Source organism: Musca autumnalis, unplaced genomic scaffold (genome assembly GCF_047663935.1).
Source record: "Musca autumnalis isolate F117 unplaced genomic scaffold, ASM4766393v1 scaffold_3, whole genome shotgun sequence".
In the NCBI taxonomy this organism is placed as follows: Eukaryota; Metazoa; Arthropoda; class Insecta; order Diptera; family Muscidae; genus Musca; species Musca autumnalis.
In genome coordinates, this window is record NW_027411866.1 from 113,608,439 (window position 1) to 113,863,457 (window position 255,019).

Below are 255,019 nucleotides of genomic sequence, written 5' to 3' on the forward strand. Positions count from 1 at the left end.
CGTAAAAATGACTAAATCAATCAATTAAAGGTATTGGGTGTAATCTTCGAAAAGAACTATCGATGGAAGCAGCATATCATTAAACTGAAAAAGGATCTGCTGCTCAGGTCTCATGTAATCAAGTACCTGTCCTCCAGAAGTTTTGTACACATAAACACTCTAATCTACTTAGTTAAAACCTTGATATTGAGCAAAATCGACTATGGTTTATACCTATTCGGCAACTGTCCTAAATCTACGCTCAGCCAAATTAAAGCTGTATACCATGACAGCATCAGAAATAGCATATATGCCTACAGAACGACTCCCATAAACACATTATTAATTGAATCTGGATTACCTTCCCTTGAACAGAGAATCGCAGAGGTACGTAACCGCCTGTTACCAAAAATTCTGTCATCTAAATCCTCAATCATAGACGCCGATATTTCAAAAATCTTGAAAGCAAAAAGAATTCCAAAAGTTCCATCGGCTTTATATCTTTCCATAACAAACAACGTTCTCAATTTTAAAAATAAGCTATCCAGCTATAAAGTAAAATTCCCCACATGGATGTTTTCTGCAAGACAGTGTAATATATCACTAAGCTCTCTTGGCAAGAGTTCAACCCCCAACGATATATATGCACAAAATTTCCAACACTTTTGCGCACAACACTCTGATTGGAAATTTATCTACACTGATGCTTCCAAAACAGATTCTACAACATCGTATGCAGTAGTTGATTGCAATGGAAACATTTTAGCCACAAAAACTCTTATGGACTTTACATCTATATTTACAGCTGAAGCCGCCGGTATTATTGAAGCTATCAACATAGCACTTTTGTCGAAACAAAAAACAATAATTTTTTCTGACAGTCTGTCCGTGCTGAAAGCTGTCTTAAACGTCTCCAATACAAATTGGGTCTCGGTGAATAAAATTCGAGATTTATTAACAGATATACACAACATACAACTTTTTTGGATACCTGGTCATGTCGGCATTACAGGAAATGTACATGCTGATACAGCTGCTAAGTATGCATGCACAGCACCTTTAGTGTATGAGGACATCGTCGAAAAATTAGACTTGAAATCTCATATAGAAGCTGAACTTCGGCGTTTATCCAAGCAAAACAGCATGCTCTTCAATCATTTCCATTATAGCAACATCAATCCCAATCGCATTAGCCCTATTTATCCCACAAACGTTGAAAAAAGAAGAATACGGATGTTTTCCAGACTTCGTATGGGTCACACTATTGCCACACATCAACACCTCCTTAACAAAAACGTTGACAACAAATGCCCAAAATGCGGCAGTATTAACACCATAGAACATATGCTGCAATCATGTAACTCAATCGCAAACTTACACAATATATACCTTAATAATAATGGATTAGAAATTCTTAAGTCACCAACTCCTGTTAACATTAATGCTGTATATAACTTTATAACACATTCTCCTTTTATTATATAAGAAACTTCTACTTTAAATTGTAATTAATGTTATAAAAACGATAGCTGATGGCCTTAGTAGCCAATGCTACCTTCTTATTAACTTTGTATTTACTACTAGTTAATGTGAATAAAATAAATAAATAAATAAAAATGACTAAAAACAAAATAATAAAGAATAACGTTATTAAATTCATTCTTCAGCAGATATATCACCTTAAAATAGGATATGGTTCTATATCTAATAGTCTGTTATTTTAGTTTGTGCTTTTGAATTTTTAAATTTAAATCAGATTTTGAAAGGGTTTCCAAAACGCATTTTTGTTTGTAACATCTTCTGAGTAAATAAATTTTTGAAGAGTTTCTACAGGTAGACACGCCTCTGACACTGATGGCATTTGAAATTCTGTCTCTGTAGTATCCGCAATTTGTTCGTTAAACTTGACTCCATTTAAAACTTCCAACAATATGTCCTCGTCATTATATATCGTCGGTGTCATGCTTAAGTGTTCCATATGCCATTTGCTTGATTCGAGAAAAACTCAAGTTAATGTTTAAGGCCATACAGGATAAAAATTGTGCAATAATCCAATACTATAAGAGCTCAGTTTATTTTAGTCAGATATCTGTTATAGTCTAGAAGTTATGGCCAATTTTTATAAATGCAAAAAGTTGATGAATTGTTCCATGGAATCTTTTTTTCATGTTTTTGGCAGTTTGTGTCACATGGAACACGTTTGTCACATTTCAACCAAAACACTTTTTATCAATCGTGTTCCACCTCCCTTATATGAAGTGCTACTACGGAGTTTAAAAATCAGAACTTTAATTGAAACATTTATTTTTCTCATATAAATACAATAAGGACCATTATTATAGGTTTCTTAAAACATTTATTTAAGAGATTTCCCCCACTTATCACTATTTGTTTGTGGTAAAAATTTTGATCGGACAAAACGGATTGATATTTTGCATTTCTAAGGTAACATAAAACATTTAAACGCGATTTTCTTATAATACCATTTTTGTAGTCGGTTAGCTTCAATTCGAATGGACGTTTCTGCTTATATTTTTGTGGACTTACATCAAAATGTTGTCTTTAAACTATAGGTTTTTGGTTTAAACGATTGATAAATTCTCGTTTTCATAAAACAATACAATATTCAAAAATATTTGGATTTAGAAGATTAGATTTATTATTCTTCAGTTTTTAAACCAAGTCCTTTAAAAGAATTTGTTCCATACGCCACACTTTTCCGTATCTTGGCAATAATGGGCCATTTTTTGTTCCAAACGCCATCATTTTTGGTGCGGAACAATTCGTTTTTGTCTCTTTTTGTTCAATACGCCAAACGACATGGATATGGAACTAAAAAGTTCAAAGTTGTTTTGTTCCATACGCCAGGCTTTATGGATATGGAACAAAACGACAAGATTTTTTGGGTCACAAAGCGGATATGGAACATACTGGCATCTGAATATCTCAGAAACTATAAGAGATAGAGAAAAACCGACTAAAAAAATCTGAAAGAGCATGGTTCAAAACCATGTAAGGTACCTTTATCTCAAAATGTCAAAAAATGGCGTATGGAACACTTAAGCGTGACACCGACGATATGGCAGATGTGAAAACGTTGTCATCGGTAGCAACTAATTCATCAATATCTTCTACGTGTTGGAAGAAATCGTTCAAGGGACCGTTAACAATCCCTCATGATCAAAACAATTACCAATGACAGAAGACATTGAGACCGTTATCTTCGAACATGTTGTGCATAAGTTTGGTATTTTGTTGTTATTGAGAGAAAATTTCCTTCTTCGTATGATTCGACGTTATAACCGATAACAAAATTCAAATATTTCACAAAAAACCGACGTTACAACCGATATGACGTAATAAGCGATGACGTTATAAGCGATATTTATTTATATGGAATATAAAGGGCAGAAATGCGGGACTTTTAGATTTCGTCGCTATAAGCGATATGACGTTATAAACGACGACGTTATAAGCGATTTCGACTGTACTTAAATTTTTATAGCATATATATTCATTGTTATTAAACTTCACAAAACAAAAAAAAACTGCTCCCATATGAATTGTATTGTGTCTGAAGTAAAGGAATGCTTTTCGAGTAAAAAGTAGTAAAACTTGAAGATTCTTGCATGTAAAGGAACAGAGCTATTTTGACATATTGAAGAATTTTGCGCCAAAAATGAGTTGTTGTTGTGCTACTTACGTGAAATAGAATAAATAGATCTTGACTATTACTACTTTTGCCGGTTTTACCGTTTTCAAAAGTAAAGGAACAGAGCAATTATTGTACCATGGAACACAAGATGGCGGAATAAGAAGGTGTTACATCGATAACAATAATCGGGCCATTTACCACACCAAACGTCAAAATTTATTCACAATAAAGCATTACTGTGAATTGCTTGTTTACCTTTTGTATGTATTTTATTGTATTTTATTCACAATAAAGCATTTTGACAACTAATGTGATAATCAGCTGTTTTTGCCGCTGTACCTGTGTTATTGTGCCATGGAACACACCAATTCGACAAGTGTGATATCATTCGATGTGAATGAAAGAAGAAGAATGTAGCTAATTATACGCTTTGTCAACCTACATAGCCCTATTATATTGTCAGTAGAACGCGATAATGAAAGTACGGCAAAAGTTTTCAACGTATTTAAAAGTTTGCAAATAAACAATAGAATTGATAAAATAAATGCGACAAACAAATATATGGATTAGAAACATATTAGGAGGCAAATTTTTTACTTTTGAAAGAAAGCGACAATAAAAAATACCTTTTGATGTTTGATGAATATTAGTTTTGTTGTTGGTGTTGTGAAAAACAGAAGAAGAAAACGAAAATAGCTCAGCTCAACCATCAGACAAAAGATTTGCTTGCAAAGAAGAACATTTTTGATGTTTTGCGGTTGCAAATAAGAAAAATATTAAGAAAAACTCTACGGTTTTTGTGAGACAATTCAGACGAAATGCCTTTTTATGGACTTTATATACCAGTTAAGGGCGGAGGTACAACAGCAGCGTCTGGATCTGCAACAACCAACGCTACTTCGATAGCCAACGACAATGAAACCGGTAAGTTTTGCAACAAGCTGGCACTGCATTACAGAGTCTGTAAATGTGGATCAATAAAAGGTGATGCATATTTAAATGAATGCCAAAATATTTGTATTAATTTTATCTGATTTGTGTTGTTGTATTTTAAAGGTTAGAATTTTGTGTGTTTTCTTTTCTCCCTCTCGGTTTTTTTATCCGTTGATTTGTTACTGTTGCCGTTTGTTGTTGTTTCCCCACATATTACGTTTTATTGTTGCTGTTGTTATTGTTTTTTTTCTTGTGTAGTGGCATCGTACGACTTCGTGTTGAGTGATGATGATGAAATGAATGTGTGTGCACGTTTGTTCATGGAGCTTGCACACAAATCCAGAAAATGATTGCATTGAATTTTTTCTTACAGTGGTGTAAAAAAGTTGCACACATTTGTGAAATTGAATAGAGTTTTTTCAAGCAAAATAAAAATCTTTTGTTAGTTTTGCAAAACGATTCCAATCATTTTAATGAGCTCATTTCTTAATTTAATAAGTAAATATTAAAATTTTAACATAAACATTTACCTACATGCAAATCGACCATGTAAATCAAATTATCCTATTTAGGTTTTGTGTGTTTGCTCGTTTTGCATTACAATACCCACACCTTTTATTATTTTTTGTTGCCTCCTATGGCACTAAGTAATTATAGTAAAGTCCTCACCTTGGTATGATGAGTAACGATTTATATTTCATTGTACAGCAGATGACATAGAAAGTTGGTAATATTTAAATGAATGCAGTTGTAAATAAAAATTATAAACGTTTTAACACCCTGGAATCTTATTCGCCCCTCCATACTTTAATTTGTACCCAATCAGCCTTATGGCGATAAGAGCAAAATGTTTGGACTAGATCCTGAGCCGAAATAACAATGTCCGTGTTTAGATCGGAACAATTCTAGTAAAAACTCTGATTTTTTTGAACATTTTTAGAGGTAAATATTGTTGTTATACATTCCCGTGATCAAAGCAAAAATATCTACCTCTGGAAAAAAATTGAAAAAATCGGAGAGTCTTTATTTTACTACAGTAGAGTTAAGACTTTAGTTCATATGCCTAGCTAGAGAGAGCATAATGATTTAATTTTATAGGATGACCAAACCAACGTAATCATTGCAGATCGATACCGTCAACAGCTCCTGATTCATACGACGCCAAAAAAAGGTTAAAGTTGTCTTCATTGCTTTCATTGGCAGATTGTTTTGGTCATATGGACCAATTAAGGGAGCAAGTTGAGTTTAAGCATTAAGCTCGGATAAAATTATAACTTTTTCTATATAGCCGGCCTTCGGCCGGGGATTTACGACTTTCTGCTATGGACAGGAGCCAATCTAGGGAACGGGAACAACATTTTCTTTTAAATTAAAATTTTTCTCTAAGTAGCCGACATTTAACAAGGGAATTTTCGGAACTTCGGAGGCCCATATCTCGGGAAGTATGGACTTCCGCAATAAATGTTATATATTTTTGTGATCAGGGTGACGAGACCTACCTGTGACACAAATTTGGTCCCGATCCGAGCTTAATGAAAACATTCAACTTATGCCCAATTAAGGTATGTCATAGGGCTTGGACCCTAAACACAAAATTTCAACAGTAAAGCACAGAGGAGACTCTGTTGTGGTATGGCGTTGTTTGAGTGCTTCCGGTGTAGGAAATCGTGTCTTTATCGAAGGAATTAAGGATAAGATGTATTATTTAAAGGATAAGATATTTTCTTTTATTATATTTAAGTTAAGACAAACAAAACAAAAAACATTGTTCCACAACATCCCATACGGGACAAGGGAGACTTCTCTCATATCAATGAGTGCACCCCGATTCATATTTAGCTCAATGATATGGGACCTACTGTTTATCGCCGAGTCCGAACGGCGTGTCTTAGACACCACTTATGGAGAAGCTTTTCAAGGCTGAAATACTCAGGAAATGTCGCCAACATTACTGAGGGGTATTTTGCCACCGCTGAAAAATGTTTGATGTTGCCTGGCCGGGGAATCGAACCCCCGACCTTCTGCGTGCAAGGCGGGCGTGCATACCATTGCACCACGGTGGCACCCAAGACACTAATGTAAAAATATAAAAAGGAATGAAATCGCTATCATTAACCAATTCTTAGCAATCGCAGTTTTAATGATAGAAACTAAAGTGGGTACTTTTGACTGTGATTCACTGTACATGTGTTCTGGGGATCACATTCGACACCGCTTTCACGTCGTCCGCGCATGCCACAGCTATCTGCGATAAACTGAAATGTAGGAACAAGATCCCCAAGTCCCTAGCCGGCTGCAGATAAAGAAACCTTGTTGACCACATATAAAGCGAAGGCCGCCCTGAGAACAGCAACAGGGTGCTTCCTCAAATCTACAGTGGACCATCTACATGCGGAGGCAAAGATTCTTCCAGTACGACAACATAATGAGATGCTATCGTTGCAGTACTTGCTCGGGTGTTACCGTGAGAGCCATCCCAATCACCATCTGCTGGCCACCGAGGCATACCAAGAAGGATATTCATGCTCTAGAGACGGAGGTCCAACAATATAAGAGAGAACCTCTAGATCAACAGGCATATCAGGCTGGTTTAAACAGCATTCACACGGACACAGTTGCTAAGGCCATAATCAATTATTGTGTGAATGCAGTCACAGGAGTACATCCCCCATCTATCGCAGCTGACGAGCGTCAGCTGCCACGACAAACCAGAGTAGTTTTGGGTCAATTACGCTCGGGATATTGCAGTCGCCTTGGGCGGGAATCGATCGTACCGTGCAAGACATCTGCCCAGTATACGGCATGGGCCCGCACGATACTAAGCACCTATTCAACTGCCCCGCCAAACCTACTCATCTAACTCCAGTGGATCTGTGGTTACATCCCATCGAAGTAGCCGCTTTCCTGGAACTGGAGATAGACTCAGAGCAAGATTGAACAAGAGAACGAACATACAAACATAATAATAAACAAGTAGGAAAAGCGTTAAGTTCGGTCGGGCCGAACTTTTTATACCCTCCACCACAAATTTCAGCCATTTCTGCTGATTAATGTGGCCACAACCTTCAAAATACCGAAAATCGGAAGGTACCGTTCTATGGGGGCTATATCAAAACGTGGACCTATATAAACACTTTACGGTGGAAATGTTTCTTAGCCTCTGGAAACACAAAATACAAAGTTACAACCGATTCTGTTGTCAAATGGGACTAATACATTCAAAATATATTAAAATGACGCGTACTTTATATGGGGCGTTATATGGGGGCTATTCCAAAACGTGGACCTATATAAACCAACTTTGGCAGGAATGTTTTTTGGCCTTTGGAGACACAAAATACCAATTTACAACCAATTCGGTGGTAAAATGGGACAAATATCTTAAAAATTCCTTAAAACGACGACGCGTCACGCGTCATTTTGTATGGGGGCTACACAAAAGCGTAGACCTACATAGCCCGCTTTCAATACCAAAAGTCCTACGTACATATAATAGATTTTCCCAAAATTTCATCCACCTACGTCAATCCGTTCGGACGCTAGAGTGATTTCCACAGACGGACGGACATTGCTATATCGATGTAGAATTGCACGCTGATCAAGAATATATATAGTTTGTGGGGTCTACAATGATTGTTTCGAGTAGTTACAAACGTAGTGACAAACTTAATATACCCCCATCCTATGGTGGAGGGTATAAAAACTTGTACAACCACAACCATTTTAGTGAGGAGTGATTTATTCTTAGTACCTCAGCTTCACTCGGAGACTAAATGCCTATTGTGTTTTGTCAGCTTGGACAAGAAAGAGATTTTATTACATTATTTGAAGTGACCTCCTCGAATCGCGATGAAAATTTTTTCTATTTATCGATTGATTGATGAACGTAATATGGGTGTCTTAGTAAAGCTTAGAAAGTCTATTGTATAGTGCTTTTATGTGTTTGTAAAGTCCATATTTCCGGAGATATGGGTCCTGAACGCATCGGAATCGGGTTTTGAAAAGTTCGGAACCTAACCTATGCAATAAGAATATAATTTCAAACGTTATAGAAGACATTTGTTAGGCACACTTCTCCGAAATGTTTATTTTTTAGACATTTTGAAAACACCCTGACTGAATTGACCGGTAATGACCCCCACAGCGTTTCTGATTTCTTATTTACGACAAGAGAGAAGGGACGCAGTTTTACGCATTGAGATTGCCGAAAAAGGCGTGCCGTAACAGAACATACCCGTATGTCAAATAACACTCTTGCAAAGAGTAGTGGTGATAATGGACAGCCTTGACGTACACAAACGTTTGTTTTGAATTGGTACTTAGTGTTCCGTTATTGTTACCAGTACTTTACGTTGTTTAGCAGTGTGATAACTCTCCAGTCTTTGCATGTACGAAGGTTTGTCTTTTTTACGGATTTTGACAATGACCAAATATTTACCCTGCGGCAAATCCTGGAGATGACCCAAGCGACGCTCAAAGGTATTCCAAGCCATGTCTGAATTTGGTATCCCCGCAAAACTCATTCGGTTTTGTCCTGCTGGAAAAGGTTATACGAGATGTAATATTCAGAAGAAATGACGCAATTTACACCAATAGCCACAAGTTACTTTAATAAGATCGAATTAGAATCTGCTAATGTCGGTCTGGCGATAAACGGTGAGAAGAGATATACACATATGGCCAAAATAATAAGTACAAACATAAGTATGCATATTTTTCGTTCAATTCAGACAATGCATTCACTGTAGGACAAAGTTAAGTTTAAATTTAAGTTTTGCAACATTAATGACACTCAAAAAATAAACGTTGCGCAGATCTTCAAGATAAACAAACTTCTAAATGCGATATTAAGAAAAAAGTCATAAAAATTGATGGACAAAATAATAAGTACATTATGGAAATCATTAGTTAATATTAGTATATTCAATTGTTTTAGGATAGATTGTAATTTAGGATGTTTATATTATTAATATTTGTTGCTTCCACCTTTATTTTCACCTACTTTTTGTATTCTTTTTGGCATATTGCTTAGAAGTTTGCTGTAATTTTCAAAAGTTATTAAATACCACATTTTTTAATAAAATTCCAAATTTTATGTTTATTTTGGAACGATTGTGTACCAATGCGCTATTTTAAGTGTCCGCAAAGGTTTACTATTCCATTCATGTCCGATTACTGCATAGGCGAGTCAAGTAACTTTGTTATAATGTCCTGGAACCCATCCTTGAAATATAGGAATGCATGTTTTGGATCATAGTTCTGTTAATAAAATAAAAAGCAAATTTTATTCTTTATTTGAAAATGTTTGCCTTTTTAGGCGAAGATCATTTTTTTTTTTAAGATTAATTTTTTTAATCGAGCTTTATGATCTATTCTTCTGTTTGTAGCAACAATGTGTTGACCAATATGTTTTTGTATTGGAAATGGGACTCAGTATCTGTAATGTGATATATTGGATAAATACCATACCAGGAAAAATAATCAGCCTCACACCATTAGGTGGCTACCTCCGTGTTTAATTGGATTTTTGTAACTATTGTATGAAATTCCTCTCCCTTGAGATTGAAGTTCATCTTGACGTAATTGTAACCGAATAAATTTATTTTATTCATTTTTATTTCATTGCTCTAGAGGAAATTTCGCCAATTTTGTCCATGTACGTTTTTCCGGACCAACCCATATGATTGTTGGCTAAGGAAGACCTCGTCAACAATTTTTTTTCCCGAAACATTTGAACGCCTTTTGTTAATTATTCTGGTAATTTGGTAGCCCCTAGTATTCTCCGAGCTATTCGGTTGAATATAACATTACTTACGCCAACAGTAATTACCCAAGATGAGTTTAATAGGTCTCTAAAGCGAGAGCAACAATGGGTCTATCGATTGTTTATGGTGCCTTTTTAGGCGTACAACGTGTTTCTTCAGTTTCATTTTGGTTTCAATGTGTTTTAGAAAAAAACCCAACGGATTTTCCAGGGATCTGTCTATTATCGAAAATTGTTACCAATTTTTGCGTTTTTATGCCTGTTGCATCGTTGATTACAAATAGAAGTTTCGAAATGTAAAGCAGTTTACACCTTTTCTTAGAAAAAACTGATTGTGGAGCACAAGATCAACATAAACTATGATGTACTTATTATTTTGGCCATATGTGTATATAGAGACTTTGCCTATCTCGGCACCGCCATAAACACAATAAACAACATCAGTTGTGAAATTAGATGGATTGTATTGGCAACAGATGCTACTTTGGCAGTAAGCATTTTGACACTGATACTGCTGTGCTTTCGATGCCGGGATAATTGAGGAAGTAGATAAGGCAGTGCTTGGTGTGTTTGAGAGAAAAATTCTACGGGCAAATATGCGTTGACGGTGAATATCGACGTCGTTATGAACCACGAGCTGTGTCGGCTATACAACGACAACAGTATATTTAAACGTATCGAAGTACAACGATTGTGTTGGCTAGGCCATGTCATAAGAATGAGCGATGATGAACCTCCTTAAAACGCGTAAATGCGGGCCACAAAGCGGTACACGCAGAACTGGAAGCCTGAGGCCTTGAAGGAGCAAACAGATGGAAGACGAGATTGAAAAACGCGTCATTCCAAATTGGAAAATCAAAGCAACAAATAGAAAGATCTGCGGGCAAAAGTTTCGACCAAATCAGGTTCTCTCATTTTAGCAAAAATATTTGAACTTTTGGACATGCATTGTTATAGGCATGTTTTATACGTGCATATCATTTCTTTTTCTATTTCATTGGATTTATATAGCGTTTTTATGCACAGAAGTTATGTGAAATCGACTGGCAGTATCTAAGGGAGCTAGGTATATACAAATCTAAACCATTTTTGAGGGAGTTTGCACAACTTCAAAAAAAATTTATTGTGCATAATTTTATAGCAATTAGATCATAAACCATTTTTGAGGGATTTTGCACAGCTTCAAAACATTGTGAATAATTCTAAAGCAATTAGATCATGAAAGCGATTAATTGGAGCTTAAATCGACTTTTTATATACGTTTGCCCTAATTGGTGCTTCGCAACAATTATTTCCAAAAGGTAATGATAGGAAAGTTTTTAAACGTTGGGTTGCGATAAAAGGGGATCAGCCTGGTTTGTTCCGAATAATATTTGCTCGCTTGCCATTTTTGAAACACTGTTCGTTTTCAAATTTTTTCAACTTCAATAGAGTTGTGTGGCAATTAATTTGTTTTAAATAGCATCACGTCTTGCATAAAACCATGCTAACGGTAAGGTTAAATTTTTTTTTGGGAAAATCAACTGTTGTTATAATGGTAAATAATCACTGACCCCCACAAAGTTTTTCGACATAATGTTAGGTAAAGAAATGCTAAAAATTAACTTCTTATCTTGCATTCTCATACGCAAACTTTGTTTTTTGGTTTATTTTATTTTTTTATAATTTTTATTTTGTCAACTACATTTTGAAATTATAGTCGTTGTTTTTGCTATCATGTTCTTCATATCATAAAGAAAGTATTTGCGTTTTCATTTGTTAACCTATAAAATGTGGGTCAATAAACTTTTAAGAATTTAATTCAACAACAGTGACGTGTAATGCTGTGTTGATGATACCCACTCACGTTCATATTTTCAATTACATACATACAGATATGGAAAACGTTGCAGTTCACACACAAAAACGTATATTTTGCTGACATAAAGTGCATGAATTATTCCAGAACTTCTCACAAAAGTCAAGTACGTTATATGTTGTTGTATCTATAAACCTTTGTCGTCATTATTAGTCGCTGTCAGATTAATGTGAATATTTCTTTTAGTAGGTACTATTTATAATTAAACAAACAAGCATGTCCTAATTTTGACAATATGTATGGCGGTGTGTATCTACGTTTAAAAAACACAAGGCAATTTATCAACACCCTCCGTCTTTAACACACCACAGATCCGACCCCTTTCGTTTGCTATTTTTTCAATGGGGGCTTCCACTATATACATATGTACGTAAATACATCTAAAATGCCACACAAATAAAAACAAAGCTATAGGTAATTTTGTTGGTGGACCCAGGGGATGGGGGGCCGTACAACAAAACAAAATGCCAAATAACGTATTTTATTTAATCACCCTTTCTTTGTTTTGCTCATTCTTTTTGGTTTTGTTTACAAAAATTTAACTTTTGAGCAAATTTGAAATTTTGTTTTCATTGCTTGTTTATTGGTTTTGTTGTGTTGTGTTGATTTGTCTAGATGCCGCCGAAGATTAAGGCGTCCAAAGTAGAAGAAGCTTGAGAATGAAAAAAAAAAACGTTTATTTCAAATGCTCGTGCGGGTGTTAAGCTTTAAAATGCAAATGTATTCGAAGAATATGGAAATGTTTGATAGGCTTTTACGATACATGACAAGAATTGTTAATTAACATTGTTAATCCTTTTACGTTTTCGAAAATGTTCATCTTAAAATTAAGGGTATATTAATTAGGTGGAAACTTAAGAGTTTTCGTTTCATTCATGCTGAAAAATTATATATGTATGTATATTTCTTCACGTTTTTGGCTAGGCTAAGTTGGGGATGTGTAGTCACTTGTATGACTACGCTACTCAGAGACCACCAGCCATTGTGATCATCCAAATATATAATGAAGTAAATAAGGATGGGAGTAGAGTACCTGTAAGATAAAAAAATCTGACGGCTTTGCCGACAGAGGTACGAGTATACCCTCAACCTGTGTACATTGAAACTTACATCTATGTACAGCTGTGTTCAAAATAATAGGAGTGGCCATATACAAAATGGGATGGTCCAAAAAACATGGTAAAACTTCTCCATTTTGGCCAATTTTGTATTTGTTTAACATTGTTGACATCCCAACTGTTAATTCAATAACCGAAATGTGATAATTTTTTTAAATTATTTACTGTTTACACTGTTTCAATTATTTGTTAAAAAAATAGGAGTGTGGAACAAAAAGGACAAAAATATATATAGTCGAATTTACGACCAAAACTGTGAATATGTTAGTCGATAGTAGTAAATCCAATAGACTTGAAGTTTGTTTGAAAACAAAAGTCCTTTGGTGGTAGGCAAAAACAAGTTATTGTCCTTGTGGCGATTTTTACCGTAAATTAATTTCTCAATTGGGCAATTGAATGAATTTTATAGACAAAGTCTTCAGTGATTAGAGTTGTTTAATGCTCTGGCCCCATAAATTTGTGTATTTTGATCATTGAGCCAAGGTCAAGCCAATTTCCATTAGCCCTTTATTGGTCAAAAAAGCGTTGATACGCAAGGCATTTATTCCTCGACGAAATAATATTTTGAGGTCCTCAGGATGTTAACTTTGCATGTACAATCAATTGTTCTCCGAGAACCGCATTCACACGGTAGTTGTTTATGGTATCTGCGACTGCGTTTGTATAATTGCTATATAAACCTACTTGATAAGCTTGTTGATCTAGGGTTTCTCTGCTGTAACGCGGGGTCCTATCCACCATATGGTGATTAGGATGACTCTCACGGTAAACGCCGAGCAAGTACTGCAAAGAAGGCATGCCATTATGTTGTTTTATCTTTGTTTCCTCATCTAGATGGTCCACTGAAGATATGAGGAGGTACTCTGTTGTATCTCTCAGGGCGGCATTCTGACAGGTTTGAATATTTATCCATCGCTTTGAACTTTTATTCGAGGACCACACGTCGCATAGTTTACCACAGACCGACCTATCGCGTTGTATGTGGTCAACAAGGTTTCTTTATCTGCACCCCAAGTGCTGCCGACTTGAGGACCTGCTTCCTACATCTCAGCTTGTAGTAGATAGCTGTGGCATGTGCGGACGATATGAACATGCTGTCAAATAGAATCTTGGGCAGTTGGTGGTCGAAATTCTTCTACCATCGACCATGATATTTGCATATTCTACACGTGGGAATAGGTGGTTAGATCAGTCAAATAGGAGTTCAGATTTTCACAGATGACATCAGGGAAGGTACCTGAGACCAAGATCGTACAATCATACCCATAAGTTGCGATATAAATGCCTGGAGGGCGTGGAAGTAGAGGTTAAATAGTTGCGGAGATATCACCCCACCTTCGGGACTCCCTCTTTCACTCTATGAGGCTTGGACTTCTTGTTTCTGAATTCAACGTTACACATCTTGACACATGTCAATGCTGTCATCGACCCATTTGCTGGTAAAAGCTCTGATATTAGAGTGCTTTCAAATTTATTCATCTGCCTCCTCGTTTAATTATTTACAAAGATCTCAGCATCTAGACTTTTTTCTCAATTCTGCTGTATGAGTATTCAAGACCTAGCCTTTCACCGATACCTTCTTCCATCTCTGTATAAAAGACCAGATCGCACCGATTAGGGGTTATTTCGGTTCCAGTCATTTCTACTTGGGGTAACGACCTCAACACCTTCAAATTTCAAGATTGGTCATATATAGTCGTTAAATTTCCCACGAGGGTCAGCTTTAAAGTCTTCTCTGCCCATTGGTGCTATCCCGCCAAAAATTCAGTTCATGCAGTCTCGGAGCACTACGCGTTACCTGAAAGGAAGGTTTATTGCATTTGTATTTTCTGAGTAACTTAACAGACGGCTCTATACTTCGACCTCAATCGTTCTATTTGGTTACAATCCTGAGAACGATAGCAGCTTACATGTCGGCGAAGAAAAATAAAATTTATTTTTCAACAGGAATGAGGAAAATTAAATAAATGTATAAAAAAATAAATTGCATTCCTTATGACTTTAACATGACGTTCCGCCTTTCTCGTATCTCGCATTGTAGTAGCAAATAAATGGTATGTGTCATTTTGTTGTACAAGTGCCAAATTATTTAATACTTTATTTGTAATATATACATCTTACATACGTACATAGAAATGTGTGTCTTGTTTTATTACAAATTATTATTGAGCAACATTTATATTAGTATAGAAATATTTTTAAACTAGACGTTATGTCTGTGCGGCTACAAACATAAGTCGGCATATTTTTGTTTTTCATTGCAGGTATATTGACCCATATTTGTTAGTATTATAACAAATTTATTTATTTATTGCAAACAAAATTACTCTGACAAGTAAAAAAAAATAAATTTTATATATTTTATTGTTTTTTTTTTCAGCTGAATCTCAATTTGTTTTCAGCACCAAAGCTGAAGCATTAAAAATTCTAAAAAAGCACAAAGATGCCAGACTCAAGGAGTTCATTAACGAGGATGAAGCCATGAAATATGCCCAAACTGGTTTCGAAATTGTACAACAGAAATATAATGATGTTAGAAGTAAGTTAAATTAACTTTTGTTTCAATATTTTTTACCTTTTAATTACTATTAAATTAACATTTTTATAATTACGCAAATATTCAAAGTTAAGAACAAAGAAGTCACAATTTTTAAGATATTGCGTTTTATATTCTACAATTAACAAAAAGTCAAATTGTTGGTTTTATAAACATGTTTCTAATGAGCGCTAGGTTAAGGAAAATATTTCAACAAAAACAATTGCAATTGCAACAATTCTATGTACCTCAACAATTATGTGTTTTTGTTCGTGTCTTTTTTTCACCATTGGGAGCGGCAATTTATGACGTAATTCTTTCTCTTTGGTCCGTACCGGGATAGATATGAACCCCGGCGGACATGGATCTGTTTCATTTGCCAGATCCGCATCTACCACATGCGAATATCGGTGAGATGTAATTGATGTAGTGGCCTTAGTCTCCTTCAGGATTACCGCAATAGGAGTTATGTTATTGCTTGCTGCACAAGAACACTTCCCAGCGTTTCTTCAACATCGTCATCGGAATACGAGACACTCCCGCAATCTTTCGAACATCAGCAAATGCAGAATCTAACACCACAAGTTTTTGTTCAATTCCCCGAACGCATTGTTCCTGCAATTCAATTGTAACGGTATCCACAACAAGATCTATAAGTCGAAAAACACAGCTCGCCAGACATCACCATTGTACGAACCTGAAGACCCAAGAGTTAGACAACTTACTCTTGAAGTCAACAGGATAGTAGGAGAACAGCCCACCTGAAGCAAAGCAACATTGCTACAAGATTAAATAATTGTGGACAACGGTTAAATCACTCTCGAACCCGGGAAAGAAAGATGGTAGAACGGCTGTTACTTTCAACGGCGTGACTGTAACTTACCCGAAAAGGTGCCCGTGTTATTTTATCCGGCAATTTATAGAGCACCCCGAGTGTGATAGGGCCATGAGGAGTTTGCTACACCGTATATGAAGAGCCCTTCTAGCCGAAGGGTACCACCGCATTTTACTATGGGTGATGTTGCAGACGTCATCCGAAACGCGAAATCATCCAAAGAATTGGGCCCACAAGGAATATCAATGGTAATGCTTAAGCAACTGAATAAACGCGTTAGCCATCCATATTTTACCAGAAGCTTGGAAAGTTGACAGGTTGCTCCCGCTACTGAAGCCAAGCAAGGATGTCAGCAGAGGTGAATTGTACATGTCGATTTTTGTCGGTAGCAAAGATTCTAGAGACACTACTCCTCCTCACGATGAGACCCTGTTTTCCAGTTGCCCAACATAAACATGGTTTCCGGAAAATGCATAGTACCACAGCAGCATTACACGCCATATCCACACATATCAGTAGAGGACTGAACCAGAACAGGTCATGCGAGTCACTGTGGCCCTTGACCTATTGAAGGCCTTCTATACTGTCAACCATGTTCCAGGACGCCAGTCCTTTGTGGATTTCAGAAACAACAAGACCAAAATCCGTGGAGTTCCCCAAGGCGAAATTCCACACCCTCCAGTCAGCAGTGATATCATAATGTACGCGGTCCTATCGTCGATGACATATGTGATAGGTTAAACGTCTACATACACAGTTTATCCATCTGAGGAATATTGTTCACCACTTGGACAGCGGAAATGGGGCTCCCACTAAACACATTGGTCAATGGTATCATGGTTCCGACCACTAACTACCCCTGAATATTGAATGTAACGTTCGATAGCATGATAAAGTCGTTTGCGCAAGGCACAGCTATTTGCGAAAGATCAGAAGTAGGAACAAGGTCAAGTCGCTGGCCGCTTGTTGACCTCTTACATAGCAATGTGTTATAAGCTATGCGGCGCTAGCGTGGTATGCAAATGTTAGCGCTACGCAGTGGATGAATATTCAAACCCGCCACAATGCCGCCCTGAGTACTGAACAGGGCGCCTACTCATGAGACCAGTGGAAGAGACAGAGGCAATACCATGTCACCGGGTTTTTTCGCACCGGATTGAACCGAAACTATAGTGTTTGAGCCAGCGGCTGCCAACACAGCATCAAACCAATGCTTCAACGTTGTTGTTGTAGCAGCATATGATGCTGGATTTTACAGTCGCTGGCCGAAACACGTTTGGGTTCTGGTCAATCCGTTACCCTTCTACGGAGGTTTCTATGCTGTTACAACAACAATTTAAATTCTAATTTGGCGGCAAAGTCAGCATATGCCCTGCAACATGCGTTTCATACATATATTTTTTTTCTTATTCAAGAAATCAGTTTCATCTGATTATTTTCAATTCAATTATTTCCTGTTGGCGAGTTCCTAAATTTGAATGTAGTGCGATGAGGAACCATTTAAAAAATAAAAAAACCTTATAAATATATTGATTTAGTTGCTGTCTTAAGAATCACAGTGTGCGTTCCTTATATTTATGTGGATGATGTGGCTGCACAGACCACAAGTTCCCACTTTCTTCATGTTTTAAACTGGTCTTTGATCTCTCAGTCATTACACTTTGTTTTAATTTCTTTTTTACATTTTTTTTCATTTCAGCCTCTACAGCTGCAATAGAGACTCCAGCATTTCGTGGACCAACAAAACAAGAATTAGCACGTTTTCGCAAATGCATCGAATCGGATGAATATGAACGTGTTAAACAAATCATTTGGGATAATCCAAGATATCTCGTTAGTTCCGGTGATACACCGACGTCATTGAAAGAAGGCTGCCGCTATAATGCTATGCATATTTGTGCTATTTCAAATCGTCCACAAATTGCAAAACTTATACTCAAGACTGTGTCAGATACGAAATTTGTGGATTTATTAACGGGCAAAAAGAACGATCAGAAAATGTGCCAAGAATTGTGCGCCAATCTGTTGGATTATTATTTAAATATACCGGAGAAGGGGAGGAGTGAGACGCCATTGCATTTTGCTGCCAAATATGGTTTTCTTGAAATGGTTGAAGTGTTAACATCATATCCAGAATGTAAAATGAAACCCAATAGTGAGGGTCAATTGCCGCAAGAAGTGAGTTGTGGTGTAATGTTTTGGGGATTTATAATTAATAAATATGTATTTTATTTTTTGTTGTTGTCAATTTTTGCAGATTATATGTACACGTGGCTCACCACCAAATGATGTTTATCCTAAAATCAAAAGCCTTTTTGAGGAGCGGTATTATGTGCCTGTATTACGCTGTAGTGATACATCAATTCCAGCCCAAATTGGTGAACCATTTTCGGCTAATAACCCACCAGTAAGTTTAAAATGAACAATAATATCATATTGTCGTATTATTTCAAATGTATACTTATTTTTTCACAGAATTTAAACTGTGATCCTTTAAGCCCCGAAGTGGAAATTAAAGCCTTAGCTGGACCCATGAGCAAAGATCAAGCAAAAGTGAGTATAATAGGGGGTTATTCTGAATGAAATCTCTCCATGAGTTTTCTCACTTTCTCCTTTAAGTTTAAACGACAGAAAGAAAAAAAAACTAACCGGGACTTTTCATTCAGTATAACCCCAAAGCCTATTTTGGAGAATGATTTTTAAAGGTATTAATTTTCATTTTAGAAATTTTTCCGACGTTGGAAAACACCACCCCGTTTGGGCAGCAATGTCTCCTCACCCATTGCCAATAGTCCATTTATATCACCAATGAAATCCCGCAGAAGTTTACCAGCAACTCCCCGAGGGGGTGGGGGTGGTAACAGTGCAACAAATTCACCCACTGCCATGCTACAGAGACGTTCCCTTTTCCAGTCAACGCCCCAACGTAAAGATTATCAAAATTATGCTGATGATTCGTCGAATGGCTTTGCAGATCATTCCATTATTTTAAATGACTCCTTTGAGGATCATCAAAATGGCAATGGCGGCGATAATGATAAAGAAAATGAAACTAATAACAATCATGGCGGCTTGGCGTCAAAATTAAAGACTGGACTTTGTCCCGGTACACCATTGTTCAAAATTAAAAGAGATGCCTTTTTTACATATCGCGAACAACAACTGGCTTCACCCATGCCCGCTACTATAGGTGTACAAAATGAGACCGCTGCTGATTTGTTCAATTGTTCCGACATCTACGATAGTCCCGGTTTCAAAGAACGTCATGTAAAAAATACCGATCATGAAAAGGGCATCGAATGTATTGGCCGTAATTTGGCCAAGCAAGAAAACGTGGAATGGCGTGAATATTGGGATTTTCTAGAGGATTTCATTGACATAGCCTCGGAAGCGGGTATGAAAAAGCTGGAAAGTTATTTGGCCCAAAAGGAAGCCGAATATGAAGCAGAACATAATAAAAAGAAACGGAATAATTCCGAAATGCTCGAAGAAGTTTGTTCAGCATTGGAGAAATTTGGTTTTGGTGCCTCCACGGGAACAACCGCCGATAGTCATGGGCGCAATGGTATGAATCAAAATGGTTTTCGTAACAGTGGCGAAACTGCAAATTTAAATGCTTCTACAGCACATCAATCTTCTACACCATACACTTATGTGGAGAAATCGTTACAAGTACATGCTCGTCGCATGACAAAGACCATTGTTCATAACATTGATAATGTTGTGTCCATAAATGATGCTTTATTGTTAGAATTGAGACGGGTGAAATCGTTGATTTATAGTTTTAAAGAGGATGCCAGCTTTGTTAATGTCAACTTTGAAAGAGTTCATTCACGCATTGGTAACTTAGTTTCAACATTTCTGGAAAATTCGCAAGAAATCACAATAGAAATGAAGGCAAAAATTTTGAAAATTTTACAAAATCTTCTACTAACTCCGGGCGAAAGACGTGAACACATTGAATGTGTATGTTCACGCATACTCTATAAATTGGAGAATCCAGGTATGTTATAAAAAATTAAGGGGGTGTGAGTCGATTTGTAGCGCCAGAGGAGAGGAGGCTAAATAACATAGCTTTGTGAAAATCTATGCTTTGTCATGTGCAATTCAAATACTGATACAATACCCAAACACAACTTTACAGGCCTCCCTCAATTGAGACACAAGCTGCTCCACTTAGCAACTCTGATTGAGATAAACATTTATTATACACTTATCTTACGTTAATTTATTTATTATTTTTCAGTCGAGCAGATTCTACCGGAAAACCTCAAAACCGAAGAAATGTGCTCTAAGATATGGTCTCAAGAGAATGCCTGCGATTGCCAGTGGGAAAGTAATTTAAGTCGCAAAACAAGTCATCGCAATCGCATGGAGGCCCGTTATAAAAATCATCAACGCATGAAACAGCAAGAGAGAGCTGTGAAACAAGCCCAAAGAGATGAACATGATAAGAACCCCAGAGATTATCGTAATCCAAAAGAAGACAATGATTCATCAGATGACAATAATGAAGATGTATTTTGGGTAAGTATTTGGTTACGTGGTTCTAGTATTCTTAGACAAAATTTATGCTGCTTTTGCATTGTTTCTTTTTCAGTCCGACTTTGGTTCGGAAAGCGAAGAAGAGGAAATATTTCAAACACCACCCGAAAGCCCATCGCGGTTAAGCATAGTAGAAGATGCAGATGACGATAATCATAAGATATATATTTATGGGTAAGTACTCAGTAATATTTAGCAACTGTCAGACAACATTCAGTAACATTTTGTAATAATTATTACTAAATATCAAGTACGCGGACACACTTATTCTCGAAAATGTACCCATGGTTTGAACAAATACGTAAATGATTTTGTTTTTTTTCAGAAATGAACCTACAAAACGTGACTTGGATGTGTTGAATGCAATTTTCCACGTAGAGTTAGATAAGAATAAATATCCCACAATTCATTCTTGGAAATCGGCTCTAATGCGGTACACCAATGATGAAATGGACTTGTAAGTATTTGATTTGTTCTTTTTTAATGTAATACTTTTTTGAAAGCAATCCTCGGACATTATAATTAGACATTTTCCTTGAAAACTTTTCCATACAATTTTCTTTAGGCTAAAGAGGTTATATGAATACACTTTGATAAGAAGAAAATGTGCCTTAACGAAAAAAATGATTTTAGACCCCAATAATGTTTGGACAAAATCTGTTTCAGACAATTTGGAGTCGATTTAACCATGTTCCTCTGTCCTTCTCTCGAAGGAACGGATCAACCGATTTGGTCCAAATTTTGGTTCTCGTAATATTTTGCCAAACTTATATTAAGTTTGAAGATGGGCCATATCGGTCCACACCATAAGGTACCTCACTCACAAAATTTTAAAAAATTTTCTTAAAAGTTCAGCTTAAGAACATGTCTCGGATCGTTTTGAAATTTTTTTGCAGTATTTTGTCTTCGAGGCTCCTTATGTGAAGGCAAATTTTTTTGTCGGGGGCAAGTCCATACTTTATGAGATTGTCTTCGCTGCTCATATTACGACAGTATAATTTTTATCGGTGTTAAGTCCATACTGACAGTGATAAACACCCTAATGAATTCAGGCGGCTGCATCGTCCGGATATATCTCAGCTAAAATTACTCGTGTTTTCCTTGGGAGATGTCGTTTTTCTGCTGCAAACTAGATGGGGTGGTTTACGAGTAGGACATTCACACACCTTATGTGCTACGGGCCAGCGACATGAGAACCTTGTTCATTCTTCTGATAGTTTCGTAAATAGCTGTGGCTTGCGCGGACGAATTAAACATTATGTCAAACGTTACACCCAATATCTTGGGGTAGTTAGTGGTCGGAATCGAGACACAATCGACCAGTCGATTTAGCGTCGGATATTTTCATATTCCTCACAAGATCGTACAATCAACCGCATACATTACCATGTTGGGCAATTGGGAAACTGCTTCTCATCATGGAGAGGAGTATTGCCTGTATGATTTACCTCTGTTCGCATCCTTTCCTGGCTTCAGTAGCGGGACCACCCATCCAGTTCCTTAAGCATTACCATTGAGCTTCCGTGTGGGCCCTACGCTTTGAATGATTTCATCTTTCGTAGTAAATTGTGGTAACACTTCATCGACTGAGACGGCTCTTATACGCACACTCCTCTTCGCTCTATAACTGTCATGGGTGCTGTATAAAGTGCTGGTTAAAACCTATTCGGATTTGTTACTGTCGCGCCGTTGAAAGTAACAGACTTTCTATCATCCTACTTTCCAGGATTCGAGAGTGTTTTTACCGTTGCCCACAATTTACTTAATCATGTACCTGTGGTACATCGCTTCAGATGGTCTAGCCAATTTTTCCCTCTGATGCTCGCCTTCTACACCTTTTTTAGATGTAATTCAAAATATTTTACTTGTAATTCGAGAATTCCATTTGCAATTAGAATTATTCCATTGGAAATTTAAATTAATCCATTTGTAACTCGAATTATTCTAAATTAAAAAACTACAACATTTTATTTGCATTGGTTTAATATTTCGTTATTCGAATTACAATTGAAATGTTTCGAATTATATTTGAAAATATGTAGTCTTGTTGACTCCGGGGTTCGTACGACGGAGCTGAGCGAGCTGGGGTTGTGTTCAGACACAGTGCAAAATGTGAAGCTATCAAACCCAGGACCGTACCTCTCTGATAATTGCATAGGACGGAATACCAAAGCACATAATGAGCTTTGAAGTCCCCTAGCACCAGATGGTTATTGCCCTCCAAAAGCCAACTAATATCGGGCATGTAACGCAGGTCTGAACTATTCATCGACGGTATGTACATATTACACTCTACCTCGGCAATCACACACTTCTTGTGCAAACTATTACAACTTTGTAAGCTACAGGTGACTGTGAGCTTTGCTTCCAGGATCGGGAACGACCATGATGTTCTTCAGACTCAAAGTCTACAATTTCGCTGACTTTGTTGCTGAGACCGTTACAATTGAATTCGGACGCTGAACAACAACATAACTTGTATCGCAGTAATTAGCCATTTGATCCTAAAAATTGATTTGGTGCAGTGCAGACTCGGTATTTGTTTAAGTTACAACATTTCATGCTTATTTTTTTCTAGGTTCATTTTTCTCTTGAATCTGTAAATGTTGCTTAATTTAAAAAACTTTTTTTTTGTTTTCTTTTTCAGCTTCCCCTCACCAAGGGTTGTCAAGAAGACACATACATTCTCACAGCTGAATAAAACGGACACATCAATACCGCCGCCAACACCACCCCACATAGATAATAAGACACAATCATTTATGCGTTTAAATCTCAATGCTTCTCTAAATATGGGTTCACCTAGACAACTAACACAACAACCGCCGCCCACATCACATTCAGGTTCACAGGCTATTATCAGAGAGCCAATTCTACAACTGCCCACAGCAAAACGTTTATTTGCGTCGCCGGGAAGACCAACAAAAACCAGAACTGCCACATTTGCCGTAAATGAAACAACAACGGCATCAACAAATTCCTCGAACACCAAGAGCACTACCCCTAATGAAAATGAAGATGTGAAAACTAAAATAGTTGCAACAGAAGAAAAAAATTTACCACCTCCACGTTCACTTGTCAGTGAATTCCAACGGCCAATGACTCCATTGAATAAAATTCGTGGACTCTTCAGTGCCTATCGTGATCGTTTTGAAAGTTCACCTCTGTCAACGCCAATGGCCGAACGCAACAGCAGAGAAAGTTCCAATAGTTTGTCATTATTGAATATCTCCAGTACGACAGATTATTAAGAAAGACTTAATTTGAAAAAAAAATAATAATATAAACAATATACGGTATAACAACATTAACAATAGAATAACTTTAATTTCGTCCTTTTTAATGTTGTGTCCAAAAACACACACACAAACCAGCATTGTCTCATTGATTTACATTTACTTTCACTTTACATTTCACGTCATTACATATGCATGTTCTCTTCTATTTAGTATTAATAATTTTAAACTTAATTTCAAATATATTTTTTTGCCGTTACTTTACTTATTGTTGTTGTCTTTCAAAGAACAAAAAAAAAAAATTTGCTTTCAATTTGTTTTATAAACTTTATCTTAAACAAATTTTTAGTGTTCACACAATTTAACTATGCAATAATTAAATTGTTATCAACATTTTGTCATTCTCTCTTCTTCTATTTATATTATTTGATATGAAGCCAAATATATTCATGCGGAATTGCAAATTATTAACAGAAATGAATCTCTTCTTATTTTTAAAATAGTCGAAAACGGTGATTTTGAGTCCGAGGACAAATACCCAAGATAGTAACAATTATTTTGCATCGTTATTAATTTCGTTATTTAAATAATTCTATGTTTTCGTTTATTTGATTTGCCTATTGGTTGCTAAAACTTTTCATACGATCTCCAAATACCGGTACACGGACCATATACTATTGCTGTTGAAATTCAGGGGTATGATTCGAAATTGCAACTGTCTCTATACGACCTTGTCGTCGTGGAAGAACAACAATACTATCATCAGTTATAACAACATAGTTTCAATCGTTCCCACTACAATTTGTTCTTCGCTCCGGAACAAACGGAGATTGTCGATCCAGCGACAGCTGTATCAACCAAAAGTTTTTCCCACAAGTGAAAAAATATACCAACAACTTTCCGTGAAGCTTTTAATTTCATTTCATAATATTTTTTCAAAAAAGAAATTTTCAAAGTTGTTTGTGCGGAACCTTTTTTATAATAATATGGAATGAATATTATTTTAGGCATTAGTAGGCAAAAGTTCATTCATTCTCACTACAGGAAATCATTTTTGAGAAAAAAAAGTCAAATGTCGTTTTGAGAAAAATATGTCAAATGGTCACTTCTTTCCCTTAAATGTCTAATCTCCGAGCAACCAACTAGGCACGATAGTCATTAAAAATTTAACTTATTTTGAAGCAGTTTTCATTCTAAAAGCGCTGATAAAAGAGGTTTGCTTAACTTTTTAAGTGTGCAATTCAGTAAAAGGAGCGTGCAGCAAGGACTAGCTGTCCGTCTAGTATTCTTTCAACTTTTGGTTCCTCAATCCCACGGTAGCGCGTTCTTTGTGTCGGATTGACCCAGCATTAAACCTATGCTGCTACAACAATAACTAGTAATTTCTCTTGCTTTATAATAACAATATAAATAAAACAGGGCAATCATGAATAAAAATATCGTGCGGAATTTGTTCCCTTTCCCCAATTTCACAATTTTTATTTCCATATTTATGTCCAAAAAGGGAATATTTTGTTGATTAGGCGAGAATATTCCATAATTAGGCGAATCTAGCAGTTTTTCCATGTTTTAAAATATTGCTTTTCAAGAATTCCACCATTTTAAATTATTTTCCGTGCGGAAAAATTTGTAGCTAATAGGCCTGTTCGATAACCCAAAAGTTTGTACAAATTTATCAGAACATGCAAGAATCTCAAAAGAGATCTACAGCCAGTCTCCTTCCCATCCAGTGAAGTTGATACAGCTATCCAAAGCCCCTTGGCCAGATGACATCTCAATGCTCATGTTGAAGAATCACAGTGCAACAGCCATTGGTTACCTGACCAGAGTTCTACAGTTGTATATTACACAAATTACTCTTTTTTCACCTTTTGCAAAAGTTTTAGAATTCTTGCTGTTCTCATCCCTGAAAGAACACTTATATCTTGCTTCCCACTAACATGGCACAACAACAGATTGACAGGAGATAACGACTAAGATTGCAAATGGCGTGAATCAGCGGCGGCCGCCAGAACGGACCATTGTGGCAGCTCGGTCGATCATTCAATGCTGATTTCCGACAACATGAATTCCACCCTTCCAAATGATGCCACGAGTTGGCTTGCTAATTACTTGAATGGCAGACAAGCTTTCGTCGAATTCCGATGCCAAAATGCAAATATATCGATGGTGTCGTACGCTGATGACTGTTCCATTTTTGCCTCGGGCGTTAATATTCACGACGTAAGTGGGTGCCAACGTGATGCAATGGTATGCACACTCAACTTGCACGCTGAAGGTCGTGCGTTCGATTCCCCGGCCAGGCAACATCAAATTTTCAACGATGGCAAAATATCCCTCAGTGATGTTGGCGACATTTCCTGAGTATTTCATCCATGTAAAACTTTTCTACAAGTGGTGTCTTTAGGACACGCCGTTCGGAGTCGCCGATAATTAGTAGGTCCCATATCATTGAGCTAATGTGAATCGGGGTGCACTCATTGATATGAGAGAAGTCTCCCTTGTCCCGTCTAGGATGTTTGTGGAGCAATTATTTATTATTATTATGAGTTCATCTGATGAACTTGGGTGTGGGGTGACGTTTCTCTTAGAACATCTGCTAAAGTCGAACACAACCCCTAGCTGGTATTTATTAGAGTTTGGCAATCTCGTTCAATTGAACGATCCGGATCACAATCTTGTTCAGTGGACATCGGTAATTTCTTTGACAAAACTGCGTATACCTAATTTCACACGTTGGTTTTTACGATGTTACTCATTCGTATTTGAACGAGGACAGTGATCCAGATCAACGTCGTGCTTTGATATTGTTAAAGTTACGAAGTTTTTCGGCAATTTTCAACGGTGGCAAAATACCCCTCAGTAATGTTGGTTACATTTCCTGAGTATTTCAGCAATGTAAAATTTCTCTACAAAGTGGTGTCTTAAGACACACCGTTCGGACTCGGCGATAAATTTTAGATCCCATATCATTGAGCTAATATGAATCGGGGTGCACACATTACTATGAGAGAAGCCTCCCTTGTCCCTAATGGGATGTTTGTGGAACAATTATTATACAATTATAAGTGCTCAGATTTCCAACTATCTAGCCACCGTCGATAATTTTTTCCCCTACAAAGTCATCAGTGTCACTATTTAATTCCTGGACACGATAAATAACCCTATAGTCAATAATCCTAAAATCTCGTCACAGGCCACCTGTATAAACCAAAATGTGAAAGTCAGGAATAAAGTCCTTAAAGAACTAGCTGACACCTCCTCAATCGGTCGTTCCATCCTGAACTGTGTAGCCATAGTCTCGACTTTCTTCCTCAGCGACACACAGTAGAGAAATTTTCAAACAACCCAAAACAATTAGTCCGAGTTGCAACGGGTTGTGTCCAAATGTCCAGTGTGGATCACCTTCATGAGGAAATCAGGATGCTGTCAGTCAGACAGACTGGTTGTCGATAGCGAACTCCATTTGTTTGGAAAAAAAAAACCCTCAAATTCATTCGAACTATTACAACAAACACCTATTAAAGAACAAGGTGATCTATATCACCAATTTCATGCATGTAATCAACATCCAAAAGAGACAAATTTAATTTGAATACTCGTAGTTATAAGTAATTTATTTTTTTAACAGACAAAAAATATGCTCAGTTAGCTATCTGTTAACGCCGCGAGCAAGCCTTGTTTTTCATTCTTTTGCACATATGCATTCTTTAATACCAGTAAGGAAAGGATCAAAGTCGGGCGGGGCCGACTTTATAATACCCTACACCACTGTGAATATGTAAAATATATATGGGAGCTAAATCCAAATCAGGGGCCTAATTATGTGATTCGATTCGATCGAGAATTTACTCGTGAATAAGTTTTCGACACGAGAAAAAAACGGCATGATAAGACTCGATCGAAATCACTGATCGAATGTTTCGAGAGTAACCGGTAATCGAACTATGTGTTCTTTGGGGAAAGTTATGAAGGTAGATGTCAAAATATGTGTTTATTTCAAATCAAAAACTAAAAAACAAAATTATGAATGAAAAAATGTAAATATTTGTGGAATTTTTTGAACAATACATTGAATAATAATTTCGGAATGAAGTTGTGCTAAGAAAATATGAAAATTATTAATGTTTGCAAAATTGTTTTGTCATTCTTGTTACAGATTGCTAATACATCTACCTTAATAATTCTCTCTCAAAATAAATGAGAGAATTTGGTGGGTGTTTTGCATTAGCCTCTCTGAGAGAGTATTTCCTTTGGTAAACAACGGGGGATGAACTATTTAAAATGCACCTTATTAAAAGTTGTTCACCTATAAAATAAAGCCTATTAATATTAAATAATTTTTTGTTTTGCAGAAATGCTTATTTTTTCAACTTATATTTTAACGACTGCAAACACTAATTTTTGGTTAATGATAGCATGCATATGTATTTATTTTAATTATAATTTTTTTCACAATTTCTTAAAACGACTGAAAAGGACTTTTCCCAATTTCTCTTATTTTGTGTAAAAAATGTTCACAATTATTTACTAATATCATTTTTCCTCTATAAACCGTCAATAAACAACAATTTTTTACATTTTAAACACAAATACAATAAGAAATCTTTCATTTTGTTTGTTTACGATAGGCCATTTGGCTACGAGAAATTACTCGCAAATTTATGCTCAATTTCTCGATAATTTTACTCGATAACGAATGTTGTCATCCCAACTTTGAGTACTCGGGTCGAAACAACTCGATGTCGAATCACGTAATTAGGCCCCAGAACATATTTCAATATAATTTTTCACATTTATTTGTAGACCAAATTCCGTCACATAGTCCACATTTCATCAAAATCGGACATATATAGCGTGTTTCGTGCATCAAATACCTCAAATCTGCCTAAAATATATATGAGAGCTATATCCAAATTTGAACCGATTTCGATATAATTTGGCACACTTATTTCTAGGCCAAATCCCGGCATACATTCCAAATTTTATTGAAATCGGACTTATATAACGCGTTTCGTGCATCAAATACCTAAAATCGGCCGAGAATATATATGAGAGCTATATCCAAATTTGAACCGATTTCTATATAATATGGCACACTTATTTCTAGACTAAATACAATCGCACACTCCAAATTTAATTGAAATCGGTCATATATAGCGTGTTTCGTGCACCAAATGCCTTAAATCGGGCGAAAATATATATGGGGGCTATATCCAAATCTGAACCGATTTCTATATAATTTGGCACACTTATTTCTAGACTAAATTCCGTCGCACATTCCAAACTTCATTGAAATCAGACATATATACCGAGTTTCGTGCATCAAATACCTAAAATCGGCCGAGAATATATATAGGAGCTATAGCCAAATTTGAACCGATTTCTATATAATTTGGCACACTTATTTCTAGACTAAATACCGTCGCACATTCCAAATTTAATTGAAATCGGACATATATAGCGTGTTTCGTTCACAAAATTCCTTAAATCGGCCGAAAATATATATGGGGGCTATATCCAAATCTGAACCAATTTCTATATAATTTGGCACACTTATTTCTAGACTAAATTCCGTCGTAAATTCCAAACTTCATTGAAATCGGGCATATATAGCGTGTTTCGTTCACAAAATTCCTTAAAACGGCCGAAAATATATATGGGGGCTATATCCAAATCTGAACCAATTTCTATATAATTTGGCACACTTATTTCTAGACTAAATTCCGTCGCACATTCCAAACTTCATTGAAATCGGACATATATAGCGCGTTTCGTGCATCAAATACCTAAAATCGGCCGAGAATATATATAGGAGCTATAGCCAAATTTGAACCGATTTCTATTTAATTTGGCACACTTATTTCTAGACTGAATACCGTCGCACATTCCAAATTTAATTGAAATCGGGCATATATAGCGTGTTTCGTTCACAAAATTCCTTAAATCGGCCGAAAATATATATGGGGGCTATATCCAAATCTGAACCAATTTCTATATAATTTGGCACACTTATTTCTAGACTAAATTCCGTCGCACATTCCAAACTTCATTGAAATCGGACATATATAGCGCGTTTCGTGCATCAAATACCTAAAATCGGCCGAGAATATATATAGGAGCTATAGCCAAATTTGAACCGATTTCTATTTAATTTGGCACACTTATTTCTAGACTAAATACCGTCGCACATTCCAAATTTAATTGAAATCGGGCATATATAGCGTGTTTCGTTCACAAAATTCCTTAAATCGGCCGAAAATATATATGGGGGCTATATCCAAATCTGAACCAATTTCTATATAATTTGGCACACTTATTTCTAGACTAAATTCCGTCGCACATTCCAAACTTTTGGTTCCGAAATTGTTCAGAGGTGTCGGATATCCGACTTTATAGATGAAAAACACATCCAACGTTTGATTAAAGTTTTGTGTTGGGCGTTGAGAAAACAACAACAACAGGGCGACGCCGACACCAAAGTCAAGCGTTGATATGTTTGCCGGCATATATTTCAAATGAATTTGAATTTTTCGGCATCATGCTGAACAGTGTAAAAACGGCCAAAACGACACAAAACTTTACTCAAACATTGGATGTGTTTTCAGGTTTAGTTTGCTAGGTACACACGACAATGTATACATCCTTATAAACCAGTGGCGAACAGAGAAATTCCATCAATACTTAACCTTGTGTGTATATATTGGTGAAAAAAGCAACAACTAAATGATGTTTGTCGTTTGCATTTGTTCACGTACACTGTGAGCTAGGGAGAATAACAAATACAACGAAAACTCAGTGGGATCGCTGAATATACGCCGACTTCCGTATCGTCAGTTGCTTTGTATTCGTGCATGAAACTAGGGGTTCTTAAATCGAGTTCCATACTAGAGTAATTTTATGAAATTGCACTAGTGGGGAAATCGATTTAAGAACCCCTAGTTTCATGCACGAATACAAAGCAAGTGACAATACGGAAGTCGGCCATACTGTCTTTGCAAAGAAGAGCATCCCTGTTATAAACACATCATCCATCCATACAATACAGTCAAACTGTTAAAACATCAACCAACTGGAGTCTTGCTCATCTCTGGTCCATCATATTAACCACCCACAACACAGATAGAGAGAGACATTTCTTACACTTAACTCCTATCCAATTTCAATTAAAATGGCGCCCAACGTGTCATAACGGAGGATTTTAGTGGAATTTTCAAGACATTACCACATTTGAAACGCTAGATTATTTATAAAACTGAGACTTCACACATCGGTTCTTTAGGCAAGATTTTTTGTATTTCAGGCCTTAGAATCTTAAGAGAAATGGTACGATATACCTAAACATTGATTTCAGATATGATATGTATACAATGTCAGGGCACATTGATACGTATTCTAATGTTAGAAAAACTTTAAAGATACTTTCAACACTTCAGCAGAAGCTCCAAAGTTATTTTTTAACGAGTACCCAAGAAGAAGCCTCTCTATCCGAAATTGCTGGAGGATGTTTATTTAGGACTTTGTTGCATCTGTAGCCATTTATGGTTACGGAGATGGAACGACGTCTTGGATGTCCTCACGATAGCATCAGAAGTCCTTAAGGGTGCGTCCAGGTGTCTGATTTTCCACAGCGGTGTAAAGGTGAGGGCGACTCGGTTAATAACATGCCAGCAGGAACTGTCTAGTCAACAACACATTATGTTGCCTGACTGACAGAATCCTGGTCTCCTCATGAAGAGTATTCACTTTTGTCCCCTGTACGCAACCTGTAGCAATTCGGAAAATATTTGCAGGATTCTCCACTGCGTGTCGCTTAGGAAGGAAGTACAGACCGAGGCGGCATAGTTGAAATCAATGTTTCCTTGTCTTTGCCCCGGGAGAACCTAGCTAATGCATTTTGGACTTTATTCCTGGATTTCTCCTTCTGGTTGACGTGGGCGGCGTGCGAATAGAAGTGAAGAGGATTGTCGAAGACTACCCCAAGGATCTGTGAATGATGAACAGTGGGGATGCGCCTGTCATCGAAGAAAATATCTAGCTGTGTATGGACTTCGCTGGTTTAGGAAGTGAATAAGGACACTGTATACTTTGCAGTAGATAACTTTAAATTGCGTACCCACAAGAATTTGTGATGGTGGCTAAATAGTTGGCCTCGGAATTCAACGAAGGCTACCATTTAGGTAGTTAACAATCGAATCTTTAACATCATCATGGAAGATTGGAACTTATGGTTTCGGAAACCTGCATGGTCGACCGTGTTGAATTCGGTCGTCCCTTATTTAGGTCATTTGCAATATTTGTGGTTATCTCTTGCAAAGCCTTGTTTGTGCTATGAACTTTTCGTAAGCAAGCTTGATGTAGCAAGGTGGAAGTGCTGTTTCTGGGATGGAAACAGTATGTCTTCGAAGATCTTTGCTACAGGTGTAAGAGGGGACATTTATCAAGTAATTCAAACCCACTGCTCCCAACTTCTTTAAAATTACCATGGATATGACGTCTGGACCAAGGCGTTTGGATGGTTGGGACTTGAAGATAATTCAGGCTTTCGTATATATGTTTCAAGCGATTTTATCCGATTTTATATGGCTGGACCGAATTTAATAAAACTTTGACTGTAGATTCTTTAGGTCTTAGAATAGATCGTAAGGTAGTTTTTTTTGCCGAAAAATGGAGGGGAGGGGGACCTCCCTCACAACGGGTTTTAGCCAAACTCGAAATCTCATAGATTATTAGAGTATTGGTATACAATATTAATTGTCACCTCCATCATTAATTGATGATTTGGAAGTAGAATACCGCGATCGCGTCAAATTTTTGAATAAATACTTTGACATATTTTTCACTTTACTCGATTAAGATAACTAGAGCTTGTACATCTGGCGGAAATTCTAGTGATGGATACCTAATCGATGGATGCGAAGTCGGATTCGTCTATCTGGTTTGTAATAATAACAACGCGTGTATCGTGCGGCAACTGGGAGTGCTATATCTCGTGATGACCATTGAAATCGCCCTTGGAGCAGATGAATGGATTGATGATCTCGATATCAGTATAATCGGAATGAACTTCCATGCTCATGACTTCAAGGAAGAGATCGGCTACACCAACCGGATCTCAGTTGCGCTAAAACAACTAGAAATCTGTTGTTCTACCGCTGCCACGGATGGTGGATGGAGGTTGATATTCATACAATAGGCTCTTATAGCTAAAGTTTATTTATCTGCTCCCCAAGTGCTACCGGCTAGAAACTTGAGGTCCATGTTCCTACTTTTCATCTTATCTTAGATAAATGTGGCATGTACGGACGACTTGTACAAGAACTTTGGGATAGTTAGTGGTCGGAATTACTGATCCATCGACCTGCACATTCAGTGGGAACTTAATTTCCGCAGTCAGTGTATCGACATCATAGAAAAGCTTAGCATGGCTGAACATATCAAGAGATGAGGGGTGACGTCCCCTGGCTGAGATGATCATCCCAATCATGAATATCAACTCCCACGTGAGATTTTCTCACTACTTCCTTTATGTTGAAATGACAGAACTCATGGGGAGTTTACATTCTTAATCACCCTGGATGTTTCCTCAGGTCAGTTCTGCACAAAGAACACTCTGCCATTGGATTGAGGAATTACAACTAAAATAACTAGCTGTGCTACTAGTACGAATACTGATGGATGGAATACTAGACGTAGGGATAGTCGCAGTACACAAGTGTTAGTCCTTGCTGCACGAGTGTTGCAGCAGCATGTGGATAGGAACCGCGATCCCTGAGGGAAAGCAGAGTAGTGCATCTCTTCATATGACACCTTAACAGAACATTTGTACAGGCTGATAAGTCTAACGCGAGCAGATGGAATTGCTCTGAGATGTAGGCGACAACGTGCTTGATGTTATTGGCTGCAGACAGCAGCTGTCTACGAAATTCTGTAACTATTCGGGGTGTGAGGTGAGACCTGAACACCATCTTAGGTAACAGCAGTTATTGCAAATGTTGTATCTTACTGCGATACGTCTATTACACATTGAAAAAAATCCAGATTCTAGGACCGGGATTTTGTTCAATAACGGCTCGAATTTGGAAGATGAGCAAATTGACAGCATATTTTGCTCACCTGTTAAAAACCTTCCGGTTGATACAATCGTTGCAATCTCTGGTCGAGTGAAACCCGGGTCATTCCGGAATGAAGAACCAATTGTTGTTGAAACGATGGACGCTGATTGTTGATTGCAGTGACACTGTGTCTGCTACGCCCTTGGCGCAAACAGCAATTGACCATGAACCTCTCCCTCCAATTCCAATGAATAGAGAGTCCAGAACATCGGCCCATATGACTCCTTTGCAAGGAACTTGGTTTAAGTCGCGGTTGATATTACTGTGACTCACGGAATAGATAGTGACCCAAATGTAATGTGGACCAATGTAATGTGTGAAGCGGTAATTTGAGATTTCAAACGACGTCTGAAATATCGCCAATCAGCTAAAATCATCAAAGAAAATTTCTCGTTGGTCGCCATTTCTATAAGAACTTCCGCTATAGGACTTCCGCTTATTGTCAAATAATTTGGAAAAAGATTCTACATAAGAAGGACTCGCACTGCTTTCGGATCGTAGACGCGGCTATAGTGGGAAAAGATGTCAGTGGCGGGATTCTCTAACGCACAAATCGGTGAAATTAAAATGCTTAAAATTTCGGTAATTAACGAAATTTGTCGGTATGTTAGCGACCAAAATAAATTTATTTCTAGGTACTACCGATAGCAACAGTGTTGTCAACATTTATTGGTACTTTTCATTCATAATTTTGGGTTTTAAATTGACCGATTTTTTCGGTAACCAAAAAATGCGTTAGAGAATCCAACTCCAGATGCGTTTTATAGTAGGTCTTGAGGATTGATATTGCCAAATAATTGCCGACAAATTTCGTTATAACCGAAATGAAAAGCATTTGAATAAATTTCTTTTTGGAGTTGTGCTGAATAATCGAAGATTTTTTGTATGTGAAAAAGGAATGCCGAAGATTCAACCCACACAACCACTAAATTAGGTCAATCCCACGGCAGCGGGTTCTTTCGTACCGGATTGACCCGAATCCATAGTGTTTCGGCCAGCGGCTGCCAACCCAGCATCAAACCTGTGCTTCACGTAGGTTTCTATGCTGCTACAACAACAACAACCAAATTATGTTACAGTTCATCCATGATGATTTTTTCCATAGAAAAGTTAAACCAGGATGAATTTTTTATAGGATGATTCTTCCTATCGATGACTCTTCCCATCGAAAAATTCATTTATGGTGGTTGTTCCTATAGAAAAGTTCATCCAGAATGACTTTTCACATAGAAAAGTTCATCATGAATGACTTTACCTATAGAAAAAATGATCCAGGTTGACTTCTCCTATAGAAAAGTTTATCCAAAATGATTTTTCTTATAGAAAGGTTCATCCAGAATAACTTTTGCTATAGAATAATTCATCCAGGACAGCTTTTCTTATAGAAGACTTCATGCAGGATGAATTTCCTACAAAAAAGTTTGTCCAGGATTGCTTTCTCTAAAGAAAAGTTCATCCAGGATGACTTTTCCTATCAAAAGGATGAACTTTTTACAGGAAAAGTTATCCCTTTTCCTATAGGGAAAGACATCCCGGATGGACTTTTTTATAGGGAAGTTTCTTATAGGAAAAGTCATCCTAATTGAACTTTTCTATTGGGAAAATCATCCTGGATGAACTTATATGTAGGAAAAGCTTTCCTGGATGAACTTTTCTATAAGAAAAGTCATCGTCCTGGATGAACTTTCCTATAGAAAAAATTATGCCTGATGCACCTTCCTATAGGAAAAACTACCATGGATGGACTTTTCTATAGGAAAATTAATCTTCGATGAAACTTTCTATAGGAACAAGAGTAATATTGGATAAACTTTTCTATAGGAAAACCCATCCTGGATGTACTTTTCTATAGGAAACTAACTTTTCTTTAGGAACAGACATCCTACATAATTTTTCTATAGGAAGAATCATCCTGTCCTGAATAATCTTTTCTATAAGAAAAGTCATCTGGATGAAATTTTTTATTAGGAAAATCGTTCTGGATGAACTTTTCTATAGAAAATATTACCCCTGATGCACCTTTATATAGGAAAAACTATCATGGATGGACTTTTCTATAGAAAAAGTAACTTTGGATGAACCTCTTTCTATAGGAAAAAGTAATCTTGGATAAACTTTTCTATAGGAAAACCCATCCTTGATGGATCTTTCTATAAGAAACGAACTTTTCTTTAGGAACAGAAATCCTACATAATTTTTCTATAGGAAAAATCATGCTGTCCTGAATAATCTTTTCTATAAGAAAAGTCATCTGGATGAACTTTTTTATTAGACAAATCGTCCTGGATGAACTTTTCTATAGAAAATATTACCCCTTATGCACCTTTCTATAGGAAAAACTATCATGGATGGAATTTTCTATAGAAAAAGTAACTTTGGATGAACCTCTTTCTATAGGAAAAAGTAATCTTGGATAAACTTTTCTATAGAAAAACCCATCCTGGATGGATCTTTCTATAAGAAACTAACTTTTCTCTACATAATTTTTCTATTAGAAAAGACAAAACGGAGTCATATTAAATGAACTTTTCTACGGAAAAATAAAAATGCTATATTATAAAAATGATCTTCGCCCTAGCAGGCAACATTTTTCAAATAAGCATTTTAATTTTGCCGATTTGTTGTCGGTAACCAAAAAATAAATTGAACAATCCCACTAGAGAATAAATTTAAAAATAAAAAAAACTTGTTTTTAAGATATTCGATTTTGGTTAAAAATTTAAATTGTCGAACAATTTCCTATATAGATTTTCTCAAATGTTTCACATTCCATCACCACCACCATCTGATGCTCCACCGCCGCCACCTCCAACCAGCGATGATGAGGGAACATTATCTTCGGTGCTATTTTTCGATTGCATTGAGTAACGACTACCCAACGAAACACGACTGCGACGTTTTCGTACCGATTCCAAAGATTGCGAACGTTTCTTTAAGGCAATTTCTTCTTCATTTATGGCCAGACAAAATTCAATAAATGAACATAGGCGAGGATTATGCAACTGTTGGGCAACAGACAAAGCTTCTTCCAAGGCCTCTTTGCCACGCTCGATTTTATGTAAAGCGGCATGGGATTTCACGATTAACATAAGGCTTACAAATTGCCATATAATGCTATTGCAGGTTTTTGATTCTAGTGAGGGACAAAGGAAGGAAATTGATTCTTTTTAAAACATATTATATACGATTCTCTTTTTCCTTACCCTCAATGGCCTTACGTGCCCAGGAACAACATTCATCAAAATGACTTTGTTTTAAATGGGCCCGGGCAATTTCGTGCAACAAATAACATTTCTCTATGGGATATTTGGCGAATATCATGCGCTTTTCAAGGCGGGGTAAAAATTTCCTGCACAAGAATATGAAATGTAATTGAGGTTATATTTCGATGAATTGAGTCCCTTACTTATATGCAATTAAACTATAATCTGGAGCATCGGGTTCACGATATGTTGACTTGTCGCCAAAAACAAATTGCACAATGTCCTTATATTTATCAGTGGGCATGCGCAAGAGTTTTAACAGCCGTTCCTTGCCATATGTATCGAGAATATCTTCCATTAGGGTATAGCCATCGGCATGGGCCAATGCCAGTATGTTATAGACCTCATTGATGAATTCAAATTTCCACGGCATAACACGATGAGTTTTTAGAACGACATAATCGCCCATTACTTCTTCAACATATTTGGAAAGTTTCTGAAAACAGATTAGGGCGGAGAATTAGGATACGTCGAAGGAAATTGTTTTGAGTGGAAAAGTCATCAACGATAAATTTTTCTTTAGGAGAACCTAACCTGGATATTATTATTTAGAGATAATGATGGATAACCTTTTCTGTAGGAAAAAACATCGTGGATGAATTTCTCTATAAAAGTTCATTCAGGATAACTTTTCCTATAAGAAAGTTCATACAGGATGACTTTCCATCTATAATAGTTCACCCATATACAAAAGTTAATTCACGATGACTTCAAATAGAGAGTTCATACAGGATGTCTTTTTCTATAAAAAAGTCCATACAGGATGACTTTTCCTATAGAAAAGTTCATCCAGAATGACTTTCCTATAAAGAAGTCCATCAAGGATGACTTTTCTATAGAAAAGTTCATCCAGGATGATTTTCCCTATAGAAATGTTTATCTAGGATGACTTTTCCTATAAACAAGTTAATCTAGGGTGACTTTCCCTACAAACAAATTAATCTAGGATGACTTTCCCTACAGTAAAGTTCATCCAGGATGATTTTTTTTTCCCATAAAAAAGTTTATCCAATGTGACTTTTCCTATAGAAAAGTTAATCAAGGATGACGGTTGCTATAGAAAAGGTTATCCAGAATGGAGAAAGCCATCCTGGATTAACTTTTCTATGGAAAAGTCATCTGGGTGAACTTTTCTACAGGAAAAATTCATTCCGGATGAATTTTTCAATAGGAGAAGTCATCCTGGATGATTTTTTTTTGAATCCTTGATGAACTTTCCTATAGTATGAACTTTTAAATTGGATGAACTTTTATATAATAAAAGCCATTCCAGATGAACTTTTCTATAGGATGAACTTTTATATAAGAAAATCCCTCCCAGATGAACTTTTCCATAGGAAATGTCATGCTGGGTGAACTTTTCTATAAGAAGTCATTGTGGATGAACTTTTCTAAAGAAAAACTCATCCTGATTAAACTTTTCTATACGAAAAGTCATACTGGATGAACTTTTATATAGGAAATGTCATCCTGGATGACCGTTTTTATGGGAAGAGTCATCCTGGATGAACTTTTCTAGAGGAAAAGTCATCCTGGATGAACTTTTCTATAGGAAAATCATCCTGGATGAACTTTTCTATAGGAAAAGTCATCCTGTATGAACTTTTCTATAGGACAAGTCATCCTGGATGAACGTTTCTATAGGAAAAGTCATCCTGGATGAACTTTTCTATAGGAAAAGTCATCCTGGATGAACTTTTCTATAGGAAAAGTCATCCTGGATGAACTTTTCTATAGGAAAAGTCATCCTGGATGAACTTTTTTATAGGAAAGTCATCCTGCATGAACTTTTTTATAGGAAAGGTCATCCTGGATGAACTTTTCTATAGGAAAATCATCCTGGATGAACTTTTCTATAGGAAAAGTCATCCTAGATGAACTTTTCTACAGGAAAAGTCATCCTGGATGAAGTTTTCTATAGGTAAAGTCATCCTGGATGAAGTTTTCTATAGGAAAAGTGATCCTGGATGAAGTTTTCTATAGGAAAAGTCGTTTCTATAGGAAAAGTCATCCTGGATGAACTTTTCTATAGGAAAAGTCATCCTGGATGAACTTTTCTATAGGAAAAGTCATCCTGGATGAACTTTTCTATAGGAAAAGCCATCCTGGATGAACTTTTCTATAGGAAAAGTCATTTCTATAGGAAAAGACATCCTGGAAGAACTTTTCCATAGGAAAAGTCATCTTGGATGAACTTTTTATAGGAAAAGTCATCCTGGATGAACTTTTCTATAGGAAAAGTCATCCTGGATGAACTTTTCTATAGGAAAAGTCATCCTGGATGAACTTTTCTATAGGAAAAGTCATCCTGGATGAACTTTTCTATAGGAAAAGTCATCCTGGATGAACTTTTCTATAGGAAAAGTAATCCTGGATGAACTTTTTTATAGAAATGTCATCCTGGATGAACTTTTCTATAGGAAAATCATTCTGGATGAATTTTTCTATAGGAAAAGTCTTCCTGGATGACCCTTTTTGGGAAGAGTCATCCTGGATGACCTTTTCTAGAGGGAAAAGTCATCCTGGATTAACTTTTCTAGAGGAAAAGCCATCCTGGATGAACTTTTCTAGAGGAAAACCCATCCTGGATGAACGTTTCTAGAGGAAAAGCCATCCTGGATGAACTTTTCTATAAGAAGACATTGTGGATGAACTTTTCTAAAGAAAAACTCATATTGGTTAAACTTTTCTATACGAAAAGTCATCCTGGATGAACTTTTTTATAGGAAATGTCATTCTGGATGAACTTTTCTATAGAAAAATCATTCTGGATGAATTTTTCTATAGGAAAAGTCATCCTGGATGACCCTTTTTTGGGAAGAGTCATCCTGGATGAACTTTTTTAGAGGAAAAGTCATCCTGGATTTACTTTTCTAGAGGAAAAGTCATCCTGGATGAATTTTCCTAGAGGAAAAGTCATCCTGGATGAACTTTTCTATAAGAAGTAATCCTGGATGAACTTTTCTATAGGACAAGTCATCCTGGATGAACTTTTCTAGAGGAAGTCATCCTGGATGAATTTTTCTATAGGAAAAGTAATTTCTAGAGGAAAAGCCATCCTGGATGAACTTTTCTATAAGAAGTCATTGTGGATGAACTTTTCTAAAGAAAAACTCATCCTGGTTAAACTTTTCTATACGAAAAGTAATCCTGGATGAACTTTTTTATAGGATGAATTTTTCTATAGAAAAAGTCATCCTGGATGACCCTTTTTATTGGCAAGAGTCATCCTGGATTTACTTTTCTAGAGGAAAAGTCATCTTGGATTTACTTTTCTAGAGGAAAAATCATCCTGGATGAACTTTCCTAGAGGAAAAGTCATCCTGGATGAACTTTTCTAAAGGAAAAGTCATCCTGGATGAACTTTTCTAGAGGAAAAGCCATCCTGGATGAACTTTTCTATAGGAAAAGTCATCCTGGATGAACTTTTCTGTAGGAAAACTCATCCTGGATGAATTTTTCTATAGCAAAAGTCACCCTGGATGAACTTTTCTATAGGGAAAGTCTTCCTGGATGAACTTTTCTGTAAGAAAAGTCACCCTGAATGAACATTTCTATGGGTAAAATCATACTTTTCATAGAAAATTTCTTACAAAACTTCTTACATCAATATCACCCTCTTCCCTGAGACAACGAATAGCTCGCAATTGTGAGAACATTGTTCTTCTTGTTTGATATTGAACCCGATTCAAATGCTCTTCCCGTCTCTTTGCTCCAATACGTTTGTTAGGACATTTTCTCCATTGTTCTGTGTAGAGGGGACTACGAGACTGTAACATTTTCGAAAATTTCCTCAGCACATCATATTTGTTATTACACAGATCACGTAAAAATGGCGTGGAAACTTTCGATTGAGGCCAGAGGAGATTTTTATTTTCACGCAATTGTTTCAGAAATAGCACATCTATCCAACTTTTATTGAAATAGATTTGATTGAATACCTTGAAGGCACGATGACGACGTGCCAACTCACGAGGTGACAATAGAATTTCCTAAGAAAAAAAAAACAAATTGGAAATTTTTAAAGGTAGATTGGCGTTACTTGGTGACATATACAGCATACCTCTTTCTCCAATATGCTAAGGACATCACATTTTTCATCTTCTTTTAACTGTTTCCATAGGGGTCGTGTATCCACATATTGGCTACGCTTATATGCTTCCAATACATCATCAAAATGTTTTCCATTTTTTATTATAAATGGACCCAATGTATCGCCTAGAGTGTCCTTGAAATTCTCATCGACCTGTAATGTGTTAAGAGGATGTTTTACACTTATTTTGTGTGGGAACGTTTTTTCTTGGTATTGGACTTTTGGAAAGACTTTCTTAATTTGATAATCTCTTTATGTATTCAATGTCACGGGTTAGTGCCCTACTTACCACAACCACGCGATTCAGAAATGCCTTAACTTTCTTGTTGCAAAACTTCCGTGTATTATCGTGCAGCTCCACCTTACAGCTTTCAAAGCGATTTAATTCATATAAAGCGTCGCAAATCTCCAGATTTATTGGTGCATTATAATCATCCAGAGCTGAAATAGGGAGAATATTTATGTGGGATATGTATGTCTTAAGTCGTAGCTATTGATAAGCTAAAGTCTCCAATAAATCGTACAGGTGAAGCATCAGCCATATGTGGGCAAACAGTTCATTTATAGATGAGTGATCTGATGAGAAAAAAAAAACGATTTCTTTACATACCCATTGCCGCTCTTCCATCCTCTAATGCACCCTCGGTCTGGGCTATATTACGTTTACATCGACTTCGAAAATATAACGCTTTTGGATCATCCGCTTGCAAATCCAATGATTTGTTATAATAATGTACAGCCTTGTCCAATTGTTGTTTATGGGTATAGAACAGACCCCAGTCACGATATATAACTCGTTCTTGTTCGGGAGTCCAGGCAATACGTTCCCATGGTTGCAATGCTGGCTCGACCATTTTAATAAAAGGATTTAAAGGATCAAATACAAATGTTATGGAAATAAAAATTTTTTGAAAAAAATCACAATTCAAAATGAAATAAATAATTGTAAGTGACGAAGTTTGGAGAGTTCCCAATGGTATTTCGAGTATTAGGGTGATTAAAATAATTAACCCACTTAGCGTATTCTTTTGCTCCGTTCCGGGACGGAGGAAACCTCTCGAACAATTTATAAGCAGGGATGTCATGTTGGTGGTTTTCGCGCTATTTTGGTGATTTTTGACGTAAAAAAATTGTTTTTAGCAGCGATGTCAACTGTTACGAGGTAAAAATCACTACAGATCTATGGCAATTCCACGGCAGCGGGTTCATTCGTACCGGATTGACCCGAAACCATAGTGTTTCGGCCAGCGGCTGCCAACCCAGCATCAAACCTATGATTTTACGTACATAGGTAACAGTTGGCATCTCAGAACAGTTGGCATCTCTGTTTATAAGTGCGAAGTTTGTCACATCTGCATCCACCACACTCAAACTTCGGTGAGATGCAATAGATGTCGGGAGTGGGTGCATCTCAGGGGTTGTTCTGGTTGCCGCATGCTGCTTGATCATAGCCCCCTGTGAGTCGTCGTCATCAGAATACGCGACTCCCCCGTGGTGTCCCCAAAAGCAGCCGAACACGCAGCACTTAAAACCAGCTCAACAATAACTGCAGATTACAGCGTTGAGAAGGTTACAAAGTACAGAGGAAGAATCACACCAGAAATGGAAGTGGGGGATTAGCTTTCCTTTTGCACCAGCCTGTTCAATACTACCTATCTCGCTTGAGTCTAGCTCTAATGACCCGTATATAGGATGCATGAGGGTAGCACACACCTGAATTGCCGAGTTAGAATTTGTTGAAAGTATAGATCCCGCTTTTGAAAGGTCATAACCGTCTAGACTTGGGGGAAGCAAAATTCCCAATTTCGAGCCTCCAGTCCTGGACGGTGTGGGCCTGGAACTTTCTACGGAAGCTAAATACCTCGGCACTATTCTGGACCATCGCTTGTCACGGAAAAGAAATGTAGAGGAGCGAACGAAGAAAGGACTCATGGCACTCTATTCCTGTAAGAATTCCATTGGGAACAGCTGGGGATTGAGACCACAGATCATACACTGGCTGTATGTAACCGTGGTCCTGCCCATACTTACCTATGGTGGACTGGTCTGGTGGTAAGCTCTTGGGAACAAAGCGTTACTTTCCAAATTATCAAGCGGACAAAGAACCGCGTCACTGCTGATTACCGGATCGATTAAAAGCACTCCTCAAGCTGCTTTAAACGTCATCCTGGATCTCCAACCTCTGGACATCCAAATCCAGCTTCAGGCGGCGAGAACTGATTTTAGGCTCCGGGAATCAGGGTGTTGGCGTGGTTTACACTTTGGACACTCGAATGTCCTAAAACTGGTTGACAGTCGACTTGAGTTAGGTGACAATGGTTGAGTAAGTGATTATATGCTTACCTCATTCATGTTTGACTCCTTAAGTGTTATCTTCCCAAGCAGAGACGCATGGGCTGAGTGCATATCTCCTCTGGACGGTCTGGCAATTTACACAGACGGGTCCAAGGTGGAAGAAGGTACTGGCGCTGGCGTCTACTGCGAGAATCCACTAATTAAAAAATTCATATAAGCTTGACGATAATCGTATTGTTTTTTAGGCGGAGATTATTGCTATCAAGAAAGCAGCTGAATTGGTGAAAGGGTTTGAAGGCAGTTTTACAGGACCGATGACTATATATGTCGATAGTCAAGTCCATAAATTAAAGAGCTATTCTTGATTGTAGGAGAGCTCTGCAGGATATACACGATATCGTAAAGCTATGTTGGATTCCGGGTCACAGCAACATCATGGGAAACGAGGTAGCAGATGAACTGGCTCGAGGTGGCTCTAGGTCTATCGACTTATCAGTTGATGAAACCGTCCGGCCACCGATGTGCCACTACATCGGCAAACTGCGGGAGATCTTCAATGAGAAAGCACATCAAAGATGGCTATGGGAACCTGGTTGTAGGGTATCCAAGGCAATCTGGCCTATGGTTTCTCGTCGAAGAACGGCTTCCCTCCCCTCACTTGATAAGTTAGGGATGAAAATCGCGGTGGGACTTATAACGGGTCACTGCAGAGTGAGGTCCCTAACTTCAAAATGGGACGACAGTGCCATTACCTACTGCAGACTATGTGAAGATGCGGAGGAGATAGAGACTGTCGAACATCTGCTTTGTAGACCATCTTCCCATTATTGTCTCCATCAGCAGACCGCCCGATTTCATCACCTCTGAAAGCCGTATTTTCGTCAATCATGGGAAACCTAATTGGCCGAGTTTCAAACAGTTCAGTTACGTTCAGAGATCTACCGAACTCTTCTGATGTTCGGGTAGCAGATTCGAGGTTTCCAGCCATCATTAATGCTAAAATCGCTCGCTATACACCTGATGTTCGAATAACCGAAGTGAGACCAAAATTTCCCAGCAGAGGCAATGGATCTAGCAAATGAGCGTAATGAGATTCGTTGTACCAACTCCAGTGACCCCATAGCCAGGGAGTTGACAGGTTAATCGTTGAGCAGAAGCGGAATTTAAATCGAAAATTTGTCCCGCACCCCGGAAGTGAGAGAAGAGTTCTATGTCGCATTAGATCTCTTCCTGCCAATGAAGAACCACCACAATTTACAATGGGTGATGTTGCAAATGCCAATAGGAACGCTAAATCATCCAAAAAGTTGGGTCCTAATGGAAGTTTCATGGTAATGCTGAAACAGCTGGATGAGCCGGTAGTCGAGTATCTCACTAAAGTTCTCAACCTGTCGCTAGCAATCCCACGGCAGCGGCTTTTTCGTACCGGATTGACCCGAAGCCAAAAGAGTTTCTGTCAGCGCCTGCCAAACCAGAATCATATGTTGCTACAACAACAATACCTGTCGCTAGCCACGCACATCGTTCCCCAAGTCTTGAAAATGGGCAGGGCATGCCCACGCACATCGCTCCCCAAGTCTGGAAAATGGGCATGGCATGGCAAATGCGAATCATACAGACTGATTTTGATTTCGTCGCCCGTGACAAAGAACTTTGAGGCTTTAATCCACCCCAGCATCAGAAAAAGCTAACCAATTGCAGATCATCAAAATGAGTTTCGTAAGCAGCACAGCAGCGCAGCTCGCCATCTCCACACATACATATGTATTAGTCGAGGACTGAACCAAAGAAAGCCTTCTGATAGAACAGTGATGGTGCCGATTGACTTGTGAAAAGCTTTTAATACTGTCAAACACGCCACGCTGTTTGATGACATTGAGCAGACAAACATCCGACCAAGTTTGAAAAGTTGGACAATCTATTAGATGTGTGGACGCCAGTTATACGTGGAATTCAGGAAAAAGAAGTCCAAGCCCCGTATAGTGAAACAGTGAGTTCGACAAGGTGGGGAGACATCTCCGCAACTGTTTAACCTCTACCTCTCCAGTATTCCACCCCCTCTAGAGTGCATTAAGATCATAACGTGTGCGCATGATTGATACCTTCCCTGATGTCAATTGTGATACCACCTTTTCCACTCGAGGAATATGCAAATATCCGCAACTAGGTCTACGTCCACTCTGTTCACAACTTGGACTGCAGAGGTGAATGTCATTCATGATCGGTGGTAACAAAATTTTGACCAGCAGCTACCCCAAGATTCTAGGGGTCACATTCAACAGCATGTTCAGCTCGTCCGCGAATGCCGCAGCTATCTGCAAACAAGCTGAGATATAGAACAGGATCCTCAAGTAGGTGCTGATAAAGAAACCTTGTTGACGATATATAACGCGATAGGTTGATCTGTGGTAAGATATGTGGCGCTAGTGTGGTCGGCGAAAATAAGTGCGATGGAAAAATTCTTTAAACCTGTCAGTATGCCTCCTTGAGAGCTGCAACCGGGTACCTACTCATGTCTTCAGTGAACCATCTACATGAGGAGACAAATATTCTTCCAGTACAGCAACATAATGGCATACTTTCGGTGCAGTACCTGCTAGGGTGTTACTGTGAGAGCCATCCTCATCACCATATGGTGGATAGGACCCCCACCCAGGTAGTCAGGAGGGATTTTCATGATCTAGAAATAGATGGTTAGCGTTGCAATAGGGAACCCCTAGATCAACAAGCCTATCAAGCAGGTTTAAATAGCATTCGAAGATCATATTAACAACTGTCGTTTGAATGCGAACATCGGAGAACATCTCCCATCTATCGCAGCTGAGGAACCGTATTGATGTCACGATACCCAACACATACCTTGCATGCGGATTAGGACCGCAAGACACTCTGCATTTGTTTAGCAGTGAGCATCCCGCCCACGATCTAGTGAACAGGCCGGCTTCCCCATCCAGGCACCCCAAGAGAGATCTCCATGATTTGGAGACAATTGCAAAGAAGTATAGTGAGGGCGCCCACTGAGTTGTTTTTGCATTTGCTTCTTTCTCTCACTTTCTGTGTACATGAATAAAAACAAACGATAAACCATGTGGTTGTTGTTTTCTTCACCCAAACATAAAAACATATGGTCTGTTCCTTTACTTTTGAAAATGGCAAAACCGGCAAAAGTAGCAAAAGTTGTAAACTGCTCCCATATGAATTGTATGGTGTCTGAAGTAAAGGAACGCTTTTCGAGTAAAAAGTGGTAAAACTTTAAGATTCTTGAACGTAAAGGAACAGAGCTATACTAAAACATTGATGGAAATTCTTGGGCGACGCTGCTCTACATGCAAAATACCTCAGTCGTATAAAGAAGTTATTGGACAAATTTGTTCAAATTATTGAGTAATCAAACGCTCCTAAAAACAATGCTCAGATATCCGCCGTTTCAATATGGCGACTTATGGAAGCCAATCTTGGAAATTGCCTTTTTCTCTCTCTCTCCCAAAAGTAGGGAATAGCCATAGCCAGGAACAAACGCATTTTCCAAAAACAAATGATAATAGTTCCAATGCATTTCAGAGGATAACAGCTTTCGTACACTCTTTACTTATCAGAATGTTGTTATGATAAAGGAGTAACAACAGAGGTTAACTCTATCTATTGGTAATTTTGCACACTTGACTTTTCCTATCTTAATATATTTACATCTTTGTGCCTGACGTTCGAGAAGTTAACAAAGTTGCAAATTTTCGCTAAGTACATTCGAAGATTCAGTAATACTGACAAAAAACAATAAGAAAGTTTTTTTTTTTTATTTTAAAAGTTTTATTATTAGCTTTATTTATTGTATTTTTTCTCAGGAAAGTGTCTTGAAATTTCTTCGTATTTGTAATGTAGTTTCGTGTTAGAATTACTATTTTGTATTTTTTTTATTACTAATAATAATTAATTATTTTTTCTTACAAAATTCGCAATCGAATGGATGATATTCCTTAAAATCATACCACAATAAATTTTTAATTATAGTTATTACTTTCATGTATAAATGTTATTTAAATCATATTTAACAAATCAAGTAACTATAAATAAAATTTATACAATTTCAACAATAATTTTGTTTAACGGTTATTTTAAATGAGACTCCATTTTTGTATTTTTAAAAAAATGTTAATACGGACTTTAAATGAAAGGAAATTGTTATTAAAACTAACATTTTGAATTTTTATAATTTGTATTTTTTAGTTGTTAAATTGTTTTCTTTTCTTGGAATAAACAATTGATGAAACAATTGGTGGTTGGGTGGGAAATTCAAACTTTGTGGGTGTACTGCATGTTCAAATCGTTTTGATTTTTTTGCAACAGTAGGACAAATAAAATTGCCGTAATCCTACTATTACACTGTGCAACACTGAAAATGCAAACAACTTCTAGTAGGCAATTTTTGAAAGTACCCTGCAAAAAGTTTGCCTCCAAAGATGTAGTTCAATTACATATATGTACAAGTGATTTGGAAGTGCATGAAATTATGCATTTTCACTCATGATTTTTATAAGAGCGTGACTACTGAAAGATGCACTCCATTAGCACTGCATTTTAACTAACCCTTTGGTACTGCATTTTAACTATCCCTTTGGATTGGCATTTTACCTAAACCTTTAGGGTAGAATAGGATGCAGTCCGATTTGCATCCAAAGCACGTGTTTTAATGCAGTGCTTTGGATGGAGTTTAAAGGCACCCTTCGAAATGTGTTTTTATGCATTTCAAAAATGCAAGCTATTGCAAAACATCAAATAAATAAAAAGTACTTATTTGTGTAAAACAAAAATATTACTAATTTTATTACATTTACACAAATTATGAAATTTCTTCATTAAATTCAATCGCAACTGTTGTTGTTTGTAGAAGTGTTTTGTATTATTGTATGTATATTCTTTCTTCTGCTTAACCTTGGCTCTGGGTCAATCTTCAGTACCTGGAAAGGTGGCTGCTTCGATGGAATGTAACCACAGATCCACTATAGTAAGTTGAGTAGGTTTGGCAAGGCATTTGAAACGGTGCCGTGTGTTGTGCGGACCTGTACCGCATGCACGGCAGATGATTTGCACAGTGCCGACGATCCTTGCCAAATTGGAGTTTATACGGCTGCACTTTCCCGAGCGTAGTTGAGCCAAAACTACTCTGGTTTGTCCTGGCAGCTAACGCTCCTCCGCTGCGATTCGTGGGGGATGTGCTCCGAGGACCGCATTCAAACTGTATCTGCTTATGGCATCTGTAACTGTGACCGTATGAATGCTATTCAAACGCGCTTGATATGCTTGTTGATCTAGAAGTTAGCTCCTGTAACGCTGGAGGAAACAAACTCAGTTGCGATTGAATTTAATGAAGAAATTTCATAATTTGTGTTACTGCAATAAAGTTCTTATTCTTCTTGTTTTACACAAACAATAAATTAGTTAAAATGCCATTCCAAAGGGTTAGTTAAAAATCAATAAACTGCATCATTGGTGGCTAACTTTTTGCTGGGATACTATTAATTCATGGATTGCATCTCAGCCAAAATGTTTGATGCCAGGGAAGTATTTGAATCACAATTGCAAGTGATTTCGGACTACATCATTTCATGTGAAAGAAAGAAATAATGATTTTTACAAGGATTTTTTTCGATAAAACTTAAAACTGTTTATGAAAATTATATTTTTGAGACTTTCTAGGCATTTTTTAGCAAATAACTTTTTCTCTAAAACGTATAGTTTTCCTGCAATCGAGACTTCTTTTCAAAGTGCCAAAAACGTTGGAGGGTAATATACCCAGCAAAAATAGTCCTCCCAAAATCATGGGGTTTGTAAGTGATTTTTGGCAGCCGTAACTACTCGCAATCCCCCTTTCTTCCCCATTATTTTTACAAGGGCATGTCGCACTCAGTTTGTAATTATTTTATGACCACTAGAATAACTAGTTATTCTGTGGCCACTAGAAGTTGAAAAGTTGAAAAAATTCTATTTTTAGAACAGTTAATGTAGAGATTTTTTTTAATTTCATCACACTTTTTACTTTTATTTTATTTTATTTTATTTCGCTCGCTGTGCGAGTTGAACACACAAACCCTCTGATTTTTAGCCAAAGACACTACATACTATGCCACGCACACGAACATTGTGCACCACGAACTGTTATTTTTTAATTAAAAAAACTGGCGTGCCGACAGTGAGCGTTGAACACCCAACCCTAGGATTTATAGTCGGACACGCACTCACTGTGAGGAGCAAAGTAAGTAGGTTTGCCTTGTAATTTATTTAAGAAGTATCCCATTACTTTTCAGATTACTTGTAATGGGAAAAGAAGCTTGTTTACATTACTTTGTAATGGATCCGAATTTTTGCTGGGTAGGTGTATACTTATATGCCAATCTCTTGGTTTTTGATTGAGAAAATACTCTTATTATATTTCTAACAAATCTCTGACTTTATATGATTCAAAAATTTATGATTAAATTTGAATGGCATCCCAGCGAAAAGTTTGCCTCCAAAGAGGCAGTTAAATGATATGTACAAGTGATTTGGAAGTGCATCAAATTATGCATTTTCACTCATGATTTTTACAAGGGAGTGACCCCGGAAAGAGGCACTCCATTGCACCGCATTTTAACTGACCCTTTGGCATTGCATTTTAACTGAACCTTTGGCACTGCATTTTAACTGACCCTTTGGCATTGCATTATAACTGACCCTTTGGGGTAGAATAGGAGGCGGTCCAGAGCACGTGTTTTGAATAACAAAATAAAATGCATTTATTATTTGTGTAAAACAAAAATATTAATAACTTTATTAAATTAACACAAATTATGAAAATTCTCTATTGAATTCAATCGCAAACATGTGTGTTTCCTCCGCTCTTCATTTAATCCAAGCTGAACTGTTTTTGCTTCATCTGCCAAATGGGTTGTCTTCCCATCACCAGTTAAGATTTCGACATATACTCCAACAGCACTCCATTGGGAAATTTTCTTCTCGTGAGTTACCGGAAAAATGTTCACAAATTAAATATTATTTAGTTTGTATTAACAAATGTTTGAAAATGTTAACACGATTATCTCTTTTTGGAAATGTATTCCGCTGCCTGTAGAGATGTACAAACTGATTTATGTACATGTAGGGATCTCTAACAACTGCTAATAAAATGTAGTGAACGGAGTGCCTTTTTCACGATTCCGTTTGCACTGCATCCGGATGCTGTTAAATTGTGAGAAATTGGAGTGCCTTTTTCACGACTCCGTTGAACTGCCTCCGGATGTTGTTAAAATGTGACAAATGGATGTGATTCTTTGAATTGCATCCAAATGCGGTTAAAATGTGAGGAATGGAGTGCCTTTTTCACGACTCCGTTTGAACTGCATAAAAACATGCCGTGAAAGAACTAATCTACATTGCACTACTTCCAATTTATTTTGCTGGGATATTTAATTGTTTCGTCAAAAGTCGAAAATTACAAAAAGTCGATTTTTTTGAATAATTTGGGTTTTATGCCAATTGCGTGGAAATGCATAGGTCAAATGAAGCTTTATAAGCGTGAAATGACAGATAACAGACAATACTATAAAAAAATGCAAAAAACCCTACAAAACCATTCGAAAAAACCGTCAATTTACGTCAATTTTTGCAAACATTTTTTGTGCCGTTTAAACGGCTTTATCTGGGTTAAGTTTGTTTTTCCGTTTGTAATCATTTGCGACCCTATATACATAGTATATACATATATTCTTGATCAGGGCAAAATTCTGAGTCGATCTATGCATGTCCATCCGCCCTTCTGTGATAATCACTAATGATAATCAATTTCGGGAAGGTGCGTCGTTTGTTCACAGGCAGTTTAAGTTCGATTATGAGCTATATCTGTCCACGTTTTGGTATAGCCCCCATATAACGTTACCGCCCGATTTCAAGTATTTTGACGTTTTTAGTCACATTTTCAAACCGAATTATCTATAATTTGACATTTACGGTTCCTAGTGATGAACAAACTTATATTCCAAAAATTATGGGCCTAGGTTCTTGTTTTGGTATAGTTCCCATATAACAATAACTCCCGATTTTCGGAATTTTGAGGATTTTAGCTAAAATTTTTAAACGAACTAGCTGTAATTTAACATTTGAGGTTCCCATTGGTCACGAAACTGCTCCACCAAAAATCGTCAACATAGGTCCATGTTTTGGTATAGCCCCCATATAACGGTACCTCCCGATTTTCCGTATTTTCAGGAATTTAGCAACAAGTTTTATCCGAACTAAATGTAATTTGACTTTTGAGGTTCTCAGTGGCCACGAAACTTTTCCCCATTATATAGTCCTATATAACGGTACCTCCCGATTTTCAGTATTTTGAGGATTTTAGCTACAATTTTTTTACCGAACTGGCTGTAATTTGACAATTGAGGTTCTCAGTGGCCACGAAACTTCTCCACCCAAAATCATCAACATAGGTCCATGTTCTGGTATAGCCCCATATAACGGTACCTCCCGATTTTCGGTATTTTGAGGATGTTAGATACATATTTTTACCGAACTAGCTGTAATTTGATATTTGGAGTTATCTGTGGTCACGAAACTTCTTAACTAAAAATCATCAACATAGGTCCATTTTTATACCCTCAGCCTTTAGGCTAACAGGGTATATACACTTTGATACGACCAAAAATGTGCCTCATTGAAATAATGGTTTTAGACCCCAAGTATGTTTGGACGAAATTAGTTTCAGACAATTTGGAGTTGATTTAGCCTTGTCCGTCCGTCTGTCTGTCTAGCTGGTGTGCACGATAACTCTCGAAAGTAATATTTTGCCCAAACTTAGTTTAAGTTCGAAGATGGGCCATATCGCTCCACTCCTTCGGGAGGTCCACTCCCCCACAAAAGTTCAAAATTTTTCTGTAAAATGGTGTGAACGACAATTCTCGAAGGGAGTAATCGATTTGGACCAAGCTTTTCCCATCATATTATCCCTTCCACATATAGATAGGGTTCGAATATGGACTACGTCGGTTCACTACTTCGGGTACCTCCCACACAAAATTCGAAATAAGTTGAGTTTAGGAGCTCCTATCTCATCTTATTAATATTTTTTTCAGCATGTTGTCCTTGCTGCCCCCTTTACATACCCTCGTAAAGGGGGCAAGTTCATATTTCCTGAGATAATGGAATAAAAGCTCCAAGAAACTCTGACGACTCCAACTAAAAAAGCAAATCCGCAAGATAACTCTCGCAGGGAGTTTCTGATTGGTCCATGCTTTGCACATCGTAATAGTTCATCCAAGCATGTATCAGGTTGGAATATGGACTATATCGGTCCCTTGGAGCACCTCCCACACAAAATTTGGGAAAAGTGCAGTTTGAGGACTCGTCTCGGATTTATTTGAAATTTTTTGCAGAAGATTGTTTTCACGGTCCCTATTACAACGGTACAATTTTTTCTCGGAGTAAGTTTATACTTCCTAAGGAAATGACCCAAAGTCTCCAAAAAAAACCCTGCCGACGCGTACTAAAGTGGCTACAGTGCAATCTTTTTCAAAAATGTCTTCCAAAACTTTGTTTAAAATACAGTCGGACCTCGATTATCCTTGATGGTCGGGACCGGAGGCATTACGGATAATCGATTTTCCCGGATAATGGAGGCAATGCTTTTATGCAGTTTTTGAACATATTTTTAAGTAAAAATGGCATAGTGTTGTACAATAATATGAAAATCTGCAATTTTTATTAAATTTGTTACTGTAATCCACCAAATTTTAGAAGGATACATAATATCATTATCATCAGTTTCATCTGAATTAAATTTGTCCCATGGTTTTTGTGATACCACGAGAGAATTCCCAGTTTTCGTTTGTTTACCTTTTGTTTGCTTAATCAAATTGATCAGAGTTGTGCCAAAGGAACTATATGGAACTATCTAGTTTACTTCGCAGTTCCAATGGCCCACATTTTTTCTTTGAACAAACTGCGTATACTTAACAACACACGTTATATTTCATGATGTTACTCATACGTTTTGGAACTAGTACAAGGAACTAGGAACTAGATTACCCAACTGTAAAATTGATTGGAAAGTGTGCTTTTACTCCCGGGTAATGAAATTTATAACGAAAAATAGAGGAAATGGAAAAAAGTCCAATATTTTCTTGTATCACGGATAATAGAGGTTCCCGGATACTCGATTCACGGATAATCGAGGTTCAACTGTAATTTAACATTTCTCTATGAATAAGATTACTTACTAATAAAAATGAGTTACCAGATTTGAACTAAACGGACCAAAGCAAGTTAAATAATACCCTAGACAGACGACAGTTTCTGCATTTACGAAATATCTGATTGCTGGTAAACAACTGTTTTGTTGTTGTTTGCTATGTAAATTTTGTCTCAGAGCATGAATATGGGCTCTCTTCTACCAAAATTCTGTTTAAATTTACTTTGATTTTGTGCATTAAGAATGTGGATAATGCACGAATTGATTTGAATTAAGGCAGTTAATGCAAATCAACGCTGCCATCTGTCTAATGTATAAAACACTGTAAAAATGTTTGGTATATGTCAATAATTTGGTATAACCCCACATTACAGATTCCAAACTCGTAATACAAAATCAATATATTACGGCACACAATAATTGTGTTTTTGCTTTGCTTTTGGTCAGAGGCTGAGGGTATATCCCTGTCAGCACAGCTGACTGATACTTCCTTACTTGTTTGGTATAGCTTCAATATAACGGGACCTCCGTTGGTAGTTTGAAGCTTTTAGCTACAATTTTTAACCGAACTAGCTGTAATTTGACATTTGAGGTTCTCTGTGTTCACGAAACTTCTCCACCAAAAATCGAACTAACTGTAATTCGACATTTGAAGTTTTCAGTTGTCACAAAACTTCTTCATTAAAAATCGTCAACACAAGTCAACGTTTCGGTATAACTCCCATATAACGGTACCTCCCGACTTGAGTGTTGACGGTACTACCCGTAATTTTACTTTTGAGGTTCCCCGCGGTTATAAAACTTTTCCACCAGGAATTGTAAAGATAGGTCGACACTTTGATATAGCCCCATACGTGGTAACTTTCACCAGGCTGAACATACTTTTAAAATTAGATTAGATAATTTAGGCATTTGGCGTATCCATGGTCGACATTTTTTCCACCTAAAATTGTAAAAGGAAACTAATTACAGTTGAACCTCTTTTATCCGGGCCCCTATTATCCGGTTACATCGGTTAACCGGCATGCTGGGTTTTTGGATTTTGAACCTCTATTAACCGTGCTTTACCTCTATTATCCTTGCCTCAATAATGCTACCTATATTATCCGTGCATAAAAAGAGTTTATATAATTCTGGGAATGTCCATTTTATTTTGAGTTTAAGTTAGCACTATGCAAAGTTCACCTTTTGTTCTCAGTGAGTGTACATTTTGGGGTATTTTATGCCGGTGGTGCTCAAAATATGTTGTGCATTAGTTTGCTCTGAGCGAACCTTTCCTTTGCTAAACGACGGCAGATGAGAAGAAAGAGGACATATGTTGTTGTCGCAGTCACGATAACGTATATGGGTGATCTTGGCTGTTTACGCTCATTGAGAGAGAAAAGGGGTGAGTACTAATTTAAACAAACGTGTTTGTTAGATGTGAAATGCTGGAATTCCCCTTTTTCGTTTGATTGATAGAAAGTTGATGGGTAATGTTCCAAAATGGCTCGGTCAACAAATAAAGACATAAAGAGCTCGCAAAGTTCTTTCAATTCGGGAAAAATTACAACTGATTAAAGACCACAGTAAAAACATTTCGACTGGCGTTTTATCAGAAAAATATGGTGTTGGAAAACAAACGGTCCGTGACCCAGCAAAATAAATTGGAAGTAGTGCAATGTGGACTAGTTCTGTCACGGCATGTTTTGATGCAGTTCAACCGGAGTCGTGAAAAAGGCACTCCAGTCCTCACATTTTAACCGCATTTGGATGCAATCCAAAGAATCACATCCACTTGTCACATTTTAACAACATCCGGATGCAGTTCAGCAGAGTCGTGAAAAAGGCACTCCAATTCCCCACAATTTAACAGCATCCGGATGCAGTCCAAACGGAGTCGTGAAAAAGGCACTCCATTCGCTACATTTTATTAGCAGTTGTTAGAGATCTCTACATGTACATAAATCAGTTTGTACATCTCTACAGGCAGCGGAATAGATTTTCCAGAAAGAGATAAGCGTGTTAACATTTCCAAACATTTGTTAATGCAAAATAAAAAAATATTTAATTTGTGAACATTTTCCGGTAACTCACGAGGTGAAAATTTCCGAATGGAGTGCAGTTGGAGTACATGTCGAAATCATAACTGGTGATGGGAAGACAATCCATTTAGCAGATGAAGCAAAAACAGTTCAGCTTGGATTAAATGGAGAGAAGAGGAAACACGCATGTTTGCGATTGAATTCAATGGAGAATTTTCATAATTTGTGTTAATGTAATAAAGTTCTTAATATTTTTGTTTTACACAAATAATGCATTTTATTTTTTCTGGCATATTTTGTAATGGCTTGCACAATTTCCGCAGAATGCCTGTATCAAAACACGTGCTTTGGACTGCCTCCTATTCTACCCCAAAGGGTTAGTTAAAATGCAATGCCAAAGGGTCGGTTAAAATGCAGTACCAAAGGGTCAGTTAAAATGCAGTGCAATGGAGTGCCTCTTTCCGTAGTCACTCTCTTGTAAAAATCATGAGTGAAAATGCATAATTTGATGCACTTCCAGATCACTTGTACATATCATTTAACTGCCTCTTTGGAGGCAAACTTTTTGCTGGGTGATTTAATAAAAAAAGAAGGAAAAAATTTTATCATTTGCCTCTAGAAGTGAATCTGTGGATAGCTTGAAAAAAAGACATACGCTAAGAAAATCTGAAAATCCAAAAGTTGATTTCACAACATACGAATGGTTTCGGCAAGAAAGATTCATGAGAACTCCGATTTCAGGTGAGTTGACACAAATTTAAAGATTGTATGGCCTGGCATGAAATTCGATTATGAATTTCAGGCGAAGTGATTACTGAAAAGGCAAAATATTTTCATGAAAAACTAAACATAAATTCGGAATGCAAGTACACAAGTGGTGGGCTAGAAAAGTTCAAAAAACGACATGGAAAGAAAAATAATGTTCAGCCACTCTGTTTGTAGAAGACTTATGCGAATATACTGAGACTGAAAATCTGTCAGCGGAACAAATTTATAACGCCGACGAAACAAGCCTATTTTGGAAGTGTTTGCCACAGACTTCGCTAGTTACTGGTAAAGAATTATGCATCGAAGGGTACAAGACATCCAAGGAGAGAGTAACAGCCTTGCTTTGTGCAAATGCAGCCGGGACACACAAATGCAAATTGATGGTTATAGGAAAAAGCGAAAATTCAAGAACATTAAAAATGTTTGCAACCTTCCAGTAATTTATAAATCTGATAAGGCTCACAAGACCTTTTTCTCGAGTAAGAGAACATCTACAACACATTACTTACTTACTTAGCTGGCCTTTTACAGAACATTTGTTCCATAAGCCGAACTAAGAAAAAATCTCCAATCCTCTCTGTTTGCTGCTGTATTTTCCCAAACTGGGATATGTAGCTTTGTGATATCTCGTTTCACTTGTTCGCTCCAACGAAGCTTTGGCCTTCCAGATCTGCGAGAACCTCCATGCGGCCCGTATTTATACGCCTTTTTAGCGGGTTCATCATCACTCATTCTTATAACATGGCCTAGCCATCGCAATCGTTGTATCTCGATTCGTTCAACTATATTGATGTCATTGTATAGTTGATACAGCTCGATGTTCATACGACGCCGATATTCGCCGTCAACACAGATTGGCCCGTAGATCTTTCGAAGAATTTTTCTCTCAAACACACAAAGCACTGCCTTATCTGCTTGAGCAAGTACCCATGCTTCGGAACCATACATTAGCACGGGTAGTATCAGTGTTTTGTACAGTGTTATTTTTGTTTGACGAGACGTGGCTTTATTCCTAAACTGCTTACTCAGCCCAAAGTAGCATCTGTTAGCCAACACTATTCTTCTTCGTATTTCACAACTGATGTTATTTGTTGTGTTTATGGCGGTGCCGAGGTAGACGAAGTCCTTTACTACCTCAAAATTATAGGTACCAACATTCACAGATGGTGCGGTGTTTATGGACATATTACGCGTCGATACCATCAACTTGGTTTTTACGCCGTTTACTGCCAGACCAACTTTAGCAGATTCTCTTTCGACTTTTGCAAAGGTGTCAGTTACTTCCTTTACCGATCGACCCATGATGTCAATGTCGTCGGCATAAGCCAGTAACATGTGGCTGTTCGTGTATATCGTTCCATTTCTTTTGACCTTCGCGTCTCGTATGACCTTTTCCAGCAGGATGTTGAATAGATCACACGACAGGCCGTCTCCTTGTCTGAAACCTCTTTTGGTAGTAAACTCTTCGGAGAGGTTCTTTCCAATTTTAACTGAGGATCTCGTCTCAGTTAATGTCATTCTACAAAGTCGAATGAGCTTTGCAGGAATACCAAAATCAGACATGGCTTGGAACACCTTTGAACGTATAGGGCTGTCGAATGCTGCTTTATAATCGACGAAAAGATGGAAGGTGTCGATCTGCATTTCTTGGGTCTTTTCCAGGATTTGTCTCAAGGTAAATATCTGGTCAATGGTGGATTTGCCAGGTCTAAAGCCGCACTGATAGGGTCCAATAATTTCATTGACCATAGGCTTTAGTCTCTCACACAATATGCCAGATACTATCTTATATGCAATAGGGAGCAGACTTATGCCCCTATAATTGGAGCACACAGTCTTATCACCCTTCTTGTGGACTGGACATAGGATGCTCACGTTCCAATCGTCGGGTACGCGTTCTTCCTGCCAGATGGTGCTAACTAGCTGATGCATACACCTTATCAGCGTGTCGCCTCCGGTTTTGAACAGCTCGGCTGGTAGGCCATCGGCTCCTGCCGCCTTATTATTCTTCAGCCGGTTTATTGCTGTCCTTACCTCATCTTGGCTGGGCGGTATACATTCAATACCATCATCTGGGATTGGATCTGTGATTGGATCTGTGGTATCTTCGCCGTCTTCACTGCTATCGGATACCAACAGTTTGGAAAAATGTTCTTTCCATATCCTGAGCACACTATCTGTATCAGTTACCAAATTACCTTGTTGATCTCTACAGGACGATATTCCTGTACCAAAGCCATCAGTTTGATGCTTCACTCTTTGGTAGAATTTTCGGACTTCGTTCTGTCTCCTGTACATCTCCATTTGTTCACACTCCCTCTTTTCCATTTCTCTCTTTTTCCTGCGGAAAAGACGTTTCTCCTCTCTCCTTTTCTCCCGATACCTCTCTCGTGCGCTACGCGTTGCTACAGATTGTAAAGTAGCCCTATATGCCGCATTTTTTTCTTCGGTAGCAGCACGGCACTCCTGGTCATACCACGGATTCTTTGGTGGAGGTCTCTGGTATCCAAGTACTGATTTTGCGGCTGTTTGCATGGAGTGGGCAATATTTTGCCATTGTGCTGATATGTTATCGGGACGAGAAGCGCTATCATTAAGCAATTGGGTCAGTTGAGTGGAATATGCTGTGGCTATCTGTTGTGTTTGCAGCTTGGCGATGTCCAACTTTCGTGTTGTGTCTGTCCGTGCTTTATTTGCAACGTTTAGACGGGTACGTACCTTTGCTGCAACGAGGTAATGGTCCGAATCTACAACACATTGGCTTTGATAAGAAGTGCAAAGTGCTTTTGCTTCTAGATAATTGTCCAGCACATCCTGATGAGCATGTTCTGACATCTGAAGATGTAACAGTGAAATTTCTTCCACCTGCCTATGGATCAAGGGGGAATCCGAAGCTTCAAGTGCAATTATCGTAAATTAATCGTCCAAAAACTTTTGACTGCAGGTAGCAGACATGATTTTACTAAAGGCCTCGACACATATGAAGCGTGGCATTCGGGCTTAAGACATATCTGGTAAATGACTAAAGACCAAGTTCGGCCTACTTCAAATTGTGATTTTGAAATCTTTTTATTAGGTCGAACTTGCTTTTTAGTGTTTTATCAGATATGACTTCAGCAAGAATGCCATGTTTCTTATGTGTCGAGGCCTTTAGTCAATCAATATAAAGACAGCTTTGTGGACAGCTGCTATATCTTGGGACAATATAACACCACAAATTCTTCTGAATGTTTGGAACAACCAACATTCTATCCTAAGATGACGAAAATGAGAATTGCAATGCTTTTATACAAACGAACATTGTAATACCGCCAGGATGTTCAATGGATGAGCGCATCCTGTGCCATTGTATCTGATGCCGACATAGTACAAATCGCTCATTTACTCAAAGAATGACACAGTTCAAAAAATCTAGTTTCGAGAAAAACGCGTTTTAAGTTGGCGTTTGAAATTTGACTTCCCAACATAAAAGATTATTACACAAAAACTAAAATAACAACATGTACCATATTTTGTAAACAGCTAGCCAGATATCAGTGCTAAATTTCTGTGCAAAATCAAGCATAGTATATATAGTGTTTTAGTGCTTCATATAAATTGCTAACTCAGAAAACGCATTTTTTAATTTATGCCACTCTTTGAGTAAATGAGCGAAATGGCAAACCAAAGTAACGAAAACGAGACTGAAGGGGATTTCGAAGAATCAGATGAAGGCAATCCAATAGAACCAGAAACGTCCTCATTAGCTCAAGCAATAGAAGGATACAGTGTTCTATTACAATTTCTTGAAAACAATAATATTCCAGAAATTTCCGGGCCAGATGTAATGCAGGTCCATCGAATACACACTAATCTTCTCAAAAAAAAAAAAAAGAATACACACACAAAAACAAAGAACATTACATAATTACTTTTAATAAAAACCCTGTAAAATATTGATAAAATCAATAATAATTGTTTCACAAACACAACAACTTAACCGTGTTTTTCGATTATCCGTGCTCACCTCGGTCCCGAGCGAGCCGGATAAAAGAGGTTCAACTGTATTTCAATTTAATTAAGACTATTTTATGGTGGAGGGTATAAAAAATTTGGCCCGGCCGAATTTATCTACTTTTTATTTTCAAGTGTATTTTTTAAATTGTGATTTCAATTCGGTTCTTTATTAATTAATAACTATTTTTTGTATTTTCTTGTTTTCTTACAATGTGATTTCTTAAATCTTTATTTTTAATAATTAATTAATGTTTTTTTTTATTAATTTTAAATTTATTTTATAATGCCTTTCAAAATTTTATGGAAGGAATGGTTTAAATTGTTTCTTTGTTGTAACTTAAATTTTAATAGGTTTCTTATAGCCAAAGTTCTTTTGTTTGTTTTGTTATAAGAAATAAATTAATGAGAAAAAATAATACATACATATTTTTTTTTGCTATGATTATGTTAAAAGTGTGTTAAGTGTGACCGTATGTGTAGTGAGTGTATTGTGTAGTGTAAAGTGTTTTTTTGTTTGTTTTAATTTAATTATTGTATTAGTTAGTATCACTACAAATTAAGTATTCTAAACTATTATCGGTTCACTTTCTTGTCAATAAATTGAAAGAGTGTTCACCAATAAAGAAATAATCTAACTTTCATAATAAAACATTATTTCTAATACTAAGGAAACAAACAGTTAAGGGGGGAGGGGGGTTGTAATTAAAGCTTTGTATGTTTAACAGTATCGGTCCAGTAGTTTTGTATTGTCATGGCCTCCAATGAATTCAAAAATGAATCATTATCCAAGCTATACATTTCATCTGAATTATCCTGCCAAAGAGAAGAAGAAGAGATGGTGTTGTCATTAATCAGAGACCTCAGGTCAAAAAATTTGCTGGCTTTAATACTCACACTAACACGCATCGTGCTATCGTCGATATAAACACTGGAGTCCGGCTCACTCAATGCCTGTGGCTTATTTAAGAATCGACGACGATATAAAACTATGCCTATGGTACCCACTGTACAGCAGATACCGAATACTGTAAAACAGATTGCTGATATTGCACCGACATCCATAAAATAAGCGCGCTGAAATAAAAGGAGAAAAATAAAACAGATTTTAGAAATTATGACAAGTATAAAAGGATCAGTCGGATTTACCGCCAGAGATATTCGCTCAGCCTGTGTGAATTAAAACTTTCATCTATTGACAATATCGAAACCAATACCGTCCAAGCAATCGAAATCCATTTCCACAATAATTATGTATTGGGGGTTTTCAGATTTTGTGGCCCTTTTTGGGCATATGAACTTGTCGACAAAAAATATATATTTGTATTAAAGCTCATAAGGAATACACCAGCGTAGTCCATTTTGGAAGTTGATCTTATTTGTGTCAGTCATTTCTTTTCGATAGATAGTGCGCCCTTCACTCATTTCAGTTGGTTTTGGACCACTGTGCCAGGAAGAGTGGGTTGTAAACATGACCACAAGGAGTAACATCGGCTTACATTTCCAAAGGATCTTAAAACAGACTCTAAACTGCACTTAAACAAAAATGTTGAACTTTTGTAAGGAAGGTACCCCGAGGAGTGGACCGATATAGTCCATATTCGAACTTTATCTAAGATTTGCAGAAATGTTATGATGTGCAAAGTATGAAGCAGAAGCATCGAGTACGGGTCGAAGTTGGAGTGAAGTTAAACATTTAGCATTAAATAGACTAGAATGGAACAATTTTGTTGTGGCCCTATGCTCCATATTGAAGTAAAAAGGAATAAATAATAATAAAAAGTATGAACCAACTCGGTTATTGCCTTCGGGAGTTATCGTGCGCAACATTTTAGCAAAATTTTTGAACTTTTGTAGGGGAGGCACTTGAGGGAGTGGACCGATATTTTCGAATTTAACCTTAGTTTGGACAATATATAACGAAGTCCAAAATTTGGTTTGAGTCGGTTTGAGTCGTATGGAGAGCTCCAGCCACTACACTTCCTTACTTCCTGAGAAAATGACCCGAAAGCTGTAAAAAACCCTACACCCCGATTTTTTTTACAACTTTCGGGTCATTTTCTCAGGAAGTAAGGAAGTGTAGTGGCTGGAGCTCTCCAGGACTTGCTCCTGAAAAAAGCTTGTACCGTCGTAATGGGGACAGCCAACACAAGAAGTTGCAAAAATATCAAATTACAGCCCATTCAGACCGGAAATGCAGATAAAAACTTCAAAATACCTAAAATCGGGAGGTACCGTTATATGGGGGCTATACCAAAATCTGGACCTATGTCCGCAATTTTTGGTGCAAATTTTTTGTCGTCACCGATTGTTAAATTCTATATGAGATCTTGAAACTAAGGAAACTAAAGAATTAGGTCAAAATATTGGAAGGTGTGGGCGTGGCGTGCTCGTAAAGAAGACAATTTTTTTTCGCAATTTTTGCAAATTTTTGGAGAAAGAAATAGTTATTTCTCGGAAACTATAACATATATTGTGTTCATTTTTTGTTAGGTAGGTAGGATTGTTGTCTTTAAGAACCTTTTCAATAAATTACCGTAGCGTTTACACCAACTGAGCTATTTTATTTTTCCTCAGATACTATATTATAGTGAAACTCAAACTTCAGTGGACTAGAACTTTTAGGGAACAGTTTGGAACAAAGTTCCGTTTTGATAAAATGATATCCGAGGGTGTTCTCTTTCAGCCCATATACATATACTTTTGTACCCGTCCCGTTCCGCCTGCTTAACACTTTTTTTAATGTTTTTGAAATTACATGATTAAAAATGTGTGTTTTTCCCGTACCGTTTCCCACATAAATTGCAGCTTTTTTTACACAAATGGAAACTTTTTAATATATGAGTTTTAATAAGAGTTATATGAGTTTTATGAGACCCCAAGGAGTATTTTTTTAATTTTCGGAAAAAAATTAAGTTTTAAAAAAATTATTTTTTTTTTTAATTTTTTTGTATTTTTATGGTTTGTTTATTAGTGTTTGACTTTTTAAATATGAAAAATTCAAAAACACTAATATTTAGCATCAAGAAACAAAAAATCAAATTTTTAACTTTGACCTTGAATTCCTCTGCAACTACTACACCTAATTCCAATGTTTTTAACGCATCGGAAAGCTGATTATGTTATCTGTCGAATAAAAAATAAGATGAAAATATCTCTATCCGTTCAAAAGATACAGAGTTTTGACCAGGAAAAAACGAGTCTGAACCACAGTGCGGCGTGTCCTAAGACACTACTTGTAGAGAAGTTTTACATGGGTGAAATACTCATAAAATGTAACCAACATTTGCCACCGTTGAAAATTTTATGTTGCCTGGCCGGGAAAGCCACGACTTCTGTGTGCAAGGCAGTTGTGCATACCATTGCACCACGGTGGCAACCAATATTTTTTATACCCTCCACCATAATATGGAGTGTATATATATTTATTTGTCATTCCGTTTGTAACACATCGAAATATTCCTCGGAGATCCTAAGGTTCGTGCAAGGCTGGTGTGTATTAGGGAGGCCCAAAAAATTACAAAATTGTTTTTTTGAAACGCCTACCCCCAAATTTTTTTTCCATTTGATCCAAAAACACTGTGCATACCGTTGCACTACGCTGGCATCCAATTTGTCATTCTGTTTGTAACACGAAATATTCATCCCAGGATGTTTGGTATTGCAAATGGGCTATATCGGTCCACGTTTTGATATAACGTCCATAGAACAGTACTAGCCGATTTTTGGTATTTTGTAGGGTTTAGCCTCATTATGACACCGAAATGTCTGAAATGTGGTACTTAGTCTTCGTTGAGGGTATACAATTTTTTTCCCCAGAAATTTGTTGGTATAGGTCCACGCCTTCATATAGCACCCATAGAACGGTACCACCCGATTTTCGGTATTTTGAAGGTTTAAATGGCTGAAATTTGGTACTTAGTCTTCGTTGGGGGTATACACCCGATTTTCAGTATTTTGAAGGTTGTGGCCACAATAATCCACCGAAATGGCTGAAATTTGGTATTTGGTCTTCATTTGGGGTATTTATAGGTATAGGTCAACGGCTTCATATAGCCCCCATAGAACGGTACCACCTGATTTTCGGTATTTTGAAGGTTTTAGCCTCAATGGCGAAATGGCTGAAGATTGGTATTTAATCTTATTTCTCCCAGAAATTTGTCCATCAATAGAACGGTACCTCCCGATTTTCGGTATTTTGAAGGTTGTGGCCACAGCAACCCACCGAAATGGCTGAAATTTGGTATTTAGTCTTTGTTGGAGGTCGTTCTGACTGAAATTAGTCGGTATAGGTTTTATTTACAGATAGGCGAAGGTCTTCTATCAATCTATGAGACACCTCTTAATAGAATTTCCTATAGATTCAATCGACAGTACACCAATTTAAGAGGTTAGGGATATACTACAACATAAGCGGAACAAGTGGTTAATTCATCTGAAGAGTTGCAACATTGGATCCGGAATAAGTGAGTTGTGGGCAACGCTTAAGTCACTCTCGAACCTTTCATAGAACGAAGATAGGATCTCAGTCATGTTTTGCTATCTTACGCTGACTGATTCGAAGAGATGCGCGAGTTATTTCAATCGACAGTTTGTCTAGCACCCCGCGAGTGACAGGGCGAAGAAAAGTGTTCTATGTCGCATTAGATCTCTTCCTGCCAATGAGGAACCACCACAATTAACAACGGATGGTGTTGCAAATGCCCTTAGGAACGCTAAATCATCCAAAGCGTTGGACCCTGATGGAGTCACAAAAGTTCTCAACCTCTTGCTAGCCACCCACATCGATCCCAAAGTCTGGACAATAGGCCGGGTGGTCCCGCTATTGAAGCCAGGCAAGGATGGCAGCCAAGGTTAATCGTACAGTTAAGGTAAGGTCACATTAGGCAAATATTTGCTCCAGCGACAGTCTGTGTGTGCTTATTGAGAGCAAGGGAGGGTAAATAATGCATTGGAATTTATGTTCACTTGCTGTCATGATCTAGAAAGAGAGGTCTAACGTTACATTAGAGAACGCCCAATTCAATAAGTCTATCAGGCAGATTTAAATAGCATTCACACGGATGCAGTCACAGATGCCATCAACAACAATCGTGTGAATGCGGTCCTCGAAAAATATCCCCCATATATGACCAGCGTTAGAAATGCCTCTCAAAATAAGATATACTTCCAATATGGATTATGCCAGTCCATTTCTCCAGGTACCTCCTCCGCAACACGTTTGAGCATTAACCCAAATCCATATTTTTATCGGCAAGCTCATATGTCCAAAATTCTGAAAACCTCTTAAATATGTACATAATTTTTCCAGAAAAAAAGAGTTTCAATTCACACAGGCTGAGGGTAAAACTCTAGCCGACCGATCCTTTTTTACTTGTTTAATCAACATAATTTATTCTTTCTCTCTGTGTACTCACCTGCACGGACAACGCTTCCGATGAAATATTACTCTCCTCACTGTCATAGTCGTTGACAGTGGTTGATGCCGATCGGGTCAGCAAATTTTTCGATTCAGGTGAATAATTTATATAACCTGGTTGTTTATAATCGGCCGACAAACCCTTCGATTGCCGGCGTCTTGGTTCGTTTTCATCGCGACGCAAATCTTCAGATTTGTGAACATTTTCCAGGGTAAAGGGGAATTTATCATCGGTAACATCGGTGGTTACACTTAAAGGTGGTGGCGACGTTGCAGCTGCTGCAGCAGCATCGTCCATACTTCTCAGCCAATCAGGTGGTCGTGCGATTTTTGGTGTTCCTGGTGGTATATGTGGCAGCTGTGTAACGTTGTTGGCCGTTAAGGCCGATAATGAATTTATCGATGTTGCCAACACCGATACTGAAGAGGCAATTCTAATATTTGCCTTAAGACTATTTGAGGTGGAGGGATTACTGCTGAAGTCTGGTGTTTGTGACACTGCTGCTGTGTTATTGGAACCACTACTGGCAAGGGGTTCTGTGAAATTTGTGTAATTGTTTTTGTTGCTACGCACACTATTGGAGGATGTGCTGGGCTGAGTACTACTCGTCATCGATGTTGAAAGGGTAGCTGTGTTTAAGTTATCCCCTTCGATTTTACTTAAATCTTCGGCTGACCTCTTGATATCATTCTGTTTTTCATGGCTAGCATAACTTTCTTGTTGTTGTTTTCTTTCTTGTTCCTCCTCCATATCCTCGAGTTTAAGAGGCCCGGCAGGCTTATCATCGCCCTTATTATCATATTCATCATCGTAGTAATAATAATCTGTAAAACCATCCGCCAGCTTTTTAGTATCTTTTGTAATCTCTGGTTCTGGTGTTAATGGTGTTGTGTTCGACGGTTGCATTGTTGTGGCACTAATACTTTGTAATCGGGTCTTTTCCATGCTATATGGTGTAGTTTTAGTTGCAGTGGGACCTGTCGTTGAATCACCACCGAACCATGTAAGGGTTGTTGAAGCCTGATACAGTTTTGTGACCATTTTCTTTGTCCCAGCCTGCTCGTGTTGATTACGTTCCAGCGAGCTATCTAAACTTGGATATGTGTGTACAACCATAATGGGGAATATGAAGAGATCTGAAAGGTGGTAACAAAAAGAAAGGTAATTTTAATGAGATTTTAATTTATAAACTTTTTAAAATACTTTTGGGGGAATATTTCGTCACCTAAAATGCCCAAAGACGTAATCCTTTGCAGGTCCATAAAAGTGGATTTTTTATACACTTTAAACATAGTTTTTATACCCTCCACCATATTATGGTGGACCCTATAAAGTATATCGTCACAATAAATGCCGGAAGACGTAACCCACAAAACCAAAACTTTACAGGAGAAGCAAAAAACGTTATAAAATTAAAAACTGTTTTATGGAATATTAATCTTATGAAGGCGAGTATATGGGATATTATCGATCATATACGAAGGGGAATTAGTAGTGAAACCAAAACCGCGGAAGTACTTAGTTTTGAGATCCTCCATTACAACAAAATCTGCAATATTATCCCATTTTCCGAAATGCCATTTCTTGAATAGCATCGTTGTTTTTGAACGTAGAAGCTTGAAATTTTGCCAGATCATGTATTTTAGCTTTATGTATCAGATTACGCCAAAAAACAAATTTCGATTTTTATGTCGGTTACGTCTTCGGGCATTTATGGTGACGATATATACTCTTGATCAGGTTAAAATTCTAAGTCGACATATCAATGTTCCTCTGTCCGTCCGTCTGTGGAAATCAAGATACACCTCGCAATTTTGCAGACAAAGCTTTGTAATTTGGCACAGGAGTTTCTACTACTCCTAGGATGTTTAGTATTGCAAATGGGCTATATCGGACAACGTTTTGATATAGCTCCCATAGAACGGTACCACCCGATTTTCTGTATTTTAAAGGTTTTAGCCTCATTATCACACCGAAATCGCTCAAATTTGGTATTTAGTCTTCGCTGTGGGTATAAAACTTTCCCCCAGAAATTTGTCCCTATGACCTTTATATAGCCCAAATAGAACTGTACCTCCCGATTTTCTGTATTTTGAAGTTCGTTGCCCCAACAACCCACCGAAAGGGCTGAAATTTGTCGGTATAGGCATAGGCGATAGAAATTCGTCGGTATAGGCACACGTTTCGATATAGCCCCATTGGAACAGTACTTCCCGATTTTTGTAATTCTGAAGGTTGTGACGTCAATATCCCACCGAAATGACTGAAGTTGTTAGTTTAGTCTTCCATGGGATTATAAAATTATCCAGAAGGGAATTATCAGTATAGGTCCACGCCTTTCTATATTCCAAATAAAAGCGTACCTCTTGATTCTCGGTATTTTAAGATTTTACGCACATTATCTTACCGAAATATCGGATATTTGGTATTTAGTCTTCTTTCCGCCAGAAATTTGTCAGTATAGATCGACCTCCCTAATTTCGGTATTTTTTAACTGTTTCTAGCATGTTAAAGGAATAAAATAATAAATATACTTGGGGTCTATAAACGTGGATTTTTTAAAATAATTTATCAAGGTATACTTGGATATGATGAAAATGTACCTCCTCATGGTTCTAGACACCAAGTATTTTTGAATGAAATCCGTTATAGATAATTTGAAGTCGATTTAGCCATGTCCGTCCGTCAGTCAGTCCGCCTATCTGGCTGGAGTGCACGATAACACTCGAAGGGATCAACCGATTTAGTCCAAAATCTGGATTTCGTAATATTTTGAAGGGCCTTCTATCTACAAAGTACCTCTTGGAAAGCCTCCTATCTGTAGAAAACTCATTTCTATCTAAAGACAGCACCTTTGAAAGACCTTCTATCTATAAAAGATTCCCTTTGAAGGGGATTCTATTTATAGAAGACCCCATTGAAAAACTTCTATCTATAGAAGACCCCTTTGAAGAGACTTCTATCTACAGAATCCCACTTCTATCTATAGAAAATCTCTTTTGAAAGATCATCTTTTATCTACAAAATACCTCTTGGAAAGCCTTCTATCTGTAGAAGACTAATTTCTATCTAAAGAAACCACCTTTGAAAGACCTTCTATCTATAAAAGATTCCCTTTGAAGGGGCTTCTATCTATAGAATACCCCATTGAAGGGACTTTTATATATATTGAATACCACTTTCAAAGTATTTATAGAACTTTAAAAAGGGACTTATATCCATGGAAGACCCCTCTTTAACGTTCGGCTATTTATAAAAGACCCTTTGAAGGACTTCTATTTATAGAGGACCTCTTTGAATGGAATTATACCTATTGAATACACCTTTTAAGGAAATTCTATCTATAGAATACCCGTGTGTAGGGACTTCTATCTATAGAAGACTCCATTGAAGGGATATCTAATTTTAAAGGCCTTACACCTATAAAAGATCCTTTGAAGGGACTTCTATCTTCTATCTATAGAAGAACTTCTGTCTATAGAAGACCCACTTGAAGAGACTTATATCTATAGAAGACACATTTTAAGGGAATTCTATCTATAGAAGACACCCCTAAAGAACTTCTAGATGTAGAGTACCCCTTTGAAGGGAATTATTTCTATAGAAGGACCCTTCGAATGACTTCTATCTATAGAAGACTCCTTTGAAGGAACTTCTATCTATAGAAGACACCTTTGATGGGACTTGCATCTACAGAAGACCCCTTTGAAGGGACTTCTATATGTAGAAGACCTCATTAAAATGACATATCTATAGAATACCCCTTTGAAGTAACTTCTCTCTATAAAAGACACGTCTGAATGGACTTCTATCTTTAGAAACCCCCTTTGAAGGGAATTCTATTTATAGAAAACACCTTTGAAGGGGCTTCTATTTATAGAACACCCAATTGAAGGGATTTCTATCAATAGAAGATCACTTTGATGGGACTTTTATCTATAGAAGACACCTTTAAAGAACTACTATCTATAGAATATCACTTTGAAAGGACTTCTCTCTATAGTAGACCCCATTGAAGGGACTTCTATCTATAGAAGACCCATTACTATCTATCCAATTTGATAGACCTTTTATCTAGAAAAAATCCCTTTGAAGGGAATACAAGAAATTTACAAGACTATCCACAAGGAAGCTGCTCGTGCGAAAGAGTACTTGGTAAGCACGCTTTATCGGGAGAAGTGGAGCACGCAATATGACGGCAAACACCTTGAGATTTTTGAATATCAGAGAGTGGCCCTCAAAAACGAATCTATAGAAATTAAGTTGTCTGCGCTGCGCAAATTGAATGAAGGGAAAGCTCAAACAATGGTAGAATGTCTTTAGAATTCTATAGGCAATTATACTCAATTGAAAGCATCCCTCAGCAATGGTAAAACTGAGATTGAGGAAACGGACGACTGCAGAAACGACATGAAGTCTATCTTCCGTAACATCACTGAGAGGCGTGAGATCATTTTTGTAAATTTTAAGCAGATCGCAAACATCTGCAATACACTCTGGAACTCTTGTGGCATCGTAGATCTTATTGGGTTTGTTCTGATGCCTGAAACCCGAAAGATGTTTCGTAATATCTGTTCTTCATTTCTTACTCATGAGCTGATGATTGGTTCAGTAGAAAATTGTCCCGAGCTGAAGATTTTGAAGAACGATATGTAGCTCTGAATGACTACCCAAAAACCCTCAAATGCTTGAAGACCCACTTGAAAAAATATGAATCTCCAATCAGCAGTGTGTGAATAAAATGTAGTCAAGAGTTATGCAGCCTCTCAGTGACATTCATCGTCTCCAATGACAAGGTGATTATTTAACTTCCTTGTGAGTTTCAGGATCCTATGTAATGTTATATGTGGTTCTAAAGCTTGTATTCAAATATATGTCTGCTTACAGTGACTTCAAAAAAACTACCCAAAATTATAAATAAAAATTTTAAAATCATTTGGTGTGTGAGGTTTTTTATACCCTCCCCCATAAGATGGAGAGTACGAAAAGCGATGTTTCGCAATATTTAACGTATAGCTTTACAATTTGCTACAGAAGTTTCTATTACTCCTAGGTTTTTTGTTATTGAGAATGAGTTATATCCGTCCAAGTTTTGAACGGTACCTTCCGGTTTTCAGCCTTTTTAATGTTTTAGCCTCAATATTCCATTGAAATGACTGAAATTTTGTATTCAGTCTTCGCTGTCAGTGCACCATAGAACGGTACATTCAATTTTAGGAATTTTTAAGGTTTTAGCCACAGCTAGTTACCTTTCATATCAATGAGTATACCTTAATTCATATTAGCATAATCATATAGGATCTACTTATTATTACCGAGGTCGAAGGTCCTGTCTTAAGGCCCACTTGCACAGACATTTTATATATTTATTATGTCCACCACCATTGTATGGAGGGTATATTAAGTTTGTTTTTCCATATAAATTTTTGATATACTTGATATTAAATATTCTGGATCAGTATAAAATTCTGAGTCGATATAGTCACGTCCGTCTGTTGTAATCACCAAAGCGTCCGCAAAAATTGAGCTAGAGTGCTAGATTTTTGCACCCGAGTATCTTTTTTCCATAGACAGGTGAAGTTCGAAGATGGGCTATATCGGTCCATGTTTATGTATAGCCCACATGTAACGGTACCTCCCGATTTCCGGTATTTTGAGGGTGATGTAGGGGATGGAAGATACCAAGGAACGGTCCTGACCGGTTTTAACATGGCAAAGCCCAGGATTTATCTTGGTCCCTCTTTCATCTCAAGTGGACACTGACCTCCCCGTGGTGTCACCTGCCCAGCAAAATGTTCGATGCCAAAGATGCTATTCAAGAATGGGTGCAAGTGAAATGGAATGTCATTTTTTCAGCATCTTCACTCATTCTTTTTGCAAGAGCGTGACCCCCAAAAGATGCAATTCATTTTCAGATCCTAAGCATGTCATCTTTACTAACTCGATGGAATGGCATCTTCAACAATTCTTTGGCATGGCATCTATACCAATCCTTTGGCATGCCATCTTAACCAATTCCCAAGAATATCTTTGGCATGTCATTTTCACCAACCCTTTGGCATGTAATTTTCACGTCTTGTTCGGAAAATGGAAAATGCTGTATTGAAAAATGATTTTCATTTTTTTATTTTATTAATTCAAAGGAATTAATGAAATAACTATAATTTATTTATCATCATAAAGTTTACATCTATAATTGCAGTTTGTTCTCGTTGTTGTAACAGTAGTTAATATGTTTGTATTCTCATTTTTCTGCTTAATCTGACTCTGGGTCTATCAGTCGTAAGAATGTGGCTATTTCGCTATTTATATGGTTTGTAACCACAAAGCTGCAAACTTAAGTTTCTTAGCAGGATTGGTAGGGCAATTGAAAAGGAGCAGTGTGTCGTGGGGGCCTGTGCTGTATGCGGGCAGATGTTTTCCACGGTGTCATCAGTACTTGCCCTATACGAATTTTGACGGCTGCACCATTCCCGAGCGTACTGACCCAAAACTACTCTGGTTTGTCCTGACGGCTGTCGCTTCTCAGCTGCGATAGATGGTGGATGTTCTCCAAAGACCGCATTCACACGATAACTGTTTACTGCATCTGAGACTGCATTCGTGTGAATGCTACTTAAACCTGGTTGAAAAGCTTGTTGATCTAGAGGTTCTCTCTTGTAACGTTAGACTTCTCTTTCTAGATTATGAGCACGGCTTGCTCTGAGTGAGTCCTCTGCTAATATGGAGATGGACATGGCCTTCAGCGCAGTTGTTGTGCTGCTTACGGATCCTATGCTATTGATCGGCAACTGGAAAGTTATTTCTGATGCTGAAAGAACTATAGCCACAAGGGTCCTTGCTACGGGCGACAAAAGCGAAATCGGTTTGTAAGATTCACCTCTGCTGGCATCCTTTTCGGGCTTCAGTAGCTGGCCTATTTTCCAGACTTCGGGAACGATGTGTTTGGCAAGCGACAGGTTGTAAATTTAAGTGAGAAACTTGACTTCCGCCTGTCCCAGCTGTGGCAGTCTAAACACCGCCGCTGCACGCAACAGAGTTTACTTCCTCCGCAACAGGTTTTGATTCATCTTACAAAAGGATTTTACTTCCCATCAGTGCAGTGCAGATTTCGACATTGACTCCAACTGCAGATTACTATTTCGTGAATTTTATTTTACAACGTTTTGGAAATGTTTGTTGTTTTGTAGGGATCTACAAATCGACTTGAGCAGGGTTCTCTAGAGCAGGCAAGGAAACTTTTATAATTGGTCTGTTCCTTTACTTTTAAAAATGGTAATTGTTGCAAAAATGGTAAAAGTGGTGAACTGCTCTCATATAAATTGTATGCTTTTAAAAGTAAGGAAACACTTTGCGGGTAAAAGCTGGTAACCTCAGGCACGTAAAGGAACAAGACTAATACCAAAGAGTGCAGTCCACTCTACTTTTAGGTCAATGATTGGGACTTCCTATCATAATAAATCTTGCATTGCTTTAAACGTACATATATAGATAAAAAAAGAATATATACATGTGTAAAAATAAAAACATAAAATTCATCTCTATTGGATCGATGGAATGCATTCAAATGCTAAGGAAAAGATCGGATCTATCACGACTTCCTTTGAATTGGTTGAAATGCTGATGAAACGGTCGGATCTTTCACGACTTCCTTCGAATGGGTTCAAATGCTGATGAAAAGATCGGATCTTTCACGACTTCATTTGAACCAATGCAAAAGATCCAGTGAAATCATGGCATCTCATGGAATCACTTCCATAAAATTTTGCTGGGTGGGGAACTGCCTTTAACACCCGTTAAAGGTAGTGAGCTAACATGTGCCGCGCGTTCACCCATAAGAACGTTAATAACTTGGGTTTGAACGCCGGGTTAGTAACCCTCCCCTGGAAAAAAAACAACCTACTATGAAAAAACGAAAGAAAGAAAAACAAACCCCTCTAAAGTTGACGGACCCCGCAAACGTTTTAAGGACCATGATCTGCGAATCTGCACCTGGAATGTTCGCACTCTTTATAGAGAAGGTGCAGTCTTCGCATTGGCAGACGTACTTGAAAAGTACAAGCCCGATATTACTGCCATACAGGAAATACGATGGATTGGGAAAGGCAACAACACCTAAAGGTGACGCACTGTATTATAGCTGCCATGACGTAAAGCATGAGTTTGGCTGCTGTTAGTCGGAGGCTAAAGCATATAGTATCAAGCTTCACCCCAGTGAATGAAAGACTTGCTGCAATTCGAATAAAAGCTAAATTCTTCAACATCAGCTTTATTTGCGCTCATGCTCCCACTGAAGAAAAGGACGAACAGACCAAAGATATATTTAACGAGCGCTTAGAAGAAACATATGACCGTTGCCCTGCCCATGACATTGAAATCATTCTAGGCGATTTTAATGCCAAAATTGGAAAGGAGAATATCTTTGGCCCAACAGTCGGGAAATTCAGTCTCCACAGTGAAACATATGGCAATGGTATGAGGCTGATAGACTTTGCAGCTGCACAAAACATGGTAGTTAGCAGTACCAGATTTAGTCATCTCGATATTCATAAGGGCACCTGGCTGTCTCCAGATCAAAGGACAAGTAATCAAATTGATCATGTTGTGATAGATGGAAGACATTCATCGAGCGTGTTGGATGTACGATCGTTCCGAGGCGCAAACATTGATTCGGACCACTACCTTGTTGCAGCAAAGGTATGCACCCGGTTAAACGTAGCAAACAAAGTACGAACAGACACAACGCGGAAGTTGGACATCGATAGGCTGCAATCACAACAGATAGCCACAGCATATTCCACTCAACTAGCCCAATTGCTTAATCAAAGCACTCCTCATCCCGATAGCATATCAGAGCAATGGCAAAGCATTGCCCACTCCATGCTAAGAACCGCAAAATCCATACTTGGATACCAGAGACCTCCACCAAGGAATCCATGGTATGATCAGGAGTGTTGTGCTGCCACCGAAGAGAAAAATGCGGCATATAGGGCTACTTTACAATCCGTAGCAACGCGTAGCGCACGAGAGAGATATAGGGAGAAAAGGAGAGAGGAAAAACGTCTTTTCCGCAGGAAAAAGAGAGAGATGGAAAAGCGGGAGTGTGAAAAAATCGAGATGTACAGGAGCCAGAATGAAGTCCGAAAATTCTACCAAAGAGTCAAGCATCAAACTGATGGCTTTGGCACAGGCACATCCTCCTGTAGAGACCAGCAAGGTAATTTGGTAACTGATACATATAGTGTACTCAGGATATGGAAAGAACATTTTTCAAAACTGTTGGTATCCAATAGCAGCGAAGACGAAGAAGATACAACAGTCCCAATCCCAGAAGATGGTATTGAATGTATACCGCCCAGCCAAGATATGGTAAAGACAGCAATAAATCGGCTGAAGAATAATAAGGCGATGGCTTACCAGCCGAGCTGTTCAAAACCGGAGGCGACACGCTGATAAGGTGTATTCATCAGCTAGTTAGCACCATCTGGCAGGAAGAACGAGTACCCGACGATTGGAACCTTAGTATTCTGTGCCCCGTCCACAAGAAGGGAGATAAGACTGTATGTTCTAACTATAGGGGCATAAGTCTACTCCCTATTGTCTACAAGATCGTGTCAGGGATATTGTGCGAACGACTAAAGCCTATGGTCAACGAGATAATTGGACCATACTAACGCGGCTTTAGACCTGGCAATTCCACCACTGACCAGATATTTACCCTGCGGCAAATCCTGGAGAAGACCCAAGAGATGCAGATCGACACCTACCACCTTTTTGTCGATTATAAAGCAGCCTTCGACAGCCCGCTGCGCTCAAAGGTATTCCAAGCCATGTCTGAATTTGGTATCCCCGCAAAGCTCAGCCGGCTTTGTAAAATGACTTTAGCTGACACGAGGCCCTCATTTAAAATAGGAAAGAACCTCTCCGAAGAGTTTGGTGCCAAAAGAGGTTTCAGATAAGGAGACAGCCTTTCGTGTGATCTCTTCAACATGCTGCTGGAAAAGGTTATACGAGAGGCAAACGTCAAAAGAAATGGCACAATCTACACCAATAGCCTCATGTTACTTGCTTATGCTGATGATGTAGACATCATGGGCGGATCAGTAAAAGAAATAACTGATACCTTTATGAAGGTAGAAGGAGAATCTGCTAAAGTGGGTCTGGCGGTAAACGGTGTGAAGACCAAGTCGATGGTGTGGACGCGCAATGCGTTCATTGAGCTCGGACCAACTGTGGAAGTTGGTTCCTATAATATTGAGGTAGTAAAAGAATTCGTCTACCTCGGCACCTCCGTAAACCGAAGCCTGGGTACTTGCGGAAGCAGACATAACAGTGCTTGGTGTGTTTGAGAGAAAAATTCTTCGAAAGATCTACGGACCAATCTGCGTTGACGGTGAATATCGACGGCGCATGAACCACGAGCTGTATCTGCTATACAACGACATCAATATTGTTAAACGTATCGAGATGCAGCGATTGCGTTGGCTAGGCCATATCATAAGAATGAGCGATGATGAACCCGCTAAAAAGGCGTATAAATACGGAACGCTTGGCGGTGCACGCAGAATTGGCAGGCCAAGGAATAGATAGCGCAAACAAGTGGATGATCAGATGAAAAGGCGCGGTATTCCAGAGTGCGAAGCAACAAATAGAGAGAAATGGAGATCTTTTCTTAGTTCGGCCTATGGAACATATGTTCTGTAATGGGCCAGCTAAGTAAGTAAGTAAGAGGGTCTTAGCTACAATCTTTAACAGAACTAGCTGTCACAAAACTACTCCGCCAAAAACTGTGAACATAGGTCCATGTTTAGGTATAGCCCCCATATAACGGAACCTCCCGATTTTCAGTATTTTGAGGGTTTTACCAACAACTTTTAACCGAACTAGCAGTAATTTGACATTTAAGGTTCTTAGGTGTCACAACACTACTCCACCAAAAACTGTTAACATATGTCCATGTTTAGGTATATATATTTTGAAAGTTTTAGCTACAATATTTAACCGAACTAGCTGTAATTTGACAGTTAAGGTTCTTAGGGGCCTATGTTAAGGTATAGCCCCCATATATTGGTACCTCCCGATTTTCGGTATTTTAAGGATTTTACCTACAACTTTTATCTGAACTAGCTGTAATTTAACATTTAAGTTCGACCCGGCCGAACTTACCGACTTCTTACTTGATTTTTATTTACAGTGGGTGTCACCGAAAATGATGCAACCAGGGCCTGGATGCTTGTTCTGTGAAAATTTGAAATGAAAAATATTTCCTTTATAATTTTTTTCATTTGATAGTTTTTTCCTTTATAAAAGTTTTCATAAAAACAGAAATGAGCCCCAGAACTAAAAAATGTAAACATAGATAACTTCGTAGGATGAATAGTTGTCTTTAAGATGACGTACAAAAACATTCCAATTAGAGTACCGTTATACTAAAATTTTACCAGGACGCCATCTTAATCATTTTGTACGCCATCTTAATGACAACCTTTCAGCCTACAAAATTATTTTTTGAATGGTTAAAAAATCTCAACTCGTTTCTAAGTTATAGACGTTTACATCGTTTAGTTCAGGTTGCATTATTTTCACTGACACCCACTGTATATATAAGAATATGTACTTACTACAAATCAATGTTATCCAGAACCAATGGGACCACCAATAGAAGGTCATGATGCACACCGTGAGATGGTAATATTGTTAATGAAATAAGAAACTGGAAAGAGAGACAGAAAAACGAAAATGATTACAACAAGTTATTATAAAAAAGGCAAAGGCATGTGAATCATTTTTCTTTAAGCAATAACAACAACCGCAAAAAAGTGATATAGCAACGCATTACACACCAAGAATACATCATTGTCATCGGTCGTTGGGTGAGTCAATTAACCATTAAATTTATATTTAAACCAGCATTTAACTTAAGCTTGTAGGTATTCCCCCATTTTACCTCTCCTCTTACACTTAATCACCACGATAATCATCTTTATCATAATGATGATGATCACTGTTAACACTTTACAAGCCAGCCTACCATCAACACTTCGTTGCAATGACAACGTTAACGACCAGTGAATACTTTTGTGCCATAAATTAACATTCCAAGTGCGCGGGAGAAAAAGCTTGATAAACTCAACTTTAAACACAAATAGCTTTCGGCGTGTAAGAAATTTACAATAAAATACCAACAAAAGCGAAAACATCATCATTAACTTTGTCAATAAAAGTCGAGTTTGTTTGTATAATAGGGTTGGGCCATATATTTTAGATCAGTAGTGCGATTCTCTAACTCATTTTTTGAGTTACCGACAAAAATTGGTAAAACTAAAATGCTTATAATTTTGGTAATTAATGATATTATTCGGTCCCTAACTACCTAACTAACTACCAATAAAAACTACCAATAACAATTTGTCGCAAAGTTCTACCGATAGAAAAGTGTTGTCAACTTTTATTAGAACTTTTCATTCATAAGTTTGCATTTTAGTGTTAGCGATATTTGTCGGTAACTCAAAAAAATGAATTAGAGAAACGCACTACATGTGTTAATATAATAAGTGATTTATTTTGTAACATCAGCTTCAGAATGGCAAGCAAGTCTCTCAAGTAGATTACATTTTGTAAAAATTAATCTAAAAGGATAAACAACAATACACTGAGTTTTTTGCCACCACTGAAAATTTGATGTTGCGTGACCTTGGGGGGTATATCAAAGTGTGAACCTATCTTTAAAATTTTTGGTGTAAAAGTTTTATAACTGCAGGGAAACTCAAAAATCAAATTATGTGTATTTCCCACAAAAAATGCAGCTAAGACCCTCAAAATACCGACAAACGGGAGGTACGGTTGGCGATTTTTAGTGAAGAAGTTTCGAGACCACTGAAAACTTCAAATATCAAATAACGGCTAGTAAGATTTTGTGGGAAAAGTTTCGCGACCACAGAGAGCGTCAAATGTCATATTACAGCTAGTTCGGTTAAAAATCGTAGCTAAAATCCACATAATACAGAAAATCGGTAGGTACTGTTATACCAGCTAGCTCGGTTAAAATTTGTAGCTAAAGTTCTCAAAATACCGAAAATCGGGAGGTACTATTATATGGGGGCTATACCAAAACATGCAGCTATGTTGACGATTTTTGGTGGAGAAGTTGCGTGACCACTAAAACCCTCAAATATCAAATTACAGCTACTTCGGTTGGAAATTGTAGCTAAAATCATCAAAATACCGAAAATCGGAAGGTACCGTTACATGGAGGCTATACCAAAAGATGACCTATGGAGAAGTTTCGTGACCACTGAGACCCTCAAATGTCAAATTACAGCTTGTTCGGTTAACAAATGTAGCTAAAGTCCTCAAAATACTGAAATATGTTTTATGGGGGAGGTATGTTTTATGGGGGCTATACCAAAACATGGACCTATGCCCATAATTTTTGGAATATAAATTTGTTGATCACTAGGAACCCTAAATGTCAAATTGTAGCTAATTCGGTTTGGAAATTTGACTAAAAACGTGAAAATACCTGAAATCGGGGGTACCGTTATATGGGGGCTATACAAAAACGTGAGCCGATATAGCCCATCATCGAACTTGACCTATCTGCAAACAAAAGCCGCATCTTTCCAAAATTTCAGCGCCCTATCTTCATTTTTGTGAATGCTAGAGTGATTACCACAGACGGACGGAAATGCATTGATCGATTCAGAATTTATATTATTTATTTATACATTCGCAAATGATTATTTCAATGCGTTACAAACGGAAAAATAAACTTAATATAACCTCCATACATTGCTGGAGGGTATAAACAACTTTCCGGACAACCCAAAATGTGATTTTTTTAAATCATCTTATATGTAAGATTTTATCTAGTCGAGGTTCTAAAAAATATATTTTCATGGTCAGCATAAAATTCTATGTCGATATAAAAATATCCGCCTGTCCGTCCGTCTGTTGAAATCACGATACTTGCGAGCTGTAAATTTATATTCCAGATAGAGCTTTTTAATTTCGTACAGACGTTTCTATTACTCCTATGATGTTTGGTTATGAAAATGGGTTATATCAGTTCACGTTTTGATATTGCTCTCATAGAATAGTACCTACCGATTTTCAGGATTATAAAGGTTTAACAGCCTTTTTTGTAAAAAAATTATTTTTGAAACAAATGTTTCGTAACAAAACGAATTTGTTTTAATTTTTGTTTTTATAAAAAACTAGCGGACCCGGCGAACTTCGTCTCGCTATTAAGGAATAAAATTTCATACAAAAACTCAATTTTCGATTTTTGCAATTTTCCGACTTTTCCAGAGAGATTTTCCAAAATTTTCTTCCGTAAAGACCTTCTCCTCGAAAATACGAATAACTGACAACCAATTTTACAGAAATCGGCCTAGCCGTTCTCATTTTATGAATTACTATACATTTTTTACACCATTTATATATATATATATATATAGATAGATTAAAAGCATTCGTCTGATCCCGAAAAGCTTTTCATTTAAGTAGATGTTGATATTTTTCCTGTATCACGCGTTTTTACATGCATGGCTATTTAAAAATGTGTGCAAATCATTTTCCCATCATATGCATGTGTTTCAGCGAAATTCTGTAATAATCAACAAATTTCGGCTCAAAACGATGGGTCTTTCTCCATTGATTTTTCAGACATTATCGTTTGTATTTTTCTTTGTTACGAAAACCAAAACAGGCTGTAAGTCTTTTTATCCCCCCGAAAAATGATTTAAATTTGGGTGTCTAAAACTTTCCTGTAGAGAATTTTCGGTATATGTCCACTTTCTGATATAGCCCCCCATAAAACGGTACCTTCCGATTTTTGGGAATTTATAAGGAGGGTTTAGCTACTTTATCAACCGAAAAAGCTGACAGTTTGTGTTTAGTCTTCGTTGGGAATATGAAACATTCCCGCATAGAATGGCCGGTGCAGGTCCAGGTTTTGATAAACCTCCCACAGAGGTTTTGAGAAATTTGAAACTTTTTATTTAACTAGCAGAACCGGGTTCCCGTTTCTGACCCGTAGTATTGCGTTTTAATGACAACTTTTTATGGAGTTTATGCTTTGCAATTCAGAAATACTCGTAGGTATTTTCTACCCCATGTCTTCGGGTCCATTGTCAAACCGAGTTATTCATTGAGGATTTTAAATTTACTAACAGATTTTGTCTGCAATCCTTCTTTTCTCTTACGGACTTTGTCGGATTTTTTCGCCCATTTATGCTCTTTAGGATTTATTATTGTCCTAAAGCAATCTAATAATAGCTTTGTTCCTTTATTTTTTTAATGGCAAAAGTGGTAAAAGATAAACCTGTCAAAATTGCTCTCTCATGAACAGATTTACGAGAAAAGTAAAGAAACGAAAAAATGGTAGATCTGGTAGCAATGCCAAAAAGAAACATAAAAATTCAATTTTCTTTTTTTATTTCACAGTTTTTATTTTGTTTTGTCATCAGCGTTCGTCTTTTTCTTCCGTTTTTGTTCATTTTGTTCTTAATTGTCAAATAATCGTCAAACAAATATCTAAAAATCAGTTCCACAATTTTTTACTTGGAGAAATTTGTCAGGTAGCCTGTGGCACTTTTGCTCTCTCTCTCCTCTCTCACTTTCTTAAAAATTGCTTCCAGTTTTACCACTTTTTGGGGTTATGGAACGCTTTGCAGAATAAAAATGGTAAAAATGGTAACCTCAGGTAAGTAAAGGAACACAACAAATAAAAGTTTAAATGCCTACATGTACCATGGCACATTCCACAAAATTTCGTTAAAATCGGTTCGCTAGTTTTCGAGATATAACATACTTAAAATCTGGCCGTGGTCGGGACTTCGGGCACCAAGAAAGAACATTTGATCGGGGGCGCAATCACCGTTGTCTCGAAAATTAATTCGCAAGCCGATGCATTCATAAGTTTAGCAAATATAGCGATTATAAAACAACAGTCCCCCAAAATTCATCAACAAATATATAGCATTTTGTACCAAGGGTCATTCCTGAAAATTTCATGAAATTATGTTCAATAGTTTTGAAAAAAAAAAAATGTATTGAAATTGTCCGGTATTTTGGCTTCAAATATATACCTAAGGTCGGAGACGCAACCCCATTGTTTCCCAAAATTAATGCTGTGAATAGTTTGACTTTCTTCTAAATACAGAATTTCAGACAATTGGGTAGAAAAATGTGGTAAAAACCTTGTAAATACCGAAAATCGGGAGGTACCGTTCTTTATAGTCTATGGGCCATTATTATATGATTACTTTTACTATTGGAGGGATTTGAAAACGCAAAATAAAGCAATTTGGAGGCATTTAAAATATAAGTTTTATATTAAAACTTAATCACAAGAAGGTCCTCCATGAATTGTAATGATCACTTTTAACATTAGCTTTGTTACTTTACTTTTTTAATGGTACGAGTGGTAAAAGAGTAAAGTGTCAAAATTGCTCTCTCATGAACATTTTTACCAGAAAAGTAAAGGAACGGAAAATGGTAGATCTGGTAGCAATGTCAAAAAGAAACACCAAAAATCTATTTTCGTCTTTTATTTCACAGTTTTTAATTTAGTTTTGTCAGCGTTCGACTTTTTCTTCTGTTTTTCGTCCATTTTTTTCTTCATTGTGAAAGATCGTCAAACAAAAGTCGAAAAATCAGTTCTGCCGTTTTTTACCTCTCTCTCTCCTCTCTCACTCTCTTAAAAATTGCTGCCAGCTTTACCACTTTTTGGGGTTAAGGAACGCTTTGCAGGTTAAAAATGGTAACAAATGGTAAAAATGGTAACCTCAGGTAAGTAAAGGAACACAGCTATTAAGTTAATCGGAATGCTATACATCTGTCCGTAAAAACCAAACTTTAACAAAACAAGTAAAAAAGTATCAGTCGGCTTTGCCGACAGAGATATACCCTCAGCCTGTGTATATTGAAACAATTTTTTCCCAAAATACGTATGTATTTAGGGGGTTTTACAAATTTTGGGCGTTTGAACAGACAAAAATGTTGATTAGGATTAAAGATCAAAAGTTTTGCGGAGGAGATACTAAAAAGAATGGATCGATATTGACCGTTATGGAAGTGGATCTCCAGCCGCAACATATGGTGCCACAGGGGGTTTTTAAACTCTTCGGGCTGTTTGCTCAAGAAGTATGGACTTGCCCCTAAAAAAAACTTTTACCATCGTAAATGAGGTAGCGAATGCAAGTTGCTTCAACAAAAATCAAAGTGATTCGATATCAGGTCTTAAAGTGAACTTATCCGAAATATTGTGTGGGAGATACCGGATAGAGTGGACAAATATAGTCCATATTTGAACCTGATCTATATCTGGTAGATATATCAGGATGTGTAAAGTATAGACCAATTCGGCCACTCCCTTCAAGAGTTACCGTACGAACAATTTTTTTTTTGCAACTTTCATTCTATTTTCTCAGGAAGTATGGACTTGCCCCTGATGAAACTTGTACCGTCGTATGGAGGGCAGTGTATACAAGTTGCAAAAGCAAAAATCAAAGCGATTCGAGAGGTGGCCCTAAACTGATTTTTTCCGAACTTTTGTGTGGGAGGTACCCGAAGGAGTGGACCTATTGAGACCATATTGGAACCACATATTACTCTGGTAAAATGTTTACACTATACAAAGCATGGACCAAATCGGTCACTCCCTTCAAGAGTTATCGTGCGCACAAACTTTCCGAACATTTTCGAACTTTTGTGGGGGTGGTACTGGAAGGAGTGGACCGATGTAGCTCATCTTCGAACTTAAACTAAGTTTGGGCAAAATATTACGAAAGCCAAAATTTTAACCGAATCGGTTCATCCGTTCGAGAGTTATCGTGCGCTCCAGCCAGCAGGACAGACAGACAGACAGACGGACGGACATGGCTATATCGACTCCAAATTGTCTGAAACACATTTCGTCCAAACATACTTGGGGTCTAAAAGCATTATTTCGATGAGGCACATTTTCATCGTATCATAGTGTATATACCCTCCTTAGCCTAAAGGCTGAGGGTATAAAAAGACTTATAATAATGGGGGTAAATATATCTATCACCAAATTAAATGGCTCTACCTTAAATACTGTCTGTTCTATGTGGAGTTCCACGGACGGACATCATTATATCGACTTAGAATTTTGAACGGTTCAAAAATATATGTATATGGTGCAGGGTATAAAAAACCCAACCAGGGTTTCTGCAGTCTCGGTATGTAATTGTTTGCATTTTCAGTGTTGCGCAGTGTTATTAACGTTGCAAACTAAAATTATAAACCCCAAAAGCAAACAATGACATTTTCGTATTCGTGTTGTGTGTGGGTGGCTTGTGGGAGGCTTGTGGGTGTCATAATCACTTAAAATGCGACTTTGGAACATCAGCACGTGTTTTTCATTTTATTTGTAGAATCAATATTTTGGTATGTTACGAAGATAAACAAGACAATGACCCATCAAAAGGTGTGGATTAATTTGTTAGTGATGAACCATAAATGGTAGATAAACTGGCGTTTTCTTTTCTTTTTGTTCTGCTTTACCTTTAATGATCGATTATAAAACGCAACAACAAAACTGAGAAGATTGTGCAAAATATTAAAACGTGACATATGTATGTATAAACGACAGGTGAATGACATACCAGCAAATTCGAAATTAAGATACAATTATAAAAAAACGTAAAAGCTATTGCGTGCCTATAATTGGAATTGAGTCACTAAATGTGATAAGATAATTTTTGTGTAATTTCCATAATGGAATGGATGGTAAATCCTTTGAATTCCATTAAATATGACACATTTTGCAACCCTTCAGGAAATCTCCTTCACTGTATTGAGAGTTTTATACACATTTACAGAAAAAAGATTTGTGAAATTTTGCAATTTAATTTGTATACCCTCCACCATAGTTTGGAGGGTATATTAAGTTTGTTATGCCCTACACCACTATGTGGGGAGGGTATTATAAGTTGGTTTTGGCCAAAAAGTTTGTAACGCATCGAAATAATGGTCGTAGACCCTTACTTATATATACCAAAATGAATGTCTCGACGAGCTGAGTCGATCTGGCTATGTGTGTCCGTCCGCCTGTCCATCTAAACCTTGTAATCACGCTACAGGTCGCAATTTTGATCGGATCGTCACGAAATTTTGGATGTTGATGGGGGTCCCGGAGGGGAAGAAGCCTATTGATTTTGGTGATGGCCGGATAATATTTAGGGGTCGGAAAGGGCAAAAACCTTAGGTGGATAAAAAGACAACGTTTTTTTCCAAAGCGAATATCTCAGCGTCTATATGGGGTATACCAAAAGCAAAACCTGACAATGAAAGTAGAAAATATCACCTTTCTAATGATGTAAAGTTGGTGATCAAACAACGAAGATATCACAATACTAGCAAATAAAACCCCAATTTTAATTTTTGCGATTTTAATTATATTGACGAATATCACAGCTTTGGTTGAAAACTTTCCAAAAGCAAAGCCTGACTATGAAAGTAGAAGATCCCGTCTTTACAATGATGTAAACTAGGTCGGCGTAGGTAACCAAATAACGGAGATATCGCAATGGTCGGTAATACATCCCATTTTCCAACTTTTTTTGGAAATCACGCTACAGGTCCCAATTTTGATCGAATCGTCACGAAATTTTGAGTGTTAATGGGGGTCCCACAGAGGAAGAAGCCTATTGATTTTGGTGATGGTCGGATAATATTTAGGGGTCGGAATGGGCAAAAAACTTATTTGGAGAAAGGTCAACGTTTTATTTCAAAGCCAATATCTCTGTTTCTTTAAGAGGTATATCAAAAGCAAAACCTGACAAGGAAAGTAAAAAATATCACCTTTACAACGATGTAAAGTAGGTTATCGTAGGTGGTCAAAAAGCAGAGATATGGCAAGGGTCGATAATGCATCCCATTTTCCGATTTTTTTGTAATCACGCTACAGGTCGCAATTTTGATCGGATCGTCACGAAATTTTGGGGGTTAATGGGGGTCCCACAGAGGAAGAAGCCTACTGATTTTAATGATAGTCGGATAATATGTAGGGGTCGGAATGGGCAAAAACTTATTTGGAGAATGGTCAACGTTTTATTTCAAAGCCAATATATCTGTTTCTTTAAGAGGTGTATCAAAAGCAAAACCTGGCAAAGTAGGTTGTCGTAGCTGCTCAAACAACAGAGTTATCGCTATAGTCGGCAATGCATCCCATTTTCCAATTTTTTGTAATCACGCTACAGGTCGCAATTTTGATCGGATCGTCACGAATTTTTTGGGAGTTGATGCGGGTCCCACAGAGGAAGAAGCCTATTTAGATTGGTGATGGTCGGATAATATTCAGGAGTCGGAATAAGCGCAAAGCTTTTTCTTATGCAAATATTTCTGCTTCTAGTAGGACTATTCCAAAAGGAAAGCCCACCAATGAAAGAAGAAAAGATGTCCTTTATATTGATGCAAAGTATGTTGGCGTAAGTGGGCAAACAACCGAGATATCGCAAAATATATTATAAAATATAATATATCCAATTTTTCCATTTTTTGTAATCTCGCTACAGGTTGGAATTTTGATCGGATAGTCACGAATTTTTGGGGGTTGATGGGGGCCGCACAGAGGAAGATGCCTATTGATTTTGGTGATAGTCGGATAATATTTAGGGGTCTGAATGGGGAAAAACTCATGTGGAGACAAATTGAAAATTTTATTCTTTGTGAATATATCGATTTCTAGTAGGTTTATTTCAACGGCAAAGCCTGTCAATGGAAGAAGAAAATATTACCTGTACATTGGTGTAAAGTAGGTTGGCGAAGGTGGTCAAACAAGGTATATACCACAATAGTCGGTAATGCATCCAATTCTTTCATTCTACAGGTCGAAACTTTGATCGGATGGTCACGAAATTTTGGTTGCTTATGGTAGTCCCAGAGAGAAAGAGGCATATTTTTTGATTAAAAACCAAAATATGTTTGGTGGTAGTCGGATTATGTTCCATAAAATAAATGTTTACCAGTGAAAAGCTTATGCACAGGGGTAGTGGTGTAGGGTATCACATAGTCGGCCCCGTCCCGACTATAGCCTTTGCTCACTTGTTTTTCTGTTTGTAACACATCGAACTAATCATTTGCCACCATATAAATAAAGTATATATATTCTTCATCAGGATAAAATTCGAAAACGATCTAGCCATGTCCGTCCGCAATAATTGAGATAGAACGCTAAAATTTTGCACCCTAGTGTCTTTTTTTCATAGGCAGGTTAAGTTCGAAGATGAGCTATATAGGTCCACGTTTTGGTATAGCCCCCATATAACGGTACCACTCGATTTAAGGTATTTTGAGGATTTTAGTTAATTTGTTTGACCGATGGCCAAGAAATTTCTGCACTAAAAATAGTCAAGATATGCCCACCTTCGAGGTTCTCAGTGGTCCCGAAACTTCTCCACCAAAAATTGTCAATATACATAGGTCCAAGTTTTGGTATAACCCCCATTCAAAGATTTTAGCTATAATTTTTAACCGAACTAACTGTAATTTGACAATTGAGATTCTCAGTGGTCACGGAAGTTCACCATCAAAAATTGTCAATACAGGTCCAAGTTTTGGTATAACCCCCATATAACGGTACTTCCGGATTTATGGGATTTTAGCTAAATTTTTGACCGAACTAGTGGTAATTTGACATTTGACGTTCTCAGTGGTCCCGAAACTTCTGCACCAAAAATCGTCAATACAGATGTTTTGTAATAGCCCTCTTGTAACGATACCCCCGATTTTCCGTATTATTTAGCTGCAATTATAACCGAACTAGTTGTAATTTGACACTTGAGGTTTTCAGTGGTGACGAAACTTCTTCACCAAAAATCGTTAACATAGGTCCATGCTTTGGTATATGCCCCACATGAAGGTACCAACAGTAGTCCGGGGCGATTTGAAAACCTTAATGGGCCCTTCGCGTTTCTGATTCCTGGGATTGAACTGAGCAAAAAAGTCTAATGGACCATATGTCTACGATGAAAATCGAGCCTCCCGATTTTGACTTTAAGTTTTTTATCTACGTTTTTTTTGACATCTTGGCATATAACAGCCAAACCATTGAGATTTTCGAGCCAACACAAAGACAACAATTGCAGCCATGACAGTAATTAAGAACACTCTAATACATCGCAAAAACATTGGAACGCTTTTTAAGGCACTTTTGGTCTTGAGAAGGTGCAAACTTTTTGCTACAAAAGTTGACCAGAAAAATATTCAAGCGTTCTGATGCAAAATTCTATCGTGTTGCGATCTATGGAGAACGAAAATGCCTTTAGTTCGTTTGGGTCGCTTCGTTTTATTTTTTATAACGGTAAAAGCAGTGAAAATCTGGCTTTCTTATATTTTCAAATTTAAACGGTCATATCTTATTTTTTCCACAACGGATTTCTTTTGATCATTCTTCCTTTTAAATGGGTGAATAATATCTTTTGAATAAATTATTATTGTTTTAAATCGGTTAACAAATGGCTAAGTTATAGTGGTTTAAGTCTGAAAAACCCCACAAAAAACCACACAAATCGCCCAGGCCTAACCAACGGATTGAAGCATTTTTTAGATACATTTTATGACCTAATTTAGACATTTGGGGTATCTGCGGTCGAACAATTTTTGCACCTAACAGGAAAATAATTATTCCATTTTAGTTCAGAATATTTCATTGTGGATGGTATAAAAAGTTCGGCCAGTCCGAACTTAAAGGGTTATGGCCAGGTACAAATTTTACAAAATCGAAAAATTTTTATTGGTTCATTTTAAAGTACAAGTGGAATAGAATATGTTTAAAAAAATTTCGAGTCGATCGGACAAAAATTAACTGAGATATGACAGTTAGAAAGACAAAATTCATTGTGATTTGTATGTAACATCGATGTGTTGCCCACTGTTGCTCGAAAACGGATGATCCGATCTTCATATGTTTTTGTGGGATTATTATACATATAAAAAGCATGTATTTAACCGAGAGACTTTAAAAAAAATTATGGTGGAAAAAAACTATCCATTTTTTAAGTTAAAATCGAAATTTTGGCTTTGACAGTTCACAATTTTTTTTTAAATTCCGTTTCGCTTATAGTGCGGTCAAAATAGACATGCGTATAAGGGGGAAATAGCAAAAATTCCCACAAAGCTGAATTTTGGTGGAGAGCTAGGGTTAGCCATTAGAAGCAACTTCCTAAAAGTCCCCATCGATCCCATGTGTGCAAAACAAGTTATTCGGGGTCAAAGGTCATTTTTGGAGGCATTATTCAGTTTTTTTTTAATTTTTCTCAAAAACGGTAAGACTTAACAAAAGCCGGCTAAAGTAAAAGTTGTAGATTCAATAATTGTCTACAAGAGTGGTCTTTATGATTCTTAAAAAGGTCTTACCATTTTCGAGATATCGCGATCTAAAGGTCAAATAAAGAATTAGCCGCGTAAGTACATTATGAGGCGAACCGGTTAATGTAACGACACTATGTGTTAGATACTTCCGAAAGCTTTCAAACGATATCCACTTTGCAGTAATCGGTTCAGTAGAACCGGGTCTAACCCGGTTTTCAAATTTGGTCTTTCGGGTCGAATAACCGGCGAACCGGATCCGCAACCGTTGAAAATTATACCTTTCCGTAATCAGCGCAATAAACCCTACGTTCGGACAAAACTTGAAAAAATCGAAGAGTTTTCGTTGGGGTCGTTCCCGTTGGGCTTTCGATTATACATGTGGGTTAAATGGGCTATTTTTGCATAAAATGACTCTAACATTGCATAACTCTACTAAACACGCTCCGATTTTGTTGGATTTTTTTAGAAGATAGCTATAATTTCGGGGGGCCACCGTGGTGCAATGGTTAGCACGTCCGCCTTGCACTCATAAGGTCTGCGGTTCGAATCCCAGGCCAAGCAACATCAAATTTACAACGGTGGCAAAATTCCCCCTCAGTAATGCTGGCGACATTTCCTGAGTATTTCAGCCATGAAGAACTTCTCTACAAGTGGTGTCGTGAGACACGCCGTTCGGACTCGGCGATAAACTGTAGGTCCCATATCATTGAGCCAATATGAATCGGCGTGCACTCGTTGATATGAGAGAAGTCTCCCTTGTCCCTTCAGGGATGTTGTGGGAACATATGTATGTATGTAGCTATAATTTCGATCTTCAAGAAAATATATATTTTTTGGGGGACAGATCCGATTACTTCGCTTATTTTAGCCGGTTCATATTCAGACGAACACTTACTTCCCTTATAAGTGCATAAAAATCATGTGTTTTTTAGAACAGCTAAATCTCAAGAATGGTTCCTCCTAGGAAAAAAATTATAAAAATCAAACTTGTAGATAATTTTCCTGCCTACAATATTTACTTTAGTCACTTCTTGATTAGATCAACCGTTTTCAAAAAATAAATCCGCAAACCTAAAAAACCCTTAAAAATTGCCAAAGGACGAACGCAGTGGTGCAGGGTATTATATAGTCGGCCCCGCCCGACTTTGATCCTTTCCTTACTGATTTAACTTGTTTTTCACTATCATCTTTTATCTTGCTGTCAATGTTTTCCATATTTAAATATCATATCTTAGTTGTGGAGCAATATTCCACATTTGACCACAAAAAATAACATATACATACATACATGCATTTGTAAATAAAAAACTTCATCCCCAAAGTGGTGTGGGGGTTATATTTATTGGCTATTTTTTATTTGAATTTAATCATCGATCATTTATTCCAATGGGGTTCACAATAGGTGACACAATTGTTGACATCATTAAATGTTTAATTTTGTAACAACTGCTGCTACTGCCACTGTTGCTGCTGCAGCTGGTAATGGCATTGTTCAGACATTGCATTGTTATTCATTCTTTTTTTTTACTTCTTTTATGAACTTTTTTCTTCAATATTGCTGCGCCATTCAATGTTGGTAACAATTTTACATAACTGTCGCTTTAAAGTCCACTATTGTTATTGTTGTTGATTGCTTTATAAATATTTCTGTAACAATGTTGTTTGCCGTTTTACATACATACAATTCAATATTAAGGAGATTCGTTACTGATTTGAATTATAAAATATCAAGATATGTATGTACATATGTATGTATGTTGGATCAAATATATGAATTGAATGATTAGAGAAAATTTGAAATTTTATTGTTACAAATATCGAAAACAGACTGTAGTTTTGTGATGAAGATTGCAGTGAATACAGATGATATGATGTGTTTTTACATATGTTACGTTACACACGCTATTCTGTTGTAAACATTTTGCAACATACAGATTTTTAATGGTAGACGAAAAAAGGGCCCATAAAAATCACCAATTACAGCTAAATATCCAGGATTATGTATATTTCTGGTATCAGAAAATTTTTAAATGGTTATGGTTTCTATGTCCGATAAAAAGGTTAGGCCATCTATCTCGTTTCTACCTAATAGTCTGCGTCATATTGTGTTCATAACAGATGTCTCGATCATATCTATCGTTTGTTCTTCTTTAGGAGGCAACACTAGGTTCATGACATCAACAAGTAACAAATAAAAAGTCGTTAAGTTCGGCCGGGCCGAACTTTTTATTCCCTCCACCATAAAATATTCTTAACAAATGTGTCTAAAGTTACCTTTTCCGTCCACAATTTTAGGTGGAAAAATGTTTCGACCACGGATACACCAAATGGCTAAATTATCTAATCTAAAAAATGTGTTCAATAAGGTGGGACCTTAACATGAGGGCTCTATCAAAGTGAGGACCTATGTCGAAAATTTTTGGTGGAAAAAATTAATGACTGCAGGGAACATCAAATGCCAAATTACGGGTAGTTCCGTCAAACAATGTAGCTTAGACCTTCAATATACCGAAAATCGGGAGGTACCGTTATATGGGGGCTATACCGATATATAGACCTATGCAGAAAATTTTTGGTTAAGTTACAGGGAGTTTGGACAACAAATTTTGCTAAAACCCTCAAAATACCGAAAATCGGGAGGTACCGTAATATGGGGGCTATACCGAAACATGGACCTATGTTAACAATTTTTGGTGGAGATGTTTTGTAACATCTGGCAACCACAAACGTAAAATTACAGTTAGTTGGGTCAAAAAATGTTGTTTAATCCTTCAAAATATAGAAAATCGGTAGGTACCGTTATATGGGAGCTACACCATTTTCACATGCAATTCGAATAATTTCAGTTGTAAGTCGAAACATTTCACTTGTAATTTGAGAATTCCAATTGAATTTCGAATTTTTCATTTGTAATTTGAAAATTTCATTTGGAATTCGAATTATTTCATTTGTAATTTGAGAATTCCATTTGATATTCGAATTATTTCATTTGTAATTCGATTTTTTTTCATTTGTAATTCGAATTGTTCCATTTGTAATTTGAATTTTTTTCATTTGAAATTCCAAATGAAAACTTTCGATTTACAAATAGAAAAGTTCAAATTACAAATAGAAAAATTCGAATTACAAATTAAATAATTCGAGTTACAAATGAAAAATTTCGATTTGCAAATAGAAAAGTTCAAATTACAAATAGAAAAATTCGAATTACAAATTAAATAATTCGAGTTACAAATGAAAAAATTCAAATTACAAATGAAATAATTCGAATATCAAATCGAATTCTCAAATTACAAATGAAATAATTCGAAATTCAATTGGAATTCTAAAATTACAAGTGAAATGTTTCGAATTTCAAATGAAATAATCAAATTACAACTGAAATTCTTCGAATTACATGTGAAAATGGTGTATACCGAAGCATGGACTTGTGTTAACAATTTTTGGGGGAGATATTTTATGACCTCTAGGAACCCTCAAAATAACGAAAATTAAGAGGTACCGTTATATGGGGGCTATACCAAAACATGGACCTATGTTGACAATCTTTGGTGGAGATATTTTGTGATCTCTGGCAACCTCAAACGTCAAATTGCGGGTAGTTTGTTAAAAAATGTAGCTAAAACCGCCAAAATACCGATAATCGGGAAGTACTATTTTATGGGGCTATACCGAGACATGGACCTATGTTGCCGATTTTTGATGGATATATTCTGTGACATTTAAGAACCTCAAACGTCAAATGAAAGGAAGTTCGGTCAAAAAAATTAGCTAAAATCCTCAAAATACCGAAAATCTGGAGGTACCGCTATATGAGGACTATACCAAAAAACACGCACCTATATTAAACATTTTAGTTGGAGAAATGTTTTTGAGATCTGGGAACCTCAAATGTCAAATTACAGGTAGTTCCATAAAAAAATTAGTTAAAATCCTCAAAATACCGAAAATCAGGAGGTACCTTAATACAGGAGCTATACCGAAACATAGACCTATCTTAACAATTTTTGGTGGAGATGTTTTGTGAGCTTTGGGACCTTCAACTGTTAAATTACAGGTAGTTCAGTCGAAAAAGGTGGCTAAAATCCTCAAAATACCGAAAATCGAGAGGTATCGTTATATTTGTGCTATACCAAAACATGGACCTATGTTGACAATTTTTGATGAATATATTTTGTGACCTCTGGCAACCTCAAGCGTCATATTACAGGTAGTTCGGTCAAAAAATATGGCAAAAACCCTCAAAATACCGAATATCAGTAGGTACCGTTATGGGGGCTATACCAAGATATAGACCTATGTTAAACATTAAACGTCGAATTACAGGTAGTTCGATCCAAAAATGTTGCCAAAACCCTCAAAATACCGAAAATCGGGAGGTACCGTTATATGGACATATACCGAAACATGGACCTATGTTGACAATATTTGATGGAGATATTTTGTGACCTCTGGGATCCTCAAAATTCAAATTGCAGGTAGTTCGGTCAAAAATGTTGCCAAAACCCTGGGGGCTATATCGAAACGTGGGCCGAAATATGGACCTATCGAAATATCGAAATATGGACCTATACCGAAACATGGACCTATGTTGACAATATTTGATGGAGATATTTTGTGACCTCTGGGATCCTCAAAATTCAAATTGTAGTTAGTTCGGTCAAAAAATGTTGCTAAAACCCTGGGGCTATATCGAAACGTGGGCCGATGTAGCCTGTCTTCGAACTTGACCTGCCTATGGAAAAACACGCTCGGGTGCAAAAATATGAGGTTCTAGCTAAATTATTGCGGACGCTAGAGTGATTACAACAGATGGACATGGCTATATCGACTCCGAATTTTATCCTGATCAAAGCGTTACAAATGAAAAAAAACAAGTAAAAAAGTATCAGTCGGCTTTGCCGACAGAGATATACCCTCAGCCTGTGTATATTGAAACAATTTTTTTTCCAAAAAACGCATGAATTTAGGGAGTTTTAAAAATTTTGGGCGTTTGAACTGACAAAAATGTTTATTAGGATTTAATATCAAAAGTTTTGCGGAGGAGATACTAAAAAGAATGGATCTCCAGCCACTACATATGGTACCATAGGGGTTTTTTAGAACTTCAGGGATGTTTGCTCAAGAAGTATGAACTTGCCCCTGAAACAACTTTTACCATCGCAATTGAGGCAGCAATGCAAGTTGCTTCAACAAAAATCAAAGTGATTCGAAAGCACTTCTTAAAGTGAACATGTACCCGAAATTTTGAGTGGGAGGTACCGGATGGAATGGACAAATATAGTCCATATTTGAACCTGATCTATATCTGGTAGATATATTAGGATGTGTAAAGTATGGACCAATTCGGCCACTCTCTTCAAGAGTTATCGTACGCACAATTTTTCCGAACATTTTTGAACTTTTGTGGGGAGGTACCTGAAGGAGTGGACCGATATGGCTTATCTTCGAACTTAAACTATGTTTGGACAAAATATTACTAAGGCCAAAATTTGGACCGAATCGGCAGACCTGTTCGGTGTCATAGGGGTTTTTTGCAACTTTCAGGCTATTTTCTCAGGAAGTATGGACTTGCCCCTGATGAAACTTATACCGTCGTATGGAGGGCAGTAAATACAAGTTGCTAAAGCAAAAATCAAAGCGATTCGAGAGATGTTCCTAAACTGGATTTTTCCAAAATTTTGTGTGGGGGGTACCCGACGGAGTGGACCGATTGAGTCCATATTATCCATCTGGTACACGCTCCACGATGGGCAAAGTATGGACCAAATCGGTTACACCCTTCAAGAGTTATCGTGCGTACAAATTTTCCGAACATTTTCGAACTTTTGTGGGGGAGGTACCGGAAGGAGTGGACCGATATAGCTCATCTTCGAACTTAAACTAAGTTTGGACAAAATATTACGAAAGCCAAAATTTGAACCGAATCGGTTCATCCCTTCGAGAGTTATCGTGCGCTCCAGCCAGCCAGACAGACAGACAGACGGACGGACATTGCTCAATCGACTCCAAATTGTCTGAAACACATTTCATCCAAACATACTTGGGGTCTAAAACCATTATTTCGATGAGGCACATTTTGCCCGTATGAAAGTGTATATACCCTTCATAGCCTAAAGGCAGAGGGTATAAAAACAAGCTTAATATATCCTCCATACAAAGGTGGAGAGTATAAAAGTGGCATAACCCAACAACGTTGTTATAAGCTCAAAGCTGTGGAAAGCAAAGCAGGCCTATGAACGTAGAAAATCTCACCTTTACAATAATGCAAAGTATGTTGGCGTAGGTTTTTATACCATACACGACACTGTGGTAAGGGGTGTAATGTCTTTATGCATTTGTATGTAACATTCATAAGGAAACGATATAGACCCATAGTTCCTTTGAGGGATATACATAGAATCACTTTCTGAATCGATTTAGGCATGTCTATCCGTTCGACCGTTCCCAACGTACATGTCGCATTTATTGTTCGATTCGGCTAAAAATTGGGGAATATTATTTTTTAGCCATGGACAGACCGCTATTGCTTTTGGTGAAAATCGGTTCAGATTTGGATATAGCTCCTATATATATTTTCGAGCGATTTCAGGTATTTGCTGGACCAAATACGCTATATATGTTCGATTTCAATGAAATATGGAATGTGTGACTAAATTTGGTCTAAAAATAAATGTGCCAAATTATATCGAAGTCGGTTTAGATTTATACATATATCTCCCATGTATATTTTACATATTCACAGTGGTGTAGGGTATCTTATAGTCGGCCCGCCCGATTTTAGTCCGTTCCTTACTGTTTTTTTAATCACTTCCCTCGGAGAAGAAATCTATTGATTTTGGTGATGGTCGAATAATATTTAGAATTCGGAAGGGACAAAAAAAGTATTTGGAGAAAAACTCAATGTTTTATTCTTATGCGAATATCTTCGCTTCTGGTGGGGTATTCTAAAGCCAAAGCCTGTCAATTTCGTTGATATAATATCACATATCAATCACAATGATACAAAGTACGTTGGCGTACGTGGTCAAACAACATCGATACAGTCGGTAATTTTTTATCTAATTTTCCATTTTTTCGAAATGGTAATTTTTTATAAACTTTTTCTTTTGTCCGTTGCCCTAAGAAAGACCAGCAAAGTTTTCAATCAGTATCAAGTAGATTGCCGCCAGAGGTATAGGGTATCACATAGTCAGCCCATTCCCGACTATAGCCTTTGCTCACTTGTTTTTTTATTGAATTACCTAACATTATTAGACGTACTGGTATACAATACAATAGTAATTAATACCACAATCATTAATTGATGATTTGGAAGTAGAATATCGCGATCGCGTCCGATTTTTGAACACTTTAGTATAATTACAGGTCACAATTTTTAAATTTAGTAAAGGTTTACTAAATTTAGAGATCTTGAACATAAAAGATGTCCCACTGCCAGCCCAGCCCATTACTTAAAAGTATCCAAATTTTTATGTATCACACTATCTATTAATAGGTTTCTGTAAGTTTCCGGGGCTATCCGGGAATACATTTTTCTACTCATTATTACCTTCTGGCACACATACTCAACCAATTTTGCCTACAAATAACGTTATATCTAACGATAGGAGAGGAATTGAAAATTATGTTTTTGTGGACATGTAGAGTATATAGTAGCCGATATTTTCAATACTTAACATGTTTCACATATGCGTCATAACTACGGTGACCAACCGTACTCTATTATAGAGGACAGTACTCTATTTTAGGTGTCCGTACTCTATTTTTTCAACGTACTCTATTTGTCCTCTTTTTTCATCATATGTACTCTATGTCCTCTATTTTTTATTTGTTTTACAAATACATGTGACTACAAAGGTAATACAACGAAATCCGAGAAAACTAAGCAGAAATTTAACCAAATATTTTCGCTGCTGAAATGAAATCAGTCGTATACAGCGATCGTATTTTTTTGAAATTTCTTGCACCAATCGGTACGGAATCCATCGATAAGAAACCTTTTTTTTCGGCCAGGTTTTCATGCAGTATGGAATTTAAGCCGGTGAAAGAAATGTCCAAGGGTGCCTCTGTCATGGCGAACTTGCATTATTAGTTTACTCACGGCTTCTATGTTTTCTGTCACAACGGCAGTTTTTGTACCACCCTTACTACTTTCTTCGCTAAGGGGTACTTTACACGGTATGTTTTTTACATATGAGTTGTCACTTCTCCAATACAAAATGTATATGCAAAGTGACAACTCATATGCAAAATACATATCGTGTAAAGTACCCATAAGTAAGCGTACACTACGATTGAATTCATTAAACCAGTTTTTCACAGAGCTATGTCAGTAGTCATACGTACAAATTTTTCGGTAAAGTAAATTGAGTTTTTGGGATAGAGCTCTACGTTTTGCACGCCCAATGAGGACGCCTCTTCCAGAAATAGCGGCAAGTGTCACAGACATAACCATCGTGTCACCTGGTCTGACAAATTATTTCGTTTCTCTTCGAAGTACAAAGTTTGCCGTAAAATATATTGATTGTTTGGTAGAGAGCGGGAAGGATAGAGATCCTCTACAATCAGTTTCACAAAAACTAAATTTACTTTACGGCAAACCTTGTACGTGTCTACCAACGTTTCGGAGTCGAGCCATTTTTGTTTCGAATCCGACTCTGGAATCGACTCCGAGAATAATTTCTAATAGCACTCAATATGAATAAAATATACACAAGTTTCCAACTTTTTCCTATATGCTGGCCTTTTTCTGAGGTATTCCTTGAAAAGAACATACACAACTCCAAAACTTCTTTGTTTAAAACTTCTACGATTATAATAAAAATGCAAGATCACTGAAATGTAAAACTCTGTGTAAGAGGTTCTGAAGTGTGCAGACTTTCGCTCGGGAATATGAAACTCTAATTCGATTGTCATGGAATTTTAAGTATGCTTTAGAATATTAATTGGACCAAAAAAGTTCTTGAAATTCATTTTTGATAAATGTAGAAAACAACTGTTGCCCGGGGTTGGAGCCAAGATATTTTTTCGACTCAGTCTCCGACTACAGCACAATTTCTCGACTCCAACTGAGACTACGTAACGCTATTGACTACTGGCTATAGGATGTTGCTTCATCGCGTAGTCATCGCGTAGAAAATTGTGAAAAATGGTTGAGCGGAAATGTTCATGAGTAAATTTCATATTTTTTATGCAAATGAATTCTTTAAGTCCTGTAAAAAACGCAATACGTGGTACGTCAAACCGTATTGAGTACACTTATGCTAGAAAATGTTAAGCTTTTTAATGGAAATGGTAAATGACGTCTGGCATTGTTGTCTAGCCCTCGTATGTGTACTCTATTTTCATCCCAAAATATTGGTCACCGTAGTCATAACGGTACTTTTTACTCGCTTCATGAAAAAAAATTTCAAAATATTAGCATGTTTTAATGGTTCATCAGCATAGAACCTCCAAAATAACTTGCAGAAAACCTTTGTTAGATGTGGAAAACTTTTACAAAAAAACTACTAATAATTAAAAATAAAGGCCGTGAGTGTCCATTGCGAACAAATATTGGGCAAACAAATTGTATTAGGGTCTTGGAATGTGATGAAAGTCGATGTTTAGAGCTCTAAAAAATATTCTTATGAAGAAATCTATAGAAACAATTTACAAAGTCAAAATTTTATACTGAATTGAGTTCAATATTTTCAAGACTACAACAAATGTACAAAGAAGTCACATTTGATAGCGTTATAAGTCCGTGATGGTAACATAAAGCGTTCGGCGATTAGATTTTCTTTATTTTTTGGACCTGTAGATGTCCACAGCCAAAGAAATTGCGTGGAACCCATCGATTTCCATTCATTTTCCTCACATATGTAAAATATCAATAATTGAATTGGGAATGCAGAAATTTGAGTTATCTTTACCATATTTTTTCTGTTTCAATTATTTTAACGGTGTTTAATTGTCGAGCTAAACCATTTTGTTCTTCTTTTGATTTAATATTATAAAATTTTACAATGTTAGATGTACTAAGTCATATCTTTGACAGCCCGGTATGTGATCACGAAGCGTTGTCAAGATGAAATGTTTTTCTTATTAAGTGGTCCAAAGTGTCAAGAATCTAATCCCATTACTACTTTATTGAAATATATTACTTGCAAAATAGACTGTTTGCCTCAGAAACCTGCCATTTGGCCCATAGTGCAGACTTTAACAATTTCATATGAAAATGTTAGTTTTTGGAAGAGAGTGGAGGTCAAAGAGCTCTCACTTTCCCTTCTTATACATAACTTCACATTTTTTATGAAAACTTCCAACGTCTGGAACAAGAATTTCTTTATTATTATTTGAAAAATATAATTAAAAAAATATATTCATATTTACCAGTTATCAGAACGTATGTGCCTCCGTTTCAAATGGACGTTTAAATTATACTAAATGTTATGAAGTAATTGTTTTCAATATTGAAAAAAAAAATAAAAATCAACACAACTACCTAAATACCTTAAATGGAATAGCAGTTAAGTGCTAAGGGAGATAGTTTGTCGTATCTCTCTTAGCACTTAAATGCTATTCCATGCCTTCCTTTTAGGATAACGAGAAACTCTCGCATTATGGTGGCAGAGTGCTTATCATGAAATGCCTGACTCATTAGTTGTTTACTTTAACTGACCCCTAGCAAATTAGTTCGATTATTTGAATAGAATTTTTTCAAAACAACGCAGCCTGCATTTATTTGCTTACGGTTTACAAATGCTCTTGTTTATTGTGGCCGATAAAATGTAACAATTAACTAACTAGCTAGCTATCGGGAACCTATCTAAATATTTGCAAATGTATTTTTTTTAAATTGCCTCAAAAGGATATTTGGTTCCACATGTGCACTGTGGTTTCGCCCGTGGACAAAAATCGAAAAATTTATGGCGACAAATTTGATTGCGATTGAAAGAAATATTCTCTAAAAACATTAAATTTTTAATATCCAATATTATTTTTGCCAATTTACAGCGGTAATATGTCAAGTTAAGTCAAAGAAGTTGAGATTTGTATGCGGTGCCTTAAAAACGAAAAATAGATCCGCAAAGTATTTGTAGCTTATGAGTGAAATTAAAAAAAAATTAAGAGGTAATTGTACAATTTCCAAAACAAAACTTATAGTTGGTGGCATTGGTTGTGTTTTTACGAAAAAAACTTATTGAAAATTCGTTTTCTAACTTCCTTAAAAAAATTCTTTGTAAATGACTTTTTGTGCTAGTTTTAATATCATTTGGTCTGTTCCTTTACTTTTGAAAATGGTAAAACTGGCAAAAGTAGCAAAAGTTGTAATCTACTTCCATATGAATTGTATGGTGTCTGAAGTAAAGGAACGCTTTTCGAGTAAAAAGTTGTAAAACTTGAAGATTCTTGCACGTAAAGGAACAGGGCTATTACTATACATTTATGTTGAGTTTTACTAAGTCCATATTTACATTAGGCAATTTTCCTTGCGGCAATTGTCACTTTGCAATGTAAATATAGACCAATGTAAATATAGACTTATGTTGGCCCCGTAAGAGTAAGTCCATATTTTTTTAAATACATGGGAAAGTCTGTAGTTTACGATAAAATAAAATTGCCAAAATTCCGAAAAGCGGAAGGTACGTTTACGGCCAAATCGGTTGGAAAATTTGACTAAAGTCGTCAAAATACCGAATATCGGGAGGTACGTTTATATGGGACCTATATCTAAACTTGGACTTATAATGATCATTTGTTGCAAGGAGGTATGTTGTTCCCTCAGAACACAAAATGCAAAATTACAGCCAAATCGATTGGAAAATTTGGCTAAAATCGTCAAACTATAAAAAGTCGGGCGGTACCTTTTTATGGGGTCTACACCCAAATGTGGATCTACATTCATTAAAATTGGTTTTCTCTCTTTTGGGCTCGTTATAAAACTATGTTTAAAATTTCCAGGCGGTAACTCGATTATAACTATTTTTGCCACTCCTACAAGTGGGACCACTGTCATGTGGTAAACATAATTATTGATGATATTCAAAATTGCATATTTTCTTAAATCTTCCTCAGTTTGTTATCGTACCTCCCATTGTAATCTATGTATATGTATTGCTGTAATGTTGCTATGCAACAGCCAAAGAGTTCGATAATCTGGATATTGCAACTGCTCCTTTAATGTGTACAAATGTTACCTAATAAATAAAAAATACCATTACAACGAACAAAAGAAATTTTGAATATAACTTTCGGATTTCGAACAATAAGAAATTCAATTTTGGCAAACTATTACACAAAGTTTCAAAATCATCACAACAAAAGTAATTCATTGGAAAATACTCGCACATGATGACAGTTCAGTTCACAGACATATCCAAATTCCTATTGTATTTACTATTGAACTTTTGTTGTCCACAGACGAAAACGAAGAAGAAAATGTATACAATGCCAAGTGGAGGAGGGCTTATATATTCAGTTTTGTTTTCATTTTCTATATTACCTATCCACATTGTGTTTGTTGTCGTTTGTTTTTGGCAAATTTCTTTCTACACTTTTAGCCAATTGTGAGAGTCAGTTGACAAACACGTTTTAAGTCTTTTTTTTAAATAGAAAAGATGACATTGTCTAATAGGTGACCAAAGAAGAATGTCAATGTTTACGAAGAAAAACGTTAAACAATAAACATAGAAGCACCCTTTGTTTTAGAAAGGGTCTATAGAAGCACCCTTTGTTTTAGAAATGGTCTATAGAAGCACCCTTTGTTTTAGAAATGGTCTGTAGAAGCACCCTTTGTTTTAGAAAGGGTCTATAGGAGCACCCTTTGTTTTAGAAAGGGTCTATAAAAGCACCCTTTGTTTTAGAAAGGGTCTATAGAAGCAGCCTTTGTTTTAGAAAGGGTCTATAGAAGCACCCTTTGTTTTAGAAAGGGTCTATAGAAGCACCATCTGTTTTAGAAAGGATCTATAGAAGCACCCTTTGTTTTAGAAAGGATCTATAAAGACACCCTTTGTTTTAGAAAAGGCATATAGAAGCAACCTTTATTTTAGAAAGGACCTATAGAAGAAGCACCCTTTTTTATTTTTTTCCAAACTTAGTTTAATTTCGAATATCGGTCCACTGCTTTAGGGTACCTACCTCCCCTACAAAAGTTCAGGGTACCTCCCTCGCAAAAGTTCATTTTCGCTAAAATGGTGTGCACGATAACTCTCGAAGGCATTAACCGATTTGGTCCACACTTTGCACATAGTAAAATTTCTACTATACATAGATCAGGTTCGAATATGGACTACATATATCGGTCTACTCCTTCGGTTACCTCCCACACAAAATTTCGAAAAAGGGCAATTTAACGTCTGCTCTCAAATCGCTTTGATTCTTCTTGCAACAACATGTATTCGCTGCCCCCATTACAAAGTTACATACAAGTTTTGTTTTAAGGGCACGTCCATACTTCCTGAGAAATTTGTCCGAAAGGTGTAAAAAAACCCTTATGACACCATGTGTAGTGGCTGGAGCGCGCAATAATTGTCGAACAGATCAGCCGATACTCTCCAAAATTTGACCTTCGTAATATTTTGTCCAAACTCAGTTTAAGTTCTAATAAGGGCCATATCGCTCCACTTCTTCCGGTATCTCCCCCTGAAAAGTGCAAACACATTCACTAAAATGGTATGCACGATTTGAACGGAACAAACGATTTTGTCCAAACTTTGAATCTCCCAATATTTTGTCCAAATTTAGTTTACTTCAAAAATGGGTTTTATAGGTCTTCTCTTTAGGGTACCTCTCCCATAAAAGTTCAACACTTTTGATTAAATTCAGTTTAAGCCCTGTACTACTTGTGAACCTGTTTACAGACTTATAATGCTTTTCGTGTCCTTTATTTAAAAAATCCACGGTGACCCACTAAAATGCCTGATATATATTGGGTTTGTATTCTTTCGTTATGTCACGGACTGAGGGTATATTTTTATACCCTTTACCATAAGGTGGTAAGGGGTGTTATATGTCTTTGTGAATTCGTATGTAACATACAAAAGAAAAAAGATAGACCCATAGTTCCTTCTAGGAATATACATAGAATCGCTTTCTGAGTCGATTTATGCATGTCGGTCCGTCCGTCCTTTCGCAACGCACAGGTCGCATTTATTGCCCGATTAAGCTGAAAATTGGGGAATATAATTTTTTAGCCATTGGAAGAACGCTATTGCTGTTGCTGGAAATCGGTTCAGATTCGGATATAACGCCCATATATATTTTGGGCCGATTTAACGTATTTGCTCCACCAAACACGCTACATACGTCCGATTTCGATCAAATTTGGAATGTGTGACCAAATTCGGCCTAGAGATAAATGTGCCAAACCGAAATCGAAATCAGTACATATGTATTTGGATATGGCTCCCATATATATTTTCGGCGATTTCACATAACATGCTATATGCCCGATTTCAATGAAATTTGAAATGTGTCACCGACATCGGCCTAGAAATAAATGTTCAAAATTTTATCGAAATCGGTCCAGATTTGGATATGGCTCTCATATATATTTTAGGCCGACTTCATGTATTTGCTTCACCACGCTATAATTGTCCGATTTCAATGGAATTTGGGCTGTGTGACTGAATTCGGTCTAGAAATAATTGTGCCAAATTGTATCGAAATCGTTTCAAATTTGGATATAGCTCCTATATATATTTACGACCTATATACATTTTCTATGTATGTCCGATTTCGATGAAATTTGGGTTGCGTGACAGAATTTGGCCTAGAAATAATTGTGCCACATTTTAGCGAAATCGGTTCAGACATGGTTACAGCTCCCATATATTTTCTTCCGATTTCACGTACTTGCTGCATCAAACACACTACATCTGTCCAATTTTAATGAAATTTGGAATGTGTGACGGAATTTGTCTAGTAATAAATGTATATCGAAATCAGTCAGATTTATATATATATATATATATATATATATATATATATATATATATATATATATATATATATATATCTCCCATGTATATTTTACATATTCACAGTGGTGTAGGGTATCATATAGTCGGCCCCGCCCGACTTTGATCCTTTCCTTGCTGGTTTATATGTATATATTTTTTGGGCAAGTCCCAAAATCTTTAGATAACCCTGCCGGCATCAACTGAAATGGCTAATGAACACTACAACTTATTAATTGAGTATTCGATTGGGCCGAAACTTTTCACACCGTATTTTTTTCCAAACGTACATCAAGTTCTAAGAAGGGTTCTATTGGAAAACATCTTCTGGTACCTACCTCACAGAACTTCAACATTTTAGCGTAAGTACAATGTAAGAACTGTTCGCGGATCCTTTGGAAATTTTTACCGGTCATACGTGTACAAAAAATCTATAGAAGGTCATATATCCCTATATAATACTTTCTGGTCTGAAATCTATAAACATGTTGAAAATCTAGACCCTCCTATTGGGTAAAAAAGGTCTATAGGCGGCCTTCCTTCCACAGAGGGACTTCTATCCATAGAAGATCTAAAATCAGTATTACATTTATGGAATCTTCTCTATTATATTATGATATTTACCTCATCGAAATAATGGTTTTAGACCCCAAGTATGTTTGGACGAAATGTGTTTCAGACAATTTGGAGTCGATTTAGCAATGTCCGTCCGTCTGTCTGTCTGGCTGGTGCGCACGATAACTCTCGAACGGATGAACTGATTTGGTCCAAAAGTTGGCTATCGCAACATTTTATCCAAACTTAGTTTAAGTTCGAAGATGGGTTATATCGGTCCACTCCTTTCTGTGCCTTCTCCACATAACTCTTGAAGGGAATAACCGACTTGGTCCATACTTTGCACATCGTAAAATGTCTACCAAACTTAGATGAGGTTCCAATATGGACTCAATCGGTCCACGCCTTCGGGTACCTGCCACACCAAATTTGGGAAAAGTTCAATTTAGGGCCTGCTCTCGAATCGTTTTGATTTTTGTTTTAACAACTTGTATTCACGGCCCCCATACGGCGGTACAAGTTTCATTAGGGGCAAAACCATACTTCCTGAGAAAATAGCCCGAAAGGTTCAAAAACCTCCTATGACACCGTGTGTAGTGGTTGGAGTGCAAGATAACTCTAGAACGGATCTGCCGATTCGATCCAAAATTTGGCCTTCATAATATTTTGTCCAAACTTATATGCTGTTTATATTAAACCTTTTTGCAGAGTTAACCTTCTTTATGAGGATTTGTTTGAAATATAACCAATGGAATTGACATTCAAAACCCAGTCGGTTTGTTAAATCCGGTTATATATAAACGGGGTATTAGTTTAAGTTCGAAGATAAGCCATATCGGTTCACTCCTTCAGGTACCTCCCCCACAAAAGTTCAAAAATGTTCGGAAAAATTGTGGGCACCATAACTCTTGAAGGGAAGGACCGATTTGGTCCATACTTTACTCATCCTAATATGTCTACCAGATATAGATTAGGTTTGAATATGGACTATATTTGTTCATTGCTTCGGGTACCTCCCACACAAAATTTCGGATAAGTTAACTTTAAGACCCGCTCTTGCCTAACTTTGATTTCTGTTGAAGCAACTTGCAATCGCTGTCTTAATTACGGCGGTAAGTTTTTTTTGTCAGTGGCAAGTCCATACTTCTTGGGAAAACAGCCCGAAAGTTGTAAAAAACCCAATGGTACCATATGTAGTAGCTGGAGAGCACAATAACTCTCGAATTGATTAACCGATTTGGTCCAAAATTTGGCCTTCGTCATATTTTGTCCAAACTTAGTTTAACTTCTAAAATGGACCATATCGGTCCTCTGGTTAGGATACCTCCCCCACAAAAGTTTAACATTTGTGTCCAAATGCAGTTTAGGGTCTTTTCGGAGATCCTTTGGAATTTTATGCCGATGATGTTCTTTGTGGTCCTGTATACAGTCATATTATGTTTTTAATGGACAAGTCCACGCTTCCTGGCATACTGGTCCAACAGGTGTACGGTAACCCACTGAAATGACTAGTGGCGCGGCATCTATCGAAAAGATATGACTCTCAAAATAAGATCCACTTCCGTAATACACTATGTTAGTCCATTCCCTCCTCCGCAAAACTTTTGAACTTTAACCCTAATCCACATTTTTGTCGGCAAGTTCAAATATCCAAAAAGTGCCACAAAATTCTGAAAAGACCCTAAATATATTCGATCTGTCCGTAGATGAAAGTTCCAATTCACATAGGCTGAGGGTATATCTCTGTCGGCAAAGCCGACTGATACTATTTTACTTGGTTTTTATAAAAAAAAAAACTAGTCTTCTCTTTAGAATATTTAATGATAAAGTAAGTATAACCTTTATATTCTGTATATAGTCGAATTAAGCCCTTTTCATTTGTGTGCGTTCTTGCCTTGCCTAATCGTTGAAAAATGTGGTAATTGATTGTGTTAACTGTGAGATTTGATGACTCTGTCCCTCCCTATTGTAATTACATTAAACCACCATGAAACTGGAGGAGGTTGTTTGCGGAGGTCTATTGTTAACTCGCACGCTTGCTGGCTTTAAGACGCCATTGACTTCTTGCAGAAAAAATAAATAAAAACACGCTATGTGAATTTGTTGCCACAAAAAATAAACAATTGTTACATATTTTTTGTTAGCTGTCCATTGGCCAACCAACCATTTGAAGTTAGTTTGACAATATTTTTCAATATTTTTTGTTTGTATTTTCACTTTCTTTTATTGTTGTCTTTTGGCCTTTTAATGGTTATTTTTATTCTTCTTCTCCTCTGCCAACATCATCATCACATTTATCATAAACATCATAATGATGATAACCTTTTATTGTAACTTTAATAAGTAATAATTTATTTGTTTTCTTCTTTTGTGTATTTTATTGAATTAAATTTTATGTGATTTTTCTGTGTTTTTCTTCGGAAAGAAAGTGAAAATGACAACAACATGATTAATTGTCGATGTTTGGAAATAAATGGCAAGCATGTTATTTGTAATTTATAACAATCGTGCAATTCAATTAAGTTATTTATTTTAAGTTTTTGCACATAACGGTGTGCAATGAAATATTTCATATGCAATGAGTTGAAACGTTTATCTTGCTTTAAAATTCGATCAATATATTAACCTCAGGATATTCATCTAAATCATGTAATTGGAGGCTAAGTAAGTCTACACAGCATTGGGTTACTGCTCAAATGAGAATAAAGAGGAAGGCATAACTAAATCGCGAATATGGTTGTCCTATGTTCTCGATAGCCTCACAAATTCCACCTTTAATCGAATAGATCTTATCTTTCACGTGGCCCCAAAGGAAGAAGACGCACGATGTTAAATTATAAGATTGCGGTGGCTAATTGTGACCACCTCTTCGAGAGGTAACATTGTCCGGCAGCTTTCACCGCGTAGCGCCGTCTTGTTGAAAGTAAACGTTGTCCAGAACAATACCATCCAACCCCGACCATAATAAATCATTAATCATCTCTCGATAGCACAATCCAATTACCCCGAAGGATTATAAATCGCACCAAACAGTCACACACTTGAGGGTGGAGAGGCAACTCTTGGGTTTACCGAGCCCATATGCGAAATTTTAGCTTGTTGGCGTAGCCACCAAGGTGGGAATAGGTATTATTAGTCAAGTAGATTTTTAGAGGAAAATCCAGATGATTTTCATGTCAAAGAATAAACCCTTCAAAAGTGCCAGGTACCGAAATACCGGATAGATCAAAATTGATGGAAAACCCTGTACTATTTTTGTCGTGTCCCATATCTTTAGAAGTGTGGCTTTTCACAATAAAAATATCTAAATCGCTGTAATCAGAAGAGCTTCGATTTGCTCGATTTTACTAGCGAGTGAAAAATACTCGAGAGAATATGAACCAGAGGCCCGATTTTCTCTAGTTTACTCGCGAGTGAATAGCACCTGCGAGTGCTCGAGTGCTCGAAAAGTACGAGTTTTACAAGAAGTTTACTCTTTATTCTTCAGTTTTGTGTAGGGGCAGTTGATGGGTAACTGCTTGACATCAACAAGTTAAGCAAAACACAAGAGCAAAACACCTTGAGAGGTTTGAATATCAGACCGTGATCTGGTTAATCTAAAGAAATTAAGATGGCTGCGTAGCGCTCAAATTAAAAGATGGGAAAGCTCAAACAATTGCAGAATTGTTAGATGTCTTTATGCAAAATACGGTATGACGTCGCACAGTGGTTCAGAATCGTTTTTTCCTGGTCAAAACTCTGTAACTTTTGAACGTCTAGAGATATTTTCATAATTCTTTTTTTGTTCGACAGATAACACTTTCAGCTTTAAAAGTTTAAATTAGGTATAGTGGTTGCAGTGGGATTCAAGGTCAAAGTTAAAATTTTGTGTTTTTTCATATTTTGCATCAAAAAAAATAGTTCTTTTAAGTTTTTTATACATATGTTCTAACAATTTAAAAAAGGTCAAACCCCAATAAACAAACCATAAAAATACAAGAAATTAAATTTTTTTATCCATGTAATTTCAAAAAAATTTAACTTTTTGTATTTTTATGGTTTGTGAATGCTGAATGTATATATGGGCTGAAAGAGGACTCTCTCGTACATTATTCTGTGAAAACAGAACCATAGACTAATGAATTGTAAAGACAAAGAAATGCTCTCACCAATGTTGTTAACATTGAGTTTGTTGACAGAACAACTCAATTAAAAATGCGAATAAACACCATTTTATAAACAATTTGTTCTAACAAAAACTGTATGGGGTTAGTTTTTGACGAAATCTACATCCTCAGATAGAAATATAGGAGAAAATCTTTCCATTTTCCTCAAAAATCGCCTTCGAACAATTTTGAGTTTTTCTGTTTGAGTCGGTTGACAGCACATAACATGAGTATTTCTTTGTCTATACAATTCATTAGTCTATGACAGAACTTTGTTCCGTAAAAGTTCTAGTTTTCTAAACTTGGAATTTCACTAAAATTTAGTACCTGAGGAAAATAAAATAGCTCGCTTCGTGTAAACGCTACGGTAATTTATTAAAACGACTCTTAACGGCAAAAATCCTACCTACATAAAAAAACAACAACAACAACAATGAACACAATATCTTTTATACTTTCTGAGAAATAGCTGTTTCTTTCTCCAGAAATTTGCAAAAATTAAGTATTTTCCAAAATTTGGAAACATTTTTCGTCTTTAGGAGCACGCCACGCCCACACGTCCCAATATCAATTGATCTATTTTTTGTTTTCCTTACTTTCAATATGTTTACTATCGAATCCCATATAGAAAAATTGCAATCGGTGACAACGAAAAATTGGGGGTTTAGCCAGGAAAATCGATTTCTGAACCACTCTACGTCGGTTGTTAGATGTCTTCTACAGAATAGAAGAAGACTTTAGGATATTCTATAGAAAATGAGAAGTCCCTTGAAGTCTTCTAGAGTAGAACTTAACCGTATGGGGTAGTATTTAAAGTACAGCATGACAGAAGAAGAATGTAGAGTTTTTATGGTACAGAAAACTACTCTAGGGAGTTGCTATGAATTAGGAGTAGAAAACTACATTTGGGATATTTTAACGAAATCGGGAGGTACCGTTCTATTGGGGACTATATCAGAGTGTGGACAGATATAGCCCATTTTTCACAGCAATCATTGTAGGAATATTATAAACTACTGAACCAAATTAAAAATTGCGAACTTTATGTTGATTTCAACAGACAGACGTACAGACAAAGGGGCATCGTTTACCAGATTCGGAGAAAAAAATATAAAAATCTAATATTTTCAACACGTTTAATACCCTCAGCATTTATGCTAACGAGGGTATATACACTTTCATACGGGCAAAATGTGCCTCATCGGTTTCAGACCCTAAGTATGTTTGGACGAAATCCGTTTCAGACAATTTGGAGTTGATTTAGCCACCTCCGTCCGTCTGTCTGTCTGTCTGGCTGGAGCGCACCATAACTCTCGAAAGAATCAACCGATTCGGTCCAAAATTTGGCTTTCGTAATATTTTGTCCAAATATAGTTTAAGTTCCAAGATGGGTTATATCGGTCCACTCCTTCCGGTACCTCTCCCACAAAAGTTTGAAAATGTTCGGAAAATTTGTGCGCACAAAAACTTTTGAAGGAAGTAACCGATTTTGTCCATACTGTACACATCGTGAAATTTCTACCAGACATAGAATAGGTTCGAATATTTGTCCACTCCTTCTGGTGCCTCCCACACAAAATTTCGGATAGATTCACTTTAAGACCTGCTCTTGAATCACTTTGATTTCGGTTGAAGCAACTTGCATTCGCTGCCTCAATTACGACGGTAAAAGTTTATGGGCAAGTCCATACTTCTTGAGAAAAAAAGCCTGAAAGTTGTAAAAAAAAACCTTTGACACCGTGTGTAGTTGTTGGAGCGCAAAAAATCCCCTATGACACCGTGTGTAGTTGTTGGACGGATCTGCCGATTCGGTCCAAAGTTGGCCTTCCTTATATTTTGTCCACACTTAGTTTAAGTTTGAAGATGGGCCATATAGTTCAAATAAAAGTTGACAACTTTACCAAATAATATCGTTAATTACCGAAATTATAAGCATTTTAATTTTACCGACATTTGTCGGTAACTCAAAAATGAGTTAGAGAATCGCACTACTGCTCTTGAATCATTTTGATTTCTGTTGAAGCAATTTGCATTCGCTGCCTCAATTACGACGGTAAAAGTTTTTTCAGGGGCAAGTTCATACTTCTTGAGAAAACATCCCGAAAGATGTTAAAACCCTTTATGGCAACATATGTAACCGATTTTGTCCTGCATTTAGTCTTCGTAATATTTTGTCCAAACTTCGTAATATTTTGTCCAAACTTAGTTCCAGTTCGAAGATGGGCAATACAGGCCCACAACTTCCGGTACTTCCCTCCAATATTTAAAAAATGTCACTAAAATGGAGCAAACGGAGCAAAAAAGTTGGTCCAAACATTGGATCTCCTAATATTTAGTCCAAATTTATCGCTCCTCTCTTTGGGATATAAAATTTCAACATTTGTGTCTAAGTGCAGTTTAGCGTCTGTTCGAAGATCCTTTGGAAATGTATACCGATGCTGTTCGTTGTGGTCCTGTTTAAAGCGATATGTTTTCCGTGGACAAATCCATGCTTCATGGCATACTGGTCAAAAAGTTATACGATGACCCACTGAAATAACTATTGGGCGCAAATTCTATCGAAAAGATATGACTCCCAAAATAAGATTAACCTCCATAATGGACCAAGTCGGTCCATTCTTTAAGTACCTCCTCCGCAATACTTTTGTACTTTATTCCTAATCCACATTTTTGTCGGCGAGCTCAAATGTCCAAAAAGTTCCACAAAATTCTGAAAAGACCCTAAATACATTCGATCTGTTCGTAGATGAAAGTTTCAATTCACATAGGTTGAGGGTATATCTCTGGCTAAAGAAGGTTTGCATATGGCCCAATCCCAGTTGGAAAGACCAAATGAAAGGACCATCTCATTTCAGATTGGAAAATCAGTGTAAGTGATCGACGCGTTTGCAAGTCTATTAAAAGTCAGTGCTAAGCCACCTCCTGTGTAATTCTCCTCGCATTATTTAACTTATCGAAATCAGGAAATGATATCGTACAAAACAATCGACATGGTTCCGTTTGTCTTGATGCCGACAAGCATGTTTCACCCAATAAATACATACACATGGATTTATGTACATACATAATATCAAATTTAAATGAAAAATTAGCAAATATTTCACCGCAAGGTCAAGCTAAACAAATGAAACGGCGCAACAACATTGGATAACATGTTTGAAATGGCCAAAGTGGAAATAAAATAACAATAAAAACAAAAGCAAACCGTTTTTTGCAACTAAAAATGTTATAGAGTAAACAAAAATACATACATACATACATACACAAGTTTACATATCTATATACACTATTATAATATGCTATTCTATAGGAAATTGTAGAAAAGTAACTAGACTACCGACGAAAAAGCCCCCATTCGAATATCCGCCATGCCATGCGGATATTCATATGTTACACCCGCTCGGACCTAAAGGCAAAAACTACATACCTACTATTCAATCCATTCAAATGCAATTTAAACTTACCAACAGCAACAACTGTCCACTATGTGAAAATGAAAACAACAACAGCAACAAAATCACTCTTGAAAAAATACCCTAACGAAATCCATATACATTTTAAAAGTGGCACAAAACCGACTAAAAGTAAAAAAAATGGCATTCAGCCCGCTTTTTTGTTAAATAATGGAATGGCTTGACATAAAGGGAGGGGTAGAGAGAATAAATATCAGCTGAAACATATGGACCACCCAAAAGCCCCATAATTAACAGAAGTAAAACAAACCTCGCTGGTTGTGAACTAAATTGAAATGAAAGGAAAATATAGAGGCCAGCAACGAAAAACAAAATACATACAAACCCTTTCTAAACAAACTCACCCACCCCCCCACCCCCACCCCTGGGGATAAGCTGTTAAACAAACTAACTACCCATATAACCAACCAGCCCAGTGAACCTTGTGGGCGAAATGGAAAAAGGTGAACAAACGACCCTCAAACCCAACCACCAACTCATCAAGTATTTATCCACTGTAGCAAAAGTATGTACTTTTGCGAGCGAGTTCATACTTTGTTGTTACAGTTTATATCCCAAAGAGGGAATTTACTAAATATTTTTGTAGTTTTGAAAATGTAAAGTTCACTTCGGCAGAAAATAATGAGGTCTTCGATGTACTCGTATGTATGGAATGTAGGTGGAAATATTAAAACAAATAACAAGTAAAAACGGCGTTAAGTTCGAACTTCTTATACCCTCCACAACGAATTGTATGGAAGTAAAATGGAACAATTAGTTTCCTTTCGTTTATGAAGAAGACTTAATACCAAATTTCAACAAGTTCGGTAAAACAATGTGTCTAACCTTTAAAACACCAAAATTCGGGATGTACCGTTCCATGGGGGCTGGCGGAAAGTTTTAAGTCTCAAAGAAGACCAAATTCCAAATTTCCGATATTTCGGAAAGCCTTCAAAATACCGAAAATCAAGTGGTACGCTTCTATGGGGGATATAGGAAGGAACTCGCGGAACTATTGTGATAATTCTCTTCTGGAATATTGTATAACCCCATGGAAGATTAAATAACAAATTTCAGTCTTTCGGTGGGATATTGACGTCACAACCTTCAAAATATCGATAATCGGGAGGTAACATTCTATGGGGGCTGTATCAAGACGCGGACCTATACCGACGAATTTCAGTCAGAAACGCTTTTACCTCCAACAAAGACTAAATACCAAATTTCAACCATTTCAGTGGATTCATGTGGCCACAACCTTTAAAATATCGAAAGCCGGGAGGTAACTTTCTATGGGGCCGGGGAACGTTTAATTCCCCAAATGAAGACAAAATACCAAATTTCAGCCATTTTGCTGGATTATTGTGGCCTCAGCCTTAAATATACCGAAAATCGGGAGGTACCGTTCTATGGGGTCTATATGAAGGCATGGACAACAAATTTGTGGGGGAAATTTTATATCCCCAACGAAGAATAAATGCTGAATTTCAGCCATTTCGGTGTTATAATGAGGGTGTACCTTCAAAATACCGAAAATCGGGTGATACCGTCTATGGGGGCTATATACAAACATGTACCGATATAGCCCATTTGAAATACCAAACATGCTTGGTGTAATAGAAACTTCTAAACCAAATTACAAAGCTCTAGTTTAAAAATTGCGAGCTGTCTCTTAATTTCAACAGAAGGACGGACAGACGAACATGTTTATATCGACTTAGAAATTTTACGCTGATCAAGAATATATATACTTTATAGGGTCTCGGATGAATAATTCGATGTGTTACAAACGGAATGACAAATGTAATTATACCGTCCATATTATGGTGGAGGGTATAAAAATGTATCAGTCCGCTTTGCCGAGAGATATACCCTCAGCCTGTGTGAATTGAAACAATTCTTTCCCAAAAAAACGTATGTGTTTACGAAACTCAGAAGTTTTGTGTGGGAGGTACCTAAAGGAATGAACCGACATAGTCCATTTTGGAAGTGGTTCTTATTTTGGGATAGATATCGTGCCTACCAGTCATTTCAGTTGGTCACCATATAATTAAGATCTTTGGTTTATTATACAGAGACAATAGGGGAAACTTCGGTAAAAAATTCCTAAAGGGTCCTGGAATAGACCCTTAACCGCACTTTAACAAAAATGTTGAACATTTGTGTGGGTAGGGGAACGATAGGGTCTACTTTTATCATAAACTAAATTTGACAGAATATTTCAGAACCAAAGTTTGGACCAAATCCTTTGCTCCATTTTAGGGAATATTTTCGAACTTTAGTGGAGGAGGTACCGGAATACGTGGACCTATAAGCACCACCTTCGAATTTTATCTAATTTTCGAAGAAATCTTACGATAGGCAAAGTGTGGATCAACGCAGTATTCGGTTTGAGAGTTGTAGTGCGCACCAGCCACTGCACTTGCTGGCCGTAGAGGTTTTTTTACAGCTTTCGTGTCGTTTTCTTCTGAAGTATGGACTTGCCACTGAAAAAAAACTTGTACCATCGTAAAGGTGCCTTGAGGACAACCTGTCGCAAGAAAAATCAAAACGATGCGAGAGGAGGTCCTAAACTGAACTTTCCCGAAGGAGTTGACATATATATGTATGTATATAGTCCATATTCGAACTTAATCTATGTCTCGTAGACATATAACGATGGGCAAAGTATGGAGCAAATCGGTTATTGCCTTCGAGAGTTATCGTGCGCACCATTTTAGCGAACATTTTGAACTTTTGTGGGGGAGGTACCCAAAGGAGAGGATCGATATGGCCCATCTTAGAACTGATTTAAGTTTGTGCAAAATTGTTCGTTCGAGAGATAGCGGTAATTCGCAGTCGATTATTAGCAGTAGTTGGCTGTTTTAAACGGAAAATATCGATTATAATCGTTTATAACCGGTTTTCGGTATTGTAAATGTAAAATCGAAGTCGACTTTTCGAACACTTTTACAAAATCGATTACCGACTTATATATTTTAGACGAAAACCGAATAATCGAAAACCCGATTATTGCATTTCATTACGTATCCCTAGTCGTAATGGGAGCAGCGAATACAATCTGTTACAACAAAACTCAAAACGATTCGAGAGTAGCTCTTAATATAGGCCATCTTCAAACTTAAACTAAGTTTGGACAAAATATTACTCAAGCCAAATTTTGGACCAAATCGTTTAATCCGCTCGAGAGTTATCGTGCGCACCAGCCAGACAAACATTGCTAAATCGACTCCAACGGTGGCATTGTAATGTTGGCGACTTTTTCTGAGTATTTGGGTCATTAAAAACTTCTCTATAAAAGTGGAGTCATAAGACACGCCGTTTGGGCTCGGCAATAAAAAAGTAGGCGCACCCGTTCCTTCCGTGATGTTTGTGGAGCAATTATTATATTAATGCTTTTCAGAAAATTTACCAATCACCGCTTCAGAGAGCTGTCAACCACCATTCCCTTAAATCTTCAGGTAGCTGATACAACTTTCTTGGAAATTATCACTGCTGCAACCGCTCGCTACATACCTACTAGTCGAATACCCAAAATCAGACCAAATTTCCCAGCAGAGGCAACAATACTAGCAAATGAGCGTGATGAGCTTCGTCTTATGATCCCAGAAGACCCACGAGTTAGAGAACTTACTCTTGAAGTCAACAGGTTAGTAGGCAATCATAAGCGGAAAAAGTACTAGCCCACCCCTATAGCAATTCAACATTGGTACAGGGTGAACTAAACTGTGGGCAATGGTTAAATCTCTCTCGAATCCGGGAAATAAGGATGATAGAACGACTGTTAGTTCGAACAGCATGACAGTAACTAGACAGAAGAGGTGCTCGAGTTATTTTTACCGACGCCGTATACGAAGAGCCCTACCAGCCGTGGTGTTACCGCCACAATTTAAGATGGAAAAAGTTACAGACTTCATCCGAAACGCGAAATTATCGAAAACGTGCAGAGGCCAGTCGTTTGTGGAATTCAGAAACAAGAAGTCCAAAACCCCTAGAGTGCAACAGGTTGTTCCCCAAGGAGGGGTGATATCTGCGGAACTGTATAACCTTTATAATAATAATTGTTCCACAAACATCCCGGAAGGGACCGGGGAGACTTCTCTCATATCAATGAGTGCACCCCGTTTCATATTAGCTCGATGATATGGGACCTATTTATCGCCGAGTCCGAACGGCGAGTCTTAAGGCACCACTTGTAAGAAGTTTTACATGGCTGAAATACTCAGGAAATGTTGCCAACATTACTGAGGGGTATTTTGCCACAGTTAAATATTTGATGTTGCCTGGCCGGGGAATCGAACCCACAACCTTTAGCGTGCATGGCGGGTTTGCCTACCATTGCACATCGGTGGCACCGTGGCACCCCTATCTTTCTGAAATTCCATACCTTTCAGACGGCATTGAGATCATAATGTATGCGGATGATTGTACAATCTTGGGGTCAGGTCCTATCGACGCGTCGATGACATACATATGTATGTGATGTGTTAAATGTCTACATATCCCCCCATACCAAGTGCGGATATTATTCGAATGTCCGGCACAACTTTCGAAAACGATATCACTCTCGAAGGATTGGCAAATATTTTTCGGGTGTATCGTACACAAGCACGTTGTTCTTTTGTTCGTCAAAAGTTTAAAAACGATATCATTTTCGAACATTTTGCGAATGTTTTTTCTTCACAAGAAAAATTGTTTCGAGAAACATTTTTTACTTCGGAAATTTTTTACGTTTTAAAAAATAATTTTATGTAGTTCGTGAAAAAATTCCCATTTGCTTTTTTTTTTTTATTAATTCATTTATTCATGGTTATTAGTTTACAATATTTATATTTTGATGTCCCAGCGCCTTCAAGGCTTTATTGGGACGAATTCATAAAAAAGAAAATTTTTTTTAAGAACGTGTTTCAAAAGATTTAAAATAAAAAAAAAAATTATGAAGGAGATTTAGTTTTACATCAGAAGCAAATCGACATTTTGTAATAAAAATGATTTTAGTTCCTTTTTAAAAGAAGATACTCTATTCAACGTCTTTAAGTGAGAAGGCATATTATTATATTCTAAACATCCGTGATACTCTATTCGCTGCTTTGTTATTTCAAATCGGCATCTCTTTAGTTTTAAATTTGAACTACTTCTTGTATCGATAGCAGTTTGGTTAACAGCAAATTCCACTGAATGCGGTCCCAAATTTTTAATAGCCTTGAACATATATGTTAGAAGCTGAAATTTGTGTATTCCATATAGCGGCAGGATATCTTTTGCAATATTAGTATATAACTCATACGTATGGTATAATCTTGGTAAATTAAATACAGTTTTTAGTGCATTGTTTTGTAACCTCTGCAGGGATTTCAAATTCGTATTATTCTTATAGCCAAAAATCATTATCAAATAGCTGAAATGACTTTGTATTAAAGATGTATATAACAATAACTTTGTTTTTAAATCGAATGTATATTGAAACTTATGAAGAATTCCAAATGCTGGTGCGACTTTATTTTTTAAGTAATCCATATGTTCGTTCCAAGCCAAGTTACTTTGCATATGTATTCCTAAGTATTTTAGCGAATGACACTCAAAAATCTGTGTTCCTCCAATCATTATATGAAAAGATGTATCGCTTTGATGACGGCGTGGTTGAAAGCGAATAATTTTTGTTTTTTCCGAGTTTATTACCAATTTATTTATTCGACAATATTCAATAATAGCTTCAGCATCATGCTCCATTTGTCCTTTTAATATAGCATTGCGATTATAGGGATATAAAAGGGAAATGTCATCTGCATACATAACCAGTTTTCCATAAAGAGGTAAATTCGATATGTCATTTAAATATAACGTAAATAGCAAGGGTCCCAGGACACTTCCCTGTGGTACACCATGTTCCACTCTTCCAACTTCACTTCTTACACCATTAATTTCAACAAATTGCTTTCGGTTTGTTAGGTAACTCTTCAATAATTTTAATTCTTTACCATGAATACCATAAAATGAAAGTTTCAAGAACAATATTTGATGATCGACTAAATCGAAAGCTTTTGAAAAGTCATACAAAGCTGCGCCTACCCCACCAAAATTTGCATCAAGACCTTCGCATATTATGTTGACCACATTTACCACAGCTTCCTGTGTGCCGCTTCCTTTTTTGAACCCAAACTGCTTCCGATACATTTGTCCAGTTCGGTCTAAAAAATCTGAGAGCTGTTTGTGTAATAATTTCTCGAACACTTTATCAAAAAATGGCAACAAAGAAATTGGTCTAAAATCACACGTACTACATGCATTAGTCGACTTGGGTATCGGTACAACTTTTGCTATTTTTAAAATTTCAGGATACTCAGGTAGATTTAACATATTGTTGAAAATTGTCATCAGGTGCTCACTAATGGAGTCTTTTACTGCAATCAAAGCTTTGCCTACGATTCCGTCATGGCCAGGACTTTTGCCAGTATCAAATATTTCAAATATTTTCGATATAAATGCTACTTATAGTATTAACAAGAAGTGATGGATGATAAACACAACATATAGCTTGGTTACAAATACAAGACAACAATGTTTATAAACTGTTAAACGCATTGAATCGCAAACATTACAAAGAAGAAAAGGTACATAACAGAAAAATCAAGAGACGTCAGATAAAGTTAAACATGTCATAAAATCGAAACTCCGCCAAAAATGCTTTTTCGGCACTATCGTAAAAACTATCATCTTTCATTCGCTAATAATATTATTAACGACATTCGAATTCGAAGGTTTTCCTACCACAAATTGAGTGACGAATGAATCGTTTTTAATTTGTCCTCGAGTGTCGTTTTCGAACAAAATATCCACAAAACTATCGAAAAACAAATGAATAAAAGAGAATCTCTAGACCAACGAGCCTATACGGCAGGCTTGGAGAGCATTCACATTGAGAAGGTTGCGCAGGCAGTACAGAGATACAGTGTGAATGCCGTACTTGGGGACCACCCACCACCATATATCGGTATATGGATTGGGACCACACGACACACTCCATTTGTTTAACTGCCCAGCTAACCCCACTCACCTGTCTCCTGATTCTTTATAGACGCAAAGTCCATGGTCCAGGTTGCAGAATATTTGATGTGGATACAGAGGAACAAGAACTTGATAACTGAAATAATACACGAATGAACATATCGACACCTCCAAATAATGCTAAGTCTAAAAAGTGAGTTTTGCAGGAGAAGCTCTCAAAGTGTGATAATTTTTTTGAACTTCAGTACTATGCTAAGTCAATATTTGTTTATAACTTCTGTTCGGATTGACCGATCATTACCAGAATTTGACAGAATTTAAATTAAAGGACGTTCGACAGCTCCAAATAATAGTTTGCTAATTCTGAAAAGCGAGTTTTGCAGGACAAGCTCTAAAAGTTTGCAAATTTCTTTGACCTTCAGTACTATGCTAAGTAAATATTTGCTTATAACTTCTGTTCGGATTGTCCGATTATTACCAACATTTGACAGAATTGAAGTTAAAGGACGTTAAGTATAAAAATGTAAAGAACTTGAAAACATGCTAAGTCGACTTAGCATACTATTGTTTGGAGGCGTCGATATATGCGTTGCTACAACAATACGAAACCAAAGAGTGGAAAGTAAGCTTCTTGTAAAACTCGTACTCCCACGAGTAGCGAGTCTTTTTCACTCGCGAGTAAAATCGTGCAAATCGAAGCTCTGGCTTCACAATTGTTTGTTTTTTTTTTAGGTTTTCACGATTTACTTAAAAAAAGTAAATCTTATGGAAATGGGACTAGAGAAAATCTTTTAGCTGTGAAAATTCTCTACAAGATTTTTTCCTTGGTTGTACCATTTTTGAGATATATAAGTTTAAGTTGGGAAATTACAGACATGACGTTGTTTTATAAGGACCCAGCAAAAATTCGGATCCAGTAGTCATTACGTAACCCATTACAAAGTAATGTAAACAAGCTTCTTTTTACAAGGCAAACCTACTTACTTTGCTCCTCACTGAGTAATGAGGACGGTGGCACAGTGAGTGTGTGTCCGACTATAAATCCTAGGGTTGTGTGTTCAACGCTCACTGTCGGCACGCGATTTTTTTAACTAAAAAATAACAGTTCGTGGTGCACATGTGTACTGCACATTTAAGTTCTTAAGCAACCCTTAATGTTCGTGTGCGTGGCATAGTATGTAGTGTCTTTTAGAGTTGGGTAATCTAGTTCCTAGTTCCTTGTACTAGTTCCAAAACGTATGAATAACATCATCAAATATAACGTGTGATAGTAAGTATACGCAGTTTGTTCAAAGAAAAAATGTGGGCCATTGGAACTGCGAAGTGAACGAGATAGTTCCATATAGTTCCTTTGGCACAACTCTAGTGTCTTTGGCTAGAAATCAGAGGGTTCGTGCGTTCAACTCGCACAGCAACCGAAATAAAATAAAGTAAAATAAAAGTAAGAAGTGTGATGAAATTAAAAAAAATCTCTACATCAACTGTTTTTAAAATAGAATTTTTTTCAGCTTACTTTTCAACTTCTGGTGGCCACAGAATAACTAGATATTCTAGTGGTCTTAAAATAACTACAAACTGAGTGCGACATGCCCTTGTAAAAATAATGGGGAAGAAAGGGGATTTGCGAGTAGTTACGGCTGCCAAAAATCCCTTACAAAACCCATGATTTTGGGAGGACTTTTTTTGCTATGGAGATACAGTCAGTGAATTATTCCGCGAAACGACTTAAAAATACACTTAAAGTTGCACTTAAAGTTGCACTTTTGTTTCATAATTTTTTTCTAAGAAATATAATTTGTGTTCATTAAAAAATAGCGTGGTGCGGACAAATGGTAAGTCAGTATACCATGATTTATTTTTCTTAATATTTTACAAAACAATTATGATATGTTACTTTTTAAAAAAATGCAAAAAACTCTTGTTGTTTTCATGCAATTTTAATAGGAAAGAAGTGCTTTTTTGAGGTTTTCAAAATTATTTTTTTGTATTTTCCGTGGATATTTCAAAAGTGAGTTCCGTACATTTCCGTGTTAAGATATATATGATCTGAAAGTTTGGGGTCTCCTCTGTTCGCAAAGCCATAAAATAGCTGCGGTAACGTGCGGTCTTCGGAGAAATTCAAGTTTTTTTCGGAAATTTCATTTAACTGCATTTTCCAAAGTGGAAGGTAAACGCGACAATGAACGCCATTGTTGACTGTGTTTTGAAGAAATGGACTCACTAATTCTAACAAATGATGATTTCTGTTAAATTAAGAATCCTCTCGCAATTTTTCATAGTTTTGACATGTAAATGTTGGTTATTTATATATAGTGCAACATTTTTGGATGCTGTGGTACAAGTACCAATATTCGTTAAAAATTGTAATGCAGTTCCAACCTGAACTTGATCTGAGAGACATTATTATATTGACATTTTACTCCTTGGTGGATGTGTAGGGTTGTGGGGCTTTACCCTGAAGTGGACCTATGTTGACAGATTTTATGTGAGGAGGATGTTTATTCGCTAATATCTTAAAATTTACATTTGCATTAAAATCGGTTGCAATTTTTGTCTTCAACATTTAAATTACCTAACTTGACGGAACCCGTCATATGGGGGCTATACCAAAAACGCGTATCTAAGATGCTAATATTTCGGACAGTGGTTTTCTATCTACGAAGAACATAAAATGCCAGAATACAACCAAATACATTGGACAATGTGTATGTAACATTTAAAATAGGTCCCATCTACCGGTACGGTTCAATGGGGGCTATACCTAAACGCGAATCTATATTGAAAATATTGTGTACATAAGTTTTCTATCCGCTGAAAACTGAATATACCAATTTGCAGCAAAATCGATTGAAAAATGAATGTAAAACGTAAAACCGGCAGCAGGCGTTACATGAACGCTACGGGAAACCGCGGGCCTATGTGGCCCAATTTGATTCCCACACTATCCACTAATATAAAAGAAATTTTTGCAAAATTTTAGGAATCTACGCCCTTTCCTTTAAAAGTTATTAGTAAAGTTCCGCTAAAGTGCTCATATTTCGCACTGTGCTTCGGTGGCTACGTCAATAAGCCAAATTGCCACATATGGGGCTTGGGAAACCTAAGATTTATTGTTGAGTAGCCGCCACCTCTCATCCTCAAGTGTGTGACTGTTTGGTTGCGATTTATAATCCGGCGGGGTCATTGGACCTTACTTTTTCGAAAATAAGGTTGGATCAATAGTTGCGGTGAATTGATTGCGCTATCGAGATTATGATTCATGATTTTTAAAGGTCGGGGTTGGATGCTATTGTCCTGGACAACGTATACTTTCAACATTATTTTCCAGCATCTCCCATAGTTTCCCGCAGTTTTGCAATGCCTTGTCAAAAAACTGTAACAATATGAAAAGGAAAAACCTATGCAAATCGAAAGTAAAATTTATGTAAATTTCCTATTTCAAATGCCTCACATACCTACAATAAGAAAGAAGAAAACCATTCCCATGTTCGGGTCGGTTGTTGTGTGAAGGTGTTGGTTGGCTCGCGTGCCATGTCCCATAAAAAGCAACAAAAATAACAACAATAAAGTCAACCCTTTTATTATTTTTGTCATAGAAAGTGACATTGGGTGGGAATTGTTGTTGCTACTTTTTTTCTATACCGACAAAAGATAGTTTACATCTCGACTCAGACAGACATGTTGTGGCAGATATGGAAATGTGTAGTGTGTGACGTTTGTTGTTGTTGTTGTTGATTTTCATTACCTACATGAATTGTAGTATTGTCTATGTGAACATTGAAATTTAGCTAATTAAACTATTATTATCGCATAGAGACAACAACAACAGTAATGAGTTATAGAGTTGTATGTGAAAACAGATGCATACATATCTGTATAAACCCAGCAAACCAATCGTACCGACATCGTAATGAAATCGGAGCAAAATTCGGACGCTACGCCCGATGTCGGATCCGAAATCGTAACGATATCTTAACGAAAGTTGTATGTAGTGGTTAACATCATTTCGAAACAAAATGTCGGAACGAAGTCGGATCGATTTCGGTCCGATTTCCGAACGAAATCTCAAGAAAATCCTTGGGAACTTCGGAAGGGAAATTTATTTCCGACATTCACTCCGATATCGGAACGAAATCGGTACAAAATCTTAACTATTTCCCATCCGAAAAATCGTTTAGATATCGGAACGAAATCTGAACGATTTTGCTTCAGAAATTGTTCAGACGTGTCGGACATCCGACATTTGGTTTGCTGGGAACATACATACATATATATATGTAACAATATATATCAGCTGTGGTGTCGAACCATTGATGACCATTTTCACACTAGACAAATCGCTAGAAACTATGCTTAATGATGTCGTCGAGTTTATCGACAGGAATATGAACAACTCAAACTTCACCTTAACATCACTTCTAGACATCGAAATAGTCTTTTTATACCCTCCACCATAGTATGGATGGTATATTAAGTAAGTTTTTCCGTTTGTAACTTATTAAAGTAATAACTTGCGACACTATACCGGTAGTGGATGCATATCAGGGGTTGTTCTCAGCCATGTGAAGGACTTCGACAGGGAGTTTATTGCTGCATGCTACGTGAACACAGCCTCCAGTGAGTCGCCGTCATCGGAATGCGCGATTCCCCCACAGTCCCTCCTACAGCAGCCGCACACACATCACTCAACACGAGCCGTGGCTGTTCCAATACCTGACAATGCATCCGCTTTCCATTTAATTACAATGGACTTCGAGGTAAAATCCATTGTACCACGGTGGATGTTTCCTATTGGACCAGTCTCTTCAATACAGACCTATCTCGCTTGAGTCTGGCTCTAATGACCCGTACATGGAATGTATGGGGGTAGCAGTCAGGTGCAGTACTGTCGAAGTAAAGTGAATTGTGGGCAAGGGTTAAGTCATTCTTGATACCTGGAAAGAAGGATGATAGGAATCCAGTGGCGTTTGGCGACGTTGACTGATCCAAAGAGGTTCGTAAGTTTTTTTAATCGACAATTTGTAGAGCACCGCCGAGGTGGCAGGGCGAATAGTACTAGGTCATTAAAGATCCCCTCCTGTCGAGTATGAACACCCACAATTTACAATGAATGATGTTGCGAATGTCATCAGGATCGCTAATTCATACAAAGCGTTGGGCCCCGTGTGATAGAAAAGTGATGCTGGCGCTTGGTTATCAAAAGCCTTTCATACTGTCAAGCACTCTACGCTGTATGAGGACATCGAGCAGACTACCACCCAGCTTAGTCTGAAACGTTGGAGAATCAAGTAGTACGTTGAATTCAGTAACAAGATGTCCAAATCCCGTAGAGCGAAACAGGGAGTTTCCCAAGGTGGGGTGATATCTCCGTAACTGTTTAACCTCTATCTCTCTTGTATTTCGTTCCTTCAGACGGCATTAAGATCGTATCGTATGCGGATGATTGTACGATATTGGTGTTAGGTACCTCCCCTGCTGTCATTTGTGAATTCCTATTTGACTTATCTTATCAGCTTTTTCCACGCGAGCTATATGCAAATATCACCCAATAAATCTACGGCCACTTTGTTCAACACATGGACGTCAGAGGTGAGAACAGAGTTGAATGTCATGGTCGATAGTGGCAGAATTCCGACCACAAACAATCCCAAAATTTTACGGGCCATATTCGTCATCATGTTCATGTCGACCTCGAATGCCAAAGCTATCTGCGACAAGCTGAGATGTAGGAACAAGGTCCTCAAGTTCATAGCCGGCGGCACTTGGGGTAGATAAAAAAGAGAACTCCCCAGGATCAACAAGCCTATCAAGCAGGTTTGAATATCATTCACACGGATGTAGTCGCATAAACAACACTGTGAACCGACATTTTGGGACAGAGATAATTCCTTTTGGGGATGAAAGCCCTGGAGGAGTATATTAAGAATCCCGAAGAGATTCGCCGTGTGTCGAACTTCCGAGTTATGGCGTGATGAAGTTTCTGCTGAAGACCTTGTAAGGCATCTGAAATTAGCGTTAAATCTTTGTTAACTGTTGTTTTAGCATATTTATGAGATAACATGTCTTGAGTGAAATCGAATGAGGATTATTTTCTAACTAGCTTCCTTCAATGTCCTTTTCGTCCCTTATTTTAAGAACCGCTATTAAGTACCACAAGATGACGTTTTTAAGCTTCGAAATGTTCTGCAAAAAGGTCGCTCAGAAAATTTTAGGTACGGCTCTCATTGACAACTAATCAATTTTATCGCGTTTTCTTGCGCTACTTTTATGGCGGTTCTTAAAATAAGCGACGAAAAGGACATTGAATGAAGCGAGTTAGACGGTGGAAATGCTCCATGAAAATAATCCTCATTCGATTTGACTGAAGACATTTTATCTTATAAATAAGCTAAAGCAACAGTTAACAAAGATATAACGCTAATTTCTGATGTCTTACAGGGTCTTCAGCAGAAACTTCATAACGTCATAACTCGCAAGTTCGACTCACGGCGGATATGTCCTTCGGGATTCTTAATATACTCACCATGGGCTTTCATCCCCAAAACTAATTATCTCTGCCCCATATTTTCACCTCCACTTTGTGTTACAGTGCAACTAGCATGTGAAAACGGGTCTTGGAGAACATCGCCCATCTATCGCAGCTGACGAGCGTCTAGTGCCACGACAAACCAAAGTAGTTTTGGCTTAACTTCGCTTGTGATGGTGCAGCAGTCTAACTTCTTATAGGGCTACGACACACTGCAACTTTTCAACTGCCCTGCCAAGCCTACTCAACTAACTCCAGTAGATCTGTGGTTACAACCCATCGAAACACCCACATTCCTAGAACTGGATACAGATCTGATTAAGCAGGGAACGAATTTACAAACATATAATAAAAACACTAGTACAACAACAACTGACGATGTGTGAACCACGAGCTGTACCAGCCGACCGACTGCATCGATAAAGGGATATGAATACTAGCCACTAGTTCAAGGAAAGGCCAAAACTCCGATGGAAAGAGCAAGTTGACTTCACAAAACATGACATCCAAAACTGGAGAAGTAAATCAGATGATCGCCGGTTTTGGAAATCTATTCTTAGTTCGGCTTATGAAACAAAACTTTCTGTTTAGTATAAAAGCCTTCTAAGTAAGGCAAGTCCATACTTCCTGACATAATGGTAGAAAAACACTAAATAAGTTCTACTCTGAACTGTGCGGTAGTGATAATCGAGATGAGTGATTGATTAAACCTTTGCAAATCTTAATATTTCTCTTCAACTAATATGAGCGCCGTTCGCCATTCTGGTTGCAACATTTGTATTTAAGATTAACACTGAAGTCGATTACTGTCATATGTTCCAGTCGAAGTTTTGTTTTGGTTTACGACAACCAACAACAGCTGTCTTAGGTTAAATCTACTGAAATAGAATATACTCTACTAAATAAGCAAATATCGCTTACCTTGGAAGTCTCTTTGTAAAGACCTTCAGTGAATCCCTTATAATGCGGGGAATATGCGGAACAAAACTGAAGTTTAAGTTTGTTTTATGACGTTGCCATTGATCTAAAAATAAAGAGAGGAAAAATAGTTTATTAAAATTTTGAGCAAGATATTTAGTTATATGTACATACATATCACGGTGCTCTTGAACCAACTTTAAATGAAAGGAGCTTACACCTGGAAAGTTTTTGCGGATTTTGAAACTACAATGTTCATAGAAGAGAAAAATCAAAAAAAAAATGCCAGAGCGCTTTTTAAATAAATCGCGGTCAAAGTTCACAATTTTAGGGTTTTTTAGGTTTTCACGATTTTGCTGGGAAACCGCAAGCCCTATCAAAATGGAAATAAAGAAAATGTTTTAGCTGTGAAAATTCTCTGCAAGATTGTCTTTTATATTTTCGTAGGTTTTACCATTTTTGTGATATAGAAGCAGAGCTCCGATTTACTCGCTAGTGAAAATTTGGGGGAGGTTGTAATTTTTTCTGGGTGCAATTTTTTTGTTGGGAGTGGGGCAGGTTTATTTGAGGGTGGGGTATTTTTTTATTTGGTGGTGGGGAGTGGGCTAGTTGCCTCCCTCAATTTGCTCGAATTCGAGAAGAGTTTCACTCGCGAGTGGAATTCGAGCAAATATTCGGAGCTCTGTATATAAGTTTAAATTGGAACAATTCACTGATTGTATCGTCTCCTTATAAAACAATGTCATGACTGCAATTTCCCAGCTTAAACTTATATATCTCAAAAATGGTAAAACCTAGGAATTACGAAAGCGAATCTTCTAGAGAATTTAGTACCATTGCGACAAAACTTATCGCTTTAAAGCAAATCGTGAAAATCTAACAAAAAAAACCTAAAAATGTGACCTGAACTTCTATATCTCAAAAATGGTAAAACCTAGCAACAAATCTTAACGGTCAATCCTCTAGAGAATTTTCGCAGCTACAACATTTTCTTTAGCCCCATTTCGATAGGACTTGCGGTTTCCAAGCAAAATCGCGAAAACCTAAAAATGTGAACTTTGACCGCGATTTATTTAAAAATCCCTTCAACTATTTTTTCTTGTTTTTGGATTTTTCTCAGCTATGAACGTTGCTGTTGCAGAATCCGCATAAACTTTCCAGTTTTAAGCGGTTTTTATTTGAAGTTAGTTAAGGCTGTGCGTACATGATATTCTTTTATAAGGAGGCGATACAGTCAGTGCATTGTGCCAATTTAAACTTCTATATCTCCAAAATGTTAAAACCTACGAAAATATCGTAGTCAATCTTGTAGAGAATTTTCTCAGCTACAGTATTTGCTCTAATCCCATTTCAATAGGACTTGCGGTTTCCAAGCAAAATCGTGAAAACCTAAAACACCCTAAAAATTTGAACTTTGACCGCGATTTATTTAAAAAGCGCTCCAGCGATTTTTTTGTTTTTTGATTTTTCTCATCTATGAACATTGTAGTTTCAGAATCCGCAAAAACTTTCCAGGTGTAAGCTTCTTTCATTTGAAATTGTTTCAAGAGCACCGTGATATGTATGTATTACATATTAGGTGTATTGTTTTTACAGGTACCTATATATATACATACATACATACATACATACATACATATGTATGTAATATGATAAAATAAATTCAGCTAAAATACGACGTATTATTGCGGACAACAATGTGTCTGCATAATATGAATAAAAACAAAGTGAATTACTTTTATTTGCAGGAAAATAATAGGGTGGATAGAGATGAAGAAGTAACATTACAGTTAAACCATTTACAATGTTTTAATGGTTTTGTTAAAGGCACCCTTAAAGGTGAGGTGTTTTTAAGTTAGTATTTTTAATAAAGACCCTTTAAACGAATTCTTCAGACAAATCGGACAGAGGTCGATCGGAACAGTCCTATAAGTCTTCCGACTTTGAGCAGACGCTTTGGAAGTCTGACATTTGGTTTGCTGAGTCGACAATACAATGTTATTCGCTTTTTTTACAATTTCATACCCTCGTGAGACAGCAACAATTTTGAAAATCTAATTATTTTATACAGAACTGAATCCACTCTAATGTTTAACTTTGTTTTATTATTGTCACTGACCATATGGCAATTACAAAAGTAGTGGATATGTACATACATATGTAAGTACATACTGCATACATTCGTATGTATGTGCATGTGGTCTAGTCATGGGAAGATTAAAACCACTCCTATTATTTCGACCATAATTAAAACGTGAGATTTGAACAAGTGCGTATAAAATAGTTATTAAGTCGTGTTGGGACTATAAATTCTGACCATTATTGTTGTGTGAATATGTAACATTGTAAGGTGGTATCAACAAAAAATCATTAAAAGTAAATAATAACAAATTCAGTTTTTACTTCAAACATGAAAGGTCAAATTCATGTAGAATAGGTTAGGTTGTTTTGCGACAGCCGGGTATTAAGGTTTTGAGAAATTGGACAATTTTAACAATTGCATATAAGGATTGTCAAATAAAATAAATAAATATCTTGGGGCCCAACAAGATGTTCAATATCAAAGAGTGAACGCAATCATCGAGGCATTTTATCTGAAATGACATCTATTTGGGTGAATTCGTCCATATATTAGGAGTATATATCGTCATCTGCAATGCCCGAAGACGTAACCCTCAAAACCATAAGTTTACAGGAGAAGCAAAAAATGGTTAGAAAATGAAAACTACAGTATAATCTCGATAATCCGGACACCACATGTTTCGGCGGTGTCCGGATTATCGAATTGTCCGGATTACCGAGTAGTAACAAAAACATATAATTTTGTAAGTTTAAATCAATAATAAAGGACGTTTAATAGATAATACCCTGACATCTAAGGTAATCAAATTCATTTTAAGCAAAATTACGGGTTACGACCATTTTAAAATAGGAAGTCGCTTTCCAGGCTACCATATTTGCTTCTTATGTTCCTACAGTATAATTTAGGTATCATTTCCTGAGTATTTTCGTCGTCTAAAACCTCTATACAATTGATTTATATTTATTCAGTGTTTTTTTAAGGATATAAACTTCATAGACTATGTGTATACATTGATTTCACGTCTTGTAGACATGAGCCTCTTACGACTCGGGATAGAACATCAGAATTTAAATTCACTCATCTCATTATGGTGAATATATTTTAACCATTTCAAAATGACTTCATTTCGTCGTCAAACTATAGTATTTGTATTGATTTATATAATTGTTATAGCCTACGAATAAGACAAAATGGAATTTAAATCTATTGGTTGCATAATTGCGCGAGTACAATACAATACCTAGCCCTATCTGTGATTTTTAATATCAAAGAATACGATTTTTTTAATAATTAATTAAAATTCTATACATGGTCTCTACTCGTTTCCACGTTCAGCCTTAAATCCCAATAAACTGAGATATTAATCCCAAAGCTTAAATGTTTTAAAAAAATGTAGGTAAAGTATTCTTGGAATACATTACGTGCTTCTAATGAACATTCTCACTAATGAACTAATTCCTTTAGAGGAAAGGAACAGTCAACATTATTTTTTTTTTTCAGGGAACTAGGCTACCCGATACTAGGTTTTAAATACTGTTGCTTATCATAGTCAGTCATCAATGGTAGAACGGCAGAAAAATCATTCGACAGATTCAGATTTTTTAAAAATTCCGTATTGACTGTATAACTGAGTCAACAGTGACTAGCTAAAAAGTCGAGATATGGACCGAAAACTTTAAAAAACTTAATTTTTCTTATTTATATTCCAATTTTTATTGCTAAGAATGAAAATGTTACTTAAATAAACATGAAACTAATGCTCACGATAGAAAAAAATTTGATGTCCGGATTATCGAGGTAAGAAAAATATGTTGTGTCCGGATTACAGAGTCTACAATGTAAAAAATTCTAGTGTCCGGATTACCGCGTTGTCCGGATTAACGAGTGTCCGGATTATCGAGACCATACTGTATTTCTATAAAATATCACTCTTATGAACGCGAATATTTTGTATATTATCAATCATGTACGAATGGGTGTAAGTAATGAAACCGAAATCACTGAAACGCATAGTTTTGGGATCCTCCATTACAACAAAATCTGCAATTTTATCTCATTTTTCGAAAAATCATTTTTTGAATTGGATTATTATTTTTCACCGTAGAACCTTGAAATTTTGAAAGAGCAAGTATTTTAACTTTATGTATCAGATTCCATCAAAAAACGAAATTGGATTTTCATGTGGGTTACGTCTTCGGGCATTTCTGGTGACTATATGTTCCCACAAATATCGCCGAAGGACCAACAAGGACTTCTCTTGTATCAATAAGTACACCCCGATTCATATAAGCTCAATGATATGTGCCCTACTTTTTGCCGAGTGCGAACGTCACCATTTGTGGTGAAGTTTTACATGGCTCAAATACTCTGAAAATTTACTACTGTTGAAAATGTGATATTGTCTGGCCCAGGAATCGAACCCAGGCATTCAGTATACAAGGCAAGTGTTTAATTTTTACAAAATATCTCCCGGACATATAACGACATTTTTAATTTACAACAAGTAAGAAAGTATCAGTCAACTGTACAGACGCAGATATACCCTCAGCAAAAAAAAAAAAAAAAAAAAAAAAAACAATAATTATGCCGTATATAAAATATATAGATTTTTTATCACGAGATTGCTTTAAAATATGTATGTACCCTAATGTGGGGCTATACCAAATCATTGACATATACCAAACATTTTTAGTAACCAAACTTCTTCATAAAAGACTAAAAATATTAAATTACGTTAAACTAAGTTTGAAAGACATTTTGAAAAAGTTTTTGAGTTATCTTGCACAATAGCCATTTTAGTATGTGCCGGCAGGGTTTTGAAGCTTTTGGGCCATTATCTTCGGAAGTATTGACTTACTCCGGAAAAAATGTACCGTTGTAAATGAGGCCGCTCGAACAACCTACTGAAAAAAGAATGAAAACGATGCGAGAGGAGCTCTTAAACTTTACTTTATCCGAATTTTTTGTGGTACCCGAAGGAGAGGACCGATATAGTCTATATTCCAACCTGATATATGACTGGATGAAATAATACGGTGTGCAAAACGTGAACCAATCAGAAACTCCCTGCGATAATTATCTTGTGGATTTGCAATTTTGGTTGGTGGCGTCAGGGTTTCTTGGAGCTTTTAGGCCGATATATCAGGAAGTATGGACTTGCGCAAGAAAAAAAATTACCGTCGTAAAGGGAACCGCAAGGAAAACTTACTGAAAAAATTTTCAAAACGATCCAAGAGGAGCTCTTAAACTTCGCTTTATCCGAATTTTGTGTGTGAGGTACCCGAAGGAGTAGGCCGATACAATCCACATTCCAACCTGTAGTGCGATTCTCTAACTCATTTTTTGAGCTACCGACAAAAATCGGTAAAATTAAAAAGCAAAATTATGAATGAAAAAATAAAATAAACGTTGACAACACTTGTGATATCGGTAGAACTTTACGACTACTTTTTATTGGTCGCTTACTTACCGAATAATATCGTTAATTACCGAATTTACAAGCATTTTAATTTTACCGACAATTGTCGGTAACTCAAAAAATGTATTAGAGAATCGCACTAACTAATACCATTTTTTTGCTAACTTTACATATCGGAACAGTTCCTCCAAACTTATATCAAATTCTAAGGTAGATTTTATCGCCGATAAATATTAATCTTTTGAAATAATTGCACGGAAGATGTGGTCTGCTTTAGCGAAGTTAACGTGTGGCGATGTCGGTAATCGATGTGGTTGGTACAAAGCCAAAGCTTTGGTTCTCTTATTCGTTCGCTTCCGCGATTCGTTCGCTTCATGCGATTCGTTCACTTCTTGCGATTTGTTCTTTTCCTGAGATCCCGGCGGAGTAAACCAAAGGGAGACGACTTCTATACCCGAGTCGCTTCAACCCGACTACACCCAGCCGAGCATCATCAACTCGACTACACCAAGCCGAGTATCATCTACACGATTCCGAGTACCAACTGGACGCCAAGACGAGTGTCATCAACCCGAATATACGACTACTACAGCCGAGTATCATAAACCCAAACAGTACTACTCTTGAGGGACTTTAATGTTTATCATGAGGTATGACATTCAGTCTTCGGCAATGACCAGAGGGATATTGTGCTCTCTGAGCAGATTGATAGTTCTACGTTTTGCACGGTCAATGAGCACGTCCTTACCAGAATTAGCGCAGAGTATATCAGCTCGTGTCACATGGTCTGACAAATGAGGTCACATGGCAACCCGTCGTTTCCATATCCCCATAATGATCGCCATCAGCAGACCGCCCGATTTCATTACGTCTAAATGTCGCACTCATTCATGGGAAAGCTAATTGCCCTAGTTTCAGAGAGTTCACTAATCACCATTTTAGATACCTGCCCAAGCCTTCTGATGTTCGGGTAGTAGCAAGGACTTTCCAAAACATCATCACTGCTGTAGCTGCTCGCAGTTTTCCTGCTGGTCGAATGCCCGAAGTGAGACCAAATATGCCAGCAGAAGCGCCAGCATTAGCACATACGTGTGATGAGCCGACACTGGAAGTTATAGTATAGTATCGTTGCCATAACGGCGGGCTTCAACTGAGTTTCATAGGGTTCACTAATCACCGCTTCAGATATCTGACACTAGAAATTAACAGGCTGGTCGGCGAACATAAGCGGAACATGTGCCTAAATCAACTGTAGAGTTGCAACATTGGAGCCGGAATAAGTGAATTGTGGGCAACGGTTATGTCACTCTCGAACCCTAAAAAGGAAGGAGGAAGTTATGCCCTCAGTCACGTTTGGCGACGTTAGAAGAATTTATTTTAGGGCAAAATAAGAGTATTGTGTCGCATTAATTCTCTTCCTGCCAAGGATGAGACATCACAGTTTACAAAGGATGATGTTGCGAATGTCATCAGGAACGCTAAATCATCCAAAGCATTGGGGTCTGATGGAATCTCCTTGGTAATACTGAAACAGTTTGATGTGTCGTGAGCAGAGCTCCGACTACTCGCTCGAATTTCACTCGCGAGTGAAACTCTTCTCGAATTCGAGCAAGTTGATGGGGGCAACTCGCCCCTTCCCCACCACCTTCCCCACCAAACAAAAACTATTGCACACAAAAAAATTACCACCTCCCCCCAAATTTTCACTCGCCAATAAATCGGAGCTCTGGTCGTGAGTTGAATATCTCAGTAAAGTTCACAATCTGTCGCTAGCAACACACGTTCCCGAAGTCTGGAAAATGGGCAGGGTGCTCCCGCTACTGAAGCCAGACAAGGATGCCACACCTATTTCGCCTTTGTCACCCGTAGCATGCCAAAAATCAGCATGGGTTCCGAAAGCAGCACAGCGCTGCACGCCATCTCCACACATATTAGTCGAGGACTCAATCAGAGCAAGCCGTGCAATATAACAGTGATGGTGATGCTTGACTTATGAAAAGTGTTTGATACTGTCAAGCACTCCACGCTGTTGGAGGATGCCGAGAAGACAACTTTCCGGCCAAGTTTGAAACGTTGAATAATCAATTATATGGATGGCGGACCCATGTCGTACATACGTGGAATTCAAGAACAAAAAGTCCATGCCCCGTAGAGTGAAACAGGGTATTCCCTATGGTGGGGTAATTCCTCCGAAACTGTATAACATCTTTTCTCCTGCGGCTGATTGTACCATCTTGGCGTCAGGCACCATCCCTGAGGTAATTTGTTAAAGGTTAACCTCTAACATGACTGATCATACCACCTTTTTCCACGCAAGGAATATGCAAATATCTGCCACTACGGCGGATCTACGGCCACTCTGTTCACCACATGGACGGCATGGACGGTGAGAAAAGAGTTGAATGTCATAGTAGATGGTAGCAGAATTCCGACCACAACCACAAAGAAACCTTGTTGTAGGTCGGTAAGCTATGCGGAGCCAATTTGGCCCGAGAATATATGTGCAACGCGATTGAAAAATATTCTAACCTATCAGAACGACGCCCTAACAACTGAAACAGTGTGCCTCCTCATGTCTTCAGTGGACCATCTATATGAGGAGGCAAATATTTTTCCAGTACAGCAACACAAGGGCATGCTTTCGTTGCAGTACTTGCTCGGGTGTTACCGTGACAGTCATCCTATCCTAATCACCATATCACCCACCAGGCATGAATTTTTATGATCTGTACAAGAGAGAACCCCTAGAAACCAAGCAAGTTTAAATAGCATTAACACGCATGCGGTTACAAATACTATAAACAACTATCGTGTGAATCGGAGAACATCCCCCATCTATTGCAGCTGAGGAGCGTCCGCTGACACGACAAACTAGCGCTCGGGATGGTCTAGCCATCTCAATTCCTATTTGGCAAGTACAGATGACACCGTGTAAAATATCTGCCCTGCATGCGGACCAGGCCCGCACGACGCACTGGACATTTTCAACTGCCCTACCCTGTGGTTACATCCCATCGAAACAGTCACATTCCTAGAACTGGAGATAGAGATAGACCCTGAGTCTGATTAAGCAGGAAAACGAGCATACAAACATATCAAATAATGTTTCAACAGCAACAATAGTTTTGGGGACATTCATTTTTAACTATTTAAAGAACTTTTCAGAAGAAATTCTAGACAATAATCGTGGATTGAGATATTTTTGGAGGGATGTCTTCATCACCATCATTTTTAATTATCGGTCTTAAACAGTTCGAGTGGCAGCCCACTCTGGCTCCTGCTACCTCATTATTTTCCAGCCGACTTACTGCTATCTTGTTTTCATTCATTCTAGACGAAATCAATTTCATATGTTCTGGGATTGATGCTTCGTCAACAGCTTGGAAAATGTGATCTTTTTTCACTACTTTGGCACGCCAAATGTTTTAGATTACCTTCATCGACATATAAAGCACTGTGGTGGGGAAATTGATATCACAATTATCTCATTTTATCCGACAATAACAGATTGACCTAAATTTTCTTGTCTTAGGTTGGTTACATTTACTGAGTTGACCTCATAAAACACTATGTCACTTTTCTTTTTGAAAATTTTTTAGGTCAAAACAGGATTGGCCGAAATATGTGACAATATTACCAAAAAATATAGGCCCGGCCTAACACAATATTAAAATGTATTAAATGTCATTTCACATGTTGGTGAATTTTTCTTGCCACGCAACATAATAAGACGATAAACACACCTGATTTTCCTTATTAATAGCCTGTCTAATATAATTCCAATTTATTATTTTCCATTGTGGATTTCAAGTTCATTGTCAGTGGGTCAGCAGTTAACAACCTAGTCCACACTAAATGGTGGTGGTCATCACTTTTTTTGAGGAAAACTTTGACCAAACCCGTTAAGTGAGTTTTAAAGGCAACTCCAAAACAAAACAATACCAACATTGTAGATAATATATGTACGTCACGGCATAGGTAAATATGTGAGTATGTATGTAATACGTGCATAAATTTATTGTTGCTCTATTCCAGCAGTTGGTGTTGGGTGTTATGTAAAACTAGCTGTTACAGCCTAAAAGGGAGTGTTTACAAAAAATGAAAATGGATGTTAAAATAGACAAACAAAGATACCATCATTTCGAGAAGGAGTGGTTGTTTGAGTCAATAGGTGTTAATTACCTTTCTTAATTTTGTTTGTTTCCTAGTACAGTTTCTATTTTAATAATCTAATTTTTGCTTCCAATTCTATGGTTAGAAATTTTAAAAATAAAGAAAATTTCAGGCAAAAATCGTGGATTTTTCAAAGAAAATTTTTTAGGAAATTTCTGGCAATAATCGCGGATTTTTAAAGAACAATTTTTGAGGAACTTTCTGGCAATAATCGCGAATTTTTTAAGAAAAATTTTTGAGGAAATTTCCAGCAATAATCGTGGAATTTGAAAGAATAATTTCTTTTAGGAAATTTCTGGCAATAAACGTGGATTTCTTAATGAACAATTTTTGAGGAAAATTGATTATTTAAAAAAAAAATATTTTTGAGGAAATTTCTGTCAATTTTTACTGGATTTTTTTTTAATTAATTTTTGAGGAAATTTCTGGGAATTTTTCTGTATTTTTAAACAAATAATGTTTGAGGAAAATTCAGGCAATAATCGTAGATATTTTAAAGAACAATTTTTCAAGAAATTTCTGGAAATAATCGTGGATGTTTTAAAGAATAATTTTTTAGGAAATTTCTAGCAATAATCGTGATTTTTTTGAATAATTTTTAATGGAATTTCTGTCAATAATCGTGGAATTTTTAAAGACAAATTTTTAAAGAAATTTTTAATGAAATTTTTGGCAAAATGGGGGATTTTTTAAAGAAGTTTTTTTTAGAAAATTTCTGTATGTAATCGTGGGTTTTTCAATAACCGTGGATTTATTAAAGAAATTTCCGGCAAAATTTTGGATTTTTAAAAAAATTTTAAAGGAGAATTTTTAAGAAAATTTCTTTCAATAATCGTGGATTTTTTAAAGAAGAATTTTTTAGGAAATTTCTATCAATATTCGTGGATTTTTTAAAGAAGAATTTTTTATGAAATTTCTGTCAATATTCGTGGATTTTTTAAAGAAGAATTTTTAAGAAATTTCTATCAATATTCCTGGATTTTTTAGGAAATTTCTGTCAATAATCGTGGATTTTTAAAGAAGAATTTTTTTTAGGAAATTTCTGTCAATATTCGTGGATTTTTTAGGAAATTTCTGTCCATAATCGTGGATTTTTAGAGAAGAATTTTTTAGGGAATTTCTGTCAATAATGGTGCATTTTTGAAGAAGAATTTTTAAGGAAATTTCTGCCAATTAACGTGAATTTTTAAAGAAGAATTATTATGGAAATTTCTGTCAATAATCAAGGTTTTGTAAGGAAATTTCTACCAACAATAATGGATTTTCCAAAAAAGATTTTTAAGGAAATTTCTGGAAATTATATTGAATTTTTTTAAAAAAGAATTTTTAAGGTAGTTTCTTGCAATACTTAAAAAAAAAATTAAAGGAAAATTCAGGCAATAATCGTAAATTTTCTACAGAAGAATTTTTGAGGAAATTTTTAAGGAAATTTCTGTCACTAATCGTAGATTTATTAAAGAAGAATTTTTAACGAAATTTCTGACAAAATAATAAGAAGAATTGTTTTTCAAAATAGTCAGGCTTAATCCCATAGTCGTTGTTTTAATATTTTATTAAAACAACTGTAATTTATTAGTGGGAAAAAATTGGCGATATTTTTAAAGAAGAATTATTATGGAAATTTCTGTCAATAATCAAGGTTTTGTAAGGAAATTTCTACCAACAATAGTGGATTTTTCAAAAAAGATTTTTAAGGAAATTTCTGGAAATTATAGTGAATTTTTTTAAAAAAGAATTTTTAAGGTAGTTTCTTGCAATATTTAAAGAACAATTTTTAAGGAAAATTCAGGCAATAATCGTAAATTTTTTACAGAACAATTTTTGAGGAAATTTTTAAGGAAATTTCTGTCACTAATCGTAGATTTTTTAAAGAAGAATTTTGAAACAAATTTCTGACAAAATAATAAGAAGAATTGTTTTTCAAAATAGTCAGGCTTAATCCCATAGTTGTTGTTTTAATATTTTATTAAAACAACTTTAATTTATTAGTGGGGAAAAATTGGCGATGTTTACCAAGGGGTAAGGCAGGGAAGACTATAGTTTCAGATCTCGCCACAGATCTTCATCAGATCCCTTGTTTCTTGTTTTTCAACAAGAAACTTTTTATACCCAAGTGTCAATTGCCCGCTAAAATAGATACATGTGCAAAGAAACACTCTGATCGAGAATTTCTTTGGCACTACCTAAACTCGAGCAACTTCACTTGCAAACAAAACCAAATCATTCCCACTGCTATGCGTTCGTCGATTCTCGACGAAAAAACACATTACTAATTTGTTGGTGTTGCATACTACAGCAATAAACAACATTTCGACGGTGCCCGGTCTCACAATTAGGAGGGTTGACGTTTTTTATTTGGGATGACGACTTCTATTTTGTTTTTCAAAATAATCAGGCTATAAAAAGTTTCTTGTTGGGTATAAAAAGTTTATTGTTGAAAAACAAGAAACAAGGGAGTTGATGAAGATCTGTGGCGAGATCTGAAACTATAGTCTTCCCTGCCTTACCCCTTGGTAAACATAGCCAATTTTTTCAACTAATAAATTAAAGTTGTTTTAATAAAATATTAAAACAACGACTATGGGATTAAGCCTGACTATTTTGAAAAACAAAATAGAAGTCGCCATCCCAAATAATAAACGCCAACTCTCCTAAATAGGAAGAATTTTAAAGAAGATTTTTAAAGAAGAATTTTTAAGAAAGTTTCTATCAATAATTGCGGATTTTTAAAGAAGAATTTTTAAGAAAGTGTCTATCAATAATCGCGGATATTTAAAGAAATTTCTGCTAATAATCGTGGATTTTTTAAAGAAGAATTTTTAAGAAAGTGTCTATCAATAATCGCGGATATATAAATTTCTGCCAATAACCGTGGATTTTTTTCAAAGAAGAACTTTTAAGGAAGGGAAGGGAAATTCAGGCAATAATCATAACTTTTTTAAAGAATAATTTTTGAGGAAAAATTCAGGCAATAATCGTAAGTTTTTTAAGAAGATTTTTTTAGGAAATTTCTGGTAATAATCATAAATTATTTAAAGAAGAATTTTTAAGAAAAATTTTGTCGATAATCGTGGAAATTTCTGACAAAATAATAAGAAGAATTTTTAAGGATATTTCTCTGAACAATCGTGGTTTGTTTAAAGAAGAATTTAAAAAAGTCTGTCAAAAATCGCGGATTTTTAAAGAAGAATTTTAAAAAATGTCTGTCAATAATCGCGGATTTTTAAAGAAATTTCTGCCAATAATGGTGGATTTTTTAAAGAAGAATTTTTAAGGAAATATCTGACAATAATCGTGTACTTTTTTAAAGAAGAATTTTTAAGGAAATGTCTCTCAATTATCGTGGATTTTTTAAAGAAGAATTTTTAAGGAAATTTCTGTCAATGATAGTGGATTTTTAAAAAAGAACTTTTAAAGAAATTTCTTACAAAATAATAAGAAGAATTTTTAAGGAAAGTTGTGTGAATAATCGCAGTTTTTTTAAAGAAGAAATTTTAAGAAAATGTCTGTCAATAATCGCGGTTTTTTAAAGAAATTTCTGCCAAACTTCTGTCACTAATCGAATTTTTAAGGAAATTACTGTCAATAATAGCGGAATTTTTAAAGAACAATTTTTGAGGAAAATCCGGCAATAATTCGAATTTTTAAACAATAATTTTTAAGGCAAATTCAGGCAATAATACTAACTTTTTTAAAGGATAATTTTTGAGGAAAATTCAGGCAATAATCGTAAATATTTTAAAGAAGAATTTTGGGAAATTTCTGGTAATAATCATAAATTATTTAAAGAAGAATTTTCAAGAAAATTTCTGTCAATAATCGTGGATTTTTTAAAGAAATTTCTGACAAAATAATAGAAAGAATTTTTAAGGAAATTTCTGTAAATAATCGTGGTTTGTTTAAAGAAGAATTTTTAAGGAAATTTCTGTCAATAATCGTGTATTTTTTAAAGACGAATTTTTAAGGAAATGTCTGTCAATAATCGTGGATTTCTTAAAGAAAAATTTTTAAGGACATTTCTGTTAATAATCGTGGATTTTTTAAAAAAGATTTTGTAAATAAATTTCTGACAAAGTAATAAGAAGAATTTTTAAGGAAATTTCTGTGAATAATAGTGGATTTTTTTGAAGAAGAATTTGTAAGAAAAATTCTGTTAATAATTGCGGATTTTTAAAGAAATTTCTGAAATTTTTAAGAAAATGTCTGTCAATAATCGCGGATTTTTAAAGAAATTTCTGCCAATAATCGTGGATTTTTTTAAAGAAGAATTTTTAACAAAATTTCTGTCGATAATCGTGTATTTTTTAAAGAAGAATTTTTAAGGAAATGTCTGTCAATAATCTTGGATTTCTTAAAGAAAAATTTTTAAGCAAATTTCTGTTCATAATCTTGGATTTTTTAAAAAACATTTTTTAAATAAATTTCTGACAAAGTAATAAGAAGAATTAATAAGGAAATTTCTGTGAATAATAGTGGATTTTGTGAAGAAGAATTTTTAAGAAATAATAATAATCGCGGATTTTTAAAGAAATTTTTGAAATTTTTAAGAAAATGTCTGTCAATAATCGCGGGTTTTTAAAGAAATTTCTGCCAATAATCGAGGATTTTTTAAAGAAGAATATTTAACAAAATTTCTTCCGATAATCGTGTAAGAATTTTTAAGGAAATTTCTGTCAATAATAGCGGTTTTTTAAACAACAATTTTTGGGGAAATTTCTGGCAATAATCGTGTTTTTTTAAGAAGAATTTTTAAGAAATTTCCGGCAATAATCGTGGATTTTTTAAAAGAAGTATTTAAAAAAAAATTCTGTCAAAAATGTGGATTTTTTCCTATTCCTTTCTACTAAACACAAAATGGGTGTGCTGCATTCCATTAAATAAAAATAAAAGAAGACACCAAAAAGGCAGAGAGACTCAGATGGTAACACAATTAAATAATAAATATGTATTTGAAACAAAAATGATATAAAAGAACACAAGAAAATTAAAATGACAGATATAATAGACAGAATCGCTGACAGCAAGACAATATGGGATTATTATGTACAGTAGTGTGGTAATCTTGTACAATAAGAAAACATTAAACTTTATTCTTTAAGAGGTTTTCTGTCTAACGCATCAGTTTTTAATATTCAAGGTTAAAGCATTTTTTATTTTGCTGGCAGATATAACATAAACGAGCAAATATATGAACATTCAGCTGAACCGTAAAAAATTAATGATGTGTTGAATTAGAAATATGGATGTATGTACATGTTCGTTATGCTTATAAAATGTTAACTTTATACGAGAGACTAATTGGAGAAACTAATGTTTGTTTAGTTGGGTTTTAATTTCTTTAATTTTGTCTAACGATTAAAAGATTAGTAACAGGGGAAGATATAAGTATAGTTGAGAAGGGGGAATTATAAGGGCTTAAACCGAAATTTAGACAACAATGGATGGTATATTTGGTAGCATGTTAAATGGGTAAAATATGTAACGATATGCAGAAGTACAAATAAAATGGGTAAGGTCAAAGGAATATCAGTGGAAATTGCACTGCGTGAGGTAGTACACCACATCGATAACACCTTCGTTATTTTTTAAGCCACTTTTATCTAAATTTCTATTTTAAAGCCTTATTTCACTTCCGGATATCGCCAATAATTGCAAAGCAAAAAATTGATAATTATATGATACAGATATCAGTACATATGTACATACTTTGTTTGTGTATGTTTACTTATTTTGTATTCATAAACTATTATTTACTTTAATTATAGGCACGTCCTGCTGGAGAAGGGGATTTCATTGCATTTTTAATTTATGCCGGGCACATATTGTCCAAGGTTGGAATAAATGTAATTGGAGATTTGTATTTTTTTATTTTTGCAATTCCAACATAAACAAAATGAAATGAACAATAACACTAAAAACGTGCACATTTGAACAACAAACTTATACAGACATATCTGCGTAATGTCTACGAATATACACAAATGATGGGAACTAATGACTCATTGACTCAAACGATTTGAGTTTAACGTCTGAATGTTAAGTTTCATCAACAGATTAAAGTAAATGATATGAAGATACGATGAATGACTTTATCGTTAAATAATCAATTTGGTCAACAAACATTATTTTAATAATCAACAACAACAACAAATTTGTTGTTTCTTGATTGACAATCACGATAAGATAGTATGGAACATTGTATATCACTCACTTTGAAGCCAATGAAATATTTAATGATAGATTTCTGGGTTTTCGGGAGTACTTTGGAAGCACGCTTCATCTGGAGAAGAGTAGCATGCACTTTGACAACAAAACGACATACTCCTTGAGGATTAGGAATATCAGACCGTGGTCCTCAAGATGAATCCATAAAAACTAAGTTGATTGTGATCGAATTGAAAGATAGAAAAGTTCAATCTCCAGAATGTGTTAGATGAGTTCAACTTGAGTGGATCAATTGTCATTGAAGATGAGCTGCATAGGTCGTTTAAATCGCTAAGCCTCGAGTACTTCACTTCACTGAGGGGGTGAAATCCCTTTGGTAAAGTTTAAGCAGATTCCAAACAACTACAATACTCGCTAAAACTCTTGTAACATTCTAGATTTTCTTGCGTTTATTCTGATGCCAGACACCACGAACTGATTACGTAAAATCTGTTCATTCATTTTTATACCCTCCACCATAGTATGGAGGGTATATTAAATTTGTTTTTCTGTTTGTAACGCATTGAAATATACATTTCCGACCCTATAAAGTATATATATTCTTGATCAGGATACATCAATATAGCCCTATCCGTTTTTTGTAATCACTCTAGCGTCCACAATAATTGAGCTAGAGCACCCGAGTGTCTTTTCTCCATAGGCAGGTCAAGTCGAAGATCGGCCCACGTTTTGGTATAGCCCCCATATAACGTTACCTCCCGATTTTCGATATTTTGGGGATTTTAGCTATATTTTTGACCGAACTACCTGTAATTTGACATTTGGGGTTCCCAGTGGTCAAAAAACTACTTCACTAAAATTTTAAAGATAGGTCCAGGTTTTGGAATAGCCCCCATATAACGGTACATCCCGATTTTCGGTATTTTGAGGATTGTAGGTACATTTTTGACCAAACTATCTGTAATTTAATATTTAAGGTTCACAGTGGTCACAAAACATCTCCACCAAAAACCGTCAACATTGGTCCACGTTTTGGTATAGCCCCCATATAACGGTACTTCCCGATTTTCGGTATTTTGAGGATTTTAGCTACAATTTTTAACCGTACTACCTGTAATTTGACATTCGAGGTTCCCTGCAGTTATAAAACATTTCCACCAAAAATTGTAAAGATAGGTAACTTCTTTTCCGTTTATGTCAGTGAGGAACATAGGGCCTCAGAGGTTTTTGAAACACTGTGTGTGCGTAGAGCTTGCCGCAGTTGCGGGAGGATTTGACACATGCCTCCGACCTCCTGGGAGATTAAAATTTCTCTCGGTTCTTTCTTTCATGTTTTGGTGACAAAATTCGATGGGATTTCTTCTTTGCTTGTGAGCACAAGGAAGAGCATAGAGAGCCTGGCACTCAACAACGTCTAAGCACGAGCATTAACTTCTTGAAAACCTGTGGGCGTCACCGTTGACATATATAGTGCTGCAGGTATTTCTTCCATGCTTCTAGCTAGGGTTATACTGCCAATGATCGGTCTCTGTGGAGTGGTTAGTAGATCAAAACTCCAAACGGGTTTTGGGTTCTCAAGCCAAACTTGCTATAGGGCCCTTTCTATAACCTTAACCAAAGGGGGACCCACCAGTTGTTTGCGTTATACTTCGCAAGATTAATTATATAGCTTTGAACCGATACACTTTCATACGGGAAAAATGTGACTCATCGAAATAATGGTTTTAGACCCCAAGTATGTTTTGGGCCATGTCCGTTCGTCTGTCTGGCTGGAGCTCACGATAACTCTTGAACGGATCAGCCGATTCAGTCCAAGATTTGGCTTTCGTAATATTTTGTCCAAACTTAGTTTAAGTTCAAAGATGGGTTATATCTGTTCATTCCTTCCGGTACCTGCCCCACAAAAGTTCGAAAATGTTCGGAAAATTTCTGCACACCCTACATACTTTTTGAGAAAGTACCCTGAAACGTGTAAAAAAACCTTTGGACACCGTGTGTTGTGGTTGGAGCGAGAGATAACTCTCGAACGGATCTGCCGATTCTGTCCAAAATTTGGCCTTCGTAATATGTTGTCCAAACTTAGTTTAAGTTGGAAGATAATCCATCATGCCGATCCACATTTTCTGGTACCTCCCACAAAAAAGTTCAAAAATGTTCGGAAAAATTATGCGCAAGATGACTCTTGATGGGAGTGACTGATTTGGTCCTTACTTTACACATCCTAATTTATCTACTAGATATAGATCAGGTTCGAATATGGACCATATTTGTTTTCTCCTTCGGGTACCTCACACAAAAGATTTCGGATAAGTTCACTTTAAGATCTACTGTCGAATCACTTTGATTTTTGTTGAAGCAACTGGCATTCGCTCCCTCATTTACGACGGTAAACGTTTTACAGAGGCAAGTCCATACTTCTTGAGAAAACAGCCTGAAAGATGCAAAAAAGTCCCTATGGCACCATATGTAGTGGTTGGAGAGCACGATCTGGTCCAAAATTTGGCCTTCGTCATATTTTGTCAAAACTTAGTATCAGTTCGAAGATGAGCATAACCGTCCACAACTTCCGGTACTACCCACCAATATTTAAAAATATATTTAAAAAAAAATTCACTTAAATGGTTTTCACGATATCTCTTGAACGGGCAACCAATTTGGCTCAAATTTTGGATATCTTAGGATTTTGTCAAAATTTAGTTTAACTTATAAAATGGCCCATATCGGTCCTCTCCTTAGGGTACCTCCCCCACAAAAGTTCAAAGTTGCAATTCCCTTGGGCTGAGGGTATATCTCTTTCTTACTTCTTTCCATACCGTTTTCCATATAAATTATAGATTTTTTTACACAAATGGACATTTTTATAGCCTCCACTATGGAGAGTATAATTAAATTTTTCATTCCGTTTGTAACACATCGAAATATTCATCGGCGACCGTATAAAGCATATCGTCACCATAAATGCCGGAAGACGTAACCCACAAAAATAAAACTTTACAGGAGAAACAAAAAACGTTATAAAATGAAAACGGTGTTATAAAGAATCGAAAAATTTTAGTATCGTGTTTTAAGACAGAGAAAAAACATATTTTTGGAAAAAAAATAAAATTTTATCCAGAATGTTAGAAGCTGTGTGGGTTACGTCTTTTGGTATTGTATTTTTCTGAAATGCTAAAAGACGTAAGCCACAATTTATTGAGTATACATTTGAAGAAACTAGTATAATAGAAAAATTATAAACAAATTAGAACTGGTTTATTGGCATACGCGGTTAAGCGAACTTAAAACTAGCAATCTGACGGTGTTGGGTTCAATTCCCAGTCTTGACGTTGATGGTTCAATGGACCACAATTAGGTGAACTATCTATTCCAACCATGACTATAATTACTTATAATTTCAATTGTATTAGACGATATTAAATCTTGAATATTATATTTGTTGTTGTATTAAAGTCAATTTATGGACAAAATATAGTTCATATAAATTAAGTGATCTGTAACAGTTTAAATGTAACTTCTAATTGTCATAAGGAATGTTGTCATAAAAGTAATGACAATCACTTGGAATTAAGCGTTCTAAGTCTTGCAGGTGTTGAAATTTCTTTTTTGAATCTTTTAACCTTTGTGTGAACATCTGAGGAGGATCCACTGCCTCAAAATTTCCGGAACTTCTCTATGGTGGAATCTGGTAGACGTCTTTGATATCTGTTTTAAAACAGATTATATTGCTAGGATCAAAAGCCAATGACCGCAGTGACTGTAGGAGCTCCTGTCTTTTTATATAAGTAAACCAATACAAAAAATTTGCGTTTTTCTCTGGACCTATTTGATTACTACAATCAGTTGATCTCTATTAAACCATGGGTTGGTTGACAAGACCATATTTTGCAAACTTACAGCCTAATCGTATCCGTCTTCAAAGAATACATCTTTGTACTAGAACGACGTTTTCGTATCAACGCCCCAATTTTTGAATATTTCCGTTCATTCTTTCTCTTGGAAAAATTAACAATATCGAGACGAGCTTTGCCTTCCGAATAACCACTTCCTTTTGTACGGTTAACATATTGTTTTCCATATGTGCGTTTTAGATGTTTATTTAGATCAGGGCATAGGTCTTCTGGAAAGTAAAAGACTAGACTTGGTTTTGAATGGAAACAGAATAGAGTTTAAAGATAGCCTGAAATACTTAGGGGTGGTTTTTACTAAATTACTTAAGTTTAACAAACACGCCGCATATAATTTAGAAAGAGCTAATAAGGTAAAAGGCGCATTTGCCAGTTTATTTAATAATAAATTTTTGTCCAGAGAAACTAAGTTATTAATATACAAAGTAAGTTTAAGACCTCTTCTCCTTTATGCTTTTACAATTTGGTTTAGCATATCGCCTACGACAATGAAAAATTTAGAAATTTTTGAACGACATGTACTTCGTAAATGCATAGGTCGAAATTTTCAGTTGCCCAACAAACGTTTTTCAAATGAATATATTTATAAGGAGAGCAATATTACTCCGTTATCTGTTTACGCTCTTAATCTAATGAAACGGTTTGTAGAAAATCTGTTTCATTATGATGGGGAATTGATTCAAAGTATTTTGAACCGTGAAGAAGAATATAGCTGGTCAAACACCAATTATCTTTCAGCTATTGGCATTCTCCAAGAACAATTTGATGGTCCTGTTCCAAATTTTTATTTATGTTCTACTCCCGGCACTCATAGGGGTTAGTTTTTAGTGTAAGTTTAATATTTTTTTGTTTAGTTTAAGTTTTTAGTTTTAAGTTTTTTTACCATAATAGATACAACTCTATGCGCAACATCAAGTGTCGGGAGCAAGCACTGTTTTAACTTCATTAGTTATGGGATAATTATAATTTTTAATACACTTAAAATTGTATAAGCATGTCGCATTTCAAATCCACTTAATAGTTATTAAAACAATACACTCTAGTTTTAAGTTTTACGAAATGTTATTGTTATTAGTAATGCTATGATGGAAAAAAAGGAAGTCTCAATAAAATAATCTAATCTAATCTAATCTTCTGTCATCATATTCAATTATTTCAATTATGGATTTTTTCTGTAAGACCAGCAAAACCCGTCTAAAGTCAAAGTTACTGCTTTAAAAATTAACTAAAAGAGCGGTCTTTATAATTTTTGAAAAAAGCTTCCATTCTTGAGATATCGTCACTTAAGTGTCAAATTGCGCATATGGAAAAATAAGCCGAGTAAGAGACAAAACTGTTAAAGTAACTACACCGTGATAGGTATTTCCATAAGCTTTCATACGATACCCTTTTTGTAGTAATCGGTTCAGTAGAACCGGGCCTAACCCGGTTTTGAACCTGGACTTTCGGGTCAAATAACCGGTTAACCGAATCCGCCCCGTGGAAATTATACATTAACTCAATAAGCCCTCCCTCTGGCATTATAATTGCTGCAAAAATCAAAGAATACATTGTTTGTACTGCTGTTTAGTTTTGAAATAATGTGGGTTACGCCTTTTGTGTTCTATGAAAATTACAGTATGCTGTTACGTCTATTGACATTTCTTGAATAGGATCGTTATTTTTAAACGTAGAAGCTTTGAATTTTGCCAGAGCATGTATTTTAGCTTAATATTTCAGATTCCATCAAAAAACGAATTTCGATTTCCATGTCGGTTACGTCTTCCGGCATTTATGGTGACGATATATATTCTTGATCAAGGTAAAAATCTAAGTCAATATAACCATGTGCGTCTGTTCATCCATGTCCGTCTGTTGAAATCAATATACAGCTCGCAATTTTTAAGATAGAACTTTGTAATTTGGTATAGAAGTTTATATTACTCTTAGGATGTTTGGTATTGCAAATGGACTATATCGGTCCACGTTTTGATATAGTCCCCATAGAACGGTAACACCCGATTTTCGGTATTTTGAAGGTTTTAGCTTCATTATTACACCGAAAAGTCTGAAATTTGGCACCTAGTCTTCGTTGGGGGTATTAAACTTTCCCCCAGAATTTTGTCGGTATAGGTCCACGCTTTCATATTGTCTCCTTAGAACGGTACCTCCCGATTTCCGGTATTATGAAGGTTGCGGCCTCAGAATTCCACCGAAATGGCTGAAATTTGGTACTTAGTCTTCATTTGGGGTATGAAACTTTCCATACGAAATTTGTTGGTATATGTCCACGTCTTCATATAGCCCCCATAGAACGGTACCGCCTGATTTTCAGTATTTTAAAGGTTTTAGCTTCAATATCACATCGAAATGTCTTCGTTGGGGTTACAAAACTTTCCACATGAAATTTGTAGGCACAGGTCCAGGCCTTCATATAGCCAACCCCCCCCCCCCCCCATAGAATGCTACCTCCCGATTTTCGATGTTTGGAAGGTTGTGACCACAGCAGACCACATAAATGGGTAAAATTTAATATTTAGGTTACGTTGGAGTAAAAACCTTTCCGTCTGAAACTCGTAGGTATATGTCCATGTTGGGATATATCCCCCATAGAACGGTCACGGTGCTTTGAAACAAATTTAAATGGAAGGTGCTTGCATCTGGGAAGTTTTTGCAGATTCTGAAACTACAATGTTCATAGATGAGAAAAATCAAAAAAGTTGATATTTTTAAGGGTTTTTAGGTTTTCACGATTTTGTTTAGAAACCTCAAGCTTTATCGAAATGGGCAAAAGTAAATCTTGTAGCTATGAAAATTCTTTACAAGAGTGACCTTTATGTTACGAGGGCGGTTCGGAAACTTCTTAGCCTATCAATGAAAGAGAATAGTTAGTTTTTCAAAAATATTTTTATTTTTCAATATAATCTCCTGAAACTTCAATACACTTAGTCCAACGCTTTTCTAGCAATTCTATCCCTTGATTAAAATAGTTTTCCTGAAGGTCTTCAATTGCAATTGCATCTTCATTTGAGGTAAAACGCTTGCCAGCAAGGAATTTTTTTAGATTTGGGAACAAGTAAAAGTCACTGGGAGCTAAATCAGGAAATAAGGTGGGTGGTCAAGAAACTCGTACTTTAATTCGTTGATTTTAGCCATTATTAAAACACTCTTGTGCGCTGGTGCGTTGTCTTGATGAAAAATTATTTTTTTGTGTTGTAAGCCAGGACGTTTTTCTCGAATTTGTACATTTAATTGATCCAACAGGTTGCAATAGTACTCTGAATTTATTGTTTTAGCCTTTTGCAGATAGTCAATCAATACAATACCTTTGAAGTCCCAAAAAACCGTTGCCATAACCTTACCAGCCGATTGAATTGTTTTTGCCTTCTTTGGGGCACTTCCTCCAGCTTCAGTCCATTGTTTGGATTGTTCTTTTGTCTCTGGAGTATAGTGGTGGATCCATGTCTCATCAACAGTTATGAAACGACGCTTAAAATCCATTTTATTTCGCTTAAAACGATCCAAACAAGCTTGAGAAATGTTCATTCTTATGCGTTTTTGATCGACTGTTAAAAAATGAGGCACCCATCTTGCAGAAAGCTTTTTCATCTGTAGTTCTTCATGCAAAATTTAATGGACTCGATCATTTGAGATGCCCATGATATTAGCAATTTCACGCACTTTTATTCGTCGATCATTTAATACCATATCATGCACTTTGGCTACAATTTCTGTTGTTGTTGCTGTTTTTGGACGTCCACTACGTGGTTCATCTCCAATGCTTGTACGACAACGTTTAAATTCAGCAACCCAATTTTTTACTGTTGCATATGAAGGAGCACTTCCACCGAACACATTCACCATATCATTATGAATTTCTTGTCCCGATAAACCTTTTTTATGTAAGTATTTAATGACAGCACGCATTTCTAATTTTTCCATTGTAAAAAAATTGCGGATGCGTCTTTTTTGAACACCTGTTTCTATATGAAGGAGTTGCCAGATCGAAAAAAATTAACATGTGTTCATAACAGAGATGGAAGTTTCCAAAACACTTAAAATTTTTCTGTTTATACCGCGCTTTTTGTGTTAGGCTAAGAAGTTTCCGAACTGCCCTCGTATTCTCGTAGGTTTTACCATTTTTGAGATATAGAAGTTCAAATTGGGACAATGCACCGACTGTATTGCCGCTTTATAAAACAATATCATGAAGTTTGCGCCTTAACTAACTTTTAATGAAAAACGCTTACACAGGGGACGCTTTTGAAAATTCTGAAACAGCAATGTTCATAGATGAGAAAAATCCCAAAACAGACACAAATTGCTCGCGGTCAAAAATTCACATTTTTAGGTGTTTTATGTTTTCACGATTTTGCTTGGAAACCGCTTGTAGCTGTGAAAATTCCCTAGAGGATTGATGTTTATGATTTGTTCACAGGTTGTACCATTTTTGAGATAAAGATGTTCAGGTTACATTTTTAGGTTTTTTTGTTAGGGAAAAAATTTTTTTCATTTGTGTATTTTTTTGGTTTTTTATTTTGATGCAAATTATGAAAAAAAACAAATTTTTAACTTTGACATTGAATTCCTCTGCAACTACTAGACCGAATTCGAATGCTTTTAATGTATCGGAAAGCTGATTATGTTATCTGTCGAACAAAAATTATCTCTATCGGTTCAAAAGTTACATAGTTTTGACCAGAAAAACCCGACTCTGAACCACTGTGCGCCGGCAAAGACGGCTGACACTTTTATACTTGTTTGTACTACATTCTTGGCATTTTATGACGGGGTCGATCTATCAACAACTTCTTTAAATGATGCTAATGCTACCGGATATATATGAACAACAATAAAATCCATTTCCCTAAATGAAAATAATCAACTGACAAATTTATGAAGTTCTACGAATACAAATTTCAACATTTGTCTATATTTAAAAAAAAATTGATGATGATGAACAATGATGACGCTTTTCCGCTTCCAAAAAAAAAAAACTCACTCTCTTGAGATCAATAAAAACAAACACCACTCAAGAAAATATTAAAAAATATTTTAAATGCAAACCAAAAATAGATATACCACAAATGATGCTGCTGAACTATTAGCTGCTGTTCCGTTTCCCATCAGCAGCGTGTGTCCATCATCACACCGCATAATGTGAATGTGGCGGAGTGCATTGATTTCTTGGTTCCATTCCAAAGAGAATGAAAAATTTGAACAATTTTGCATATATTGTTTTTCGTTTGTTATTGAATGAAATGTAAACGAATTGTATTAAATATTAACAATTAATTGCATTGTTTTTCCTTTTCATTTCCTTGCAATGCATGTTTTTAGTTTATGAAATTAAAGAGTGGCAGTTGTGGTGGGTGGGTTGGTGGTTGGTAGTGCCAAATGAAGAAAGTTCATATTCAAAAAAAAATATATGTTTTGCATGTTTATAACTTCTTTCATTTACTTCATTTAACAAGCTTAAAATGGAAACTATTTGAATATAGGTACATACCTACCGCCTTATTACAAAATAATTATTATCCAAACGAAAGAGGGGGGGTGGGGGAGAGAGTGAAGTAAAATGTTTTACATCACCATGCCATGCTACTATCTCTTTTTCGATGCACCATTACATGATTTACATAATTTACTGTGGCATTTTTGTCTTCTTTTTCTTCTGCTATTCTGTGTGTGTTTTCATGAAAAAAGGTTTTATGTTTTGTTGTGTTGTTGGTTCCATTTAATGGAAAGTGTTGGAAAATTTCTCTCTTCATTATAAAGTAATTGCGATAAAAGAGCGTGGCAAATTAATGGCCATGAGAAGGAAGGTCTCAAGGGATTAATTTAGTTTATATCCTAAACATAGTTGCAGTAAAACGTAATCATGACATTGAAGAGATGGAAAGTGATAAATGAAAATAATTGCTAAAAAGTTGCCATTATCAACTTTTTTTGTCTACTATGTAGACTATATAGACAGTCTATAGAGAACGAAATGTGAATGTATTGTAATAAATTTATTTTGTGTTTAACTTTAGCGGAGTAAATACCTAAAAAAAATTTACAATTTTTGAAGTGCATCTCATTTTGAGAGTCATTCCTATCCATAGTTTTCGCGCCTTCCATAGTTATCAGCCTTTGGATCATTATGTAAGGAAGCATGGACTTGCCCACGAAATATATAATATCGCTCTAAACAGAGTACCACAGGAAATACCTTTGGTTAAAAATGTCTAAAGGATCCTCGAACAGCCCTAAAAATGTACTTGAGGGAGAGGTACCAGAAGATGTTGTCTTGATACATTGTCTCAGGAAGTATGCACTTACCCCAGAAAAAATTGCACCGTCATAATAGCGAATCTCGCGATCCCTCTTATGAATACTGCGAAAAATTTCCAAACGCTCTGAGACATGTCTTTATATCAACTTTTGAGAATTTTTTTATATTTGGTGGGAGTTGCTTCTATAGACCCTTTATGAAAGAAAGGGTGCTTCTATAGACCCATTCGCAAAGAAAGTGTGCTTCTGTAGACCCATTCTGAAAGAAAGGGTTCTACTATAGACCATTTCTCAAAGATAGGGTGCATCTATAAACACTTTCTGAAAGCAAGGGTGCTTCTGTAGACCATTTCTGAAAGAAAGGGTGCTTCTATAGACCCCTTCGCAAAGAAAGGGCGCTTCTCTAGATCCTTTCTGAAAAAATGGTGCTTCTCTAGACACAATTTTTAAAGAAATTGTGCTTCTATAGACCCTTTCAGAAAGAAATGCTTCTAAAGACCCCTTGAAAGAAAGGGTGCTTCTATAAACCCTTTCTGTTGTTGTTGTAACAGTGTTTTTATTATGTTTATATGTTCGTTCCTCTGTTAAATCAGGCTCTGGGTCTATCTCCAGTTCCAGAAAAAATGCTGCTTCGATGGGATGTAGCCACAGATCCAATGGAGTTAGATGGATAGGTTTGGAGGGGCAGTTAAAAAGGTGTTGTGTGTCGTGCGGACCCATGCCGCATACTGGGCATATGTCTTGCACGGCGCGATCGATTTCCGCCCAATACGAATTTAGGCGACTGCAATATCCCGAGCGTAGTTGAGCCAAAACTACTCTGGTTTGTCGTGGCAGCTGACGCTCCTCAGCTGCGATAGATGGAGGATGTACTCCGAGTACTTTATTCACACTATAATTGCTTAAGGCCTTGGCAACTGCGTCCGTTTGAATGCTATTCAATCCTGCTTGATATGCTTGCTGATCTAGGGGTTCTCTCCTGTATCGTTGGACCTCTCCCTCTACAGCATGGATATCCTTCCTGATCTCCCTGAATGGGCCGGGCCTACCCACAAGATGGTGATTGGGATGGCTCACACGATAACATCCAAGCAGGTACTGCAACGAAAGCATCTCATTGTGTTGCTTTACAGGAAGAATTTTTGCCTCCACATGTAGATGGTCCACTGAAGATTTGAGGAGGCACCCTGTCGCTGTTCTCAGGGTGGTATTCTGGCAAGTTTGAATCTTTTTCCAGTTCGTATTACACAATCTCGGGGACCAGACTGGAGCCGCATAGCTTACCACTGACCGACCTATCGCGTTATATGTGGCCAACAAGGTTTCTTTATCTGCACCCCAAGTGCTGGCGGCCAGGGACTTGAGGGCCTTGTTCCTACTTTTCAACTTGTCGCAGATAGCTGCGGCGTGTGCGCACGACGTGAACGTAGTGTGAATGTGACCCCTAAAATTTTAGGGCAGTTTGTGGTCGGAATTCTGCTACCGTCGACCACGACATTCAACTAACGTCCAAACTGCGCTGTCCATGTGGTGAACAGAGTGGCTGTAGATTTTGTGGCGGAAATCTGCATATTCCTCGAATGGAAAAAGGTGGTAATATGGGTTAAATAGTTGTTCAGTCTCTCACAGATGTCATCAGGATAGGTACCCGACGCCAGGATCGTGCAATCATCCGCATACGTCACGATCTCAATGCCGTCTGGAGGGGGTTAAACAGTTCCGGAGATATCACCCCACCTTGGGGAACTCCCTGTTTCACTCTACGGGGTTTGGACTTCTTATTCCTGAATTCCAGGTACGACTGGCGTCCATACATATAGTTGACTATCCAACGTTTCAAGCTTGGCCGGAGGGTTGTCTGCTCAATGTCCTCAAACAGCGTGGAGTGCCTAACTGTATCAATGGCTTTTGATAAGTCAAGCGCCACCATCACTGTTCTATCGCACGGCCGTCTCTGGTTGAGTCCTTTACAGATATATGTGGTAATGGCGTGCAGCGCTGTTGTCGTGCTGTTATGCTTACGGAATCCATGCTGATGATCGGCAATTTGATAGCTATTTCTGATACTGGGGAGGAGCAAGGCCTCAAGTGTCTTTGCTACGGACGACAAAAGCGAAATCGGTCTGTACGATTCACTTTTGCTGGCATCCTTCCCTGGCTTCCGTAGTGGGACCACCCTGCCCATTTTCCAGACTTCGGGAACAACGAGGGTGGCTAGCGACATGTTGAAGACTTTGGTGAGATACTCGCTGTTGTCGTGCTGTGCTGCTTACGGAATCCATGCTGATGATCGGCAACTTGATAGCTATTTCTGATACTGGGGAGGAGCAAGGCCTCAAGTGTCTTTGCTACGGACGACAAAAGCGAAATCGGTCTGTACGATTCACTTTTGCTGGCATGCTTCCTTGGCTTCCGTAGTGGGACCACCCTGCCCATTTTCCAGACTTCGGGAACAACGAGGGTAGCTAGCGACATGTTGAAGACTTTGGTGAGATACTCGACTCCCGGCTCATCCAGCTGCTTCAACATTACCATGGAGATTCCATCAGGGCCCAACGCTTTGGATGATTTAGCGTTCCTGATGGCATTGGCAACATCATCCATTGTAAAGTGTGGTGGTTCATCCACGGCAGGAAGAGATCTGATGCGACGTAATACTCTTCTCTTCGCCCTGTCACTCTCGGGATGCTCGACAAACTGTCGATTGAAATTACTTGCGCACCTCTTCGGGTCAGTCAACGTAACGTCGCCAAACGTGACTGAGGTCCTATCTTCCCTTCTTCCAGGGTTCGAGAGTGACTTAACCGTTGCCCACAATTCACCTATACCGGCTCCAATGTTGCAGCTCTTCAGATGATTTAACCATTTGTTCCGCTTATGCTCGCCGACCAGCCTGTTAACTTCCAGTGTCAGCTCCCTGACTCTGGGGTCATTGGGGTTGATACGACGAAGCTCATCACGCTCATTTGCTAATCCCGTCGCCTCTGCTGGGAAATTTGGTCTTACTTCGGGTATTCGACCAGCAGGGATATGGCAAGCGGCTGCAGCAGTGATGATTTCCCGGAACGTCCTTTCCGCTACCCGAACATCAGAAGGATTGAGCAATTCTCTGAAGTGGTGATTGGTGAACTCTCTGAAACTCGGCCAATCAGCTTTTTTATGATTGACGAACGTGCGGCGTTCAGAGGTGATGAAGTCGGGTGGTCTGCTAATGGAGACAATTATGGGGAGATGGTCTGATCCAAGGGAAATGACGGGTTGCCAGGTAACGTTATTTGTCAGACCAGGTGACACGATGGTTATGTCAGGCGAACTGTGGCACTCTCCTCTAATTCTGGTAGGGGCGTCCTCATTGACCGTGCAAAACGTAGAGCTATCAATCTGCTCAGCCGGCGCTGTATCTCTATGGATGTGGAGATAAACTGAGCACAGATATATTGGTCCTGGGTTTTCCTCCGTCCCGGCTCGGACCAATAGAATTCGGAGCAGGCATTCCGGGATATGCTGCTCCCAATACAGAAAAACGAAACAAATACAAACATGTACACACTAAGGTGGCAGCCGCTGGCCGGAACATTGGTTTTGTGTTGTTTCGGGTCAATCCGGTACGAAAGAACCCACTGCCGTGGGATTTCTGAAAGCAATGGTACTTTTATAGACCCTTTCTGAAAGAAAGGGTGCTTCTATAAACCCTTTCTGAAAACAAGGGTGCTTTTATAGACCCCTTCCGAAAGAAAGGGTGCTTCTATAGAAACACTTTCTGAAAGAAATTGTGTTTCTATAGAAATACTTTCTTAAAGAAATTGTGTTTCTATAGACACTTTCTGAAAGAAATTGCGCTTCTATAGACCCCTTCTGAAAGAAAGAGTGCTTCTTAAACCCTTTCTGAAAGGCAGTGTGCTTCTATAGACCCTTTCTCAAAGAAAGATTGCCTACATAGACCCTTTTTGAAAGACCCAGTCTGAAAGAAAGGGTGCTTCTATAGACCCTTTCTTAAAGAAAGCGGTTCATCTATAGACCCTTTCTGAAAGAAATGGTGATTCTATGGTCCCTTTTTGAAAGCAAGGGTGCTTCTATAGAAACTTTCTGAAAGAAAGGGTGCTTGTATAGAAACTTTCTGAAAGCAAGGGTGCTTCTATAGACCCTTTCTGAAAGAAAGGGTGCCCCTTTAGTCCCTTTCTGAAAGAAAGAGTGCCCCTTTAGACCCTTTCTTGAAGAAAGTGTGCCCCTTTAGACCCTTTCTTGAAGAAAGGGGGCTTCTACAGACCCTTTCTGAAAGAAAAGGTTGTTCTGTTAACCGTTTCTGAAAGCAAGAGTGCTTCTATAACCCTTTCTGAAAGCAAGGGTGCTTTTGTAGACCCTTTCTGAAAGAAAGATTGCTCCTGTATGAAAGAAAGGGTACTACTATAGACTCTTTCTGAAAGAAAGGGTACTATTATGGACCCTTTCTGAAAGAAAGGATGCCTCTTTATACCCTTTCTGAAAGAAAGGAGGCTACTGTAGACCATTTCTCAAAGAAAGAGTGCTTCTATAAACCCTTTCTGAAGCAAGGTTGCTCTATAGACCCTTTCTGAAAGAAAAGGTGCTTCTATAGACCCTTTCTTAGAGGAAGAGTGCTTCTATAGGCCCTTTCTAAAAGAAAGGGTCCTTCTTAAACCCTTTCTGAAAGAAAGGATGATTCTACAGACATTTTCTCAATGAAAGGATTCTTGTATAGACCCTTTCTCCAAAGGTGCTTCTATAAACCCTTTATGAAAGCAAGGGCGCTTCTGCGGCACATGATAGTGCACGCAGAAGATCTGGAAGGCGTTGATGTAGTTAACAAGTGGAAGACGATATCGAAAAGGCGTGGTATTCTAAATTGGGGAAATAAAGCAAACAATAGAGAAGAACGGAAATATTTTCTTCGTTCGGTTTATAGGACAAATGTTCTGCAGAAGGGCAACTAAATATGTAAGAAATGTTCTTGTCTCTGAAATGTTTAAGCCAATCAAGACCGTTGTTTGGTATTTAGATCTTGACCTGATTGGTGTATAATTAAGCCTCTAATATCGCTATTGATTTTGTAGAAAATTAATGAAAATATGTAGGCCTACAGTTTGCTAATCGATTTTCTTAAGTGTTTACATTTTGTGACACCCTTATTTCCGCAGCTATTATCAAGTAACTTTAAACCTCCAAGCCATTTATTTCATTGGTAGACATTCAAAGCTTTCTCAGTTTTCTTATGGTTGGTCATAAATCTTCAAAATTCTCAGTGTTTGACACAATCAAAGAATATCTTTGTTTCCTTTAAAAAATTCCCACAATGGACTTTTTTCTGCAAATGAAATCAAAGTTTCGTGCGGAATTATGAAGAATACGCAGATTATTCAGCAAAGTCGGTTTTTTGTTATTGTTGTTTGGTTTCTTTTTTTGCTAATTTTATTTTAGCTGTTAATGATTGTTTCCATCTGTTTGTCTTTGGCTATACATACGGATGGATGGATATCTGTCATTCTGCCATCATCTATCTTAATGGTCCGGTCATAAACATTTGTTGTTTTGTTGCTGTAACAGTTATTTAATATTCACTTTATCCAAAAAGCAGCAAGAAAATGAGGCGAATTGAAATGTTTGTTCTCTGTTGTGTCTTTTTTTTTGACATCGGAGTTTTTTTCTAAGTCAAATTAGCAAATTATGATGACGCACAGTGGTTCAGAATCGTTTTTTCCTGGTCAAAACTCTGTAACTTTTGAACGGTTAGAGATATTTTTATATAAAATTCGGTTAAACCATCCACCACGAGTTGTATTGACGTAAAATATCCATATCTTCCCAGCAAAAATTCGGATCCATTAGTCATTACGTAACCCATTACAAAGTAATGTAAACAAGCTCCTTTTCCCATTACAAGTAATCTGAAAAGTAATGGGATACTTCTTAAAAAAATTACAAGGCAAACCAACTTACTTTGCTCCTCACTAAGTAATGAGGACGGTGGCATAGTGAGTGTGTGTCCGACTATAAATCCTAGGGTTGTGTGTTCAACGCTCACTGTCGGCTCGCGAGTTTTTTTAATTAAAAAATAACAGTTCGTGGTGCACATGTGCACTGCACATTTATGCTCTTAAGCAACCCTTAATGTTCGTGTGCGTGGCATAGTATGTAGTGTCTTTGGCTAGAAATCAGAGGGTTCGCGTGTTCAACTCGCACAGCGAGCGAAATAAAATAAAGTAAAATAAAAGTAAGAAGTGTGATGAAATTAAAAAATATCTCTACATCAACTGTTCTAAAAATAGAATTTTTTTCAACTTACTTTTCAACTTCTAGTGGCCACAGAATAACTAGTTATTCTAGTGGTTATAAAATAACTATAAACTGAGTGCGACATGCCCTTGTATAAATAATGGGGAAGAAAGGGGGTTTGCGAGTAGTTACGGCTGCCAAAAATCCCTTACAAAACCCATGATTTTGGGAGGACTTTTTTTGCTGGGTTAGTTTCCTTTCGTTTATGAAGAAGAGTAAATTCCAAATTTCAATTTCGGTAAAACATTGTGGGCTAACCTTCAAAATACCGAAATTCGCGAGGTATCGTTTTATGGGGTTGACAAGAAACCTTCGATCTATACCGAAAATACAGATCGATTGAAAGCTTTTAGACTCAAAGACCAACTATTTAGACCATATTTCTGTAAGATAATTAAACTTAAAAAAATACCGAAAATCATGAGATACGCTTCTATGGGGCATATACGAAGACGTGGACCTACTGATAATTCTCTTCTGGAATATTTTATGACACCATGTAAGACTAAATAACAAATTTCAGTCATTTCGGTGAAATGTTGAAATCACAAACTTCAGAATTACGAAAATCGAGAGGTACCGTTCTATGGGGGCTATATCGAAACATGGACCTATACCGACGAATTTCAGTCGGAAAGGTTTTTACCTCTAACGTGGCCTAAATACCAAATTTCAGCCATTTCTGTGAGTTGTGGCCACAAAAATACCGAAAATCGGGAAGTACCGTTCTATGGGTGCTATATGAAGGCGTGGACCCATAAGGACAAATTTCAGGTGAATAGTTTTGTAACCCCAACGAAGACTAAATACCAAATTTCAGCCTTTTCGGTGGAATATTGAGGCTACAACCTTAAAAATACCGGAAATCGGAAGGGACCGTTCAATGGGGGCTATATGAAGGTGTGGACCTATACCGACAAATTTCATATGGAAAATGTTATACCTTGAATGAAGACAAAATACAAATTTTAGCCATTTCGATGGAATATTGAGGCCATAACCTTCAAAATACCGGAAATCGGGAGGTACCGTTCTATGGGGGCTATATAAAGACGTGGACCTATACCGACTAATGTCATTTAGAAAGTTTATACCCCATACGAAGACTAAATACAAAATGTCAGCCATTTCGGTGAAATATTGAGGCCACAACCTTAAAAATATTGGAAATCGGGAGGAACCGTTCTATGAGGGCTATATGAAGGCGTGGACCTATACCGGCAAAATTCTGGGTGAAAGTTTAATACCCTCAACGAACATTAAGTACCAAATTTCAGTCATTTCGGTGTGATAATGAAGCTAAAACCTTCAAAATAACGAAAATCGGAAGGTGGCGTTCTATGGGGGCTATATAAAGACGTGGACCTATATCGACAAATTTCTTATGGAAAGTTGTATACCCCAAATGAAGACTAAGTACAAAATTTCAGCCATTTCGGTGAAATATTGAGGCCACAACCTTCAAAATACCCCGGGAGGGCTTTATGAAGACGTGGACCTATACCAACAAATTTTATATGGAAAGTTTTATACCCCAAATGATGACTAAATACCAAATGTCAACCATATCGATGGAATATTGAGGCCACCATTAAAATACCGAAAATCTGGAGGTAACGTTCTATGGGGGCTATATAAAGACGTGGACCTATACCGACTTATTTCATTTGGAAAGTTGTATACCCCATATGAAGACTAAATACAAATTTTCAGCCATTTCGGTGGAATATTGAGAAAAACGGTCTTTTTTAGGAACACACCGCAACCACACTTCCAATATTTTAACCTAATTTTTGGGTTTATTTAGTTTCAATATGTTTACTTTCGAATCCCATACAGACATTAACAATCGGTGACAACCAAAATTGGGGTTTTGGCCAAGAAAATCGATTCTTCAACCATTGTGCGACGATGTGGGAAGATAAGTTATATTGAGCTTAGCCTTAGGTTTGTAACATCAAGAAATAGACAGCATAGGTATGTATTTCTGCTTCTCATTTTGTGCACTGATCATCAGCTATAGCATAAGTGGCTATAGCAAAAGATTGCAATATTTGCTAATGGCTGTTTTGTTCGGTACCGGCTAGGTAAAATATTTATTTTGTAGAATGACTGTTTTTGTAATAAATTTCCTACTATTAAATGAATATGGTATACTAAGTTCGTTGCCACTAAAATTAACACATTTAATTTTTTTCGTTTTTTTTTTCTTGCCGTTAAATCTCCAGCGGAGGCGTTACACACAGTTGTAGCGTTTTACATCTTGAAAGATGACATCAACGAGTTTTTTTCATTCATTCATTCGTTTCATTTTTTCTTTTTTTCTAACAAAAGCGAAAAAATTCTCCCACATTATTATTGTTGTTGTCGTTGTTGTGGAAGGCATTTTTCCCCACGACATATTGGGGCCACTTTTCACCAAAAAAAACAAAACACAGAAAAATTATAAAATAAAGAAAAAAAAAACAATTCAGCAAATGGAGAAAACAATTTCAACGTCTAAATGGTCAGAATAATTTTCTCCCCATTTGTTTACTTTTGGTGGTAATTTGGCTTTGTGTAATGGCCAAGATTAGAAGAAGAAGCTAGCCGGGGCTAAGCAAACAGCAACAATAAATGGTCATAAATTTCAAATATTTGTAAAGTAGACCATTCGTTTTTGTAGTTGCTTTCATAAATTGTATTACAATATTATTTTTAAACTACAATACAATATTTTATTATTATTTATTGTTTTGCATTTTTGTTGTAGATTATCGTATTTGGGTTAATATTTATCACCTGTTTAGATTTTGGTATGGTTGTGTGTAAAAATCTATTTTATTTATCAGCTGACATACAAACATACTAAATATATGAAATGATATGATAATATTTTATTGCGTTAACGAAAAATAGTGAAGGTGTGGAAGAACCTAGGGAAAAAACAGGTTAGAAAAAGCACAACGGGATGGGGGGGGCGGTCAGTACAAAAAAAAATAAATAAATAAAAAAGAATTTTACAGCAAGTGAGCAAAGGCTGTAGTCGGGAGGGGGCCGACTATGTGATACTTGCGGTTTCCAAGCACAATCGCAAAAACCTAAACAACCCCTAAAAATGTCAACTTGAATCGCGATTTATTTAAAAAGCGCTCCGGCGATTTTTTGTTTTTTGATTTTTCTAATCTATGAACATTGTAGTTTCAGAATCCGCAAAAACTTCCCAGGTGTAAGCACCTTCCATTTAAATTTGATTCAAGAGCACCGTGTGTAGGTCCCATATCACTGAGCTAATATGAATCGGGGTGCACTCATTTATATGAGAGAAGTCTCCCCTGTCCCGCCTGGGACGTTTGTGGAACAATTATATTATTTTTATGCTACACTTATTACTAGACCAATTTCCGTCACACACTTCAAATTTCATCAAACTTGGAGAGATATATGGTGTTTGGTGCAGCAAATACGTGAAATTGGGTGAAAATTGTTATGATAGCTATATACAAATCTGAACAGATTTCGATATAATTTGGCACATTTATTTGTAGACCGAATTCAGTCACACGTTCCAAATTTCATTGAAATCGGACATATATAGTGTGTATGGAGCACCAAATACATAAAATCGGGCGAAAATATAAATGGGAGCTATATCCAACTCTGAACCGATTTCAATATAATTTGGCAAACTTTTTTCTACACATGATTCCGTCACACATTTCAAATTTCATAAAAACCGAACATATATAGCATTGGTGCACCAAATACCTGAAATCGGGCGAAAATATATATGGGATCTATATCTAAATCTGAACCAATTTCAATATAATTTTGCAAAATTCATTCTAGAGCTAATTCCGTCACACATTTCAAATTTCGCGTGACTGGTGCACGAAATACCTATAATAGGGTGAAAATATAAATGGGAGCTATATCCAAATCTGAATCTAATTCGATATTATTTAGCAAACTTTTTTCTAGTCCTAATTTCGTCACATATATAAAATTTCATCAATATTGGGCATACATAGCCTGATTGGTGCACTAAATACCTAAAGTCGGACGAAAATATATATGGAAGCTATATTCAAACCTAAACCGATTTTTACCAAAATAAATCGTGTTCGTCCTTTGGTCCAAAAAATTATCTTCCCCAAATTTTGTTGGAATCGGACAATAAGTGCGACCTGTACTTTGAAACAAATTGTATTCACCGTCCCCATACGACGGTACAAGTTTCATTAGGGGGCAAGTCCATACTTCCTGAGGAAATAGCTTGAGAGATGCAAATAACCCTTATGATACCGTGGTGATTGGAGCGCAAGATAACTATCAAGAATCTACCTATCGGTCCAAAATTTGGCCTTAGTAATATTTTGTCCAAAGACCTGCTCTCGAATCACTTTGATTTCTGTTGAAGCAACTTGCATTCGCTGCCTCAATTACGACGTTAAAAGTTTTTTCATAGGCAAGTCCATACTTCATGAGCAAATAGCCCAAAAGGTGTAAATATGCCTATGTCACCATATGTGGTCACTAAGAGAGCACTATAACTCTCGAACTGATCAACCGATTTGACCCAAAATTTGGCCTTCGCCATACTTTGTCCAAACTTAGTTTTAGTTCGAAGATGGGCATTACCGGTCTACAACTTTTGGTACTTCCACCCAATATTTAAAAAAATGGTCTAAACTTTGGATCTTTTAATATTTTGTCCAAATTTAGATTAACTTCTAAAATGGTCGATATCGATCTTCTCTTTATGGTACCTCCCCCACAAAAGTTCAACATTTGTGTCTAAGTGCAGTTTACGGTCTGTTCGAAGATCCTTTGGAAATGAATATCGATGCTGTTCATTGTGGTCCTGTTTACAGCTATATTATGTTATATGTGGACAAGTCCATGCTTACTGGCATACTGGACCCACTGAAATGACTAGTGGATCCGATATTTAGCAAAAATATATGATTCTAGAAAAAGATCCACTTCCATAATTGACTATGTCGGTCCATTCCTTTAAGTACCTCCTCCGCAACACTTTGGAACTTTAATCCGAACCCAAATTTTTGTCGGCAAGTTCAAATGTCCAAAGAGGACCACAAAATTCTGAAAAGACACTAAATATATTCGATCTGTCCGTAGATGAAAGTTTCGATTCACATAGGCTATTCTGTAGAAGACGTAACGGAGGAGCACTAAAGTGGTCTTATAGTCTATAGAAGACCCCTACAGTGGTCTTTTATTCTGTAGAAGACTCCTACGATAGTCCTCTGTTCCATAGAAGGTCCATACGGGAGTCTTCTAGTCTAGAGAAGGCCCATACGGTGGTCTTCCATTTTATGGAAGATCCCTATGCTGGTCTCTAGTCTATGGAAGACCTCTACGGAAGACACCTATGGTGGTCTTTTATTCTATAGAAGATTAGAAGAATCCTTCCATGGTATTCTGTCCTATAGAATAATCTTCTATGCAATAGAGGACGACTATGATATACAAGACTCCTACGGTGGCCCCCTATGCTATAGAAAAATCCTACTGTGGTCTTCTATGTTATAGAAAACTCCTACTGTGGTCTTCTATCCTATAGAAGAATCCTACTGTGGTCTTCTATGCAATAGATGACGACTAGGGTGGTCTTCTATGCTATGCAAAACTCCTACAGTGGTCTTCTATGTTGTAGAAAACTCCTACGGTGGTCTTCTATGTTGTAGAAGACTCCTACGGTGGGCTTCTATGCTATAGAAAACTCCTACGATGTTCTTCTATGCTATAGAAAACTCCTGCGGTCGTCTTCTATGCTATAGAAGAATCCTACTATGGTCTTTTATGCAGTAGAGGACGACTAGGGTGGTCCTCTGTGCTGTACAAGACCCCTACGGTGGTCTAGTATGCTATAGAAAACGCATACAGCGGTTTTCTATGCTATAGAAGTATCCTACTGCGGTCTTATATGCAGTAGAGGACGACAAGGGTGGTCCTCTGTGCTATACAAGACTTTTACGGTGGTCTTCTATGCTACGAAAAACTCTACGGTGGTCTTATATGCTATAGAAAACTCTACGGTGGTCTTATCTGCTATAGAAGAATCCTACTGTGGTAGTCTATGCAGTAGAGGACGACTAGGGTGGTCCTCTGTGCTATACAAGACTCCTACGGTGGTCTGCTATGCTAGAAAAAACTCGTACGGTGGTCTTCTATGCTATAGAAGTATCCTACTGCGGTCTTATATGCAGTAGAGGACGACAAGGGTGGTCCTCTGTGCTATACAAGACTTTTACGGTGGTCTTCTATGCTACGAAAAACTCTACGGTGGTCTTATATGCTATAGAAAACTCTACGGTGGTCTTATATGCTATAGAAAACTCTACGGTGGTCTTATCTGCTATAGAAGAATCCTACTGTGGTAGTCTATGCAGTAGAGGACGACTAGGGTGGTCCTCTGTGCTATACAAGACTCCTACGGTGGTCTGCTATGCTAGAAAAAACTCGTACGGCGGTTTTCTATGCTATAGAAGTATCCTACTGCGGTCTTATATGCAGTAGAGGACGACTAGGGTGGTCCTCTGTGCTATACAAGACTCCTACGGTGGTCTTCTTACTTACTTACTTAGCTGGCCCATTACAGAACATTTGTTCTATAGGCCGAACTAAGAAGAGATCTCCATTCCTCTCTATTTGTTGCTTTGCACACTGGAATACCGCGCCTTGTCATCTCATCATCCACTTGTTTGCGCCATCTATTCCTTGGCCTGCCAATTCTGCGTGCACCGCCATGTGGCATGTATTCATACGCCTTTTTAGCGGGTTCATCATCGCTCATTCTTATGATATGGCCTAGCCAACGCAATCGCTGCATCTCGATACGTTTAACAATATTCATGTCGTTGTATAGCAGATACAGCTCGTGGTTCATGCGACGTCGATATTCACCGTCAACGCAGATTGGTCCATAGATCTTTCGAAGAATGGTCTTCTATGATATAGAAAACTCATACGGTGGTCTTATATGCTATAGAAGAATCCTACTGTAGTCTTCTATGCAGTAGAGGACGACTAGGGTGGTCCTCTGTGCTATACAAGACCCCTACGGTGGTCTAGTATGCTATAGAAAACGCATACGGTGGTTTTCTATGCTACAGAAGAATCCTACTGCGGTCTTATATGCAGTAGAGGACGACTACGGTGGTCCTCTGTGCTATACAAGACTCCTACGGTGGTCTTCTATGCTATAGAAAACTCCTACGGTGGTCTTCTATGATATAGAAAACTCATACGGTGGTCTTATATGCTATAGAAGAATCCTATGCAGTAGAGGACGACTAGGTTGGTCCTCTATGCTATACAAGACTCCTACGGTGCTCTGCTATGCTATAGAAAACTCCTACGGTGGCCTTCTATGCTATAGAAGAATCCTACTGTGGTCTCCTACGGTGGTTTTCTATGCTATAGAAGAATCCTACTGCGGTACAGTAGAGGACGACTAGGGTGGTCCTCTGTGCTATACAAGACTCCTATGGTGGTCTTCTATGCTATAGAAAACTCATACGGTGGTCTTATATGCTATAGAAGAATCCGACTGTAGTTTTCTATGCAGTAGAGGACGACTAGGGTGGTCTTCTATGCTATACAAGACTCCTACGGTGGTCTTCTATGCTATAGAAGAATCCTACTGTGGTCTCCTACGGTGGTCTTCTATGCTGTAGAAGAATCCTATTGAGGTCTTCTATGCAGTAGAGGACGACTAGGGTGGTCCTCTATGCTATACAAGACTCCTACAGTGGTCTTCTATACTATAGAAAACTCTACGGTGGTTTTCTATGCTATAGAAGAATCCTACTGTGGTCTTATATGCAGTAGAGGACGACTAGGATGGTCCTCTGTGCTATACAAGACTCCTACGGTGGTCTTATATGCTATAGAAAACTCTACGGTGGTGTTATATACTATATAAGACTCTTACGACGGTCTTCTGTTCTATATAAGACTCTTAAAACGGTTTTCTGTTCTATAGAAGACATTTAGGCCGGTCTTCTATTTTTCTTCTTCTATTCTCTAGAAGACACCTACGGAGGTCTATTCCGTAGAGGTCGGATGCCTTCTATACTTTAGAAGTTCTCTACAGTAGATTTGTATTCTATAGAAGACCCCTACAATGATCACATATTCTACAGAAAATCCCTAAAGTGATCTTCTATTCTATAGAATACCCTTATGGTGATTTTTTTTTTTGCCTATAGAAGACCCCTACGAGTTTGATGAGTCGGATAAGGCCCATACGGTGGTCTTCTATTTTATAAAATACCCCTTCCTTCCATTGTACAGATGAGAAGGAAGTCTCATGGCTTTGAACTAAAAAATCTGATTTTTTCTCTTCGCTATAAAGACTTCTCCCCTTGTCAATTCTGGAATACTCGTGGGAAATAATGTTTTCAAAAGATAGAGCTAATTAACTTTTCTGTATTTTAATATCCTTCTGAAAAGATTTATTTTTAAACCAGCTTTAAATTTTATTCGATATTCGTTCCAATTAGGTCTCGTTGTGTCTTCAATAAATTAAACAAAATGAAAGTTTTCTATAGAAATTTATACGGACAAGGTCGTTGTGCAAAAAAACACACCTTTCCATTAAATATCCAAAACAAAATCAAATAGAATAGTCAACATAAAAGAATAGTGTTCTTTTTGTGAACTGAATATTAAAAAGCCCACAAAACAGCCAAACTAAAATTTATTTGGCTTCTCTTTGAGGTTTTGTCTTCAAACAACCCGTTTGGTTTTTTTGTTTCAAGTTCGGATTTCGTGCCAAAAATTATTCAAATAAATGGGCATTCTAGAGAATGAGTCATAGCCATTGAGTGGAAATTGAATAAATGGGGCATACTCGTACTTCGATCTGAATGTGTGTGCAGCATAAGCACGTTTTTTCTGTATTCCTTTTAATGGGCTATTTAAATCAAAGCTAATGTTAAGCTTAAAAAAGTTATAAAATTGTTAATCGGCAATAACATTTAAATAATAAAAATACGTTTGTTCATCAATTGGATGATTGTTTGACAATAAATCTGCATATGAACAAAGGGTTTAAGTTTTTGAAATACCTTGTGGTGTGAGAAAATTCGAAATACAGATTTATATAATTATGTATTGGCATAGTCTGACTTCTCAGTACAAATTACGGGGTTAATAGGCCTTACCATATTTTCATTGGATATTTTCAAAGAAACTATTTGATTTTTTTATAAATTCTCTCTGTGAGAAGTTCCTTAATACTTTTTATACTTTAAAGCTATATTGTATTATTCCGAGTTACTTCTATTAAAATAATAAAATATAAGAAAAATTCTTTCATTGTGATTTCTTTAACTTTAACTTTAAAAAAAGTGAAATGTTTTTAAATATCTTCTGTTCGGCCTCCACCACCCTCCTCTTTGAAGAAAGTGACTCCAACTAAATTGTTTGCTTTGTATTCGACAAAATAAATTTCCGATGCACATTTGTAGTTGCTGACTGTGAGAAATCCTTTCTGTAACACTTTCGTTGTTTGTTTCACTTTCATACCCTAAAAAAATCTCACACGTGCCCTTGTTTTCACAGATGCAGCTGCTAACCGCCAGCCAACATCTACCAACTGATGGCACAAATGAAGTACGACAATTAATCTTCTTATGTTTGCTCGTCTGCCTGTCAGCCTTGGCATCTACACCATACATATCAATTTTCACTTTCTTTTATGGTGCACAAATACCCACTCGCTCATACATAAGTGTGGATAAAAGAAGTGTGACATGATATGTAATGTAAACATTGTACACCTTTGAGCAAGATTATGTAGTTTTTTTCTTTTATTCGGAAATTGAGAGTCACATAAACTGATAAATACGAGTACATATATCACAGGAAGGAAAGGGTCAGAAATCAGTTCGAAAGCATTACTGAGAAGAATAACCACATCTGAAAAATTTTTATACCCTCCACCATAGTATGGAGGGTATATTAAGTTTGTTTTTCCGTTTGTAACACATTGAAATAATCATTTGCGACCCTATAAAGTATGTATCTACATACATATATTCTTTATCAGCATAAAGGGATGTTTGTGGAACAATTATATATTTATCTAACCTTGTCGTCTGTTGTAATCACTCTAGCGTCCGCAAAACTCGAGCTGTTGTAATCACTCTAGCGTCCGCAAAACTCGAGCTAAAGGGCTAGATTTTTGCACCCGATTATCTTTTTCCATAGGCAGGTTAAGTTCGAAGATGGGCTATATCGACCCATTTTTAGGGGCTATATCGACCCATTTTTTGTTATAGCACCCATATAACGGTACCTCCCGATTTTCGATATTTTTAGAGTTTTAGCTACTATTTTTTCCGAACTAGCTGTTATTTGACATTTGAGGTTCTTAGGGGTCACAGCACTTCTTCACCAAAATACTGTCAATATAGGTCCATGTTTATGTATAGCCCCCATATAACAGTACCTCCCAATATTCGGTATTTTGAGGGTTTTAGCTACTATTTTTATCCGAACTATATTTTTTCCGATTATCCGATTATTTTTTTCCATAAGCAGGTCAAGTTCGAAGATGGGCTATATCGACCCATTTTTTGGTATAGAACCCATATAATGGGTATTTTTAAGGGTTTAGATACAATTATTAACCGAACTTGCTGTAATTTGACATTAAAGATTCTTAGGGGACACAACACTACTCCACCAAAAACTGTCAACATAGGTCCATGATTAGGTATAACCCTCATATAACGACACCTCCCGATTTTCGGTATTTTGAGGGTTTTAACTATTATTTTTATTCGAACTAGCTGTAATTTGGAATCTGAGGTTCTTAGGGATCACAGCACTTCCTCGCCAAAAATTGTTAACTTAGGGCCATGTTTAGGTGCAGCCCCCATATAACGGTACCTCCCGATTTCCGGTGCTTTGCGGATTTTACTTACATTTTTTAAACCAAACTAGCTGTAATTTGAAATTTGAGGTTCTTAAGAGTCACAGCACTTCTTCATCAAAACTGTCAACATAGGTACATGTTTAGGCATAGCCCCCATATAGCGGTACCTCCCGATTTTCGGTATATTGAGGGTTTTAGCTACTATTTTTATCCGAACTAGCTGTAATTTGACATTCGACGTTCTTAGGGGTCACATCACTTCCTTACCAAAAATTGTCAACATTTTTTGACGTTTGAGGTTTTTAGGGGTCATAGCACTACTTCACCAAAAATTGTGAACATAGGTCCATGTTTAGGTATAGCCCCTATTTAACGGTACCTCCCAATTTTCGGTATTTTGAGCTTTTTAGCTATAATTATTAACCGAACTAGCTGTAATTTGACATTTAAGGTTCTTAGAGATCACATCACTTCTTCACCAAAAACTGTCAACATAGGTCAATGTTCACTTCCTCATTTCCTTCCGATTTTCGGTATTTTGAGGGTTTTAGCTAGCTGTAATTTGACATTTGAGGTTCTTAGGGGTCACAAGACTTCCTCACCAAAAATTGTCAGCATAGGTCCATGATCAGGTATAGCCCCCATATAACGGTACCTTCCCTCATATAATGGTACCTCCCGATTTCCGGTATTTTGAGGGTTTTAGCTTCTATTTTTATCCGAACTAGCCGTAATTTGACATTTAAGATTCTTAGGGGACACAACACTACTCCACCAAAACCTGTCAACATAGGTCCATGTTTAGGTATAGTCCCCATATAACAGTACTTCCCGATTTTCAGTATTTTGAGGGTTTTATCTACTATTTTTATTCGTACTAGCTGTAATTTGACTTTTGAGGTTCTCAGTGGTCACGATACCTCTGCACTTTTTACTAAAAATTTTCAGGATAGGTTTGATGTAGCCCCATTGGTGGTACTTTTCACCTGGATGAACACATTTTTTTAGATTAGTGGCGTATCCGTGGTCGAAAATTGTTTACATCTAAAATTTAAGAGAGGAAAGGAAACTAATTGTTCCATTTTAATTAAGAATATTTTATGGTGGAGGGTATACGACTCTTAATCTGTTTTAATATAATCTTCCTCCTGAAAAACGAGCTTCTTAAGTTCAATTTAAGCACTATAGATGATCAGAACGAAAGGCAAATGGAATGGTTCTGACGCTTACGGTTAAGCGAAGATAATGGTCGAGGAGGAAGTTTGATAGAATATCTATCTCGCGAAAGAGGAGACTGGTGCTACATACAAGAATCTATGGTATCAGCAAAATCTAGCTCAAATAGACCGTGCACCATTATTAGACTATAACGAAGGACCAGGTAAATCCACTTCGACATCAATTTAACTATTAAAAGTAACCAGAACTAGAACACTGTTGTTTCTCCTATCCGATTTTGTACCTGAGGAAATTTTGTGGAAAATATCTCTAACAAATGATAAAACTAGTATCGGTAACATGAATCTATGTTACCAGGAACATCAAAAACCCAGTACAAATTTATATGTGTTCGGTTTTGTCACGTCCGCATCCGCCGCACTTAAGGTTCGGTGAGATGCAATAGATGTAGGGAGTGGGTGCATCTCAGGGTTTGTTCTGGAATTGTCCATGCGAGGGACTACCGCTGGGACTATGTTGCTGCAAGCTACGTAACCCCAGCCCACAGGTGAGTCGTCGTAATCTGATCTTGCGACTTCCCCGCATTCCCCTCAGCAGCAGCCGCGCATGCAGCACTTAAAACCAGCCGTTGTTGTTCCAATCCCCTGAAAATGCATCCTTTTTGCAATTTAATTGCAATAGACTCCGAGGTAAGATCGAGGAAATAGTGGATTTCATGAGTCGCTAGAATATCATTGTCGTGGCGTTGCAGGAAAACAAGCTCAACAACAACTGCAGCTAACAGCGTTGTGACGTATACAGGAAGGATCGCACCAGAGGTGGATGTGGGGGACTATTTTTCCTCTTGCACCAGTATGTTCAATACAGATCTATCCCTCATCACCTGTGCATGGAATGTATGGGGGTAGCCGATAAATAGCAGAAATCCACGTTATATGCCCAACATTATCCCGCTTTTAGAAGATCATTACTGTCTGGTTTTGTGGGGACTTTAATGAGTAGTGGCATTCGGTCCTTGGAAACGTCCAGAGGAATATAGTGCAGACGGATCAGATTGATAGCCCTACGTTTTGTACGGTCAATGAGGATGCCCTACCACAATTAGCGGAGAAAGACATGATCATCGTGTCACCTTGTCTGACAACCCGTAGTTTCTCATGGATCAGACCATCTACACATAGTATTCTCCATCAGCACGCCGCCCGATTTCATCACCTCTGAACGCCGCACTTTTTGAGCTGACACTGAATGTTAACAGTTAATAAACGGAACAAGTGGTTAAATCAACTGAAGAGTTGCAACATTTTAGCCGGAATATGTGAATTATGGGCAACGGTTAAGTCCCTCTCGAACCCTGGAAAGAAGGAAGATAGTCACGTTTGGCGACGTTATACTGACTAATTAGAAGTGGTGCGCAAGTAATTTCAATCGACTATCTGTTGAACACCTCGGCAGTGACAGTGCGAAAAGAACAGACTACGTCGCATCAGATCTCTTCCTGTCGAGGAAGAAACACCGACATTTACATTGGATGATGTTGCGAATATGCTCTAACAGCTAGATGAGCCGGGAGTCGAGTAGCTCACTAAAGTCGCCACTAGTACCCACGTCGTTACCGAAGTTTGGAAATTGTGCAGGGTGGTCCCGCTACTGAAGCCTGGCAATGATGCCAGCAAAGGCGAATAATACATTGATTTTGTGGCCCATAGCAAAGACCCTTGAGGATTTAGACCAGTGTAAGAAATAGCTATCCAGTTGCCGATTATCACCGTAGCAGCACAGCTCGACAACAGCACTGCACGCCATTTCCACACATATTAATCGACGACTTAAACAGAGCAATTCGTTTGAAACAGAGAGTGCCCCAAGGTGGTGCTATATCTCCGGAACTGTTTAACCTCTATCACTCATGTATTCCGCACCCTCCAGATGGCATTGGGATCGTAAAAAATACAGATGATTGTACGCCTTTGGCGTCAGGTACCTTACCTGATGTCATTTGTGAAAGAATGAACTCCTATTGGGCTGATCTTACCACACATTTGCACGCATGGAATATGCAAATATCCGCCACTAAATTTGCGGCCACCCTGTTCGCACATGAACGGCAGAGGTGAATACTGCGTTGGACGTCATGGTCAATGGTAGCAGAATTCAGACACCCAACTATCCCAAGATTCTAGGGGTCACATTCGACAGCATGTTCACGTCGTCCCCGCATGCCACAGCTATCAGCGACAAGCTGAGCTATAGGAACAAGGTCCTCCGGCAGTACGAGTACTTGGGATGCATATAAAGAAACCATGTTGAATACATGCTGCGCCAGTGGTCCGCGGGTATAAGTGTAACTCGATGGAAATGGGATTTATTGAAAGGGCCCGTTGAAAGGTCTCCCTGCGGTTTAGTCCCACAAGTGGCTACACATCCCCTGACGTAACCTAAGTTTTGAATGGGGTTTATTGAAAAGAGCCGTTGACACTGTACAACTTCCAAAAAATTTAACAAGATTGTGGTAAGAAATCAGAATCTCATTTTTTAGACGAGATTCACAAATTGCTAACTTCAAGGGCTTATTCGGAAGATATCTTCGAAAAGGACAACCAGTAAGAGATGTAAAATCGAAATAAAAAAACTGTTAGGATGGAATTTGATATGTGTTCTATGTCGTCAGGGAAGACATATTTATTTAATTTGAGGTCCTGAGGACCTACAAACTTGTTGAACAAAATCTGTATGGCTACTTCGCAGATTTTTTTCTTAGCATTAAGTATTAAATAACGCTAACATAAAATTCCATTCTAAATATCACCCCCCCCCCCCCCCTCCCTTTCTAAATATTACCCCTCTTTCAATAAAAAACAATTTTATTCCAAATTTGTTTTTCAAAATTTTGACCTACAAAAATTTGTTCTGCTTATGGCATTGGAAAAATATGTTGAACACAAATCATAATTTAAGTACATTTTTGTTCATGGCAAACAATTAAACATTTGACGGTTAGCAATTATTTTCAGTTGCATTCTACGTCAGTTGAGTGAGTGAGCAGAACAAATTCTAAAATAGAAACGTTTTTTTGCAGCAGAGACAGCAATTTCAGAAATACCGTGGTTGTTGCTGCTGCTGTACGTCGTTTTGTAAATCAAAACGTTTGTGGAAAAAAGAGACAAACGGAAAGACAACGACAACAACTAAAACAACTTTCCGTTATAAATATTTAATATGGAACGTTTTAAAAATTTGCTACTGTTTTTGTTTTCAGAATAATTCTGAGAAGATTAAGGGGTGTTACCTGTTAAAAAGTTGTTTCTATAGCTGCTTCCATAGCAGAAGAGAGAGAGAGACACAAAGGACGGAATGCTAGCAGAACAATGCCTGTTGGCACACCTGTGTTCTCAAACAATACCTTTCACTCGTATAAAATTTTTCAACAGGCCAGCCAAATGACTGACTGGGGTGATGATGTAAACAACCTGCATTTTATTTGAAAATCAAATTGAAAATCGTGCACTTCCAATTATAGGCTAAATTACGGATTAATCAAGGCTCTAGCTAGTCTAGTTTTCTTTATGATAATACGAACTTATAGTACTGGGACTTACCTTTATATTATCATTTTATTGAATTTTTAAAAGAAATCTGAAAATGAAAAAAGAGGAATAAAAACAATTAAAACATTACAGATCAGAATAAAAGGCCACCGAAGGAGTCTTCTATAGTATTGAATGCTACCATAGCACACTGGTCGAAACCACTGATCTAGCTGCGCGAAAGTCAAAAAATCGAACTATAAAATTGCGAAATATTTTCCATTGTATCGATTACAGACACTTTGCAGACAAAGGTTTTGTTTTTTCATTTTTGTTGTTGTAAATATTCACTCAGTTATTCACTATCAAATACAAGAGTTTTTTTGAAATTTTTGCCTTTTTAGGGCGAAGATCATTTTTAATGATTTTTGTTAATTTTCTCGTTTAGAGTTAAGCTTGATGATCTGAAATTATTTGCAAGTGAAAAAGGAAAGCCAAGGACTCGAACCCACATAGTCACTAAATTACGTTACCTGGTTTCATTGGTGGTAAAGCAAATCTTCGGACGTATCGACTATGTAATGGCTTCTCTGTCCTAGAACTTATCGTTTTTCAAATGCAAATGTGTTTTTGTACATTAACGCGGATACTTGGCCACAGAAATGTATTTTCTTCACGACAAACGCTTTTTGCGCTGACTTTGAAGTTACGAGTTTTGGCTTTGAACGCTAACACGCCATGACAACATTTTTTGATATGTTTTTCAAGGACGTGAGTTCAAATCCCAGCCGGGCTTTTTTATTTTTTGAAATTTTTGCCTTTTTAGGGCGAAGATCATTTTTAATGATTTTTGTTAATTTTCTCGTTTAGAGTTAAGCGTTAATGTACAAAAACACATTTGCATTTGAAAAACGATAAGTTCTAGGACAGAGAAGCCATTACATAGTCGATACGTCCGAAGATTTGCTTTACCACCAATGAAACCAGGTAACGTAATTTGGTGACTATGTGGGTTCGAGTCCATGGCTTTCCTTTTTCACTTGCAAATAATTTCAGATCATCAAGCTTAACTCTAAACGAGAAAATTAACACAAGAGTTTTTGTTGCATCAGATTTTAAAAAATTGTTGCAAAAAAATTAAATTCATATTTGTTTAAATGTTAAATAAATTCGTAATGAAAATAGACAAGATATATTTTTAATTAATAGCAGAGGGTATGATTTAAATTATAAAAATTAGTTTGGGGTCTGGAGGTACTTAGTTATATAGCAATGCATTTTCAAAAAATTCAATTTTTTAGCGTTTTTATGGGTTGTACGCGCTTGTTCCATAGAGTGCATCTTGTAAACTTGGCCGAACTTAGGTCCGATTAATTTTTGGGGAATGAAATTGGACTCTCTGGATACTGAATAACCACATTGGGGCTGCAAATATTTGCAAATATTTTGATGACTGCACTTTTAAAATAAGGGATTTTGTATGAAATTCATACAAATTTAGCTGTGCATTTGCATGGGAGCAAAATCAAAATATGGACCTATCTTGAGAAATGTTTGCAAGGAGGAGTTCTACCCCCGGAGACACTATAATACCATATTATAGCTAAATATGTTGTTAAATATGGGATAACAAGTAAAAATTCAACGAATCGGGGGTACCATAAAAGGGGCTACATCGAAACATAAATCCGTGTTGAAAATGTTTTGCATGAAGATTTTGTGCGCAGTGAGAACACGGAATGCAAAATTACAGCCAAGTTGAATTAAAAATGTGGTCATGATATTCAAAATACCTTAAATTGGGAGGTTCGGTTACATGGGGGCTATATCAAAACGTGGACCTATGTTTATAATTTTTGGTGGAAATATTTTGTGATCACTAGGAACCCTAAGTACCAAATTACAGCTAATTTGCTACGAAATTGTGGCTTAAATCCTCAAAATACCGAAAATCGGAAGGTACCGTTATAAGGGGGCTATACGAAAACATTAGCCGATATTGTTCATATTTGGCCCATTATTATCCACATGTACAAGCTGAACTTGTGCAAGATTTCAGTGACGTATCTCAATTCGTTTGCAAGTTATGAATTTCGCGCCGCTAGATCAATCCTTTCGACCACCGTGCATAAGTGCATTCTGTAGAACAGAAAGCCTTTGTAGAAGTCCTCGAGAGAGGTCTTCGATAGAATAGAAGTTCTGGGTAGAGGTCTTCTATAAAATAGAACGCCTGAATAGAGGTCTTCGATATAATAAAAGTCCTTGGTAGAGATCTTCGATAAAATAGAACGCCTCAGTAGAAGTCTGGGTAAAGTACTTCTACAGAATAGAAGTCCGCGGTAAAGGTCTTTGATAGAATATAATGCTTCGGTAGAGCTCTTCTATAAAATAGGAGACCATCATAGAGGTCTCCTATAGAATAGAAGCCCACCGTAGAGGTCTTCTATAGAAGACAGTAGGGGTCTTCTATAGAAGAGAAGGCCACCATAAGGGTCTTCTACAACACAGAAGGCCACCATAGGAGTCTTCTATGGAAAAGAAGGCCACCATAGAGACTTCTTTAGAATAAAAAGCTGCCGTAGGGGTTTTCTTTAAAAGAGAACGCCACCGTTGCGGTCTTCTATAGAATAGGAGGTTAAGGTAGGGATCTTCTATATATTAGAAGAATAAAAGAGCACCGAAGGGATCTTCTATAGAATACACGGCCAGTATGGGGGTATTCTGTGGTAGGTAAGACCACCGTAGAAGTATTTCATAGAATAAGTGCTTTCTATAGAATAGAAGGCTGCCGTAGTGGTCGTCTATAGAATAGGAGACCACAGTAGGGGCCTTAAATAGAATATTAGACCACCCTTGGGGTCTTCTGTAGAATAGGAGAACCTGTAGGGGTCTACTATAGAATAGGAGAACCAGTAGGGATCTACTATAGAATAGGAGACCAACGTAGGGATCTTCTATAGAAAAGAAGACCACCGTATGGGTCTTCTATAGAATAAAAGGTCACCATAGGGGGAGCACCATAGTGTCTTCTATAGAACAGCAGACCACCGTTAGGGTCTTCTATAGAACAGCAGACCACTGTAGGGGTCTTCTATAGAATAGCGGACCACCGTAGGGATCTTTTATAGAATAGGAGACCGCCGTAGGGGTATTCTGTAGAATAGGAGATCACCGTAGGGGTCTTCTATAGTTTAGAAGACCACCGTAGCGGTCTTCTAAAGAATAGTAGACCACCGTAGGGGGTTCTATAGAATAGGACACCAACGTAGGGGTCTTCTATAGAATAGGAGACAACCGTAGGGGTCTTCTATAGAATAGGAGACCACCGTAGGGGACTTCTTTAGAATAGGAGACCACCGTAGGGGTCTTCTATAGAATAGGATACCACCGTAGTGGTCTTTTATAGAATAGTAGAGAACCGTAGTGGTCTTCTATAGAATAGGAGAGCACCATAGGGGCCTTCTATAGAATAGGAGACCACCGTGGGGGTCTTCTATAGAATAGGAGACCACCGTAGGGGTCTTCTATAGAATAGGACACCAACGTAGGGGTCTTCTATTGAATAGGAGACCACCGTAGGGGACTTGTATAGAATAGGAGACCACCGTAGGGGTCTTCTATAGAATAGGAGACCACCGTAGGGATTTTCTATAGAATAAGAGACTACCGTAGGGGTCTTCTATAGAATAGGAGACCACCGTAGGGGTCTTCTATAGAATAGGAGACCACCGTAGGGGTCTTCTATAAAATAGGAGACCACCGTAGGGTTCTTCTATAGAATATGAGACCACCATAGGGGTCTTCTATAGAATAAGAAACCACCGTAGGGGTCTACTATAGAATAGGAGAGCACCGTAGGGGTCTTCTATAGAATAGGAGACCACCGTAGGGGTCTTCTATAGAATAGGAGACTACTGTAGGGGGTCTTTTATGGAATAGGAGACCACCGTAGGGGGTTCTATAGAATAGGACACCAACGTAGTGGTCTTCTATAGAATAGGAGACAACCGTAGGGGGCTTCTATAGAATAGGAGACCACCGTAGAGGTCTTCTATAGAATAGGAGACCACCGTAGGGATTTTCTATAGAATAAGAGACTACCGCAGGGGTCTTCTGTAGAATAGGAGACCACCGTAGGGATCTTCTGTAGAATATGAGACCACCATAGTGGTCTTCTATAGAATAGGAAACCACCGTAGGGGTCTACTATAGAATAGGAGAGCACCGTAGGGGTCTTCTATAGAATAGGAGATTTTCGGGGGGTCTTCTATAGAATAGGAGACCACCGTAGGGCTTTTCTATAGAATAGGAGACCACCGTAGGGGTCTTCTGTAGAATAGGAGACCACCATAGTGGTTTTCTATTGAATAGGAAACCATCATGGGGTCTTCTATAGAATAGGAAACCACTGCAGGGGTTTTCTATTGAATGGGAGACCCTCAGTAGGGGTCTTCTATAGAACGGAAGACCAGCGTATGTGCCTTCCATACAATATAAGACAACCGTAAGAGTAGAAGACCACCGTAACAGACCACCACAGAAGTGTTCAATGCCATAAAAGACCAACGTAGAAATCTTCTACAGAGTAGCAGATAACCGTAGAAGTTTTCAATGGATTGGCAGATATTCAGAGTAGTAGTAAAGTAGACGATTTCAGGATAGAAGTCCAGGGTTGGATTCTTCTGTAGAATAAATCACCACAGTATTCTTCTATTAAATAGGTGTCCACAATAGACGCCCACAATTCTATATAATGGAAGGTTATTGGTTTTTTTCTTTGGTTTTTTATGGAAATGCTACAGTTTGTGTTTTTATTGATTCCATATGCGGTGTGTGTTTCTGTCTTATGGGTGTTATTGATGTCCCATCAGTCCCACCCCCAAGTGCTGTTATGTTGTGACGTCGAGACCTTAATTTGTTTTTAGCCATCGAGCTTCTAATATGGTCGGGAAATAGAAACAAAAAATAAACTAAAGTCATAAAATACACAAAACTCAATGAATGGAATGACATGACATACTGACAAATAGTCAAATAGTCTGCCTGTCTGTCTATCCGTCTATTGGGTTAGCCATAGGTGGAGGAATCAATGAATGAACTAACAACCGAACAACTTACCTTTTTGAACATGCAAACATTGTACGTCAACGTAATTAGAAAATTATATGTTGTGTGCATGGATGGATGGATGAATGGAATGGAATGTTTGTAGATGGTCAAATATTTTAGGTCACAACGTTCAAATACCCACACACACATATACTTAGAACGCTTATATACCAAACATGTATATGAATATTTATACATACATTAAGTATGTTGTCTTCATGGATTTTATTTTTGGTTTGGGTAGGTTATTTGGTTTGGTTTCGTTTTGTTTTTGAAATTGTTATCGTCTGTTCCCAATAACTGTCCCACTTCTGTAAATTCCACGGCATTAACTAAATCTAGGATTAATCGAAATTCATTAATCTAATTGTTCGCTATTTAGAGGACTGCAGGTAATGTAATCTGTCATTAGCATTGTTTCTATGACACTAATTGAAAAATAAATGTATTTAAATAGATTGAATGGGCAAACGACTACACGGGCAGGTATGCTAGATTATTTGTATGGAAAATCGTCAACAATTTTTTTGATGTTGCCATAACAAAAAAGAGCCCAAATATTGCCATATCAGCAAAATAAGAATAAATCGTCATTTGAGCAAAAATCGCCAAATCGTTATTTTTTTACATGGTGCACCTGAACTAACTTTAAAAGATAGGTGTTAACACCTGGACATTTTTTGTGGATTCTGAAACAGCAATGTTCATAGATGAAAAAATTGAAAAAAAAAAGAAAAATTGATAGAGGGATTTTTAAACAAATCGCGGTAAAAGTTCAAATTTTAAGGTTTTTTCCCATTCGACAGGACATACCGTTTCCAACTTCCAAAGGCGTAAGCTCCTTCTTTTTAAATTTGGTTCAGGCGCACCGTGTATAACCACGTGTAACTGACATACTTTGTATGTCAAAAATGTTCAGGTAAGACGCCAAGACGTTAGGGGTCTTCTATTGACCGTGTGGGTCAAATAGAAGACCTCCGTAGAAGTCTTCTAAAATATAGAAGATCACAGTGGGAGTATTGTATTCTAGAGAAGACCACCGAAGTGGTCTATAGAGTTACAGGCCACGGTAGAATATAGTATTTTCAACGTAAGTACCTTCTATAGAATAGTTGTCAAGCGTAGGGGTGTTCTATAGAATAGATGTTACGATAAGGGTATTCTTTAGAATAGAAGTCTATCGTAGGGGTCTTCAATGGAATAGAAGTCCACCGTAGGGGTCTTTTATAGAAAAGAAGACCATCGTAGGTTGGAAGACCGCCTAGGGGTCTTCTATAGAATAAAAGTCCATCGTAAGGGCCTTCTATAGAATACAACGCCACAGTAAGGGTCTTCTATAGAATATAAGTCCACCGTAGGGGTCTTTTATAGAAAAGGAAACCTCCGTAGGTTGGAAGACCGCCCGAGGGGTCTTCAATAAAACGGAAAACTACCGTAGGGGTCTTCTGTAGAGTAGAAGCCCCCCCGTAGGGGCTTTTACAGATGTTATGATAGGGGTCTTATTTATAATAGAAGTCTATCGTAGGGGTCCTGAATGGAATAGAAGTCCACCGTAAGTGTCTTCTATACAATAGAAATCCACCGTATAGGTCTTCTATAGAATAAAAGTCCAACGTAAGGAACTTCTATAAAATAAAACTCCACAGTAGGTTCTTCAATAGAATAGAAGTCCACCGTACGGATCTTTCATAGAATAAAAGACCTCCGTAGGGGTCTCCTATGGAATAGATGTCCACGGCAGGGGTTTTCTATAGAAAAGAAGTCCATCGTAGCGGTATTCTATAGAATAGTAGTCCACCGTAGGGAGCTTTTATAAAATAGAAGTCCACCGTAGGGTCTTCTATAGAATTGAAGGCCAAGGTAGGGGTATTTTGAAGAAAAAATGGCCTCGGCATGGTCTTCTATAGAATTGAAGGCCACGGTATGGTCTTCTAATGATCTAAACGCCCGAGTAGGGGTCACGATTTTGTCTTCTATAGAAGGCCACAGTAGGGATGTTCCATAGAATATAACGTCACGGTAGGTGTCTTCTATATAGAATAGAATTCCTCGGTAAAGTCTCCTGCAGAATTGGAGTCCTCGGTGGGGGTCTTTTATAGAAAAGAATGCCACTGTTTGGCCTTCTATGGAATAAAAATCGTCGGAAGGGTTGTTATATAGAAAAGAAAAGATATGGTCTTCTATAGAATTGAAGGCCGCGGTACACGCAGAGAAAAAATATTTTTCGCTTTTGTTGGAACAAAAATATATGTTTTGGTTCCAAAAATGTATTTGTTTTGTTCAAACATTGTAATCCAAATCCAAAAATACCATCTTTTGTTCCAAACATAGAAAACAAAAACAACTTTCGAATTTCCGCAATATTGTTAAAATCGTTAACAATACCGATTGTAGGAACTATCATAATCTAATTTTGTTTACAAAAAGTATTGTCAATACAGAAAACCAGCCCAGACATTTTTGATTTGAGTGCATATACTTCTCATATACACTTTTCGCATAACTTTGATATAAATGTCGCGTATAATATTGCAATCATTGATGAACACAATACATGGTTTGCTGCATTGGCTGACAACAAAGACAAACAAAAAGCCACAAGAACCCACCACAACATAAGGAATAATTAAACACCATAACAAACATGAAAAGGAAAAAAGAATGAAACAAAACAGAAACAAATAAAAACAAGTAAGGACAGCGTTAAGTTCGGCCGGGCCGAACTTGTTATACCCTCCACCACAAGTTGTATTGAAGTAAAATGGAATAATTAGTTTCCTTTCGTGTATGAAGAAGACTTAATACTAAATTTCAGCAATTTCGGCAAAACAATGGAGGCACCATTCTATGGGGGCTATTTCAAAACGTCGATCTATACCGACAAATTTCTGACGGAAAGTTTTTAGGCTCAAAGAAGACTAAATACCAAATTTCCTATATTTCGGAAAGAGAATGTGGCTAAAACTTAAAAAATACCGAAAATGAAGAAGTACGCTTCTATGGGGATATAGGAAGACGTGGACCTATACTGATAATACTATTCTGGAATATTTTATAACTCTTGGAAGACGAAATAACGAATTTCAGCCATTTCGGTTGGATATTGACGTCACTATCTTCAGTATTACGAAAATCGGGAGGTACCGTTCTATGGGGGCTATATCGAAACGTGGACCTATACCGACGAATTTTAGTCAGAAATGGGGCAATATGAAAGCGTGGACCTGTACAGACATATTTCTGGCGAACAGTTTTATATCACATTGAAGACTAAATACCAAATTTCAGCCATTTTTAGTGGAATATAGAAGACACAACCTTCAAAATACGAAAAATCGGGAGGTACCTTTCCATGAAGGCGTGGACCTATACCTATACAAATTTAAAGGGGAAGTTTGAGTACCCCCAACGAAGTCTAAATACCAAATTTCAGCCATTTCGGTGGAATATTGAGGCCACAACGATCAAAATACCGAAAATCGGGAGGTACCGTTCTATGGGGGCTATATGAAGGCATGGACCGATACCAACAAAGTTCTGGGGGAAAGTTTTATACCACCAACGTAGACTACGTACCAAATTTAAGCCATTTCGGTGTGATAATGAAGCTAAAACCTTCAAAATACCGAAAATTGGGAGGTATCGTTCTATGGGGGCTATATGAAGGTGTGGACCGATACCGACAAAATTCTGGGGTAAAGTTTTATACCCCTAAAGAAGACTACGTACCAATTTTCAGCTATTTCGGTAGGATAATGAAGCTAAAACCTTCAAAATACCGAAAATCGGGAGGTACCGTTCTATGGGGGCTATATGAAGGTGTGGACCGATACCGACAAAATTCTCGGGGAAAATTTTATACCGCCAAAGAGGACTACGTACCAAATTTCAGCCATTTTGGTAGGATAATGAAGCTAAAACCTTAAAAATACCGAAAATCGGGAGGTACCGTTCTATGGGGGCTATATCAAAACGTGGACCGATATATCCCATTTTCAATACGAACCATCCTGCAAGTAATAAAAACTTCTGTACCAAATTTTGACTCTCTATCTTTAAAATTGCGAGCTGTATCTTGATTTCAACAGACAGACAGACTGACGGACGGACTGACGGACGGACGGACGGACAGACGGACATGGTCAAATCGACATAGAATTTTATGCTGATCAATAATATATATACTTTATAGGGTCTCCGACGAATATTTCGATGTGTTACAAACGGAATGACAAATTTAATTATACCCTCCATATGGTGGAGGGTATAACAAGAGTCTCACAAGTACATACACACAAAAACAAAGGTAAAGGCAGCATGTCATACAAACACACCACAACTCACCAAAATTGTTTTTTCAACACGGCATCGAATAGCGAGAGAAGAGAAACAAATTTTCGAAGAAAAGAGAGAAATATTGTTCAGTTGACACAAACTATTTTTGGATTTACAATACTACATGAGGAATCCAACAATATGTTAACAATACATATTTTGCTCTTGGAATATTGTTGGATCAAACATATTTTTTTCTCTGCGTGTAGGGGTCTTCTCTAGAAAAGAAGGCCACGGTACGGTAATCTATAAAATGGAAAACCAGGATAAGGCTCTTCGATAGAATATAATGTCACGGTAGTCTTTCATAGAACAGAAATCCATTGTACGGGTCTTTTATAGAGTATAAGGCTACGGTAGGATTCTTTTATAGAATAGAAGACCACGTTTTGCGTCTTCTACAGAATAAAAGACCACCGTAGGAATCTTCTGTAGAAAGAAGACCACCTAGAAAGGCTAAATCCACTGCCACGCTGTTTACCACCTCGACGGTTGACGATGTCTTGATCCAGATCCACATTCGCTGGCCCGGGTCATTTGGGGTGCACTTACAAAACAAAAGGCCGGTCTGTTGTAAGCTATGCATCACCAGTGTGGTATGAACATGTTAGAGCTATGTGGTGGCAAAATGTTGACATCTGCATTAATGCCGCCCTGAGGGTACCTCCTCATAACACCAGTTGACCATATGCATTAGGAGACGAATCGTCGTGAGCATTCCTGTCAGAATCAATGGGGGAAAGGCTTCCCCCACCCACGCACGTCAGGGAGATCTTAGAGAGAAATATAGGTCTAAAGGAACAAACGAGAACCACTAGATCATCGAGCCTATCAAGCAGGATTGGACAGTAGAAAGATACAGACAGCATGGTGTACTTGGAGACCCATCCATCGCAAGCAGAAAAACGCCAGCTACGAATGCAAAGAGGAATGGTTTCAGCCCAACTAAGATCCAGTTGATGCTGCCGCAATCCGTATTGCACCCGAATTGATGGCACAGTACCCAACATACATATGTCCTGCATGTGAATTGGCACCGCATGACACGTTGATTTTGTTAAACTGCACCACTAAACCCACTCACCTGTCTGATGGACCTTTATGAAAGCTGAATTTTTCAGTGTGTACACTAGGGTTATGACTTTTCGATTTTTTTTTCTCAAAAATGATTTCCGTAGCACGGGTGAATGAACTTTTGCCTCTAAAACTCAAAAATAACATTTATTCCATTGAAATATAAAAAAGTTCACGCACAAATCGATTTAAAAAAATATTTTGTTGAAAAAATGTATGAAAAAAATCTCAAAAAATATTTCCCTTTGCACGAATGAATAATTCTAAGCCTACTAATAACTAAAATAACGTTTATATCATTCATATATTGAAAAAGATCATGCAAAAACCACTTTGAATAAATTTTTATTTTTTTCTTTTTTGTTAAAAAAACTTATATCCTCAAAAAAGCGTTTACGACATTATTATGATTCTCAAAATTAAAGAAATTAGTGAGAAACAAATGCTATGTCAGTTTGGTTATCTCATGTGGCTCTAAAGTTTATTTTCAATTATATATCTGCTTACAGTGACTTCAACAAAATTGTCCATCATTCTGATAAATTCTAAATTTAAAATCATTTTGTGCGTGAGGGTTTTTCACCGAATCACCTTATATTTAAGATTTTATGTAATCTTATGTACAAACTCATCACAGGTTATGATGTTGTAAAAAAGTCATAACCCTAGTGTACACAGAGAAACCAGAACCAGAAACGAAGTTCCTACCATATCTAGATTTGGCAATGATTTTAACAATTTTGAAACTATTCTGGAAATGCAAAGTATTTCTTATTTTAGCTGGATTGATACCCAGCCCTCCGCATTACTTTAATAGGCGTTTGTTACAAAATAAACACATCTTTAGTTATAATCATAAAAGCGAACAAAAGAAAAGTTTAAACTACTTTTCCAAAAAAATCAGAGTAAAATAAAACAAAAATAGAGACAATTGCTTTACTTATCGCAATTCCACTGTCATGCAATGCTTCAACGCCACAACGCCAACAAAATACAATTTGCTGCCGCAACTATCAGCTAACTATCAGCCTCGACATTTGCGGTAGTCTGTTGGCGCAGGCATGCGCGGCGCCCTGGTAGTAATTGGGAAATGTCAGAAAGGCGTGAAAAACAGATTGGAAATTTCAGAAAAAAGAAATAAAAAACACCAAACCAAATAAAAAGCGTCATTAATGCGTTCAGCCATGATCTTGAAATGTTGATAGTTGTCTGTAGCAAATCTGGAGATCGCACTCTCCTCATTTGTTGGTTGGTGGTAGGTAGCAAACTCCATGATCATCACAAATAAGGAAAATTACAGCAATGCCAGAGAAGCGAAAAAAGAAAACAAAAATAAATTGTTTTTCTAAGCTTCCCTAAACAAACCACACACACAGATAGACAAAGATGCCGGCAGACAGTTCGACAATCATGCGTTCCACAATTTAATTTAACTATATGCTTGCACTGCAACGAATTGAGTGGCGGCATATGTGGCGCTGAAAGTTTAAAAAGCTTTGCCATCTTTGATCATCATAGCCTTCATCAGGGTCAAATTACTCTCCGCGCTTTCTTTCTTTTATTTCGTTTGTTGATTTTTGTGAGCAACACTGCGTCGTGGCTTTAAATCATAAGCATAGCAAAGAAGATCATGTGAGTTTATGGCATGGCACCCAGTCAAATTAAATAATGTAATTTGCTCCAAGTACGTGCCACAAATAATCAAATCTTTTTGAATCTACTCTCTCTTAAGTTTCATAAAATGTGTTGCATAAGAAGACGATCGCCATCAACCACAAAGGGGACTATGTACAATGTTAATGGGTGAAACACTTTTTAATTTCATTGCAGGCGGCGCCTACCCCCCTACCGTGGTCCTATCACTTTATAAAATACCTCTAAAGACCTTCTCTAAAGATACCTTCTATTCTATAACAAGGCCTTCTATTCATAGAAGACCTCTAACAAGGCCTTCTGTCCTATAGAAGACCTCTAACGAAGCATACTATTCAATAGAAACCTCTAACGAAGCCTTCTATTCTATAGAAGAACTCTAAGGAGGCCTTCTATTCTATAGAAGACCTCTAACGAAGCATTCTATTCTCTGGAAGATCTCTAACGAGGCCTTCCATTCTATAGAAGACCCGTATCGATGCCTTCATTCTATAGAAGACCTCTAACGAAGCCTTCCATTCTATAGAAGACCTCTAACGAAGCCTTCTATTCTATAGAAGACCTCTAACGAAGCCTTCTATTCTATAGAAAACCTCTAACGAAGCCTTCTATTCTATAGAAGACCTCTAACTAAGCCTTCTATTCTATAGAAGACCTCTAATGAGGCCTTCTCTTCTATAGAAGACCTCTAATGAGGCCTTCTATTCTATAGAAGACCTCTAACGAGACCTTCTATTCTATAGAAGACTTCTAACGAGGCCTTCTAGTCGATATGAGACCTCTGAAGAGGACTTCTAGTCGATATGAGACCTCTAAAGAGGCCTTCTATTCAATAGAAGACCTCTAACGAAGCCTTTTATTCTATAGAAGACCTCTACCGAAGCCTTCTATTCTATAGGAGACCTCTAACTAAGCCTTATATTCTATAGAAGACCTCTAACTAAGCCTTATATTCTATAGAAGACCTCTAATGAGGCCTTCTATTATATAGGAGACCTCTAATGAGGCCTTCTACTCTATAGAAGACCTCTAACGTGGCCTTCTATTCTATAGAAGACCTATAACTAAGCCTTCTATTCTCTGGAATACCTCTAACGATGCCTTCTATTCTATAGAAGACCCCTAACGAGGTCTTCCATTCTATAGAAGACCCCTAACGAGTCTTTCTATTCTATAGAAGACCTCTAACGAGGCCTTCTATTCTATAAATAAATTAGGACACTTTTCAAAAACTCGCCGGGTTCATCTAGTTGTTTAATCATTACCATGGAGATTCCGTATGGGTCCATCATCCAACAATCGCATATAGTAAATTGTGGTGATAGCTCCTCTTTTACGGTATAACACACTCCCCTTTATCCTATCAATCTCGTGGAGCTACATAAATTTTCTTCTAAAATAACAGGCTCACCTCTTCGTATCTGTCACTATCACGCTGTTGAAAGTGAGAGTCTTTCTATCATCCTTCTTTCCTGGATTCGAGACTGTTTCATTGCTTCACGTGGTGTAACCACTTTTTCCGCATACGTTCGCTTTCTAACTTGTTGACTTCAAGAGTAAGTTCCCTAACTCTCGGGTCTTCAGGGTTTGCATGACGAAGCTTACCACTCTCATTTGCTATTCTCGTCGTTGTGAAATTTGCAAGGATTAAGAGAAAAGTATTCTTCCACGGATTTAGATTTTGAAATACATTTACAATGCTCGTCTTTATTTCATACGATTATCAGTATTTATATAAGTTCAAATTACTGGCATTCCGCCAATATTTGTTGCGACCACCGGTCCTTATATTCCACAAAGTCAACGGAAAAAAAGAAGAAGCAGAAAAAATAAATTTATGATATTTTTGCAACTGCACGTTAAATCGACCAGTACAAGGACGTTTAGATGCAAATAGGTACTGTCTAACAACAATCAAGGACATGTCGTGCTATTATTGATTTTTAAGTGAGGCCTTTGGCAAACGTCTGTACACAGACATTTTAAATTTATGTGGCCATAAAGAAAAACAAAACGAAACGAAACTAATATGAAACAATTTCCAAAAGTACTTAAAGAAATAACTTTAGCGATAGCTAAAGGATAAGGTCTAACTAAGTCTTAAAAGTACCGTACAGAAACACAAAAAGACATGCACATATTTTTGATTTGAAGTATTTCACAAAAATAACTGCTACATTACCTTGAACTTGAAAACACACATTCAAGTCAAATTTTTTGTGTAACGAGGTAAGTATAATAATTTGGAAATACTTGAAAATTTTCTATGGCCCTGACGTTCAAACTGTAGTTTTTATACGTCCATAAGCAAAATTATTAAAGATCAATTAACGGTTAAAAGATAACAGCTGTATCAGCCTTATGAGCACACCACGAAAGTGAACGTGCCCCCTCCGACCAACTTTATACAAATTTTAACTTTATTGTAGCTTTTAGTAAACACTTCTCCTGCCACTCTTGCTCGCTACGTGTCTCTGCTATACACCTCATCTTTACCATTGTCCATATAAGTACATTTTGGTTTAAATACCTCCTCAAGTGCTTCGCACAAGTGTATTGGTGTCTAGTCACCATCTTCCCTCTCCCCTTTAAACATTGCGGATTGTTTATAATTATTACAACCATATTAGCCATAAATGTTTTGAAGTTTTTATTTTGTTTTTCTATTCGCTATTGTTTTATGGTACAAAACAAGCATTAACAAGGAACTGCAAATTGAGTTGTTTCTTGTTTTCGTAAACTAAAAGATAACTTTAATTAATATAACTAAACGTAATGCGAGAAAATAGCATGTGCATAGCGGATTTTTGATTGGCTTTTGGGGATCTATACAAGTGAATTTTATTTCAAACTAAACTTTAAGAGTACCATAGGGTTCTTCTATATAACACAAGAGCAACGTGGGGTGTTCTATATAATAAAAGATCGCAGTAAGGGTCTTCCATATAATATAAGAGTAGCATATGGGTATTCTATATAATAGAAGAGCGCCGAAGAGGACTTCTATGTAATAGAAGTCCCCGAAGAGGTATTCTAACGGGTGATTTTTTAAGAACTATATGAAAGTATTTCAAAGAAAAACACATAAAATTCAGAAAAATGCATGAAATATTTATTTGAATCGGTAATACGGTCCATATAATTTAATGTTTGAAGATTATTTCATGCAAATGTTGACCGTGACTGCGCCTCAAATGGTCCATCCGCTTAGTCCAATTTTGGCATACTCTTTCTAACATATCGGCCGGTATCTCGTGAATAAATGCATCAATGTTGTCTTCCAATGCGTCAATTGAAGCGGGCATGTGTGTATAGACATGAGCTTTAACATAGCCCCACAAAAAATAGTCTAAAGGCGTTTAATCGCACGATCTAGGCGGCCAATTGACCGGTCCCGAACGTGAACGTCATGCAAGTCAAACTTTTGCATTTTGGACAAAAAAAAAAGTTGAATATCATCTCACGGTAGCGCTCACCATTCACAGTTACATTACGATTCGCATCATCTTTGAAGAAGTACGGTCCAATGATGCCATCAGCCCGTAAACCGCAACAAACTGTGACTTTTTCTGGATGCATTGGTAGCTCTTGCAATGCTTCTGGCTGATCTTTACCCCAAAATCGACAATTCTGCTTATTAACGTACCAAAGGGGTCTTGTATATAGTAGAAGAGCGCTGAAGAGGACTTCTGTATAATAAACAAGCCCTAATGAGGTCTCCTATATAATAGAAGAGCACCATAGGGGTCTTCTATATAAATGAAGAGCATCGTAGGGGTCCTTTATATAATAAGATCGACTAAAGGTCAAGATGACCACCATAGGGATCATCGACGGAGGAGAATGGTTTTAGCTGGACGTAAAACAATTTCAGAGTGTCATGCGATCCCATTCCAAATGCAGAACATGCGTTGGGTATCAATTCTAGCCCACTGAATGAATTTTTTATAGGCAAGGATGCTTACGACGATAACACCCAACCAGGTACTGCTTCAACAACATCTTATTGTGCTGATGCACTGGTAAAATCTTCGTCAGCCCATGATGGTGGTCCACTAGTGTTATGAGGAGGCATCCTGTTGCAGTTCTTAGGGCGGCATTTTGGCAAATTTAAATACTTTTCCACTGTGTAGCGCTAATATTTGCTTATGGCAGAAATCTCAGAAGTTCTCCCAGACCTAATTCGGTTGTCTCAGATAGATCATGAAGGAACAGGTGTCCTAGAGCTTTAAACCATCGTTGCATTCATGCAGAGAAGAAACAGAGGTGATGCTCAACCTTTTCCTCCCCCATTTTATTTTCCGTTGCTCCGGCACTGGTCCTTATGTGGTACATTTAGGCGTTTTTCATGGATATCAATAGGCCGCTGACAGGTTAATATCGCAATAAGGCTTTTCTACAATGGTTAGTAGTGACGATAACTGGTAAAAACTACAAGAACATGCTCAATTTTACCTTTTTGGATTGTGTCTACGCTAAATTAAGCTTTGGGCAATTGGTAGCACTTTTAACATTTTCTATAGCATACCTTCTGACGTTTTTGCAACATTGGTCACTTTCTTTTAATTTAGAATGACCATTAGCCTCTACTGGTACTCTGTGCAGCACGAATAAAATGAACCATATTCTGACACCCCTTGTGTAATTAAGATCACAGGCTCATATCTTGCAGACCGTTTTGGAATAAAACCATTATTTCGGAAAAATCCTGGGCCGCACATATGTTTGTCAATATTTTTACCTATGTTATAGGTAGTTGTTCAGGTGTCCATTCAAGACAAGAGACGAAGATAAGATCTGGACCATGTCATATTTATGCCGAAATGTACCATTGTTCTTATGCATTCATTCCCAATGTGATATTTTAAGACCTGAATATGCTCAACTCATGGCACCATGGCGTTAAGTTCAGCATGTTCGTCTTGCACCCAAAGGGACAAGACTTCGGGTCTTCAGCAAGTCAACTTTATAAAACTGCTCTAAAAGCGGTACAAGAAAAAAATATATGACTGAACAAAAGTAGAATCGGCCAGCACTTTCCGATATGAAAAGTCCCCCTAGCCTATTCTGGGGTGTCACGAAAAAATTTTTAAACTCTCCACCTATAAAGTAAAAATCTACGGTTAACGAAGTAATTGTCGATTTATTGTGCCGTCAATGATATCGTTTTGACATGATTTTACATCATGATCCTGATGTACTCTTCCTATTTTTCTATGTTAAGTTAATGACTTATGAAATTTTCAAGTCCAGTCATCAATGACTGATAAACTTTTTCAATATAAGAAAACATCAGTCATCAATGTCTGATGTAGTTTTCCTAAGTATTTAAACATCAGTCATCAATGGCTGAGGATGTTTTCCTGAAAATGAAAACAGCAGACATTAATGGCTGGCGAAGTTTTCCTGTACAGGAAAGCATCAGTCACCAAAGGATAAAGTTTTTATTCATTCATGACTGATGACATTTTCCTGTATTGGAAAATATAAGTCAATAATGACTGATGAAGTTTTCCTAAATATTCTGTGGCGCACGAAATAATCTTTAAACTCTTCATTTATAAAGTAAAAATCTACGGTTAACGTAGTAATTGTCGATTTTTCGTATCGTCAATGAGCTCGTTTTAAAATTTTTTTTACTAGAAGCATCATCATGCTGATGTACTCTTACTATTACATATAGGAAATCATCAGCCGTGTAGTGTTTTCTATATAGGAAATCCTTACAGGTTAATTACTTATGAAATTTTCCTGTATAGGTCATCAGTCAAGTCCAGTCATCAATGACTGATGAAGTTTTTCTATATAAGAAAACGTCAGTCATCCGTGTCTGACGAAGTTTTCCTAAATATGAAAACATCAGACATTAGTGCTGATGAAGTTTACCTAAATATGAAAAGGCATTAATGGCTGATCACGTTTTCTTGTACAGGAATATGAATACATCAGGCATTAATAGCTGATGAAGTTTTCTTGTACAGGAATGAAGTTTTTATTCATTAATGACTGATGAAATTTTCCTGCATTGTATGAACCATCAGTCATCAATGACTGATGAAGTTTTCCTAAATATGAAAACTTCCGTCATTAATGTCTGATGAAATCTTTCTATATAGGAAAACATCAGTCATCAATGACTGACGAAGTTTCCCTATGTATGACAAACGAATTCATCAATGACTGTTAAAGATTTCCTATATATAAGAACATCAGACATCAATGACTGATGAAGTTTTTCCATATAGAATAACATCAGTCATCAATGACTGATGCACTTTCTGATGTAAAGAAAATTCTCACCCAGCTTCTTCTGGGATTAACAAAGTTATCGTCGATCCGATTTCAAGAAATTCTCATTTAGACTTACATTTTTTATGGAGAAAATATAAGCTAACATCGTCGTACATACCTAAAATGAAAAAAAAACGAGAAAAAAAATTAATATGAGAAAGATATGAAAGAATTAATAAAAATATATAAATATTTTAAATTGAGATTTTTTAACTCAAATTTTTTTTCAGTGTATATTTCTCAAAATAAATTCCAGAAGCTATCGCTTACCCCACAACAATGACCACCTTCAACAAATATGGATATTTAAAACAATGGCATAAATTGTTTATAACATATTTGGTCATCATTTCTATGATCCCTTTTTCGTGGTATTGTTTGTTTGTCTGACCTTTTCTTTAGTGCGGACAAAGACATTCCAAACAAAAATATTCAACAAAAGAAAGAAAGAAAATATGTATGACAAAATCGCAAAAATGCAAATCCCCATGGCCCTATTATGACATTTTTTTTCAATCAAATGGAAATAATTTTCTTTGTCTGCTGTCAATGGTGGTGATGCCATACAAAAAACGAGGTTTCTTAAATAAACTTAATGATTTATTTAATAAAGATTGCAAAAAAACAAAAAATCAGCATCACTATGGATGTCTTGATATGGTTAGATTAATTGCCACCGACAAGTCCACCACACACATGATGACCGGCTAGCTAACCGTCTGACAAGATGACGTTAGTTTTACATGACGTAAATTTTAGTTTCTTCTTCATCTTTCCATCAAGCCTTTGGTAATCTTTTTTTGTTGGACAAGTAAAGTTGGTTTTATTTGTTGGCTTCTCTGTACAGATGATCTGCCAAGTTTCAACATCTTCTTGGCACAAAGTAGTGCATCGATGCGACAGAAACCTTGATCCAAGTACGCTTTAAAAGAAAAGAAGCCCCTCCATCACTAACAACAACAATATCATCAACATAATTGTAATTTAATATTTAAAAAAAGAAGAAGAATAATGCAAAAAATACAGAGACACATACACTCAGCCCGACAATAGATTGCTACTAAAGGTTATATCTGACACAATGACTCGAAAATAGAATGGACGAATAAATGAATCTTCACTTTGTTTATCCATGGCTTTTGTATTTTTTTATTTGAATTGCAGCATTCAACTCGATTTGGCTTTGGACCAGTTTATGGCGACTGTTGTTGTTGGTCATATTAAATTTCTGTGTGCTCTTTTTACAAATATTATGTAAATTCTCCCAAAGCTCGCTTCGCATCTTCCAACTGTTTTTATGTCATCATTGTAATTGATATACTTGATGCGAATTAAATTCATGTGGATCATATTTTTGTTTTTCATTATTAGCTCTTTAGGTAAAATGTTATATTTCCGCTTTACTTTTTACGTAGAGAAAAGTGTATCACATGATGTTGAATGGGGTGATTTTTACAATTTTCCAAGGCCCGACAGATAAGCCGCCTTACAACGAAAATGAGGCTTTGATCTCTGTTTTTCCAAATTAGCTGATGTTCCAAAAACTGGTCTTTCCTTTTTATCGAATCGTCAAATGGGTGATTTTTTAAACATTTTTACTGGAAGCATCATTATTCTGAAATAGTCTTCCTATAAAACAACATCAGTCACCATAGAAAAGCTTCAGTCGTCCATGATTGATGGAGTTTTCTATACAGGACAACATCAGTCATCAATGACTGATGAAGTTTTCCTGCACAGGAAACCATCGGTCAGTAATGTCTGATGAAGTTATCTATATGGGAGAACATTAGCCATCAATGACTGATGCAATTTTCCTAAATAGGAAAAGATCAGTTTACTATATAGGAAAACATCAGTCATCAATTACTGATGTTTTCTATGTAGGATAACATCAGTCACCAAGACTGATGTAATTTTCCTAAATAGGTTAACTGATGGAGTTTTTCTATATAGGACAACATCAGTCAGTCAATTTTCCTAAGTAGGAATACATCAGTCATCAATGACTGATGAAGTTTTCTATATGGGAAAACATCAGCAATCAATGTCTGATGAATTTTTCCTAAATAGGAAAACATCTGTTTTCTATATAGGACTACATCAATGACTGATGATGTTCTCTATATAGGATAACAGCAGTCATCAAAGACTGATGCAATTTTCCTAAATAGGATGACTGATGAAGTTTTCTATATAGGACATCAGTCAGCAATAAATCATTAAATTTTTATATATAGGACAACATCAGTCATCAATGACTGATGCAATTTTCCTGAATAGGAAAACATCAGACAACAACCTTTTCCTAACCTGTAGTGCGATTCTCTAACTCATTTTTTGAGTTACCGACAAATGTCGGTAAAATTAAAATGCTTATAATTTCGGTAATTACCGATGTTTTTCGGTATGTTAGCCACGAATAAAAAGTAGTCGCAAAGCTCTAGCGATAGCAAGAGTGTTGTCAACTTTTATTAGAACTTTTCATTCATAATTTTGAGTTTTAATTTTACCGATTTTTGTCGGTAACTCAAAAAATGTGTTAGAGAATCGCACTTCTGGGGCTCTATTCTGTTTCTATGAAATTGTGAAATGAAAACTTTTATAAAGGAAAAAACTGTCAAATGAAAAAAAAAATTATAAAGGAAATTATTTTCATTTAAAATTTTCATAGAACAAGAATCCAGCCCCTGTCATGTCAGTCATCAAAAATTTCTGAAGTTTTCATAAACCGTAGTAGTCTTCTACTATATATAAAGACCCCTGCGGTGATCTTTTACTATATAGAAGACGACTACGGTGGCCTTTTCCTATTTAGAAGACCCCTACGGTAGTCTTCTCCTATAGAGGTGATCTTTTCCTATATAGGAGACACCTACGGTTGTAGTCTCCTATTTAAAATACCTCTACGGAGGTCTTTTAATATGTAGAAGATGCCGACGGTGGCCTTCTATAATATAGAAGAACCCTGCCTGGTCTACTATATAGAAAACCTCGGTGGAATTTCAATATATAGAGAACCCCTACGATGGTCCTCCACTAAATAGAAGACCCCTAAGATGATCTTCTAGTATATAGATTTCATCTACTATATACATAGAATAACCCTGCGGTGGTCTTCTACACAATTTTCACATGTAATTCGAATTATTTTAGTTGAATTTCGAGAATTCCATTTGTAGTTCGAAACATTTTATTTTTAATTCGAGAATTCTACAATTCGAATATCAAATGGAATTCTCAAATTACAAATGAAATAATGCGAAATTCAATTGGAATTCTCAAATTACAAGGGAAATGTTTCGAATTTAAATGAAATAATTAAATTACAACTGAAATTCTTCGAATTACATGTGAAAATGGTGTTGTTGTAATTCGAATTATTCTGTTTGTAATTCGAAGCATTTAATTTATATTCCGAAAAACCAAATATAAAACCACTAAAATCAATACTTCTACAAAATCAAAACTTTTGTTGAAGTATTTTACAATATAGAGAACCCCTTCTTTAATAAAGTCCCCTAAAGTAGTCTTCTACTATTTAGAAGACCTCTACCGTAGTCTTATACCGCATTGAATACCCCTACGGTCGTCTACTATATAGAAAACCCCCACTACTACGTGGAAAAAATGACCTCATAGGTGGTCTTCAACTACAATGAAGACCCCCACGGTGGTATTTTACTACATAGAAGACTCCTACGGTGGCCTTCTACTATATAGGAGACCCCTACTGTAGTCTTCTACCACATAGAAGACCCCAACGTTGGTTTTATACTATATAGAAGACTCCAACGGTGGTCTTTTACTTATAGAAGACTTCCACGGTGGTCTTCTACCAATTAGAACACCCCCACGGTGGTTTTATCTATATATATAAAAGAGTAAAGTGATGATGTGATCTACAACGCCCAGACGAAACGGCTGAAGCTAGAATCCCCAAATTTTGTGTGAGGATTAGTCTTGGGGCAAAGGTGCTCGATAAGGCTGGATTTTTGGAAATTCGTCCTAGAAAGGTACGAAAAGTACTAAAATGTACTAAAAATGGTATCATTTGTGTGGGGGGCCGACTAAGAATCAACGCCCAGACGAAACGGCTGAAGCTAGAATTCCCAAATTTTAGGTGAGGATTAGTCTTGGGGCGAAGGTGCTCGATAAGGCTGGGTTTTTGAAATTCGTCCTACAAGGGTGCGAAAAGCACTAAAATGTACTAAAAATGGTCAAATTTGTGTGGGGGCCGAATAGGAATCAACGCCCAGACGAAACGGCTGAAGCTAAAATTCCCAAATTTTGGGTGATGATTAGTCTTGGGGCGAAGGTGCTCGATAAGGCTGGGTTTTTGGAAATTCGTCCTACAAGGGTGCGAAAAGCACTAAAATGTACTAAAAATGGTCAAATTTGTGTGGGGGCCGACTAAGAATCAACGCCCAGGCGAAACGGCTGAAGCTAGAATTCCCAAATTTTGGGTGAGGATTAGTCTTGGGGCGAAGGTGCTCGATAAGGCTGGGTTTTTGGAAATTCGTCCTACAAGGGTGCGAAAAGCACTAAAATGTACTAAAAATGGTCAAATTTGTGTGGGGGGCCGACTAAGAATCAACGCCCAGACGAAACTGCTTAAGCTAGAATTCCCAAATTTTGGGTGAGGATTAGTCTTGGGGCGAAGGTGCTCGATAAGGCTGGGTTTTTGGAAATTCGTCCTACAAGGGTGCGAAAAGCACTAAAATGTACTAAAAATGGTCAAATTTGTGTGGGGGGCCGACTAAGAATCAACGCCCAGACGAAACGGCTGAAGCTAGAATTCCCAAATTTTGGGTGAGGATTAGTCTTGGGGCGAAGATGCTCGATAAGGCTGGGTTTTTGGAAATTCTTTCTAGAAGGATGCGAAAAGCACTAAAATGTACTAAAAATTGTCTCATTTGTGTGGCTGACCGCCTTATAATCAATGCCCAGACGAAACGGATGAAGCTATAAGCTTGAAATTATGAGTGTAGGTTGATGTTGGTATGTTGGCGTGAGATAAGGCTCGGTTTTTGGAAATTCGTACTTTTGGGTACGAAAAGTACTAAATGGTACCAAATTTGGTACAATATGAATTTAAGTGATCGGATAGAGCTGGAATAGTGAAATTTGGAATTAAGATTACTATTGGAGTGTGGGATTGGGATACTTTTGGAAATTCGTACTTATGGCAACGAAGAGTACTAAATGGTACCAAATTTGGTACAATTTGGATTTGGGTGATCAGATACATTTGGAATCCTGAAATTCGAAATTAAGATTAGTTTTGGAGTGTTGGATAGAGGTAGGTATGGAAATTCGGACCTATGGGAACAAAAAGTACTAAATGGTACTAAATTTGGTACAATTTGGATTACGGTGATCTGATGCAGCTGTAATTCTGAAATTTGGAATTAAGATTACTGTTGGCGTGTAAGATTGAGGTAGTTGTAGAAATTCGTACTCATGGGTACGAAAGTACTAAATGGTACCAAATTTGGTACAGTTTGCAATTGGGTGAATCGATATAGCTGGAAACCCGAGATTTGGAATAAGGAGTACTGTTGGAGTGTAAGATTGATAAAGTTTTGGAAATTTGTACTTATGGGTAGGAAAAGTACTAAATAGTACTAAATAGTACTAAATTTGGTACAATTTGGATTTCAGTGATAGGATACATTTGGAATCGTGAAATTCGGAATTAAAATTGATGTTGGAGTGTTGATAGAGGTAGGTTTAGAAATTCGTACTATGGATACGAATAGTTCTAAATGGTTCCAAATTTGGATTTGAGTTATCGGATATATCTGGAATCCTGAAATTCGGAATTAAGCTTATTGTTTGAAAATGTGTACTTATGGGTACGAAAAGTACTAAATGGTACTAAATTTGGTACAATTTGGATTTCGGTGATATGATGTAGCTGCCATCCTCAAGTTTGGAATTAAAATACCTGTTGAATTGTAGGATTGATAAAATGTTGGAAATTTTTAGTTATGGGTAGGAAAAGTACTAAATAGTACTAAATTTGGTACAATTTGGATTTGAGCGAACGGATAGAGTTGGAATCAAGAAATTTGGAATTAAGATTACTTTTGGAGTGTAGGATTGAGATATGGAAGTAGTTTTTGAAATTCGTACTTATGAGTACGAAAAGTACTAAATTTGGTACAATTTGGATTTCAGCGAACGGCTAGAGCTGGAATCTTGATGTTTGGAATTAAGATTACTGTTGGGGTGTAGGATTGAGGAAGTTTTGGAAATTCGTACTTATATGTATGAAAGGTACTAAACGGTACTAAATTTGGTACAACTTGGATTTGAGCGAACGGTTAGAGCTGGAATCTTGAATTTTGGAGTTAATATTACTGTTGGGGAAATGCGTGCTTATGCTTACCACAAGTACTACATTTTGTACAATTAGGATTTGGATGAAATTATAGCGCTCGAATCCTAAAATGTGGAATTAGGTACACTTAGGGGTACAAAATGGTTCCATGTATGGTACAATTTTGTATTGGATGAACGGATAGATCTGGATTCGATTTAAGAAATATGTGCCATAAATATACGAAAAGTTGTAAATGGCACAGGATTTGGTACAATTTGTTATTGTGTAAAGGGAATTTTGAAATAATTGGAGGAGGTTCATATTTATGTATTTACATGTAAAGTACTAAATAGTTCTATAATTGGTTTTGGCGGAACAGATAGAGCTGGAAATGAGGATAGCGGTTGTTGGGTTAGGCCATATTTGCGCTGAGAACCTCAATTAAAATATCTCAAAAAATGTGGATTGCTCTTGTGTAGGCGTGACAAAATGTTTCCACCATTCTATATTATATGTTGTTTATTTGTTTTGCATATTTAACGCATACGAAGTAGCGGGCACTTTGCTAGTACTATATATAAGACTCCTACGGTGGTCTTCTACCAATTAGAAGACCCCCACAGTGGTCTTTTACTACGTAGAAAAATTAACGACAGCCGCAGGTATATACCGTATATCGTAGAAGACCTCTAAGGTGGTCTTCAACTACATTGTAGACCCCCACGGTGGTATCCTACTATATAGAAGACCCCTACTGTGGTCTTATACTATATAGAAGACCACTATGGTTGTCTTCTATTATATAGAATACACCGACGGTGGTTGGCCTTCTTCTATAGAGGAGAAGCCTACGGTGGTCTTCTTCTATTGTATAGAAGACCCTTAGGGGGATCTTCTACAATATTGAAGACGGCGGTGGTATTCTACTGTATAGAAAGCCCCTACGGTAGTTTTCTACTATACAGAAGACCCATACATTAATCTTCTATTCGGTAGAAGACCTCTCTTCTGGGGTCTTTTTTCTATAGAGGATCCCTACGTTAGCCTTCTATATATGAAAGACCCCTACGTTTGTCGTATATTCGATAGTAGGTGACGTCGGTCTTCTATAGAAGACCTCCACGTTTTTTTTTTTTTATTCTACAGAATACCCTTACAGTGGTCTTCTAATTTATAGAAGGCTCTCTGGTATTCTTCTGTTTAATAAATGGCGTCTATGCTGATTTACTAATGTCTAGAAGGTCCATATGGTGGTTTTCTATTTTCTGGAAGACCTTTGCTGTGTATAATTTATAGAAAACCCCTGACACGGTCTTCTCATTTATATCGTTATGGTTGTCTTCTATTGTAGAGTGGGCCTTTGCGCTGATCTCTTCATACAACATATTTGTTCTGTCTCTTATAGAGTTAAAAAGATTTACTTCACTTAAGAGTTAATAAGTCGCGTCTACACGCTTACAATTGAACAAATCCCAAGATGATCTTGAAGTTTAGCATTCATTCTCTGACAACTGAGCTTGATTATTGCAATATGGTGTTGCTGTTATAAATCATATATGGTTAAGCTTATAATTGTTTGTTGTTGTTGTGCCATTCGTCGTAATGCTCTTCTGTGATTTATTATCATTTTGATTCATAATGAAAATTTACATTTGAGGTCATATTTACTCATACATATCTGAACTTTAGAACCACAATAGCAACAGCAGTAGAAGAGCAGCAGGAGAAGAAGCAACAACAGAATTGTTTGCTAGTATCTCTCTATTCGTCGTATGACAGGAAACCACCAACACCATTAGTAATGGCAATTTACCCACTAACTATGATGGTTTAACCGCACTTAATGGCTGTGGCTTTCTTAAAGGAGGAATGTCTTTGTTAGCACGACATACAAACAGTTAACTTAGCTGTAGACATACGCTGAGGTAATGGAAGAATAATTGCTTTCCAACGACAAAGACGGTAACGACGTCAATGTTGTTGATGGGAAACAACCATTGGTCGGTCGTTAATAGATTTTCTTCTTTTTTGATTGAAGCAGCAAGCAATCTAAGGCTTCCGGTAGGAAATAGTATTGAATGATTGTCATTTGAATGGTTTTAGGATAATTTTTTTATTCAAATGGGAAGAACTATTCTAAAGAGACGTGAGAGTTGAAAACTTCTTCGGGTCAATGAAGTTTCTTTGAAGAGAAAACTGTCTCTACCATCTGAGGAGAAGTCCCCCCAGTTACCTGAAAATTTGAGAGGATTTCTGGTTTTATATGTTCCAGTTCGAACTGCTGAAGATTTAAACAGCTGCAGTCGGTCATAATTCCACTTAATAATGCACTTATACATATATATTTACATCAGCCGCTGTTATTGACGTTTGAGTCATTTAAGTGTAAATATTTATACACTTTTTTCTGTTTAAATAAATAATATTCAACAAGAACAACAATGCCCATCGAAAATGGGGGGGGGGGGGCAGCAGTGTAGAATTGACTACAATTACTTATTGATTTTTGTGGTTTGTTGTGGGGTTTTGAAAACCACCCGTTAAGAATAATAATATTTTTTCATATTAAGAATATTGCGAACGAAGCATGAACCGCAGCTATTCGTGTCAGCCGGTCCGACCAAATAAGTATTATTTTCATGTTTTTTTCTTGTCTTTTTGCACTTGGAAAAAATTTCCAATACTAAGTTTCACACCTTAGTTTAGACATTGACCCAAATTGTGAAGTTTAGAATAATTACGGCTGCATTTTCTGGTTAGGTTTCTTCTCTATTTGTCTTATTACAATTTTGTTTATTTTTTAATAGGCAAAAATCCAAGTAATAGCATGTACGAGCTCCCCATGGGGCCATTCAGGAGCATAGCAAGATGCTAACTAACAACTATAAATGCTTGTTTTAGAGCGTTTTATAGCGATGTTAGGTAGATATCTGCTGTGAATTGTTTGGTGTTGATTTTTTTTTTTTTGGTAGTCGAGGAGGAAATTTAAATAAACATTTCGGTATTTTTATCAAGAAAATTAAAAACAAGCGAAAACAGCATTAAGTTTGTCCGGATCGAACCTTCGGTGGTCTTCTACACCTTTTTCACATGTAATTCGAAACATTCCAGTTGTAATTCGTAACATTTCATTTGTAATTCGTAACATTTTATTTGTAATTCGAGAATTCCATTTGTAATTCGAATTATTCCATTTGTAATTCGAATTATTCCACTTGAAATTCGAATTATTCCATTTGTAATTCGAATTATTCCATTTGAAATTCGAATTATTCCATTTGTAATTCGAATTATTCTATTTGTAATTTGAATTATTTCATTTGTAATTCGAATTGTTTTATTTGTAATTCGAATTATTCCACTTGTAATTCGAATTATTCCAATTGAAATTACAAATAGAATAATTCGAATTACAAATGGAATAATTCGAATTTCAAATGGAATAATTCGAATTACAACTAAAACAATTCGAATTACAAATAAAATAATACGAATTACAAATAGAATCATTCGAATTACAAATAGAATAATTCAAATTTCAAATGGAATAATTCGAATTACAAATGGAATAATTCGAATTTCAAATGGAGTAATTCAAATTACAAATGGAATAATTCGAATAACAAATAGAATAATTCGAATTACAAATGGAATAATTCTAATTACAATTGAAATGTTTCGAATTACAAATGGAATTCTCGAATTACAAATAAAATGTTACGAATTACAAATGGAATTCTCGAATTACAACTAAAATGATTCGAATTACATCTGAAAAAGGTGTATACTATAGAAGACCCAACCCTTGATCTTTTAAGGAGACCGCTGTGTTGGTCTTCTATTCTATAGAATACCTCTACGGTGGTCTATTCTATAAAAGACCTCTACGGTGGTCTTCTATTCTATAGAAGGCCTCTACGGTGGTTTTCTATTCTATAGAAGACCCCTACGGTGGTCCTCTATTCTAAAGAAGACCCCTACGGTGGTCCTCTATTCTAAAGAAGACCCCTACGGTGGTCTTCTATTCTATAGAAGACCCCTACGGTGGTCTTCTATTCTATAGAAGACCCCTACGGTGGTCTTCAATTATATGGAAGACCCCTACGGTGGTCTTCAATTATATGGAAGACCCCTACGGTGGTCGTCTATTCTATAGAAGACCCCTAGGGTGGTCTTCAATTATATGGAAGACCCCTACGGTGGTCTTCAATTATATGGAAGACCCCTATTCATATATTCTATAGAAGATCCCTACTGTGGACATCTATTCTATAGAAGACCCCTACGGTGGTCTTCTATCGTATAAAATACCACTACGGTTGGCATCTATTCTATAGAAGATCCCTACGGTGGTCATCTATTGTATAGAAGACCCCTACGGTGGTCCTCTACTGTATAGAAGACCCATACGGTGGTCTTCTATGCTATAAAAGAGCCCGACGGTTATCTTCTATTCTATAGAAGAACCCTACGGTGGTCTTCTATTGTATAGAAGACCCCTACGGTGGTCTTCAATTGTATAGAAGACCCATACGATGGTCTTCTATGCTATAAAAGAGCCCGAAGGTTGTCTTCTATTCTATAGAAGAACCATACGGTGGTCTACGATTGTATAGAAGACCCCTACGGTGGTCTTCAAATGTATAGAAGACCCATACGGTGGTCTTCAATTGTATAGAAGACTCCTACGGTGGGCTTCAATTGTATAGAAGACTCCTACGGTGGTCTTCTATTGTATAGAAGACCCCTACGGTAGTGTTCTATTGTACGGAAGACGCATGCGGTGGTCTATCTATACTCTACTTCTATTCTATAAAAGATCCCTACGGTGGTCTTTTTTCTGTAGAAGACCCCTACGGTGGTCTACTACTCTATAGAAGACCCCTACGGTGGTCTTCTATTCTATAGAAGATCCCTATGATGAAGACCGGTAGAATTGAATTGCAGGAACGATGCAATTCTCCGGGGTACCTCGTATTCCGACGACGAAGTTAAAGAAATGCTGGTAGATGTTCTGGCTTAGCAAGCAGCACCATAACTCCTTCGCAGTAGCCCTGGATTTGGCTAAGACTAAAGCAGCCTCTGAAGTGCACCCTTTCCCTACATCAATTACATCTTACTAATGTTGACATGTGGTGGATGCGGATCTGGCAAATGGAACAGATCCATTTCCCTGTGTTTTTCTCTATTCCGACACAGACCAAAAGAGTTCGAAGTAGGCATTTCAGGATATATTGCCGCTCTCATGGTGAATTAAATATTTGATGTTGTACACCCTAATATTTCTTATATCAGGCACAGAATTATTCATTATTAGTCATGTAAAATAATAACTATAGATTGTTATATCTCTCACATATGATCATTTGTATTTTTTTTTATTATTAGGTCCAGACAATTAGTCACCACAATAGACAGATATGTATGTATGTATGTATATATTGAGAAGAACACCTCACATCGCACATCAACTAAATGGTGCATATATTAGAACATCTTTATCTCATCTGACTGATAACGACAACAAATGACTTTCGGAGATAAGATAAAATAGCAACAAATCATCCCCAATCATTCAGCGATGACATTTAAAACAAATCAAGTTAAAAACACACACAGTAAAATTTGTTTAGAAATTCACACATACCAAATATTTACTCTGACGCTTAGTGTGCTGAAAATTGATTTATATAATCAAACAAATCGCTCTATTTTGTTGTTGTTGCTTTTTTTAATCAAATCACAGTGGGCCCAAATGTTATCATTTCTCTATAGGAAATTAATTGTTATTCCCACACAGTATAATGATGACCAATGAAAGTACTACTTCAGCAAGATAAACAATAGCTGATGCTAAGGAAATTTTTAATAGCTCCCAATGGGTGTTTTATGAACTTCCATTTGAATTCGAACGTCAATTAAAATAGGCTATTGAATGTGTATTAGGACAACGAATAGAGTTCGTCGAGGAGTAATCATAAGGTTATTAAGAATTGATTTTCTATTAAGTCTATGCAAGTAAAAGACGTTTGAAATAACCGCGTTTTCATAGCCTCAATGACCACCGTAGAGGTCTTCTATACAGTGGTATTCTACGATGTACAGAAGACTCCTACAATTGCCTTTAGAATAGACGACCACCGTGGGGGTCTTCTATAGAATAGAAGACCGCCGTAGGGGTCTTCTATAGAAGACCACCGTAGGGTTCTTCTATAGGAGAAGACCACCGTAGGGGTCTTCCATAGATTAGAAGACCACCGTAGGAGTATTCTATAGGAGAAGACCACCATAGGGGTCTTCTATAGAATAAAAGACAGCCGTATGGGTCTTCTATAGAATAGAAGACAGCCGTATGGGTCTTCTATAGAATAGAAGACCACCGTAAGGGTCTTGTGCTAATCAGCGCCTGGCTTGTTGTTCACAATTTTTGAAGATTTTTGACATTGAACATTTCTTGATAAACAACCTTTATTTGTCAGGAAGATGTTCTTGAACACTTAGGGAACTTGTTACTCTCATTAGGCCTTTATATCAGCATATTATGCCAAAGGGCACTATTGAACTTGAAACACAAATGTATGTATATAAATTACAATGATTTTGACGAAGCTTTAAGTGTTAAACATGAAGAGCCTCAAAACTAATATTTAGTAAAAAAAAAATTGGATATTGAAAATTCAAGTAGATGTTACCACAAAAATTGTTAGCTGTTTTAAACAAAAGGTCACCAATTGAGCAAAATCTACCTGAAACGATACAAATTCCATAATAACCAAAAGTAGAATCTTCCATTAAAGTTTATCGCTGATGAGATCGTCAATTGCACAGAAAAAGGCAATAAATAAGTAAAGTGGCTCACATTCAATTAGCAATTCAGAAATTCAATTCATAATAAAACAACAAATTAAAATATCAAAGTCGGCATTAGTCTCATTGGGTCGGCTTTGTTAGCGTGGTGATATTCAACCAGGCAACCAACACCTTGTCAAAGTTTTCGGTTTTCGTTTTTGTTTCGCTGTATAAACAACAACCTGTCTAAATCAAATTGTTTGCAATTCAATACAAACTTAAATTAGAATTAGAATCGTTGGTAATGAATAAACACTCTCATCGTATGGATGGATGTTTGTAGAGGTCGGAATGAATGAATGGTTCAAGTTAAACAAACAGAACAGTGTAACGACGACCTCCTTCATGATTCGGAATAACAAAACAAATGTTAATTCGCACCTTGCATATCTATCTATGGGAGGAGCTGATTCAACTTAAAAAAGATGTTGAAAACAAATGGGGCAGCATGAAAGGGGACCGCAAAGCACCACCAACTTTACTGGAAATGAAAACATCATTGAGGAGGAGGAGGAAGAAGTAATAATAATAACAATAAAAACAAGTACTATAATTAACATAAGCTAAGAATAGGAATACTAATTACCCCCGAAGAGAAAATAAACTTAGTGATGTTAAAAGACAATCTATCAACAATTGAGGCCTATTGAAAATTAAAACTTAATTTTAAAATATTTTTATTTTATTTATTTATTTATTTATTTATTTAGTGTAACAAATAAGAAGTTTTTTTGAGCTTGAGGTCATTTCTTATTTGTTACACTGAATAAAAAGGTCGAATAATACCAAATATCAAACAATTTATTTATTTATTTATTCATATTTAACATATATTTAATATAAGATAAAGATAAAATTATAAACTACAAAATCAAGATTTGAACAAAAAGACAAATATCCTCCAAGAGGATACGACAACCTTCTCCATGTGGTTCGACTTACGTCAGTTTATCGGTGATAGACCATGTCTGCATATTTTCACGTTGCTGCGTCTGGACTAAATCAACAGAACAATGAATGCATATAATTAAACTGGTAATTAAATAATAAAATGTACTATAAAAGCAAGTCGAATGAACTTAAGGGTCATAAACAAATTACTGCTTTATCTTGGCCTTGAACTCGTTGGAGGCAACGATGGCATTTGTCCATTGAAGTGATTAACAAAGGAATCACATGTCAATTAGTCACCGGAGAGAATTAGCGTCCTGCAGTGTGCGATTTCTGAACATATTTCGAGACTAGAACAAGTTGAATCTGTTGAGCGACATCATTCTGATTTGAATCTCACCGTCGTATTTTTTTATTTATGACAATACCAATGTAGATGAGGCCACTGACTACAACAAAGATGTAACTGCCATAAAGCTAATTAAACTGTTTCGTAGTAGTAATAAAACTATTTCATAATACTGATGAAATGAAACTGTTTCATAGTGCTAATAAAAATTATTCATAGTACTAATGAAACTGTTTCATAGTACTTTATACCTTGTACATTATATCAATAAAATTTGTCATTAATGTTGCTTTAATGAAAAATGTATCATTGAGTTTCATTAAGGTAAAATTAATGAATATATTCATTAATGCAATGAAATATTTTCATTAATATAATGAAGTATTATCTTTAACTGAAACATGAAGTACTGTGAAACAGTTTCATTAATACTATGAAACAATTTCATTAGTACTAATGAAACTGTTACACAGTACATCATGTTTCAGTTAAATATAATACTCCATTATATTAATGGAAATATTTCATGGAATTAATGAATATATTCATTAATTTTACCTTAACAAGGAAGCTGCTAGCGTGAAAGAATACTTGGTATGAACGCTCTATCTGAAGAAGTGGAGCATGTACTTTGACAACAAACCGCTCTTGATAGCTTTGGATATCATACCGTGGCCCTCAAGAATGAATATATAGAAATTAGGATGGCTGCCCTGCCCGAATTGAAATTCGGCAAAGTTCAAATTATCACAGAAGGACTCGAAATGTGTTATATGTGTTCAATTGTAATGATTGTAGCCGATACGGTATGCGCACCGAAAAACACAGGCGTATTTGTCATGGAAGCTGAGATCCATAGGTTGACTAAATTTCCAAACATCGAGTACTTTATTATGCATAATTTGTTGAGCAATTATTCTCAATTGCAGCCTTCACCAATAGTAAAACTGAGATAAGGAAACAGGTGGCTGGAGAGACGACATGATTTTTCTCTTCCGCTACTTCGCTGAGAGGTTTTTGAATATTTGTTCTGTGATTTTTTTGTTTACCCTTAAGTACCATTGGCATGAATTTGTTGGCGGTAATCTTATTATTTTGGAAGTATTTCCATGTAAATATTTTAATGTATAAAATCTCCACTGTTTTTTTTTTTCAATAATTTCCTAGGGTTTGCGCCCAATGTGGGTCTCATGTTTGTGCATGTAGTTACAATATAAAAAGTACAACATGAGCAACTGTAATGATATTCTTTACAAGAATTTTGTTTCATATGTATGTATAGACAGAGGGATATTTTAGATTTTTGATATTTTGCAATAGACGCCCAAGCAAAGCCTTTCATGTATTTCGATACTTAGCTAAAATAAATGTAAAGAGTTCATTGAAAATACAATTTAATCCGGTTTCTAAAAAAAATTAAATGAAATAGTTTTAAATTAAAATTAAAAACAAAAATGATTAAAAAATAAAATAGAAATTATATTATAAATTAAAATAAAATAAAATATAAAAATTAAAAATAAATTAAAAAAATAAAGAATAAAATATTAAAATAAATATAAAAATTAAAAATAAATTAAAAAATACAAATGTGAAATTAAAATTAAAATAAAAAATATTATAAAACTTAAAATAAAAGTTTGAAAACAAAATTAAAATATAAACTTAAATAAAAATTATAAACAAAAAATGTAGAATAACTATTAAAATATAAAAACTATTTAGAAAGAAAACCACTAATTTAACAATCTATAATTATAATTAAATAATAATTCCTATAGTTAAATAAAAATTTACATAAAAATTATACTAAAATAAGAGTTATTATAAGAAATAAAATAAAGGGAAAGTAATGATTATCATATACAAATTAACAAATATAAATCAATTAAAAAGAAAAATGTAAAAGTGAAATAAAAATTAAAATTGAGCAGTAAAATAAAAATTTATGTACACATAAGCATAAAAATAAAAATTAAACTAGAAGATAATGATAATAGAAGATAAGATAATGAAATATGAATACAAATTAAAATAAAACATTTATTACAACAAAAATAAAAATTAAATTAACAAATATCAAAATAAATAAAATAAAATGTAAAAAGTAAAGTATAAAAGTTAACTAGTACAATAAAATAAGTTTAAAAATAAATGGTAAAATAATTATTACAATGTAAAAATTAAAAAATAAAAATAAATTAAAAAGAAAAATGTGAATGTGAAATTATAATTTAAATAGAAAAGTATAATAAAAATTAAAAAAAATTATATTAAAAATAAAAATAAAACTTAAAAATAAATATAAAAATTAAACAACAACTTAAAATAATAAATATTTTTAAAACTGAATTAAAATAAAAATTAATAAAACATAAAAATAAAAGTAAAATTAAAACCAAAATAAGAAATATAATAAAGGGTACAATAATTATTAATATATTAAAAATAAAATTAAATTAAAAAGAAAAATATAAATGTGAAATTAATAAAAAACTTAAAAAAATTAAATTAAAAAATAAAATAATAGTAACTAATACAAATTAAAATAAAAAATAATTAAAAAAGTTAAAATAAAAATAAAAGTAAATTAAAAAGGAAAATATAAAAGTTAAGTAATAAAAAAGTACAAAATAAAGGGTAAAATAATTATTAAAATACAAAAATTAAAAAATAAATTAAAAAGAAACAAATAGATGTGAAATTGTAATGTAATTCGTAACATTTTATTTGTAAATCAAGAACTCCATTTGTAATTTGAGAATATCATTTGTAATTCGGAACATTTCAACTGTAATTCGAATTATTCCATTTGTAATTCGAATTATTCTATTTGTAATTCGAATTATTACATTTGAAATTCGAATTATTTCATATGTAATTCGAATTATTCCATTTGAAATTCGTCTTATTCTATTTGTAATTCGAATTATCCTATTTGTAATTCGAATTATTTTATCTGTAATTCAATAGTAATTCGAATTGTTTTATTTGTAATTCGAATTATTTTATTTGTAATTCCAAACATTTTATTTGTACTTCAGAAAACCAAATATAAAACCAATGGAACCAATTTTTTTTTATTTTTTTTTTTTTTGTTCGATTTTCAAATGGAATAATTCGAATTACAAATGGAATACTTCAAATTTCAAATGGAATAATTCGAATTACAAATGGAATAATTCGAACTACAAATGGAATTCTCGAATTACAAGAAAACGTTACGAATTACAAATAGAATAATCGAATTACAAATGAACTGTTACGAACTACAACTGGAATGTTTCGAATAACATGTGAAATAATAAAAAAATATACTTAAAATTAATATAAAACTAAAAAAAAATGTAAAATAATAATTAAAAATTATTAAAAATTAAAATAAAATAAAATTTACTATAATATAAAAATAAAAATTAAAATAAGAAGTAAAATAAAGGGCCACCGTGGTGCAATGGTATGCACACCCGCCTTGCACGCTGAAGGTCGTGGGTTCGATTCCCCGGCCAGTTACCATCAAACACTTTTCAACGGTGGCAAAATACCCCTCAGTAATGTTGGCGACATTTTCTGAGTATTTCAGCCTTGTACAACTTCTCTACAAGTGGTGTCTTAGACACGCCGTTCGGACTCGGCGATAAACAGTAGGTCCCATATCATTGAGCTAATATGAATCGGGGTGCACTCATTGATATGAGAGAAGTCTCCCCTGTCCCGCCTGGGATGTTTGTGGAACAATTATATATATATTATTATTATATTATAAAATAAAGGGCAGAATAATTATTAGATAAACCAACAAAAATGATAAACAAATAAAAATTAATTAAAAAGAAAAATATAAACGTGAACGAAAAAAGTAAAATAAAAATGTATATAAAAATGAAAATTAATATAAAACTTAAAAAATAAAATAAAAATTATGTTACAAATTAAATCAAAAATTATAATAAATGTTAAGATAAGAAAGAAATAAAATAAAGGGTAAAATAATTAATTAAATATAAGAATTAAAAAATAAAAATGAATTAAAAGAAAAATAAAAAATTATATAATAATTAAAATATAGAAGTAAAATAAAAATTAATATAAAACTTAAACAAAAATAAAAATTAAACTAGAAATTAAAATAATAGAAAAAATGCAGCAAATTAAAATAAAAATTTAATTATAATAAAATTAAATAAAAATGAGAAACAAAATAAAATAAAGGCTAAATAAAAAAAAATAAATAAAAACTTTATAAAATAAAATTAAGAAATAAAAAAAATATATAAGTTAAGAAATAATTAAAATAGAAAAGTAAAATTTTAAATTTAAAAAAGAAATCAAATTTAAAATTAATAATTAAAATGCAAATTAATATAAGAATTAAAGTACTAACTAAAATTAAAATGAATCTATTGCAAGATCCACAATAATACCAAATTTTTTCCAACAAAAAATGAATATTCTTTAAAAAAACTATTAAATCAAAAATAAACAAGTGAGCAAAGTCTATAGTCGGGACGGGGCCGACCATGTGTTACCCTACACCACTACCCCTGTGCATAAGCTTTTCACTGGTAAACATTTTTTAATTTTTTTTTTAATTTTTAGGGAATATAATCCGAATACCATCAAACATAATATGCCTCTTTCTCTCGGGACCCCCATAAGCAACCAAAATTTCGTGACCATCCGATCAAAATTGCGACCTGTAGCGTGATTGCAAAAAATGGAAGAATTGGATGCATTGTGGTATCTCCCTTGTTTGGCCTCCTTCGCCAACCTACTTTACACCAATTTAAAGGTAATATTGTCTTCTTCTATTGACAGACTTTGCCGTTGGAAACCCCTACTAGAAGCCGATATATTGAATTTGTCTCCACATGAGTTTTTCCCCATTCCGACCCCTAAATATTATCCGACTATCACTACAATAAATAGGCTTCTTCCTCTGTGGGGCCCGCATCTACCCCAAAAATCTAGTGTCTATCCGATCAAAATTCCAACCGGTAGCGTGATTACAAAAAATGAAAAAAAAAAATGGATGTATTACTGACTTTTGCAATATCTCGGTTGTTTGCTCACTTACGCCAACATACTTTGCATTAATATAAAGGAGATCTTTTGTTCTACCATTGGCGGGTTTTCTTATTGGAATGCTCCTACCAGAAGCGGAGATATTCGCATAAGAAAAAAACTTTGACTTTTCTCCACATAAGCTTTTTGCTTATTCAGACTCCTGAATATTATCCGACCATCACCACATTTAATAGGCTTTTTCCTCTGTGGGACTCGCATCAACTCCCAAAAAATTCGTGACGATCCGATCAAAATTGCGACCTGTAGGGTGATTACAAGGAAATCGGAAAATGGGATACATTACCGACTATTGCGATATCTCTGTTGTTTGACCACCTACGAGAACCTACTTTACATCGTTGTAAAGGTGATATTTTCTACTTTCCTTGCTAGGTTTTGCTTTTGATATACCTCTTAAAGAAACAGAGATATTGGCTTTGAAATAAAACGTTGACATTTTCTCCAAATAAGTTTTTGCCCATTCCGACCCCTGAATATTATCCGACCATCATCAAAATCAATAGGGGTCTTCTTCTGTGGGACCCCCATTAACTCCCAAAATTTGGTAACGATCCGATCAATATTGCGACCTGTAGCGTGATTACAAAGTTTAGACGGACGGACGCACATAGCCAGATCGACTCAGCTCGTCGAGACATTCATTTTGGTATATATAAGTATGGGTCTACGATTATTTCGATGTGTTACAAACTGTTTGGTCAAAACCAACTTCAAATACAAAATAAAAATACCAAAAATACGGCAACCCTCTATTTTTTTAGTTTTCATATGCCGATGATATAATGCAATACAATTTAAAAATTTTATATCAAATTTCATAACAATCCAAAGAAAAAAATTTAAAGAAGATTTTTGAAAATAACTTTCTTTGGAAGAAATGATGAACCCAAGGCAATTGATTATTCGATGCTCAATTACAAACATATCAATTAAAGAAAGCAGCAGCGACAAAAAATAACAACTTCCGTACACATAATCGATACAACATAAATAAAATATTTAATTATTAACTTTGATATCAATTAACTCTCTCTCTTCCCCTCTCATCCTCTGCCTACTTCTACACCTTTAATTGCCATAAATTTCGCTGGCAGCATTCATAATTCATAATATACTGTAATTAAATCAATTATAAAGCGAATAAAATGAATATTAAGCAATCGGAATATCTATTTAATTTCTATAAAATTGCGGCATTGACAGTTGTAGATTAAAAATGAGCTTTAGTTTTGTTGTAATCTCTTTGTCATTCATTCATAATGATAGACAGACTACAGCTATTTAATTCGTTTCAGGTTTCATTTATTGCCACATTAGAAAACTGTTCGCCATCTGAACAATAAGGTTATTAAAGCCGTTAATCTTCTCGCTTACATGTAAAGCACATTCTCCATTATTAAACTTAAAAAAAACTATTATTCGAATATGAGAAATATTTTATTTCTTACACAAAAACAAAATGTGGGAATTTTTAGTATTAGTCACGTTTCGTTAGAATTACTTATGACATTATAGTTTCGAAAAATAAAATTATTTAAGTTATTGTCAATTTATGTGAGTGGAATGCTAAGGAACGGCTGGTGTGAATAAAACGCAAAATAAGAGAAACAAATATTTGTAGCATTTGTCAGTAAACAAAGGGGGAGGGTGGATATTTGGGATTTGTATTGTATAGCAGAATTATAAGTCAATTGCAAAATTTCCTCAAGTAAGACATTCTGCAATTTACTTATAATTCTGCTCCTCAGAGCGGAGGATTTAAGAAAACTTATATCAAAACGCTCTGGATATTTTTTACCCCTAATACCCGAAAACCACTTGTAGCCGTAGCAATTTATCAAATTGCTGCTTTTTGAAAATTAGCGCCCAGCAAATGGCCAAAAGTTAGTCTACACTTATCTAGAGGGTGGCTTTATTTTTGAGGTTCTAGCGGTATTGTTAATGGATGATTTTGGGTTATTCTGAAAATAGTTGGCTAGTGGCGCCTTATTTTAAATATTTACTAAAGTATATTATTATATATATTTTTCCTACCATGATTGAAAATAATTGAGAGTCTCAATCATAATAGGAATTAAAAAATAAATAAACTTATCCTTTCGCAAGTGGCTAAATTGCTGTTGGACCTAGGTTGGGCGCCACTACCCGTTTAAGGGTAATACAAGGCTAATGCAGCTTCTACCGATTGTTTTACAGAGCAACATAAAATTACGCAAATCAATTGCATTATATTTGCTTGCGTTGTTTCCGTAAACTATTGTTGGCGCCCAACGTGTGTTATCCGGTGCTTTATTTAAGGGGTTATGATCACTTGCTAATTTGCAAAATCGAACATTTTTATTGGCACATTTTAAAGTACATGTAGAAAAGAATATGTTGCAAAAAAATTCGAGTCGGCCGGACAAAAATTGACTGAGATATGTATGAGCGTTAGAACGGTTTTCTCGAAATGGCTTTTTAAATGCGGTGACCACTGTAGCTGGAATACGGATGATCCGATTTTCAAATGTTTTTGTGGGATGATAATACCCATAAAAAGCTTGTCCTTAAGCGAGAGACTTAAAACAAAATGTATGGATTTATGTCGAAAAAACTATCCATTTTTTAGTTAAAATCGAAAATTTGACTTTGACAGTTCACCATTTTTTATACCATCCACCATATTATGGAGGGTATAATTAAATTTGTCATTCCGTTTGTAACACATCGAAATATTCATCGGAGACCGTATAAAGTATATATATTCTTGATCAAAGTAAAATTCTAAGTCTATATAACCATGTCCGTCTGTCCGTCCGCTCGTCTGTTGAAATCAAGATTCAGCTCGCAATTTTAAAGATATAACTTTGTAATTTGGTATGGAAGTTACTCCTAGGAGATTTGGTATTGCAAATGGGCTATATCCTTTTCCCCAGAAATTTGTCGCCATAGCTCCACGCTTCATGTAGCCCCCATAGAACGGTACCTCCCGATTTTCGGTATTTTGAGGGTTTTGGCCTCAATATTTCACCGAAATGGCTCAAATTTGGTATTTAGTCTTCGATGTGGGTATAAAACTTTCCCCCAGAAATGTATAGGTACAGGTCCACGCCTTAATATAGCCCCCATAGAACGGTACCTGCCGATTTTCGCTATTTTAAAGGTTGTGGCCACAATATTTCATAGAAATGGCTGAAATTTGGTATTTAGTCTTCGTTGGGGGGTATTCAACTTTCACCTCTAAATTTTGTATATAGGTCCACGCCTTCATATAGCCCTCATAGAAAGGTACCTCCGGATTTTCGGTATTTTGAGGGTTTTGGCCACAATGACCCACCGAAATGGCTGAAATTTGGTATTAAGTGTTGGTTGGGGGTATACAACTTTCCCCCCGAAATTTATAGGTACCCCCGATTTTCGGTATTTTGAAGGTTGTGGCAACAATAGCCCATAGCAATGGCTGAAATATGGTATTTAGTCTTTGTTTAGGTTATCCAACTTTCCCCCCTAAATTTGTCGGTATAGGTACACGCCTTTATATAGCCCCCATAGAACGGTATCTCCCAATATTCGGTATTTTGATGGATATGGCCTAAATATTCCACTAAAATGGTTGAAATTTGGTATTTAGTGTTTGTTAGGGGTATACAAATTTGGTATTTAGTCTTCTTTCCGCCAGAAATTTGTCGGTAAAGATCGACGTTGTGATATAGCCCCCATATTACCAAAATTGCTGAAATTTCGTGGTGGAGAGTATAAAAAGTTCGGCCCGGCCGAACTTAACGCCGTTCTTACTTTGAATATTTTTAGTTCTGTTTTGCTTAAGGACAATATTATTAGGTTCTTAATGATCACACAACAACATATGCTGATCGGTTTATTCATTTTCGAGCAATACAATACGACACTGTGCAATATTTTTCAACCAAAAATTTTGCAAAAGTAGCTCAAGGTGTTTCGTGGTCAGAAAAACAAAATCTTCAAAAAAAAAAAAAAGTAAAAAAGTATTAGTCGGCTTTGTCGACAGAGATATACCCTCAGCCCATGTGAATTGAAACACTTATTGGACATTTGAACTTGCCGACAAAAACCGACATAGTCCATTATTGAAGTGGATCTTATATTGGGAGTCATATCTTTTCGGTAGGTATCGCGCCCACTAGTCATTTCAGCGTGTCATCGTATAACTTTTGGACCAGTATGCCAGGAAACTTGTAAACAGGACCATATCGAACAGACCCTAAACTGCACTTGGACACAAATGTTGAACTTTTGTGAGGGAGGTATCCTGAGGAGAGGACCGATCTGGGCCATTATAAAAGTTAAACTAAATTTTGACAAAATATTAAGATATCCAAAATTTGAACCAAATTGGTTGTCCCGTTCAAGGGATATCGTGCATACCATTTTAGTGAAATTTTTTAAATATTGGGGGGAAGTACCTGGAGTTGTGGACCGGTATTGCTCATCTTCGAACTGATTCTAAGTTTGGAAAAAATATGACGAGGGCCAAATTTTGGACCAAATCGTGCTCTCCAACCGCTACATATAGGGATTTTTTTTGCATCCTTCAATCTGTTTTCTCAAGAAGTATGAACTTGCCTCTGTAAAACTTTTACCGTCGTAAATGAGGGAGCGAATGCAAGTTGCTACAACAAAAAATCAAAGTGATTCAAGAGCAGATCATAAAGTGAACTTATCCGAAATTTTGTGTGGAAGGTACCCGAAGGAGTGGACAAATACAGTCCATATTCGAACCTGATCTATATCTGGTAGATACATTAGGATGTGTAAAGTATGGACCAAATCGGTCACTGCCTTCAAGAGTTATTGTGCGTATAATTTTTTCGAACATTTTTGGGGGAGGTATGGCTTATCTTCGAAACTAAACTATGTTTGGACTAAAAATCAAAACGATTCGGGAGCAGGTTCTAAACTGAACTATTCCGAAATTTTGTGTGAGAGGTACCCGAAGGCGTGGACCGATTGAGTCCCTATTGGAACCCCATATATGTTTGATAGAAATTTCACGATATGCAAATATGGACTAAATCGGGTACTCCCACTCCGCACAAATTTTCCGAACATTTTCGAACTTTTGTGGGGGAGGTACCAGAAGGAGTGGACCGATATAACCCATCTTCGAACTTAAACTAAGTTTGGACAAAATATTGCGAAAGCCAAATTTCGGACCAAATCGGTTCATCCGTTCGAGAGTTATCGTGCGCACCAGCCAGACAGACAGACGTTCAATCATTATTGCATTGAAGTTTATTCAAACTCAATATATATAAATGACTAGTGGCGCCCAACGTATGTTTCCCAAATAATGTTGCTATAATATCTCCATAGTTCCAACTTCTTGAGATCTCACTTAAACATTACTCAATTGAAACATTTTTTATAACAACTTGCCTCACAATTGTGCAATCGAAGAAGCAACGTTTCGCAACTTCCCGCTGCTTGAGACTGAACCGTCGTAAACTTAACAATATATGTAAGTAAATCTTCTATGGTTTATAGGAAACAAAATTTAACTGGTTTACATACACAATTCTTCTAAGAATTTATTGCAGGAAATGCATCATGCTGATGCAGATGCACACCTAAGTGCTGTGCTTTTAAAGCGTAAAGCCAATAACCATTATTAACGCTGATGTAGCCGCAGCAGCAAATAATGCATCCTGTCTTGTGTTTAACAACTTTGTGTGGATGTTGGCAAAATTGCTTTTGTTGTTAGACAAAAAAGATTGCAGTCATAGCTGCGTACATACCTGCTGTGGGGCTTAAGAGTTCCCCTAAGTAGAGCGGCAAACAAGAAGAAATTGAAATAAGAAACAAAACATCTGTGGAGAATAACAATTGTTGATTTTGCGAGGGGTATGACAACAAAAGAGCTCGTCGGCTCTTAAAAAGGAAATAAGTTCAGTACTTGTTGTTCGAAGGATCAAATTTGAAACAATCCAGGAAATAGTTAATTTTAAATCATTATTAGTTAGTGCTCTATCAAAAGGATGCCTTGAAAGACCTAAAAGTTACAAATTTAAAGGTGATATTCTGGAGGAGGAATAATTATCTTATGAAAACCTGCTCTTCCCATACTAGGTTATATTGACGCCCAACCAAAAAGAGACATGGCACTTTTCTCTTTTTGGTTGGGCTCAAAGGACCACAATGTTACAAAAAAAAATATATTAATTTTGAGGTGGTAAACTCCAGCCTGTTATGGTATATGGATTATTAGAAAATTCTGCCAAAGATCAGATATCCTCAAAAAATTATCTTTCCAGACTAGATTATGTTGGCGCCCAATCAGAAAGAGACAGCGCCCATTAATTTGGCTCGAAGCACCAAAATGTTACAAATTAAATTATGTTATTATTGAGGTGGGAAACTTCCATCCATTAATAGACAATGCTGACTTTGTATGGGACATCGATTCCTAGAAAATTATATCTTTCTAACTTGTGGTTTCGGTGGAGTCGGTCAGGTATCATCACATTTTAAACGGTGAGAAAAATACCAATCACCGTAAAGTTGGCAACATTTCCTGAGTATTTCAGCCGTGTAAAACTTCTCTGCAAGTGGTTTTCTTACGACGCTTTTCTGACGCGACTTTATTAAGATGGTTCCATAAAATTGAGCTAATATGAATCGGTTGGCACTCATTGATATGAGAGAAGTCAGTCAGAAGTCCCTTCAGGGGTGTTTGTAGCAACATATCTCACCTTTTTCAACAAAAGGGTAGTAACTCAAAATTTCTCATTGTTCAGTAGAGAAGACAACTGTCGATACATTACTAGTAACTTTGAAGACATGGAGGGTGGTATATCAGATATATGATGTTCCAAAGTCATAAGCCATTGAATTACTACGTTTTATATGTTGGCAGCTGTATCTCGATGACCACAAAAATTAGATATGAGGTCAGCAATTATTTGGAGATCAGTAGTGGAATTCCGTAACTCATTTTTTGAGTTACCGAAAAAAATCGGTAACATTAAAACGCAAAATTATGAATGAAAAGTATCAATAATAGTTGACACCACTGTTGCTATCGGTATGATTTAGCAACAGCTTTATTTTGGTTTTTCATTTACCGAACAATTTCGTTAGTTACCGAAATTATAGGCATTCTGATTTTACCGATATCTGTCGGTAACTCGAAAAATGAGTTACAGAATTCGACTATAGATTCTATCTATGTATTAAGATAGTTTCTTAAATTCATGCAATGCAGACTACACAAAATAAATCAAACTTTGTCGCACTGGAAGGAGAGAACCAAGAGATAACCAAGTAAAATCAGAGAAAATTGCTATCGTCTGACTTAACATAGAGTACAGGATTCAAACAATTTCCAAAAAATCTACTGCAGATGAATCGCTGTTTGTCCACAAACATTAGTAGGTTGAATACCTTTGCTGTATCGGTGTTACATTTTTTATAGCATGCTAAAGGCTGTAAGTCTCCAACTAGGGATAGGTAAGTCGACTTTTGGTTAATCGACTTTTTGCAGTCAAAAATCTAAAAATCGTAGTCGATTTTTGTCTGGAGGGAAAATCGCAAAATCGATTATCTTGTGATCGATTTTCGAGTTTGCCCATAATTTGTTGAATTGGCGGTTTTTAAGTTTCAAAATAAAACTCGAAAATCGACGAATAGTCGATTATAATCGATTGAAATAATCGCAAGACCGAAAAATAGCATTTTTAGTTTTAGACCATAATAGAAAAGTCGAAAAATCGATTATTGCTTTCCATTACCTATCCCTATGTCCAACACATCTGAAAACCTCGTTGATTAGTCGGTTGAAGGTTTGTGCAGCATTTGGTAGGCCTAAAGTCGTGCACATTAATTCATACCAATCAAACTGAGTACTTAGCTCTGTTTTCGGAACAGAGTCGTGGTGAATCGGGATTTGATTAAATGCCTTCTTTCTGCAGATGGATTTTTAAAAATAATTTCTTGCCTTTTAAATTATTTGTGAAATCGGTTCAATACGGTAAGGGGTTATGGTCTGGCAAGGTTTGAACATTCAGCGCAGCGCATATGTAGTGGGCTACTCTAGTGCCATACCGTTCGTTCGTATTGTTGAGATTACGAAGTTTTTCGGCAAATCACAGACACACGACCCGAACGCAAAGAAATATCGTGTATGAGAGAACAAATGTTTTGATTCGTTTTTGTTTTGTAGCTGACGTGCATACAAACTTACTAACACACTGTCATATATTGCCAATGTTTTTAATACATTCAAATTTTTGCCTTCGCTCTTCCTGGTCGGCACTGCTCTAGTGGCATTTAGATCAGGGGTGCTCAGAATAGTTCGTGTATTAGTAGTGGTAAGACACTCTCCCCATTACTAAGCAATGGCAAATGAGAAATAACGAGAGAATACGTGTGGTTTGTTTTTACGCTACCGTAAGGAAGTGATCACCAATGTTTTAGATGGTTGACCATTGGCGTCCAAAATAAGTGAGAGAGAACTGATGGGAGAGTAATGTCCCTTTGTTAAACAACGGCTGACATAGCTCTCATTTGAATTCGTTATTCTCTGTTGTTGCGACAACGTTCAGGCGTTGACATCAATGTGGATGAGGAAAATTGAATTCCTTTTTTGCTGCTTCATGCTTCTAGTTCTGGAACCACATGGCGAGAGTGTGGTAATGTCTTTGAATTCGCGCAAAATATCTGCAAACGGATTGCTTGTGCAAAATGTCTTTAGACACAATTTCAGAGGTCGACTGCAGCTGTAGCTGCGAATCATGGTCAGTGATATTGTCTATTACTCGGTTACGCTGCAAATCAATCAGTAGATCGTGATGTATAATGAAGTCGGACCCATTTTTATTGGAGTTGTCACTTCGATACGTTACCAGTTTTATGACTGAAGTTTTTGAAAAAAGAGGAAGGACGGACACCTTAAGGCCTGGGTACATAAGCTGACTCGCCTGCTTGCCTTGCTTGCCTGCTTCGTTTCTGGCAAAAAAATAACAGAATAAAGGCCGAGCCAATTTCGTCTGGCTGGACGACTCGGGCCAACATTTAGCTTTCGTAATATTTTGTCCAAACTTAGTTTAAGTTCGAAGTTGGGTCATATCGGTTAACTCCTTCCAGTACCTCTCCCATGGAATTTCGGAAATGTTCGGAAAATTTGTGCGCACGATAACTCTTGAAGGAAGTAACCGCTTTGGTCCATACTTTGCACCTCGTGAAATTTCTACCAGACTTAGATGAGGTTCCAATATGGACTCAATCGTTCCACTCCTTCGGGTACCTACCACACAAAATTTCGGAAATGTTCAGTTTAGGACCTGCTCTCGAATCGCTTTGATTTTTGCTGTAGCAACTTGTATTCACTGCCCCCCATATATCGGTACAAGTTTCATCAGGAGCAAGTCCATACTTCCTGAGAAAATAGCCTGAAATGTGCAAAAAACCCATATGACACCGTGTGTAGTGGTTGGAGCACAAGATAACTCTCTAACGGATCTGCCGATTCAGTTTAAAAAGTTGCCTTCGTAATATTTTGTGCAAACTTAGTTTAAGTTTGAAGATATGCCATATCGGTCCACTCCTTCAGGTACCTCCCCCACAAAAGTTCAAAAATGTTCGAAAAAGTTGTGCGCACAATAACTCTTGATGGGAGTGACCGATTTGATCCATACTTTCCACATCCTAATATATCTAGATATAGATCAGGTTCGAATATGGACTATATTGTCCATTTCTTCGGGTACCTCCCACAAAAAATTCTGGATAAATTCACTTTAAGACCTGCTCTCGAATCACTTTGATTTTTGTAGAAGCAAATTGCATTCGCTGCCTCAATTACGACAGTAAAGGTTTTTTCAGGGGCAAGTCCATACTTCTTGAGAAAACAGCCCGAAAGTTATAAAAAAATCCCTAAGGCACCATATGTAGTGGCTGGAGAGCTCCAACTGAATACTGCGTTCGTCCACACTTTGGATATTTTAATATTTCTTCGAATATTAGATGAAATTAGAAGGTGGTGCTTATAGGTCCACTCCTTCCAGTACCTCCCCACAAAAGTTTGATAATATTCACTAAAATGGTACGCGCGATATTTCATAGACGTAGCAACCGATTTGGTCCAAGCTTTGGATATCGGAATATTGTCGAAACTTAGTTTATGTTCAAATTTGGACCCTATCTGTTAAATCCTTGGGATAACACCCACACAAATATTCAATGATTCCTAGTGGCCCTGTTTACAGCGATATTATGTTTTTCGTAGGCTAGTGTGGTAGAAAAGCCCTATCTGTCGATATCCCCCCAAAATGTTTAGCCTATCCATACTTTTGTCGGTTCATACGCCCAAAATTTTGAAAACCCCCCTAAATGCATACTTTTTTTTTTTGGAAAATTTATTTGAATCCACACAGGCTGAGGGGGTATATCTCTGTCGGCAAAGCCGACTGATACTTTTTTACTTGTCTTCTTTATTTCCTATCGACTAGAAAATTTCTATGGGTACATCTGTCTGTGACTTGGATGCCAAAAATATGGCATTCAGTGGGTTATTTTTCGGTCAAATCCTCCACTAGCCTCAAAAGTCAATTTTATAACCAGCACTCATCAAAATAAGAGTTTGTTTTTTTTTAATCGGATGATTTCTGTCGGTTCTTCATCTTTGGATGATGGTGAACCATTTCTTTCTTTTAGGTCAAAACCTTTATAAATCGAAGATTTTCGTTTGGAATTTCAAATGAAAACACAATCAAATTGTAAATGGAAAAATTCGAATTACAAATGAAATAATACAAATAAAAAAAATTCAAAATACAGATGAAGTAATCCGAATTTTAAGTGGAATTCTCAAATTACAAATTAAATAATTCGAATTTCGAATGAAATTCTCAAATTACAAATGAAATAATTCGAAATTCGTTGACAAAACTAGTTCACTTGGCCATTTTAGTGCATTGCTTAATTAAAAAGTTTATAATCTAACACAAACTTTTAGTTTATCCCCACGTACCCGGTTAAACAATGCACCAAGTCAAAGTCCTCTTAACACCAAAAATACAAAAAAAAGACCCACATCTTGAGTTAAATGCAACAAAAGACACACACAAAAAAGGCATTGTTAGAAGTTGGATGATCGACGGTGGCTGTAGCGTCGGCAACGCGAACGACGACGGTGTTAAGACGCCAGCCATTCAGCTGCAAACAACAGAACAACAATGTAAGAATTAAAACAAAAATCTTTCATACGTGATTCATAAGATTTGTTGCAAAGAAACTGTCGATGACGGGGAGCGGGTAGGAGATTTACCATGTAAGGAAGTTAAATCAGAACTTTGACAAAGGAGAGAAAACAAAAGCAAGTTTCAAGTTTTCCAGCACAAAAGAGAATTCATAAGGAAGAACAAAAAAAAAAAAAACAAACAAAACAATAACAATTATCCAGAGAATGTTGTCTGGACAACTTTCCAACAACAAATGCATGACTCTCTTGTCTGTCATTTGGATCAGGTATCGGCACTAACACAAACGCATTCTTTGCGGTCTCACGCATACGACTCTCTCTCGCTCTCTCCACAAACAGCCTGTGCGTTAATGCATTGCTAAAATTAAAAATCATTGAAACAAGCGACAGCAGAACTTGCTTCTTTGACTTCTGGATGAAGACTGAATGGTGGTTGTTCTGCTGTTATTCTCATCAAGGGCACGTGTGCCCCTTTTTGCCGGACGATGATTTGGATGATAAGTCCCAAGGAGATGAATGAACAAATTTCAAATGAAACATACATTTTTTGTTTGCCGTGTTTTGTAATATGGGGGGGGGGGCATAAAATAGGGGATTCCTTTGTGAGCTCGTTTTTGTTAAAAGGTGTCCACACCAGGATCTGGAGAAATGTCTTTTGTTAGAATTAGAGTGGAAACTGTTTTGTTTAAAGACAAACTCTTTTGTAAGTACGTCCAACAGTCGTTTGGCCTTTCTGTTTCTTAGAAGTTGCAACAAAGAAAAACAGGAAATCTCTTAGCATTTTGTGGCAAATTCAAGTGCCATTGGATGGTGACCCCAACGGGTCTAGCTAGCGTTTTCAAGCAAGCATTGCTGGCATTGTGGTTCTGACGGAGCGAGGAAACCTGTTTCAGATAACTGTATATAGGAAATTTGTTGTAGTTAAAGAGAGTTGCTCAATCAAATAAATATGTGTTTGGTTATATGGTCATAGTCTATGTGGCGCCCAATCAGGGAAATATAATTGATAGAAAATCTAGAAATAATTGATAAAATGTTCGACCTTAGGGCCGAAAATAGACAATTATGTGGCATTCAAAGTCAAGATATATTTGTCTGCATCTTAAAAATCAAATCTAAAAATTTGGCAGCATACATCGAAATTAATAAAATCTGGGGATTTCGGCGAAAGTCTGAACATAAGGTAACAGATGGCAACAAAAAATCCGATTTCAATTTAAACTAAAGAAGTCGCGTAAAGATAATATGTGCTTAGGCCCCAAAATATTCTCAGAATAAGTTTTGAGGATAATCTAAATACAGAAAAAACGGAAAAACCTGAAGTGGCGCCCAACCTAGAAGAAATATGTGTTAGAAACTTAAGTGTATTATACCCAACACCATTATCTAGGGAGGTTATTATAAATTGGTTCTGGCTCTAAAGTTTTCGGGCAAGCATTTCGGGTAGTAACTCAAAATTTTGAAATTTTCACTTTTTAAAAAAAATCTCTAATTATTTTGTCTACTAGTCTACTCTTCATGTCTTCGGAGTTACTAGTAATGTATCAACAGTTTTTTTTTTTTGATCTACTGATAAATACTAAATTTTGTGTTACAACCCTTTTGTTGTAAAGGTGCGATGTGTTAAATGAAGGTGGTACTACGAACTTTTGGACCATAACCAATTTACAATACCCTACCTAGATAATACGCATATTTCTTCTAGGTTGGGCGCCACTTCAGGGGTTTTTGTATTTTATGTAATCTACTCAAGGCTTATTCCGTGAATATTTATTTATATTATTAATTTTGAACAAAATGATTGTCTCGACGAACTGAGTTTACCAATCTAAACGGACAGACGGACGGTCACACAAAACCAGACCGGTGTGTCCCTTAAGATTGATAAACATTGCAATCACGCTACAGGTCGCAAATTCCTTTTCAATTTCTTCCCAATGTCACCTTCCACATTCCCGGTATCCTTCTTATGAGTCCTATTCTATAGTAGAATCGTTTGAATTTCGAATAATTTTTATGAACGGCGATACTCGCTCCTAAGAACATGGGAAATTAAAAGAAATATGATATGATGATTGGTATCCGTTAAGTTTTAAGAAGAAAATGATTCAAGCCGAATATTAAGAAGAGGTACACGAAGAGTCCTTTAAAAGACGGATCCTGAACGCTATAGAATGAAAATTAAACCTGCCGTATATACGAGGGCAGTTCGGAACCTTCTTACCCTAGCACAAAAAGCGCGGTATAAACAAAAAAAAGTAAAGTGTTTTGGAAACTTCCATCTCTGTTATGAACACATGTTAAATTTTGTTTCGATCTGGCAACTCCTTCATATAGAAACAGGTGTTCAAAAAGGACGCATCCGCAATGTTTTTACAATGGAAAAATTAGAAATGCGTGCTGTCATTAAATATTTACATAAAAAAGGTTTATCGGGATAATAAATTCATAATGATATGGTGAATGTGTTAGGTGAAAGTGCTCCTTCATATGCAAACAGTAAAAAATTGGGTTTCTGAATTTAAACCTGGTCGTACAAGCATTGAAGATGAACCACGTAGTGGACGTCCAAACACAGCAACAACAACAGAAATTGTAGCCAAAGTGCATGATATGGTATTAAATGATCGACGAATAAAAGTGCGTGAAATTGCTAATATTATTGGCATCTCAAATGATCGAGTCCATTTAATTTTGCATGAAGAACTACAGATGAAAAAGCTTTCTGCAAGATGGGTGCCACATTTGTTAACAGTCGATCAAAAACGCATAAGAATGAACATTTCTCAAGCTTGTTTGGATCGTTTTAAGCGAAATAAAATGGATTTTAAGGAGACATGGATCCACCACTATACTCCAGAGACAAAAGAACAATCCAAACAATGGACTGAAGCTGGAGGAAGTGCCCCAAAGAAGACAAAAACAATTCAATCGGCAGGTAAGGTAAGGTGTTATTGATTGTCTATCTGCAAAAGGGTAAAACAATAAATTCAGAGTACTATTGCAACTTTTTGGATCAATAAATGTACAAATTCGAGAAAAACGTCCTGGCTTACAACACAAAAAAATAATTTTTCATCAAGATAACGCACCAGCGCACACGAGTGTTTTAACAATGGATAAAATCAACGAATTAAAGTACGAGTTGCTTGACCTCCTACCTTATTCTCCTGATTTAGCTCACAGTGACTTTTACTTGTTCCTAAATCTAAAAAAATTCCTTGCTGGCAAGCGTTTTACCTTAAATGAAGATGCAATTACAGTCGTAAACCACTATTTTGAAGACCTTGAGGAAAACTATTTTAATCAAGGGATAGAATTGCTAGAAAAGCGTTGGACTAAGTGTATTGAAGTCTCAGGAGATTATATTGAAAAATAAAAATATTTTTGAAAAACTGACTATTCTCTTTCATTGATAGGCTAAGAAGTTTCCGAAGCGCCATCCTATCTGGTCAACGAATTTGTGCGAAACTTACAAAACTTTTGGAAAAATTCGAGCGGTTGGTTCATTGAAATTTTTAACTTGGTGAAAGAACATAAAAGGCGAATGGATGTGCAAAGAGGAAAAGAACCCCTACAAAGAGCAAATTGAGAGCGAAGGACGCATTGGTTACTCCAGCGGCAACCCTGCTGCTGCCATCGATCATTACTTTCAACTCAGTGCTCACTTCTGTCATCCATCTGGTGAACAGAGTGGCCCGTAGATTTAGTGCCGTGTCGGATATTTGCAATTTCCTAGCGCTGAAAAAGTTTGTAAGATCAGTCGAAGGGAAGGTACCTACATCAAGATTGACCAATCATCCACATATGTTACGATCTCAATGCCGTCTAGAGCAGGCAGAATACAGGAGAGGTAGATGTTAAACAGTTGCGGAGATATTACCCCACCTTGGTGAACTCGTTTCTTCACTTTATTGGGCTATAATTGATTATCTAACTTTTAAAATTTGGCCGGTGCTCGACAGTGTCGAATGCTTTTAATAAGTCAACGACCACCGTCAGTGTTCTTTAACACGGCTTGCTCTAGTTAAGTCCTCGACAAATATGCGTGGGCTACTTACTTACTGTACGATTCAGCTTTGCTGGTATTCTTGGCAGCGGGCCCATCCTGCCCATTTTCCAGATTTTGGGAACGATGTGCGACGTAGTACAAACTGTCGATTTAAATAACTTACGCACCTCCTCGGATCAATCAACGTAACGTTGCCATACGTAACAGTGGTAGTATCTTCCTTCTTTCCAGGGTTCGATGTTAACTTAACCGTTGTCCGCAATTCTCTTATTCCGGCTCCATCGTTGCAACTGTTCAGATTATTTAACCACTTGTTCCGCTTATGTTCACCGACCCACCTGTTAACTATCAATGTCAGCTCCCTGCTTTTGGGGTCACTGGGGTTGGCTTGACGAAGCTCATGATGCTAATTTGCATCTGATGGGGAATTTGGTTTCACTTCAGGTATTCTACCAGCAGGTATATCGTCGGTGTCATGCTTACGTGTTCCATACGCCATTTTTGACATTTTGAGATAAAGGTACCCTACAAGGTTTTGAACCATTTTTAGATTTTTGGTCGGTTTTTCTCTATCTCTTATAGTTTCTGAGATATTCAGATGCCTTTATGTTCCATATCCGCTTTGTGACTGGCGTATGGAACAAAACAACTTTGAACTGTTTAGTTCCATATCCATGTCGTTTGGCGTATGGAACAAAAAGGGACAAAAACGAATTGTTCCGCACCAAAAATGATGGCGTTTGGAACAAAAAATTGCCCCTTTTTGCCAAGTTACGAAAAATGTGGCGTCTGGAACAAATTGTTTTAAAGGACTTGGTTTAAAAACTGAAGAATAATAGTTTCTAAACCCAAATATTTTTGAATGTTGTATTGTTATATGAAAAATGTATCAATCGTTCAAACAAAAAATCGCTAGTTAAAGACAAAATTTGTATGCAAGTCCACAAAAATATACGCAAAAACGTCCATTCGACTTGAAGCTAGTGTGGACACCGACTAAAAAATGGTATTATAAGAAAACCGTGTTTAAATGTTTTATGTTACCTTAGAAATGCAAAATATCAATCCGTTTTGTCCGATCGAAATTTTTACCACAAAAAAGTAATGATAAGTGGAGGCAATCCCTTTCATTTAAAGTCCTGATTTTTAAACTCTACAGTAGCACTTCATATAAGGGAGGTGGAACACGATTGATAAAAAGTGTTTTGGTTGAAATGTGACAAAACGTGTTCCATGTGACACAAACTGAACTAAAAATTGGCCATAACTTCTAGACTATCACAGATATGTGCCTAAAATAAACTACTGATATATTCTATGAGTTTAGTTAAGTAGAACTGAGCTCCTTAAGTATTGGATTATTGCACCATTTTTTTCCTGTATGGCCTTAAACATTAACTTGAGTTTTTCTCGAATCAGGCAAATGGCGTATGGAACACTTAAGCATGACACCGACGATATGACAAGCGGCTGCGATCGTGATGATGTCTCGAAACGTCCTTTCCACTACCAGAACATCAGACGGATTGGGCAGATCTCTGGAGCGGTGATTAGTGAACTCTCTGAAACTCGGCCAATTAGCTTTCCCATGATTGATGAAAGTGCGGCCTTCAGAGGTGATAAAATCGGGCGGTCTGCTGCGGTATTTGTCAAACCAGGGGACACGATGGTTATGTCTGGCTATCTGTGACACTCTCCGCTAATTCAGATAGGGGCGTCCTCATTGACCGTGCAAAACTTAGAGCTATCAATCTGCTCAGCCAGCACCATACCGCTCTGGTCGTTTCCGAGGATCGAATGCCACAACTCATGATAAGCATTAAAGTCTCCCAAGACCTGGTGGATATGATCTCCCAAAATCAGACTAATGTTGGGCCTATAACCTGGAGTACAGCTATTAATCGGCTGCTACCCTCATGCATTCTATGTACGGGTCATTAGAGCCAGTCTCAGGCGAGATATGTCTGAATTTAACAGACTGGTGCAATAGGAAAACTAGTCCCCCACCTCCACTTCTGGTGCGATCCTTCCTCAGTACGTTGTAACCATCACAGCGTTGTAAACTGCAGTTGGTGTTGAGCTTGGTTTCCTGTACCGCCGCGACCGTAATATTCTTCCGACTCATAAAATCTACTATTTTCTCGATCGAAGTCCATTGCATCCAATCATTTTCGAGGACTGGAACAACAACGATTGCTGTTGGGAGGTCTGCGGTGGAGTCGTGTATTCAGAAGACGACGACTCACTGGGGGCTGTGTTCACGCAGCATGCAGCAGCATAGTCTCTGTCGTAGTCCCTCGCATGGACAAGTCCAGAACAACCCCTGACGTGCAATCACTCCCGTCATCTATTACATCTTACCGTAGTTTGGGTGTGGTGGATGCGGCTGTGACAAACTGAGCACATCCATATTGGTCCTGGGTTTTCCTCCGTCCCGGCGTGGAACAAAAAAATGCTGCTCCCAACACAGAAAATCGATACAAATACAAACGTGTGTACACTGAGGAGGCCGAAACACGAGTGTTGTGTTGTTCTGGGTCAAGGCGGAATCAAGGAACACGCAGCCGTGGGATTGGGCAAAAATCAATTGTGGTACAAAGCGTTTATTTATATTTTGACTCGCTCCCTAAGTTTATTCGCTAATTTTATTATTTCTTAAGCTGTCTCAAATATTCTTAACAGTTCTTCAAGACTTTCTCTTCCAACTTCCTCTCACTTCGATTCATAAAAACACTCATCACTAAAACTTTTAACATGAATACGCAATAAAAATTTGCATGTTCTCACTGCGATATAAATAGGTTATGTTAATGTCATGTCTGGACCGTAGCCCTAACATTCGCATTACCTACCGGTTTATTTTACCTTTTGTTCACCCCCATTAATTTAGCGCAGACACATACACACACTCACAACATTGTGATAATTGTGACGATACTGCAACACACAACTTCTGCAAACACCTCGAGTCTATCAGAACAGACAGACAAACATAGATTTTTGCTGCAATTCGTACGAAAAAAATTATGAAGCGGCATAACACAAAACTTACAAACTAGTATGACTGTCATCATGCAAATTACATTGTTGTTGTTTTTTTCTGTTTCATGCCATTTGTGCGCGATGTTTTTTTAAGTACATCAGGCGGCATCAAAGTTTATATCTCCCTAAAAAAAGGAAAAATTATGCGATGTCATCGCCACTGACGACATTATCAACTCTATTATAAACCACCGAGTGCATTCGCACCACCTCCAACCAACAACCATGGTGTTGTGACCTCATTCTGCTTCTTCTTCGTTTCTTTATGAATTTTACTAAACAAATACAAAATGTTGCTGTTAACAATTCTCCACTGGGTAACTGCGCTGGGTACTAAATGATGCAAACATCAGCACTTCGTTGGGAGTGAAACACACGAGAAGTGACTATTTGTTTAATTTGTTTATTTATTTTTTGGTTAAGGGCTTATTTGTGAACTTTAATGGGTCATATAAGTGCCTGTAGTTCTATTTATGTTGTGGTCTCAAGAAGAAAATGATTAAAAATGCACATGCACGTTTTTCATGACAACCTAAATGGATTTGAAAATTCCGAAGAAGAACCCATTTGAATTTAAAATTTGCCAGAATTTTGGGCTGAAATTTATTAATTGTACTTCTATATAAGTGGCGCCCAATAGTCAGTGGGACTCTCGAAAGCTAAACAACACGCAATTCGATGAGTAAAAGTGTATAATACCTAAATATTTTGGGCCTAGATTGTCTTATAACACATATACACACATGTTTCCCAATAACATCCCCGGAGGGGCTAAGGAGAATATGCCTCGTGGTACACATTGATATGAGAGAAATCAATGTGTGCATCTCGATTCATATTAGGTCAATGATGTGGTACCTGCTTTTTAATATCCCGGAATGGCTACTCCGGATTCTTTTGAGACGGAGAAACAGCCAGGACCAATTTATTTGTGCTCAGTTTACCACATCCACATCCACCACACTCAAACTTCGGTGAGATGCAATAGATGGCGGAAGTGGTTGTTCTAGACTCCATGAGAAGAACTACGCGACTCCCCCGCAGTCCCCCCAACAGCAGCCACTCACGCTGCACTTAACACCAGCCGTTACTGTTTCAATCTCTGAAAATGCATCCATTTTGCAATTTAATTGCAATGGACTCCGAGGTAAGATCGAGAAAATAGTGGATTTCGGAAGAATATCATGATCGCGGCGGTGCAGGAAACCAAGCTCAATAACAACTTCAGCTTACAGCGTTGTGATGGTTACAACGTACTGAGGAAGGATCCCACCACAAGTTGAGGAGAATATGTCTCGAGGTACACATTGATATGAGAGAAATCAATGTGTGCACCTCGATTCATATTAGGTCAATGATGTGGTACCTGCTTCTTAATATCCCGGAATGGCTACTCCGGATTCTTTGAGACGGAGAAACAGCCAGGACCAATTTATTTGTGCTTAGTTTACCACATCCGCATCCACCACACTCAAACTTTGGTGAGATGCAATAGATGGAGGAAGTGGTTGTTCTGGATTCCATGAGAAGAACTACGCGACTCCCCCGTAGCCCCACAACACTTAACACCAGCCGTTACTGTTCCAATTCCTGAAAATGCATCCATTTTGCAATTAAATTGCAATGGACTCCGAAGTAAGATCGATGAAATAGTGAATTTCGGAAGAATATCATGATCGCGGCAGTGCAGGAAACCAAGCTCAACAACAATTTCAACTTACAGCGTTGTGATGGTTACAATGTACTGAGGAAGTAGTATACCACCACAAGTTGAGGTGGGGGATTAGCTTTTCCATGGCACCAATCTGTTCAATACAGACATATCTCGCTTGAGTCTGGCTCTAATGACTCGTACATGGAATGTGTGTGGAACTGCCGATGTAGAGCTGCTTAACGTATACATTTCGCCGATAAATATTTGTATTCTATGTTATAGATCCAATATTAACCCCCTTATAAGTTGTTGTAAGTTATGGAATTCGTTCCTCGGAAACGAGCAGAGGGGTATAGCGCTGACGTTTTGCACGGTCAATGAGGACCCCCCTTACCAGAAATAGCGGAGAGTGTCACAGTTCGCCAGACATAACCATCATTTCACCTGGTCTGACAAATGACGTCACCGGGTAACCCGTCGTTTCTCTTGAATCAGACCTTCTCTCCATAATTATCTTCATCACCAACCCGCCTGATTTCATCACCTCTGAACGCCGCACTCTCATCAATTATGGGAAAGCTAATTGGCCTAGTTTCAGAGAATTCACTAATCACCGCTTCAGAAATCTGCCCAGAGCTCCGAATACTTGCCCAAATTCCACTCACGAGTGAAACTCTTCTCGAATTCGAGCAAGTTGAGGGGAACAAAGTGCCCCCTCCCCCACCAAACAAAAACTTGCACACAAAAAAAACTTACCACCTCCCCACCACTTTTCACTCGCGAGTAAATCGGAGCTTTGAATCTGGCCAACCCTTGTGATGTTTGGGTAGCAGAAAAGACGTTCCGAGATATCATCACTGTTGCAAACGCTCGCCATATACCTGCTGGTCGAATACCCGAGACCGAACTTCCCAGTAGAAAAATTAGGAAATGAGCATGATGAGCTTCATTGTACCAAACCCAGTGACCCATGAGCCAGAGAGCTGGAATTGGAAGTTAACAGGTTGGTCGGTGAGCAGTGGTTAAATGATCTGAAGTGAAGTGAATTGTGGGCAACAGCTGGAAAAAGAAATATAGAACCTCAGTCACGTTTGGCGATGTTACGCTGACTGATTGGAAGAAGTGCGCAAGATACTTCAATCGACAGTTTGTCGAACACACCGGGAGTGACGGAGCGCTTTAGATCTCTTCCTGCCGATAATGAACCACTACAATTTACAATGGATGATGTTGCGAATGTCATCAGGAATGCTAAATCATCCAAGGCGTCGGACCCTGATGGAATATCCATGATAATGCTGAAATAGCTGGATGTGCCGGAAGTCGAGTATTTCACTAAAACTGTCGCTAGCCACACAAATCGTTCCCGAAGTCTGGAAAATTAGCAGTGTGGTCCCGCTTCTGAAGCCAGCAAAGGATGCAAGCAAAGGTGAATCGTACAGACCGATTTCGCTTTTGTCGTCCGTAGCAAACACCCTATAGGTTTTAGTCCTCTCCAACGTCAGAAATTGATATTCAGTTGCCGATCATCAGCATGGGTTCCGTAAGCAGCACAGCACGACAACAGCGCTGCACGACATCTGGATAGAACAGTGATGGTGACACTTGACTTATCAAAGGGGTTTGATACTGTCAAGCAATCCACTCTGTTTGAGGCTATCGAGCAGACAACCCTCTGGCCAAGTTTAAAACGTTGGGCAATCAATTATATGTGTGGTCACCAGTCGTACGTGGAATTCAGGAATACGAGGCACAAGGTCCGTAGCATGGAAAGGGGATTTCCCCAGGGTGGAACTGTTTAACCTATACCTCTCATGTATTCCGCCTGCTCCAGGCAACAATGAGATCATAACTTATGTGGATGATTGTACGATCTTAGCGTCAGGTACCTTCCCTGGTGTCATTTGTGAAAGGCTGAACTTATATTTGACTGATCTTACCACCTTTTTCAAGTACGAAATATGCAAATATTCACCACTAATCTACGGCCACTCTGTTCACCACATGACGGCAGAGGTGAGAACAGAGTTGAATGTCATGGTCGACGGTAGCAGAATTCCGGCCACAAACTACCCCAAAATTCTAGGTGTCACATTCAACAGCATGTTTATGTCTTCCGCCCATGCCACAGCTATCTGCGACAATTTGAGATGTAGGAACAAGGTCCTCAAGTCCCTAGCCGACAGCAGTTGGACCGCAGATAATGACAACAGGGAAGGTATCAGACACAAAGATCGTACAAACATCCACATACGATACAATCTGAATGCCGTCTGGAGTGAGGGAAATTCAGAAGAGCTATAGGTTTAACAGTTCCGGAGATATCACTCCATCTTGGGGAACTCTATGTTTCACTCTAAGGGTTTAGGTCTTGTTTCTTAATTAAATACTAAACTTCGGATTCATTCAGTTGATTTAACATTACCATAGACATTCCGTGTCTCCTGGTGGTACTTCCTCGGCTGGGAGGGCTCTTCTTATAAGACGTAGCTCATTCCTCTTCGTTTTGTCCTTCTCTCTATATAATACCGGTAAAAAAATCTCGCGCCTACTGCCCTTTTTTACTTCAAGAGTAAGTTGTCTAACTCTTGGGTCTTCAGGGTTCGTACGACGAAGCTCATCACGCTCATTTGCCAATCCCTGAGATTTCGTAAACCTAAACGTACCCTAAGTGTCTTCTCATTCCAAACTATAACAAGAAATCTCATTCATTCGAATTTCTCTAGCTTGTAGTGAAACTTATGTTCAATTAAAACTAACGTATCTACCACGTTCTATTCGAGGGGATAATCACGAATTATCATCTATCTTCTCAACCATAGTAAAGTGGCAAATAATTTGTTCTGTTATCCAAAATCGACAATTCTTTGCTACAATTAGAAGCGCATAAAAAGCTATTAAACAAACGGTAAATTGGCAAAAATTCAGTGGCATGGAACGATATTGTCGAGATAAACTAAAACCAGAACAAAAATGCCAAATAGAGAATTTTCTGAATGAAGTAGAAGTGGGGTGTGTGTGTGGAGCTTGTTTATATGAATGAAGTGGATGGAAATACATATATTTCAGCATGGACGGATGAATTTATGTATGGCTGCTTTGATTGTTGTTGGATGCCATGGATGGAATGGTTGTAAACAATGCATAGGATAGGTATGAAATGCAATCACCTCTTATGGTGGCTGCATGATGGCATACAATATGCAGCACACAGTTGTAGTGCTGCTGTTGCATTTACTGGCGGTGGTTACCTGATTGTTATGATACATTATGAGCGGCGGCGGCAATGGCTCCTCCAGTTAATAATACAAAATAATAATAACAGAAATAATAACATCAACAACATAAATAATACAAATGTCATGGTTAAATGATTACAAAACTTACCTTCTTTATTATCTTTGAGATGTTGAATGGAAAAGGCAAAATTCCAATATGGGTTGATGATTATTATTTCCAGCTATTCTCCAATGTCTTGTTGAATGAAAAACTTTAGAATTATTTTAATCTCCAATGAAGTTCCAATTGTGATGATTTTGGGATTTTTTCTTAGATTTTGATGAGGGATATATTTATTGTGTTTATTCTTTTGTTGTTCTTTTTAGGATGTCATTTTTTGGCACTATTTTCTTAATTATTTTGTTGGGAATTTATTTTCTGAAATAATTAGGAAAAAATATGGAATTATATTTCATGGCACACTCACACGTACACACAAACAATTGCGTAGTATTGATTCCATCTCTTTTTCCGTTATGGTTGTATTTCAGAGATATTTTGCCATTTCTCTTTTAGTCTGCAATTAGAATTTCTCTCCCTCTCTCTGTCGCAATTGAAACTATTTATCATATAAACCCTAGAACAACAGTGATGGGTAAAAGTAATGCAACATAAAAGCTTTGTTCCCTAATTGGAAAATTTCTATTACTGTTTGCATTTTTTGCCTAAAAATCGTTCCCGTATTCCAAAAACTAGCAAAACTTGCACTTCTCTTTAAACAAAAAAGGAAAGCCAAAGATTCGAACCCACACAACAACCATTATGTGACCGGTTTCGCCGTTGGTAGCGGCTCATCAGACATATCGGCTGTGGAGTGGTGGATATTTGACAAATCTGTAGTGCGATTCTCTAAAGGCCTGCGTACATAAGCTGCCTTGCCTGCTTACCTTGCTTACTTCTGATAAAAGAATAAAAAAGGAAAGGGCAACCCAGTTCGAAATTTCCTCGGCCTTCTTTATTCTTTTATTTTTATTATGTCAAAAATGAAGAAGGAAAGCAAGGCAACCAGGCAGAGCAGCTTATGTACGCAGGCCTTTACTCATTTTTTGAGTTACCGACAATTGCCTGTAAAATTAAAATGCTTATAATTGTCATTTTGTAGGAGAGAGAGGTGAGGCATATGGTAACCCTTTGCCTCTCAGCACCCTCTCTCACCAACAAACTGACAATTGCCGCAAGTAAACTCGCCCAATGTAAATTGGGACTATTTTCGGTAATTGCCGATGTTTTTCGGTAAATTAGCAACGAATAAAAAGCAGTCGCAAAGTTCTACCGATAGCAAGAGTGTTGTCAACTTTTATTTGAACTTTTCATTCATTTTGTTGTTTTTTCATTCAATTTTACCGATTTTTGTCGGTAACTCAATAAATTTGTTAAGGTCTGCCTCGCCTGGTTGCCTTGTTTTCCTGCTTCATTTCTGACATAACAAAAATAAAAGAATAAAGAAGAAAAGGGCAACCTAGTTCGAAATTGGCACGGCCCATAAATTCATAAAACTTCAAAATTAGTAAACAAAAAGGCAACAAGTGGGTTTGTTTACAAAATACCAATTTTGAGCATTTTATAAAAAACGCGAAAAATGAATGAAGAGCCAAGGATTCTCCACATAATCGAGTTGTGGTTATGATAAAATGTTTGTTTTAATAATAAGCTGAAGGATTTCTTCCACACAAATGTTCTAAAAACAATATTGAAAATCATTAAATTCGATTGTTTTTAAAATTGTTGGCATATTATTCAAACATCACACACACATACAAAGATTGTGTACATTGTTTTGACGTTTTAGGAACAGTCGAAAGAAAAAAAATTAAATTGGCAGGAAGGTTTAGCTAACCTTTATTATTAAACCATGGCACGGCCTTCTTTATTCTTTTATTTTATGTTATGTCAGAAATGAAGCAGGAAAACAAGGCAACCAGGCGAAGCAGCTTATGTACCCAGGCCTTTAGAGAATCGCACTACTGTATGGCTTCCATGCACTCAAACTGCTCCTGCAACTACATCTTCGTCGACTTCGAAAATGGTTTTGACCGCTGAAATCACCAAACAAAATATGTGAAGCTCTTCTCCGAAAAAGGTGTACCCAATAAACTTTTTAATGGGTACATAAACTGCTTCGCCTGGTTGCCTTGCTTTTCTGCTTCATTTCTGACATAATAAAGATAAAAGAATAAAGAAGGCCGAGCAAATTTCGAACTAGGTTGCCCTTTTCTTTTTTATTCTTTTATCAGAAGCAAGCAAAGTAACCAGGCGAGGCAGCTTATGTACCCATGCCTTAAGAGCGCAATGACGCATTGTCGTAACCAATAGATATTGATGTTATGGATGAGCTACTCCGGCAGAATGTAGATGCCCCAGCAAACAGAGGTATTCCTCGGTACACCGTAAACACCGCTTCAGAGATCTGCCCAACCCTTCTGATGTTCGGATAGCGGCAAGGACGTTCCGATACATCATCGCTGCTGCAGCCGCTCACCATATACCTGTTGGTCGAATATCCGATTTTCGACCAAACTTTCGTCGTTCCAACCCCAGTAACCCCAGAGTCAACGAACTGACACTGGAAGTTATAGATTGACCGGTGAGCACAAGCAGAACAAGTGGTTAACTCATCAGAAGGGTTGCAACATTGGAGCAGGAAGTGAATTGTGGGCAACGGTTAAGTCACTGTCGAACCCTGGAAAGAAGGAAGATAGGACCCTCAATCATGTTTGGCAACGTTACACTGAATAATCCGAAGAGATGCGCAAGTTATTTAAATCGACCTTTTTGTCGAGCACCCCTGGAGTAACAGGACGAAGAGAAGAGTATTACATCGCATTAGATCTCTTGCTGACGAGGATGAAACACCACAATTTACAATGGATAATGGTGCGAAAGTCATCAGGAACGTTAAATCCTCCAAAGCGTTGGGCTCTGATGGTAATGCTGAAACAGCTGGATGTGCCGGGAGTCGAGCATCTCACTAAAGTTCCCAACCTGTCGCTACCCACCCGAAGTCTGGAAAATGGGCAGGGTTGTTCCGCTACTCAAGAACCTTGATAAGGACGCCATCAAAATTGAACCGTACAGGCTGATTTCGCTTTTGTTGTCCGTAGCAAATAACCTTGAGGCTTCCTTCTTCCCCAGCGTCAGAAATAGCTATCCAGTTGCCGATCATCAGCATGGATTCCGTAAGCAGCGCTGCACGCCATCTCCACACATATTAGTCGAGAACTCAACCAGACCAAGCCGTGTGATAGAACAGTGATGGTGGCGCTTGACTTATCAAAAGCCTTTGATACTGTCAAGCACTCCGCACTGTTTGAGGACATTAAGTAGACAACCCTCCGGCCAAGTCTGAAACGTTGAATAATTAATTATATGTGTGGACGCCAGTCGTACATGGAAATCAGGGACAAGAATTTCAAGCTCCGAAGCGTGAAAAAGGAGTACCCCATGGTCTCCGGAGCTGTTTAGCCTCTACCTCTCCTGCATTCCACCCCTGGAGACGACATTGAGATCGTAACGTATGCGGATGATTTTACGATCTAGGCGTCAGGTACCTTCCCAGATGTCATTTGTGAAAGGCTGAACTCCTATTGGTCTGATCTTACCTCTTTTTTTCCACGCGAAGAATATGCAAAAATCCGTCATTAAATTTACGGCCACTCTGTTCACCACAAGGACGGCAGAGGTGAGAACAGAGTTATGGTCGATGTTAGCAGAAATCTGACCACAAACTACCCCCAATTCTAGAAGTCACATTCGGCAGCATGCCACAGCTATCTACGACAAACCGAGATGTAGGAACAAGGTCCTCAATCCTAGCACTTGGGGTGCAGATAAAGAAACGTGGTTGACCACATCTAACGCCATAGGTCGGTCTGTGGTAAGCAATGCGGCGCCAGTTTGGTCCCCGAATATACATAAGTGCAACGCGATGGAAAAATGTTCAAACCTGTTAGAATGCTGCAACAGGGCGTAGGGTGGAAGGAAAATAACACCCGAAGGTGGCACTCAGGCCGACATCGAAGGTTCCCAGTGGTCACTAAACCGTCTCCAACAAAAATTGTCAACATAGGATCATTTTATGGTACTACGAACAATGTTATGGTGTAAATGTAACGACCCATATCTCGGGAAGTATGGACTTCCCCCCGTTGTGATCAAGGTCCCAAGAGCTACCTATAGTAAACATTTCAGCCCGACCCGAGAGGTGTCCCTAAACGACATTTAAGCTCAGACTATAGTTGTGTTTCATAACTAAGAAGTTTTAACAATTTTTAACACTTTTGTACATATTAAAACACAACACAATACCTAGGTACAATTTATATGGGATTCGGAAACAGACCATATATTTTTTAACTTCCGATTCAAATTGGTCGCACATGGCTTAGAATTTTGCTAATAATGTCCTAATTCCATATCTTTGAATACCTACACAATATTTTACATTTTATCACATAGCACTCCTTTCGAAACGAAATCATTTAAAACTTCCACAAATTTGGTTTTTACTTTATTTGTTTCATTTCTTTTACACAACACTGTTATGCTAAACATATCTGTTTATATTTCGTTAAAAACTTAATATTTCGTTTTTGCTTGACATTCCGTAAGACTATTTTTGCCTTTGTCCTTTTGTTTCCTTGCAAAGGAAATCATTGATTTGTAACTGAGAGAGAGTAAGGCCATGACTTAAGTAAAATGTCAAAAAGTCATAAAATGCAAAAACACACACATCAACACCACCACCCTATTCCGAGGGCATTTTTCGTCCTTTTGTCACGAAACAATGTCAACAAAACAATGCTGACAATGCGAAATTTATTTTGCAACCCCCCAAAAACGGAAGTGAGAAAAATCAGCAACGACGGCACAGTTCTAAACATCTCCCAATCACAGGAGTGGTAAATAGATACATAAACAACAGCACCAACAACAACACTATATTTAATAATTTTATTATTCACAAAAACGATTCTACAAATTCTCCACAAATATGGGTTTGTAACATTTATTCTGGACACCATAAAATGTTGTTATCATATTTTCTTTTCTTGTGCTTTCCCTGATTCTCCACACAAAACACAGCATACAACGGACGGGCTAATAAATTTGTTGTTATTTTTCCATATATGAAAGCAAGTAGGGCAGGCGAGATGAAATATCCTTCTCTCCAATTGCACCCAAACCTCATATTCGTTCTCATCCCTATTTTCCATTGCGGGATACAATTCTCACGGTGTCTCTTGGCAACACAACACACACACACAGAACCACATACAACAAAATGAGACAGGTGTATACAGAAGAATATCACAGAGAAAAAATCATATTAATTTTTCTTTTTAAAATTCTCATTTATTTTCATAAATTAAAAACAAATTAAATTTAATTACTTTTGTGCAAATAAATTAATTAAATATTTATTTTTTTGTTTTGTGTTGCAACATCATTTTGTTTATTTTTCTTTTCATGAATTAAACACTTGTCTTGTTTTTATTTCCGGCAATGTTTAACGAAGATGAAAACGACAACACGAATGTAGACGACGTTGAAAATGTTATTGTTATTTTTCATCCGCGTTATTCACAACTGACACAACTCGACTATTTGAAAAACACCCGTCAACTGACTGTTGGCGCTGGTGTTAACGTTGACTGTTACGTTTTGGCCTTTACCACTCTCTATGTATTTTCTGTACAGGGGAGAGTTTAAAAAACCACTTTGGATACGATTCACACGCTCGTGAGTATATGCGCAACATTTATGTAGCATTCTTATAGCCATATAATGGTTGTGTGTTGTTGCCGCATGGGCTTGGGATGATGGCCTGCTTGGCTGGTGGTGGGGGAGGGACCGACCCTACCGTAAAACAAATTATTCTCTTGTGTTTTGTTTTTATATCGTTATTCGTGATCAATTTTTGTGTACATACTTAATTCTCCCATAATGTCAAAGTACACTGAGAGAAACAAATGAAAATATTTTTTATATAGGGAAAAATTCGATTTTAAAGGCCTCGGTACAAATTTTCCAAAGGTTCTTTGAACAGATCCTGAACTGCACTCAAATAAAAATGTTGAACTTTTGTGGGGGAGGTACCCTAAGGAGAAGACCAAAAGTTAAAAAAACAATTGGACAAAGTATTACGAAGTTCAATTTTGGACAGAATCGGCTGATCCGTTCGAGAGTTGTCGTGCGCTCCAGCCACTACACATTGCATCATACGGTTTTTTACAGCTTTCGGCCCATTTTCTTAGGAAGTATGGAATTGGCCCTAAAAAAACTTGTACCGTCGTAATAGGGACAGCGAATTCAATTTGCTGCAACAAAAATCAAACCGATTTGTGAGCATACGAAGGCCAAATTTGGTCATAATCGGTTGATTCTTTCGGAAGTTCGTGCGCTACATATTGTGCCTTAGGGGGTTTTAAAAACGTTTCCACCATTTTCTTAGGAAGTATGGAATTGCCCCCGAAAAAAACTTGTAGAATCGTAGTGAAGGCAGCGAAAACAAGTTGTTGCAAAATGGATGAAAGCGATTCGAGAGCCGGCCCTAAACTGAACTTTTCCGAAATTTTGGGTGGGTGGTGCCCGAAGGAGTGAACCGATAGTGACCATATTTGAACCTCATCTATGTCTGGTAGAAGTTTCCCTATGTGCAAAGTATGAGGTATGCTAAGTTCGAAGATGGGTCATATCGGTCCACTCCTTAGGGTACCTCCCCCACAAAACTTCGAAAATATTCGGAAAAACCTATTTAGTCCATACTTTGAACATCGTAATATTTCTACCAGACATAAATCATGTTCGAATATAGACTATATCGGCCCACTCCTTCGGGTACCTCCCACACAAAATGTTGGAAAAGTGCAGTTTAAAGCTTCCTCTAGAATCGTTCCGATTTTTGTTGTAACAACTTGTATCCTTGCTGCTCCCATTACGACGGCACAAGTATTTTCAGGGGCAAGTCTATACTTCCTGAGAAAATGACCCGAAAGCTGTAAAAAAACCCCTATGGCACCATGTCACAGTGGATGCGTCCATAGGACAAAAATGAATAATGTTATGTCTGCGTATAACACTTTTATGAGCGTTAAAGTGTTATAAACATACCAAAATTCACTGTACTAACAATGTTTTGACAATTTATACCGTTATTCTGATGGGAGCATCGTAAACATATGTGTTCATTCTTAAAAATAGTGCGTTGGAAAAAATAAAGTGCTTTACAAATAAAACAAAAATATAAATGAAATCAAATATATATAACGATTTCCAAAATGGAAGTTGTTATGAGCTTATTTTCTATATCATTTCTTCTGTGCATAGTGATCCTTGTGTATTAATAATAACAGCCAACAAAATATGTAATATTTGTTTTTTGACAAACTTCCCATAATTCCCCATATTGGATGCATTGCCGACTATTGTGGTATCTCCCTTGTTTGACCACCTTCGCCAAACTATTTTACACCAATGTAAGGTAATACTCGTATTTTCTTCTTCCATTGACAGGCTTTGCCGTTGGAATACCCCTACTAGAAGCTGAAATATTCACAAAGAATAAAACTTTAGATTTGTCTCCACATGAGTTTTTCCCTATTCCGACCCCTAAATATTATACGACTATCACCAAAATCAATAGGCTTCTTCCTCTGTGGGCCGCCATCTACCCCCAAAATTTCATGACTATTCGATCAAAATTCCAACCTGTAGCGTGATTACAAAAAATGGAAAAATTGGATATATTACTGACTTTTGCGATATCTTGGTTGTTTGCCCACTTACGCCAACATACTTTGCATCAATATAAAGGAGATCTTTTCTTCTTCCATTTTTCTTCCTTTTGGAATACTCCTACCAGAAGCGGAGATATTCTCATAAGAAAAACGTTGATTTTTCTCCACATAAGCTTAAGCTCCTGAATATTATCCGACTCTCACCAAACTTCGTCCTCTGAGGGACCCGCATCATTCGTGACGATCCGATCAAAATTCCGACCTGTAGCGTGATTACAAAAAAATCGGAAAATGGGATGCATTACCGACTGTTGCGATATCTCTGTTGTTTGACCACCTACGAGAACCTACTTTACATCGTTGCAAAGGCGATATTTTCTGCTTTCATTAGCAGGTTTTGCTTTTGGCATACTTCCTACAGAAGCTGAAATTTTCGGTTTGAAAAAAACTTTGTATTTTTCTCCAAAAAAGTTTTTTGCCCATTCTGACCCTTAAATATTATCCGACCATCACTAAAATAAATAGGTTTCTTCCCCTTCGGGACCCCCATCAACACCCAAAATTTGATGACGATCCGATCAAAATTACGACCTGTAGCGTGATTTCTTTAAAAGTGGAAAAATGGGATGCAGTACCGACTATTGTGATATCTCCGTTATTTGGCCACGTACGCTAACCGTCTTTGCATCATTGTAAATACAGGATTTTCTACTTTCATAGCCAGGCTTTGTTTTTGGAAAGTCCCCAACAAAAGCTGTGTTATTCGTCATTAGAATTAAAATCGAATAAATGAAATGTTGGGTTCTATTAGCGACTATTGCGATATCTTCGTTGTTTGACCACCTACGGCAACCTACGTTAAATCGTTGCAAAGGTGATATTTTTTACTTTCATTAGCAGGTTTTGCTTTTGATATACCCCATATAGAAGCGGAGATATTCGCTTTGAAATAAAACGTTGACTTTTTCTCCAAATAAGTTTTTTGCCCATTCTGACCACTGCATTTTATCTGACCATAACTAAAATCAATAGGCTTCTTCCCCTCCGGGACCTTCATCAATACCCAAAATTTGGTCGGGTAAAGTTGGGACCTGTAGCGTGATTACAAAGTTTAGATGGACAGACGGACGGACGGACACACATAGCAAGATCGACTCAGCTCGTCGAGACATTCACATGGTATATATAAGTATACTTGTTGGCCAAATCCAACTTATAATACCTTCCCCACACAGTGGTGTAGGAAATACCTTAGCCAAAAAATCATCAATATTGGTTTATTTATACCCAACAAGACTATTTCAAATAACAAAAAAATAGTACAGGAATGCGTGGTAGAACAATAAAATGTAACAGCAATACACAGCAGCTAACTGAACTGGGTTGTAAAATTAGTGTCAAATTCCATACGACATTTTATATATTTATTAATATTTCGATGTTCATTAGGGATATATATTTTTTGAGGAATAAATATATCATTCCGAAAAAACTATTTCCCAGAAAGACTTCTTCATATCAAAGATATGTAACCTCCTCCAAGTCCGAACGACGAGCCGCACAATAAAACACCGCTTATACTGTTTGTTAATATGTGAGGTATTTCGTTAAATTTGAAACGAAAACAAAAGCCCTAATAAACATGTGCTTCTTTGGTTTCAAAAACAAAAGATTGAAGCAGTTTCTCCTTTTTCGATGAATTACCAGCGACCCCAAACATTTTTGCAGGAATTCTACTTTCTGCAAAAAATTATGCATTTAGTGGAATGATGTGGTAACATCCAAATTGAAAATGTAACGAACTTTCATTAATGTTTTCCAAAATATTCAATCAAATGTGAAAAATTATTTGTTTTTTAAATTTAAATAATTTATAGACATTTCCTTATTTTATTTACATATACTTTTGACACTATCGTTACAAACAAAAACAAATTTCTATGTGGTTGTTGAGTTGGTTTTGGGCAAAAAATTTGTAACGCATCGAAATAATGGTCGTAGACCCATACTTATATATACCAAAATGAATGTCTCGACGAGCTGATTCGATCTGGCTATGTGTGTACGTCCGTCCGTCTGTCTGTCACGAAATTTTGGATGTTGATGGGGATCCCGGAGGGGAAGAAGCCTATTATTTTGGTGATGGTCGGATTATATTTATGCCAGTAATTTCTAGCCCTAGGTAACCGGGTAGGTAGCTACCTATTAGTTATCTTTACCTACGCGTTTGGTAATTTCTACGTGCCATTTACCGAGGCGTGTAAATTTTGAAAACATGTGGTAACATAGGTGATTTTCATTCATGATTTCGTAAAAACATTGCCACATAAAAGAGTTTTAAAATTTTTAACACATTGGCAACGACCAACCAGACAAAATCCTTGGTGTTAGTCCCAATTTACATTGGGCGAGTTTACTTGCGGCAATTGTCATTTTGTAGAAGAGAGAGGTGAGGCATATGGTAACCCTTTGCCTCTCAGCACCCTCTCTCACCTACAAACTGACAATTGCCGCAAGTAAACTCGCCTAATGTAAATTGGGACTAAGTAACACGGCCGTTTTCGACCCGGTAACATTACCCAAGGCACATTAAAGAAGGTAGCCGACTCGTATCAGCTGATTGAATATGAAATGTCAAATAAAATTGTTGTAATTGTGAAATGTAAACAAACATCTTGTTCTGATTGGCTGAAGCTAAATCGCTGCAAATTTAAGCGCTAAGGCGAATTGATTCTCTTTACAAATTTTGACGTATTATGTTACGGCAAAAATTGCTTTGTTGTAGCAATTCGCCGAATCGGCTACCTTCTATATTTGCCTTGACATTACCTATGGATTGAAATTATGAAATTTTGCTTACACGGGGGATATCTATTAACTCATAGATAACTACGCGTAGAAATTACCGGCATTAGGGGTCGGAAAGGGCAAAAAAACTTAGGTGGATAAAAAGACAACGTCTTTTTCCAAAGCGAATATCTCAGCTTCTATATGAGGTGTATTAAAAGCAAAACCTGACAATGTAAGTAGAAAATATCACCTTTCTAGGTAGGTGCTCGTAGGTGATCAAACAACGATGATATCACTATAGTAGCAAATAAACCCCGAATTTTCATTTTTTGCGATTTTCATTATATTGACGAATATCACAGCTTTAGTTGAAAATTTTCCAAAAGCAAAGCCTAAATATGAAAGTAGAAGATCCCGTCTTTACAATTATGTAAACTAGGTCGAAGTAGGTAACCAAATAACGGAGATATCGCAATAGTCGGTAATACATCCCATTTTTCTATTTTTTTTGGAAATCACGCTACAGATCGCAATTTTGATCGGATCGTCACGAAAATTTGAGGGTTAATGGGGGTCTCACAGATTAAGAAGCCTATCGATTTTGGTGATGGTCGGATAATATTTAGGGGTCGGAATGGGCAAACACTTATTTGAAGAAAAGTCAACATTTTATTTCAAAGCCAATATATCTGTTTCTTTAACAGGTATATCAAAAGCAAAACCTGGCAAGGAAAGTAGAAAATATCAACTTTACAACGATGTAGAGTAGGTTGTCGTAGGTGGTCAAATAGCAGAGATATGTCAATAGTCGATAATGCATCCCATTTTCCGATTTTTTTTTTGTAATCACGCTACAGGTCGCAATTTTGATCGGATCGTCACGAAATTTTGGGGGTTAATGGGGGTCCCAAAGAGAAAGAAAGCCTATTGATTTTGATGATGGTCAATTAATATTCTGATCAAACAACAGAGATATCGCAATAGTCGGTAATGCATCCCATTTTCCGATTTGTTTGAAATCACGCTACAGGTCGCAATTTTGATCGGATCGTCACGAATTTTTTGGGAGTTGATGCGGGTCCCACAGAGGAAGAAGCCTATTTAGTTTGGTGATGGTCGGATAATATTCAGGAGTCGGAATAAGCGAAAAGTTTATGTGGAGAAAAGTAAACTTTTTTTCTTATGCGAATATCTCCGCTTCTGGTTGGAGTATTCCAAAAGGAATACCCGTCAATGGAAGAAGAAAAGATCTCGTCTATATTGATGCAAAGTATGTTGGCGTAAGTGAGCAAACCGAGATATTGCAAAATTCAGTAACATACCCAATTTTTCCATTTTTTGTAATCACGCTACAAGTTTGAATTTTGACCGGATAGTGACGAAATTTTGGTGGTAGATGGGGGCCCCACAGAGGAAGAAGGCTATTGATTTTGGAGACAAATCCAAAGTTTTATTCTTTGTGAATATATCGGCTTCTAGTAGGGGTATTCCAACGGCAAAGCCTGTCAATGGAAGAAGAAAATATTACCTTTACATTGGTGTAAAGCAGGTTGGCGAATGTGGTCAAACAAGGGAGATACCACAATAGTCGGTAATGCATCCAATTCTTCCATTTTTTGCAATCAAGCTACAGGTCGTAATTTTGATCGGATGGTCACGAAATTTTGGTTGCTTATGTGGGTCCCGGAGAGAAAGAGGCATATTATTTTCGGTGGTAGTCGGATTATATTCCCTAAAAGAAATGTTTACCAGTGAAAAGCTTATGCACAGGGGTAGTGGTGTAGGGTATCACATGGTCGGCCCGTCCCGACTATAGCCTTTGCTCACTTGTTGTATTGTATTGTTGTAGTATTTACTTTTGGTCTGTAGTGGAATTCTGTAACTCATTTTTCGAGTTACCGACAAAAATCGGTAACATTAAAACGCAAAATTATGAATGAAAAGTATCAATAAAAGTTGACAGCCCTGTTGCTACGATAGAATTTAGCAACAGCTTTATTTTGGTTGTTAACTTACCGAAAATATTTCGCTAATTACCGAAATTATAAGCATTTTAATTTTACCGATATTTGTCGGTAACTCGAAAAATGAGTTACAGAATTCCACTACAGTTCTAGAACTGCATGAATGTACTAATTTTTAAGCTGGGTACACATTGTCAGTTTTGAATATCAATATTTCGCAATTATCGATAACTGTCCAACCGTCCAGCAACCACAAAACATTTTGTGGTTCGGGTAACTCATTCGATAATTTCATCTTTGTCTTTTTCAATTAGTCAGTTTAAAACCATAATTTGCAATATAAACAGCTAATCTTCATTTTGATACGGGGCCACATTCATACATGTCATGACGTTGGAATTCAGTTCCTATAGCATCTCAACCGTATTAACATTGAAACAGTGCAACATATGACGGGACCACGTAGTGTAGTGCTTAAAACGGACAAGTAATCACACTGAAAATACAAGATGTCCTTGGTAGGGTTGAATTCAGTTCTCCGTTTGGACGTCTCGATTGACTTCTGTATATGATACATTTTAAAGAGAATAGGCTGAGATAGTCTTTCCAATACGCGATGTAATTGGGAAATGAAACTTTTGGCTTTTAGGAAGCATTGGGCTTGTTTATGCCAATCATTATTCTTGTAGTGGAAGCTAAAAACGTTGCGACGCCGTTACTGATGGGTTCTTGCATGAAAATATACATATATATCTAAAGTCTTGCTCACAATTGCCGCAGTTGAACTCTAAGATTGAAATTAAATTGTTAAATTATAATGCGATTTGCTAAAATTTTTTAGTTCAATACCTCGTATTTTTATTAAACAGTCATTAGCGAAATATGTTTATTTATTGTTAACTGCTTCATTTCAAATTAATTTATTTTATTTATTTATTTTCTATTGATGATTTTTTTCCATGTTCTTTTATTTGTCGTTCTTTCAATAAATGTCAAATATTCTTTCTGACAAATTTCCAACTTTTTACACAGCCAAATTTGTGTAGTAGAAACTAGTAGAAGAGAAAGCCATTCAGTGCCATTTTTGTTTAAAGAGAAAATCAAGTTTTGCTACTTTTTGTAGTACAGGAACGCATTCTAGGAAATAATAATATTACTAAATAGTACTATTTTGCAGGTTCTGGAACACAGCTAATATTAAAAATTATTTTGCCATTGCTCGGACGCTAACCCTGCGTTTACAAATGACAGGACAGTTGACTTCATGTATTGGTTGTCCAAATCCCACAACTTGCTTGTGTGACGTAGGCGTCCCGACAACTGCAAAACAAGTTGTATAATTGTGAATGAAAATCGTCGATTTCTTTTTGTTTTCCGTTCACAAATTTTGTTGTTATTCATGTTCCATTGTTTTCAACATATTACAATTATTATCTCACACATTTTTACAAAAAATGTCAAAAATTTGTTAACCATACTGTCTGTGAAAAACTGAGGGACAGCTGGGAGACAGCCGACAAATGTATGTATGTGTTAGTAAATCAGAGTTGTATTTGAAGACAAATTGTCTGGTGTAAACGACTAGTTACGTCACACTGGCAAGTTTTGAGTTTTTGACAATCAATAAATACATGAACTCAACTATCCTGTCATGTGTAAACGCAGGGTTAACCCTTCGTAGGACACCGATATTGTTTGTCATATTCGTAACACATGAGTCTGGCCAGACCCATATAATTATTTATATTTTTTAGTAAACTTAATTAACATTTTCGTATAAAAAGTTGTAGAATATGTTTAAAGGATCCTAATCTTACATAAATTATCCTTATTTGTCAAAAACATGCCGAAAAACACTAAATTTAATTAATTTTATCAAGTTAGTAAAAACGGACATATGCCTATGAAGTAAAAATTCGTATTTTTCATGTCTCTATGCTCGAAAATCCTATTTATATATAATTTTGATGCACTATATTTTATTTTGGGGTATTAATCAGAATGAATAGTGTCTATTTTATGACTTTACAGCTTATTGCAGTGCAATAACGATAATATCAATAGGTAAATGAAGGCATATATCCTAAGGATTTTCTTCTAGTTCATATGGAGAAACCTATATTTGATCCATTCCACCGCACAAAAAGAAACTAGTAGTCTGACCATCGACTAAAGAGCATAAATGCTATGTAATGGGTTTTATTTGTCCAGTTATGTGTTTAATTGTCTAATGTTTGGTTTACATTCGGCGTCTTTTCGTGATTTCGAAGGCGTTTCGTGATTTCGCGCGGAATCAAGCAAAAATTATCATGATTTCCCATAGAAAAATGAAATCATATCATTTCGTGATTTCAGCGAAATCAACATCGAAATCACAGTACACATGACATACAACCCTGCTTTTGGCTGAAAAAGTACCAAAAGTTGCAACACTTTTCACGTATCACAATAAACAAGGTAGATGGTTAATTGCTGCAACAAAAAATTTTAGTATCAAAATTTGTAAACAACGTGAAAAAAATATTAAATTACTTTGTTACAATGCTATTTTTCATTGTGTTCTCGTACTTTTTTAATGGTAATGTGAGAAAAAAGAGCAAATTGCCAAAAATTGCTTCCCCATACAAATTTCTTAGTCGATGGTCAGACTAGCACGATTTCAACATGGCGACGTCAAGTTTTTAGGCGAGGGGTATGAAGTTATGAAACAAGTCCCCAATTTTAAAAATGAAATAATTCCCCAAAAACTTTCATCGATTGTTATGTTTTTTTGTTCGTATGCAGCAAAAATAGTAATTGATAACATATACAGTTAACAACATCAATTTAGATCAATGGTGAGCAAAACAGAATTTAAGAGAATATAAGAGAATTTAACATTTGTCGTTTTTCATGGTTTTTCTAAATGGTTTTTTAATTGTGAAAACACAATTTTAATCTAAAATCGTGAATGAAATTATTTATTAAATAATAATTACAAAAATGCTTAAACGTCTGAGTTTTGTTGAATTAATAAAAGTAAGAGTATTTTACAGCAGCCACCAGTGGATGCCCGTGCACACGTCTGATTTAGATACAAATTTTCTTGGAAACAAGGCCACTTGAAGGGGTTATTTTATTCTTCAATTGAGATATTTTTCAAAGATTTTATTTTAATCTGAAAAACTAACTTTTCGAATTTCCTCTTGGAAAATATTTACTTTTGGTACCACATTTGTACACATGCCGTTCCTCTCATGTATTATCCAAGTTAAAAAGATTTTCACCGTTATCTTACCGTTTTCCAATAACTCTGATATTTGGTATGAAACAAAAATTCGCGCGAATTTTGGTTTCATACCAAAATAACAACCTATTTTCACAACAAAACAATTTACGATCAAATACGATGAAAGGTAGTACGAGTAGTTGTTTGTGGGAAAAAGGACGTGTCTTGGTATCAAGTTAAAAATTCGCGCGAATTTTTAACTTGAAACCAAGACACGTCCTTTTTCCCACAAACAACTACTCGTACTACCATTCATCGAAAACGATTTAATACATATTCAATGCTTTCAAATATTAAGAATTTGAATATTAATTATTTTGTTGTGAAAATAGGTTGATATTTTGGTATGAAACAAAAATTCGCGCGAATTTTGGTTTCATACCAAAATAACAACCTATTTTCACAACAAAACAATTTACGATCAAATACGATGAATGGTGGTACGAGTAGTTGTTTGTGGGAAAAAGGACGTGTCTTGGTTTCAAGTTAAAAATTCGCGCGAATTTTTAACTTGATACCAAGACACGTCCTTTTTCCCACAAACAACTACTCGTACTACCATTCATCGAAAACGATTTACTTTCACAATTATATTTCCCTATGCTTTTAGTTATATATATTCCTTCTTCATTCTAATGATTAAGCTCCATATTTGTGTTAAACAAACTTTCCATCTTCCACATTCACTCTTGATTTGCAACCTTTTATACTGCAAATGCAGGTGTTGTGTGTAAATCATTTTTGGAATATATAATACCTTCGAACTTTTTTCTCAGCGGCAATAATTTCGACTTTCATACTGATCAGTAGACGCTCTTCAAAAAACTACTTGATAAGTAATAACTACATGACAAAGCACAACGACTGCGTGGTAAGTCCAGTGGGATATAATTTGCAATTTTAGAAAAATGAAATAAGTCCCCATATTAATTTTTGGGGATTTATTTCATTTCTAAATTTGGGGAGTTATTTCATAATGAAATAAGTCCCCAAATTTTTGTATGAAACAAATCCCCAGAAAAATGAAATAAATCCCCAAAAATTTAAATTATAGTTGTTGTTGTTTTGTGTACAAAATTTTGGGGACTTATTTCATTTTCAGTTTGGGGAGTTATTTCATTGGGGACTTATTTCGTAACGCCATATTAATTTAATTATTAATGTTAATTATTTTGTGTTGGTTTTGGTTTATTTGTGTTTATTTTGTTTTTATTGGTATGAGAAACACAGCAAACGCGAATGCAACATAAAGAGGACACGCAAAAATCTTAAGTTTCACGTTAACGTGTGTGGAAAACGAAACTTGAGAAGAAACTTTAACGAAATTGGTTTCAAGAAACCTTGCTAGTCTGACCATCGACTTTCTATGCCAAAATTGTATGGCAGAAAACAGGAGAATAGGGTGTTATTCGGCGCTATTTTTGTTTAAAGAGAATTGCAAGTCTTGCTAGACTTCAGAGTACGGGAACGCATTTTTAGTACTAAACGGGAAAACTGCTGTAAGTTCGAAACACAACTTTTATCTATCAAAATTTATTAGTATGTCACAACGTTAAAATAATTTGTTATATTTTTTATTTGTTAGTACTATACACAATTAATACGATATATAGATAATTTTACGATAATTTTCGAAATAAAGTTGTAAAGTTCTATATTGTCGTATATTTTTGATGACTAATTCAATTTACAACAACTTGTTTTGAAAATTCATGTTCGATCAGCTGCGCATATGCATCTACCTTGATCATTGTGATATTTTGAAATCAACAAAAAAATAAGTGTAAACATCGGGATGTATTTCAGGATTTCGTGAAATCCAGTGGATTTTAGAGCGCAAGTGTAAACTTGGCATAAAATAAATGTGTAATGCTTGGTTTACATTTACGAAATCCACTCGATTTCAAATGTCAATTCCTTTGTATATACGTCAAATGAAAACTCATCTGAAATCTATTGGATTTCATTTGACGTTTAAGCAATGGAAGTGACAGTTGAAATCGAGTGGATATCGTAAATGTAAACCAAACATAACCCTATTTGCAAGCAATTTTTTAGGTTGTGGTACATTCACTGATGTCGAACCCATCTCCTATTTTTGCGACCTTTTTATGAGCAATTTTGAAGACATAGTAGGGTGAAATGCGACAAATTCCATAACAGGGTATTCATTTTGTCAAATAATGTAGAAGAAAGTCAAATTTTAAGAAAAATTTCGGAAATTTTTCATTAAGAAAGGTGGGGTCTGGCCAGACTCATGTGCTACGAATGTGATATGTATGTCAAAAAATCATTTTAGCTCCTTTTCTGGTGATCCTTTTGACTGCATATTTCTTTCTATCTTAGGTCCATAGCTTTATTGTAACCCAATTTAAAATGCAAAATAAAATGAAAAAGGCCTGACCAGACTCTGGTGGCCAACGGAGGGTTAATCTTATTTATGAGGATTTACTGCTAAACCTAAATAACGACGGGACGTACACAAATATTTCACCCAAATACGTTGAGACCCAAATCACATTTAAAACACAAAATCCGCGATAGAAACTTACTTAATTGTTTTCATTCGTAAAACAAATAAATTTCCTTTACAATGAATTGTATTTCATGTTTTGTTGGGCTTTTGTTTTTAAAATACAAAACACACACACGTACAAACAATAACGTTCTGTC

The 255,019-nt window shown here is 36.8% G+C and overlaps 4 protein-coding genes across 11 annotated transcripts; 1 reads left to right on the plus strand and 3 right to left on the minus strand.

The window, feature by feature from the left end:
• The first annotated feature begins 4,017 nt into the window (after window positions 1-4,017).
• Window positions 4,018-24,936, plus strand: Ankle2 (ankyrin repeat and LEM domain-containing protein 2). Its single transcript, XM_073973871.1, has 10 exons — window positions 4,018-4,558; window positions 15,688-15,846; window positions 18,378-18,856; window positions 18,936-19,085; window positions 19,154-19,231; window positions 19,403-20,681; window positions 20,925-21,205; window positions 21,279-21,397; window positions 21,549-21,680; window positions 23,871-24,936. Exons 1-10 carry the CDS (start codon window positions 4,453-4,455, stop codon window positions 24,472-24,474), a joined length of 3,387 nt encoding a protein of 1,128 aa, XP_073829972.1. The 5' UTR covers window positions 4,018-4,452; the 3' UTR covers window positions 24,475-24,936.
• A 12,324-nt stretch (window positions 24,937-37,260) lies between these two features.
• p-cup (presidents-cup) lies at window positions 37,261-42,919 on the minus strand. Its single transcript, XM_073979301.1, has 7 exons — window positions 42,541-42,919; window positions 42,220-42,371; window positions 41,901-42,083; window positions 41,443-41,829; window positions 37,981-38,273; window positions 37,778-37,923; window positions 37,261-37,707 (listed from the first exon to the last, which is right to left on the minus strand). Exons 1-7 carry the CDS (start codon window positions 42,782-42,784, stop codon window positions 37,337-37,339), a joined length of 1,776 nt encoding a protein of 591 aa, XP_073835402.1. The 5' UTR covers window positions 42,785-42,919; the 3' UTR covers window positions 37,261-37,336.
• Window positions 42,920-61,365: 18,446 nt separating this feature from the next.
• On the minus strand, window positions 61,366-242,318 carry LOC141397528 (uncharacterized). Of its 8 annotated transcripts, none has more exons than XM_073973937.1 (8): window positions 241,979-242,318; window positions 236,697-236,966; window positions 175,492-175,528; window positions 127,539-127,641; window positions 78,268-78,359; window positions 66,644-67,782; window positions 62,124-62,303; window positions 61,366-62,042 (listed from the first exon to the last, which is right to left on the minus strand). In XM_073973937.1, exons 5-8 carry the CDS (start codon window positions 78,314-78,316, stop codon window positions 61,932-61,934), a joined length of 1,479 nt encoding a protein of 492 aa, XP_073830038.1. In that variant the 5' UTR covers window positions 78,317-78,359; window positions 127,539-127,641; window positions 175,492-175,528; window positions 236,697-236,966; window positions 241,979-242,318; the 3' UTR covers window positions 61,366-61,931. The 8 variants fall into 8 exon arrangements, with proteins under 8 accessions (XP_073830038.1, XP_073830040.1, XP_073830041.1 ...); XM_073973939.1 differs by having other exon boundaries at window positions 241,018-242,238; XM_073973940.1 differs by having other exon boundaries at window positions 241,014-242,230.
• On the minus strand, window positions 152,950-159,032 carry LOC141398280 (uncharacterized). The gene is made up of 3 exons (XM_073975561.1): window positions 159,012-159,032; window positions 155,962-157,038; window positions 152,950-155,711 (listed from the first exon to the last, which is right to left on the minus strand). The coding sequence occupies exons 1-3, from the start codon at window positions 159,030-159,032 to the stop codon at window positions 155,667-155,669; spliced, it is 1,143 nt and encodes a 380-aa protein (XP_073831662.1). The 3' UTR covers window positions 152,950-155,666.
• Window positions 242,319-255,019: the final 12,701 nt, after the last annotated feature.

Excerpts from the sequence above, each read along its gene's own strand:
- Ankle2 (XM_073973871.1), top strand. The coding sequence starts at position 4,453 with ATGCCTTTTTATGGACTTTATATACCAGTTAAGGGCGGAGGTACAACA. Across the intron at positions 18,857-18,935 it reads AGGGTCAATTGCCGCAAGAA|ATTATATGTACACGTGGCTC; the intron begins GTGAGTTGTGGT and ends CAATTTTTGCAG. Across the intron at positions 21,398-21,548 it reads CATAAGATATATATTTATGG|AAATGAACCTACAAAACGTG; the intron begins GTAAGTACTCAG and ends GTTTTTTTTCAG.
- p-cup (XM_073979301.1), bottom strand. The coding sequence starts at position 42,784 with ATGGTCGAGCCAGCATTGCAACCATGGGAACGTATTGCCTGGACTCCC. Across the intron at positions 38,274-41,442 it reads GGGAAGAGGGTGATATTGAT|AAACTTTCCAAATATGTTGA; the intron begins GTAAGAAGTTTT and ends ATCTGTTTTCAG. Across the intron at positions 37,924-37,980 it reads TATAGTTTAATTGCATATAA|GAAATTTTTACCCCGCCTTG; the intron begins GTAAGGGACTCA and ends ATTCTTGTGCAG.
- LOC141397528 (XM_073973933.1), bottom strand. The coding sequence starts at position 78,316 with ATGACCTTCTATTGGTGGTCCCATTGGTTCTGGATAACATTGATTTGT. Across the intron at positions 67,783-78,267 it reads CTGGATAACATTGATTTGTA|ATCTCTTCATATTCCCCATT; the intron begins GTAAGTACATAT and ends ACCACCTTTCAG. Across the intron at positions 62,304-66,643 it reads CGGAAGCGTTGTCCGTGCAG|CGCGCTTATTTTATGGATGT; the intron begins GTGAGTACACAG and ends CTTTTATTTCAG.
- LOC141398280 (XM_073975561.1), bottom strand. The coding sequence starts at position 159,032 with ATGACAGATATCCATCCATCC. Across the intron at positions 157,039-159,011 it reads TGACAGATATCCATCCATCC|CATATCCCGGAATGCCTGCT; the intron begins GTATGTATAGCC and ends TATTGGGAGCAG. Across the intron at positions 155,712-155,961 it reads AAGTCTGGAAAATGGGCAGG|GGTGGTCCCACTACGGAAGC; the intron begins GTGGTCCCACTA and ends GAAAATGGGCAG.